Source organism: Panthera onca, chromosome D4, assembly GCF_046562875.1.
Source record: "Panthera onca isolate mPanOnc1 chromosome D4, mPanOnc1 haplotype 2, whole genome shotgun sequence".
Taxonomy (NCBI): domain Eukaryota; kingdom Metazoa; phylum Chordata; class Mammalia; order Carnivora; family Felidae; genus Panthera; species Panthera onca.
The window spans coordinates 91,764,248-92,043,851 of NC_138351.1; the positions used below are offsets into that span (position 1 = coordinate 91,764,248).

The 279,604-nt window shown below is 61.5% G+C and overlaps 2 protein-coding genes and 1 long non-coding RNA gene across 8 annotated transcripts; 1 reads left to right on the top strand and 2 right to left on the bottom strand.

The window, feature by feature from the left end:
• Positions 1 to 23,549: 23,549 nt before the first annotated feature.
• On the bottom strand, positions 23,550 to 172,669 carry COL5A1 (collagen type V alpha 1 chain). 2 transcript variants are annotated; one of them, XM_078436289.2, is made up of 66 exons: positions 172,177 to 172,669; positions 136,561 to 136,728; positions 131,758 to 131,971; positions 130,589 to 130,751; positions 111,548 to 111,679; positions 110,594 to 110,731; positions 109,762 to 109,998; positions 108,728 to 108,886; positions 108,522 to 108,578; positions 104,611 to 104,652; positions 104,317 to 104,379; positions 97,952 to 98,026; positions 97,101 to 97,193; positions 95,798 to 95,854; positions 94,854 to 94,907; positions 94,445 to 94,498; positions 92,366 to 92,419; positions 90,996 to 91,049; positions 89,767 to 89,820; positions 88,156 to 88,200; positions 85,628 to 85,681; positions 85,063 to 85,107; positions 84,467 to 84,520; positions 84,246 to 84,290; positions 83,367 to 83,420; positions 79,071 to 79,115; positions 78,198 to 78,251; positions 75,143 to 75,187; positions 73,361 to 73,414; positions 71,029 to 71,136; positions 70,297 to 70,350; positions 67,858 to 67,911; positions 63,445 to 63,489; positions 63,265 to 63,318; positions 62,236 to 62,280; positions 61,741 to 61,794; positions 60,732 to 60,785; positions 57,774 to 57,827; positions 56,966 to 57,073; positions 55,521 to 55,610; positions 55,371 to 55,424; positions 53,942 to 54,049; positions 51,793 to 51,900; positions 50,832 to 50,885; positions 49,895 to 49,948; positions 49,698 to 49,805; positions 48,422 to 48,475; positions 48,210 to 48,317; positions 47,074 to 47,127; positions 46,211 to 46,318; positions 45,546 to 45,599; positions 45,234 to 45,287; positions 44,240 to 44,293; positions 43,557 to 43,610; positions 42,793 to 42,900; positions 42,638 to 42,691; positions 42,496 to 42,549; positions 41,261 to 41,368; positions 39,736 to 39,789; positions 38,947 to 38,982; positions 38,494 to 38,547; positions 37,617 to 37,872; positions 36,624 to 36,736; positions 34,013 to 34,081; positions 30,749 to 30,982; positions 23,550 to 25,893 (listed from the first exon to the last, which is right to left on the bottom strand). In XM_078436289.2, the coding sequence occupies exons 1-66, from the start codon at positions 172,289 to 172,291 to the stop codon at positions 25,747 to 25,749; spliced, it is 5,511 nt and encodes a 1,836-aa protein (XP_078292415.1). In that variant the 5' UTR covers positions 172,292 to 172,669; the 3' UTR covers positions 23,550 to 25,746. The 2 variants fall into 2 exon arrangements, with proteins under 2 accessions (XP_078292415.1, XP_078292414.1); XM_078436288.2 differs by lacking the exon at positions 34,013 to 34,081 and adding an exon at positions 34,144 to 34,212.
• Positions 172,670 to 204,611: 31,942 nt separating this feature from the next.
• On the top strand, positions 204,612 to 206,551 carry LOC132662788 (uncharacterized). The gene is made up of 3 exons (XR_009602719.3): positions 204,612 to 204,766; positions 206,069 to 206,375; positions 206,467 to 206,551. It is a non-coding gene; the product is annotated as an uncharacterized LOC132662788 (long non-coding RNA).
• Positions 206,552 to 264,082: 57,531 nt separating this feature from the next.
• On the bottom strand, positions 264,083 to 273,668 carry LOC144614104 (uncharacterized). 5 transcript variants are annotated; one of them, XR_014135993.1, is made up of 5 exons: positions 273,284 to 273,668; positions 269,423 to 269,521; positions 268,428 to 268,623; positions 267,156 to 268,107; positions 264,083 to 266,842 (listed from the first exon to the last, which is right to left on the bottom strand). XR_014135993.1 is itself a non-coding variant. In XM_078436287.2 (3 exons), exons 1-3 carry the CDS (start codon positions 270,698 to 270,700, stop codon positions 268,487 to 268,489), a joined length of 612 nt encoding a protein of 203 aa, XP_078292413.2. In that variant the 5' UTR covers positions 270,701 to 270,941; the 3' UTR covers positions 264,083 to 268,486. The 5 variants fall into 5 exon arrangements, 1 of the variants encoding a protein (XP_078292413.2); XR_013551632.2 differs by adding an exon at positions 270,952 to 271,105 and having other exon boundaries at positions 264,083 to 268,107; positions 273,284 to 273,667; XR_014135992.1 differs by having other exon boundaries at positions 264,083 to 268,107; positions 273,284 to 273,655.
• Positions 273,669 to 279,604: the final 5,936 nt, after the last annotated feature.

Here is a 279,604-nt window from a genome sequence, read left to right on the forward strand (position 1 = left end):
ACGTGCACGTGGGCAATGCCACCAGCTGTGTGCCATGCCCTCCACAGCCCGCCGGCCCCCCGGGTCGTGCCTGGGGGACCCGAGGCTTCGGGGCCACCCCTGCCATCTGCACACCCACAGAGATCAGGGCTGCTTGGGTCTTGATGCTGAACGGAAGGGAACTTAAAATATCTCGACGTGTAGACCTTTCTGGAACCCAGGATGGACCCCATCGGGAACGGGGGCTGTTACGGCCACTTCACTGATTTTTTCTAGGAGGGCTCGCGGGAGTGGAGAGACCACTGTGTGACCCCAAAGCTTACCTGGGTGCTTGGAGAGGAACCTGCCGCCCTGGGGCTGGGCTGCAGCAGGGCTCCCGGCTGGTGGTTTTGGGGGAACACAAGTGACTCAGGGATTTGCATTCTTGCCCAAGAAAAGCCCACAGGCCACACGCTGACCTTGTCTCAGCTCTTGTTTCCTGTCCCTTTGGAAACGTCTCCTCTTAAAATACTTGGTGGGGAAATCGCCCAAACGAAATGCTTGAGAAACAGATTACCACTTGCTCACCCAAATCACTAATGGGGTTTGGAAATTTCTAGATAGATTCTTGTGCTTCGAGTGACCAGCCATCTGGGCTTTGCCTAGGACAGAAGGGTCCTGGAAACTTCACTGCTGATATGGGGACGGTCCCAGGCAGGAGGGACCAGTGGGTCAGCCTGCTTGAGCCCAGGTCAATGTCCATGGTGGTCACCCAGCAGCTCCGCCCCCATTTCCCTCCCTCATGATGATTGGCTGGTGGCCGGCCAATCAGAGGCTTCCCTGGGAGCTTTCGGTTGGTTGCTAGGTCATACTCTCCCTTGCCTCTCCAGTCACAGGGTGGGGTGTGGTGACACATCTGTGACCATAGCAAGGGTCTCACGCCTTCTAGGAAGCTGTCCTCTGCTGTCCTAGGTGAGAAGGAGCCCAGGCAGGACAGCCACGGGTGTGCCTGCGTGTGTCTGTCAACCCAGCCTCCTGCCCCGGCCACCCCTCGTCAGTGGGATGAACAGAGTTTGGGATACTGAGAGGGTGGAGGCCGAACGGCCCAGGCAGAAACCTCGCGCCCTGAGTTCCGCTCCACCTGGTGACTTCCAGGAGGCCACAGAGAAGGTATTTACGTGCAACAAACAAATAACTCCCCAGCACTTCACCCACAGCAACGCGCATCCCGGATTCTTCTAGTACATTCCACCCGCATCGCAAGACCCTTCAGCAAGGTTAACCCCATCCTAACGCAAGTTTAGAAATGAAATCCGCCGCAGCGAGCAAATGTCGGAGGCAGCCCCATCCCGTTCTTTCCCGCAGAGCAAATATGTTTGCACAGCGGCTTCGGGAACAGAGCTCCAGAGCGGATAATCCGCGTGTTCAACATGGCCTCGGTCCCTCTGCCGCTCATTTCGTGCATTAAATATGACAGTCCCCGGCCGGCCCCGCCACCGTGCTGGCGAGCCGGCAGCCGCTTGTCACCACGTTAAATCGAGAGCAAATTGGATTGTGCACCGGTCCCTGGGAACAGAAAGCAGCGGCAGGATGTGGGATTTTATGAAGCGGTTTCGCTTAGGTGGGAACGCGCTCCTGGATTTCTTGTCTCGTCTGTTCATAAGCTCTCAAAATACACGCAAAAGCAGACAAACACCGCAGAAGACAGAACAACACAGGACAGATCCCGCTTCCTGCTCTGCGTCCCTCTAGTTTCCAGAAGGTGAAAATGGCCTCTATCCTGCGCCAGTCGGGGCGGGCGGGGGGAGGGGAGCCCGCTGTGCGATTTGCTTTCTCCACGGCGCTCTGAGGGCTTGCAGACCCAATTAAGATATTAAAATGGGGCGCGGGCATCAGGGCTCCTCCGCGGAGGGCTGTCTTTGTTTGCGGCTTCGGCGAGCAGCGCTGTGCAAACTGCTCCGGCCCCGGGGACGCCGGAGAGTTCTAACGGGGATTATCTGCCTCCTGAGATATAAATTCCAATTTACTCTGACACAAACTATTACCCTGCAAACACCGGTCATCTGTCTTCAGGTGCCTGGCAGGCACTCCTCGCCAGCGTCATTATCTCGGGGAAATTAAACCTGCGCAGGCTGAGGGCCGCGTCCTGCCGGGCAGGTGCCGGCTGACCTGACCTCCGCCCGGTTCCCCCCTCTCCCCTGCCCCGCGCTCGCTCCCACCACCTGCCCCCCCAAAGGCCGCCGGGCAGCTCAGATCGGTTGCGGCTGGAAGGGGCCGTAGGAAGCCTGGCTGCGGCCGGCCTGGGGGTCCAGTCCAGGCCAAGGACAGGTTGACGGGGCCAGAAATGGGGAGACAAGAAACGGGAGGCCTAGTTGGCTGTGCTGTGCAGAAAGCTGGGGCTCTGGGGGCCCCCGGGTGGCTCAGTCGGTTAAGCATCTGACTTCAACTCAGGTCGTGATCTCGCAGTTTGTGGGTTCGAGCCCCGCGTCGGGCTCTGTGCCGACGGCTTGGAGCCTGGAGCCTGCTTCGGATTCTGTGTCTCCCTCTCTCTCTGCACCACCCCCACTCTCTCTCTCTCTCTCTCTCTCTCTCTCTCTCAAAAATAAACACATTAAAAAAAATTTTATAAAAAAAAAAGAAAGCTGGGGCTCTGTCCCCACTCTGGTGGGAGATGAAGCCTCCCTTCCAGGTCTCAGTCCCCACATCTAAGGCCCTGGGTGCCAGGGTCCCCATCCTCTTCCTGCAGGTGCCGCACAGCCTTACTGAGGCTTTCCTGGAGCGGCAGAGGCCAGGCTGGCCAATCTGAAAGGCAGGAAGAGACCTCGTCGATGGACCCTGACGGTGGGCCAGGGGGTTACTGAGATCTGACACACGCTCCCCACGTCCACCCACGCGCGGTGCCATGCTCACCGGAATCTTCGCAGAGTTGTGAGATGGTCACCACGCTCTGTTCCGGAACACTGTCATCACCTCAGAAGAAACCCCATACTCTTGGCCGTCCCCTCTCTGTCCCCCTCCCCCCGGCCCGTGACAACCACGAATCTGCTTTCTGTCTCCGTGGCTTCGTGTGTTCTGGGCACCTGACGTCAGTGGGACCACACCTCCTTCTCACGCTCGAAGACTAGTCCCTTGTGTGGCTGGGCCACGCTTTGCTTATGCATTCGTGAGCGTGCACACGTGGGCTGTTTCCGCGTTGGCGGCTTGGAGAGCGCCGCCGTGAGCACGGGCGTGCGAGCTCCGCATGGACACGGAGGCCTCGGGGCGGAACCCCTGGGCCACGCGGTGGCTCTCCGTTCTGGGAGCCACGGCCGGGTCCCCGGATGGCCGCCCATCTCACGACCCCGAGCCATCTTGCTGCTCTGCTTTGCCTCAGGCGTGGAGAGAAAGCGCCCGTGGGCAGGGACATCTTTACTGCCCCCAGTTCCTACGGAACGGGGACCCTTTCCCCCCAGCAGCGTCCTGACACGCAGAGGGGACGCTCCCCTGCCCCTCGAGGCTCAAGTCGCAGACGCGGGGCCGGGAGCCAGCGGGGGCGGGCGGGGCGGCCCTCCGGCCTCAGCAGACAGGGTCTGAAAGGACAGCTGGTGCAGACGCCTCGCTGTAGATGGGGACACGAAGGCTCTGAGGGCCGGGGTGTCCCTGAGGCTGCAGACCTGCCTGAAGCTGGGCAGGAGCACAGATTGCTTTCTCTCTTGGCCTCGCCCTGGCCCCGGGCGGCCTCGGGGGCCCACAGCCAGGAGGAGAGAGCTTACCTGGCAGAGGGACGTCCCCAGAGACGCCCACCGTCAAGGTCTGGCGACGAGGTCTCTTCCTGCCTTTCAGATTGGCCAGCCCGGCCTCTGCCGCTCCAGGAAGAACCCAGAAGATTGGACGTGAGGCCCCGGGGCTGGAAGGGAGAAATGCCAGGCACGGTCTGCTCCTTCACCGCCGCGGCGCTTTGTCACCTGCCGTGTTTCCCCAGCCAGACCCGAGCTCCTGGAGGGCAGGAGCCCACACCTGTGTCCCGGTGTGTGCGGCTGATGGTGTGCCGAGATGGCGAGCGGGACCCGCGGGACCCTGCGGGAGAGGAGAGTTTGGTTGTTTGTGCACGTGCGTGTGCGTGTGTGCATGGGTGTGTATGAGCATGTGTGTCTGTGTATGGGCACGGGTGTGCATGGGTGAGCATGTGTACATGGGTATGGGCGTGGACGTATGCGTGCACGGGTGCGTTTACACAGAGGTGTGCGTGTGTGTGCATGGGTGTGTGCGCGTGTGTGTAGGCATGGGGGGGTATGTGTGCATGGGCGTGTGTTTGTGCGCGAGCACGCATGGGTCTGCCTGTGTGTGCGTGGTTGCCTGTGTGTGTACAAATGTGTGTGTACGTGTGGGTGTGCATAGGTGTGCGTGTGCACGGGCGTGTCTTAGGCAAGGTCTCAGAATCTCCGCATTTGGAATCAGAGGCACCAGTGTCTTGGGGGCGAGCACAGCTCTGGCCTCAGGCGTCTGGAAGGCGGAGTGAGCCCTCGGGTGGGCCCGCCTCCCACTTCTGCCTGGCGGCCTTTCCCTGAAACGGCAATGCGGGCCCATGGAGACCCCTGCCCTGTCCGTGGGCCCATCACGGTCAGGTCGCCCGCAGGCACACACACCCCGAGAAGGAGGCCTTCAGCCCGTGTTCCCCCCGTTTCTAACAGGACGTTCATGGCTGGCCCTGAGGGAAACTGCAAAATTGCAGGCGCTTTTTCTCCCCCTGCAGCCCCAGGGCCTCTAAGGGATCCACTCACGTGCCCCAAATTCTTGCCGAAGAGTCTACAGACGCAGTTTCTCAGCCTGGTGTGTTAGTGGCTTAGCAACCGCGTGCAGGAGAATTTACACTTTTGAAACAGAATAATGTTTCCTTCCACCGCACGGACGCCAATCTTGGCACCCTGGGCATGGTTTACGGACTAGCGCGGAAGATTCCTAGCAGAGGGTCTCACATCCGTGGGGGGATTTTCATACATTCCCCCTGAAGTCTCTCTGGGTGCCAAGTTCCCACATCCTGTAAGAAGGTTCCTAATCACGGCCCCTCCCGTGCCTGGAGGCAGAGGGACCGTCAAGGCTGGGACCCTTTTCCCAGCAGGAACCAGCGAGCTCCGTCAGACATCGTGGACTTCAAAGGCAACCACCGATCTGCCAAGTGCAGCTCGTTCAAGCTGGCGGGAGAGGCCGAGAAGGACAAGCTGGTCCTGGGGGACTTGGCTGGGGACAGCGCAGGCGACTGTCAGCCCTGGGCCGAGCGGCCTGGGCCTCAGAGCAGAGAGAGCCGGCTTCGCATCCCGGCTCTGTGTCCCCGGCCCGGCTTCCCCACTTCTCCGTCTGTGATTTCTGCGTCTCTGTGAGCGTGGGGATGGGTGACAGAGTCAGTCCCTGCTCCCGAGGCTGTGACCCTGCAGGACAGTGAGCTGACTGTGCGTGGGGCCGGAACTCCCTGACCCTCGTCCCTGTGGGCACGTGGAAGAGGGCCATCAACTCTCACCGGTCCTTGGAGCCCGGTTTCCAGACCGTGTTCTGTGAAACACGAGCCCAGGGCATTTCGCGCACTGGAGGCGCTGGGAGTCATAGCTGGGGGAGGCCCTTTCACTGCTGGACCCAGAGCTGCAGAGAGGAATACCCTCGGGGCGGAGGGAGGTTGGGACGAACAGGCTCCGAGCTTGTATGCCCTTGACTCGCAGGGTCTCACTGAGACCTCCGAAGAGGGCACGGCACGGGGCCCATGGCCCCCACTTTGTACGTGGTGAAGGGAGGCTGCCGGACCCACAGGGGAACTTCCCGGCAGGGCTGAAGACAGAGCAGGGGGCCCCGGACGATGGCCATGCTGCCCAGGGCAGCTCAGGGAGGGGACAAAGCCCAGAGCAGAGACGCAGGCCAGGGAGGAGGACTGTGCTGGCCGTCCTGAGGGTCCTGGGGGAGCCCAGGATGGCTGGAGTGGCGGGGGGGGGGGGGCGGGCAATGCACAGGGGGGCTGGGTCCTGTGCGTCCTGCTCCCTCCTCCGCGATGCCTCGGGGGGCTGTGACACTCCTGCAGCCCCGCTGTTACACCTCCAAAGTGAGGGTGGTGCTAACTGCGCTCAGGGCGCAGGCCCCCGGATGGCAGGGGTCTTTCTGGCACCAACACCGCCCCCTTTCCTCACGAGCAGGTGATTCCCTGATGTCCCCAGGGCCCCACCCCCACCCTCGCGGGGACCCCGTCCCCAGGGCCCTGGAGGAAGAGAGTGCGTCATCGCTCCCTGCTGCCCCTTTGCGTCCCAGCCCCGGGACCCCCCGCTTGTCAAAGCCCCTTCTGGCCCCTCCGGGCGCCCCGCGCACATGCCCACAGCCTCACTGGGCTGAAGAGGGAGTTTTTAAAAGCGTTTGCTCCCCGACAAACCCAGGTTTGTTTCCAGCGTGCGTTTGCCTCTCTCGATGCCGGCCGTTCAGAGCCTTGGGCTCAGAGCTCTTGGGCTCAGCGTCTGAGCTCGCTGGGCCTGGGCCAGGGTCCCTGAGCGGGTCCGAGGAGGGGGAGCCCCCAGCCTCCGGCCCCCCGGTAACTGACACGGGGCAGCCCCTCCCTCACCCCGGGTCTCACTCTGCAGCGGCTTCGCACAGCCTAAAAAACGCTCCTAAAGAAGGGAGAAAAAGCTACACGGGAACCTTTCTGCTTCTTTCAAGCGTGCAGAGTGGACCTCAGGCCAGCTGTCCCCCGACCACAGCTGAGGAAGGTCGCGCCGCACCTGCTCCGGGGAGCGGGGCCGCAGGCCCCATGGAACTGGGCCACACCCCACCCGGCACGTGCCTCGGGACACTTGCAGACCTGACTGGGCCGTGCTGAGCAAGCCCCACGGGGGGCGGAGGGTGACAGGGGACGGTTTTCCACGCTGAGGCCGGGGAAAGATTCTTCACTGGGACTTCAGAAGCACCAGACACGAAGGAGCAGGTCGATCTGTTCAACCACCTTGAAATCCGGAGAACAGAAGGCAAGTCACAGAGGGACAGAGCCGCCAGCTGCCGAAAACCGTAGCGGCTTAGAGTGGCAGGAAGGCGTCCTGCACACTCGAAGTCCCACCCGGGTCCCTTCTGCGGACGCTGGGGAGAATCTCTGTCCCTGCCTTCTCCAGCCTCTACGGGACGCGCCATTCCTTGGCTCGAGGCCCCTTCCCCCAGCCTCTCAGCCGCTACGTCACCTCTCTGATCTGCTTCCCAGACCCCTCCCCCCTCTTCCCTGCTTCGAAGGACACAGGAGATTAGGTTGGGCCCCTGCACCATCCAGGACCATCTCCCAGCTCGAGGTCCTTAACTTAATGCCATCTACCAAGTCCCTCTGGACATGGAAGGTGACACAGTTACCAGCTCCGGGGACGAGGGCAGAGAATCTTTGGCAGGGGCATATAATTCTGCCTATCACCAACTATTAAAAGAAAAAACACATTCTCCTATCCGGGATATCTAAGGGACGCCTGCAGATCAATCAAAAAATTATCACAGGGGCTCCGTCGGTGAAGCATCCGACTTCGGCTCAGGTCGTGATCTCACGGTCCGTGGGTTCAAGCCCCGCGTCGGGCTCTGTGCTGACGGCGTGGAGCCTGGAGGCTGCTTCCGATTCTGCCTCTCTCTCTCTCTCTAAATAAATAATCGTTAAAAAAATATATATTTTTTTAAAGTATCACAGCTCAGTAAAATGTGGGTAAGGGATTTGAACAGATAACTTCACAAAACATGATATCCACAGGAGTGACTATATTTTTTTAAACGTTGTCTACTGTTTTAGTCCTCTGGGGAATGCAAATCCTAACCCAAAACAGGGACAGGTCCACACGCATCGGACGGCTGGAATTAGGAAGGCACGGATGCTATCGTATGGCGATCTCACGCGCTGCTGGAAGCACCGTGAACTTGGGGAAGAGTTCGGCATTAACTCTGGGAACCGGAGACACACATCCCCACGACCCGGCCGGCCACTCTGCTCCCCGACGTGGAGAGAGCTGTGGCTTGCGCCAGGGAGCACGGCCGAGGAGGGGACCAACTACAGGAGCGCGGGGGCACCGCTGTGAAGAAGCAGATCCAGGAGAGCGAGTGCTGGGGACCCCAGGCAGCATAAAGATGTTCCCCAAAGTAAAGACGGCCCGTCGTATTAGGGGACGCTCGTTTAGGCGGTCAGCAGACACCAGGAGAACCAGAAAATGTTGCTTTTGGGGGCGGGACGGGGTGGTGCCTGGGAAAGCGTGCAGACGGCCCTACCTGCTAATTTTCTGGTGGTGATTTTGTGCGGGCTGCACGGGGACAAAACACGTGGGCAACGCCTTTTGTGGCTTACCCTTTTGTGTCTGTGCTATGTTCACAGTGCAAAGCGACCTTCACAGAAAATGCACTCTCTGAGTCCAGGAATGTGGGCGACCTCCACATCTTTCCTTCACATCGGGGGTCAATGTGTCGGCGAGGTCCCCGGCCGCCCTCCCGGCTGACGAGATCCCGCCAGGTCCTGGCCGCAATCTCCAGTGAAAGCCAAGTCTATCCACTGGGACGGTACCTTATTCCTGAGTAGGTATAAGCATCCTAGAAACCCAGGAAGACTTACATTAAGTGCACAAATCGTCAATACAACAAGTCACAGAATTATGACTTTTGTGTTAAGGAATCTGGACAGGGTTGGCGTTTCGGTCTTACGTTTGAACCACGTGGCCTATTATAAAGAACGTCTCATAAACCCCGACTCAGACGTGTGATTAACTGGTTGATTTAGTCATAACGTTACATGGAAATCTCAGTGCACGTCTATGCAGTGCTGAAATACAGGAGAGACCTTGGGCTCGTTGCGTTTATAAGTGACATTATTAGATTCCTAAAAATTAATTAGCACTAGGACGATTTTGTTCATTAGACAATTGCACTACCCAAGAAAGAACTTGGATCTATTACACTTACTATTACGATCTGAAGTGTGGAAAGTATTTAATGAATTAAATCTGTAGCATGCAAAGGCCCTTAAAAGCCAACTGTTAAGATCTGAAGGTCTTTCGAATAGAAAAATAACATCTATCAGCCAAATGTAAGAGATCAGGGGAGAGCTACATTTTTTTTTTTGTTTGTTTGTTTTTTAGTTTTCAGAAACCACCCATTAATTTTAAAAAGCAAAGTAGAGGGGCGCCTGGGTGGCTCAGTCGGTTAAGCGGCCAACTTCGGCTCAGGTCACGATCTCGCGGTCCGTGAGTTCGAGCCCCGCGTCGGGCTCTGTGCTGACAGCTCAGAGCCTGGAGCCTGTTTCGGATTCTGTGTCTCCCTCTCTCTCTGCCCCTCCCCTGTTCATGATCTGTCTCTCTCTGTCTCAAAAATAAATAAACGTTAAAAAAAAAAAAGCAAAGTAGACTTAAGAAGAGTTTTCGAAACTCAAATCAGGACGTTTCAGGGGCGCCCCGGGGGCTCGGTCGGTTGAGTGTCCGACTTTGGCTAGGGTCATGATCTCACGGTTTGTGGGTTCAGGCCCCACATCGGGCTCTGTGCTGACAGCTCGGAGCCTGGAGCCCGCTTCAGATTCCATGTCTCCCTCTCTCTCTGCCCCTCCCCCTCTCGCGCTCTGTCTCTCACTCTCTCTCTGTCAAAAATAAATAAAACATTAAGCAAAAATTTTTTTTAATCAGTACATTTCAGTGGCCGTGAGAACTGTTCTGTGTGGGCATTTGGGGAAATGAAGTAAAATACAAGAACTCTCTGGAGACGCCCGTCACGAGCGCACGGCCCCGTCCGAAGGTGCCGGAGGCAGGCGTTCATGCGGCCTTGTCTCCGTTGGCCTTTTCTCTGCCGTCGGGCCTTCTGCACTCGCTGGGACCTCTGTTATCCCCCTTACCTCTCCATCGGCTTCTCATCCGTACATCCTCCTCCTACCCCTTCGCTTCTACAGCTGAGACTGCTCACCTCCCCGGACCTTTTACAGCCAAGGTCAATGGTCCCTGCATCCCGTCACCAGCAAAGACCTTGAAAGCCCGCAACCGCGTCCCCTCCTGCCTTTCGCCATTGCTCCCCCCGCCCCTGCTTCGTCACCTGCCAGAGCCCCATGGGATAGCGACACAGGTGCCACGGGGCCCCTGCCTCCGCCCCTGCCTGCCCGCGTCCTCACCCCGTGTGACTTGTCTCTATTGCTGCTTCTTTTCCCGTGTTTGTTTTTCCTTGTTTTGAATCTGGGTCTGCGGGTGGTCAATTAGGTCCCTGCCCAGAGGTCTTCTGGAAACACCTTCGTCTTGCCTCCCTTTCAAAGAGCATCTTCCCTGGGTGTGAAATTCTAGCTTGGCAGTTTTTTTTCAGCGCCTGAAAATGCATGACCTGTGTTTCTAGATGCCATTATGTTTTTTCTTTCTTTCTTTTTTTCTTTTGAGAGACAGAGTATGAGCGAGCAGGGGAGGGGCGGAGAGAGAGGGAGAGAGAGAATCCCAAGCGGGCTCTGTGCCGTCAGCGCCGAGCCCGATGCGGGGCTCGAACTCATGCGCCGTGAGATCACCACCTGAGCCAAAACCAAGAGCGGGGCGCTTAACCAGCTGAGCCCCCCCCCGGGGGTAGATGCCCTTATTTCTGCCCAAAGTCTCATGGCAGCTCCTCTGAAGCACATGCCTCTTCTCCTCTGGCGGTTTGCAAGCTTTTCTCTCCGCCCTTGCAGCCCGAGGCGAGGCCCACGTGAGGCTTGCTTGGCCCTGTCCGCTCTGCTGTTCCACGAGTGCCAGTTCTGAGCGCGGGCGGTTTTGTCCCACCGCGTCCCCACGTCTCTCGCCCGCCCTCAGCCCGGACGCCCTCTGTGGAGCGCTGTTCAAGGCACTGATGAAACCCCCGCCTGCTCGGTGCAGAGCCCTGCACAGCCTCCGGCCTTCTCTATGCCCGGCTGGCGGCCCCGGGCAAGGCCGCTGCTGTCCCCGCGACACCGGGTTCCCGCGGCTCCTCACCGCCCCCGTCGCCTCCGCCACCTTGGAAGAGAATGTCTGAACTTGGTCCTGTTTTTCCCGTGTTTTCACAAGGAAGTCCGGTCCCCGTTACCGATTCGTGCGTTCCGGGCAGCGCAAGGCTGGGCCCGTGGCTGTGTCTTCTGACTGTGGCGGTCTCCCCGGGAGGGATGCACCCCCCCCCACCCCGCCGTGACCCGCTCTAAACGGCCACTTTGCATTCATCCGAGGACAGGGCCACCCTCCTTTCGGTGGGTCCTTAACACATCTGTGATGTAGTGGCTGTTCCTCATCTGTGAAATTTTCTCTAGAAATCGATTCCCTCGTGAGCTCACTGACTGCAAGGACACAAGCTTTTCTTTATAGAAGTGACCCTATAGGGGTGCCCGGGTGGCTCCGTCGGTTAAGCGGCCGACTTCAGCTCAGGTCATGATCTCACGGTCCGTGGGTTCGAGCCCCGTGTCGGGCTCTGTGCTGACGGCTCGGAGCCTGGAGCCTGCTTCGGATCCTGTGTCTCCCTCTCTCTCTCTGCCCCTCCCCTGCTCTCTCTCTCTCTCTCTCTCTGTCAAATTAAAAAAATTAAAATAAAATACAATAAAATAAAGAGGACAGCGGAGCCGGGAGGAAAAAGAGACCTGAGCAAGTGTGCGGGGATGTGTCCCACACCTCGTGCTGACACGGCCCGAGGACAAGAGCCCCGGGCGCAGCCAGACAGAGCTGGGCGGCACGTAGGCCCCTTGGAGCTTCTCAGACTTGGAAACCACGGAGGTGTGCGGGCCGCTGCACCTAAGGCCACGCGAGCCTGTCGTGTCCCTCCGCGTCGGGCTGTTTTCTTTTCTTCGGGTGCTCGCTCCACCCTGGACTCTGGCGGCCCGGTCAGCGGCCCGGTGCCGCCCCTTCTGAGCACCCTGGATGAACAGGGTGCTTGGAGCTTCCTGCCGCGCCCTCCCCTTGGCCCCTCCGTGGATGAGCTCCGCAGGGAAGCAGGGCCAGATTCCACGGGAGGGAGAGCTCTGACGTCAGGGACCACGGTCCCAGGCCACGAGGTCCCAGATGGCAGCCGGCCTCTTACGCCTGCAGATCTTCAAGGAAAGACAAGCGGCCTCTGTCAGGGGCTGCGGGGCCGCCGACTCTTGCTCTGTGTGAAAGCGGGAACCAGGACGGGCCTTAGTTTCCAGTCCCAAGATCTGACCATTGACGGTTCAACCGCAGTTAAAATTCAGAACGCCCCTCTGTAGTCATAGAAGGAGTGGGGGCGGGAGGGGGGGGCTCTGGGAGGGCCGTATTCGCTGCTTCGGGACAGATGGACATTTCCAGATGGCTGGTGGCTCTCCTGGCTTCCTGACTGGGACTCCTGCCATCGAGCGGGGTGGGCGGGAGGGGCTTTCAGCCTTCTGTGAGGCTCCGGGAATCAGATAATTGGCCGCCCCCTCCCCATATGGCCGATTAGTCACTGGGACAATGACAGCCAGGGTGGGTTTTAGGACCAGGGCGCACAGGCAGCCTTCCACGCCCGTCCTCACGGAGGCCGCCTCTTTGGGAAGGTGAGTGCCCACCAGAGATTTTACCGAGCAGCTTCCGTTAGTCAGGGCTGTAAACCAGCAAGCCTGTTTCTCCCTCAGGCGAGGGTTCGACGCCCGGGGACCCGGCCCCTCCTGCCGCCTGCGTCACAGGGAGGCCTGCTCAGGGCTCCCAAGCTCGGGCAGAAAGAACGTGACACACAGGCTGAGTCTCTCCGTTCCCAACCTCATTCCGCTGGTCTTCTACTCGAGGGCTTTAAAACAAAAATCCCATCTGTCACTGTTTGGGGTCTGGAAATGTCTGGTATTTTCCAGTTCTGCAAGAGCTCGAATTCCTGGGCTTTTTCTTGCATTTTATGCCGCTTGCAAATGGCTAAGATCTTCCCTACGTGGTTCTTTCTCTCGTGAGGTCCATTCGGCCCACAGGCAACAGCCACGCGCTACTGAGGGTCTGGGTCCCAAGCTCCTCCCTTGGAGCGACATGGGACGTTTGTTCTCTGGGCCGCCCTCCAAGTCAGCGGAGGCAGGACGTCGACCGAACAAAACCGGGCGCCCTCCGGCGCCCTCCCGCTGACCTTGGACGTGTGGGGCGCGCTGTGTAGGACGGCGGGGTGCACGCACGGGCCGGCGAGGGCTTCGGGGTCACGCAGCGGGACACAGCACAGGCGAGCGGGCTGGGTCCTACCTACAAGGGCTGTGCTGAGATGTCCCCCAGGCCGCCGGGCAGTGAGGCGCAAGGGGGGGATCCCTGGCCCCTGCGAGGACTTTGCTCAGTTCTGGTGGAAAATGGTCTCATCCCTCCGTCTGGGCCGGGGGTGCCCTGGGGGTGGTTGACCCGCCTGCACCCAGGAGAGGGCTTTGCACCTGCAGACGCAGCCATTCTGGAGGGGCTGACCTCCTGGCAGGGTGACCACCATCCTGGTTTGTCCCGGACTCAGTTTCCCAGCAGGTAGGGTGCTCAGGGCTGAGACCGGGAGTCCCAGAGAACCAGGACCAGCTCGAGTCTCACCCTTTGTGATGGGAGGTCACTGGGAGAGGACAGAGGCCCGAGGGCTGGGAGGGGCCTCTGGGGCCCAGGAGCCCCCAGTGCAGCCAGTCCTCCCGGTGTGGGGCCACGAGTGTCGCCCGCTGCTCTTCTCCCCGGCCGTCCGGAACTTCCCACGGTGTTGCTGCCAGGTCTGTGCCCCCGTTTCCAGGCAGTGCCCCCTCCCTGGGTCCTCTGAAGTGGGACACTCGGGGCCTAAGGCACAGGTGCGGTCTGACCTGTGCAGACAGGAGCGTGGCTGTCTCCTCCTCAGTTCTAGATTCCATGCCTCCATTAATGCAGCCCTAAACATCATCCCGCTTCTGGAGAGCGACACTGGGCTCCACCCAGACCTGACGGAGCCTGAAATCGACCAGGTGGCCCCTTCCAAGCCCTTTTCTTGCAAATGGCTCTTAAGGCTTCAGATCCTTGGAAGGACGTGTGAACCCGGGCGAAGGGGAGGGAGGGACGAGAGCAAGTGGGTTTGGTGGACCGGGGCAACAGCACCGTGCTGGTTTCAGGGTCTGGGGCCCCTCGCAGCCCCCAGAGGTCAGCTTTATTTGGGGAGGGGGCGACGTGCCTCGGGCCGGGAGGCTCCATGGTGGGTTTTGACGCCAAAGGTGTCTCCTCCTCCAGGCAGCCTGGTCTCTGCTCCCCCCCTCCGAGCACGCCCCCGGGGCAAGTGTGGGCAGCCGGCGATGCCGGGCAGAAGTGGCGCCCAGCACAACAGCCACGACCCTGCCCTGCTGCCAGAGGGGCGGGGGGCACGAGGGAAGCTGTGGGGGCTGGGCCAGGGCTGCCTCAGTTTACAACAGTGACCTAGAATCCAAGGGGCTCCTCCTCTCAGCTTGTGAAACAGCGGACCAGAAACTGAGGCCGGGCTCGGGCACGGCGGCCAGGCCAGGGGGGGCGGCCGGGAGGGGCAGGTGTGGGGGGTGGGGGTGGGGGTGGGGCGATACCAACGCCCCTGTTCACTGAGCCCTTGGTCTATCGCTGACCCAAACCGTGGGCACCGTCACGTTAGAGAGAACTCAGACGGGTCAAGCGACTGGCCCAAGGTCACGCAGCCTGGACCTGACCGGGCCCAGGGAGACCCAGGTCTGCGTGGACACAGGGCCCTGTCACCTCACCAGTGACACAGAGGCTTGCTTGTTCACGAGGGAGGCGGCTCCATTCTGGGACCCTGACCTTGGGAGGCCCAGACCCCAGCGCTCACAGATAGCACGTGTGTTGACAGCCGACCCGGGCAGGGAGCCCCACAGAGCCCCAGGCCAGGCCCCCAGCATGTGCTGGATTTGACGACAGGGCGGGGGGGGGGGGGGGGGGAGGGGAGAGGCTGGAGCCCAAGGGTCCCAGGGCCACTGGGTGCGATGATGGAAGGTCCAGGTCACCCGGCTGGAAGGGAGAAGGGCCTTCCTCCCCGAGGGACGGCACAGGGCAGACGAAACCAGAAATCGCATTGGAGCTGGAAGGGGTTCAGCAGCACGGAGAGCAGGCCGGGGAGGGGACACGTCATGGGGTGGAAACCCAGGGGACAGGGGCGCCTGCCACCAAACTTACAGCTTCAGGCCCGTTCCCGCGGGTGTCCCCCGCCCGGCCTGGATCCGACGACCGCCCTCCCTCCTGCAGCCGGGACTTCCGGGTGCGCTGTCCTGACCTCGCGGGGTGGGGTCATTGCTCCCCGAGTCTTCAGGGGTCACTCCCGTCAAAGCTAGGCTTCCCAGGCGGGACCCCGTGCCCTGCCATGAGCACAGAGGTCACAGCCACAGTTGAGAATCCAAGGGATGTATGCACAGACCTCACAGGCCACTGCCCCCTTTCCCGGGGGACAGTCCAGCCCAGGGGACACGCCCGGCCCTGGCCCAGGCTCCAATCTGGCCCCGGCCCCCTGCTCTGGTGGCCTGGGCAGCCCTTCAGCGGCCCCCCAGCCGGTTACACCTTCCCGAAGCCCCTGCGGGTTCACGCACTCACATGCATATATAATGCAAATAAATCCCTGTCATGCCATCAGGTTAATTGCACGAGCCCCTTCCTCTCCCAAATATCTTTGCATTCGTAGAAGTATTTTTAAAAAAATCCTATCGTGAGGGTTAAATTGTAGTGTAGGGCTAACGCATAGCTTGAAAAATAACAGCTTTGTCCTGACACTGAAGGTCAAGAGATAACAGCCTTGCTTTACTCTTGTAAATTATGCTTCCTACTCTTGTAAATCAGGCTTCACCAATGAAGGAGACAAAAGCTCAAAGAAAAGAGCATCAGAGGCAAGGTCAAGGAGATCCACTGGTTGCAACTTGGCGGCAGAAAGTCTAAAATAATCACCTCATCCGGCAACTGTTTCTAACTCATCTGGCAACTGTTTCTCTGTTCTGTTCCCGGGTGATGATAAACCGGTGTGATCGGCCATAAGAACTCTGTACCCCGGCTGTTCGCGGCCGCACCCTGATCAAGAGTGTCGGTCCCGATCGGTCGGCCTTGCCCCTCAGTGCAATAAACTTTGCTGTGACTGTCACTGGTGCCCGTAGCATTCTGTTGTTTGATGCAACACTATCAAGTGCTGAAAGCATGAGAGCATTTATAAGTGACGCACGGCAAGGCTCAAATTAAATATTTATAAAAATTACTCTTTTTTTTTAGCTCTTAGCCCATCTCTCAAACAGATTTTTTTAAAAAAATTTTTTAACGTTTATTTATTTTTGAGACAGAGAGAGACAGAGCATGAGCGGGGGAGGAGCAGAGAGAGAGGGAGACACAGAATCCGAAACGGGCTCCAGGCTCCGAGCCGTCAGCACAGAGCCCGACGCGGGGCTCAAACGCACGGACCGCGGGATCGTGACCCGAGCCGAAGTCGGCCGCTCCACAGACTGAGCCACCCAGGAGCCCCAATTAAACAGATTTTTTTTTAAAACAACACTTAAAAAGAATTTCTGGCTTGCCAGGCTAAAAATGTTTCTGTATTTAACAGTCTTAACGGGCCATAGTGACAGGGCCCTCAGGAGGTCGCGGTTTTTCTCTCAAGATTTCGTTGTGTCTTTGAAACTACGACTTCCTGAAGGAAGATCAGTCCCAGGAGGACCCCATCTCTAGGGTGGGAGGTCGAGGCACGGCGAGGTCCTCGGCTCTGGGTTTACGGCTGCACGCGGGGGCACCGTCCTCGCTGCCGAGGGCTCGGTCCAGGAGAGGCCCGTCCTCCTCTGCTCTGCCCGCACCCCCCCCCCCCCACCCCTCCACCCCGTTCAGGGCTGGGGCCGCAGTCCTGCACTGGCTCGCCCCTGAGCAGGCCCCCTCCGCGCTAAGCGGCGGTGAGGCAGGTGAACAGGGGCGGGCGTGACCAGCGGTCGGGGCAACGCAGGCCACGGCGACACCCGCGTGTGCTGAGCGAGGAAGCAAGTGTGCGTATTGAGAAGACGCGTGGTCGGCGAGAGCCGGCGGGGAGACGAGGCGTCGGCGTCTCGGAAGGGCACGAAGCACAGAGGGCCCCCCGGGGGAGCAGGGCGGGGACCCTGAGCCCGCGCTCCCTTGCCTGCGGGCCCCAGACCAGCCGTCCCTCCTGCCACCGTGTGTGTGTGGCATTAGACGACGCAAACGTTTAAAACCTGAGTAGCATCCACGGTGTTGAGAATGAGCTTCATAAACACTGGGGACTTTCAATAAATAATGACAGTAGATATTTATAAGAAATTGGGGGCAAATTAAGCGTCCCGTGATATTCTAGTCAAGACCCACATGCGCCTCTGGCCTCACTTGTTCCAGACCTTTCTCCAGGGTCACGCAGGGGAAACTGTCCCCGTCCTTCCTCTCCCGGGCTCGGCTAGTGAAGGCAGCAGCTTCTGGAAGTTCCCGCCCGGTGAGAGAGTGCCTCGTCCAGAGCCTCCCACGGGTCGGGATCGGGGCGGTGCAACCGCTGGGGACAGCCGCTGGCCGGGGAAAGGTGATCTGGAGCCTGTGATGGTCCCTCCCTTTCCCTGCCACCTCAGCGACCCAGTGGGGCTCACCTGTCCCCAGAGCCTCCAAGTCCCCCAGGGCCAGCGCCAGCGGCAGGAATCTGACCTGGGCGGCCCTCCCCGCTCTGCCTTCACACGCAGCGCCCGTGTGGGACCCGACGGTCGCCCCCACACGGGGACCCCGAGGCCCGGAGGGGAAGCCTCCCGGGGCTTGGGCCCAGCCGGTCGGGCTGCATCTATTTCTGTGCCTGGCAGCCTCCTCGTCTGGAAAATGAGGCTGAAAACGTGCTTGGCGAGGGCTGGCACGCAGCCCGTGGCCGGCGAGCGGAGGCCGGTGTCGGGCCTGCGCAGCTGGGTCTGACTCACCCGGACAGGTGTCGGCCGTCCAGGCCACAGTGCACAGGAGGGCGACGATGGCCAGGACGGCAGGTCCCGCGGCCACGGCGGCTCTGCCCCGCTCCGTGGCTCCCGTCTGTGCCGCTCAAGGCGCTCCCTGGCTCTCTGAGGCCGCGGCTGCCCACCTTAACCTCCGGGTCTGATTCTCACGTCAGTGACCGCTTCCTCCCGAGGCCTGTGGCGTCAGCCTCACAGGCCCTAGGCCTCACAGCCTAGTTAATGAGCATCCTGGGTAAGGGCCCTCATTTCCCCTTGGCTGGGACGCTCTTCCCAGCGAAGACCCCACGGCCCTGGGGGAAGGGCAGCCTGCCTGCTTGTGTCGTTAGGGAAAGCCCTGGCCGCCCTCTCTCATTCCCCAGCTCGGTGGGACAATGATCCGAGGCCGCCCCAGGTCGGCAAGGTTTGCACAACCAATCATTTGCACACAGTGGGAAGGGGGGGGGGGGTGGGCGGCCTGGCCAGGGATGTCACCCAGAGCCAGTCTAGCTGGCCCTGCACGGAGGACAGGCTCTGGACCACCAAGCAGCGTCTTCGGGCTCGGGGAAGCGGGGGAGGGGGAGGGGGAGGAGGATCCCACCCAGTTGCCCCGGCCACTTGTCACCTGCCCCGGGGAGGGGCGTCTCTGAGACAGAGCCAGAAGTCCCAACCCCACCCGCCAGATAGCCCCTGCCCCAGTGTGTCACTGGAGTCACGACCCCCATCGTAAGACAGTCATGATGCTTTAAACTCCCTGAGTCAACAAATGTAACAAGAATTATTCATAGGCCCCTTAACGAGAGTTATTAAAACATACCTGTTACCTACAGAATAAGGTTTATAAATCAAGCTTAAAAGCCTAAGGAATCACTGGGCTTTGGAAGTCACCATTGTAACAGACTGACCAGACTCATTTGAATTTATTTTAAAGACAGTAACACACTGAGAAGTCCTTTCTGTGCAAGAAACCAGACGAAACCTAGCCGAGAGGCACCACAGAGAGGAAATGAGTCCATATGGCAAGGCTCAGGCCCGGGTATGCTACTACGACTTTGAGGGCATCTCTTGTTGTGGATGGGGAAACTGAGGCACAGAGAAGGAAAGGGGCTGCCTGGGGGTGGGGGGGCACACAGGTTGTCACTGGTGGGCCAGGATTAGAACCCGGCTCCCCTTTGTCCCTGGAATGCTCTCGTCCCCACCCTCTGCCTCCCTCTGTCCTCCTCCCTCGGTCCCGAGCCTCCCGCCCCTGCCCTCTGGCTCCTGGCTGTGAGACGCTTAGAAACCTGGGCTCGGGCTCCAGGCTCAGGGCTCCAATCATTCCTGCCCAACCCTCACCTGTGACAGCACCTGGGCAGGAATCCGACATCCCCACCCGCCCTCGGGAGGCTCCCAGCCAGTGGAAAGACCACTCAATGGCAAGCCAACGACCCATTGAGGCACGAGGATCAAAGACAGAAGTCCTGAAGTCCTGTCGTGGCTTCCTTGCCTTGGGCTCCCCCTGCTCCAGAACTTTCCAGAAGCCTGTCACTGTTGGTCCCCGCCGAGCATTTCCTCGGCCGGTGCACCAGGACTTGGCTCCCCCTTGTGTTGGCCTCACAAGCAAGACAGAAGAGGGATGTTTAGTGAGCACCTACTAAGTGCCAGGGCTGCTCTGTGCCCTGTGACACCGTGGTGACAAAGCGGACAGGCCAGTACACTCTTGGGAAGGCAGCAAACGAAGAAGCAGACAGACAAATACACAGTGTGGCCCCCAGAGGCCTCCAGCCAACAGCCAGTGAGCACCGGAGGCCCTCAGCCCAACGGTACTCAAGAGATCTTGCCAACGATGTGTTTGAGCTCAGCGGATCACTCCGCGGTCAGGTCTCTGGATGAGACCTTGGCCGAGGCCGGCACCGCGCCTGCCATTTTGGGGAGGCCCCGAAGTGAGGGCCCGCGTGAGCTGCGTCCAGACGCCTGACCGTAAGAATGTGAGCCGACACACACGTGCTGTGTCGCGTCTCTTAGTTCGGGGTAGTTTCTTCCGTAGCGAAAAATAATACGCACGTACAAAGTGGCTGCTTAGGTTTAACATGAATTTGAGAAGATCCCCGCACCGGGGAACATGTCAGTTCCCAACACACGCCCGGGAAGCGGACTGCTCCCAAACCCACGTGATAAAATTGGCCGGTTTGGGGGGTGGGGGGGTGGGAAGCGGGATGCTTTGTGCGCCTGGCACTTGTTGAAGGGTTTCCTCCTGGGAGATTACCGGAAAGTGGTGTTTTCCTGCCTCAGGCACAAAAACAGACCCCAGCGACGGGATAGGCTGGTGGGTATAGGACGCCCACTCGCGTGTGCTCCCAGTGTGTGGCCGGTGAGGGGAGGGCCCCTGTCAGCTACAGTCCTTGTCACCCTTTTGGGGGCAAATCCTTGGACTGCTCTCCTCTCTTCTGTTGAAACCGACCGTGTGATGAAGTTCGTTTGTGAGATTTTTAGATCAGACCGGGTGACTACTTTGGAAGGCTCCAGATTGTGCTGGGTTAGAGGTATCCAAATCTTGGGCGACATCCACGCGCGCTGTTTTATAGCTTAAATCTAGTATCTGTCATCTCCGTGACATGCTTCTATTTTGTCCGCGTATCTGAGCTGCACGTCACTTTGTGCATACACACCTCTGACCTCATGCAGAGCGAGTTCTTGGATCCCGCTGGTCAGTTTTCAGCGTGGGAGTTCGTCGCGGGTGTTGGCTCAGCCCGCTTTGCGCGGCGAGGGGTGCCACGGGGGTGGAGGCGGGGAGGGTTGGGTGGGGGCCAGGACGGGAGGGGGGCCCCACCTGCAGGAGTCCGTGTGGGTGGGACGGACACGGCTGTACCTGCAGGGGTCCCGAGCCCCTGCCCATCACAAGGCTGCGGGGCTCTAGCTGCTCCCCTCCCCCGCCCCCGGTGGCCTTCGGGTTGGAAGTCTAGGCGTGTGCTCCCTTCGGCAGCGCATATCCTAGAAGGTCTAGGTCTTGTATCTCTAGGAAGTTGTGCAGGTGATTTCAACGGACAGGTGGCTTAGGGAGCCACCGGTGAACAGACGTCAGTGGGCGTCACCAGAAGGACCCACGTTGTCCCCGCACACGGCGATGGCTGCCTTACGAGCGTGCTCCCCGCTCAGGGTCTTAGCAGGGGCCCCTTCTCCGTGGAGGAGAACCAGAGACCCTCCCTGGCTTTCCTGCTCCGGGACGGGGCCATTTCCTTTCATGACCGTGAGCGGTCCCCTCCCCCAGGGCCCAAAGCGATTTGTGAAGTCGACCTCCTGTCCCCTCGGCCCCTTCTCCATTCAAAGACACAGCCAGCCCGTCTCAGGCTCTGAGGGACCTCCGGTCACAGAGCGGCGGTGACCCTCACGCGTCTCGTGTCTTACGGAGGGGCCGACAGGGGCTCTGAGTGCTGGGTATTGGCAGAATCTGGGCCTGGGTCCCGGAGCCAGCTGTCCTCACTGCGTTCTTCTGGCCAGGCCACAGCTGTGTCCCTGGGTGCACAGGTGTGCCCACACCTGCACGCACACGTGGTACTGGGGGTCTCGTCCCAGAGCCGGCGTCCCCCTGGGGTCCCGGCCTGCTCGCTTCCTGCCCTTCTCGGCAAGCCCTGCGGACTCCACGCTGGAAATATCCAGACTGCGATCCTCGGTGCGTCCCCTGCACGGCCACCTCTCACCTGGGTGACGACCGACGCTGGCTCTGTCCTAACACGGGGCCCGGAGCCGGCCAAACACGGGTCCTGCCGCGTCCCACATCTGGCACACACCACACACACGGGCACACGTTTTCTCTCTCGCATTGTGCCTCTTCCTTTATGCTTCTAAAAAAGTACACTTTTATCCCTTATGCGTTGTACTTCTCCTGAGCACTTATCCCTCTCGACAGGCTTCGTGCCTGTGTCTGCTCACATCCGTCGCCACTGGGACGAGAGCTCTGTGCAGACGGGACTCTTCCGCGGTCCCCAGAGCCTGGCACACGGCACGCGGCCAACGAACTCCCTGAACGAACGAACGAGTGGATGAACCAGCTTCCCGCCTGTTGGATGTCATCCGGCGACCTGTGCCCTCGGCGCGCACGCCCGGCCTGTCCCCTCTGCCTCCCGAGTCACTGCGGCGGCCCTCAGACCCGTCCGGCTCTGAGGGGGCCCCACCCTGCGTGGTCATCGCCTGAGCCGAGCATCTGGAGCCTTCGTCATCCACATCCGGGTTCTGAGCAAAGCGCGGCTGCTCACGTGGGGGACGGCTGAGCTGCGCCCGGCGTGTCCCTCAGTGTTTCTCGGTGTTGGCGCTGATCCTCAGCCCCTGGGGGCCCTGGTCCCCGCCGGCCCTCTCCAGACCTCATCCGTTCCCCGTGACACCCTCCAGCACGGTCACCGGCGACCAGCCTGGCCACCGCCCTTCCGCCTGTGACTTCTTCCCTCGGGAATAACCTGCCTGCGAGAGGCCACAGGGAGCAGAGGACGACCCGGACAAATGCTCCGCCCTGGAGACAGGAGCCTCCTGTCCTGGGATGACAGTCCGGGCTGCACGCCTGCCTTCAGTGACGCCGAGGTTTTGCGAGAGGAGTGCCCCGCTCTCAGGGGCCGAGTCCGTCGAGCTCAGGATGGCCTAGGCCAGGGGGCGTTGAGCGGGGGGGCGCAGCAGGGCCCCCTGAGGCCTGGAGTCTGATTCAGCAGGTCGGCAGCGGGGCCCGAGAATCTGCTTCTGTGCCAAAGGACCACACTTTGAGAAACACCAGTCCAGGCTTTGGTGTAGCAGCTAACCACCCCGGACGTCACTGGCTTGAAGCAACCAACATGTGTCTCCGGCTCTGTTGCAAATTCATCTCAGGTGGGCTGGGGACCCCCTCCAGGTCCGCCGGGGACGCGGCACTCCCGAGAAGGAGGCCGGCGACAAGAGGGAGCCCCTGCTGCAGACTGGGAGAGCCAGGGTCGAAGCTGGAGCTCGTGGTCAGTGGCCGGGCGAGCCCCACGCCCCGAGCAGCTCCAAGGGGCCGAGAAGTGGGGTCCGGAGGTGCAGCTGGGCATCAGGGTGGGGAGGGAGCCCCAGGGACGTGCGTCAGGGCCCAGGATGAGCCCGGACACCCAGGCGCGGCCACAGCGTCCCCCGGGTTGGCGCCTGGCCACATTCTGACAGCCCCCAGGGAACGGCTCCATCCTTGACGGGCCCACGGCTGTGTCTTCTGGGGGGAAGCGCCCCCTTGGCCGCCAATGGCCTCCTTCTGCTCTCCGCGGCCACCGGGAGGGGCTCGGTGCAGGGGACGGCCCAGTCGCCCTTAAGAAGACAGCCATTCACGTCTGTTTATGGTGGAAACAGCAAACTTGATTTATTGAAAAATTCTTACAGGGACTCATTCATCGCACAGGTTTAAAATATCGTCATGATGGGGCGCCCGGGTGGCTCAGTCGGTTAAGCGTCCGACTTCAGCTCAGGTCACGATCTCGCGGTTTGCGAGTTCGAGCCCCGCGTCGGGCTCTGGGCTGATGGCTCAGAGCCTGGAGCCTGTTTCAGATTCTGTGTCTCCCTCTCTCTCTGCCCCTCCCCCATTCATGCTCTGTCTCTCTCTGTCTCAAAAATAAACGTTAAAAAATTTTTTTTTTAAATAAAAATAAAATATCGTAGGACGCCCTTCCTTGGACGTCACAGTTAAACTTAGGATCGTGTCTGTGGGGCTTTAAGGTGTCATCTGACATTGTATTGTAAAGGGCCCAACGTCCCAGAACCTTTTCTGTGGGTTTTCCGATGATCGTGTTTTCCCTTTCCATCAACAAGTGACCAGTTATACCAACAAGGAGAAATAAGAATCACGCCAGGAGAATTTCTGCAAATATAAGAAGTAAGTTTTATTGCAATATACCGCAGCAAAGTGGTCGGGGGAGAAGGGGACACATCTGGCTTCAGTACAAATGACGACAGCTTTGAAGGGACCACGAAGATGGGGAGGACAGACTAAGAGCAGACTCGGGAGGGGCGAGGAATCAAAACGGAATCACATGACCTAGACAACCCCCGCAGGGCACCGCTCGGCAGTCCTCGCGTATGGCTTTGCTTTGGAAGAGACAAATGTGAGAGTCATTGGCGCAGGCCGGCATCCCAGGCGCGAGAGGACCTCGAAGCCAGGCTTTTCTTTGGCAACAGCGAGACTCCGTTTCCGCGGGAGTTCGGGAAATCCCAGTGGGTGATTTCGTCTCGCCCGGGGTCGGAGGGCTCTCTGCTGTGGTCTCCCTGGCGGGGTGGGGTGAGCAGGGACAGCACCGGACCGGTCGCCTCTCCCCGCGAGGGGGCTGAGCAGGGCCCGGGGGCCCCACCCGCTTCCCCCAGCACGGAGGGAAAGGGCATGGCACGAGGGCAGCTTTTCACAGTAAAGGGACAGCCAATCCTCGCCGGTCCATCGTGTCCCCCGCCCACAGTAGGCAGCCCCCGGCCCTCGCTCGTGGGAAGAGGGCACGGTGCCCGGACAGAGCCCCGCCAGCCCCGAGCTCCAGTGCGGCCGAGACCTGCGCCCAGGATGCTTGCAGATGGGAATCCAAATCGCTCGTGTGGGAAGGAGGCCCTGAGGCAGCCCTGCAGAGACCCGCAGAACTCACGGCCCTCCTCCCTGTCCGCTGAGGGCCCCCCGGGCCACCCCTTAGCTTCAATTCAGTTCTTAGCACAGACACAGAAATTAGCACCAAACGTTCGGCAACCGGATACAACCTGCTATCGTCACGACACAGACAGTGCGGGAAGCAGCTTTTATTTGTGTGTGTGTGTGTGTGTTTTCAAATCACAGAACCACAGCCTAATACCGGAAACGGGCCTCGCCGCGACCTGGGGGCGCAGAAGCGCGTGGGCCCAGCGGGCAGGAGGGTGGCGTGCGTCTACCTTAACGTCCTTGGCGGAGACCCACGCCGTGGAGGCGAAGACGGGGACCACGCAAGGCGGGAGGGTGAGGCACGGCCAGGTACCCCCGCGTCGCCTTTCAAGGAGACCTTGGAACAGATAGCACCACAAAGGACAAGTTAAAAGTGAGCACCAATTATCACGTAAGGACCATCTACAGAAAGTGTGGGTTCCCTGCCCCGGACGCTCTCCCGTCAGGCTCTGCAGGAAGAAGAATGGAGAAAGGAAGCAATTAAAATTAATTTATGCCTGCGTTTTAACCTAAGTGCATGAAGGAAAGGCAAAGCGTGGAGTTCTCTCTCTTTTTTCTTTTTTTCCTCTCCATTAAAAAAGAAAAAAACCTCCAGAGCTCATCAAAAAATTGTCTGAAGAGGGCCACGGACGCCTGCTGGTCGAACGGCAGCATGGCCTCCCGCCCTGGGCAATATTCCACTTTATTGCACGTTCCTGGCCAGGGTGGGGACGGGGGCTCCTCAGGTCTCGCCGGGATTGGACCGCCCACCCCTTGTCCCCACTCTCCAGCGGGGCTGAAGCTGGGTTTCCGTGCGTGATCGAAAGTCAGGGACACTGCACGTTTATGACAATACAATACAAATATTTACTTAAAACTCACAAAAACGGAAGCACCTTGAATCCATCGGAAAGGCACGTGCGGAACGACATTTCGCCCGCGAATGGATCGTGTAGTTGAGAACAGACGCTCTGGCAAGGTGGGGATGACCCTTACAAGGCTCACCTCAGAACACGTTTTGAAGGGGAAAACCACATCTTCAAGTTGAATTTAAAAAACAACAACAACAACAACAAAAGGGGTCTCCGAATAGTGCAGCCCCCACCCCCGCTCCGTGGCAAGAAGTGTGGCCCCCTTCCCGTCCCCGTGGCGTGGTGGCGACGGAAGGGCGCTGAGACAGCGGGGTGCCGGTGGCGGTGGGCCGTCTAGGTCATGTGATTCGATCGGCTCCGGGGTGGGGACTCAGCTCTCTTCCTTTGCTCTGTGGGTCTGGGGTCCGGCTCGGCGTGGAGCCGGGCGCAGACGAGGTCGGGGGAGGGACGAGGGGCCTTCACTGTCCAGGACGCCCGCAGACGGCGCGCTGAGGTCACGAGGTTGCTCTCGGGGGTCGGGCTCGCGGCTCCTAGCCCAGGAAGCAAGCTGGCCCCACTTCAAATCCGAATTTCTGTGACGCTTCGCCAAAGTCATTGAACATGATGTCCACGATGGGCACCTGCTCCACCTTGGGGGTGTCGATCTCCAGCACGGTCTTCTGATACCCTTTCTTCGTCTGGGAGGCACAAGAGAGGCGCGTGTCAGCGAGAGGGGGCCGGGGGCACCTCTCACGCTTGAGCCCCACCCGCCACACCCGCCCCGGCTCCCGGGCTCTCACGCACGCGCACGAGCGGCCACGGACAGGGCCCGGCTTCTGCCACGTCTTCAGGCAGGCGGAGGGAAGGAAGGTTCCGGACCAGGGCAGGCAGCGCCCCGCCTCCCCCCACCCCCCGCCCCCCGCCCGGCCATTTAATCCGGGCCACGGTCCCGGACCCACGCCCCCCCCCCCCACCACCCGCCAGCTGGGACACCCCAAGGCAGCCCCCCCTCCAGGACCAGCTACAGAAAACACAGCTCTACTGGAATACTCCGATCTGGGCTCCACGTTCAAAACGCAGAATTCTAAGAACAGCGGATCGTGGGCCCTGCCCTTGGCAATGACCCCCCGGAAGTGAGAGGAGGCCACACCCACAGGTGCGAGAAGAAGCGGGGAGCTCTATGCCGTCACCTCCCCCGGCCAGGCCAGCACCCACGGCCGTCCACCTAGGCTCTGTGTCTCTGGGCCTCCGCCCTCACCATCGGCCCCCCCTGAGCACCAGGGAGTCAGATTCAACAGCTTCCTGGCCCTCGCTGGGCCGCTGGGAGGTGGGGCTGCCACGGGGCCCGTGCCACCTCGGCTACGGGCGGCCCGTGCCTTTCCACGCCGACGGGGCAGTGCCACGGGAGGGCTGGCAAACGGCCTCTCCTCCCCACCCAAGGGACGGCAGCGTTTGCCAGGCTGACGGGGTGATCTCTCCTGGATTTACGGGGCCCCATGGCTGCAATTATCGGCGTACTTACGGAGGGCATGTTTAAGCAGGCCTCGAGCCCGCAGCCGCCCCGCCACCCCGTTATTCCTGAGGCACAAATAACCGTTACGGGCTGGCGATGGCCCCCGAGGGTGCACGGAGCTTCACAAACAACGGGATTTATGCGGCACGCTTCCTCGGGCCCCCTGCCAGGTGATCCGTGTCTGTGCACGGGGCTGGGCCCGCTCAGCGGCCCCTCAGTCCGGCCACACGGCCACAGAGCGTCTGCGGGAACCCCAGTTTTTGGTCCCTCGATGCCCCGTGAATCCAGCTGGCCTCCGGGGGCCGAGGCCGGCCTCTCTTCCACCAGGAGGTGCGTGGGGGGCAGCGGGGCCCCCTGAACAGTTACGTGGGAGGGGCGTGACCTGGCAAATCGTGCTGAACTTTTTGGGGGTTTGGGGTTTGCTGAGCACAGCTCCCCAGGAGCCCCCCCCGTGCCCCACCTCCACGTTCCACCGGCCCTGCCCTCCGCCCGCACTCCAGCTCTGGCCTGCCTGCGTGGCCCACTCTCTCCATCCGCAGGGCTCTCTCCTTGGAGACATCGTCTCTCCACAGAGATAGGATCTTTTCTTTCCAGAGTAAACCTGTCTGAGGGGGGAGCTGCCGCTCTTCCTGGCCCAGCGTCCGGTCTGGATATCCCACCCTCTCGGGTCCTGCCACGGCAGCCAGAGATGCCCGAGGACCGTCGCAGAGCTCAGAAACGCCCACCGTGAGGACGGGGCACGATCTCCTCTCTCTGGCAGATCGGGGCAGCCGATCGACGTGCGCACTGTTTTCTAAGGGGCGGGACCGTGGCTGGGATTGCAACGGCGCTGGGGCTCGGGCTCCGGGCCAGCGGCGCTGGCTTCCACGGACCCCACGGTGGAGGAGGAGCCGGGTCCTTCCAGCTCTGGGCAAGGTGGAGCCATGGGGGCTCCCCTCAAACCTTCGCCCTTTCCGTACGGCGGCAGCCCTCGCGGGGAGAAGAGGCACGTGGCAACGTCCAGAGCCACTTTCAGTTCTGACAAGTAGGCGGGGGCCCGGCAGCTGGTGGGCTGAGGCCAGAGGCGCCGCTCAACATCCGACAATGCGCAGGGCGCCCCCGCCCCAACCCCACGCACCCAAAGACTCATCTGGCCCCAGGTCTCCTCCGTACGACGTAAGGGGCAGAAGCAGGAAGGAGCGGTGGAAACTACGGGCAAGGAGATTTTAGCTCAATTCCTACAAGAGCTTCCTAAGGCTGAGACCTTGCCACCACGGCCTGAGAGCTGCCTCGGGTGGTAGCGAGCTCCCTGTCAACGGAGGCATTCAAGGTGCAGCTGTGCCAGACGCGGACTACGGTGGGAAGGGGGTGGGAATTAGGAGACTCCATTCTGTCACATCCTACGGGCCTTGGGCAGGTCACTGGGGCCCTCCGGGCCTCAGAATTTGCTTCTGCAAAATAAAGGGAAGGCCCCAGTCAGCGGTTCTTACCCGGAAGCGGGAGCCATCCTAGTGGCGTTTGGGGCGTGGAGGCTCGTGGTGACCGGCTGCCCACATGCCGCCGGCACACCCACGCCACCAGAGGACACGGCCAGACAAGGAAGGCCTTTGGCTCTGGGGTTAAGGAGCCGGGAGCTCGACCTTGTGCCAGGACGCAGGCAGACCCAGGCACGCGGGCTCCCGGTTACACAGCATCGCGGGGAACTCCTGGCGGCTCCCGGCTTTGCTGTTGCAACGAGTCGGGGAAGGAGCGTCTACAGAAAGAGACGCGGGGGCACCTGGATCTTTCCAGAAAGCTCTCTGGAGCCTGTCTGAGCTGGAGTGGGGAGCCAGGCGGCCCGCACTGTAGCCGCTGAGGGTCCTGGGCCACGAGGTGCATTTTCCAGCAACCCCCCCCCCCCCCCCCGTCGCCCCTGCAGGGACGGCCCCCCGCTTCTGGAGGACCAGTCTGCTCTCCTCACCGGATGGCCTGTGCTGGCCCCAGCGGACTGTTTCCCTCTCTGCCATGGAAGCCAGGATGCTCCAGAATGCTCCGAGCCACATTCAAGCCCCTTCCCCAAGGACTTTCTGCTCTAGGAGACACTTCTCTGCCCTTCACGTCTCTGCCTCTACTGCCTTCAACTAGCGGGCCTCTGTTGTCAAGAACAGTCACAGGAACTGAGGGTTCTTCTGGGGCTCACGGCGGGCTGAACACAATCCCGAGCGCTTTTTAGGCAAGATTAGAAGTGCTCCTGGAGCCACCCTCTGAAGTAGATGCTATTACTGTCTCTACTCGCAGGAGGCGGGGAGGCAGGGATAATTTTACCTGCCGCCTCACGACCTTCTCACAGCAGCCCTCGTGTGTCAGGAGCGTGAACAGATGCCAGGAGGTTAAGGCCCCCCTCCTGCCCCCCCCCACCGATGCGTCTGGACCCCTCCCCAGGGGACTGGACTCCTCTGCTCTTAAGCAGGGACGAGTCCCGCACATTCCCCGGCCAGACCGCAGGACTGACCCGCACAAATCCCAGGGCACGGGGCCGCAGGGGGCAGGGGCAGAGTGCCTGGGGGAGCCCGCCCCTCTGGGCGTCCTGGCCTCACACTCGGCCCCCGTTCCCTCCCCTGTAATCCCCACAGTGGACCCGGGGGGTGGGTGAGAAAAGGACCAGAGGGCCCCCTGGGGGCCGGAGGGGGCGGTCCCGGCCAGGGCACCAGCCAGGGGCGGAGGCAAGCTCCGAGCCTGGGTCCCGCTCTCGGTGAACACGGGGCACCTCTGCCCGCTCACCTTCCCTCTGGGCCCAGGTGGCACCGCAGAGCCGTCCGCGACACTCTGGCCTGGCCCAGAGGGCGCCAGCCACCCTCAGCGGACCGGTCCCAGGCACGCCGGGACGGGATGGGATGGGATGGGGCGGGAGCGTGCAGCTGTGGGGACGGGCACAGAGGCGAGAGCACGGGCTTGTCACACGCACCTGGTGGCAGCTCAGTGCAGGGGGACGCCCTCCCCGGCCCGGTCACACTGTGACCAGCTCTCACAAAAGCCCTCACTGCTCCGTTCAAAGAGCAGGTTGGGCGGCGGAGGTGGGGGGCGGGGCAACTGGTGGAACCACTGGAAGAACCGGAAATCACAGATGGTTTGCTCCACCCAGAAATCTTCCGGAAGGGCCCTGTCTGGGGCTGGCACCGGGGATGGCCACCAGGTGACCGGCACGGCGCCTTCCGGAGAAGGACATCATGCCTGCAGGGAGGCCCTGCGGAGGGCCGGCCCTGGTCGTGGAGCGGGGGTGCAGCCCAAACCACCTGGCCCCGCGGGAGCCGGCCTGGGCACCTCGGGCAGGTCCCTGAAGAACAGGGGCCGGGAGGGGACAGCAAGACTCAGAGCAACGCTTCCTGGCGGCCTCCGCCTCCAGCCTCTCAAAGGCCCCAGGAGGGGCACGCCCGAGGATCTCAGCAGGACCGGGCCCCCAGTGCGCGGCTGTACCTTAAACGTCTCCCGGGACACGAGGACACGGCTCAGACCTGCGGGCTGTCCAGGGCTGCCCCTCCCCTGGGCACCCAGGCCTCGCTCTGGGGGGGGGGGGGGGGGCGCGGCACAGGCGGGCGTGCAGAGAAAGGCAACTGTTCCGGGGCCCGGGGCCCAAAGAGCGGGGCGCAACTCCAGCCCTGACTGGCCGTGCGGCCTGAGCAAGCCTCCCGTCAAGCCTGCAGGCAGAGCGGCCCTTTCTGGCGGGCGGCGCGGGGCCCGGGCCTGACCCTGCACCCACAGAGCACAGCCCGGCACTTGGGAGCAGACCCAGCCTGGGTCCCGGCCGTTCCCAGGAAAGCCCTGTCCAAGAAGAGAGCCTCTAATTCCCAGCCGCGCTGACAGGGGCTCCTTGTCACACGTGGATGGGGCCACGGACCCGGCTCCCCGGCCTCCCGTGTCAGGGCTCAGCTTTCCCGGGCCGGGCGCCCTCGCCGCCCCCTGCACGCCGTGCAGGGCCGGCCCCGGAGGCGCCCGGTGACCGACCTGGCGCGGACTGAAGGACGAACAGCGGAGGCCTGGAGGGTGACACCCCGCCCCCCGGGCCAGCCGTGTGTGACACTCACAGCACAGCCGTCCACCAGGGCGCGGATGTAGGGGCTGTTGTCGTAGGACATCTCCTCGTCGTTGGAGCCCAGGAAGCGCATGGCCTTGTCGTAGCTGCCCGTGGCCGCGTCCTGCCAGGCGACCGACTGGTAGCAGTTGTAGGTGATGTTCTGGTTGGCGGAGGCACTCAGGAGGCGCAGGAAGGTCATCTGGACCACACCCACGGGGTTGCCCTCGGCGTCCACGTAGGAGAGCTGGGGGGGAGACAGGGAAGGCGCTCAGCAGCGGGGGGACACGGCCTCCTGCACGGCCCGCCTCTGTCCACGTGCCGTCTCCTCCAGAGTAAGAGCCACGCCAAGGGCAGCGCCCCGGAAACGTGCCACACTCCCGGCCCCCCGCCCCCCGAGGCCAGGGCGCACCGGCTCCCGGGGGGCTCCCTGGAGCAGAGCTCGACGCGTATCATTTCTTCCAGACACCCACACAGCCCTCCCACTCCTCCTGGCCTGGTGGGTCCCTACTCCTCCAGGGCTCAGTTCATGTTCCTCCTCCTCCAGGAAGCCTGCCCAGGTCAGGTGCCCTTCCCCACCTTAGCCTAGCTCGCTGTCTCTTTTCCCTACTGGGCTGGAAGGCCCTCCATGCCAGCGCTGGACCCCGTGTCACAGGCTCCTGGCGCGTGGCCGCAGCCCGCCCCGGACTGAGAGCGCCCTGAGGGCAGAGACATGGCTCACAGTCCTGTCACTGTGCCTGGGGACCGGCCAAAGGAAGGTGCTCACGAGATCATGGTAATAAATGAAAACCTTTTGCTGGGCACCTATCACGTACTAGGCCCTGGCCACGGAGCCGTGAGAACTGCAGATAGAGAGAGCAGGGGGCCTCAGGGGCAACTTGGGCCAGCGGGGAGCGAGGCACGGGGTGCTCGAGGGCTAGGGCGACCGGGCGTCCTCCTGGAGGCACAGGGGAGCCACAGGATGGCACTGGGGAAAGGCCATTTCCACCTCTCCCGGGGCTCAGAATCCAGGGGAAAGCAGAGCATGCCTTCCTGCAGCCTGGGGCGGGGCTCAGTGTTGCCCACACTTCGAGGGGGCAGTCGGGGCACCCTGGGGACGTGAGCCTCCCAAGACCCTCTCTCTGACAGCAAGCCCCGGGCACGGCAACAGGGAAAGACAACGTGTCAGCTCTCAGGGACTCTCTCTCTCCAGCGTCACCAGCTGGTTACCCCAAACAGGGCTACCGGGCTCGGCGGGGCAGGCACGGGGCGTCCCGAGAGGCGAGCCTCGGTTTCCGCATCCCGAGCAGATTCCAGCTTTCTGAACAGCAGGACGCGGCCAGGGGACGTGGGCGTCGCCCCGACCCTCCCCCCCCACCCCCGACGATCCTCGTCCGCTCCAGCCAGGCATCGGGGTCTGAGGCTGGCCCCCCGACCCCCCCCGCCGGCACGCTGATGCCCCACGGCTGTTCCACTGCAGGCCCATCCCGCAGCCGACGCCGGAAAAGCCGGCTGAACACGCAAAGGGGAATGAGGCCCACTCGCTTATATCCACACACATATAACCAGCGAGCGCGGAGGCGGGGGGCCTGGCCGGCGATCCGGCCCCTTCCCGCCAGCTCCGGCTTTGCACGCGGTGACCGGACGCCTCACGGTCGGACCCTGAGGAGGAAGACCGAATACCAACCGGCAGTCCGGGCCATCAGGCGCTCCTTCTGGGAGGAAGCTTGACTGACTGGAGGAAGCAGACATGCACAGGGACAGGCCAGCGAGCAGCGCGGGGCACAGAAGGACCCGAAGCCCCCAGGGCCGAGCGGGGCGGCGGGACGGCCGAATCCCGCCGCGAGTCCCCCCCTCCCAGTGGGAAAGGGGCTCCTCGGGGTTATCGCCACGGGCTGGGTCCCGGGCAGCCCGTCCAGAGAGAGAAGCTATTCCTTTAGGAAGGGCCCCGCTTCTACGTCCGCCAGGACGGTCACGGGCAGCTGGCAGTGCCTCAGAGGGAAAGCCCAAATAAGCAGGAGCTTCTGCTGGGTCCCACCTCGGTCTAAAGTCTGTGAAACGGGCCGGAGGCAGGAGGCGGGCTACCGGGGTGGGTGGCAGGAGACGGTGTTCTGAGAGAGGGGAGAGGGCGCGGGGCCACGAGGCGGGTCCTTCTGTGCACGGGCTGCTCTTTCTGAGGCGAGCACAACAGGGGTGGAGGGAGGAGAAGGGGCAGGTGGAGAAGCAGGTGGGGGGCCCGCCGTCCACGCAGGGAGATTAAAGAGGTCTCCACAGACGTGGCGAGGCGAGCGCGAACCTTCAGAGTGTCTGCAAAGAGTGCCTTGGAAATCCAGGACGTGGGCAGCATGCAATACTGTTAGCTACAGAGTGCCGCAGGGTGTGAGGACGAGGGGCCCCGAGGGCGGAGACGGGGCAAAGGCCAGCGGGAAGCCACCGCTCCGTGAGTCCTTGGGGGACGTGGCTTCTGCGAGCCACGGAGCTCCCGCGACATGGCTTCCGGGAGGGGAAGGACCCTCTCCGGGGGCGCGTGGAGAGGGGACAACCAGATCTGAGGACGTGAAGGCCGGGAGCGAGGTGGGACACCTGCTACGCACCCACGTCCTGGGCCCTCGGCCCCTTCGCCTGCTAGAAGGAGGGCACGGACTCTGCACTGTCTTCCAGAAAGGGGTCCGATCAAAGCCCATGCTGGCCGCTGGCCGCACGTAAAGGAGCCCAGACCGGCTCTCGGTCTCTGTGCCGGTGACAGAACATCACTGGCTTCCTTCAGGGTATTCCATGCCCTTCCATCTCTGGGAAAGGTCACTGGGACTGGCTCCCCGGGAGTTAAAGCAGGGACTAGCCTAGTCGTGCGGGATGCGCAGAGACTCCCGTGGCCGGGTGGGCCCTCAGGACGGCCCCTGGCCCGGCAGCCGCAGGGGCCCGTGTCCTGAAGGGAACTCAGTTGGTCAGCGGCCCAGGACTCGCCTCGTCTGACCTGCCCGCTAGGACGCAGCGCTTTACAAACCCCTCCGGCTCCTGGGGTCTCTGGTCCCAACTCCTAGCCGCACCCGGCTGTGGCTCTGGGCGGCCCGTGCACCAACCTCCTGTCCTAGACCGACTGGAAACCCGCCCGCCTGCCCCCAGGCCGAACGACCCCTCGTCGGGGATGGCGGGCGCCCAGGCTGGGTCTGGCTGTCGCGTGCCGCGGAGCAGCTTGGCTGGAGGGGCTCGAGCAGGGGTGGCACGGCGGCCGTCAGTGCCATGCAGAGCCGCGAGCCAGGCTGTGCCGCGAGCAGGCAGCGCCCCGGCGGCCACTTACCAGGGACCCTCGCTTGTACTGACTATACCAGGTAGAAGGCTGCTCTTTGGGCCAGCGGGCCATTTTACTCTGTAAGATACGAAACGGACGCGTTTGAAGGACAACCGCGCGCAAGTCGGAGGCTGCCTTACCAGTTTACCGCGCTTGAATTCACTGAACCAGGAACCCGGGTTTTCTTTGGGCCAAGAAGTGATCCTGGCCTAAACATCGAGCGGGGAGGTGGGGAGGGAGAGAAACAGAACGACAGGGTTACTAGGAGCCTGCCCCGCCTGCAAACACACCTCCTCCCGCCCGCGGCACGCCCCTGTGCCTCGCCCCACGTGGCCGAGGGGGTTCCGCTCGCCCGGGGACAGCCCGGGGGCCACGGCGGGGACAAGGGGAGAGCGGGGGCCTCGGTATTCTCTCCGTTTGTGCACATCCAGCCGCCAGCGCGGGGCCTGGCACTTCCCAAGTGCCGGGTGGGGCCGCGGGGTCAGGGTCCGGACGACCGAACGGATTCCCGGGGGCCGAGATGAAGGCAGTCATGACAGTAAGGGTCAGCATCTGCTGACGGGCCAAGGGGAGCACACTCGGGCACCCCGCCATGTGATCCGCGGCTCCGCCTGGGGAACGGGGTGGGCAGGGGCGCTGCCAGGGCTGGGCCGGCTGGGGGTGCGTGCGTGCGTGCGGTGGGTGGTGCCGGCCTGAAGACGCGGCGTGGAGGTGGCAGAGGAGGGCCCCCAGCTGGCGTGTGCTCAGCGCAAGGCCGAGGCGCTGTTCCCAAGGTGGGGCCCAGCACAGAGCGGGCTCGTACCCGGTGCGCACTCCGTGCACGAATGCATGCATGTGACCCCTCCTCGGGGAGGACGCCTGCCCCTGGCTCCGGGAGCAGGAACGGGGAGCCGCTGGCTGAAGGCACAGAGCCGGGGAGCCCAGCGGGCGGGCCCACGGGACCCAGGCCCCACAGTCTGCTGTGCACAGCAGGGGAAGCGGAAGCCTGACTCCCTGTCCTGTCCCCCCCGGGGCTTCCCCTCTGGGCTGGCCTCGTACCGGGGAGGGGAAGGGGCCTCGGGGAAGAAGAGGCACCCCAGTGCCCCCTCCTGTGCATTTCGGAACGGGCACCTGGCCTCCTCTGGGAAGCAGATGGCAGGTGCGGGTGGGCACTCCTTCTGCCTTAAACCCCCGCCCTCCCGCTGCCTGACAGGGAGGGGCCGGGTGGCCGAGGGTCCCGATTTGCATGAGGCTCAGTCCCAGGAAGAGGGCAGAGCAGTGGGGGTCACTCAGCCCCCCCGGCCCGCTGTCTGCCCAACTACAACGCCAGCTCGGGCCCCCGGGGGTATCTGCTGGTTCTCCAGAAGCGAGGCCGCTTGGTGGGGAAAGAGCCACAAAAAGGATGAGAACCAGCGTCTCTTCCACCTGAATTTCCTCCTGGGCCTCTGCCAAACGGGAGGGTCCTGCGGCTTGCGTTGTCTTTTTGAACCTCAGGGCGTTTGTCGCGTTTGAAAGGGATTTCAAATTTCAGGTTGGGGAGAGTGCGTATAAGATAGGGGCGGCTCCGTCGGTGAAGCGGCCGACTTCGGCTCAGGTCATGATCTCACGGTTTGTGAGTTCGAGCCCCGCGTCGGGCTCTGTGCCGACGGCTCGGAGCCTGGAGCCTGTTTTGGACTCTGTGTCTCTCGGTTCTCTCTGACCCTCCCCCGCTCATGCTCTGTCTCTCTCTCTCAAAAATAAACACTAAAAAAATTTAAAAAACAAAACAGGGGTCCCCAAATCGTGCCTGTCAGGGTGGAGCTCCTGTCCCTGTGAGCCGGGCCTTCTGCCCAGGGGTGCTGGGGCCCCCCAGTTTCAGCAAGATTTAGAGACAAGGGGGCCCTGCTGCTGCTCTCTCCCAGGGGATCTGCTTCTCGGGGCTGTGGCCAGTAAGGAGCTGCAGGCCTCAGGCTGCCCGGCTCTCCTGCATCGGAGCCTCGACTGTCTGCACAGCTGGCCGCCTGAGGGGCGCCGTGGGGGTCTGCGCAGGCCCCACGCAGAGGGCTCTGTGCCATCTGTCAGCTAGAGACCTCGCTCACCTCACCTGTGCCGCACCAAGGCGGAAAGGAGCCCACATCTACCCCACACACCTGTGCACACACACAAACTCCCGGCACAGAGGCGACGGTTGATGTTGATGGTCCGCGCGGTCTCCGTGAACCAGAACCCCGCCCGCCGACACCCTGCACCCAACAGACTTCAGAGAGGACGCGCTGCACTCGGGACAGACGGGAGCAGGTGCCCAGGAGGAGGCTCCTACTAAGAACTGAGGCAGACGCCAGCCTCTAAGAGACGTGTCCGGGTGACTTTGTACTTGGCCCCAAAGTCCCCCCCCCAAGGGCCTCAGGTCGGCCTGGGGTCAGAACCATGGGGTCATCTGAGGAAGGCTTGGAGCGACCAGTGGTTGAAATCCCAGCCCGGGGGAGGGGGGCGAAATGCCCGGGGGCTACCCTCTTCCGCCCTGCCATGGCACGAGGCTGTGCCCACCGTGTCCCGTGGCTCTGGTCTACTTTCCGGGGGAGAAACCTTCACCTGGAAACCGCCGGAGCGGTCAGCCCGGCCGTGCGGTGACAGGAAGGCAGTCGGGGAGGCAGGCACTTACCCCCTCGGACTTCTTGTCGGGGAAGACGCACGTCGCCCCTCCGGCCGTGAAATTGCAGTAAACTTTGAAGGAGTCTCTGGAGCAGCCTTGGTTAGGATCTACCCAGTATTCACCTGGACGGCAGATGGGGAGGTGGGTTCGTGAGCTGCTCCCTGCGTGGTTCCAGAAGCATCCGCACCCTGTCGGCCCAACCGTTCAAAACCCACGGCCCGGCCCACAGGCCGCCAGGGCGGGCCTTCCCCGGGTCTGTGCGCTCGCGCTCTGCCTTTCGTGCTGCACCCACATGGGGGCACGACGGACCCGCCACCAAGAACCGGGCTGGAGGGTGAAGCCCAGGGCCCGTCAGCGCTGGCGAACGGCCCCCGCGGCAGGCGGACGGGAGTACAGAGATGCTCCAGGTGGGGTTGGAGGCTCACGCGCTCGGGGTCAGAGAGGCCGGGGACCGGGGACCTCGGGGGAGAAGCGCTCACGCCTCCCAGAGGGGCAGCAGCCGGCCGGCTAACGGGGCCGTGGGCTGCGTGTGGCTTAGGGCCGTGAGCCCGGGAGGGGTGCTGCGTTTCCGGGACAGTCCGGGTCTCGCAGGCTGCTTCCCACGCGGCGCCCGGATCCCGACACTAGGACGAGTCCAGCGGCACGGGGAGGGGACGTGACTCCCGCGGCAGCCCTGACATCAGGCGTGTGCTGAGCACACGGCACACTGTCTCTGCCGCTCTGTCCTCTGGTAGGGCACGCGCTTCTGTCCCCGCTTCACGGACGGGGCAGCTGAGGCTCAGGGTGACGGGTGACGCACGAGACGGTGGCTGAGACGGGACTGGAAGCGGGCCCCGGGCCGCCTCGGAGCCCGGCCCTGCCTCCCCGGCCCCCCCTTTCCCGGGGCGCGTCCCGCGCTGCCTCCGTCAGGCCCGCAGCTGACGCGCGGACGGGGGGCCCCCCCCGAGGCCGTGTCCTTCCCGCCGCGCGGGCTGCCCCGTCCCCGCCCCCGCGCGCCCCTACCGTCGGGGAAGTCCGGATGACAGAGCTGCAGGTCCTTGCAGGTGCGCGCGGGGTTCTGCTGCGTGCCCAGGGGCCGCTTCATCTGCTCGATCTCTAACTTCAAGGAGTTGAGGGAGCCGAAGATCTCCTCCATGCCGTCTGCGTAGTCCGCGTAGCTCTCGCCGGCCCCGTCGTCCAGCAGCTGGCTGGCGTCGATGTTCCGCCGCGTCCTGGATGCCTGGATCGGCAGGGGCTGGATGACCTCGCCGGGGGGACCCTGTGTGCAGAGAGGACCAAGGGGCTCTGGCGGGAGCAGGGCCGGGGGGGGGGGGGCCCCGCGTCCCGGCCGCAGACCCCGGGCCACCTCGGGGGGGCTTCTGCTCCCTCTTTCCTGCTCCGGAGCGCGGCACGCCCCTCCCGGCCGCCAGGCCTCGCCTGCGCACCCGCCTGCCTCCTCCCAGCCTCGGCTGGACCCCGAGCGACCGGCTCTGCCCTCGCCTCTGCAGCCCAGCCCGGGGCTGCACACGGTGGGACCGCACTAGCGCCTGCGGGAGGAGCCCTCCCGGGGGCCGTGTGGGGGCCCCGGCCGAGGACAGACACAGGAATCGAGACGCTGTGTTGCCAACACGGGGTGACCCGGGGGGCGCGCCCCACAATCTGGCTCGTCAGGGCCTCTACCCATCACCCGGGGGCCTCGCGTGGTGCCGCCCGCTGTCGCACGCACACACGCACGTGTGCACTCTCTCCCCCTCTGCCCAACCAGGCCTCCCAGAGAGAGAGGCAACTGGACCCCGTCCACCAAGTCCTGGACAGCAAACAGCACCCGCAGACGCTCCCACGACCGCCTCCGCGCCAGGACAGCCCCCACCCCACTTGCAAGTGTTCGAAGGGGACTCACCGGCGGGCCGGGGGGTCCTGGGTGGCCTGCCTCACCCTTCGGGCCAGTGGGACCCTGGGAAAAAGGAAAGAGACCCAGGATGTGACTTCACCCCACCTCGTGCTCTGGATGATCTCCAGAAACCTGCATGGAGACGGCAAGGGACAAAGTCTAGCGTGCCGGGGGGAGGACGGCAGAGACCCTCCCGTCCACAGTCCCAGCTGTAAGAGCCTGATGCCCCGAGACGGGAGCTTAGGCGCACCGTCCTGCTGAGGTGGGGAGCGACGGCCCGGATGCCTCTGTCTGCAGCGACCCAGGCTGCGGACGTGCTCAGGACCTTCAGCTCTGGGAGAGAAGCATGAAGACCAAGCCATCAGGGGTCGAGGGGGCGAAGGCGGCCCAAAGCTGTCATCCAGGGGGATGCACGCCCCTCCCCCGGGCAGAGGGGGCCCATTCGGGGTGCAAGCCACTTACCGAGGAGCCCTTAGCACCTTTTGGCCCAGGAGGACCCTGCAGAGAGTGGGGGACGGAGCGTCAGGGAGCGGGCACCCCTTCACCTCCAGGTACCCACCTCGACCCACAGCCCCGCTCAGGCCGGGCTGGGCCTTCTCCCCCTCCCCCGCGCCCCAGTCCCTCTCCTAGGAGCCTGAGCTTGTACTGGCTTGTCTGGGGGCAGGCTGGCGCTCACCCGCTGGGAGGCCGAGGGGCCTGTCTGCCGTGGTCACCCTGCCCCCACCCCAGCCGAGACACCACACATTCAGGCAGCCAGAGTTAGAGGGAGAGCAGGGCCAGCGTCAGATCCACGGGGCCACCTTGGGCCACACGGACCCAAGGGGCAAGCGGAGGCTGGAGGCCGTGGGGGAGGACCCTGGCGTGCAGGGTGCCCTGGGAATGGGGGGTGCCCTATGGATAGCCCCCCACCCCTCGTCCGGGCCGAGCAGTCCTGCTCACGTTGATGGGGACGCTGTCCTCACCCCGCCGCGGATGTGTGTGGTAGAACAGCCACATTCCCTCAAATGCCCGCCTCCCCTACCTGGACCCGGGGCCCAGAGACCCCACCTCGCTGTGTGGCTCACGTCCCTGACGTGGAGATATGGGCAAATCCACCTGGGCCCAACGTCCGCTCGGCAGTGGGACCCAACCCCGGGTCTCCTGACTGTCCTGTGACCCTCCCACCACATACTGAGGCCCAGGCCCAGGCTCACCCGCCTCCCTGCTCCCCCCAGAACGACCAGGGACCATCCGCCCCTCCCAGATACACACCGGCAAGCCGGGAGGGCCCGGAGGGCCGATCGGGCCGGAAGGACCAGTGATGCCCTGAAAAGGAGCAGAAAACACAGGCCATCACGCAAGGGAGGTCACAGACACACTCACCTGCTGGAAGCCGAGTTCCTCAGCTCTCGCGGTCTCTCCTCCAGCGGACACGGCCCGCAAGGGGCCCGGACACGTGCCGGGAGGTTGCCCGTCCCCCCCGCCCGGCTGCCCGGGGCCCGGCCAGACTCTGGCATCTTCGGGCCATGGGGAGGTGACTTCGTATCGTCACCCCTTCTAACGTTCCGACTTGAAATACACAAGCCCCACACCCAGTGGTCCCCCCGTTGCCGATTTCCACTCGTGGTGTGAGCACAGGCCCTGGGGGGTGGGGGACGTCAGTGTCCTGGGGTCCCTTTGTGCCTCCCCTTTGTTCCTCCGCACTTAGAGCTTGCAGCCAGACCCCCGTCCACACAGGCCAGCCCGGCTGGTTTTAGCCTCCGGCACCCCCGCAGCCCCAGGGCGCCCAAGGCTGACCTGGAGCCCTGACTCCACACGAGCTTCCCCCTGGGGCGTAAGCGCCCGCCAGGGCAGAGGGAGGCTGAGAGAGCCCGCCCTTCCCCCTCCCCCTCTGCCACACAGGGACCGGGGCAGCTCACTGCTGTCAGAATCCCAGAAATTCTCGAGCCGGCTCCCCCCCGGCCGGGACGCTGCAGAGACCGGTTTGCTGTGACGGCTGACTCTGGTGGTGGAGACCCTGGACACCCTCCTAATTCTCGAGGTCACCGGCCACCACGCCCTGGACAGCTCCCATTTGGGGAAGACGGTGGCAGATGAACAGGGGCTCTGGAGGACACCACCCTACAGCCACAGGGGGCCGTCAGCGGTCCCACTTCACTCCCTGCCCCCGCGGCTCTGCCTCACGAGTGCTGCCCCCTTGCGGGTCAGGCGGGGGCCAAGGTGGGCGCAGCCAAGGGCGTGAGCACCTTGGGAAGCAGAGAGTTATACCCGGAACGAAGCCCTCGCTCACACGGGGAAGCGCACAGCCACGGCAGGCCCGCCTCGTCCCCTATCCTGCTGCCACGCACACATCGCCCTTCCCCGGCCACGGGGTCCACCTGTGCCCTGCCCTCCCGGGGCTCAGTGGTGCGGGGCCGGGAGGATCCCTCTGGCTAAGGTTTGCTGGGGGTGCAAGCGCCCATCACTACTGTGGTTCCCAGGGAAGTCTAGGGCCAGGCGTGCGTGTCCGGGGTCGGGGGGAGCCCGGCCCGCGGGTCTGGCAGACGTGGTGGAGACTTGCCAATGACCTGGGGGCAGTTAGCCGGGTCACAGGCCCTCGAGTGGGGTGAAGCCACGCCCCCTCTGGGGCCACCAGGGCAGCGTCCCCTCCGCTGTTCCCCTCCAGACGCGACGGACGTGAGGACGTCCTCGCAGCTTTAACCGGCCTCGGGTCCGCTGGGCACAGAGTGCCAGGTCGTAAGCCGCTTCTCGCCATCCGCGAGGACGCTCACTGGGGGGGGGGGCCCACCTCACGCACCTGTTCGCCCTTAGGGCCGGAGGAGCCCTGGGGGCCGGGGAGACCGCGGTCGCCCTTTTCACCCTGTTCGCCCGGAGGTCCGATGAGTCCGATCAAGCCTGGATGACCCTGTTTGGAAACAAAGGCATGAGGCGGCGCTCGCTGTGGCCGCGCCTCCCTGCCAACCACGTGAGCCGGCGGGACGTGGCACGTCCCGGCCACGGGAAGCCACGGAGTCACCGGCCAACACCTCCCGGTGTGGAAACCGGCCTAAAGACAGCTCAAGGGACAGACGAGCAGGTCTGACACGGTCGGCCTTTGGTCAAATCATGGTCTAAAGAGAGAGGGAGACACAGATCCCAGACCAAGGTGATAACACGGTTTCCTGAGTGACGCTGTTTTGTGCGTCTGCTGTGCATTGCCCAGTTTTTCTATGGCCACCGTGTATGCCTTTTGTTATGGGCACAGAGACACTTATGTACTTAAGGGAAAAAGTTACAGGGTGTTACAGATACGACAATGTTTCATGTTTCTCTACAAGGGACGCTCTCTACACAGGCTTACGTGTGTTCGTTTCGTAGGAGCCTGTGGAAAGCTCTAGAAGGACTCTTCCAGTTTTCCTTACTTTAGGGATTGAGTGGTGATAGGCATGGAGTAGAAAAGAAACAGACTCCCCAGTCCTTTTTTAGAAGGAACTATCTGGGGGGCGCCTGGGGGGGCTCAGTCAGTTGAGCTTCGGCTCAGGTCACGATTTCACGGTTCGTGGGTTCGAGCCCCGCGTGGGGCTGGGCCGACGGCTTGGATCCTGGAGCCTGCTTCAGATTCTGCGTCTCCCTCTCTTTCTGCCCCTCCCCTGCTTGGGCTCTGTCCATCTCTCTCTCAAATAAATAAACATTAACAAAATTTTTTTTAAAAAGAAAGAACTATTTGGTTTGTGTGTGTGCTTTCTACCTGTCCATAAATCAGTGTGAGCAGAAAAAGATCACCCACCAGCTGGAGAAAAAGAGCGGGCTTTGCTGTGCTGCAGAATCCACAGCAGGCACACTGCTCGGGCCCTGCACACCCTTCGGCCACGGTCTCCCACCAAGGACAGGGACCGAGTCCCCCATACAGCACAGACTGGTTACGTTCCCGGCCTTCCAGGACCTGTCCCCGGCCAGCAGCGGGCACTGGACGGACAGGTGGCTGATAGTTTGAAACCCCGGATGTGAGGGGCCCCGAGTCACAGCCTCAGAGGCACCGGAGTCCTGTCTTACCTTTTCCCCCTTAGGGCCAGAATCTCCTTTGAGGCCGGGGAGTCCTGGGGGACCCTGGGGAGAAGAGGTGGAGGGATCAGAGCTCTCCTCCCCAACCCCACCCTCCACCCCTGCCGGGGAGCCCCTCAGGATCATCACTCACCATGGGGCCGGGGGGGCCGTCGGGGCCTGGGGCGCCTGGGAGACCTTGCTCACCCTGAAACGCAACGGGCCCTCAGCATGAGCCCCTCAGGGCCCGTCCTGTGCCCACGCCCCCACCCGGCAGCCGCTGCCCCTCCCCGGCCCCCATTCGCTCACCACAGGGCCAGGGATCCCTCGCAGGCCATCGGGGCCGGGCTTCCCAGGGGCCCCCTGGGGGCCAATGGGACCAGTCTTCCCAGGAGGGCCTTCTAAGCCGGCTTCCCCCTGCAGGGACACAGATGCTTGAGGCTGTGGCCACCTTGGCCCACGATCACTGCCCAGAGGACCCCAGATGCCCTCAGATATCTGGGGCTGTCCCAAGTTCTTTACGGAAGCCACCCTGACCAACTCTCCACCCCCCTAATTTCCTCGGTCGTCTGGGCTTCCCAGTCTCCAACGATCTCGGCCACCATGGCCGTTCCAGCCGGCCCTGCCTTCATGGCGAGCTCAGCCACCACTGCCTGGGCAGGCCTGGGCCTGGAGGGCTCCTGTCCCTGCATCAGTTGCCGACAGGGCAGCTCCAGGAGGCCCACAGGGCCATCAGAGTCACAGGGAGCGGCCCCTCGAGGGCCCTGGGCGCCCCGCCTTCTGCCCGGCCCCGCGGTGGGCACTGGGTCAAGCACCAGGCCGGGTGCCCCAGCACCAGCTGCCCTCTCCTTAGGCTGGAGGGGCGGACGGCCTGCGGGTCTGTGGGTACCACAAGCTGTCTCCCTCCCGCTTTGCGGCGAGAGCCAGGCCTCCCTCTGAGCCGGCCCCAGCTCCCTGCTGCCTCTGTGGCTTTCCTGTGTCCCCACGTCTCCACTTCACGCCCGACTCGGCCGCCATGCAGGCGGCTCTTCTGGGAAGCTCGACAGTCACGGCTGAGCAGAGAAGCACATTACCTTGGCTCCCTTCTCTCCCTGTCTGCCTTCGGGGCCTGCGGGGCCGGGGGGGCCCTGGAACAGAGCAAGGGAACAGCGTGTGAGAAGCTGCCTGAAGAAGCCAGAGCCATGAGGTCTGTGTCTGCAGGGAGATGGGCCGGGGGGCGGGGGCAGGGGAGGGGGGCTCCCGGGCCGCTGGCCAGCATGGATAAGGCCCCCCGGAATGAGTCCCAGTGGTCTCAGTTCTGGAAAAGGCCTCCGGGTCAGTCTGGGGAGGCCTCTGGCAGCCCGCAGTGCTGGGGCCCCTTTCCCGCTCACACACCAGGCAGGCCAGTCTACCACAGCACCCCCCCAGACGCTAAGTATTCAACGTGCAGAGAAAGGCTCGTTTCGCCCGCTCTGACTTTTGAGAGAGGTCTGATGCAGGGGGCGAGGCCCTCTCCGGCTTCGTGGGTGTCTTTCCCCCCATGACGGGCACCACCGATGGCATCAGCACTTGGCCTCCCCCAAAAGCACGGGGCGACCGACCTAGCAGGTCTGAGGTTTGATGACACGGCGAGGCTGGAGAGCACGCCTCAACCGGAAGCAGATGCCCGGCGAGGGCCGCCTAGCGGACGCGGGGCCAGGCGGAAGGGCGGAGGGGAGGGGCGGGCCTCACGCAGAAATCTCGCAGGCAGGGGCGACGTACAGGATTATTTATTTACCCTTTTTCCTGGAGGCCCAGACGGTCCCGGTTCACCAGTAGGGCCCGGGGATCCCTGGGGTCAGAGAAAGAACACAGAATTTGGGAATCAGGGTCGGTCAGACGGACGCCTGGCACGAAGTTCTCAGCGTGTGCGCCCCGTCCTCGGCCGACCCCGAGGCTGCCTTTCTCTTCCTCTGGAGCTGCCACAAGTCCCAGGTGAAGTCATCCCGCACCGGGGCTCCAGCAGCAGCGGGACTGGGAACCCTGGCTCGCGGCCACGGTTCTGCCACATTTTCAACCAGCACTTTCCCACCGCATAGCAATTACTCTGGATGCCCAGCGACCGTCCACACCACCCCTTGCCCACATCCCCGGCGACAGGAGTGGACCCCGAGGCACGGGGAGGACAAGGGTGGCCCCGAGTCCCAGCCCCAGGAGCAGGGGAACTCGGGCATCTCCGGGGCTTTGTTTGCTGCTCGTCTCACACGGGCGACGCCAGCCCGTGCCCGAGGGTCGAAGTGCCCAGCAGCAACCTGCCTCGTTGGTGCAGGGTGGGGGTGAGGGAAATCGGTGAGGACTCTGGGGCTGTCCCCGAGGAAGGGGAGGCCCACTGGGGTCGGTTCCAAACCGGGCACACGTGCCTGGAAGCGATGTTTCAGAAACTCAGCGTCGGGGATAAGAGGCAAGTCTAGTGTGATCCCAGCCCAGGGGGCTGACCCGGGCAGAGCCCTTTGGGGGAGAGGCACCAATTAGGCAGAAGTAAGGCCATCCTGACATTCACGGGTGGGCTTGTGGTGGGCAGGGGCTCCCCGGTGACAAGTGACAAATCAGTAGTACAGCTGTCCCCAGCTTCCAGCAGAGCCCTGCAGGGATCTCGCTGGTAAGAATGGCTCCTACGAGGGAACTGGGCTCGGCTTTTTCTCAGAAAGGAACAGAGCAAGTCGCAAATCCCAAGAGCGCCCGACACCCTCCACCAGGTAGCCGGGGTCCCTGGAGGTCACGAGTGGACTCACCGTTTGCCCAGCCTCACCGTCGTCCCCTTTGTCACCAGGGGGGCCATCTTGACCCTGAGGGGATAAAAGCAAGTTCCTCCTGTCTCCCGAGTCACACGCCAATGCCCACCGTGTCCCCAGTCCCTTCCCGAGAACCCAACCCTCTCTGGGCGGCCAAGCGGGAACTCCTAAGCACCACAGCCTGGAGGCCACGTGGGAGAGCACCGTGTCCCAAGGAGGATTCACAGAAGACAACCAGGAAGGCAAAACCCGGATGGCAAAGGCAGGGGGAGGGCTGGCGGGGGTGGGGGCTCTGTGGCCTTGAACACCTACCGCGGGGCCAGGCTCTCCGGGGGGACCAGGATCTCCAGGAAAGCCGACAGGGCCCTGAAACAGACAGAGAGGCACGTCGGGGCCCCGAGCAACCGGGGGGCTGCCGCCGCATCCCCAGGACCCCCGCCTCACCCAGCCCCTGCAATGCCCTCTGTGCGACACCAGGAGTGCGCCCACGGCCCGGAAGCTCCCCGGAGACCACCTCATCCCAGCCACACCCCACGCGGGCAACGAAGGCTCAGCGCTCCGCTTTCGGGGCACACGGAGGAGGGCAGGCGCCGTGCCTGTGATTCCGCTCCTGGGGCTCCAGGCTGAGACCAGGCCCAGACCTTCAGGCTTCTAGAACAGGCTAGTAGAAGTCCCTTCTGAGACGAAGTGGGACAGGCCACGGGCAGGTGGCATCCGCGTAGACCGCTGCTCCTGCAGCCCATTTAGCAAGCTTCCCGGGCTGGGCACATGAGGCCCGGAAGCCCCCCGCCCCACCCCTCCTCTTCCTCACCTCCACATCTCCGGCCCAGCAGCTGGTGTGAAAGCCTCTACGCTTTACAAACGTTACCCCAAGACCCATAGTGGTCGGGAGCTTTAGTGTGCCAGCAGAGAATGAGAAAAGCCGGGGCCCGGAGGTCGCCAGCTTTGGGGCGCCCTGGCATCTCGGAGTTACTCACGGGGCTGCCTTTGGGACCGTCGTCCCCAGGAGGGCCTTTGGGTCCAGGGGGTCCAGCTGCACCAGAAGGGCCCGACTCGCCCTTCTCGCCCCTTTCTCCTTTGGGTCCCTGGAGGGAAAGGCCAGCGTCGGTGCCCTCGGAGCCGGCCCCGGTTTCGCAGAGTGCCGTGCTGGCCTCAGGCGAACCCCCTTGTTTGCACGGGAAAGCGAGTGCCCTCGGGGTGGGGGGGGTGACACGCTGGGCCCAGTGGGTCCCTGAAGCTGCTCGTGCTCCCCGGCCCTTGGTGGCCCCCGGCGATGGCCTGGCCCCGCTGGCATTCCAAGGTGGGCCTGATGGGCCCACCGGCTTTCTGGGGCCCCTGGAGGGGACCTTTGGCTTCCAGGTGGGAGGGGCTGTGGGGGCCCAGGACACCCGCCCACTCCCCCGTGTGCAGGTGGAGGCGGAAGCGAGAGGCCAGGAGACCCCCGTCCACCAGCCGCCTTCTGTGCCCAAGAGCCTCCCCCAGGCCGTCCTGGAAAGAACGCCCGTCTGACCTGCGAAGGTCAGAACATTCCAGTCTGGGCTGATGAGAGGACAACTGCCCCCATGTTTGTGGCAGCCCACGAGCAGGTCTGGATCACCGCAGACGGCGGAGGGACTTACGGCCTTCGCTCGCGGGTGTTCACCGCCAACGTGTTCACACACACGCGCGCGTGCGTGCACGGGCAGGCTCGCACACACGCGCGCCCTCTTGGTACGGTAACCCCACGGAGGTAAGCGTGAGGGGAAACACGGCTCCCGTCGCATGGACGGGACAACTGGGGCAGACTGTGAGCTTCCCACCCAGCAGGGGCCCGTGGTCGGGGCCCCCCCAGCCCACTCACCGGAGGGCCCCCCTCTCCAGGCAGGCCAGGCTCTCCGGCTTCGCCAGGCTCACCCTAAGGAGGAAACGCGACACGGTTACGGTGGCACCGAGAACAGGGGCCCCGGCTCCGAGCACTTAGCAGACCCTCACTGCCGTCGGGCAGGTGGGGGCCCGGGGCGAGCGAGCAGCCAGCGCACTCTGACGGCGTGTGGGGTTGGAGGGCAGACGCGTCCCTGTCAGGGCGTGTGTTGACTTTGGTACTCGCAGGCCGTGACGCTCACACAGAGGAGGGGACCAGAGCAGGCTGGGCGTCACAGATGGCGCTCGGGTGAGCTCTGGGGGACGACGAAGAGAAGGCAGTGGGAGGGACAGGGGACGGCGCAGGGGGGAAGGGCCGGGCCCAGGCAGCGAATACACAGCACCACAGGCTCAGAGGGTGCAGCCGCCCTGGGCGGAGGTGGGCGCGCTGGGAGGGAGACGCCTCCGAGCGGAGGCAGCGCATCATTAGTTCAGGGGCTTTAGCAGGAGATGCTTCTCTGTTAAGGTTCGTATCGTAAAAAATGGGCAGTGACGGAGAACTTCTTTCAGTTTAACGGGCTGATGTCGGAAAGTTCTGGAAATGGTGTCCAGGGACTGCAAATGGACAGGAGCACGTTGGTCTCGTCCCTTTTATCCCGAGGAAGTAGGGCAAGGGCTTTCGCAGTGGAGCAAGGTCACGGGCACCGTGTGGAGTCCTGCTCGCGCACACGGTGCACACACAGAGCCCGCCCTGCTCACGGAGGCATCCCCAGGGCCCACGCCCTGCAACTCATCCGATCAGATGAGGGGGACCCCAGGCTGTGAAGCAGGGACGGTAAACGCGGACACGCCCGCACTGCCAGGAACAGACAAGACCCATCAGAGCCGGATCTGGGAGGGGGCTGGGCCTCCCTGCTGGTTGTAGCGCTTGGAAATTCTGCAAACGGCCGCCGGGAACAGGGGTCAGAGCCCCCAGCAACACGGCACAGATCTGCCGAGCGTCGAGGTGCGTCTGACGGGAACGACCCAGCAACGCCCCGCACGCCCGTATCCGCAGCTGGACACACGCACACGCACACGCACGCACACGCACGCGCACGCACATCGGCCGCCAGAACAGCGAGGGGCGTGAGTCACCTTCTCTCCCACCGCACCGGGATTGCCTATGCCACCGGGAGGCCCTTGTGGCCCGTCAGCGCCTGGAGCTCCAGAGGGTCCTCGGGGGCCGGGGGGGCCCGGGGGTCCCTAGGGGAAGGAGAACCAGTGAGCAGAGACAAAATGCAAACTGTGACGGAAACGGAAACGAGCCGCCACGCCCGGCCGGGTCGGTGCATCCTGGTCGCGCTTACCATCTGACCCACGTCCCCAGTCTCGCCCTTCTCTCCGGGAGGTCCCGGCAGACCCTGGGGACAGGAACACGGCAGAAACTTAGCAGGTCGGTGTCGCGCTACCCCAATACCCACGAGGCCTTCACGGTCTCCCCACCACCGCGCCAAGCAAGCATCCAAGAGCCTCAGAATGTGCTTCTGAGCGTATAGCCAAATGCGAGGCCACCCCCATGACGCCAGGTCTCGGAATTAGCCGGAGGAAATCGTGAGAGAGTACTTGGAGATTTATGGACCAAGGCGCTTGCCACACTGTCCCATTAAACAGTAAAACCTAATGAGCCAACAGCAGGGAAATGTCGGAATAAATTATGTCGCCACCATATGCTGGCAGTGACTAAAAATCACGTTTTCAAAATAATTAAAAAGGGACACGTCTAAAGAATGCTTAGTAACCCCGAACACAACGCGTAAAGCGAAACGCAAGGAGCTACGCTCAAACTTTCCGTACGCCCCGCGTGATTCCGGTTTTGCAAAAGCTGAAGGAGATCACACACGTGCGTGTGTGCGTGTGAATCCACGGAGGTAAGACGCGCCCGGGCGTTTAAAGCCATCGGTCCTGAGTCGTACGTTTGCCGGGCACTCTTTTCATCTACAATTGTTACAGCGGGTCAATCATTTCCACCATCTCTGCAACGAGTGCAGGAACCCACACCGCTGGTCAAGAGAAGCAAATACGGACACGTCTGCGGTCGCGGGGATTTGCGTTGTTTCCAATTAATGAGGAAGCCCCGGGAGGCCCACAGAGCCTGGTCTTAGATTCCCCATTCTTAAAATGTCAGGAGGAGAGGGGTGGGGGAGGGGAGAGGAGAGGGGAAGGAGGGCGGAGGAGACGAGAGGGGAGAGGGAATCAGGACGGGGAGAAGGGACAGGAAGGAAAGGGAAGGGGTAGGGGAGGGAAGGTGAGAGGAGGGGGGAGGGAGGAGGGGAGGGACTAGGGGAGGGGAGACAGGGTAGGGGAGGAAGGGGAGAGGGGAGGGGAAGGGGAGGGGAGAGGGGGAAGGGAGGGGGGAGGGGAGGGGAGTGGAGGGGAGAGGGGGAGGGGAGGGACTAGGGGAGGGAAGACAGGGTAGGGGAGGAAGAGGGGAGGGGAAGGGAAGGGGAGGGGACAGGGGGAGGGGAGGGGAGGGGAGAGGGGGAGGGGAGGGGAGAGGAGGGGGACGGGAGGGGCTGGCACCGCAAAGATGAGGGCCCTTCAGAAGGAGACCACCGCCCTTGCACAAACCCTGTGGTTAGTTACCTGCAGCCCCACTGGCCCGGGGGGCCCAGGAAATCCTCTTGGACCTTCGTCACCTTTCTGCCCAAAAAGGCCCTGCTGGCCGCGAGGGCCCGGCTCGCCGTCGGCTCCCTGCGGGGGGGACGATGGAGCCGGGGGTGAGGAGCCGCTGCCGGTACCCCGCCGGCTCGAGGGGCTCGGGATTAAGCACGGATACTCACGGAGGGGCCTGGCTGTCCGATGGGGCCCTGAGGACCGGTGGGCCCAGGCGGACCCTGGAGGGAGAGGACAGAGACACGGCTGCTTTCCCGGGGCCAGAGCGGAGGCCGACGTGGAGGGCCGGTCGGGGCAGAGACCGCGGTCCGAGGCCGTCAGCTCGGCCCCCACGCGTGGCCGTCGGTGGAAGGATGCCGGCCTGGCAGCAGGGGCGTGTTGTCGCGGGCGGTGCTGGCGGCCGCCGTGCATCATCTGAGCTCCCACCACACGCCCAGACGCGGGCCCCGGAGGCCCTGCGTTAAGCACACGATGGGCGCCACGCCGCCCCCCACACAGGGCCAGGACCCGGCTCCAGAGCGCGAGGCTGGCGGTGCGTCCCCAGACACAGCCCACTGTCGGCCCCGGGAGCGAGGGAGAGAGGAAGGCAAGGGAAGCAGCACCGGGCGGCGGCCCCCACGGGCACACGGTCACTGACCGCCTGGGGACACCAACCCCCCTGAAAAGGCCCAGCCGCTCAGCAGAGTGGACAGGTGTGACCCGTACCAGGAAGGAGCTGGCCCCGAGTGACACTGTTTTTCAAGAAGACACTAGGGCCCCTGAGCAGACCGAGCAAAGGAAAAAGGGGCAAAACAAAGAGGGCAGCGGTCAGGGTGCCCGAAGGGCGGCCGTGACCCAGGCCTGCAGAGCCGAAAGCCTCGAGGACCAAACGCTCCGCTGGCCTTACTTCCCAAAACCCGTGAACGCCTCCCGCTTGTCTGTTCACAAGGGACTCACTCAGGGACATACGTACGTGCACGCACAGACACACACATGCCCGTGTGCACATGTGTGCACGCACGCCACCCACACGCGGGTTCCAGCAGCCGTGTCCTGCTCTGGGCTGCTGACGCTGCCGCGTTAAGGACGGCGTAAACGCCAGCAGGGAGCGCGGGGTCCCCCTACCTGCTCGCCCTTGTCCCCCTTGCTCCCCTTCTGTCCAGGCTCCCCGATCTCTCCCTGCGGAAAGACCAGGAAGATCTGTTAGCCCCGACCCCTCTGCATGTTATCTGCTCCCCATAATTATTTTTTCCTAGAGATGAAGAATCATCTCCTCTCTGGGGGGGGGGGGGGGGGGCGGATAACTTTCCAAGGAAGAGACATTTCCGCAGATTAATTGATTTCCCTTCTAATACAATACTGGATGGGACGCGGCCTCGATCTCACACGGTACAGGATTTTAGTGGATTTTAAAACGTGGTGAGAATCACGGTGGAAATATTTACTTTGTCAAATTGGGAGGCATAGCAATGCAGGAACAGAGACATCGGTTACCGGGCTCCAGAGGGATTATGAAAGTGCCCAGCGTCCCTGTCATACAGAGCTGTCCCCCGCGCTGAGAGGCGGAGTCATCTGCGCACAGGTGACGAAGTCGGAAATGTCACCCGAGTTATCATAAATGGAAAGTCAAGCCAAAGAGCGAGATTCCACCGTCTTCATTAAACGAGGGGTGAAATATCAGCTCCGGAAGTAACAGCGGTAGAATCATCAAGCACACTCTTAATGAACGGGGGCCTTGATGATTCAAGCGACTACACTTAAAAATAGACACCGAGTAAAATCTCGTCATGTCGGGCTCTGCACATGCAGCACCGACGTGATGCACGGGGGAGCGGGGAGGATCTCTCCTCGCTCAGGAGGCTGGCAGCGAACGTCCCCGAAACGGCAGAACCGCACGGGAGGAAAGCAGTTTCAAAGCCCCCCGAGCACTCCAGAGATCTCATTCGTCACCGCGCTATTTGGGAGCTTTTCCGAAATCCTGCACCGACGCCGAGCGAGCGGGGGCGGGGGCCGCTGTGCCCCCCGCACCGGCAGTCTGGGCTGCGGGTCGTCCGCGGGCAGGGGCACTTGTCCCAACTCTTCTTACCTTGTCTCCATCTTCTCCGGGGGGGCCCACGGGGCCAGCTGGACCGGGGAGCCCCACGGGGCCCTGGAGGCCATCTCGGCCAGCTGGGCCTTGGGGACCCTTCTCACCCTGAAGAGGAGAGGAGACCCCCGGTCAAACACGGCTCCGTCGTGGGACCATCCTGCCACCAGCTCATCAGCCCAGAGGAGGAGGCCCCCGGGTGGGGAGTGGGCAGTTCCGGGCCTCGCCAGTCCCGACGGGTTTCAGCCAGCTTCGCCGAGGATCACTCTGAGCCCGGCCCCCGGCCACTCACATCCCGCACACCGCCGCCTTTCCGAAGAAGGGCTCCTCTTTTACAAATGGGGAAACCGAGGCACAGTTTGTGAGCGGTGCCGCCCAAAGTCAAAGCCAACCAGCCGGATTCCGGAGGCTGTGTGCGGAATCACGGATTCTAGGGGCCAGGAGGGCCTGAGCCCTGGCCACCACCAATGTTCTTACCATTTTAATTCTCGGCCAACACCTCCCCCACCAAACGGGCGCGTACGCACACAGGCATCTCTCTTCTCTCGTGATTCTGATTCACTTCCCTCGCAACTGCCCCTAGAAATCTCAAACGTCCTTACTAAGTCCTTGCTTTGCTTGGGTCACCGTATTACTCTGTGGGCGCAGACCGAGGGGGTGTGTGCTGGGGAGGGGGACACGGGAGAGAAAAATGTGTGCTCAGTGTCCAGATCCACGTGCGGCCAGCACCTACTCGGACCCCACTGCCCCATCTCGACCTCTCCGGCTTGCACAGCTCCCTCCCTGCCCCTCAGTTTAGTTCCTGCCAATATAGCCTTCGACCCTAGGTGAGCCAGAAGCGGCCCAGGCCGGCTGTGGCTTGCCTGGAGCCTTCCCGTGTGACACCACTGGTCAGGCGGGCAGTGCTGGGGGACACCTGGCCTCCTCCTCTCCCTGGGGCTCTTCGGGGAGAACGACAAGCTCTGCACTCCTGGGAGGTTTCTGCTTAAGTATTTACTCTCTTCAGGCAACGAACTCAACCGTCTCCAACCACAACTGTGCTCTACACGCATTCAATGCACCACAGAAGGCGGGTTTCTGGCTCCGAGTTCGGCTGGAACTCTGATGGCCTCAGTGGAAACGATGAGATGCCATCAGAGCCGACACCACACCGAACGGATGTTTGCCGGGGCAGGCGCTCCCTGCGTGGTATCGCGCTCGGCCGGGAAGGGAACCGGGCCCTTGCCACCCACGAACCGCCGCCAAGCGCGGAACGCACGAGGAAGGTCTTTCTAACAGACATCCGTCAGTGCGGGCGTCCCAACTCTGTCGGGGATGGTCCATGAGCACGTCTGCCCTTCCCTCCCGGAGCCCTGCTCATTCTGACACCTAAATTCCAAAGGGAAGTTTGAGCTGAAATTTGTCCCCGGGACCGACTGAATGCGGGGCAGGTGGGGGTTTGCAAAGTCACAGTGGACACCAAATACGGTCGGGGTGGGGGCACATCAGGGCAGCAAGGGGCATTCTGTGGTTACTCCGGGAAAGGTGCTTGGCGGAGGGCGGCCAGTGGCTTCCCGGGAGGTCTACACATGAAGGGACCCGTTAATCTCCTTCCTGGAAACCAAGGCTGGGGCAGGAGGCCTCACGAAGCCTCCACGCTGGGCTGGGCCACACTCGGGGTCACTGACAGCCGGCTGTCGGGGGTCCAGGGAGAAGTTTCTCTTCTTGGCACACGCCTCCCCGCCCCAGGCCAGGGGAGGGGGCTCCCATCCCAAACACCCATCCTTCTCCCACAAAGACCAGCCTGGCTCGGGTGACTGGGACCCGGCCACACACGGAGCCCAGAGCCCGGCCGAGACCAAGGCTGAGGCCACACTGGGACACACACGGTCCCCAGCCCCTCCCTCTGTGTGCACGGGCTGGGGCACAGCCGCGCAGGTGAGCTCCCCGGCACCCTCTGGCTCAGGTGACTCTGAAAGAAGCCAGCCAGCGCTGGGAACCCATCCTTGGACCTCAGTCAGGACGCTGGGGACACACCCACTTTCCTGGGGGACAAGCACACCCCCCACCCACCTCCCCACCTCCCGGCTCCCGCAAGCCCCTGGGGCACGCCCGTGGCAGGGATGGGGCTTGGCCGGCAGGGCCCCTGCGCCCCCGAGGCGGTACTTACGGGAGCTCCTTTCTCCCCAGCCGGCCCTGGAGGTCCTTGGGGCCCGGGTCTCCCTGGGATTCCGATGGGCCCAGCAGCACCGGCCGGGCCTCTCTCTCCGGGGGATCCCTGGGGCGGGCAAGAAAATGGTTCATTTCCAAGGCTCCCAAATGCACGGACACAATCTTCCAGAGTGCCACCAAGCCTTATCCCTCCAGAGCCCTCAATAGTTCCAGGGCCCTTCACGGTGCACGCTACTTAGACCAGCGTTCGAGGCTCTGGGTTTCTGGGCCCCTCCTGGCTCCTCCCTTCCCATAATTCCAAGCAGATGCCTGCCTCCTCCCCAGGGTCTGAGAACACATCCTCCTTAAGTGCTTGCCTGGGGCGCCCTCCTGGCCCGGGGCCCCCATCCTCTCCCCCCCCCCCCCGCCCCCCCCCCGCCGAGGTCTGCCTGCCCACATCGGGCTCCCTTTCCATCCCGCTCCCCCATGTCGCATGTTCTATGCTCTATGGAGGATGTTCTGCCCCACTGACCACCCCCCCCCCCCCCCCAGAGCACCGCTGACGGGTGGGAACCGGCCTAATCCTAGGGTCAGCACAGGCAGGCCACCATTGCCCAGGCATTGCTCCGCACCGTCCTTTATCGGAAAGAAAGGTACCATTTTCATTTCCGCCTGGCTTCCCTGAAACGGTCCGTAACTCGGGTGGGGAGAGCTGGGGTTACCGTGTGGTCTGTGCTCGGACCCAGAAGGCGGGGGGGGGGGGGTCCTACAAACCCACATCTGTGCAGCAGAGCTGGGGCCCCGTCCGAAGGGCAGGGGGAGATGCGGCCCCCGTTACACCTCCATGGAGCGCCAGCCGAGAACAGGGGTCTGTGGGCACGCCTCCCGAGGGTGGGCGTGGCCTCGCGCGGCCCCGATTCCCCCAGACCACAGAGGCGGCTCTGGGAACGCTGTGTCCTCAGACCTCTCCTAGCTGGACTCCCAACGTTGGAGGCACCATTCCGGCAACAGACGGCACCTGTGCTGGCTGACCTGTGCGTGGGCAGCCCTGGGGCAGGCGGGCAGCCTGACTCTCCAATCCACACTCAGAGACGGGAGATCTGTGCCCCTTCCCTTCCCTTCCCTCCCCACAGCCCCGGGCCCAGACCTACACTCGGCTCGTCAGCACCTGCCTTGCTCCTCCAAAGGCAGGATGGAGACACGCGGCCCTCCCTCCACACGGCCGAGCTCTCTGCCTGTCCTCACACAGCGTGCCCCCCGCTCGTGATCACCCCGGCTGCCAGCTCGGGACCCGCTGCCCGCCTCCTCCACGTGGCCTGCCCAGGACCCACAGCGGGCCAAGGTCGGTGGGCACGCTCTCCTGGCCCTCGGGGCCGCCCTGTCTGCCTGCCCCCCAGGCTCGGAGGAAGAGGTCGGATAAAGTGTCTGTGCCGGCCAGCCTCACTCACCGCGGGGCCTGGCGGGCCAGGGGGGCCTTCGCTGCCTTTCAGTCCGAGTGCGCCCTGCAAAGCAACGAGAACATGTTCAGGACACTGCGGGGAGAGGGCCCCGGGCTGGGCGGCGTCCAGCTCCATCACCCCGCCCGGCCCCTCACTCACCACTGGACCGGGAAGTCCCCGATCCCCAGGGAAACCACGCAGTCCAGGGGGGCCGTCTTTCCCAGGGAGGCCGGCAGGACCTGGGTCACCCTGAAATCAGAGCCACAGATGAGCTTCTGAGCGATGCCCGGGACCAGGGTGGCTGGGGAGGTGGGGCGAGGCTTCCTCTCCCAGATCCACCAGACTCAAGCCGGAGTGGGGCAGCCCCAGGCACTGGCTCCAGAAGGAGCCTCCGAGGGGCGGCTTGACGTGCTCCCGGGCAGCTCGGTGCACAGGAGCGTGACCGGTGCTCGCGCCTGGTAGGCACTTTCCACGGGCTGGCTCTGCGTGTGGTTTGGGGACAGACTCCACCCCTCTGGGCTCAGGGTGGGTTGAGCGGGAGCCGAGGGCCCCCACGTCTGCCCTTTCCGTACACTTGGGGCTCCTCGTAAAACTGCTCAGGTAAAGGAGCCTGTGGCCAGACCACTGGCCACACATCACCCGAAACAGACCCACCACCCAAGAGACTTGTTCCCAGCCTGAAACCACATTTCCCGAAAAGATAAACCAGCTGAGCGTTTTCCCTGAAGCACATGAAAGCTTTGATATATCTTCCAGAACTTTCTCCAGGGCCCGGCATGGGAGCAGAGGGCATCTCCGACCAGCACGCCCTTGACCCTTCCAAACTAGGACAGCTCTCTCGGTGAGGGGATATGTGCCCACCCACATCTACGCGTGTGTCTACATACGTCACACAGTCACACACACGTGTACGCGTCCTTAAGTGCACACACGTGTATCCCAGCACAGACACGTGCAATTCTTCCAACAACGCTTTACTGGCTCTCCTTCCTTATTCGCGGGTTTACTCTTGCGCCTGTGCTCGCGTGCACGGCTGGGTTTGCTGCGTCCCTCCCTGAAAAGCTGCGAGGGGAGAAGCTCGCCATTTTCAAGCCGATACCCAGGAGTTACGACCACCAACCAGGGGTGCGCCCCGGCTGCGTGGGGAGGCTTCCTGGGGAACAAAGACGGGACCCAGGACCCACGCTAAGAGGCAGGCTAGAAACAAGTCCACTTTCTGTTTTCGTTATTTATCCTTTAGCCTCTTCTGGTGGGAAACTTTTTAACGGGTCACTTTCTGCTAAATCAGTTTCAGACACGAAACGTCAGGGTGGGTTATGTGCGTCTGGGAGCCGGAGTGGCAGCCGGGGGAGGGGAGGTCAGCCGGGCACGGCCCTGGGGCCGAAGGCCAAGGACGGTTTGACCCCCGGCCCCCGCTGCCATCCCCCTCTGCGGCAACACAGCCCAGATCCTCCTTCAGACCAGGCAAAAGTGATCGTCTGGGGAGCCAGCTGGCACGAACAGCACTGGTCTGAGACCCCCCACTCGTTCATCAGAAAACAGCCGGACAGAACAGCGATCCCTCCGCAAAGTCCGGGCCGGCAAGGGAGGCCCGACGAACTCACCTTCGTCCCTTCTTTCCCGGCAAGGCCGGGGAGCCCCTGCTCACCGGGGGGGCCTGGGGGCCCGGGGTGGCCACGCTCGCCCATTGGGCCTGTTTCTCCCGTGGGACCCTGCGGGGAGAGTCCACGTCAGCCCCGAGCATTTTCGAGACACGCCAGGGAGCAACCTTGCCTTCCCAAGCTAAGGACAGCCCTGGGCACGGAATCAGAGGGCCCACTGTGTGCCCTCCAAACCCCACAGTGTTTTGCGAGCGTCCTCCCTCTGGTAAAAGTCCAGGAGGAAACGGACGGGGCAGACAGGGTGGTTGCGTGCCGTGAGGGTGGCCCGGTGGCCATGCGAGAGGTGGGCGGCGTGCCCACATCCCCCGCGGTCCGCGGCCGCAGCGGGTCAATGTCTTATTTCCTGCTGCATCAGGTGGGAACTCGCTGCCCAGTTTTGCTGCTCCAAGCCATCGGTCCTGGCTGCAGGCCACCGTGCGGTGACCCACGGGCCGCGGCGCTGGCCGGAGCCTGGAGGCCCAGGCTGCCGGGGGCTCGGGGGCAGGGAAGAGCGGGCCCGAGCCGGGCCTGGCCCCGGCTGCCCGCGAGCCAGCTCCGTTCCGCCAGCTTGCCTCGTGCTGATTGTTCAACAGACCGTCCCCCGTTCTCCCCATCTGGCTCCCTGTGCGGAGCTCATCTCTGAACGCTAACAAGCCGCGGGACTCGGGATTCTCTGTCAGCAGCACCTACGCCTTCCGAACCCTGGGGCACCTCCCTCCCGTGTGGGTGCCGCGCAGATGGCCAACGAAAGCGGGGGGACGCGGCTGCTTACCTGAGGGCCCACGACGCCCGGGGGCCCTGGGGGGCCGGTCTTGCCTTGGAAACCCTGCGGAGAGAGAGTCACCACGCCGAGATGGCCGAGCGGTTCTCATCAGAAGGCTCGCGCCCCGACCCCCGACCCCGACCCCCGACAGCGAATGTTCCCCACCGCACTTGCGAGGGCCCGTCTCCCCTCTTTCGTCTGTGCGTATATTTCGCGAACACAGTGAGGCCGGAGAGGTTAGCTTCGCTCGCTGCTTTTCCGCCACCGGGCTTTTGTGCCGGGAAACAGATTTTAAAGCCGCCGATCCTGACAGCGTCACTAAGCGTTCACTTTCCCGGCGGACTCGGCACCATTGTTCAGCCTCGGGAAGCTCGACTCGGGAGCTACCTCTGGGCTGTTTCTCATCAGCGACTTTGGGAGATGGTCCCACGTGTGTCGCTAACGCCTCTGCCGAGTGACAGGTGACCTCACCCGCCCCTCGGCATTTGTGGGAACCGGGACAGGGCGGGGGTCTTCGCCGCTTTCGTAACCCGGCAACTCGAACGCGCGGTTAGCCGGGTTCAGGGGGTTCCTCGCCTCTGCCCGCACACGGCTCGTGTGCCACAGCCCCGCCTTCAGTTTGGATGGTGGCTCTGTTACGCGTCCTCCCTTCGAGGAGGCGGCTGCGGCTGCGAAGCAGGGACGCTTCGTTTCCAGGCGCATCTACGGAGCCCTGCACGTGCCAACAAGATGCCCTCTGCAGGTGCCCTGAGACGCTGGCAGGAACGTGCAGCTGTGACGCCCGGGAAGCTGTTAGTGGGAGCTCTAGAATCTGGAGGGGGGCGTCTTAAGCCACAGGGAGACCTGGGGGGCGAGCGGGCTGGCCCGCGTGGCTGATGGGCAAGGGCGGTTCCCTGCCTCACTGCCGGACGGCCGCCGGGCCAGCACCGGAGACTTCACGCTTAGCCGCTGGACCGTGCAGGGCCCACGGCGGATTCAGCGTCTCTGCAAATTCTCGGGGGGCTCTTCTCTTGAGGCCCAAGGGAAGCTGCATGCAGTGCACGGGAATGGCCGTACTTAAGTTTATTTATCTTGCGAGAGAGACGGCATGTGCGTGTGCACGTGAGTGCGAGCGGAGAAAGGGCAGAAAGAAAGGGCGAGACAGAGAGAATCCCAAGCAGACTCCGCGATGTCAGCAGAGCCCCACATGGGGCTCGGACTCGGGAACGGTGAGATCGTGACCTGAGCCGAGATCCAGAATCGGACGTTTAACCGACTGAAGCCCCCAGGCGTCCCGGAAATGGCCATTTTTCAAGCAGAACCTTTGGAGGCAGCGTTTACAGGGTCAGAAACAAGGGGTGGTGGACAGGTCAAGGGCACCCTCACGTGGGGGGCCGTGGCACAAGTGCCAAGTGCAGGCAGGAGCCTGAGTATAAGGCAGGAAAGGCCCGTCCGTTTGCCCCGGGGTCAGGACCATCCCTGGCTGGTCTCGAGCCCCTGGCTGGGACATGAGCTTTGGGCTCACGCTTAGAAGCGATGCCCTTTGCTGCATCCGTTTTCTAAAGAACAAAGTCAACACCCGAGGGAAGACCTTTCTGGAAGGTTTGTCTGGACGCCCCGTGTTGGAGACATCTGTCCTGCCTGAGTCTGGAGACCGGGTGCCCCCCCGCGTCCACGAGGGCAGCCAGGCACGGCACGGGTAGCTGGGAAGCCCCTACCCAGCAAAGACGAGCAGCTTACTTTCCCAGCAAAGACGAGCAGCTTAATTACTCCACCAGCCTCTGTCTGGGGTGAGGCAGAGGCAGAAAGGCACACGCTTGGCAAAACCTTGTGTCTTGTCTCCTCAGAACAGCATTAGAGAAAAACAGGCAAAGCTCAAACGAAATGTTTTAATTTTTCTCTATAAACAAAAGAACGAGGTGACGTGCATTCATCAGCCAGCATGCGCCCCGCAGCAGAACGCCAGGAAGGTGCAATTAAAAGAACCTTTGTCACAATGAACCAGGGGGACAAGGGGATGCTTTTAGCGCAGGCACGGAGGAGATGTTAACGGAGGCATTCAAAGCTTCGTGGGACGCGGGGTTTGCTGTGAGACCCTTTCAGAGGCCCGCGACTACAAAGAAAACTGGCCGCAGAGACAGAGGGGCCGGCTCAGCAGCCTGTGCCGTCTTTCTGGTGACCAGGAGGTCCCCACCCGTCCGAGCCTGGAGCCTCCAGGTCACAGGTGCGCCCACGGCCTCCCGCGGACACGCCCGCCGTGGGCGCGGTGGGCCGGCCTGCAGGGCCAGGAAGGGACCTTATTTCTGAAAGACGCTTTTTCTTCCCACTGAAAACGCCGGGCGCTTTAACCTCCGGCCAACAGCGACGCAGCCTGCACCGGGCTTCTCCAGAGGGAGGTGGGCAGTGCACCCGGGACGGCAGAATCGCTCACCGATCACGAGCCTGGCTGAAAGCCCAAGTTATAACCGGGCGGGCCACCTGCCTCGTTGAAGGGGCCCCGCGTAGCCCCTGCCATCAGCCCCGGGGCCGGGAGGGCCCGCACAGGCAAGGCGCCAGGACGTGTCCCTTCTCTTACTACATCCCAGCGCGAAATGGCAGAATGGCACGGGGTCTTTCCGGCTCGCTTTCTGGCCCGAAGGCGCACACTTCGAGCGTGGCCGCACTCACGATTCCTCACTGAGGAACAGGAGGCTGGGTGCACACGGTTCAGCGTGCGGGTGGCATTTTGTCTGCCATGATGGTTCTGAACGTGACCCTGGACCGAAGTTGCCGGGACACCTTGGGCACCGGCCTTCTGCGCACACAGAGCCACCCCAGGCGCCGCTGGCCTGCATGGGGCCGTCCGCCACCTCAGGGGCCTTCCCGAGGCTGGCCACTTTCTCCCGAGCCCACGGGGCCGAGGAGGCGTGCCCACGGGCGGGCCTGTGGGAGAGGCCGGGCCAGCCTGTGTCCCCGTGTCCCCGTGTCCCCCACGCTGCCAATACTCACGGTCTCTCCTCTCTGTCCAGGGTGTCCCGGGAGCCCGTCCTTGCCCGGAGGGCCCTGAAGGAAGAGGCAAAGGGAAGAAGTTGCATTCAGTTCTGAGAGGCGCGCACCTTTGGGATTTCAGACCAAACCAGGGGACGAACACAGCCACCTTGCTTCAGAGAAAGCTCCTGCGAGGGTCACAGTGACCAAGTGCCACGTGGGGACCCAGCACCTGTGCGTCACCTCCCGAACCTGCACAGCCTTCCCGAGCGCCACACTTCCCCTCCCAGGGGAGAAACTGAGGCAGGGAGAGGTGCAGCCGTGGGACGCACAGGCAGCAGCACGGGGACCCGGGTCCGCCTTGTCCTGGCCGCTGACCCCCAGCATGTCCGTCTGGCGACAGTGCCCACGGTCAGGCATCTTTCCTTCTGGGGTGTAACAGAGTGCACTCTGCCTGTGCTGACTTGGACTGTGCCCCCAAAACACGGGGGGAAGTGCTAGCCGCCCCGCACCTGCGAAGGTGACCTCGTTTGGAAACGGGGGCTTTGCAGACGTCACCGACGCAAGGTCACACTGCACTGGGGTGTTCCCAAAGTCGGTGGCTGGTGTCCTCACAGCAAGACGGGGGCGTGACGACCCGGGGACACCCCCAGAGGAGGTGCCACGTTAGGGTGCAGGCAGAGACCGCGTGAAGGGCGTACAAGCCGCGGACGGCCAGCAACCACGGGAAGCCGGGAGCGGGGTGGGGAGGGGGTGGTCTCTCCCAGAGCCCCCCGGGGAGGAACCGGCCCCGCCAACCCCCGATCTTGGCCTCTTGGCCTCCAGACTGCGAGACAGCACGTTTCTGCTATCTCAAGTGGCCGAGTTGGTGGTAATTTGCAACGGTGGCCCGGGACACTCACACTGGACCCAACTACAAGATCGTGTCCGCCCAAATGGGAGAGAGGTCCGCGCTTCCAAAAAGCGGCTCTCTCCAGTTTCCCCGCCGACGCCCCTCCCACCGGCCCAGCAAGGAAAACACGTTACTCACAGGAGGGCCCTTGGGTCCAGGGAAACCGGTGGGTCCTTGGGGTCCGTTGGGTCCCTGCGGATAGAGAACGGCCAGCTGAGCACAGATGTCCTTTCCCCAGTGCGTGGGGGCCCAGGAGACCCCACCATGGTCCTCCCGAGTCCTTGGTTCTCCGAGCAAAGTCTCTTTGTGCTCCCCCGGACCCTTTCTCCATTTATTCCGGCCCCCCGCCCCCCGCCAACGCAACAAAGGAGGTCAGTCCGGGGAGCTGAGGGGGGCAGCTTGGGGCCGAGGGCCGGGGGAGGGGGCCGCCCGCTTCGACAGGCAAGAGACCTCACTCCCAGCGAAGGCTACCACTGATCCGCTTCGGGATCCTAGGAAAACCCTCTCCTTCGGTAGGACTGGAGACACGCCTCCCTCTCCCCAGCCCACCCCGGGAAGAAACGGGGAGGGACATTTAAGGCAGGCTGCCTCCCCAGAGATGTTGGCAGAGGCCCGCGTGTTCACGGTGCTCACCCGTTCACCCGGAGGGCCAGCGGGGCCGTCGCCTCCAGAGTTGCCCTAGGAAGGGAGGGACACAGAAAAAACAGCTTCACCACGATGATCTTTATTATCACTGCCTGTGACAGAACACTGGCCCGTGACGTCACGGGACGTCAGTCACACACGGCACACGGGCACAGGCACGGGTCACCAGGACTTCCAGGAAAGGGCAGAGGGCGCCAGCCGCCGATCCACGCTCCCAAAGGCCACCTGTCTTGTCATCAGACCCTGAGCTGCTATCCACGGGGCTGTGACATTTCCCCGAGAAGAGCCCCCTGCGGGGGGACAAAGGCCACGCTCCCACCAGGAAGTGTGTCGAAAAGTCACATGGCGATAGGACCCAGGCATCTGCCCCGGGGCCCCCACAAGCGGTGACAACGGCTGTGCCGTGGTATCACTCGCTCGTGCAGGGGAGCGTTAATCCCTGTACGGAAACGTGGGACGCACCGGCACTCAGCGCGGGAGAATGTTCTGTACCCCCCGGTGGACACATCCCACTAGCCGGGGGGCCAGCTCTGCACCCCAGCCGAGCAGAAGGCCCACGTCCCTCGGTGGGAGCGCACTTTGGAATGGCGTCCCGGCCGAACGGGGAGGGCCTGCTTGGCTGTCACACGTTTCCACGCTGAGAAAACGGGAGGAGGGGACGTGAGGGACAGGCTCGGGCTCTCCCTCTGAGGCAGGAGGTAGAAACGGGCCCTCCCCACCAGAACCGGATGGTGGGGTACCCGGATGGCTCAGCACTTGTGCAAAGCCCGGGGGCCCGGTCCCCTAAGGCTGCAGAGGTCCCAGTGTGGGGTGGCCCTTCCCGCCACGGCTCTGTCGGGGCTGAGGCACGTGATGCAACTCAACCTGACCTGTCCGAGGGCTGCTGGCCCGGCTCCTTCTTAAATACCCTCAAGCAAACTTCCTTTTTTTTCTCCCAACAAAAAGGCCACGGATCACCCATAGGTGCTCCACGTGTGGGTGGCGTGGCTGACGCCCCAGAAGTCACTGAAAACCTACCTTGGGGCCGGGCTTCCCAGTGATGCCCCGGGGGCCCCGTTCGCCCCTCGGACCCTGCACGGGGGGGGAGAGAGGAAAGGTGAGCTCGAATCCTCCCAGCTCTGGACACCTCCCTCCCCCTCCCACCGAGCATGCCCCCTGCAATGTGCTCCCGCTTCTGGAAGCCCAGAGGGTGGTTACCGTCGGGCCTCGCTGCCCCCGTGGTCCTGGCTTCCCAGGTGTGCCCTAGAACCAGAGAAAGAAGCGGCTGGTCAGTCACTTGCCAGAGACCCCTGCCTCTCCTGGGTTACGGGGAGAGAGCTCGGAAACAGAAGCCGGGAAGGTCTGCTCTCCTTGTCTGTGCTTCTCCAGGAGATTTTTCAGGCCGAGGGGACTTCACTGCACATTCGATACACAGAGCTTTGTGTTTCCGCACAGGCCTGTAGAAATCCAATTTTCTCCCTGCAGTCTGATGGATGTTTACTGCCCTATCTGGTTTCCTTTCCGCAAGCATCAACACCCCCCACTTCCCCTCCCGCCCGCCCTCTCCCTCCCTTTCTCCATCTCTCTCAGCGGCGGGGGCGAGGGGGATCATTACCGCAACCCCTTTCATACATAATTTACTTTTGCTACAGTTCCGAATATTAGCCATTAAATTTTCAACAGGCTCCACAGTCAAGCAAACTTGCGGCTCCATATATAAATCATACACCCAAAGTCATTGGCTGCTCTTCTCGTAGAACTTAGACTCCTTTTTCTTGGCGGTGTTGTTTTGCATTTTCCAAACCACGGAAAACAGATGCGCCACATTTGTTTTTCTCGGAAGCAGAGCTTGGATAACAGGTAACCGCGGTTCACCCGCAGCGCGTGGAAGCAACGGGCGGACCGCCACCCCGGTGTCCCCACCGCCTCCCGATTCATCTTCCAGAACTTCATTCCGATTTCGAGCGACGAAGCCCAAGACGGAGCTGAGCCGCGAAGGCCACCTGCCGCACCGTCTCTCCCCGGCTTTGACTTGTTCGCTGCTGGAATCAAAACTGCTCTGTGCCGTCTGCCGTCTTGGAGCGAATTTAATACAACGGTTTACGGTGACGAGGTGATTATGTCTCCTTCCAACAATGCACTCTGGTTTCCCTGCTTTAATTACCTGGCGATAGCCTTTGGCTCCAAATAAATATTTGCATACGAACATTAATGCAACATCTGCTTTCTTCGCGCTGTTGGCTTTTACCAGCGTGGACGCCGGGCCAGCCCCGGCTACTTGTTGGCGTCCGTGGGTGCGTCCAGCCGCGCGTCTTCTCCGCCAAGTCCCACACCCGTGAGCCCGGGCACAGAGGGCAGGACCGAGGCTCAGCCCCGGCCTCCCGGGTGAGCCTGCTGCCCAAGGGTTTCCCTGTAAACTGAACCAGAGACGGACGGACGCTGCTCAACAGGAACCGCCCCGTCCACGGTCTGCTTGGTGACTCGCCTGTGAGCGCCTGTCCTCATGTCCTCACGGGGGACGCGCAGACAGTCCCAGAAACGGCCCTGCTCCGGCCGAGAAGCCAAGCACAGGTGCATCTCTGGACTCCGGCCTCCCGGGCCCCTCAGCCACCAGCCCCGCAGAGCCGCCCTCCCGGTCCGCAGATGGCTCAGGAGCGGCGGGAGCAGGCACCACGGAACCCCTGCCTGTGTCCCTCTCCTCCATGATTTCCAACTGGGACTCTCAGGGATGACATTTTCAATGTGGCTGGTGCCTTCAGTCACGTGGCAAGACGGACCATGCCCCATGGGGGTGGCCTTGAGGCCCCGGGGACGCCACCCTTTCGCCCCCACCACCTGTTCACCGTCCCCTTGTCTCTCCCCCCCCACTCTGCCCCCTGCTCAAGCCTCAGTCCTTTGTCCCGGGCATCTGTGAGGCCCAGCCCACCTCCGCCCCTCCAGGCTGTCCCTGAGCCCTCCCTACCTCTGCAGTCAACCGCCCCCCCTTCCCCAGCACATCTGGTTTGTCCCTGAGCACGCACTGCCATCCGCCACACCATCTGCTCTACAGACTTGCTCCCTGTCCCCACCCTTGGAAGGCAAGTTCCACGAGGGCAGGGATCTGGGCTTCTGTGGCTCTGTCCCCAGGGCTCCAAGAGCACCTGACATGTGGGGACAGGGGAGGTGCTCAACTAATGCCATTTGGATGGAGGGAGGGCTGCGTGGATGGACGGATGGAGGGAGGGAGGGAGGGAGGGACACAGTGACAGGCTGGCAAGAATGACCCCATAACTTGGTCTGGAAGGGTCAGCGAGCCAGCCGGATTGCCAGGATCGGCGATCAAGGAAGAGTTGCAAACCACCAGGGCACCGGGAAGGTCACTGTCACTGGGAAAAAATTTCTTCTTCCTTTCCTGGGGAAGGTTCCAGAATAAAGACATCTCTCTCAGGAGATATGTGGGGGGGACAGACGTGCATAATTCCGGGGTTCCTCTCCCGTGCAGGGATGTGGGTCCTTAGTCGCCCCCGGGGAGGGCGTGGGGAGCCCATGAGCTGAGCCGTGAATGGTCCAGGTCTCCTGACAGGACGTGCTCGTGAAACTGTAGCCATCTGTGATTCACTTGTGTGCAGGGCCATCTCGGACGCTTCCCAGGGACGGACTTGGCCTTTTCCTCTAGATCCCATGTCCTCCGCTTGCCTCTGTGCCCCCAACACCCGGGAGGGGCGCAGGGAATATTTCTCCCACGATATGCGCGAACGTGCTTGCCGGTCCTACTTGGCCCTTGCCCGAGCCGTTGCCTTTTGTAAAAGTTGACATCGTTGTCCTCAGGGCCTGCCCCCACCAAGGTGGCCTCCGAATACAGCAACCACCACAGGCAGCTTGGAAAAGCCCCGTAAATTCCCAGCATAGTTTCCTTGCGTCTCTGCTTCAGGTCCTGGGAACCAGGAGCCAAACCTCACAAGAGCAAAGCTTCTGGACCCATGCTCCCCCGTTCTGCAACCACATCTGTTTTCGGTGGCGTCCCTGGTGACCCCCAGCACCGACGCATGGGGATAACGGCCCGTGGGGCTTGGGGGGGGGGGTACCCGGGCATCTCTCTGCCCCTCTGAGCTCAGGAAGCTGAGTAGCTCTACAGGGGCAGGGAGAGAGGAGCGGGGCTTGGGCCCGAGTGCCGGCCCTAGGGCGCTGGCCAGGCCTCCACGGCCCCACGCGACCCATCCCGACGGGGCCTTGATCCCTGGCCCCAGCGGGCTCCTCCACGGACAGGGGCTGTGGCCAAATCACACGACCAAATGCCGAACATCGCGGCCCCTCTAGGAGAGTCTCGCCGCGAGCTGGTGTCAAAGGTCAGGAGGCCGCCACCAGCACAGAAGCCACTCCCTTATCACCCCCATGCTTCCCGGACCCTGGCCCACCCTTCACAGCGGCCTCTGTGAGTATTCCAGAGGGCAGCTTTCCCCAAAGGCGTCCGTCAGACTCTCTCTGGAGGTCAGACAGACAGGTAGGGAGGCGGATGGGTACACGGACAGCGACAGACAAGGAAGAGCCAGACAGACACGCTCGCAGAGGCACAGACACAGGATGTACGTGCAGGTGAACAGGTAGATGCGCGTGGAGATCAGGTCCAGCTGCAGATGACGACAGTGTCCCCGTGCTCACGCCGTCTCCTTGCACTGAGGGCAGTTCCCCGTTTTCTATCTACCTCAGGCATCGGGCACGTACACGTTTGTTTACACGGGTTGGGCTGGCTTGAGGTCTCTCTCCGTTTTTCGGGAGAGCTCACCGTCTCTGCTCAGACGCGGTGAGGACAGATCGGGGCAGGGGTCTCTCTGGGAAGACGCAGCCCTCCTGTGCCAGGAGCAACAGCGTGGGCGCAGGGGAAAGGGCCGGGCCTGTCCCAGTTCCCGCAAAAGCGGCAGTCCTTCCTCCGAGGTCTGGGGTCCTCCCCGCCCCAAGGTACGCCCTGCACACGTCTCGCAACCCGGCCTCTCTGCCCCCACATGCCTGTGGACAACCAGCTCAGAAATGAACGACCAAGAGGACCCCCTCGATCCTGCGTCCCGGGCGGCAATGCTCAGAGAGGGCCCTGTAATTTCCCCGACAGAAGGCCTGGAGCAGGGGGCGGTCAGGGCGGTGTGGGGGGCGTGGCTTCCTCAGCCCAGCCCTTCAGAACGCCACTGTCCATGGTGACAACAGAGTGAACCACAGCATCGGGCACCGGGCAGGTGCCCTGGGGCAACGGCAGCTTGGGAATGACGAGGGGGGAAGAGCTTCCTGAATTTGGACCGGCAGGGTAGGCAACACGCTCCTTTTTTCTCCTTCCCTTCCTTGAAAAATTCGCCCGGAAGGAAAGGCCCTCGGGTTGAAAGACTCGGGTTTCGCTCACGGCCTGAGGAGCTGTCGGGGTCGCGGTGTCGGTCAGAAAGCATGCCCTCCCCTCCCGCCGCTGCCCTGCAGCCCACCACCACCCAGCCCCGTGTGCGGGGAGTCTCCAGCGCTTGGTGCTGAAGGCCACGGGCTTAAGGTCCGCCATGTGGAAAGCGGTTTGGGCAGCAAAGTGGGTGAGAGCAAACAGGGCGTGCCAGAAAATGCACCCGTTGAATACCAAGGCAGTGGAGCGAGCCACCTGACCGGAGGCCAGGCTGTCCTTACCCTGCCGCCCTTCTCTCCGTTGGCACCAGGAAAGCCGGGAAATCCGATAGAACCCTGAAAGAGAGGTGACTCATAAGGAAGCACGAGAGCTGGGCCAGAGAATCAGCTATGCTGCGTGTGCCAGCAGCAGCTTACGGTTCACGGCCTCAGACACGAGCTCCACCGACCCACCCCCTCACCCCCCACCCATCCATCCACCCACCTTCTACCCTTCCATCCATCCATTCATCCATCCGTCCGTCCGCCCACCCATCCACTCATTCACCCACCCAACCATCCAGCTACCCATCTACCCATCTACCCATACATCCATCCCATCCGACTATCCACCTACCCCTCCATCCACTCAGCCAACCATCCATCCGTTCTGCCCAACCATATACCCACCACCCCGCCCCCAGCCAGCCATCCACCCATCTAACTATGCACCAATCTGTCCACCCACTCAAACACCATCCATCCATCCATCCATCCAACCATCTGTCCATTCAACCAGCCATCCACCCATCATCCATCCACTCACCCATCCATCCAACTATCCGCCTATACAAACGTCAACCGCCCACCCACCAACCCACCATTCACCATCCATCCGTCACCCACTCACTCAAGAAATATTTCCTAGGCATCTCATAGAGTCCAAATCTAAAAACCAAAGCTGAGTCTTAGCCACACTTCCCCCTTCTCCCCCTCTGAACACTCATGTCTTCAAATGCTGGTATCTGCGAAGAACAGGGCACACAGATTCCTGAGAATGAACTGGAAGGGATGTGTGGATCTCACATTCATGACATTTTGTTTGTTGCGTCTTGTTGTCATGTTTTGTTATCTTCCCAGAACACCTCTAAATAAAGCATGGCGGCTTGTAGAGTGAGAAGTTAATGCAAATCTATGCACTGGCTCTAACAACTAACAGCTTTTTAATTCTAGAAACCTACGAGGGGCACGTAGACAAAAGAGACACTTGGGGACTTTGATGTGGGTAATACCCAGACAACTACGACGTGAGCTTCCCCGTGACACTCGGGCACTTCCCGTGCCCGTGGGAGGTGGCTACTGTCTTCAGCGGGCCTCGACTCTCCGGTGGCTAAAAATCCTGACCTGAATGTGCGCTCAGACCATGAAAAGTTCGCGAATTTCCAAACCTTGCACCCCTACGTCCACCTGCCAATCCAGGCAGGAGACTGCCCCGGACACCCGGGTGCAGGTCCCACAGAGCTCAGTGCGGGTGCTGGGACACGGTGGCATGTCCAGACACTCCTGAGGACCTTGAAAACTGCCAGGCGGGGCGCCTGAGTGGCTCAGTCCCTTAAGCGTCTGACTTGGCTTGGGCTCAGGTCACAATCTCACAGTTGCACGGGGTCAAGCCCTGCGTCAGGCTCTGCACTGGCAGCATGGGGCCTGCTTGGGATTCTCTCTCTCCCTCTCTCTGTCCTTTCCCTGCTGGCACTGTCTCTGTCTCTCTCTCAATTAATTAATTTAAAAAAAACTGCCAGGCAGCTCAAAGTTTTATTCCCTTGCCTTCCGAGGACACTGCCTGAACTTGGCCCACACACCCCCGGACTTCTCTCCTCTCCTCCCCTCAGAGGACATATACTTCAGGACAAAAGGCCTGTCCGTCAGCCCCTCTTGCTCCAAGACGCGGGGGGCACGGCCACGTCACAGCCGCACTCAGCACGCTACTGGGGGACCCCGAACAAATTCCCGTTTCACTGCAAACTGCCTCCCCGCATACGGGGCGAGGGCCCACCCGCCCCAAGTGGATATTAGCATTCCACGGGAAGGACTGCTGATTCCTCAGCCAGAATGGAAATATCCAGGGGGACAGGCAGCCCACGGGGCCCTTCCCGGGAACGAGCCTGAGCCTGGGAGCCTGGAAAGGCGCTGAAGCCGGGGAGGCAGAACGACGCAAGCAAAGCCGGGAGAGACAGGAACTCTCCTGCACCGCTAATTATGTCTCCGGTGCAGGCAGCTGGTTATTTTTTAAGGAAGAACCATGAATAATAAAAGGTGAGATTTGGGGAAAAAAATAACGTGTTAAATGATTTCCAAGGCCTGGAGGAGATGTTTCACTTAAAGCAGAACATGATTTCATGGAAGGAAGGTTTCATCTCCCTTTACGCTGTGATGAGCAAATAACCTTCAAATCTCCAGTGCGGAGCAGAGGTGAGAGAGGCTTCACGAGTCCTCGGTGCAGAGACAGCAGCGGGCAGAGGTGCAGGGGACGCCTCGCCTCGCACGGCCCTCGGCTCAGGCTGGCTCTGCCCCCTTCTCCGAAAGGCCCGACTGCCAGCCCCTCCTTCCAACCGAACCAGGCTAACGCGCAGGCTGTGGCCAGGGCAGAGCCTGGGGGAGACAGCTGGGGCGACGCTGGGTTTCGCCACAGCAGCCTCCCCCGGGGCCGTGGGTGTCCGAACACCCGATACCCTCATAAGTTACCTTGGGCCCTTGTCTTCCCGGGTAACCTGGTAATCCCGGCACTCCGAGTTTTCCCTGGGGAAAAAGAAGGGGCTGTGTTATCTGGCCAGCACCTTACCTCTCCATCCATTTTCTCCCAGCCGAGAAAGGACACGGAGAGGCCACTGCCTGCCCCCTGGGAAGCCGTCTCCCCCGAAAATCCCTGCCCGGACGGGAGGCAGGAGGAGACACGGCCATGGCTGAGGCAAATCTCCAACGGAGGAACTCTTTATCTGTGAGATTCTGTCGAGCCCTTTTGTAAAAGAGTCCTCGGGGCGAGACAGGGCGGATGTCTGGTGCACTCTGAGCGCCCGTTCCTGGGCCAGCGCCACAGCAGGGGGCAGGGGGGCGGGGGGCACAGGTGTAAGGACAGGGGCCTGTGGAGAGTCCCTGCATGAAAGATGATGCCCTGGGTGCCGGGGCTCGGTCCCCAGGCTCTGGGGCACCCGGAGGAAGGAGCCCTCTCACGGCACTGGCCTGGCAAGGTGCTCAGAGAGATCTAGCTCGGGACAAGGAAAGGACTGGCCTAGCAACGGACGAATTCGCCAGGAAGGGTGGCCAGGGTGCCGGGGGAGCACGTGGGACAGGACCCGACTCAGATTACACCTGGCCCCATCTGGGGGCTTCAGCCCGGCAGAGTCACCAGCCTGGCCACCCAAGGCCGTCAGAAGGGTCTGTCCCCGGGAAGCAGTGAGCATCCTTCCCGTCACATACCTTCTCCCCAGGGGGTCCCAGAGGACCCGGGTCGCCGTTTGGACCTCCACGACCCTTCGGGCCTTCGGGGCCATCTTCTCCTCTGGGACCAGGGGGGCCGATCTCCCCCTGCAGGTCAGAAAAGAGAAGGTGAGGAAGAACCCCCAGTCTCCACCCCCCACCACATGACTCCCATGGCCGTTCTGGGCCCGAGAGTCCGGGTCCCAGGTCAGATCTTGGGGTAGGAGCCGCCTCGCCCGCTTGGCGCACCAGGCGGCCTCAAGAGCACGGCACCCGCTCCTGTCCGACGAGACGGGAGCACTGCGGAGCAAGCTACAGGGCTCTGCTGAACGGCCACGCCGCCCCTCTGCACAGCGGTGGGAAGTTCCTTCTCCAGGCTGCACGCTCCTGCTTCTCCAAATGAGTCCCTCTCGGTTGAGGCGACTTTGGTTAACCCCGGCGCTCTCAACCGCTCCTTGCCCAAATAGATCAGGACAACCCGTGCGCAGGATGCTGCCTTTTTCCTCGAAGCAGGGATGGGCCGCGGCCCCCGCCGCCCAGGGGTCTGGGCATGGCAGGCACACAGGAGACCACGTGACGTGTCCCAGAGACGGAAAGGTCCTCAACGCTGCCCCAACCAACTTCGCCGCGGTCCAGCCTGGGCCCGGACACGACCGGGGGTCTGGGGGCTTGCCGAGGTCCACGGCAGCGCCGGCCCGGCCTCCGAGCGCCGCCCCCTCCCCCGCCCCCCCCGGCCCTCTGCTCACTGCCAGGTCTCGCTCTGATCACTGGCTTCCAGCGGCAGCTGGAAGACAGCCGTACCCCCCACAGCAACGATGGGTGTCCCACGGGACACGAAGGACCAATAACTTCCTCACTCGTAATGTCCAGTGTGTCCGCGGGCCCAGGACTCTCGGTCCCTAAGAAATGTTCTTCCAACAAAAGGACCCTTCACACATTAACTGAGCACCTAGGAAAGGTCACGCTCGGGGCAGAAGTTTCTCCGCTCCCTGGCTGAGGAAGTGTCCCTGCCGCCAGTCCCACCCTCACCCAATTCCAACGGCAGGCCTGCCCGCGGAGCCTGGAGTGTGACCGCCGGACATCCTTTGTGCAATCTCTTTCAGAGATGGACCCTCGTGATGTGGACCCCGAGCGTGTGCACGGCATTGTCAGAGGCAGAATAAAAAGGACGTTCGCCAGCCAGAGAGAGAGAGGCCCCTCAGATGTGGGGCAGAGTCCCGTCACCATGGAGAAAGTTCTAGAAGGGCTGTCTTTAGCAGGAACATAACTGGGACACGACTGTGAAATGAATCTCTCTCTTTCGTTCCTCCGCCTTTGATAGAGGCCAAGATTGCCTCTGCCTTTTTAGTCTGTGACACGGCGCCAGGCGCGTGGGGCTCTCCGGGGCTGGCACGTTCTGAAAAGGCACCTGCAGGCCAGCTTTGCCGGGGAACAGTTACGGCAGCCGCACGGCGGCCGGCAGCCGTCTGTCCAGGTGCGCGTCCAGCTGCCGCCACAGCTGTGCCCACGCGGGTGGCTCGGGCACCTCCCGCCCTCCTGCCAGGGGCCTGCGCTCACTCTCAAGGGGGTCGGGGCCCTTCAAAGTGCCCGCGCCCTGGCGGTGGCGGCCGGCCGACGACCCGGAACCTTCCTCCCGCTTCATCTGCTCTGCCCTCTCCCCACTTAGAGGAAGACACAGCCAGCAGCTTTCTGCCGGGCGCCTGCCATGGGAGCCAAGCCCATCCCCCTGCAGCACGAGCAGCTTCCTCGGGCGGGGAGGTAAATTATTCATTAAAAAGCAACTGCTGTCTTGCAGCTTCTGATGCCCGAGCATGAGATTACAGAACACAGGAGCTGCTCGGGGTCCGAAAATCACGGGAGGATGCTCGGGGGACCGAGATGCCGTCGGGGCGGGCAGGGACCCCGGCCCTCCCGGGTCGGACGGCATTTCTGCAGCCCCCTCCCTCCGTCTCTTCCGAGCCAAGTGAGGCGCTCTGCCATCCCGAGTGTCGGCCGCAAAAAGACAAGTCCCCACGGACCCCCTGGGCAGGGAGGGTCAGGGCACAGGGCAGAGGGGCCAGGTGACCCCAGGTGACCCCAGTGACCGGGTGTTCACGCCAGGCGAGAGCCGCCTTGGCTCCGAGCGGGAAGCTGAGGGCCAGTGGGGGGACAAGCACAGAGCCAGGCCCCTGGGCTCCCAGCTGTTCCTCCCTGCGGGCCGAGAGCCCCCCCCCACCCCCCGCAGAGGCGTCACCTTCGTTAGGAGAAGCTGTCCTGCGGCCCCGAACGCCGCAGCCCTCCCCTGGCCTCCCACCCCCAGCCCCGACCCCCGCCAGCACCCCAAAACACTCACCCGATCGCCCTTGATTCCCATGTCGCCTTTAAACCCAGGAAAGCCGTCTTCACCCTGACAAAGGACAAGGCAGCGCCTGGGTCGGCACGAAAGAGCCCACCTCCGGGGCGGCTGGCCCCCCTCCCCCCACGACTCCGCACACAGCCCCCAGCCCAGAGCCCCTGTCGCCACACAAGCGCTGGGCGTGCCGGGCGGGGGGGGTTCCGAGAGTGAGTCCGGTCCCTCGTGAAGGGCGCCCCTCTAACCCTCTGTAGTCGTGGGGTCAAGCTCGTGGTCCGCCGCCCCCACCCCCACACCCCTGCACCCCGCACAGCTGTGCACAGCTGGTCCCCGCTGGGGCCCAGTAGCCGCTGACGGGCGAGCACCGGGGCGGGGCTGGAGGGAGGACGCCCCAGAGAAGCCGGCCGCCACGGTGGGCCCCACAGACCGGCCCAGCAAGAGCTGGAGGGGACGGAAGGGCCCAGGGCTCGGGCAGTCTGGCTGCGGGGCGGCCCTCAGTGACACAGTCCTGCACCCTCCAGGCCAGGAGGACACATTCCTGCTATTCGCGTATTTGGGGATCCACAAGGGTCAGGGACTGCCGTGCGCTCGAGTCCCCACGCAGACAAGCACAGACACCCTCAGGTACTTGCACGGGGCGGCCTGGCTCGCCCTCCCTCTCCATCCAGGCCCGGCGTCCTGACCTCGTTTGCCCATCGGGGGGCCTGGTCCTGAGCCCCAGGCCGGCCGGGAGCTGGTACGCAGAGGGAGGCAGTTTTCTGGGACTTGGTGCGAACTCGTTTCTCCCCAGCCCACAGTGCGCGTCCGCTGTCCGGTGATATGCCGGGGACTCACCCACAGCGGCCTCGGGCTCTAGGTCCCAGGAGGCTCTCCTCACCCCCACCCCGCAGGCTGCCCCCCCGGGGGCCCTCAGAGGGGCAGTGACTCTCCTGGAGAAGAGTCCTTCCCCGTCAGAACTCGCTCAGGTAGCCCTGTCTCTGGCTAAAGGACAAAAGTGATGGGACAAATGTGGCAAAACCTGGGGCTCTGGGGAGCCCCCGCCAACGGGATGAGGGGAGTTGAGGGAGCCGGGAGCTGCCGGTGGGGACCTCGTCTGTCCCGCGGGGAGTGTGCCCGGCCCTGACCCCGAGGGCCCTCAGTCCCCACGCTTCCAGGGGCCACAGGATGGCGGCTCAGGGGTCTGCCTTCCTCCGCTGGCTCTCCAGGGGGAACCGAGGCAGCGTGCGTGCGCCTGCTCCCCCAGGCTGAGCACGGAGACGGGGCCAAGGCTGAGCCATCGCCACAGCACAGAGGGCCCAGCGTCCGCGCCGTCCCTGTCCAGCGTGGCCACGTGAGGAGCCAGCTCAGGGACGGGAACAGGCAGATGCCGCGGGGAAGGAGCCGTGCCGGGCGCGGCCGGGGGGCACGGCGACACCTCTTTCCCTCCGCGCCTGGCTCTGCTCCAGCCTGAGGGGCCGCCCAGGGAAGAACACCCAGCACCCCAATGGCCCCGTTGTCCAGCTGCCTTGCGAGGCATCCGCCTGGGGTGTCCGCTGGCCTCTGCGGGTGAGCGGCGAGCCTTGGCCTTGGCCGTGGGTGGGGGGTGCCAAGCCCCCGACCCTCAGCCCCGCCAGGAGGTGCGCCCACAGCCTGCCCTTTTGCATACAGTCTGTCCCGCGGGGGGGGATCACATCCCTCCACACTCAGAGGCCACATGAGCCTCAGCAGCTGTTAGGGCTGCCACGGAAGGAGCCACCCAGCCGGCCACCAGCTCTGCGGCAGGAAGAGGCGGGGGGCACTCACCTTCTCGCCCTTGGTGCCTTTCAGACCGCGGATGCCATCAGCTCCCTGGGCAAACACGAAGGGAAGAGAGTGAGTCGGGTGGGTCGGAGCCTCTCCTGAGCTCTCGAAAGGGAAGGGTCGAAGCCCCAAATACCAGGAGGGCTGAGTGCGCAGCCCCCCGACCCACACAAGCTCCCTCACGCTCCCAGTCTCCGAGGGAGGACCCTGCAGGCTCTCCTCATGCCTACGTGAGCCCTGCCTCCCTGCCTCCCCCCACCAAGGATTCCCAGATGTCCCCCGCTGACATCTGCCCTCTTCCAGAAACATCCGTCTCTCTGAGGTCTGGGGAGCCGGTGGGACGTGAGGCCTCAGCATGGCTCTGGAATCGGGCAGACTGCTCGTGGCCTCTGACGTCCCAGGTGCCTAGTGCCTCGGTTTCCTCATTTGGGAAGTGGGGGTGACGACAACCACTGCCCTGTTACTGCTGGTGGGAGGGGGATGCAGACGAGCCCTCAGGACAGTGCCCGGCACATAGTTGGTGCTCAAAACACAACAGCTGTGTGCTGTCTGGCCGCTGTCATTCTGTATTATTATTACTGACATGCGACAGTAGGCAACAGCTCATCAAACTGACCGATAGAATGGCACCAGTGCCACTGAACGCCAGCTCAGGACAGATCTCTGCGCCAGACCAGAACTGTAAGGGTGGGACACACCCTCTTTCCTCTGAGCACCCCCCCCCCCGCCCCCCGCCACGCTAGCACCTTGCCCAGACCAGGTAAGTCCACCCGTGGAGTGGAGGGAACCGGCCACAGCCTCGGCCCTCCGAGCAGGGAGCAGACACCGACCGCGGCCAGCTGCCCACGGGACCCCGGAGAGAGGCCAGGCCTCCCATCTGGTTCCAGCAGAGGCGGCGGGCAGGGCAGCTGGGCCACCTCGCGGGGACCCTCGGGCTGCCAGACGCCCTCTGGTGGCAAGAACTGTGCACAGAGTGTTAAGCCTTTTTCCAGGAACTGAGGAGAAGCCCTAAGAAAAGCTGGAGCCAGGCGCTGAGAGCTGGGCCGGGCCTGGGCTGCACGGCCTCCCCCGGGGGGGAGCGGGGGCGGCGACCGCCCCCTAGATGCACCCCGGGCTCCAGTGGCCCCAGGCGGCCAGATGCCTCGGGACAGAGGGGAGGTGCGGTTACCCCCACACCTCGATGCCCTGGGGGCTCTGGCACCAGCTTCCTCCCTCTTGCCATGCTGGCGGGGTGGGCTTCCTGTGCCCATGCCCTCCCAGACCCAAAGTCCTACCATTTCCCGACCCAGGTCAGAGGCCAGGGGAACGTGGCCCAGGAGACCAACAGACCAGATCTCTCGGCCACGGCACGGCTGACATCTGGGGCTGGGTCACAGGGGCTGCCCTGCGCACAGCATCCCTGACCCCCCACCCGTTACGTGACGGTAGTCTCTCCCCCCAAGTTGTGACAGTCAAAAAGGTCTCCAGATGTCCCCCGGGGGGCACGAATCGGCCCTGGGCCTGCCGTCCCTCAGGCTGCGGACTCCACTGTCATTTTCAAAAGCACAGGAAATGAGAATGCATGTCTCCAGCGAAAAGAGCGTTCAGCCCCACTTTTCCTCCCACTCCCTGCTTCCAAGTCTAACTGGATCGCTCACGGCCTGAATGAATTTTAATCAGATAGACAAGATAAGAGCATTCCCCATAAACATTTTAAAGCAAACACCTTTTAGCTCACAGACACAGCATTATGCAATTAGCCGTGTACAGAGCCAGCAGACGCTTTTGCGACAAGAATTTATAAAATAAACACGCACAGAGCTCACATAATCGGCATTTCTGCCACACAGGCAATCCTGATAAAACTCACAAGGCGTGCTGGTAAGAGCCCGCTTCAGGGAGAAACCTGCCCTGCCTCGGGCCCCTGGCCCCCGGCCCCCGGCCCCCCCGCCCCCGGGAAGTCCGTCTGCCCTCGGGCCCTCGGAACATCGGGATTCCGGGGAAATGCCGTCGGGCCCCTCGGGGTCTGGCTCGGGGCGCTTGGTGCGGAATAAGCAAGTTCTGGGTCTGAGTCCCGACCGAGGCATCGATTTTAGGGTAACTTGGGGCAAGGTGCTGAAAACTGAGGTTTTGGATTCTCCATCCCCCACACCGCAGGCCAGCCGCACACGTCCGAGGGGCAGAAGCGCCCAGGAGGATGAAGCGCGGTCAACGGTGCGGACCGAGCACAGGAGCTGAGGGGCGTGTCCACGCAAATCCCTCAGGCTGGGCTTCTTGCGTTTGTGTATATATTTATACATTTCCCTTCACGTCAAGTTGAAGTCGTTTGGGAACAAAGTGAGCCGTTGGCTTTTCTAAGGCCTCAGCATCACCTAGAGCTTTCAGACGCTACGGAGGAAAGAACACCACCCCCCCCCCCCCGCCCCCGAACACGTTCCTCAGGGCACATCCCTCTCCGTATAAATGTGCCCCAGGTGCCCAGACAGCGACATGACTGGAAATTAAATCACACAACTCAAAGCAAACCCGGTTAGCTGTGACGGAACAGGCGGGCCTGTGTTTTGGGCATCGCTCTGGAGCTCCGTGCCCCCGTTTGACAAGGTTCCAGAGCCCCTTGGCACCGCAAACACGACTGCGGGTAAGTGGACACCTCCCACGAGCATCTCGCCAGCACTCGGTCTCCCGGGTGTTATCCATGGGGACGGACTCTCTCGCTCCGGATGTGCAAATGGCCCGGAAGGGACGTTTCTGAGTTTCCCCGGACAGGCTGTTCCCCTTGGCTGAGGCGTGTACCCGTGCGGCGCCTGGGAGGGGGTGGGCACTGGGTGATAGCTAGAGCAGCATCCCGACCGACGGACAGGCGGCCACCGCCCTGACGCCTACGTCGTCACAGACGCACCGGAGCTGTCCCCTGCTCCGGGATCAGCCCCTCCTGGCCCTGGCTGGCCACTCCCTCCCCTGTCCCAGCCCCCTGTCCCGGGATCCCACCTTTCCCTCAGGAGCGCCGGGGGACCGGGACTGCTGCGCCCGCAATCCCAGCCTTGGCCTCCAGGAGGGCGCGAAGCTGCCAGAACCTCACCTTGACTCCTCGGGGACCCGGATAGCCGATGGGGCCCTGGGGGCCGGGTGGACCCTGAAACGAAAGGGGAAAGACCGTCAGCTCCATCTGGGGTGTGGTCGCGCGCGGTCCGCTCTGGGTCCTCCCACAACAGCTGGAAAGCTCCCGTCCCAGCAGCCAATTCCTCATGCTCTGTGCGGAGCGGACCCCGCACATCGGACCCTTGGAGGGGCTCCCACTGGACGGGGGACGCCTGCTGTGTCTCCTGCTGAGGCTTTTGCCGGGGACCGAGGTGCGGCCGCCGCCCAGAGGTTCGGGAGTGCGAGGGGGGCCGTGAGATGGGGAGGGGCCCTGCTGCTTCGGGCTGCCCTTAAAGAAGTGCGCCCCCAGCAGAGGCACCTTGGGTGATGGGGGAGAGCTTCCGGCTGGGAGAAGGGGACGAGGGCTGACCGTCTGGGGAAGGGAGCCCTTGACAGCGTGAGGGCCTTGCTGACCACTCACTGCCCCGGCTCCCCGAGCAGGTGCGGGCCTGGGGAGGGCCGGGAACATGAAGGGACGGAGAGGCCGACTTCTGCCACAGACAGGGCGGCGGGCAAGTCCCTGGGGGCCAGGCCACCTCGAAACTCCATCCCGGCCTCAAAGCCCCACGTCCTGGCCCCCAAACAAACGAGGGCAATAGGTCAGCAGGAGCCCCCGGCCGAGAACCTGCACAGTCACCCAGCTTGCGTGTGGCCAAGGTCACGGCGGTGCCTGCACCCCCATGTGCGGTAACCGAGGTGGGGAGGGGTCACGGGGGACTTAGGCGGAGGTCCCTGCCGCCCCAGGCCGGGACCCCGGGGCACAGACAGCAGACCAAGGGCACAGTCGTCTCTGCTCACTCTCTTCTGAACCCACCTGGCCTCCTTTCTCTCCTGGAGGGCCTTCCTTGCCAGGGTGCCCCTGTCAGGAGAGAGAAGGCGTTAGGCAGCGGCCGCCCCCCACCCCTGTCTTCAAATGTGGGAGGGAGAGCCGGGCCCCTCCCATCGCCTTCCCCCCACACCCCCAAACACAAAACAGGAACCAGAGAGGCAGGAAGTCAAAGGCATCGGGCAGCTGGGCACGGAGGGCACTCACAGCCACGGGGCCCCGAGCCAGTCCTTCAGCCCTGACCCTCGGCTGCCCCATCTGTCACCTGGGAATGGTGGCAGGCCTGGCCACGACCCGGGGTGGCATGGAGGAGAACGTGCTGGGAAGCCCACAGGTGGGATCCAGGCACCATCATGTCACCTGACTGCACCCAGCCCGCCCCCATGTCACCTGACTGCACTCAGCCCGCCCCCAGGTGCAGGTGAGCCGGGACAGTGACCACAGGGCATTTGCTCGTCTCCCGGCATGAAGGCTTCTGTGCCAAACAAGGACGGATGAAGCGGGACAGGGGGTCTGGACATCTGGCTTCCCGGAAGGGCAGGTGCCATGCTGTCTGCAGGACACAGACTCTTTCACGTCGGGGATGGCAGGCTGGTGCTGAGGTGGAGGCCACGCCCTGTCATTCGACTGGCGTCCCAGCACGTCCCCAGGTCTGTGTGCAAATGCCTCCCAGCCTCCCGGGTGGCACGTGCCAAAGAAGAGGACCTACTCCCACAATACAGGTTTGGAACCAACCCCAGTAGAAATGGTTATGGCCCCCGGGTCACTGCCCCGTCTACCCGAGCCCCAAGCAATTCAGTTCTCAGGAACGCCAGCTCTCTGACTTTCCAACCCGGGTCGGTCACTAGGTTTAGGCCGTTGAGTTCCTGAGGCAAACACAGACAATGACAGCAGAAAGAGACACACTTCGCCGAGGACACTGGCAGGGCGCTGACTCTCGACCTGGTTACGTCCGACCCACAGTGTGGTCTTGGGGAAGTCACTTGCCCTCTCTGGGCCTCCACCTCCTCATGGGTCAAAGGAGAGGGTGGGCCAGGTGCTCTCTCAGCTTGCGTGTTCTAGAACGCAGCAGCATTACGGGCACCGACATCTGGTCCCTTTGAGTAAATGATTTGTGCGTCTACCTTCTGATCTTTACTAGTCACGCGCTTGGATTTGACACCGTTGCAAATAGCCCGCCCCGAAGTGCAAAGCAAGGACCCCACCGCGAGGTCCTTCTGCAGGGTGGGGGGCGCCCTTAGGGAGCCGCGCCCCCGCCTTCGAGGGAAATCGGGCACCAGATGGACCGCACCTGCTGCTCTGGCCCGCGGGGGCCACACCACCCGCCACACCACCTTTCAGAAACAAGGCTCACGGCTCCAACCCCTCACGTGGCAGAGCTGGACCCCAACAGTGCCAAGGAGAAGGTGACCTGCTTTAGGGTGACCAGGAACGGGTGGGTCCTGTCCCCTCTCTGCCACATGGGCTCTCTGGAGCTTCCATCAACCACAGACGTTTTTCTGTTAAGGAACCGTGCGAACAGGGAGGGCAGGTGTGGATGCGTGAGCCCCGGGCTCTGAGTGCCACACACACTGGGGACAGAGCCACACTGGTCCCTCGGAGAACAAGCAAGGCCCTTCCACACGGTGCTGTCCTCGCTCACGGGGCGGCAGGGACAGAGTCCCTGCAGGGACTGCCAAGAGCCGGTCTGAAAAGCGCTCTGGACTGCGCCCGGCAGCGAGCGCGTGGGCCACTCACATCGGCGGTTATCGGAATTATTAGCATTATTTGAATTGAGGCCAAATTTCTTTACCTCCGTTGTAAGTTGCGTCTATAGAATGAGAGTAACTGTGGGGACAGCTCAAAGCTCACTTAAAAACGTGGGAACAGGGGCGCCTGACGGCTCGGTGGGTTGAGCGTCCGACTTCGGCTCGGGTCATGATCTCACAGCTCGGGAGTTGGAGCCCCGCGTCGGGCTCTGTGCTGACGGCTCAGAACCTGCTCGGGATTCTCTGTCTCTCTCTCTCTGCCCCTCCCCCGCTCACATTCGCTTTCAAAATAAATAAATAAGCGTTAAAAAAAAAAAAGTTCCAAACAATGTGCCAACAAACAATGAAAGGAAATACACCAGACTAAGAGACTGATTTTTCCGCAGTGAAAAGCCGGCCATTTTCCGTTCCCTTCTACGCGTTTGCGTTTTTCCAATGTTCTATAACGAGCACTGCTCGTATGATAGAAAAATAATAAGGCTTAAATTATTTGTATTTGATGTTTCTCTGGTTAAAAAAGTAATATATGCTCCTTGGAGACAATCAGGCAAGTGGGAAAGGAGACGAAGTCCCTCGTAACCTCACCGCCCGCGGCAACGCCAGCTAATCGCGTGACGTGGCTCCTCTGTTCCGTCTTACGCACACACGCGCCAAACGCACCACGTGGTATATTTTTAATGTCATTTTACGTGTTGGGCCTGTCCTCATGTCACAGAACACTCGCCCAGAGTTGGTTCTCACTGGCTCCGTAATACTCCTTCGAACCATAACTCACGTCCCCATCGCCCCGTCGTGAGCTCTCCGGGATGATTTAACAACACGCTTCAGTGCGCGTCTGCTCCGAAACGCTCCCTCCTTCCGAAGGGCTTTAAATCAACCTTCCTTTCTGCAGCCGAGGCCAGACCCAACCAACTCGAGGGAAGAAGGGAAGAAAACCCTCTCCTGTTCGGAGCGTGTGCTTTCATCTCTCTGTTCCTGCAAATTCACGTACGACAACAGGCACCTGTTCCCCTTCGCGTCTTTAGCGTTAAGCACCTTCAGTGAGCAGCTCGCACGGCCATGGTCGGACGGGCCGCCGTGCGCTCATATTTCAAGTTTAAGTGTTTGCTGGGGGGGTGGCAAGTGCAAAGTCTAGGACAGGCAGCCCACGGCTCCACGGGCTCGGGGCGGGGGTGGGGGGCAGTCTTCGAGGTCTAAGTAGGAAGGAGCCTGGACCCCTCAGGGTCTCTGGAGCATCAGGGTGTCATTTTGGGGATGGGGGGTCTCCGGGGCAGAAGCAGGTCAGGGAGGTGGGGGCCTGCAGCCCGCCCCACTCCCCAGCACGGTCTGCCCCATAGGGCTGCGGGCCTGGCCCGTGACGGATGCCCTGCACACAGGAAAACGCGTGCAAGGAGATGCACCCACCTGCCATCGGTGGGGTAAGCGTGGGGGTGGGATCAGAGTGGCTTCCATTTTGTCGTTTTTTTCATCTATTTTGCTAATTTTCCGTAACAAGTTATTTTACAGTCAGGAGACGAAATGCAGCGCGGACGTCAATTAAGAGAGGTAAGCGACCGCTGCATCCACACCGCCAAACGCGTGGAACACGGGAGGCCGCGGGAGGCCCGGGGCGGCTTGCGTGGGGCGGGGCGGTGACCGGCCGCTGGCTCAGCCTGGGACGGGGCGACTGCTGGTGTGTGATACCCTGGACCCCGCCATTCTCAGCCCCGAAAAGGGAGGCTGTACCTTAAACAGTCCCCAGTTAATTGCCAACGTACTGAGCTCTTGCTTAGGTTTGACCAGCATTATTAGAACGATAAGATACGCCGTGTCTGAAATAAATGGTTCAGATAGTCCTATTTCTGGAAATGTGCTATGTCTGCAGTATCACCTGAATCCTCCAAAAAACAGGCGAAACCAGAAATCCCACCAGCAGCTTGCAAAGAGGGCGGTGGGTACAGATGGACACACACACACACACCTCGAACGTGTGCCGCCTCCCCACCCCTCCCTCTGCCAGCTCAGCCACAGGCTGACTTGTCACTGGCTCCCTATTTCGAGGCGGTCCCTAATCTGGCTCCACAGCTGCGCTCACACATGGCCAACGCACTGCTTAATACCCTCCTTCACAGTTTGTGATGGCTAAAAATACACTCAGCGCGCGCTGTCCTTCCCTTCAAACACCAGCGACACGGGGAACGGCTTGGAGCCCAGCCCAGCCCTCCTCGGGGTTGGAAATGCAGGCTGGGTTCTGGTCCTTAAACAGCGCTCCCAACAAATAACTCCTTCTCCTAGTCGTGCAGTTTCCACCCCTTGATCGGAACCCGTCATGGAAAAGTGCGTCCAGAGCCCCATAATCGCTGGGCCACCAGTCACACAATCAGCCGGGTCTTTCTTTATCAGTGGAGGTGGGAGAGAGGAGACAGGAAGGGGTGCCTCACCGCAACCGGGGGCGAGGGACGAGGGGCGAGGGGGGCGGCCGCTGGCCTGGGCTCTCCATCCCTGGGGGCACACGGGGCAGGCAGTGCTGAAGGGGTGAGGTGGGCAGGGTACTCACCGGGGGTCCGTCAGCACCGGGCATTCCTGGCAGGCCTGGTTTCCCCAGGGGACCCTAGAACAAACCAGAGACCCCCTGAGCCCTGGGGCCACCTCTTCCCTAGGCCGACCCCAAGGGCACTTCCCGACATTTCCGCTCAAAGAACATTTGTTGAAAGGGATGCTCAGAGGCACTGAACGCCCCCTGGCACGGGAGCTTCCGGCAACCGAACCCCCCCAAAGGAGAGGACCCGCCCCCTCTGCTGCTTCCTGGGCCTGCGGTTTTGCCAGTGGAACAAAATCACCCCACGTGGAGGCAGGAGGGCTTCTCAGCTGGTGCCCAGCTGTGTGCGCTACTGAGAACCACACCTCGGAGGTGGCCCCGCCGTCAGCCGAGGGCCTGCGCTCGCGGAAAGATCTGGGGTTGAGCACGAGCTCGGCAAGTGCTCCAGTGGCCCTGTTCTCCCCCAGCACCTAGGACTCAGCGGGGGCCCGGATGCAGATGGGGGGGTGGGCGGTTTGCCAGATTTAGCAAGAACGACACGGAAAGCAAACAACAACACAACAAGACTTCAGGCTGACAACAAACAGTCAAATTTGACCGAGCGCCCTTTCTGGTCCTGAATCCGGCAACCCTCCGCACAGCTAGACAATGGATGGATGAGTGAATGAATGAACTTATGATCAGTGACGGACAAAGGTCCCCGATCTCCCCCGGTCTCCTTTCCCGCGTGCGCAGGGCCCTGAGCTTTCCTGGCTCTGGGAAAAGAATAGAATCACGCACAAGCTGGGGATGGACCGCCACTTCCGCGGCCTGGGCTGCGGTGGGGGGAGCTCCCCAGGGGCCGGAACGCACCCCGTGGGCAGGTGGGGGCGTCCCTATACCAGCACAGCCACTCACCTTTTCCCCTGGAGGACCGATTGCACCCTGGGGGCCTGGGAGACCCTAGGAGAGGAAGGCAAGATCAGGGGACTGGCCGGCTCCGGGCTCCTCCCTGCCACCCGTCCACCTTCCCTGCACCCTCTCCCTCATCCGGGATGACTCCGTTCTAGGTCACACGTAGGCTGCCGGTCCCTTGGGGCCCAGGACCCGCACCCCCCCGCTGGCCGCTGCTCACTCACCTGGGCACCTGGATTGCCCTGCTGTCCCGGGGGGCCGGGCTCTCCCTGGGGGCCCTAGAGGAAACACAAGCAAGGCACTGATGGGGACTCTGGAGGGCAGGCAGGTGCCCACCACCAGCGTCAGAAGAGGATGCCCAGACGGGAAGAAGCAGGCGGCCCCGTGGCAGAGAGGAAGCAGGCCTGGGCACCTGCAAGGATCCCCACGCTGACCCGGACGTGAGGGGCACCCAGTCATCTCTGCCGGGACACCCAGACAGCCGCCAGGAAGGAGCGACCGTGAAAGGAAGCGACCAGAAAGTACTCTACTTGGTGGAAAACTCCCAAGACGTCGCGCTAAAGTCTCCCGGTAGAGCCAGGGGACCTATCTTTCGCTGGGCCTGGCTCACAGTAAGTGCTCGTCACCGGAGCACAGGGCAGGGAGACAGACAGCTCCCTCCGCACCTGCACAGACACGGTCTGGCTCCGGTCGGAATAAGCACGGCCGCCAGCTCTCCCGCTCAGACTCCACCTGGACCCAGGGCTCAGGGCTGTGCCCTCCACCTCGGATCCCCTTCCGGTTTGACGGTAACAGTGGGCGTCAGACCCCCAAGACTTACCACATTTCCTTTCGGACCTGGTTGGCCATCCATACCCGTCACACCCTGGATGGCGTTGGAAAGAAAATAACAGAGTGCTGAAGAATCAACCACAGTCACAGGGAAAATCCCACCCAACTCTGCTCGGCGTCCTGCCCTCACCGTGTCGGGGGACGGCAAACCTACTGGGGAGGGGCAGGGGTTGATATTAAAGAATCCTGCAGGCTCGATCGGCCAGGGGTCGATGGAGCTGTCGGGCCCGAGCATTGGGTGGGCCAGGCCCGGAGAAGCCGCCCACCGGGACAGGGCCCCGACAGAACCATGGGCTACTTGCTTCCAGAACTTTCCAGAAGCCGCTTAGAGTGCCTTCAAAGGAGAAAATGAGGCAACCTGGCGACCGTTTAAAACAGCACGTGTCGCGTGAGAAGGAGAAGCTGTACGGCCCACTGGCCTCTGTGCCTCCTCCCGCAAACCCACGCCTGCGGAGGGCTCTGTCTGCCTAGGAGCCTCAGAGCCCCGGCGACACCTCGACCAGCCCCGGGCAAGTGTCCGAGCGGGACAGACGTGCAGAGGTGACAGGCCTTACCGGAGGTCCAGGAGGGCCCGGGGGTCCCTTTGGCCCCAACAGACCACGCGGCCCCTGCAAGAGGAAAGGGCAAAGGACTGTTCACACTTGGCCAAGAACCCGGCGCCGGCCCTGCCCCAGGCAAGCCCCGCAGCCCCACCCCCACCCCCAGAGTGTTTGCAGCAACGCAGGTGTCCACACGTCCCGGGAAGCACGGGCAGCACCCGTCCTCGCCCGTGACACCTCCTCAGCCACCCCACCTCTCCACCAGCTCTGGGAAGCAGGGGCGGGTGCATGGAACGAACCGGCAGCTTAGACAAGGGATCAAGGGGACCTTCAGAGCAAGGGGAGCCTTTCAGCTCAATGGCGCCCTTTCACACTCGCTCGGGGCAGGTACACACAAAAGCTCTCCCAGCGGAGGCCACGAAGATACTCCACTGCATGGAACGCTTTTGTCCACGTCTCGTTACTGGCTCCCTCTGCGCAGTGACATGTGACTGCATTTCTGCCACCGGAGGGCGGAGGGAGGAGGAACTAGTTCTCTGATGGGGACGTCGTGACCAAAGGCAGAGCTGAAGCACGGGGCTCGGGGTTTTTTTCTGGGGCGCCACTAAGGCCCAGAGCTCAACCCCTCCCCGCTCTGCAGCAAAGGTCACGTGTGGGGACGGCCCGTGTGCACGTGGAGGGACACAGCCCCAAGGCAGCGCCGTTCCAAGCACGGTTCATGAGATTCAGAAGGTAACACAGCAGAGGCATCGCCCGTCACCCAAAGGAGCCCCATCCTGAACCTCACGCTTGCCCCTCTCCTGGGGGGATTGTCCAGCCTTTAACCAAGGCACGAGTGCCCTGAATTCTGACGGAAACTCCTGAGACTCGGCAGAAGAGGGCTCCTTCCCACACTCAGTGCCACTTAACTATCCCTGTCGTTATTTAAAAACCTAGCCCTGTAAATGCTTTCTAGAAGTTACTAACCCGCAAGGTGACGCTTCGGCGTGTGTTAAGGAGGGGACTGCATAATGGATTCTCCTTAGAGGCGAATCAGGCATCCAGGGCATAACTTAGTCCCCGGTGAATGTGGGAGCCCAAGCCCAGGCTCTCTCCGCGTACCGCTTGCAAGGTTCTCCTCAATTAACGTCGCCAGATGCGTACCGCCGTGGCGACGCGGGCAACAAAAATGAGCCATTTCAGAAGTAACCACGGGTGAGACGTAAACGGTGTCCTTTGTCACTGAGGAAGTTTGCTTGGGCCCTAAGAGAACTCGGCTTCGGGAAAAGAGCCGTTTGCTGCCATGGCAGGACCACCCTGATGCAAGGCTCCACTTTGGGGAAGTGTAGACATCAGAAGGGATGGTAAACCGTCTGATTAGTCACCACAACTGCTGCTGGACACTTGCCTGGTGCACTCTGGGCGTCCACTATGCCTACAGCCTGGACACCCGCCATGATGGCCCTGCACATCCACCATGATGGCCTTGGACACCCGCCATGATAGCCCCAGGACACCTGCCATGATGGCCCCAGGACACCCGCCATGATGGCCCTGCACATCTGCCATGATGCCCTGGACACCCGCCATGATGGTCCTGGACATCCACCATGATGGCCCTGGACACCCACCATGATGGCCCTGCACATCCACCATGATGGCCTTGGACACCCGCCACGATGGCCCTAGGACACCCGCCATGATAGCCCTGCATATCCACCATGATGGCCTTGGACACCCACCACGATGGCCCTAGGACACCCGCCATGATGGCCCTGCACATCCACCATGATGGCCTTGGACACCCACCATGATGGCCCTAGGACACCCGCCATGATGGTCCTGGACATCCACCATGCCTGCAGCCTGGATACGCACCGTGATGGCCCTGCACATCCACCATGATGGCCTTGGACACCCACCACGATGGCCCTAGGACACCCGCCATGATGGCCCTGCACATCCACCATGCCTTCAGCCTGGATACGCACCATGATGGCCCTGCATATCTGTCATAATGGCCCTGTACATCCACCACAATGACCCTGGACACACGCCATGATGGCCCTGGACACCCACCATGATGGCTCTGGACATCCTCCATGATGGCACTGGACATCTGCCATGATGGCTCTGAACACCGCCATGATGGCCCTACACAACCGCCAGGATGGCCCTACACACCCGCCATGAGAGCCCTGGACACCTGCCAGGATGGCCCTATACATCCACCATGATGGTCCTGGACATCTGCCATGATGGCCATGCACACCCTCCATGATGACCCTGGACACCCACCACGAGGACACTGGACACCCCCCACGCCTGCAGCCTGGAGCTCCAACCACAGCCCTCCAGGTCTCGTCTTCTTCCCCTGGGGAAGGCCATATTTGCCCTACCAGCCTTCTTTTCCTTGCTCAAGAAACCCCCAGATGTCTCTGTTTCAAGGCTGACCTCCCCTCTAATTTATGCTCTGGGCTGGTCCCTGGTTCCACCCAGAGTGGTCTCCTCCAGCAGCCCGTCACCACGCAGAGGAGAGAGAAGCCCACCCGAACGGGACTTACGGGTTCCCCGGGCAGCCCTCTGGGCCCGACTTCTCCATCATCACCCTGTGGGGGAGAAAAGAGGCAGGATTTTAGGGACACATTCTGAAGCCTGGACAGAGAGGCAACATGCCTTCCCGCTGTGTGGAAGGACTCTCTGGCCCGGGGCTGCTTCAGCCTCTGCCGGATCTACTAGTCCGGCCCCAGCCGGGAAGGCCCGAGTGTCCCCACCCCGGGGAAGCTTCAGGGAACTGGGGGGATCCGAGGCCCTGGGACGCTCTGCTCAGGAGCTCACACACCACGGCCCCAGTGAGGAGAAGGCTGCACAGAAACATCAGGGCAGCCAAGAATCTGGTGGCCTCGACGGGTCGTGATAGGAATAAAAGATAGAATGATACGCGGTAGACTGAGACGGAAAACAGGTGGCTGGGTGGGGAGGGAGGGAGGTGGCAGATGACAGGGAGGGAGGGAGGGAGGGAGGGAGCGAGAGAGGGAAATGATAGGAGCGTGAACGACGGAGGCTGCGTTGGAAGGGGTCACGGACAATCGCCAGACCCCTCGGGCCAACGCCCAGTAGCCTATCCTCTCTCTCTGCCCGGGCCCTACACGCGGCCTCTTCCTTCCAGCTGCAGAAGGAAATGCTGTCCTGGCTCCAAAGGTTCCAGATCAGGAGCTGCCATCGGCAACTCCGCTTCTCCCGGTCAGGGCGCTGCCCCCTCCTCTTCACCTCACGCACAGCCGGCCCTGCACACACGCGTGCACACACACGCACGCACACCTCCCCTGCTAAGAAGCACGCACATCCGGGAAGACCCCTCTCTCCTTTCTCGTAGTACAGTCAAGTGTGCTGGGGCCCAGACAGGAGAGGGGACCCTGGCAATGGCAGCTGAGAGCCGCTGAGGACAGAGGCACGGCCAGGCCCTAACTCACTTCCCAGAGTTTCCCAACCTTCTTCCTAAAACACCCCCGAGACCCCAAGACGCTGTGTAAGTGACCGGGGTGAATGCAGGGAGGGGCTCATAAGCCCACTCTAGCTTCTCTGCACATCATAACTGTGCGTCACTCTCCCAGGAAGACGCACCTGACAAACCCCGGGGCCTCCGCAGAGCCCCCCTGTGAGAGGCCCACCCCCAGCCCGGGCTCCAACCTCGGGCAGAGCCGTGCTCCCCCCACCCCTGCACGCTCCCAGCCCTCCGCCTCCCTCCACCTCCAGGGCCAAGGACAGGCTTTTCCCAGACTCCCCACCTCTGCCCCTAAGCCCCGGGCCCCACCACCCCACAGCCTCCACCCAGACCACGTGACAAGAGGAGACACGGAGCTCATGACCTCTCCCGACACCCCTCCTCCACGGCGACCCGGGCAGCCACCTCCCGGAACTAGGGCACTCTCTCCGAGACCAGCGGCGGGCGAAAGCCGCTCCCGGACGCAGGCCCAGCGGTCAAGCCAAACGCTTCCACCTGCTTTGTCTCAGAGGTGGCGTGCGGCCTGTCCCCACATCCCGTGGCTTCGCCCACCCACAGCCCCTCCTTCCCCGGCTGCACCCTTGCCAACCAATGACAGCACTGCCTGCGTTTCCCGGCGGTTCCAGCCCGGACCCCCCCACCCCGAGGGGACGGGCAGGCGGCTACTCACCCGATCTCCATCATCTCCCGGAGGTCCTGGCGGGCCAGAAGGACCAGGGTCACCCTAGGACGTCAAGCAGGGTCAGCATTAGGCACTCGCAACAGTCACCCCCAGCCGTCTCAAATGCCCGTCCGTCTTTCTGCGATTCCGAGACCAGAAGCCCCGAGCCCGCTGAAGACTCCAGAGTGACAGGAGGTGGTTTTGGGGACTGGTGTCGGGAGGCAGGTTCGCTCGACCGGCTCCCACGGGCGGGCGGCGCCCTCGGACTCTGCGGGCTGGTGGGAGAGGGTCTGAGCGACCCCCTGCCAGCTTCTCCGTGGGAAGCGGGGCACCAGCCCCGGCCCCACAGGGTCCCCAAGGAAGGGCTGCCGCCCCCGACCGTGAGCGTCCTGAGGGTCGGCGCTGGTCCACCACCCGCCTCTCGCAGCTCTGGGCCTCGCGTGCAGTCGGTGCCTAATATGCACTCATCCGTCAAACGGACGGGCCCGGCGGCTGCCCTCGTCCCAGTCTCCCCGTCGTGGCTGGAGAACGCAGACGACGCGCCTTGATAACCACTATGTCATTCCTCAACGGGCCGCGGGGCGCGTCGGATAAACCCTCCCGACACCGTCCCCAAGCGCGTGTGCTGGTGTGTGTGCACGCACACGTGCCTGCGTGTGCCCTCGCTGTGCCGGCGTCCGAAAGAGACACGCTCTGCTTCAAAGAGAACAGGTGAGGCAGAAAACGTCCGAGGAGCGGCAAAGAGCCGTCCCATGGAGGCGGCCCGCGCAGGAGGGAAGCAGGGGGCTCCGGGCCACGGCACGCGCCCTGGCCCCACCCCAGGAGCTGCCACCAGCTCCCGGAATCTCTGCCTGAGTGGCGCAGAGGGTCCCCGGCAGCGAAACGGTGGCCAACCGGGCTTTCTGGAACCACGGCGGGCCCCAGTGAGAGCAGATTTCTCTAAGGAAGGGCCCTCCCCTCCCCCTTCCACGCGCCTCGGGTACGCGGGGCCGGACGGGCTCGCTCACTGTAAGCGGCCCATGAGAAACCCACTCTCTCTGGACTGACTTTCCGCAAGGACATCGCGTTGGCACTGGTTTCTGGGAGTTTCTTTCATGACCACCCCGGAAAGGCGGGGTCCCAGCCCCACACGAGAGATCCCAGGCCTTCCGGAAGGGTCTCCCAAGAAACACCTCCACCCTCTGCACAGAAGCCATCGGGACCTCTGTGCCGGTGACGCGCACGCGGGGAACACTTACCCGGTGGCCCTTCTCCCCCGGCAGTCCAGCCAGGCCGTCGAAGCCGCGGTCGCCCTGTGAGGAACAGAGGGGCCTGCTCAGGGGCGCCACTGCACACAGCTTGGCCGCCCTTCCTCGGGCCGCGGTTCGGGCAGCATCCGCGCACCCCGGGCCCCAGAACCTCCGCGTGTGGCGGCCACCGGCCTCCGTTCGCCACAAATTCCGCTGTCGGCTCTGTGTTTCCGCGGCCCTTTTCCCCCAAACACCAACAAAGGCTACAAACACAGAGCTGACTTTTGTCCTAGGGCCACAGGCTCTGAGCCTCGATGTCACACGAGTGCCTGTCTCGCTCACCGCTACACCCTCAGCGCCCGGCACGGCCGGGCACACTCGTCACCAACGGGGGCCCCCTGGCGCCCCGGGCCACCCCGGGCTGCCTCCTGGAGTCGGGGCGCACAGCCCTGCCTCGCGGACGTTGTAAAGCACGTGGGGGAGGTCAAGAGCATGCTAGTTCAGGCTTAAGATGCCTCTGTTGTTGGAAGAAGTCCACTTTGTGCGGGAGAGACTCAAGAAGGCCCTTCTTCCCTCCTGCCGCTCGGGCGACTCGAGACCAAAGCCTCCTCCCCTGAGCTCGGGTCGCGCGAGGAGCACCCGAGCTCATCCGCACCAGCTACTAGGTGAACAGGCGTCTCGGCCGCCGGCGGGTGCGGTGACCCATTCTCCACCCCCTCCAGGTAACGCGGGAGAAAGGCGCCGTGCACGGCCCCGGACGGCGCTCCAGAGCTGGGAAAGGAAGGGCCGGCCGAGAACAGGGGTGGGGGCTCCACACCAACGCGGGGGGCGGAGGGGTGGCCACACTGCAGATTCCGTTCACGCGCACACGTGACCGACCCCACGTCCGCTCACACACAACGTCTACTCGCTCCCTGCGACGCGGGGGAGCAGACGCCCCAAAACTGGTCGAGAAGGCTCCCCGTCTCGTGCACCTGGCATTCCTCGCGTCAGCCCCCACGTGCGTGCTCTTGCCGTCTGTCCGTTCACGGACGGCTGGCAGAGCTGAGATTCCACGCGCCCCCCTCCCCCAATGCTCGCCACCTGCTCAGAGGGACCCATCTGCCCCCTAAGCAAACCAGCTGCAGTTGCCATGCTGGTTTGTGACATTCACCCCGGCAGCCCTGGTCCTCGACCGCCTGGAACCCGGCCGAGACACGGACCCAAGCAGAACCTTCCCCGCCCCCAAGGTCCCCCCACGATGAGCACGAACGTCATGACTCGTTACTTGTCACCACAGTGACCTTCGCCGCACCGCCGCCATGTTGGCCGTGCCATCAACACGGTGACGGCGACCGCGGCCGCGTGCAGGACGCCAGGAGGCGGCGAGCGTAGCCTACCTTCGGGCCCGTTTGCCCCGGCATCCCTCTTGCTCCGTCGCTCCCAGCTCGGCCCTGGAACACAGGAGGGAAACTGTCACCGGGGTCTGGGAGTCGTGGCCTCCTGCGACGCGAAGCAGAGTCACACGGCCCCGCGTGGCCGGGCTGGTCCGGAGGACCCCGACCGGGCTCCCGGGGCTGCTGCGTGCCTCTCACGTGACTCCAGTCTTTCTGAGCCTCGCCGTCTGAAATGCCAGATGGGGAAAATGCCAGTCGCCTGTGTCCGGGATGAGACCAGGCTGCGAGACAGCGGCCAGGCAGCTCTGTGAGTCTGAGGGACTGTGGGTCTAGGGCTCCGGAGAGAGTGTGCCCGGGGAAGCAATCCACAGCCCGCTTCCCTTGCACCGTTCGGAAGCCAGATTACGGACAGGAGGGTCACAGAAAGGAGGCCCCTAGGGCCAGTCCAATTGGCTACCAAAGGAACGGAGCCCCACAGTGGCGGCTTGTGTCACTAAAGCCACACGGCTGCCCACCGTTAGCAAGACGCTCATCCGTGGAGGCCACTCCTGGGGCCGTTACTTCCAGCCATTTCCAGGAAAGTGACAAGGACAAGCCCACGGTCCCCAACCGACTGGCCACGGGGCTGAAGGGTCGGGCCCACTACCAAGGCCCCAGGGTCACCCTGGGAGAGCCCCGCCAGGCTTGAGGCTGCCTGGACAGGGCCAGGGCCAGATGCCGCCCTGCTAACGAGGAAATGTCAGCCCGCTGGGAATAAAGACCTGGCCCAGAAGAACGCCTTCTCTCCTCCCCTCGTCCCGCGTGCACCCGATCAAACGAGGCCCTCACCGCCGAGCACAGAGAACATTTGGAAAGCGACAGCTTTCGGCCTCAAAGTACAGGGGAGACAGTTAGGGCAGCAGCAGAGAAGAGAGAAGCCGGGGACCCGGGTGGACCCCAAGGAGCTGGTCTGTCTCACCCGGGGTTCAAGTTTACACGGAGCTGCGGGGATGAAAATTCCCGTCAGGAAAGGCGCCCAAGCAACGCGGCTCCGGGGCAAAACGCCGAAGCCAGACCGGGGCGAACGGAGACACGGGTGGGGCCCCCGCCCTCCGCAGTTGTCCACACCCTCCGGAGTCAAGGGAGATTGGTCAGAACGGTTCGCGTGATCTCCCGGCAGGACGTGCAGTGGCTCCCGACCACCAGCACCCCGGCTCCGGACATAAGGCCCAGTGAGCCTTTCGTGTTCTCAATGCTCGCGCCCAAAGGGCCGCGGAAGTTGCTTTAATTCAAAATGTTTGTTAGGGGCGCCTGGGGGGCTCAGTGGGTGAAGCCTCCAACCCTGGCTCGGGTCACGATCTCACGGTTCGAGGGCTCGAGCCCCGCGTGGGGCTCTGTGCCGACAGCTCGGAGCCTGGAGCCTGCTTCGGATTCTGTGTCTCCCTCTCTCTCTGCACTTCCCTTGCTGTTCGTTCTCGTTCTCTCTCTCTCTCTCTCTCTCTCTCTCTCTCTCCCCCCCGCCCCCGTCTCTCAAAAATGAATACATGTAAAAAAAAAAATGTTTGTTAAACTACATCAGGGGGCACGTGGGTGGCTCAGCCAGTTGAGCGTCCGACTTTGGCTCATGATCTCGCTCATGGTCATGATCTTGCAGTCTGTGTGTTTGAGCCCCGCGTCGGGCTCTGTGCTAACAGCTCGGAGCCTGGAGCCTGCTTCGGATTCTGTGTCTCCCTCTCTCTCTCTGCCCCTCGCCCCCCCCCGCCCCCCCCACTCATGCTCTGTCTCTCTCTCTCTGTCAAAAATAAACATTGAAAAAAAATAAAAAATAAAAATTAAAAAAACACATCAACAAGCTCAGGACGGAGGCCAGAGACCAGGTTGGCAGAGGCCCGCAAGGCACACCTGCCCCAGGACACACAGCACCCTCCGGCTCAGCTCGCGACCCCGGGGAAGGGGATCCGGCCGTGAAAAGCTGCCCTTCGACAGAGGGGAACCACCAACCGGGCTTCCGGCCCCGAGCCTGGCAGTGGGGGCACGGCAGACCCACCGCAGACTCCCGCCCCCGTGGGGACCAGCTGCGGCCCACTGAGCCACAACGCTTACCCTTCTTCCAGGCTTTCCGGCCGGGCCAGGAGGGCCCTGCACTCCTCGGGGACCCTGTCCGCAATCAGAGAGGGCAGAGTGTCAGGGGGCATCCGTGTTTTTCAGAGGCAAAAGCAAAGCCCTGAACCCCTGCTCCTCAACCCGGCCGGGGGCTCGCCGTCTCTCGAGCGGGCACCGCCGGGCAGGGCACAGGGTCTGCTGCCCCCCCGAGTGAGGGCCGCCCAGGGCACAGCCGGCGAGTTCCCCTGAAGGCAGCGGCTGTTTCTGTCCCTCAAAGCTGCGCACAGAGCCACAGATCCCTGCCGCTTCCTTAAAGAAATGCAGCTCTGCCCCCCGACATGCCTGTGGGCACCACCCCCCATAAGCAGGACACGCCCCTTCAAGCAGCAAGGGCGAGGTGCCCACGTACCTGAGGCCCCATGTCTCCCGGCTCGCCCTTCAGACCTCCGCTCCCCGGAGGGCCCTAGGGAGACACGGTCTGGGTTAGAAATGCTCATCAGACGGGAAGGGGGCGCCCCGTGGGGCAGGGCTCCCGCTGCGAACCAGCAAAGCTCACGGTCCACGGAGCCCAGCGTGCCTGCCCTGGACAGAGCCTGGGGGCTGAGCAGGACCTTTCCAGTTGTTTGGATCTCCTCTGAGTTTTGAACCAAATTCTGGACAGTGGGGCTTACGGCACGAGAGCCGGAAAGCCCAACACAGAGTCTGCTTCTCTCTCCAGGATGAAGGTGACAGTGGTCTGGCACGTTCCGCAGCTCAGGGCAGCGTGCGGGCACCCTCACGACGAGGCAGGAGCCCCAGACGGAGGGGAGCAGCCCTGAGCCAGCATGGCCGAGGAAGGTGCTGAATGCAGACCGGGGGGGCAGAGAGCCAAGGTGCCCCCTAGGGAACGGGGGTGGGGGGTTAAATTCTCCGTCTCCTTGCAAACTGCAAAGGCCGCAGGCACTCCCAGGGGCTCCTGTTTGCGGGCCCTGAGCGTGCCCGGGCACACACCACACACAGCTTGTGCGGCTGGGGAGGGGAGGGCTGGGGATCCCGGGTCTGTCCGTCCCCCCATCTCACCGAAGTGCTCTTGACTTTGGAAACAGAACTGTCAAGAGTTGACGACAGCCTGGAAAGAAAGAGGCTCAGAGCTCCCTGGGTCGTGAGGCAAAATGACAGCAGAGCTGGTGCGGCGGGCTGCCCAGCCCCCAGGCCACCACAGCCCCCCAAGCCCCTGCCCAAGGCCCCCAGTCCCGCTGGGGTACCACTGACAAAATGAGTGGTTGATGAGAGCTTAAAGTGTGCTCTCTCTGGGTGAGCTGAGGATGTCCCCCACCCACCACGCTCCCCCTCCGTCCCTCACGTAGGACTCACCATGGGGCCGGGCCTCCCAGTCAGACCCATCGGGCCAGCTGGCCCCCTCAACGCCAGCTGCAAGGGAAAATGGGGCACACTGAGAAACGGCTAGGGTACTGGTCCTAACAGGTGGGGCTCAGCCGGGCAGGAAAGGCCCGACGGGGCGCACCAAGGACGGGGGCCTCTGCGGGAGGGGTCTCTGACGGAGCTCCAGGAACCTGGCACCTCAGCTCCTCTGGGACCTGTGAGCCAACACGAACGGAACGGAGGCCGTGCAGGTGGAACCCGGGGGTGGCCTGCCCCACGGTGGGGATGGGCGTCCCGCCCGCTTGGGTGCTGACCTCCTCCTTGTCCCCAGCCGGCCCTCGGCTCTGGCGGTCCCCCAGCCCCGCCCAGAGTGTGACCCCCCACCCCCACCCCCACCCCCGCCACAGCCCAGCTCGGCCTCCTTTCCCAAAAGGACCTCTCCTGCTTCTATCCTGTGACTCAGTTCCCCCTCTCCCGCACGATGCCATTTTCATTTTGGAAAAGATTCGTTCCAGTTATAAAACCTTGTAAGCCCACGACCCACTCGGCTTCCGTGAAAACACACAGCCAGGCAAGGCCCCGTCAGTAACTCCAGCCGCAGGCGCTGGGGTTTTTCACGCACCTCGTGGCATCACGTGGACAATTTATCCCACGGCAACAGCTCAACGCTCAAGCTGTCCTCTAATTATCCTCGCCCTGTGATCGCTAACATCACCTCCACGGTGCCAGAGCCACATAAATACCGCCCAAACGAGGGCTTACTTAGTAGTTTCCTGAGATGCCCCGTTACAGGTGATGTTCCACCGGATCACCCACCCGCCCGCCTCACGGAACCGGGGTTCACTCTGGTCACCGGCCGTCAGCAATCTGGAGCGTCATCAATCAAAACCTCGGCTCACTAACCAGCCGATTAGCAGAGAGCAGAGCCGTCAGGAAGCAAACGCTCCTCGGGACCCCCAGGCCGGGCGAGGGGCTTTGGGGCCCGCGGGTGCCGTCCCAGAGGCCCTTTCTCGGTCCCGCCCCATCACTGGGAGCCCTTCCAGGGGCGCACGGGGTCTGTCTCTCCATCCCCCGCGCCCAGCGGAGGGCAGCAGACGGCCCCGCACGTCCGTATCCGGGAACCTGGACCCTCAGCATACACAGAGAAGCCCTGAGACACCTCCCCGACCTTTCCCAGTGCTCGCCTGGGCCCCCAGACACTGGCGAGTGCACACTCACACATGTCCTGATCCCCCAGGAGGCGCGCCCCTCTCCCAGCGTGTCCTGTCCCCTCCAGGTACCACGCATCACTTACCCGGGCCTGCTGCAGGATGGCCTGAGCCTGGGACTCCTGAGCCGACACCATGGGACCCTTGGAGCCAGCGTCACCGCCCCCTCCAAAGCGGAACTGCAGGTGTAAGACAGGGGGTCACCGAGGGTGCACCGGTGTGGGTGCCCACGCTGGACCCCGGGGCCTCCCGGGTGACAGCGGAGCCTGGCGGGGGTGGGGAGGCCTCTGGTTGGACAGTGTCTGGCCCGAGCCCCCTCCCTGGACACGCTGCCCCAGCCCCGCCTGCCGGCTTCAGCCCTAGGGCCACCGGAAGACCCGCCCCGAGTCTGGAAAGACCTTTCTGACTTCCACGGCACCTCACTCTGAGACCCCACAGCCCCTATTTATTGCAAGAAAAAGCCAAGGGCTCAGTGCAAATGCCTGTGCTGAGGAGCCCTAGCTCCTGGCTGCACAAAGGATACCCTCAGCTGCACCTGGCCTCCTGGGTAGCACCAGGTCGCCAGCCAGAAGACTGACCTCTGGGCCAGCGGGCCCGGGCCTGGGCTCCCACAAGATCAAGGAGGGACCAGCGGGCAGCATGCCCGCTCGGGGGTCCCCGCGGGGACGGTGGGAGTCTGACAAGAGGAGCAGGCTTTCAGAGCCAGTGTCCCTGCACCTGAGGTGGGCCACTTGGGATCCTGGAAACACCCCAGGAGAGCCTATTTCTATGAGACAGTTGTCCCACATTGGAGTGGCCTGTGGCCAGGGGATGGTCCCCCTCAAACACAGAGCCCGGGGCCCCCTCTCCACCGAATTCTGAGCCCCAAATCCACCCACGCTGCCACCCACACACCCTGCCGTGCACCCCACCACCCACCCCCACAAATGATACTCACGGGCAACATGAGCATGGTTCCAGGAGGGCCGGGCAGCCCATCAGCCCCTGGAAGGCCTGGGCGTCCAGGGGGACCCTGTGGACAGAGGGCCCAAGACAGCTGGGTCAGGATGCAACGGGGATGGGGCAGGGCTGTGTCCAGAGAAGGAGGGCAGAGCCGCAGCCCACGAGGAAACCCACAAGGCAAGCACAGGACCAGCAAGACCCCCGTGGTGCGGAATGTTCCAGAATCCAAGCACAGAGGAAAGGAGGGCCTGAGAGATGTGGGCTGAGGACGAGGAAAGGCTTCAGGGGGAGAGAAAGAGGAGGGAAGAGGTTCTGAGCCGGATCCACAGAGATGTGCAGGGAGAGGTGGGAGACCCAAGTGCAGGGGGCAGAGGGGCCACCCCGGGCGGCGGGCAGTCGGCCGAGCCAGGGCCCCCAGCAGCCAGGAGCGCCCCCTCCGGGCCTGCACACCGACTGGGCAGGCAGCCCAGGAGACCAAGGCCCACTTCCCCCATTTCCTCCGCCTGCCAGTGACCCGGCCCCCATGACGCTGCGTGTCTGTCGCTCAGACAGAAGGCGGTCGGGGTGACCGCTTCCCCTTGCTTGGACAGACACAAGGGACCCCAGTGAACGGGGGGACGTCCGTGGGACACAGACCCCTCTCGAGCAATCTCAAGAGCCCGTGTGTCCAGATGACATGGTGGCCCCCACACGTCCTATTAATCTGGTCCCCAAAGCAGGCCGCAGACAGACACTCCCCTATAGATTCTCTAGACTGACCCTGGCCGCTCCAGAACGCTACCAATGTGAAACGGACGAGACAGTTTATTAAAAAAAAAACGTATTATCAGCCAGCCTCTTCACAAATCCTGGCAGATCCCCACCCAGCCTGAGGCAGAGGTCGTTCGCTGCTGAGCCCTCCGCCTCGGAGTCGGTCCCAAATCAAACCCCAATTTAAGACGTAGGGTCCGTGCCTCCCCGGCACGAGACGCCAGCCACGTGGTGTCTCCATGGCGTGCGTGGGCCTGTGTAGCACCGGAGGCCGGGGGCCCACTGGGGGCGGCCCCTCGTCCACTCTCCGCCTCCAGAGCCCCTCCTGCCATGCCCCCCACCCCTGCTCTTCCTGAGCCACGGTGCTGGGACCGCAGCCTTGGTGGGAAAGCCCTCACCCTCTCGACCGCAACCAGGATGATGCCAAGGAACGGGCAGAGAACGACCCGGGAACTGGGGGAAAGAGGGGCTTTGGAGGGAAAAGTGATGCCCCGCCCTCAAGAATCCACCCAAAGCTTTAAAACGTGAGTCTTGCAGAGCAAGTAACCCACGACTGCTTGAAAAACTGTCCGCAAACCTTTGCCCCGTGCCCAGGTCTGCAACCTCGTCCCCTGAGCTGGAAGGTGGGGCTACATCAGAGGCATCTTCCCATTTCTCAGGACACTGACCCCGGGCCCCCACTGTGGCTCACTCGGTTCCACAGCCCGCGTGGGACATCGAGGGACACTCCGGCAAGCGGGCGGGGAGGTCGCAGGGACCCTGCGCGGCTCCAGCCACCGGATTAGAAGTGAAGTAAGCAATGTCACCTTTCCTGTGTCACTTGATCGGCTGGCCCCCAAATCAGTGCCCTAACTGGCTTGGAGGAGAGGGTTGCCAAGCGGTGACATGGCAGGGCTCCAGTCACACCTACACGTAGACACAGGTGGCCACCTCCGTGTTAAGAAGTCGCTGCTGTTTCACGGGGTTTCCGGAGGCCATTGCTGGCCCTGCGTTTGCACAGAGATGAAGGCCAAGGGCACTCAGATCCTTGGCAAGGCCGTCAGCCGCGGCCGCAGACCCAGTCCCGAAGCTGGGCCCGTGAGCCCTCCGCTCAGGGCCAGATGAGCCGCCCAGGGCCCGCCTCCGGGCTGCGGTGTGGGTGCAAACAGCACGCGGCAGCCCGAGCCGTTTTTCCTGAAAAGGGCAGCAGGGGAGGGGGGCCCCGAGGGCCAGAGAAGTCTTTACACTGAGATATTTTTGCTTGGCTCTTAGACCTAGAAAAGGAGAGGACCGTGGCATGAATTCTCTAGATTCTCAGTAAGTGTGCCCTTCCTTCCTCCTTTATAGGCCAGCGCCTGGGCAACTGGAGCTCGGGAGTGGCAGTAAAGCTCCGGCGGCCCCTTCCCGCGGCACATCTGAAAACTGGGGTCGGGAGCTGTGCCCACAGCTGGGGTCACAGCCTCGAGTGAAGCTGGCACATTTCTCCCTCACCCTGCTGACCCCACCTGCCCCAGCCAAGCCCGCTGCCCGGAGCGGGAGCAGGCACCAGGAGGAACGCCCGAGCTCTGCCCGTGGAGGCTTTCCGAGCCCCGGGAGGCTGGCAGAGCTGGACGGAGGCACTGAGATGTGCCCAGGATTGTTTCTAATTCCAGCCTGCCCCCTCTCAAAAGGAGCGTCCCAGCATGCTCCCTGATGTGAAAGTGGGTCCTTCTGGCCTCCGGGGGGCTCAAGGGATTAGCCACGTCTCACAGAGGGGGAATGTTCAAGCCACAGCAGGACAATGGCCCGCCACGCCCAGGGCAGGGCCGTGCCACAGTGGCTCGCGGCCCTGCGGCTTATGGGACACCTTCACGTCCAGAACGGAGGCCCTTTCCCACGGGAGCACCTCCCTCCCTGCAGAATCGGATGCGCTCAGTGCCCTCCGGGGAGGGAGCGGCGAGGGAGGCCCACGCCCGTCTGTGACCGCGTCCTGTGTCCACGTGCAGAGACACCGGCCGTGGGGAATTTGTGAATAACCAGGTGTGGTGGGTTGAATGGTGGCTCCACGGAAGACGCTTAGGAGCACTGGGAGAGAACAGATCCGCATGGCTGCCCCAGGAGGCGGGAGAGAACAGACCTGCCCTGCCAGCCTCACTCAGTCACACAGCCTCATACAATCCGCAACGGAACCTGCCTGTCAGGTGCCAGGGACCCAGCCTGGGTCCATTCCCCCGGCACTGGGCGTAAATCCTGCCCACCCGGGGGGAAAGCGGTGGCACAGTGGGGTGCGGTCCCCAGGGTGGTACTGGGGACCCCACACAGCACCCGTGATGCACACTCTCTCGTGAGGGAGGCGGTACCGACCGCTGTTCCTTAGGGCAGGGCTTACGAACCTTGTAAGGCACAGAAAACACATCCAAGCAAAATCCCACGGGAAAGCCCGACCCTTGAAGGATAAGGAAGGGCAGGGGTAGGGGGGGTGACCCTGCCGGGGGCACTGAGTGCATCCGATTCTGCAGGGAGGGAGGTGCCCCCGTGGGAAAGGGCCTCCGTTCTGGACATGAAGGGTCCTGAGAGGAAACCTGCATGTGGGATCCGGGCTCCCTGGGAGTGCTCAGCCCCGTGTGGGATCCACAGGGCCCTCGGGACACCCGGCTTTCTTGTCCCTCGTTTCCCTCTGAGCCTGAGGATGAAGTAGGGACCAGGACAGCTGGCCCAGATCAAGCCCGCCCCTGCCTTGCCTCCGCCTCGTGGCTTTCACAAGCTTTCCCTCGGCCCACCGGGGCCTGGCCGTCTGTCACCAAGGGGCGCTGGACGGGGTGATGGCTCAGGCCCCTTCTCACCTCTGACGCCGCCCAAGCGCAACAGCAGCTCGGTGGAGCTGACGGCCACCCAGTTAGGAAGACAGGCTCGACTAGTCCAGGCCACGTAGGAAGTAATCAATAGTTGGTAACAGGAAAGGCTACAGAACCCCAGGATGGTGGAACTGGAGTGGGAGGGAGGGGAGGATCCTTCCAGATCACCCAGGGAAAACCTGTCACGTCCAGACAAGCAGATGGGGCCAAGCAGATAGGGGATCAGAACGTGCCACCCCAAAACGTGCCACTTTGCTCTGAGGACGATATCGAGCTGACGGTAACCGAGAATCAGCAAAAGTTCTCTGCCCTCCCCTCACCTGCCTTAAAGGAGCGCGTAAGTTTCCCCCTGGACAGATGGCACCAATTACCCACCACCCCCACCTGTACCAGGATGAGGACGCTCCTGATCACTGGAGACCGGGAGACCGAGCGCAGGCACTGAGAAAAGGCTGCACAAGCAGATCTTACTAAAACGACCCTGACCTTCCATTCGTTTCCCTGTATGTTTCCTAGTCACTTTCCCACAATTTATCGCCCTTGGTCGAAATGGTACAGAAGCCCTCAAGTCCCCGTAGGTGTAAAACCTAAAACAGTAATAAAAGCGTGTGCCTGTTCTCCTATCGATGCCGTCTTTTTGTCCGTTTAATTTATAGGCCCCCATCACCAAACATAAGAGGATGGAGGGAAATTTTTTCATTCTACACAGGGATTCTGAGTTCTCCCTGCTGGCAGGTGGCAGGGTAGGATCCCGACTCTGCATCCAGTGTTCGTTGCCAGCTGATCAGCTGCGTATCCGGGAGACGTGGGCACAGAGAGGATGCTGAGCTTTGAGCAGGGACAACTCCTTAGACAATGACGGCTTACGCAGAGCCCAGAGGGTGGGCAGTGCTCGGCTCCTGGAATCGGCTCCCCCTCCCCACCTGGAAAGGAACTGGGGAGGCCGAGTGGGCTGCAGATTTCCCTCTGACTCCAAGGACAGCATGCTTCAGAGGAGCGGGTCCCTCTGCCGACCCCATCCCCAGGCCCCGTGCTCCTGGATCCTGGCTTGAATTTAGAGACACCAGTTGCTTAAACCAACGACATCCCACTGGCAGCGGCCTTGGCTCCTCTAACAGAGCCGCTGGGTCAGGCACGGAGCACCAGTCACCAACGAGACCACCCACCCCTGGCACCGAGCCGGTTCGGCCCAAAGGCAGGGGCCAAGTGGGGAGGAGTCCTCAGTGCCAGACAGCGCGTAGAACTGGGTGATGGGCAGGTGGCGGGTGGAGGGACGGACACTCGCAGCAACACCGAGGCTGACCAAGGTCCATCAGTACCCGTGCAGCCAGTGGATAGCGTCCCGTCCTGCATCTAACGGAGACGACAGCACCTGCCACGCCGTGTGGTCCCCCCTCACTGACGTCTGGGCTCAGGCACGCTTGTGGGTCCGTCTCACGACGGCCCCCGTGGGGGCAGTTGGTCATACAGATCTTTGGGGAAAGGGCCCCCAGAGCGAGCTGGGGGAGGGACAGCAGAACCCTATGGTCTGGTCCCGCGGCCAGGGCAGAGCAGTGGCCCCGTGTCTGGAGTCGTGTTGTGTGGCAGAGAGGAGGGGCCGCACGCGGCGAGGCCGGGAGGCGTGCGAAGGCCACCAGCCGCCATCTTGTTTGGTGCCCATGAGATCGGTCCTCAGAGGCCACCCCGCCGCACAGAACGCGGCTAACCCCAACCCCCTCGGTCAGGGCTCACCTGCTCTGTCGGCGGGCACCCCCCCACGTGCCCGGCACTGCTCCAGAGCCTGACCGCCAGACCCCCACGGACTTCCTGCCGCGTGGCCTGGGAAGCAGACCCTAGCCGCCCCTCCACACGACCAGACGCAGCCACCGGGCCCCGTCCACGCGCCCTCCCTGCACGTCAGGTCCACACTCTCTGGGCGGTGTGCCGGGCCCTGGGGACAGCCATCCATCAGGACACACACACGCTCCTGGTTTCTCCCGTCCACAACCTGGCCACCTGATAACTGTCTGTGCCCACGTCGATATTCACGGGACCAGAAAGAAGAAAGGAGACAAGCCGGGCAAGAACCCCATGGCCGCAGTACCCCAAAACTCCACTAGGTGTCAGAGAGAAATTGTGGCTCAGCCTTCACCTCAAGGGCAGCGACCTGGGGACACGTCCCTTTGCTCTGGGGACCTCAGGATACATCCCTTTGACAGAGGAGGGGGGAGAGCAGGGGGGAAGGACATGTCCCTTGGACTGGGGGCGGGGGGTGGGGGACTCCTGGACGGGTCCCTCTGACTGGGGAGGATCCTGGGACATGTTCCTTTGACCGAGGGAGACCCTGGAACGAGTCCCTTTGACCCGGGGCAAGCCCTCCTATTCAGTAGCTTGATTTCCAACAAGGAAGACAGAGTGCGGGGAAATCAAGGCCCAAGAAGCTCACATACTAAGGAAGGACGGATGTAGGTCCCGATCCCAAGTGACGTGGACAACACGTGGACAGCCTGACATCGCAGGCCACAGGGCCCTCTGTGAGCTGGTCACAGCAGCCTCAGTGGGACTCAGGCCTGACACACTCTTGCCCTTGCAGGTGCCATCTGCCCCAGGCTCGGGGCTGGGCAGCACTCGAGCTCCCTAAATTTCCGAAGACGGACGCAATGAGGGGGTGGCGGGAGGGGTGAGGGGGCCAGGGGCAGTTTGGAGAAGAAAGCCGATATACCCGTGCACATGTGAGGACAAGGCCAGCCACAGAGCGGAAAGGCACACGGACAAGCCCACAGAGCGTGTGGTCCCAAGGAGCGGAGTCACCCCTTACCCTTTCTCCAGGGTCACCCACTTGGCCAGTGGGTCCCATCGTTCCCGGAGGTCCTGGGAGACCCTGGAATTAAAACCAAAATCAGGACAGAATTCAAAGATACAGTCGCAGGGCAACACCCCATTCCCGCCTTGCTTCAGGGGAGGGTGGGGGTGGGCCAGGGCAGTGCTGGGCCCCGGGGGGTCTGCAGAGGTGGGTGCCCCCTCTTTTCCATCCAGGACCTTCAAGGGGTGCCACTGACCCCGCACCCCCAAGCACCTCCCACAGGCCCGGGAAATTAAACACGACACTCACTGCGGGGCCTTCGGGGCCCGGCGGCCCCTCCATAAGCATGCCCTGGAAAAGACAGGAGACAGCGTCTGAGACCCCAGGACCCCGTCTCTCCTGAGATCGCAGCACGGGTCCGGACCCCCGGCAGGGTGACCCCGTGAGGGTCACAGACCTGGGCCTTGGAGTGCATGCCCACCAGGGGCCCAGAGCAAGGAGGGGACGTGGCCAAGACCGTGGGACCCGCAGCCGCCTTCTTCCCAAGCCCCTCACCCTGCCGCTAGTCCCCCTGCCTGACGGCCTTTACGGCCAAGTGGGGACAAGGCCTCCTGCCCCCCGCCCCCGTCAGCCTGGGCCCCAGAGAGGCCCGATGCGTAGCAGAGGGAGTCAGAAGACAGAGCTCCCTGGCCCGGGTCGTGCCCCCCACTCCTGGGCATCCGCTTCCAGCCCCTTCCCAGGGCAGGACCCTCCTCCCGCAGGACGAGGGAGAGCTGTCAATGCCCGGGCCGGGCAGCCCCAACTCCCTCTGTGTCTCTTCCCACTCCAGGGGGCTCCGAGGCAGTGCACAGCCTTGTAGGAGGGAAGGGATCTCCTGCCCCCTGCGGGAGGAGGTCTCCTGCCTCCTGTGAGAACACAGCGGGCATAGTATCTGGGGGTCCCGGAACCAGCAGGCTTCAGCCACACTCGGGGGGGCCGGCGACACACACAGCCACGCCCCCCCCCCCCCCCCCCCCCCCCGCTGATTCTTGAGACTGCCGGGACAAGGGTCAGGGAGCCGGATGTCCCTGGCCCCCCGGGGCAGACCTTGCGCCCCTGCTCCCCCAGACCAAAGAGAGTGCGGACTGCTTCCCCACCCCGGGAGGTGGCGTGTGCCTCTGTGCCGGGACTCTGCTTCCACGGTGACCAGTGGCCTTGAGAGACCTGGGGGGTGGGGGTGGGGGGGCGGGTCTCCCAGGGGGAGGACAGGGCACGCCCCGCCGAGGCTCGCAGACCCGCGCAGGCGAGGTCCTCCGACCCCCCAGCCTCCCCGCCGGGGCTCCCCGGTCACTGCCAACACGTGTTTACACAGATGTGCGCTCAGAGGACTATTTGTGCTTGAGATATACACAGGCAGTTCATCCAAATAGCTTTCGAATTTCCTCCTCTGACAAAGGCAGCTGAGAAGGCTCAGAAACCGGGCTGGGGTCAAGCGAGAGACCTCTGGCCCCGGCGGGGCCCGGGGCCCGCAGCCGTCTTCCCAGACACGCCGGCCGTTGTTCTTGGGGAGCTGGGGTGCTGCTGGCCACAGATCTCACGGGAGCCTGGGCGGGGAAGGAGGCCGCAGGCCGGGGCGAAGGGGCCCAGCACAGGGAGCCCAGACTGCCCACCAGGGAACGAGGAAGGCTTCGTGGATGGGGGAGAGCAGTGGCCTTCCCGCGGGGCCCTAGCCGGGTCCGCGCCCCACCAGGGTGCAGGCACCGGTCTCAGAATTCGGCAGGGAGAGTCCCCGCGAGTGACGGGCTCAGCCTCCGCCCAGCTCAGGACAACTCTGAGTGCGGGGGCGTCCCCCCCCTTACACAGCACAGAACAGAGCCTCCGAGGGACGTCCACCGGGTAACACAGGACACGGAGTCTGGGGACTGGTCCCTGGAGGCCCAGGCCAGCCAGGAGCCGATAAACCGGAGTCCCCCGAGCTGAGAGGACTTCTGCCTTTCAAGGGGCCCCCGACCCCGCCGTAACGTGTGGATCCGAGGGGAAACGGCGGCCGTGTCCCTGGCTTGGAGGGAGCCAGGGAGCTGGTTCCAAGAGCCCCTGTGACATGAGTCCACCTCCCCAGAGGCAGGGCGCTGGGGCAGGGCGGGGAGAGCGGAAACAGGGGCCACCCCGCCCTCTGCGGTCAGCGGTCAGCTGTGAGACCCACGTCGGCCGGCTCCCAGGACTCGGCCATCTGTTTACAGAGCTAAGACTTTGAGAGCATCTCCGGGTTGAGAAACTGCGACTGTTTACACAGTGTCCCTGGGGGACCGGCGAGGCCCCTGTGGACACGTGGAACCGACTGGGGACTGGGAAGGACACAGCGCTGGGGCCAGAGGAGGGAGCCCTCCCCTAACTGTGCCCAGATGCCTCGGTTTCCCTCACTTTGCGTAGACACGCTGTCTGTGTGGGACCATCTCTCCTCTGTCAGCCCCTCCTCTGCACCCCCCGCCCCCCAGCAGCTCACCGCCAGGCGACCCATCTGGCAGCTGCGAGCAGACAGGAAGCTCACCCGGAAGGTACCAGCCTGGCCTCTCCCCAGGCCTCCCCGGAGCCCAGGCACCTACCTGCCCTGGGGCCCCACGTTCTTCCCAGGCAGGACAGCCTGCCTGCCTCCGAGGCCATGCGGACCCCGCAAAAGGCACCCCAAGTCAAGAGCGGATGCATCGGGGACCAGACTGTCTGGGCACATGTGCAGTCAGTGAGATCAGCTCAGCGACGCTGCTGGCTCACCTCTGGCCGGGGCGGCCCGTAATGACCGCGGCAAACCCACTGTCCTCTTGGGGAGCCCCCACCCAGGCCACCCACGGCACTGCGCTCCCCCCAGCCCACCTTTCCCCTGGGCCTGGTGTCGGGATCTTTCGTGTTGCTGAGCGGGAGGCCGCCTGGCACTGGTGCACCTCCGCACCTTCCCCTGCACCGCCACCCCCCACCCCCAGATAAGCCCTCCTTGGACCCGCAGGGGGTACCGGAAGAGGGTGTTGTCAGCCTGAGAAAAGCATGTGCGTCCAGCAGCCACGGCCCAGTGGGACGGACAGGCCCCATCCCCGGGGCAGGCCCGGAGGGAAAACACACAGCCCCGGGGGACGGCCTTTGCCATCATCCAGCTGCTTCCGCAGGCCGGGCAGGGAGCCAAGCCGGAGGGCTCTGCCCTAATTGCCCGCTGGGGGCTCCACCCCAGAGACGGGCCACGTCCCGCCTGCCCTAGCCACGGGGCTTCGGGTCCCTCTGGGGGAGACCAGTGGTTGAGGTTCTAAAAGCACCAGAGGAGAGAGGCCACAAAACTCCCCGTCCCAGGAATCCGAGGTCGTGAGGCCCTGGGAGCCCCGACGTCCCGTCCCAGGCCCAGCCACCGGGAACCACGTTCTGGCGGCAGAAGCCTTAGCCCAGCTCCCCCTTGTGACCAGCCTCGGTGCAGGACATCGGCCTTCCCCTCCGGCACACGGACGACGTGGCAGGGTGGACCTCGGCCAGCCCCTCCCCGTTGTCGTGTCCACGGCCGCTGCCCGGCCCACACCGCCGTGGCCACCACACGCGGCCGCAGGGCCCGCCCCAGCAGGCTGACCACGTGGCGGCCTGTCCGCCCAGGGGTCAGGGCCTGAGCTCGGCAGCTCTCAGACCACCGGGGGGCCCCTGGTGCCCCCGGCAGAGGACCCGGCAGCAGGGAACGGCCGCTGCGCCCCCGGGACCCCCCCCCCCAAGCCCCTCATTCCATCACAGCCCTGTACTTGCTGCCCGTGACCCCAGCCTGGTAGAGCAAAGTTCATCAAAGTCCCTGCACGCGGCTTCACCAGTTGCCGCAAGCTGACCCCAGGCGGTGGCAGTGCCGGCCTTGGAGCGGCAGAGTCCGTGGCTGAACCCCTGCACTGCCCGGCCCGGCCCGAGGGGCCCCGTCAATCCCGACCCCTCCAGCGGCTTCCCTCCTCCCCACGGGTTCTGAGTCCCTCTCCTCAAGGTGCTGGAGGCTGGCATGGAGTGAGGCGCTCAGACCGCACGTGTTCAGCGCAGAGGTCTCGCCAGCTGGAATCCCAGGCTCCTCGGTCAAGGTCTAGAACATTCCCCCGCCTGAGGCCCTTTCCTCCAGCTTCCGCCCCAAGCACATGAGGCGTCCACAAGGGGCCCCGTGGGTCGGGCCGTGTCCTGCATGATCCACACGACCCACCACCCCCACCGACTTCAGAGAGGGGACGAGAAAGCGTCCTTACTGGTTCGATGATGGCAGGCTCTCCCTTCTGGCCCTTCTCTCCTCGGGGTCCTTCGATCTGGGTTCACGGAACACAGGGGGGGCAGAGAATGAGGCAGAGAAGGGAAAGGGAGGCCCGACCTCACGGGATCCCAATGGCTCACGGCCGGCCGGCCCCAGCCCCGAAGCTGCGGGCGGGAAGGAGCCCCTCAGCCCCGCAGCCCTCACCCCTTCGTAGATGGTGTCCTGGTTGGCGGGCATGCCCGGCCCTATCTCCGACGGGGACACCGTGGGGTCGTAGTAGGGGTCGTAGTAGGTCTCGTCCAGGTTCCTGATGGTTTCTTCCGTAAACTCGCCTTCCAAGTCATCTTCCGGAGGCGGAGCAGGCTGGGAGGGAGGGGAAGCGGGGGTCACCGGAGGACGGCAGGGACGGGGGCCTCCCAGGAGCTCGGTCGAACGTGCTGGGGCAGGCAAGTCACACATCCTCTCCTCCCACCACAGGGAAACGTCACCCCAAGCCCCACAGCACCCCATGGCAAGCTAAGGCCTCACCGGGATCGGCACGCCGTGGGGAGGCGGGTGGTGTTGGGGGCTCCGCCCCAGGGCCTCGCGGTCTGGGGGTAACATGCCTCCCATCCCATCCCATGGACGGGGGGGTTTGGACCCCTCAGAACGCAGGCATCTGCTCAAGGCCGTCAAGACTCAGGCTCCATGCGATGCACTTACTGCACACTGCACCAACATCCCCCCCGCACCGGCCCCCGACCCTACAACTCGCCTACGGCGCCTGGACCCGTCGTGCCACCTCCTGAATGAGGACAGGGATCGGGAGGCAACGAAACCGCCCAGGGTCAGCGGACAGGCCTCAAGCCCGGTCTGCCCGGCGGGAAAGCCCTCGGTGGCAGCCGGCACCACCTGCCCTCGTGCCTCCTCCTGGTCCAGACCCCCAGCTCATGCTCCTGCCCTGCCCGGCCCCCTCAGGCCCCAGACAGGGACGCTGCAAACACGCACATCCCCATCCGTCCCCACGGGAACCCCAAGATACCAGGCAGACGGGGCTCATTCCGCCCATCTGCAGATAAAAACAGACGATGGTGTCACAGGCTCAGCACGTCAGGGGCCCCTAACCCGGGGGCCGAGGAGCAGGGAGCCAGTCCGGGACCCCCGAGGTCAGAAGCGGAGGAAAGAGGGAGCCCCGAGCCCTCATCCAGCCCCCCCTCCCTCCCCCCTGCACCAGGCCCGCTTGCAAGGGAAGCAATTACATTGGAGGCGTTGGCCGTGCTGGTCGTGCTGGTGGGAACCTCGGCCCCTGCGCCGTGATCAGGGGGCAGGTCGGGATTCTCGAAGCCCTCGTAGTTCAGGTCCTCATACGGGGCGGGCGTGTAGTAGTCCTCGCTGGGCATGTAGTCATAGACCCCGAAGCCGGGGTCGTCCTCCTTCCCGGCCCCCTCGCTGGTGTCGGGCACTGAGGGGGCTGCCGTGGGGGCTGTGGTCTGCTCCTGAGAGCGGGGAACGGAGCGGGAGTCAGGGAGGCAGGGGGCCCAGGGGAGCGCCGTCCGTGGCCTAAAACCCCTGATCCTGCACTTGAGAAGGGCAAACTGTATCTCCAGGTTTAAACGTTTTTTTTTTTTAAGTTTATTTCTTTTGAGAGAGAGAGAGAGAGAGAGAGAGAGAGAGAGAGAGAGAAAGACAGCAGGGGAGGGGCAGAGAGACAGGGAGAGAGAGAATCCCAAGCAGGCTCCACGCTGCCAGCACGGAGCCCAATGCGGGGCTTGAACCCACGAAGCCCCAAGATCATAACCTGAACCGAAACCAAGAGTCGGATGCCCACCCCACTGGCCACCCAGGTGCCCCTGTATCTCCGGCTTTAAAAGGAAGATGCCAGACTCAAAGCAACGTGCCCCTTCACACCTCTGTCTGCTGTCCACACGCCACGGTGGAAAGCCCTCTGCCCAGCCTCCCCCCGCAGCACAATGCACAGAAGGTCACTCAGTCACCCGGTCACTGGTCCCCTGCCGAGCGTCCACCCGCCACCTTCCGGCGGCCACGGTGCCCTCCCGCCCCCCAGGGCCCCGTGGCCTGCAGCGCCCAGACCTCGGCAATCTCTGTGGTCTCTCTAGCAGCTTCCACGGGCTTGTTGGTGGGGGCGGGCTCCTTGCCCGGGTCCTCTGTGTCCTCGTAGTAGGGGTACTCGTAGTAGTACGCGTCACCTTCCCCTTCTCCTTCTGGGTACTGAGAGAAAATTGGGGCCGTGTGAGGAAGGCGGGCCCCACGAGGAGCCACGCTGCTCTCCTCACCATCCAGGTTCAGCCAGGAACAGCGGGCACCAGAGAGTCGTGCCCCACTCCGGGTGCGAACCCGCCTGCGGCCCCGAACCAGCTTCCGCCCCCTCCAGCCCCTTGGACAGCGGAGTCAGCCCCACGAGAAGCACAAGGGAGGACACAGGGGCCCCAGGTCCCCTTCAAAGAAAGTCGAGTCCTAAAAGGTACAGACGTGCTGATGCTTTGGGACCAAGGGCCTGGACAGCCGGTCAAACTGTGGCGTCTTGTGACAATGCTGCTGTCACTCAGGATCCCCTGCCCTCTGCTGAGGCCCCAAACCATAGCGACAGGGAAGGTGTCACCCTCGAAACTGGGGAAGGAGTCCAGCCAGAAGGCCTCAAAGACCTGCCTGGGCCATGGGACCTCGGCCTCACGAGGGACACCCTTCCTCTTCTGACTGGTCGCCACAGAAGGAGGCCAGAGGACTAATGAGAGCAGGTTGAACATGACAGAAGACGTGAGTCACCCGTGACCAGGAGTTGGGAGGATCTCTACTCGGAAAAGGTGGGGAGAACGCCAAGTGGGCTTAAGCAAGGTGCTGCCGATGCGGGGCGGGTGGGTGAGGAGGATTCCACAGACCACGAGCCTCTGACTCTCGCCCAGTGGGTTTATTTTGAACACTGGTCCCCCAGCTTTTGTGTCCCCCCACCCCTGCCGGCCTGCCCGCCCTGCCCCCCACCAAGGGGCCTGCCTACAGCCCTGCCATGAACCAACGGGGCCAACTCACATATTCATCCGGGTTGGGATCCTGTGACTGGGGGGTGTCAGGGACCGCGGTGTCACAGTCTGGGCTGTAGTGCTCACAGTGATCGTAAGCCGCCCGATGGTCGGAGACAAAGAGCAGCTGCTGGATGTCACCCTGGAAAAGGACAAAAGCCCTTGAATAAGTGGTGCACCGGGGACTCACATGGGGATCCGGGAGGCCAGCCTGATGCCCTGAGGTGGTGAGCAGCCCAGACAAATCTTGGGAGGAGCTTGTCTTCAGGACCAGCCTTCCTTTCAGGAAGATGCCCTCGAATCACCACTCAAGCTAGGATGGCCAGCCCATCCAACCATGCATCTAATCCATCCACCCACCCATCTATCCACCCATCTAACCATCCATTCATCCATCTACCCATCCACCCACTCATTCTTCCATCCATCCATCCATCCATCCATCCATCCATCCACCCATCCACCCACCCACTCATCCATCCATTCATCCACCCACCCATCCATCCATCCATCTACCCATCTACCCATCAATCCATCCATCCATCCATCCATCCATCCACCCACCCACCCACCTATCCATCCACCCATCTTCCCTCTACCCATCTACCCACTCATCCATGCATCCATCCATCCATCCATCCACCCACCCATCCATCCATCCATCCACCCATCTATCCAGCCAGCCAGACAGCCAGCCACCCTTCCAACCATCCATCCATCCATCCATCCATCCACCCATCCAAGCATCCACCCACCCATCCATCTGCCCATCTACCCATCCACCCACCCATCCATCCATCTACCCATCTATCCACCCATCTATCCATCCACCCATCTTCCCTCTACACATCTACCCACTCATCCAACCATCCATCCATCCATCCATCCACCCACCCACCCATCTATCCATCCATCCATCTATCCATCCACCCATCCACCCACTCATTCTTCCATCCATCCATCCATCCATCCATCCATCCATCCATCCATCCACCCACCCATCTATCCACCCATCTAACCATCCATTCATCCATCTACCCATCCACCCACTCATTCTTCCATCCATCCATCCACCCATCCATCCATCCACCCATCCACCCACCCACTCATCCATCCACTCATCCATCCATTCATCCACCTACCCATCCATCCATCTACCCATCTACCTATCCATCCATCCATCTGTCCATCCACCCACCCACCCATCTACCCACTCACCCAACCATCCATCCATCCATCCATACATCCATCCACCCACCCACCCACCCATCTATCCATCCATCCATCTATCCATCCACCCATCCACCCACTCATCCACCCATCCACCCACCCATCCATCCACCCATCCACCCACCCATCCATCCACCCACCCACCCACTCATTCCATCCATCCACCCACCCACCCATCCATCCATCTACCCACTCATCCTTGCACCCTTGTACCCACCCACCCATCACCCATCTAACCCATGCGTCCAGCCACCCACCCACTTCCATTTATCAGACACCTGTTGGGCACCTGCCAGGTACCAGCCATGTTCTCAGAGCTTTTGTGAACTGTGGGTGATAAACGCAAGCTGTAACTTCCACTCTAAATAGTGAGGGCTTGAGGATATGCTGCCTCCTTCCCTGTTACCCTTACAGTGGGGGAGTATTTTTAAAGAGGAAAATAACCTATGACCCAGAGATTCCAATCCTAGGAACTAAGGCAAGGCATGTAAACAATTCACCCATAAAGTATCGCAATAGGTATTCAAATAGGTCCACAGACACCCGTGCTCACAACAGCATTATTCACAATATCCAAGAGGTGGGAACCACCCAAAGGTCCATCAGCGCATGAATGGATAAACAAATTGTGGCCTGTCCATACACTGGGATATTATTCAGCTATGGAAGGGAATGAAGAACAGACCCATGCTACCACCTGGATAAGCCCACGCTGCCAACCACCGTTTGGCATTCTGGCTCATTGCCATGGCAGCCAAGAGTCCCACCATGCAAGCTAGGAAAAGCACGCAGTTCTATTTTATGCTGATCTCATCAAGATGTGTCAACAGCAGACAAACAAAAGGGAACAAGAACCATAGGTCTCGTGAATGTTATCAAACATTTGATGTCCTCCTGGCAGAAGATCCTCGGGTCCCAACCAGATGGATATAAACTGATGTCATGATGATTTTATTAACGGCTAACGTACAGGTGATGTTTACTATAGGTCAGATATGAGACAAAGAAACTGCGTGCTGTCACTCTTTTTGTGCCCACAAGAACCCTATGAATTATGTTCTATTAATTCCCATCTGAAGCTGAGAAACCGAAAGCCCTGAGGTCACCTGTCTGGCATCCACAGTCACACAGCAGGTGAGGTGGGGCCAGCTCAATGTAGCCTGCACAATATCAATCACTTGTACGACCTGCCTGGGCTCAAAAAGAGGAAAAGGAGTATGGACAAGCATGCCAAACGTTGGAACTACGTCATTAGAGATGGTGCCCAAGAAAGAATAATTAGGGGCTGTGCCAGGTGTTGAGTTCCTTGGCCCAGAGCCCATCCTGCCGCATGCACATCTATCTATCTATACACTCTCCCAATCCATCAATCATTCATCAACCGTATATCCATCCATCACCCACCCACCATCCACCATCCATCTGCCCTACATCCATCATCCATCCATCCACCCATCCACCCATCCATCTACCCTCCATCCATCATCCATCCATCCACCCATCCACCCATCCATCTACCCTCCATCCATCATCCATCCATCCACCCATCCATCTATACATCTACCCTCCATCCATCATCCATCCATCCATCCATCCACCCATCCATCTACCCTCCATCCATCATCCATCCATCCACCCATCCATCTATACATCTACCCTCCATCCATCATCCATCCATCCATCCATCCACCCATCCATCTACCCTCCATCCATCATCTATCCATCCATCCATCCACCCATCCATCTACCCTCCATCCATCATCTATCCACCATACACCCACCATCTAACATCCATCCATCCATCATCCATTCAATAGCAATTATCGAGAACCTACTAAGTGCCAGCCCCTCCCTGCATCACACACAGGGATGAAGCCGTGGCCCAGAACCACTGCCTGGCAGTGTCCACACTCTACCTAACACTTTGCACTTGCCTTATGCCCATGGGTAAGATCGCATGCACACCCAGACCGCGTATTCATCTGGTCGTCATTGATGCCTCTTACGTCCCACTGTCCCTTTCTAAAGACCTGAGACTAGCCCTGTTCCTGTACCCGCCCCCCCCCCCCACTCTCCCATGGTCCAACTAAAGGCATGTTCTGCTCCTGAAGACAGAGCCATGAGTGAAGCAATAGAACACGTACCCATGAGCTTGACCCAAAGAGGTGGTGCTCATTTGGCACATGTCAAAACCGTGGGCCCAAGCAAGGAAGCCACGCCCTCCTTGACCTTCATTTGATAAAGGTGTGTGAACCCCTCCTCTGTGCTGGATCCTGGACCATGCTGGACAATGGGAGGCTGGCAGGGTGTGCCACTCAAAGTCACTAAGCGTCCTCCCTGGCTCCCAGAAGGCTCTGTGGGAAAACTGGCCCAGATACGGGGCACAGGGGGAATGACTCAGTGGCAGAACTGGGTGACAGTCCTAGAGTCCAGAAGAGGCCCATCCTACCTGATGCCTGAGACATGGGTCCAAATATGTGACCCCCCCCCTCCCCGCTTCAGTTTGAAAAACCTAAGGACCAGCAAGGAGCTCAGAACTCCCCCAAGCTGAGCTGTCTCCGTGCAGAGGGCTCCCCTCCCCAAGTTCAGTTGTCCCCCCTTTCACAGAGCTGCCCGCCTGCTCCTTCTCCCTCCCTCTCCCTCCTCTTCGTCCCTCTCTGCCTCTCCCTCTCCTTTTGGATGTCAGAGGCTCCTGGCCCACACTGTAAACTCTCCAACAGACGAGAACCACGTGACAGGAACAGTGAATCAAAACCACACACTTTTATTAAGCAACAGGACTTCGAGTTCGACTTTCATCCAATTCAAATAAAACATTTTCTTCCTTCAACTGGCAGCTTGACATCTGAACGTATGTTCTCCAAGTGCAATCTCTGTAAGGAAGAGGGGGCTCGGGGGGCTCTGGGGGTGGCTGGGGCAGCTGGCATCGGTGCACCCCTTGCGTGCGCAGTGGCACACGGGGATAACAGCTGTCGGGTAAAGGGCCTGCCCCCCCCAGGAAGCCCAAGTCCTCGGGCCGTGGCCACATCCGGCACATCCGTGTCCCTGCACCCCAGGGCGCCCAGCCCAGAACCAGGCTTCACAGGCCCCGCACGGTGGTCCGGGCAGCCCCCCGACACCAGGCAGGGAGCAAGGCTAAAGGCTAGGGCACGAATACCCACGCACAGACGCAGGGGCCGGGTGCTTCCCAGAGACTCGCCCGGGGCTCTGGAATCCGAGCACACGGTTGGTGCCCACCTGGCCCTCGGCCAACCCCGGCTCCCTGCCTGCTTCGCCCACTCCCCACATTGCAGCAGAGGGCCCCGCCGCAGGGTCCCTGCGAGCACGAAGGCCCCTTCGGTCCCAGGGCCCGCCCTCCTCCGCAGATACCTACACTTGGCTAAAACCAGTTTGCCCACAACCCCCCGAGTGGGTTTCCACACCAAAAAAGGTGCCCCTCTGTGCTGTGGGTGCATGTCTCAAAGGGCAGGGATCCACCCATCCCCTGCCCCACTGTGAGAAGGGGACACTGAGGCACGGGTGTTAAGACTCACACTCTGAGCCTCACGGAAGCTGGGTCAGGTCTGGGCCCGGGTCCTCATCCAGAGCTCCTTCCAACCCGCTGTGACCTCTTCCCTGCACACGTGACGGTTTGTTTCTCAGGTGGGGAGGGCGCCAATACCCGTGTGCCCTTTGCAGAGATCCCGGCCCCCAGTGAACTTACTCCTGCTGAGACCAGACACAACCTCAGAATCTTTCTCCACCCAGAGCTCCCAGCAGCCACCACCCAAAGACTGGGCGCCGGCCTGCCCCTTGACTGGCCCTGCTCTGGTCCGTAGTGTCTTTCAGACGTAACGCGAACGATCACGACTTTGTGACGGTTGTGAGAGCGTTTTCACGCCGCCTGCTGTGACGGGAAACCCTGAGATTCACTCCGTGTGCCCCCCTCTTCCTGACGAAGCCTTTCTCGGCAGCTGCTGGCGGGAGATGCTGGGGGGTCTGGATCAGAGGCCCCCGCTGCCCACAGCCTCAGCCCCTCGGGGGCCAGGCTGGGCCTTTCGGAAGCTGACCGCCAGCTCCGTGAGGCTGGCCACAGGTCAGAGCTGCCGGTGGGTTCCCTGACCCTCCGGAAGCATCGAGGGCACCCCGGGATCGTTCCCATCCAGCTGCCCTCTCAGGTGGGGGAACCCTGACCAGGAACCCTCAACCAGCCTGGCCTTGACCTTGGAAGTCTGCTGCCCCCTTCCCCGGAGGCAGCCTGGCAACCCCCAAACTCAAAGATTCATGGCTCGCTTGTAAGGTCTGGAGTCGTGTGAGGGGGTGTGTGCGTGCACGTGCGTGGGCACGTGTGTGCATGGACACACGCGTGTACGTGAAGCGCAGAAGGTGACCTCTGCGTGACCTTCTGGCCGGGGTGACAGAAACAGAGAGCTTCCGTCCTCAGGGACCCTTGGGAGAGAGCGAGGGGACATCACTGCCTGCTGGCCCCAGGAGGGTCGAGCGGGGAAAGGACACCTGCCAGGCTGCGGGGCTCCCTCTGAGGCCTAGAGACTCACGTGCCAATGATTCCGTGTTCCCCGTCAACAACCGATCCTGTTGCTCAGCTAAAACCGACGGCCGGGTCGTGTCTCTAAGGCACTGACTACGTGTGCCGTGGTGCCTGCTCTTTGCCGGGCGCTCCTGGGAGCCCCGTGCGTCCTGCACCCGCGGCCTCCCTGCCCCTCACCGCCCCCTCAGGACGGGGACCTGGGAGCTCAGCCCAGCTGGGGCTTCTCCAAAGGGGTTCCGTGGAGAAGGCCGACACGCCAGGCTGCCCCCCCCCCCAGATGTTTGTTAAGAAAGGGTGTACGGGGTTGTTTCAAAAAGGTCCAAACTCCCAGTGTAGTAAAACCGTCTCATTTTACAGACGAGGAGCGCGAGGTCAGCGGGGTGGGTCCCCTGGACCTCAGCGGGGGAAAGGCTCCGGGGTCCAAGGCCAGGAGTCCTTCCACTCTGGGGACCACAGTGCCAGGTCTGTGAGTGCCTGGCTGCTGCTGGGGGCCCCCTGGCCGTGTCTCTCCTGAGCCTTCCCACAACCCCCACTCACAGATGGGGAAACTGAGGCAGCGCGACCCGAGAATTTTCCAGAGCCAAGAAGGACCCAGTGTGTACTTACTCCTCGCCCCATGGCATTCCACCAAGGTCTCACAGTTGAGCCACGGCCACCTCCCCAACAGCAGCGGCCGGAATCCACGGAGCGTTCCCATGCTGCACTGCGTTCTCCCCCTGCAGTCCCTGGCTTCCCGTCCCCCAGAGTGACCCTGCGTGACGCCTTTTCACACCGTGCCCCTCCCCCCAGCCCCCAGTCCCACCCCAGCGTGGACTGCCCCCTCCGTCCTGCCCAGCATGGCCCCGGCTCTCCCTCGGCCCCGGGAGAAGCCTTCTCCCTCCACGGAGCCTTGCCTGACTTTGCCCCCGGGGAACCCACAAAGTCCGGCACAGTGGGTAAACCCCCGGCCCCGATCCCGCCCGATGGCTCGGTCCGCGGGGCCCAGCGAGGGGGCAGCCCCTCCATCCGCCCCCAGCCCCCCTCTGGGAGCACGAGGCACACGCCCCTGGACTCACGGCCTGACAGTGGGTGACATGCCCCCCACCCTCACTGGGTCCCTACGGGGTCACGTGTGGCCCAGCCCCAGCCAGGCAGCTGACCTACCAAGGGGCCCAAGCCCCGGTCCCCTCCCTCAGCAACAGCCACCCGATCCCTGGGCTCTGGTGACCCTGACCCCCTCCCCATGACCGCTTCCTCACCGTGGCTCCTCTGTGCTCACGTGGGTGCACTCGCCCTGTGTCTCCTGTCTCCCCCCCCCGTTTCGCAGACGCACACACTGAGGCTCAGAGAGGCGGGGTCCCTCTTGCACGGGCAGAGCGGGGGCTCCGGAGTCGCTGCCCTGCAGCTGCCACCCGAGAGCAGCCCGGCCCCCGCGGAGTTCACGTGGAACGTCCCGCTCGTACGACAACCGTGGCTCCGCCCCGGCCTCAGGACCACCCGCTGCCCCCGAGTCCCCATCTGGGCCCCCGGGCCACAAGTGCCCACCCTGCCCTGCACTCCCGCTCAGGTGCGGACCAGTCTTCCGCTCTCATTCGCCTCTCTTCTGTCCCACCCAGCAAGGTCAGCAAAGCCGTGCCGAGCCCCGAGAAGCTCCGGCCGCGGTGCCCGACGGTCGCTACGGCCGCTGGGCTCCGCTGCGCATCCTCGACCCCGAGGCGACAATCAGGGGCCCCGCTTCCTGGCGAGGACGGGCCGGCGGCAGCCACTGGGACGCGGCGGGACGCGTGTTGCCCTTGGCCGCGGCCGAGCCAGGAGCGTTTTGCTGAGGGAGCCGGTTGTGCTTTTGCGATAATGAGGTCTCATCCGGGCTGCGTTTCTGCTTAGGAGCTGAGGAAACTGCAGGGTTTTCGTTGGAGAGCTTTGCGGCCGTGGGGGCCGCGGAGCCGGAAGCCGGAGTCTGCCCAAACGGGGGCACGTCCCCGCCTGGCGCGTCCGTGCAGCTCAATCGGCTGAATGTTTCCCTCCGGTCCCGCGCCGGCTTCTCTCCCCTCCTGTCAACAAAACCGCCTGAGCCACGGCCCTCCTCGTCCAACCCAAACAGGCCCCGCGGGGGCCCCGCCACGCGCTCGGCTCTCCCCGCGGGTCGCGTAGTCGAATTTCAGCCAGAGCCCTTCGTGTTCGGAAGCGGAGACACGCAGATAATTTGAGAAGGCGGACGCTTCTCGCCCGAGACTGCCGGCGAAACGCTCGGCGAGCGGGCTGTCCCCGGAGCCAAACCGGGAGGGAAGCTTCGACCTCCCGGCTGCCGGCCGCGGGCTCCGGCCACAGACCGGCACCGCCCCGCACGGGCCACGGGGTGCGGCCACCCGCCGCGTGGACAGCCACGGGGGTCCCAGCGCGGCTCTCCAGGCACGGGGGAGGGAGGCCGGCACCCCGGGGTTTCCGTCCCGACCCACGAGGCGCCGAGCCACGGTTTGCTCGCCTCGGGGGAAGCGGTGCCGGGCCTGGGGGGCCCCGGGAGAGCGGAGGCCACCCCGGCCCCTGTGAACAGGAGGGGGTAGCACGTACTGGGACCAGGCACACGCACACAGCGAGCACCAGGCATGCGTGCAGGCGTCAGCCACGATCGTCTACCCTGGCCCGGCGCTCCTCCCCCGGGGACCCTGGCCAACTCCGACCACCCCGACCCGTGCACAGGGGCCGGGGGAACCTGGGGGGCCCTCCTCACGAGCCGCTTCCTCGGTGCCCCGGGAGGCACCACACGTGAAAGGCCACCGTATGCCCCTGTTCGAGCCCTTGTGGCCCCAACAAGTCACATTTAAAACCCTGTGGGACACCGCTGACCCGTGACTCACACGATGGAAAAGGCAGGCCCCGAGCCAAAGGAGGTCGAGATAATTTTTTCCATGATTTTCGGAGGACCCGTGGAGCCCGAGAGCGAGTTTAACACTATGTGGGCAGGTGTTAAAGAAATATTTCCCTGTGCTGCCCCCCAGGTGCCGCCTGGCCCGTGGCCCATCCGTGACCATCCCCGCTACGTGGCCACCTCCGGTCCCGATCCAATGGTCACCTCTGCCACCCGCAGGTACTGCTCCAGGGTGTCTAGGTCCCGTCTGCACACACACACGTCTCCGCGACAGGCCAGGGCACGGTGGCCCGGGGTGGGGGGTCAGGTCTCAGCCTCGTCAGACGCCGAAACTGGCCGAAGCGACCACAGGGTCAGATTGGTGACCTCAGAGAGGGCACACCTCGTCCCCAGACCGACAGGCCGGCAGAACCAGAGGCAGGGGCCAGGACGACGGGCCACGTCCTCCGTATCCCACCACTCTCTGTAGGGCGTGGCTCTCACACCAGCCGTGTGGCCCAGGACACCTCGCTCTGGGCATCTGGCCCCCAGCACAGCCATCCACCACCTGGGCAGCCCATGAGGGAGGCTGTCCCGTCCTCCCCCCTCCGGACCCTCCGGGGCAGCGAGCCCGCCGCTACCGAGCCGACCACGGGGCGTGGGGGACCTCCAAGCCCGGCGGGCGGCGCCCTGCGACAACCTGCACAGAAGGAGCGTGGACCCCGGGCACCGGGGCAGGGAGGCGCAGGGCGCAGGCCGCAGTGGCCAGGGCGCTGGGTCCTTCCCTCCCCGGCCGCGGGGCCTGAAGCACGATCGTTTCATCCCTCCGGGCCTCCGCGTGTTCATCTGTGAGCCCCACCGGGCAGGAGCGTGCTCGGGACGAAGCGTGATGGCCTGTGCGGGACACTCGGCGGGCCTGGAACCCAGTGAGGCCGGGACAGGTGAACGAGGGCCACCACCGTCACCACCACTCTGCTCTCACTCGTTCAACCGGCACCCCCGTCCTGAGGCTGACGGACCCAAAGATGAGGGGGTGGGAGTCTCCAGCCTCCACCCTCAGGCTTTAATGCTGCCTCGGGGGGCAGCCCAGGTGACGTCGTCATGAGCCACCACCGAGGGCTCAAGGAACGCACCCCGGAAGGAGCGGCCTCAGAGCTGGGCCCAGGCAGACGAGGTCCAGAGCCTATTCGGGTCCTCGCTCGCCCACCAGCTCGTCCCCACGCCCCGGAGGAGACTCTCCACCCTCGGGCACCAGCTCTCTCTCCCCCCTGCCTCGCCAACCCTAGGCTCAGGCCCCAGGTCGTTACCTCAGCCTCCACCGGGCACGGCCCGCACCCGCGACCACCCCGCCCTCTGTCCCGAACGTACTAAGGTGGCACATCACACCGTGGCCCCTAATGGACACGCACACGCACGTACCCCTCCGTGTCCTCTGTAGGAAATGCGTCGCCACCACACCTCTCCACCCCGTGCTGGTGCAGCTGGTTGTTTTGAACCCAAATACAGAAACACTCATCCCCGATGAATTTCATTTCCTCGGTTCCAGAGCACGGTCCCAGCCCCAAAGACCTTTCTGAGTCGTACGCTGTCAACCGAGAGAGTCACCTGGGGTCATGTGTGGCAGTCAGGCCTAACCGGGGTCCCTCGGCACGTCCACAGCCGTCAGAAGGTTCTCACTTGCACCCAGAGCACGCACATCCCTTCTGCGAAGGTTCGGGGGGGGCGGGAGGGGGGCTCAGGGGCCGGGCGCTCCCGCACTTGAGAAAACTCCGCACCCGATGCACCCTCACCCCCGGCTGCCGGCTGGTCACCCCCAGACCTTGCTCAAGGGCGTGCTTAAGGGCACGGACTGTGGGGTTGGCCGTCGCTGCACAGATGCCGCCTGGAGAGGCCGGGAAGATCCGGGGCCTGAGATGGCCGGGGCAGGAAGGAGGAGGGTCACTCTGAGTGGGGCACTCAGGGCCTTGGGGCCACGAAGGCCGGCTGGAGGGTCACCGCCAGAGGGAAGTTAGCAGGCAGCGGTGCCGTGTAAAGGGACCTAAGGGACAGGAACGGAAGCCTGACGTCAGAGGCCCAACGTCATCTGAGAATCAGGATGCCCTTCGGATCCAGGAAAAGGGTCCAGACTTGGGCCCAAAGTCTGGCCCCGCACTTCTTGTCTGTGCGACCTGGGGCAGGTGGCTTTACTTCTCTGGACTCTAGGTACCCCGCGAGCGCTGAGGAGCCAACGCCACGCGTGTCCTGGGCTGCTACGAAGGATCGTCAGGGCAATTATCAGGATAAGACCACCGGCAGCTAGGGCAGGAGGCGCCTTCCTGGATGCCGGGAGGGACATCACTATCATCTGCTTTACCAAGCGGAACAGAGGAAGCACGTTCGGAGGCACAGCCCCTGCCCCATCTCGGGGCCTCGGGTTTTCTGAACAAGCCTCCTTGCTCGGCCTGGTGCCTGGGCTCCTCCGATGCAGAGGCCCCCAGCACCTGTGCCTCCCGGAGCCGAGAGCTTCCAGACGAGTCCGGGGTGACACGGGCAGGGAATGCGTCTGCGACGGGCTTTCCACGTTCTCGGAGACGCAGACTCGGAGGCCAACCACTGCCGCCCTCCAACAAACGCTCCTCACGGCTCTCAGAGCCCAGGGGTCCCCCTAAGGCTGGGACACACGCTCAGGAAGGGGGTACCCCACAAGCGCACGCGTGGACCCTCCGGCACTGGAGGCTCTTTCTCCGAAGGCACGGTCCGGATACAAGCAGCTCACCCCCCACCGCCGTGGTCGGGGGAGTCTCAGAAATCACGGCCACACGTGCGCCCGCATCTGGGGCCCTCGGAGAACACCTTGGAGACGGACTGATGCCCAGCACTGGGGGCTTCGTCAGGCTTTACCTTCGCCACTCACAAGCCTGGCGGCTCCATCTTCCGCCCTGGGGTCCCAGGCCCACCCGAGTCCGTGCGCGGGGTCCGTGGGGGCCGGGGCGAGGCGGAAGCTTCCCCACGCCCCCCGACAGCTGGCAGCGGCCAAGAAAAAGACCCCCCGCACACAGCGGGACCCCCTTGCCCTCCAGCTGCCCACACGGGCGGCTCCCCAGCTTGGGCAAGGGGGCCTTCCTGGGCCACTGCCCCCCGCTACCTGCGTGCAGAAGCATCGGCCGCGATACTCTGCGCCTCCAGGAGAGCCACCGATGCGCCTCCCCTCCCCTGATGTGACCTAGCCCGTACCCGCGGCAGCACCACAGGTGACCGCGAAATGACATTCGCTCCCTGGAACCCTGGTGCCGACCCTCCCCAGGGACCCACACACCAGAAGGTCATCCCACAGGCCGGGCTCCCAACATTGCATCAGCCCCCTGGGCCCGGACGGGGTCCTGCGCTCGCGGTTTCCACGGAACAAACTGAAGGCCTCTCCGGCCAGGCCGCAGCAAATGCCAGGTCCCACAACACGGGACAGAAGCGAGACCCGTCCGACCCCGCGGGGTCTCTCTGACCCCTCCTAGTACGCCCCCCACCGCCACCCCCGGGTAGAGACACTTGCCCCAGCTGCTTGGCTCAACAGGGACCATGAGAGCAGCCGGCATGACCCAGGCCAGCTTCAGGGGCACATCCTCAGAGCCCGGTCCCCACCCCGAACACCCCGGACCCCTCGACGCGCAATCCCACGTGAGAGCCCCTTGGCGTGGCCATCAGCCTGAGACCCACCGCCCCCTTGCTCCTGCCAGCCTCCGCCAGGCAGCCACCCCACCCGCCGCCCAGCTGGTCACGGGCCCCCAGCCTGCAGGCTGCTGGCCACCAGGCAAGAATCCAGGCCCACGCCTGCCCGCTGCCCAGCTCCTCCTGGACCTGAACCGGACACAGAAATGTACCCCAAACTCCCTGCGCATTGTCCTCATTGGCCAGTCAGGCGCCCAGACAAGCCAGGAGCCACGCACAGGACTGCCCCTGACCACCCGCTCCAGCCGGGAAAACCTTAGCAGCCTGCCTCCTTGGCCAGGCACGACTCAACGGCCCAAGAAAGCCTCAGTGTGAAACCACGCCCAGGGACTAGCTTGTCATTACCCACACGGGTCCTACAGGAATTGATGGGCGAACCCCCTTCCGTACTGGTCTGGTTAACGGGCTAAATAGCGACTCCAAAAGACAGCTCCAAGTGTTAATCCAACCCCCAGAACCAACGAGGTCTTACTTGGAAACAGGGTCTTGGCAGATGTAACAAGGTTAAGGCTCTCGAGATGAGACCATCCTGGATTAGGGTGGCCCTGAATCCAGTAAGCGTCCTTAGAAGGAACAGACAGACGAGAAGAGGGGAAGGGGTATACGCATGGAAGCAGAGACTGTAAGGGCGTGGCCAGAAGCCAAGGAACCCCAGGGCCACCAGGAGCTGGGAGAGGCAGGAGGGACCCCCACCAAGGTCCTCTGGAGGGACCACAGCCCTGCCGACACCTTGAGGCCAGACTTCTGGCCTCCAGAACCGGGAGAGAACAAGTTTCTGTATTTTTAAGCCACCAAACTGTGGAGACTCGTGGGGATGCCAACACCGCTGCCCTTCCGGGGATCAGGGAAGGTCCCTGGGAGGTGGGAGGAGCTGAAGACCCAGTCAAGAGGCCCTGACCTTGCTCGTTCATGTCCCCCCACATCCCGTGGGGTCCGGCCGAGAACCACCTCCGGGGGCGCAGGGCTGTCCCCTCACACAGCCGGACAGCAGGGGGGGCGCTCCCAGGAAGAACCCAGAGGGTCCCCAAGGATTGGGCGGGAACGGGAGCGGACGTGCTGGAGGGTCCGGGCCCTTCCAGGCTCCACCTGCTGGACGCCCGTCCAGGACATGCGATCTGCGGTCAGAAAGCCCGGGTTTGAGCTGCCCTCTCCCCCAGGCCCTCGACCTAGCCCTGGGGTCTAGCCCGTCGGGGGTCATGACGGGCTAAGTCAGAGCGGCCCGCACGGTTGCACAGCTCGGGCTCCGTGCAGAGGCCAGGGGGCCGTGTCTGGGGCGGCCCGGACCTCGCTCTGGCAGCAGGGGGACAGAGCCGCGGTCCCCGACGGGCCTGACACTGTGGACAGGGGTGGGGGGCAGGGGCACTGGGCCCTCAACACCGTCAACCAGTGGGGACGTGGGTGGGAGACACCGGCAACCGCCAGCAGAGCCGGGAGCCTCGGGCGGGTCCCCTCCCACCGCATGCGCGTCTGTCCACCTGGCGTCTGAAACCCAACGCGGATTTGGCCCCGCCAGCCCCACAAGTGCGCCCCTCCCGGCCACCTTCCAAGGACAGGAAAAGCACACCCTAGGACGTGTCCGCGGTTCCGCTCTGCAGAGACATCTGGGTCGAGACGACGACGCCACGGGGAGGCTGACAGAAGCGGCATGACCGAAAGCGCTGGTCAGGGAGGTGCCTCGGATCCAGCAGGGCCAGGCGGCCTGCAAACGGTCGCCAGGGTCACAGGGCACGGGGGCCCCTGCCGGTTCCAGCAGTCCCAGGCTACGCGAATGGCTCACCCCGCCGTCCCTGTGGCATTTCTTCACTCTCTGACTCCCCCCTTGCTGCCCCATGACGAGTCTGGCGGCTCCAGAGGCCCCCAGACTGCGGTTTCCCCAGCCCTGGGTCCCTCGCCTGCGCCCCTGTGGCAGGTGACGGGACAGTTGCAGAGCTCACGGCTGGGACAGCGAGAGCCAGCACGTGGACCTGGGCCTCAGACGCCAAGCCCGGCGAGATCCCGAGGCCAGCAACCGCGCGCACGGAGGGAGGGTGGCTCTGTGCTCCCCGGAGGAATCCCAGGCCACCCTGGGCATCGCTGGGGAAGCCCTGTTCCGCGGAGGCCCCGCTCCTGCCCCGGGAAAGCTGAATTCCAGGAAAGAACATGTCAGTGGAAAAGCCAGGCCTCTGGAAAATGGGAATCAGGGATGAGGTAAATCGCTGGTCTTTCCAAATGAGAGGCAGGCAGACAGACGGGAGGACCGTCACCCGGGTCTGATGCCATCTTCCTCCCGCCGGCCCCTGGAGCTTTGCAGAGAAAGCCCCAGTTTACAGCCTGTTTGGTCTCGTTTCCCCTTGAAACATTCAGCAGCTTTAAAAGCAGACTTGGCTCCTGGCCCAGAGCTCACTGGCTCCCTGTCCCCTGGGGCGGGCCTCCCTCCTGGAGACGAGGGTCCTCCTACCACAGAGGCCCTCCCCGACCCCTGCTGAGCCCCACCCCCAGACCCCTCCTTCTGGAACAGCAGCTGAGCTGAGGGTGGGGAGGGCCAAGCTGGGCCCTCCGCACGGTTCAGAGACGGGGCCGGGAGGGTGCTGGGCAGGTGGGGCAGCCTGCAAACCCAGTTTGCGCTGGCCCTTCCTGGAAGGTTCCGGGGTTTCACAGACCCCACAGGTCAGGGGACTCCGACGTCCTCGGGGCCCGTGTGGGGCCAAGGGAACAAGCACCCACCAGCATTGTCGGGGCCACCGGGGGTTCACCCCGGCTGGGGAAGGTCGTGACCCAGTTTCTGAGGACCCAGTTCTGTTGGTCGGGTCGCTAAAGACACGCAGGGGCTGCTGGGAGTGTGGCACCTGCTGTGCATTGCGACAGCGTCCTGTCACATACTCTGGGCGACAACAGATCTGGGGGCCGGCCCTGCTGCGCTGTAGCTTTGCTGGGTGACCTTCTCCAGGTTATGCAGCCTCTCTGGTGCCGGTGTCCCCGGAGTGGCCGGGCTCGATGGGAGTGCAGAGCACGCCGGCGGGTGATGTCGCGGGGCCTTGCTGGCCAGTGCCGACCTGGCCGGCCTCCCTCCCAGCTCTACCACTGAAGGAAACAACCACTCCTACCTCCTACCAGTCGCACTCGCTCCCCCTGGCACTCTGGTGTGTTTCCAAACGCGCAAAGCTCGTTCCTGAGCCCCGGATGAAAACAAGACTTTTCTCTGCACGGGGAGGCCGCAGCACCACTCCTCTGAAAGAACAGCTCCCCAGCCCCTTCCCACAGTGGGCCCTCGGCCTGCCCGGCACCCACTCCACCTCGGGGGACAGGAGCAATGCCCCGGGACCCCGGCTGCCTGCTGGTCCCAGGACACAGGCACATCCCGGGGAAGGAAGAGGACACGGGACACGGAACTTCCCAGGAATCCTCTGGAGGATGGTGCCCCCGAGCAGCCCCGTGGGCTCACCCTCCTCCTGAGAACGTGCGGGCAGGGACCTACTAGGTGGGTGGAAGGCAGTGGCCAGGCCAGCCTGCCCCTGACCCTTCCCTAGGGCCGGCCTGGCCAGAGGACTCTGCCCGAGAGGCGAGGACAGCAGCCGGCAGCTCACGCCCCCAGGGCACCGAGACGGCGGTGTGCAGGCAGGGGCCAGCACAGGGCCCGGGGTTCAGGCCTGCACGCCCTCGGCCGGCCCTGCCCAGCTGGAGGCCCTGGTCTCTAAGGCAGGAGTCCTGGCACTGAACTTGCCAGGGGAGTCTGGAAAAGCGGAGGTAAGGGACAGCTCTCGACCCCGAGCCGCCACACGGGGAGCACACTGGCTGGTCAGTGTTGACAAAGGGCCAGAGGGCCCGGGCACGGCCTGGCCTCTGACGGCCCAGGGTCCGGGTCAGTGTGGTCCGCCGTGGCCTGGCGGGTGCAGGCATTTCACACAGATTCCATCCCAGCGTGGTGTCACTGCATCCTACGGTCCTCACTGCGGAAGACAGGTCACGTTTCCCAACGTGAGCAAGTCTCCCAGCCGGGAAGGTGCGGGGGACCACCTCCCGCAGAGCACGGACACCTCGTGCGTGGCCCACGAGCCCTCGCGACCCCGGCAGCCCCTCCCGCTCAGAACGAGTGCCACGGCAAGGGCTCCTGAGCTGCCGTTGCCACTGAACACGGCCTGTCCTCAGCCGCGCCGCGAGCCCCACACTGCCTCACGCACACGCGTGACCACAGGGTCGACCGCGGTGCAGATGGGGAGCCCGAGTCTCGGAGGGGCCAGGCAACTCACCCGGCGCCCCCCAGCTAAGTGAACGGTACAGCTGGGACCCTGCCCCCGCCCTGGCCCCGCCCGGCCCTTCCCGACGGCCGCGGAGTCTCAGTATTTCGTGTTCCTGAGCGCCTCTGGGCTCGGTCAGGATATCAAGGAAGCAATATTGGTTTTAGGATCTTTTTTTTTTTCTTTAAAGAGAGATAAAAGCTGTTCCCGAATCTTTATTCCGTGAACACACAAAGGGCACTAGAAATCACCAAGAGTTTGCCCGGCACAGAAAAGCCACCGCACGACGAGTGAACTCAAACGCACGCGGTCACTGCCCTCCCTTGACACACCTTCCCGCCTCCGGTTATCCAGAACTTCCTAACCAACCGAGAAATGGGTAGTCCCAGCACCCTGGCTCCCCGTCGCCCAGCGGGCACCCGCACCCAGGGCTCCGATAGGTGAGCCCAGGGAAGCCCCCCCCCGACACCCCCCAGGTGCCGCTACCGGGACCCCATTACACAAACGAGCGTCCTGTGGCTCATCTGCTTTACCCGGGTCCTGCCACCAGCAGGCGACCTGAACCAACGACAGCTCAGCCCCAGTCTGTGTGACCCCCGTGCCTTTGACGCCAGCTCCCCAGGGGACCCCACAGCCACCTCCCGCCCGGCTCACGGCCCCGGCTGTCTCGCAGTTCATCCCGGGTTTCTGGGCAAGTCTGGTCAGAAATGCGCCCAGAGGGTGTAGCTCCGTAACTTGCAGAATCTGGCGGTTCCAGCAGGCTCCGGGCCCCACCCCGCCCTGCCGTCCCGGGACGCACCCCGCAGGGCCCCCGGACCCGCCTGCATGCACTGGCTCCCCGGCCTTCCCTCTGCGGACCCTCCCGCCCCATCCTCCCGTAGAGGCCGCCGTTCTGGTCTTTCCTTGCTGGTGCATCGCGTCCGACGCCCCTGGGCTCTGTCCCCCCTCCGCACCTGCCTTGGCGCTGAACTAAAATCGACAACAAGCAGCTAACGCTCGTCGAGCGCTTCCTCCGAGGGACACAGCGTGACACGCGCTATCACGTGCGACCTCAGGCCACTCCTGCCGCGGCTGCATTCACGATCCGTGACCCCAGTGCACGGACGGGGAAGCCGAGGCCGGGAAATGCAAGAGCCACTTGCCTGAGGCCCCAGATCCAGTGCGCGCGAGAGGAGGGGGCGTGGCCCCGGGGAGCCTGCAGCGGACCGGCCGCCGTCCGTCCCCGAATGTTTTGCGGTGATGCCACATGCCCTGTTATGACTTTACGGAAGGATGACACTTTCGGAAAGTCATTCTTCGCCCACTCAAAGCTGCAGTGTGACCACCCTCCCCGCCGGAAGAGCCTGGAATCGGCAGCAGACGGCACTGCCGTTGGCACAGAAACGGCAGTGGCCAGCGTGTGTGCTCTCGCCCTCCGGGGGCCCCCGCAGAGCCCCAGATCCGGTCAACACCCGTCCAGCCCTGGGCGGCGGGGTCTCCAATTCATGGAGCAGATGCACCGACCCAGAGACCCCACCTCAGGGGGGAGCACAGGGGTGGTGGGCACAGAGCCGACCTCACAGTCACGGCCAAGTGTGTGAGCAGGGAGCTCACGCTGGCGCTGGGGAGTCCCGCCAGGAGATGCCGCCTCATCCTCCCGTCTCTGGGGGCCCCACGGGCGAACCCCGAGAGCTGGCAAAGCCCTCAGAGACCATCCAGCATGGCCGTTTCCAAACACGCTCCAGCCACGGGGCCCTGGTGGCAGCTGAACCTCCCCCCGCAAAAAGCCCAAGCAAAACATAAAAGAAAAGACGTCCAGCGGAGGGGTCCTGGCTGTCACGTCGCCCAAGCCGGAGGGGCCACCGGTGTCCTGAGGGCCTTCTAGAACACAGATCCCAGGCCTGCTGCCCCAGCACCTCAGGAGGCGAAGCCCGAGCGTCTGTGCTTTAAAAGGTCCCCAGGTGATGCCACTGCGCTCCCCCGGGGCATCCGGAAACCGCTGGTCACCTGCCCCTGGTCACCAGCGGGACAGAGTGCTTTAACGCCCTGACGCTGAACCCCCATCTGGGAGGACAGAGATGCAGAATTCCGTGGGATGCTCCGCTCAGCCTCTTCCCCGTCCCTGAGGAGCTCTCCCGGAAAGCTGGGCTCCAGGCCGCAGGTGGCACGGTTCGTGCCTTCCGGCAGCTCCCGTGCACCGGCCCGGCTCTGGCCCCCAGTCCACCTGGTCACAGCCGCCCCCTCCCCAGAACGGCCGAAGATACCGGAAGGCAGGGCCGTGCACGCGTCCACAAGCCTCGGGCCCCGCTCACCGAAGCCCGTGTCCTTCCCAAGCCTGTCCCTGGACGCCCTGGATGGGGCTGGGGACTACTGTCCTCAAGGGGCCTCTCCGCTCCCACAGGCCACAACCCCCCTTGGGACAGTAGAGGCTTCGGCCGATGGAAGCATGGCCGTGTTGGGATGCCAGCGTCCCCGAGGAGGAGCCGGGCAGCCGCGGTGGCCATATCCAGCAGTGACGACCCGCCAGCGCTGGCCCAGGGGGCGCGTGGGCTGGCCTCCCCTCCCCCATCTCACCTCAAACACTTCCTCATCCAGGATCCGGGTTCCAAACACGATGATGCCGTTGACGTCGATTACGGGGTGGTCGCTGCGGTCGAGGGGCTTGGTGGTCTTCTTTTTACAATCCAGGATCAAGGTGACGTTCTTCTTGTGGATGCTGAGAGCGATCCTGTGCCACCTGCAGAGAAACAGACAGCCCAGCGGGTGAAGGGGGCCTGTGTCGCGGAAGGCCAGCAGAAGCGACCCTGCGGCAAACGGCCATTTCCCGCACCGTTAGGGCGGGGCCGGGCAGCTCCGAGCTGAGCCTCTGCCATCAGACCAGGTTGGGTGCAGATGTCGGCCACACGGCGTGGCCCTGGGAGGTCCACTCGGGCCGTGGAGGTCTCCACGTCTCTCACTTCTCACCAGGTCAGCTGTCTGCACCCGTGAGCTCCCTGGGAAGCCCTGGGCACGGGCTCTGGAACCTTCCGCGGGCTCTCCAGTGGGTCAAGGGCAGGCAGACACAGTGGCCCTGCCTCGCGAGAGCCCCCCGAACCCTCCGGCAGACTGCGGGCTGCTGGAGAAGACAGCGCTTGCAGGGGAGGGGGAGGATGGGTGGGCCTGTGTGAAGTTCTCAGCGACAAGCACAGGGACAACATCCCGAGGCTCTTCGAAGATCACGCACAGGGCCTCAGACGTGTCAGCCACGGACGAGCTGACTTTCAAACTACCAGGGTGTAGGTATGCCCCCAACAGAGAATTCTGGAAAGACCTGTCTTTTTTGTTTTGTTTTGTTTTTTAAATCGTGTGCTCCCTCCTCTGATGTGTCTGTGTCCTTAAGGGTATCTTACATCTTTTCTGGAAGGAGTCGGGTATAACCACACAATTTTTTACGTCCCTGCTTGAGACCAGGAGCCTGGCATTTGAGATACTTTCGTGCATTTTACAAAGGGGAAGCAGAGAGGCCCGGGGAGAAGAAAGGGTTCCCCAAAGGCACGCAGGGCGACCCGAGACCAGGACCCAGGCCTCCAGACTCGAGCCCCGTCCTCCCTCTGCCTGGTGCCCGCCTGGGCGCATCTGGCACTACCCTGCTTTTTATAAAGCGCGTCCTGCCGTGAGGTCCCTTAGCAGCCAGCAGGCTTTGGGCGGCCTGCCCTGACCCTCCGGCGGGGGCAGGGCTGGGCTGCCGAGCCGTGCCCACTTACTTGCCATCCGACAGGTTGATGCCCCTGAAGAGGGGATAGTCCTCTGGCCCTGGTTTCCCTGTGTGGTCCTCATAGAGGAAAACCGGAGAGCGGCCCATTTCCAGGCCGATCTGCTGGATGCCCTGCTCATTGTAGATGGAGACCAGGAAGGCCTGGCTGCCTTTCTTGGCTTTCACAGTGGTTAGAATGGAGAAGTCCTCAGGAAATGAAGACGCTGTAACAGAAGACAGAGGGAAGAGGGCAGTCAGGAAGCCCTCAGCTGCACGCAGCCGCAGCTCTGCAAACAGACCAGCTCGGGACCTGGCAACTTCGGACGCATATGGTGGTGCACAGCCATCTGCTACCCATCTGCCCCTTGATCAAACTGTTCCTGCAGCCCTTCCCTATCACCGCGTGACCGAGCCTATCCTCTTTGAAGCTCAGTAAAGGCAAACTTGATTGCTCCTTCCAGCTGTGAGCCTTCAATGTCATCTCCTGAGTTCCTCGACACATCTGCGTATAAATCCTAATTAGAACCTCCTAGAATGTCAGCTTCCTCTGAGCAGGGGCTGTTCCAGATGCATCACTGTTCCTAAAGCTGGACCTGGCAGATCGTGTCTCATTTGGTGCCTGCAGGAGGGAGGGAGGGGGAGAGAGGGCAGGGGAAAGGAAGGCGAGAAGCAGGGACCATACTTTTTGCCATTTCCCGGTTGATATGCAAACCAGAAGAAAGGGAGAAAGAAATCAAAGGACTTCAACCCAAACTTTTAAAAAAGAAAGAAAAAAACCAACCCTGTATGTTAATGGCAGAAAACACACTTTACACCTCAGGACGGAAACAACACAAGGTCACTGACAGCCAGACCCACGCGGCCCGCTGAGTGCGCGCAGGCCCGCTCCGTGTGCTCTCGACCTCCCCACTCGCACGCGCCACTCTCTGGCCGCGACAGGGGCACAGCCCGCAATTCTGCACGGGGCCCGGGGCGTGGAGAGAGCGTGGCTGGTCCCGACGCAGGGGAGCCACGCAGAAACGCTCTGCGGAACCGGCCAGAAGGAGCGGCACCCGGAGAGGTGTGGGCACCCACACCCTGACTGACGGGGGCGGGGGGTGGGGATGGGGGTGAGAAGCGTCACGCGGGGCTGTGGACCCGGCTCACGGACCTGGACGCGGAGGGACTCTTATCAGACCCACCGCTCCTTGGGATGGCAACCCGGTCAAGCAGCCGCCCCAAGGTCCAAGGGGCGGCAGGGCTGGGGTGGGGGCCGCGTCCAGCCCAGAAGCTATCCGTGAGCGCCCTCTGCTGACGGAAGAGCTGCACGGCCAGGCCACCGCCCCCGCTTTTGCTCACTGGAGCACAGAGCTAGCTGCAGGGTAACATGCTGGGGACAAGGGGACCTCCAGGGCACCAGGCCAAGGGGGGGAGGGGCGGGCAGGAAAACTGCCTGCTGCAGCTTCTGTGACCTTTGCAGGACCCAGGGTGCGGAGATCTTGCCAGGGCGAGCCAACAGGAAGACGCTGTGGCTGCTTCGAGCGGTGAAACCAACCAGCCCCCAAAGGCCAACTCAGGGAGGTGGGGGAGGGGAGGTCCCAAGGTGGAGACAGAGGGCAGACGAATGACTTCCTTAAGGGGTGACTTCCTTAAGTCATTTCCTGTCTACTTTGCTGAGGCCCAAGGGCACTGGGGCAGTCTGAGTATACAGTAGGAGTTTAATAAGGGCATCACTATTAAACTGAATCCTCGTTCGCCAACAGCTCCCGGACAGGATGTTCCGCTGGACAGAGGCTGATCCGGAGCCCCAGGCCCACCAGGAGGGAAGGTCTGGGGGGAAGGCGAAAGGGGGTGGGGGCACATTGTGACACCCCGCCCCTGCTTTGGATCCGGAACATGAAGGGAGTCTCAGGGGCCCCGAGGGTACCAGGTGGAGGACAAAATGGAGAGGGGACCCCAATCCAAGGCACAAGAACAGAGGAGGGGGCCCGTGATCATGAGGAAGCGTGCCATGTTCCGGAAGCCTTCAGAGGGCACAGTGTGGATGTGGCCGAGCTGGTTCTGTGGACGAAGGAGCCCCTGTCACTGGGGCCCCAGGGCAGACGCCCGTCCAGGACGTGGGGGCAGCCTGATGGGACACACTGGTCTCCTGCCTTCACGGGGGACCCATGATGGTATCTTCTAGGGTCTCGGGCCTGTCTTCCTTGACACGGTGTCCCTCCTGCAAGCAGAGAGTGGCGAGGCCCGGGGACCCCCAGGCAAGCAGCGCCACCCTCTCCGGCTTGCCCCCCAAAGCGTCACAGCTCTGGGCTCTGCCTTAATCCCTACAGACTGCTTACACGGCATCAGGGCCACCCAGGGCCAACTGCCGGGACAGGTCCCCGCTTGCCGTCCCGGGTCCACTGACCTCAGGACCCAGACCCCCGGGCCCAAGGAGACGAGGAAGACCTCTGAGGGTCAGGGAGGACTCTCTGTCTGGCTAGCAGGTGCACACAGCACCAGGCTGCCCGCCTGCGGTCCCCCCCCCGCCCCGACGGTACCCGGGCTCCCCAGAGAAGCCTGCACTGCGGAAGGCTCGTACGTAGCCGCAGAATAAATGAGCGGGCGAGGCGGGCACCCGGGTTAACCCGTGTCTGGCCCACGCTGGGGGAAGAGTCCCCACAAGGGCTCCCAAATACCCGCGAGCCTTGGCCACCGGCTTGTGAAGGGGCCACTGCTCCCCAGAGGATCCAGGTGGCCCGCTGCAGACAACTCCGGGGCCTTCTCCTCACGGAAGTAAATCACCTGGACGTCGACCTCCCTCTGCTCTAAGACACGCTTAAAACCGTGCACGTGGCCACCGGGCCACACGGCCGGCCCAGCTGACCCAGGCGTCTCCGAGCAGCCACACCGTCCCCCGCCCCGGGAGGCGGGCATCACAGCGGAAAGGACGTCCGGCGTCGGGCTCACTCAGAGGTTCCGCGAGAAGGGACAGAAGCCGTGTGCTTCCTCACATCCGAGGCCACGGTCACAGGACACGGACCTGGGAGAACGTCCTTGGGCCGCTCTGGCTGACGGGGGTCAGCAAACCGCAGCGGCTCCACACTCAGAGAAGGGACCCCACAGAAACCCCTGCTCAAATCAGCCCGAGGCAAGTCCCCAGCTTTGTCTGGCTCTGTCTGGGCTCTTTCGACTCCACAGGCTAATCGCAACCAGAGCACCCCGTCAGAGCGTTTAAACGCTAACCGTGTAATCAAGTTACTAATTGGAGAGCTTAGGGAAAACGAGGGCTTGAAAACTATGCCGTGTCTTACTCCTGACTTCAGACCAGACCTCCGATAATTAGTCTCTATTCCGAGGTCCACGCCATCTCTCTGACGTGACGTAAGGAGGCCGGGAAGACAGAAGGAAAGAAACCCCAGGAGTCTGTCGTGACAGAGACCCCCCCGAGCCGGGCGTCCGGCAGGCTACCTCCCAGGCAGCCCACCTGGCTTCCCCAGGGGGCCTTACGCGGGGACAGCATCACACACGCTCTGCGCGGCCGCCGGGGGCCTGGGGAAGCCCCCCACCGCTCCGCCTCGAGCCTTTCTCTGGTCCCAGCCCCCCAAGTCTCTCTAGGGCAGGGGACGTGGGGCAGGATGTAGGCAGCTTCTGGGCGAAGTCGAGAACGAGGGCGATCCTAAGACGCGTGTCTAGGCTCAGCCCCAAAGGTGAGGAAGTGCTCCCGGGATGCTGGGCACGGAGGCCCCTGCGGCTGTCTGCCGGGAGCACGAGGGGGCCCTGACCCAGAGGTGGGCTCCTGACGGTTCCGCAGGGGACCCGGTGTCCCTGGCTGACCTCATCTACCCAGAGCGACCTTCTTGTAAAGGGCCGACCCGGCCTCTCTCAGGGACAGCCTCCTAAGGGCCCACGGATTAAAGGCCGGCTGAGACCCAGGGATCCAGGGAGCAGACAGCAGCCCCCGGAAGAATGTGTCCCTCGGGACCCAGGGGGGACACGGGAGCAGAGACACCGCCATTTGTCAAAGGGCCGCCCAAGGTCGGGGTCACAGCCAGGTCACCAAAAAGACGACGCCCAGTCTTCTAATAATTACAGAGCGTCTCCTAAGGTGAACGGATCCGCCTGGCGCCCCGGCCCCTTTCGGACCCGAAGCGAAAAGGGCTCCTTTAAGGCAGGGGGAGAGCTTATCAACCGTCGGCTGTCTCCCCGCGGCCAGATAAGCCCAGAGGGTTGAACTCACTCTGGGGCGTGGGGAGGGGGCGCCACACTGGTCCGCAGCCGGGGGACCGGGACGACTCGGATGCCACGTCTTAGCAGCCAACGGCGCTCCCCGTGCCGGGCGCGTCATTAAAAGCAGAGGCCTGGTGCTTGGCAATCACTCCTCATTAAAAGCCTGCACCCTCTTGCTGGGAGCCGTGATGCCCGATTCATGCGTCTCTCAATGTCACTGCCCCCAATTAAGCCTCTGTGTGCGAGGGCTTCCTTTCCCATGACCCTGGCTCTCTCTCCACCTCACCGGAGAACCGTCCATCACCTTTTTGCACCTGGGGTCCTGGCAGTCTGTCTACAGCTGGAGATACACCTGCTTGGAACAGCGAGGGGGACGGACGAGGCCTCACGCCCCCACCTTCGGTGGTGAGGGCTCATGTGATGGCTGCTGGGTTTTTTCACTATAACCAGCTCAAACCGGCCTCCTCAGAAGAGCTTCCTGGAAAATCAGGGGTGCTTCTCCCGCCACATGGGGTTCCAGCTCTGCACCCTGGCGGGAGGCAGGAGGGGAGAGCCACGCCCTCCACCAAAACACACATCCCCTCACCACCACCCACCAGTGAGGACACACACGCCCGTCTCTTACCAGGATACAGCTGCTTGGTAGGTGCACTGAGCTGAGCATCCTTCGTGACTCTGTAAGCGACATCTGGGCCTTTGGAAGATCTCCGTGTTGCACAAAAACCTGTTGTCTTTGTTATTCCGTCAGGCAAGTTGTGAAAATCTAGAACCTTCAGGAGATCTGCTGGCTGAGCTGAAATGGCAAAGGAAGGGAGGTGTGGCGTTAGACAGGCAGGGAAGGAGCAGCACAGGGCACCCCCACCTTCCCAGGAGCGCCCGGAGGGCTCAGGGGAGTTGGAGGCGGCTCAGAACCAGCTCAGACGCCGGGTGCCGGGGGGACGTGCACTGTGGCCCCGGCAGCTGCGGGGCCGGTGGGACCCCCCTGGTGGCGGAACACAGACTGACCGTGCGTGGATTCTGCTGGAGCCCGCACACCCCCCGCGCCCTGAGCACGTTTTATCCCCCTTGTCACCCGATTAACACATCACTCTCCCATAACTGTTTACAGCAAAGATGCAATTCCCGCTTGCCCCCAGAAAAGACCTCTGCCTACAAGACAGAGCAGAACCAAGAACGAGCGAGGAGCAGGTCCCTGCCTCCCTTCCGGAAAGTTCCTGGCCCTCCGGCGGGGGCTCCTCCGAGAAGGGCCGCGGTGCCTGAGGGCCTTCGGGCCCGAACGTGGCCTCCCTCCTTCACATCAGAAAGAGCAGGGACCTCCAGGCTGCGAGGACCACGGGCTTGTCCACACACCTGCCCCAAACAAAGGCGGCTCCCTATGGAAAGCTCAGCTCACGTTACCGCAAGGGGCCCCGGGAGTCCCCGCGGAGAAAACAAACTCCAACGTAGAGTCAGAAGGAAAGCCTTAAATTTCCTCACTGTGTCCAGCCCCTGAACAAGTCCCTGGGACAGGCAGAGTCACCGCCCTCTGGGAGCCCAGCTGCCTCGAAGATGACACTTCGCTAAGGGCAAAAGGCGATCTTAGCTTAACCCCATCCCGACCTCCGGGATCCTGTAAGTGTCCTTCATCGCGTAAAAATCCCTTCGGAAACTTCCTTCACCTCTAACCCCCAAGATACAAGGTAGCAAATGAGACTCCAAGCATAAAGTCCCCTGATACGCATCTGAAAGGTCTCATGACTGAGGGTTTGCTAAACAGTAATACGTGACCTTTTCCCAAAAATAGTGAGTGAGCCCTCTCGGGGCCCTGGAAACCTTGCTCCCAAATCCTTTGGAGGCCTGTGCTGTCCCCAGCCCCCTCCCGACTTGGCGGTGGGTAAGCAGTGGCTTCTCACAGCCCTTCCTGCCCACGGACCTGTCCGTGTGCTTTAATAAAGCCACCTTTGCGCCCTGAAGACGTCTCGAGAATTCTTTCTTGGCCACAGGCTCTGAACCCCAACGTTTTCCACATCACAGCGGGCGATGCCCAGGTTAGGGGAGCCCAGCCCCAGCACCTCCCTGTGGGGATGGGGGTGGGGGTAGGGAGTAGGGGGTTGGCCCCGCCCCTGCCACCAGGCCAGTCAGGGCACAGCACCAGCTGGTCCCAGATGGTTGGTGCCCTGGTGGACCAGAGACTGGCCCAGGCCAACAAAGCTCCATCCTGGGGCTTTTCCTTTGGAAAGGAGGGATCCTCTCCTCTCTTCTGGCCCCACACACTGGGGACCATGAAGCAGGAGCTTCAGGCAGCCCTCTGCCAGGGCTGAAGGGACTGTCAGCAAGCAGAGACAGACTCCTGCCACACTGCTTTTGCTCCTGGATCAAGCTGTGCCTGAAGCCATCATCCACATGAGCCAGTACATCCGTCCTTATGTTCGTAACAACTTGGATTAGACTCTGACACCTGCTACTAAAAACTCAGCCCCCACTGAGTGGACTCACGCAGGCTTGTCCCGGATCCTGGGCCCTCCTCAGCTACTCAGTTCATCGGCTCCCCAGCCTTCCTCCCCAGAGGGCTTACCACATGCCCGAGGCTCGCTCCACAGGCAAGGCCCACTTTCCTAACAGGGGTGGAGGATGTGGAGGTGAGAAAGGACCCCCAGCATCGGTTCCCCTTCCCGCATCCCAGGAACCCTGCAGCCAGCTGCCTCACTGGGAGCTCAGCATAACCACAGGAGAGCGTGGGGGCCCCAGAGGCTGGGCAGCCTCAGTGCTTGCCCAGCGAGGCCCTGACAGAGACTCCGTGCCCGAGAGGGCAGGCCCGGAGGGGAGCGTCCAGGGCAGCGGCAGGTGCAGAGGGCATCCCGTGGGCTGCCCTCCCCACACGGCGACGGGCTGGGATGGGGGAGGCGGCAGCCCGGGCCAGGCTCCGAGAACACCGGGGCCGCAAGGAAAAGAAGCTGCTTTTCTCCAGCACGAAGCACGCCCCCGCCCTCAGTTCCCTGCAAGGCACCACGTCACCTCGATCCCAGACTTGCGCCGCCAGCGGCCGTTTGCACAACTCAGCTTTGCCACAGACCCCTGTCGCTGTAACCAAGGAAATACAGGGGTGGGCGGAGGAAGGGACAGCGTGGGGACCCAGGACACTCTCGGTCCAGACTGACCTCCGCTCGTGGACAGGATCACTGCCTCTTGTGGCCTCTGTGCTTTCCCTGGGTGGCTCTCGGCTCCTGCCAGGACCCAGCCCCCCACATGGCGCGGTCACCCCCTCGCAAGGCGGGGGCGGCACCTCTGAAGCTCGCGGCCCTGGCGACCGTCCTACAGGCTGCCCACAACCCTTGCCGGACGTCTGTCCACTTGACATCGGGCTCAGGCGCTGGCAGAGCCCAGAACTGGACTCGGGCCGTGGGAAGGGACGGCCGGTGCCAGCCGCCCATTCACCTGCCACAGTGATGGCACGCAGTTCTGGCTCATCTCTGAAACTCGGTTCCAGCATGGGCGGTGGCCAGGGAAGCGACCAGAGATCCCGGCTGGGCTTTCGGGGCCCCCATCCCGATAGCTGGCCGTGCTCTTCCCAGATGGGCAGCTCGCAAACCTGTTTTCTCCATCGCTGGTGGGGGAGAGCTGTTTTCCAGAAGCCTCCGGGACATGTTCATAGGCCTCTGCTAAACAAGTTGAAAAGGCCACCAGACCATCCAGGCCCAACGCCACCCCTCCTCCCGGCCAGGGGCTCCCTGTGCCAGAGCTAAAAAAAAAAAAAAAAAAAAAAAAAATACTTTGAAGTTTTATAAAAGGTGTGGGAAGGGCCTGGGAGGCATCTGGCAGGACAGAACTTCCGTGGACTTTCCCTCCCGTTGACACAGCCTCCCTGTCAAAAGGCAGTTTCTTAAGAAACCAAGGTCCTCGGTGCCTCCATAAGGATGAGAACACCGCCAGGAAACAGTGCTCTGGGGACAGGTGCCCGTTGGTTTGAGACCAGCATCACTCCCCCCGCCACCGTCCCCAGGGAGAAGGTCTTGAGGTCACCGCCTCGCTGAGGCCAATGAGAGGACTTCTGCCAGCAAAGGCTGCCCGGGCACATTCCCCGGACAGTCCGCGAGCCCTCCCTCCTCCTCCCTCCACGACAGCTGGGCGGGCCTCCCCCCTGCGCGTCTCAGCACCCCACGGAGACACAGAGGGAACTGGCCGCGTCTCGGCACCCCCCCAGCACCCGCTCGGGTGCCTGAGGCCGCCAGTGTGAAAACCAGGCCACCGCCACCACGGTGAGACCACGCCACCCTCGCCGCACGCGGGCCCCCGTGCGCTGGGGGCAGCGGGCACCCGCGTCCCACTCAGGCTCTGCGGAGCCCAGGAAGCCGAAAACCGCCTTCGGCAGACTCCTGGGCGGTCAGGCTCGGGGAGCAAGCCAGGTCCTAGCACCCGGGGGGCGGAGCCACAGGCACTTTGTGCCCAAAAGGCGGCACCAGGAGCCTGGAAAGGAACGCGGGACCGAGTGGCCTACCGACGAGCCGAAGCAGAAACGAACGGCCCAGATCAGGGCCCGGAGGCGCCACGGACACGTTTTACAACCGGTCGGCTAACTGGTCAACCGGCGCGGCCACCAACCACACGGGGCGGCTTCTGCACTTTCCACAGTCACTCCGAAACCCATCTGCCCAGAGCCCCTGGGGACTCAGAGCCAGGGCGCCCCACGCCACCGGGGCTCCTGCCCCCGCCCCGCGGCACACTGCAGGGCGCGAGACCCCAAAGCGGCCCCCGGGAGTGACCTCACGCCCGGCACGCCCGGGGCACGCGCGGCCCCACCGCCAGCGGGCCACACGGACACCAAGCTGGCCAGCCGTCGGGGGTTGGGGGGGGGGGGGCGCACAGCCCCCACATCTGCCCAGAAGGCACGAGCGCGGGGCCCTGACAGTCAGACCCCCTGCACAGGGCACCTGCGTCCGGCTTGGGCTCAAGCTCCACTCCTTCTGTTCTGTGTTTTGCTTTTCGCTTTTCGCTTTCCCCTAAAGAGGCCACACGTGTTCTCAGACACTCGCTGAGGGTGAAGACCGCCTCTGAAGCCCCGGCTCTGCCCATCCCGGCCGGACGGTGCGACGGCCGATTGTTGCCCCCGTCCTGAGGGCTCGGGGAGGAGCTCGTGGGCTGTCCGAACCTTCTCCCTGGACCTGGAACCATCAGGTGCCTTTGGTTTCCACCAGGTCACAGAGGCCCCGTGGGAGAGGACCCTTTCCTCAGTCCTCCGAGTCCCGGGGCCCCGAAGCCAGAGCAGCGCCCTCCGCCACTCTATCACCAGGGAGCGCGCACCTGTGCCGTCCCGTCCACCTGCCACGTCTCCGGGACCCCGGGTCCCCTTCTCGGGCAACGGGCTCCCACCAGACCCCAGGCGCCGGGCGGCATGGGTGGGGGCGTCACGGCACCTTTACCTCATCGAAAGGTGACCATGAGCGCCGTCCCCCACGGTGACCGGCTCCATCGGCCCCTGGGCTCAGGGATCTCTGAGGACGGGCGCTGGTCTGGGCGGCTCTGTCCCTGCCCTGCGCTCACCTGCACAGCCCCTGTCCGCCCCCCTGCCTTCACTGGTGGCCCTCCTGCGGCCCTCCTGTGACACACGCGTGGAGCGCTGAAGGCCCCAGGTCCCAGACAGTGCTGCTGGGAGAAGTGGGGCACGCAGCCTGCGCCCTCGGCGCCCCGGCGGGGACGATCCATCCTTCCTGTAGGGATTCCATCCGCGTGCTGGGACTCCCCACACCGCGCCCTCCCCTCCCCCGCCACCGGCCCCAGAACGCCACGGCTCACCCTCCAAGGCCCACAGCCCACCGTTTCCTCTCAACGGAGACCAGGGCCAAATCCTGCCAGGTGTCTGCGGGCCGCTGGACAAACCCAATGGGACGAGCCAAGTGGCGGGCGCTCTGCACCCCTGAGTCAACACCGTTACCGCCAAAAGAAAACGTGAAGAGTTCTCTAAACCACCACCAAGGTTTACATCCTCAAAATTCTCAGAACCGTCTAATTTTGGAGCTGGAAGGAGTCATAAATAACCTGAGTGCCAGCGCCCTCGATTCCGAGAGCGAGGACAGGTGGACACGGGGAGTGACCACCCCAAGTGGCCCCAGCAGGCTGGGACCCGGCTGGGGCCACGACAGAGCCATCCACAGCTTCCGATCCACGCCAGCCCCGAGCCCGCGTCCACTCGGCACAGGCAGGGGACACACGGAGCTCATGACGCGGTCCCCGAATCACGGCGCGTCCGCCTCCCGCGTGCGGTAACCTCGCTGCTCTCAGAGATGCGCCCTTCCGTGAGTTCAGGTACCTCAGGCCCGCGTGCGGTCTGCTCCCCTGGGCTGCAAACCTCAGGAGGATCCCCGCAGCCCCGGTCCCGGCAGACACGGTCACTGCCCCCCCAGGGCTCCACTTGTCCCGTGTCAGCAGAGCACCACACGGTCACCCGCGGAAGCACCAGCCCTTGCTCTGTCCTTACTAGTTCTCTCCTACGCTTCGGGGAAGCAAGAAGGACGAGGGACACCAGCGAGGAAGGGGGGGCAGAGCCCCCCCCCCAACCCGACCCAGGGCCGAGGCTCCTCCCACCAGCCCTCCGTGGCCCCATCAGGAAGGTCAGCCCAGCAGGTTGGAAAACAAACAGGCCTTCGGAGGCTCCGACAGAAATTCCTCTTCAGTGACCAAATTGTGGGAACAAAGCAAACAGGCAGGGGTGGAAAATGCGCTCAGACCGTCTCCAAGTCCTTCCCCCTCCCGCACCCCGGGGCTGCCACAGGGCAGAGCCCTGGAGCTCACATCAACTGGGGGCAGGCCAGGCTCGCTGCCACACGGGGAAGACGGGCTCCTTGTGCCTGAAGCCGCCCCGTGACCCCCTTCGGTGGCTCCCAGCACTCCTCTGCGGACATCGGGGCCCGGTCCCGTCCAGGAGGCCCCGGCTCTCACCGGCCGCCACCCCACCGATGCCACGGTGTTGTGGGAACCACTCCACCACGGTCCCTGAGGAGAGAGTCCTGGGGTTGTGCGGCGGGCAGCACGACCGCCCTGCTCGAGCCCCCAGGGACCTGCCGCAGGGCCTTAGCACCCCTGGCCCCCAGCTCAGGCAGTTTTGTGCCTAGAGGGGGCTGGATTGGAGCCTGGCTCTGCCCACCCTGCCCTATGGGCAGTGGAGGGTCCCCTGCGGGAACAGACGGGAGGGCGCACCTGGTGGGGGCTCGCTGTCATCATCCCTCCCCCACCGAGAGACCCCACTAGCCTCCCCTACGACATCCCTGACCACCTGCCAGTCTGTCTTCCCTGGGGGTGAGCCCAGCACGGAGCCCATCGTGCTCAATGACAATGTCTGTCAGGTGTTTCTGGCCCCTTTTCCGGTTTCTAAGCAAGAGCTCGGGGCGCTGACACGGCCTCAGCTTCGTGGCATGTGACTATTTGTGCAGCATCTGTGTCCTCGACCGGATGGCCAGGACGGGCCTCCTCAAGCCGCCTCCCCCGGGGGGCCTCCGAAGGCCCCGGGATTAGGGCTCGGCAAATGTGGCTCCGGTCCCAGCTCCCCCCGCCACAAGCCCCACGGCCCTGGGGAAAGTGGGTTCCATCCGGAGGCTCCCCGTCACCATCCACAAAAGGGAAGGGACACCGCAAGGGGTGGCCGGCACCGGGATGCCGGCCGGCAGGGGCCACGGCCACGGCACAAGCAGCGTTGACTCCCTTCACCCGGCCTGAGATCGGACTGCTGGACGACACGGGGCATCTGCCCCGTGCCCCCCACAACCGCCCCCACTGTGTGCGGGGAGGAGGGCAGGGACTGTGGGGCGCAGGACGGGCTCCCTGGGAGTGCTCCTTCCGTGAGCCAACACGAGGGCCCGGAGACGGGGAGCGGGAAGGCCGCAGCCTGCTCCTCACTCTGACCTCATGGTGTCACGCTAAGGGTGAAGTGTAGTCGTGGCAGGGGGCAGGGTGAGCTAAGAACCCGTCAGAACTGAAAGCCGGACGGCGTTACAGACAGCAGAGGGCAGAGGGGACCCGGAGCCCACCCCACGGCCGGTCAGCGGGCCAGGGCCACCGCGCGGGGCGCCCCCCAGCCTGACCTCGCTCGGCCGGCACACACAAACGGCCGGGTCCTCGCTCATAAGCGGGACGCCCTCGGCCCACAGGCCGCACCCGCCCCGCTGGCGGGAGACCCTGACCTCCCTCGTTCCTGCTCCGTCCTCCGGGGGCCCAGAAGCCCCCCAGGCTGCAGCTCAGCCTTGGGAAAAGTGGGCGCTTCTGGGCCGTCCAGTTAGAACACACTTGGTGCCGGTCCCTTCGCAGCGGCCTGGCCGGTCCTTTCCCTCCAGCAGATGCCGTGGCGTTCCGTCCACGCAGCAACTGTGGTCCTGGGGGCGGCGGGGGCGGGGGGGGGGGGGGTTGTGAGTCCTCAGGACACGGGGATTCCATGAGCGGGTGACGCAGCCAGGACGCAAACAGGTTCTGGAAGGCCACGAAGGGCAGCAGGTAGAGAGGCAGGCACGGCCTCCCTGAGCTGGCACCAGCTCGTGCCCCTTCCTCGCAGGGCCTCCCAACAGGGGGCACAGTGGGGCTGCGAGTGCAGTGGTCCTGGTCCGGGGGGGGGGGGCAGCTGAGGCCCTCAACACCCACCGTGCACCTCCATGGCCAGGGGAGGGGGGCAGCTGAGTCTCTGGGCACCCACCGCGTGCCCACATACCCTGGGGAGGGAGGCAGCTGAGGCCCCGAACACCCACCGTGCACCTACGTCGCTTCCTCCCTAGGAACACAGTGTGGCTAAGGAGGGCCCCAGGGGGGAGGTAACTCCTGGCCTGCCCCGGACCGTGACCCCCATCTTCCACCCGTCACCGCGGCTGACCCGAGGGTCTGGACACCTGCCCCCCGCACATCACCCCACGCTGCGGCCAAATGCTGGCCAGGTGCCCTCATGGGGCCCAAACACACGTACGTGCCATCACCTGGGCCGAGGGCACCTACGTACGGTCCAGCCTGGTGCCCCTCCCCACCAGAAGGTAACTCTCAACACACACACACTCACTCACGTACATTCACACTCACACCCTCTTACACACTCACTCCCTCTCACACACATACACACTCACACACACACTCTCAGTCGCACCCTCCCACGCTCCTGGGAGGGAGTCCTGCTGTCTGCCAGGACTCCCACGAGGGCCGGCTGGCAGGTCAGAGCACGTGGGAAGGAGTCCCACGGGAGGAGTGGACGGGAAGGCGACGTCACGTGGAGGCCGGCAGAAGCCCCCGGGCTTGCTGGGGCCACACGGGAGGGTCACACGGGGAGGGCCCCACGGGGCACCACCGAGGGACGAGAGGAATCTTCCCGCCGGCCCCAGCACCGGGGGGGCGTGCCTGTTCCGCTGCGTCCCCCCTGCTCTCCATCTGGCTTTCCAGAAGCAGAGGGGCATACGTACGTCTCTCCCGTCGTCCCACAAAGGGCTGGGAACAGAGCAGAGCTGGACGCGAACCCCCGGCCCTCTGCAGGGATGGCGCGGGGCAGAGGGGCGGGCTGGGCCGCGGCCGGCCCACGCTGCCGGCAGGAGCCAGCCCAGGAGCGGAGCCCGCGGGCGTGAGGGGGAACCGGATGATTAATCTGAGTTTCCCCGGAGGTAATTTATCTCCTCTTTCTGGAGGGAAGGGGCGGGGGAGGGATGGCACCAAGTGCCAGACTGCACGGCCCCGGGCTGGCCGTGTTTGCGGCAAGAGGCTCTCTGCACCGCCCCACCTGCTTCCACGAGGCCCGGGGGGCGGGCTGGCTGCCATCGGGCCAGCCGGGGTCACACTGGCAGGGGGCCCTCTGCATCCACGGCCTCGCCCAGGCCCGGCACCCGGGGAGTGGGGCCCAGGGCGCCGAGCTGAGGAGGGAGGGCGGGCGCGGGACAGATCGGCACCGGCTCCAGACCGGACTCGCCAACGGCTCCGTGATGGACGAGCGACACCCGTCACCGGAGCGGGCCCGGGGGGCTGCGGGCGCCCCATTCATTCAGCGACGCTCTCCGAGGCCTACCGGGCATCCAGCACCTGGGGGGGGCCTGCACCATTTCTGCACTGACTGTCCCAACATTCCGGAATCCACAGGCTGCACTGGCCCGAGCATTTCCGACCCTGAGCCTCAGTCCCCCTGCTACGAAGGGGCTGTAATAACAGGGCCAGGAACGGTAGCTGAAGTCAGCAGCATCGACACCAGATCCAGGCTCCTTCCCTCCCTCAAGAGCGACTATGACGAGTCAACGCGGTGTCCAGAAGAGACCCCTTGGCTTAACGAAACTCCAGGAGAACAAGAGGCCGCAGCCCGCACACGCCACGCCCTCCCCCCACTGGCCTGGCAGGAGGCGCCCCGGGGGACCTGCCGTCTCCTGGACTGTGAGATCCTGGTCAGAAAGGTGTCGCCCGTAATCGCGGCGGGAGGGGAGCGCTTAGCCCAGAGCGTATGCGCAGTATGGTGAACAGAGCCAACCGACGTACGAGCAGAGGGGAGACGTGTTCTAGGGATCCAAGATAAATCCAGAACGGGAGGGTACCCTTCGGCGGGGGCGGCGGTCCAGCAGCAACAACCAGGATGTGCAGGCACGGCGACCTGCCATCGCCCCCTCAGGGCTGAGTTCTGCAGGGAGCTCGCAAAGGCGGAGGCTTCTGCGAGAGCAATGAATGGAAAGCAGGTAAGTGCCCACCGGCCAGGGCCCGTCACGTAAACTGCGTGTATGAAACCGTTGGCAGAGGCTGGACAGGAAGGGGCTGGTCCAGCCGGCCTGACCCGGGAAGACCGCCGAGACAGGTCACTAAGGGAAAAGAGCAGATCACAGCAAGAGTCCCATCCCTTCTCCTGTTAAATAAAAGCCGTCCACGTAATCGCAAACCACATCATATAAATGCACACACAGAAAGGCCCAGAGCAATTCCAGCCAGATAGCGAGGGGCTTCTGTCCAGGCAGGGGCGAGCACTGGTAGAGGGTGAGGGGGACGTCTGCCCATCTCTCTCTCTACACCTCCCCCTCTGAAAAATGCTCGAAGTCCACAGTCACATAAAGCCCACGTAATTTTATGAACCCCCACAAAATACCAAAATGTGCTTTTGAAGTGTGGCAGTTTTAAAATGGCCACAAATTCTTTACCACGAGTGCCCATTAAGAGGTGGGGTCTACGTCCCCTCCCTTGAATCAAGGTGGGCTCTGGGACCGCGTGACCAGGGGGAAGGCGGTGGAGGTGCTGGGTGCGAACTTGTGGGTCTGGGTTTTGAGCGGCTTGCGATACGCCGAGAACCAGACTCCATGCTTGGAGGAAGCCCAAGCAGCCCCCAGACGGGCCCATTGCGGAGAAACCCAGGCCCCCGGCCAACACCCAGGGCTGCCCTCCAGCCGTGTGGGAAACCACCCTGGGAACGGCTCAATCAGATCCAATAAAGCAGCTCGACGGGACACCAGCGGCAGACGCGTGGTCCCTGCTGGCCGCTCCCCCTCGCGGACTCCCAAGCCCACTAAGGTTGCTCAAGCAGAAGACTGCTATCTTTCGCAGAGCTAGGACTAAGTTCCGGGTGGTTTTAAGGCGGCAAAGCATAACCACACCAAGCGAGCAACAAAGGGGAAATTTGTTAACAGCAATACTCATGACAGACGTATATGAAACTCTCACAGCTACAAAGGAGGGAAACAAACAAATACATTATGTTTGATGTCGCTAGGAGTTCAATAAACTCAAGTTAAAGCAAGACTCTTGTTTCCCACCAAACTGGCAAAATATAGATATATTTTTTTAACGTACCAAACTGAAGCTTTCTAGGAGACAGTGCGATGCTCAGGGCTGAGATTGCTCGAAGCATTCACTCCCTTCACCCAGTGGGAACTTACCTCCAACACCGAGTAAGGAAGAAGTATAAATACTTAGAGACGCTTGCCGTGAAATCAGGCACAACACCAAAAACGTTGAAAGAAAGTAAATGTTGCAACTGGCGGGTGTGTCAAAAATATTACTGTACATCCAAATAACATTAACATCACACACTCATGAGTTTCATTTGTTGTCATGTTAATGTTAGCTGATGTTACTAACGTTTGATGAAGTGATATTTATTTGATTGAGGGATAGTTAATCATATGGGGAAATGCTCCTGGGTTTTGTTGTTTATTTTAAGTGAGGGTTTTGGAGGTATAATCCGCACACAGTAAAATTCATTCTTCTTAAGCGTTCGGTCCAGGGAGTCTGACTAACGTGTGGTCCAGGAACCACCCACCGTCACGATACAGAATATTGTCATCACCTCAGAAGGGCCCCTCGTGTCCCTCTTCCCACCCCCCGCCCCTTGCAACCAGTGATCTCTTTTCTACAGTTTTGCCTTTCCTCAAATGCCACGCGAATAGAATCGGATCGCATACAATCTTTAGCGTCTGCGTGTTCCACTTAACAAGACGCGTCTGTACCCGCACCGTTGGACGTGCGCACTCTGGCTACCGCCGTGCGGGATCCCACCACTCGGGTGAACCACAATTTGTTCAGCCATCCCCCTGCTGACGGGTGCTTGGGTTGTTCCCAGTTTGGGGGGTAATGAGGCAGCAGGTGAACATTCACACGTGTCTTTCCACGGACGTCATACGTTCACGTCTCTTGGGTAAACACGTCCCAGCGGAATTGCCGGGTCCCCTGCTAAGCATGATGGGCTTTATAAAAACCTGCCGAACCGTCTTCCCGAGTGGATGGCCCCAGCTCGTAGTCCGGCCGACCCCGGACGGCACTTTCCCCACATCGTCGCCGCCCTGGTACCTGCTTTTGGCTTTAGTTTGCAGCTCCCCGACGACCACAGCTGTTAAGCATCTTTCCATTTGCAAATGGGCCATTCTTCCATCTTTTCTGATGAGATGTCTGCGCCCGCCTTCTGCCCAGTTTCAAATGGGGCCGTCGATCTTCTCGCCGTTGAGCTACAACATTCCTTTCTCTCCTCTAGATGTAAGTGTGTTATTTGCAGGCATTTTGCTCCAATCTGTGGCTTCACCTTCCCATTTTCGTAACAGGTTCTTTTCAGAGCAGAAGCTTTAATCTGATCCAGTCCAACCTGTCGATTTTTTTACAGATCGTACTTTGTGTGTGCTTTCTGAGACATTTTTGCCTAATCAAGATTTAAACAAAGGGTTTTCTTTCTCGTTGATTCTTTACAGTTTTAAATCTTACGTGTATGCCCATGATCCATCCTAACTTTTATATATGATTTGAAATAAGGGTCCAAGTTTGTTTGTTTGCTTGCAAACAGATGTCTAGCTGTTCCAGGACCACTTGTAGATAAAGACTACCCTCTTGCCAGTGAAATACCTTAGCATCGTTGTCAAAAATTAACTGATCACATATGAGCAAGACTATTTATTGACTCTCTTCCATTCCCTTGGTCTACATGTCTTCATGTCAACACCAGAATGCTTTGATCGTGGTAGCTTTAGAGTAAGTCCTAAAATCATACGGAAGGAGCCCTCTGCATTCTTCTTTTTCAACATTCTCTTCATTCTTTCAGGTCCTTTGCCCTTCCACACAAATTTCAGGATCGTGTTATCAATGTCTATTTTTGAAAATGTCTGCTGGGATTTTAACTGACATTGCACTGAATCTGGAGGTCGGTTTTGGGTGAAAATGACACCTTCGAAATATTACATCCTCTTGTCCATGAACATGGTATACCTCTCCAATTCTTGAGACCTCCTTTAAGACCTCTAAGCAATGCTTTACAATGTTCAGTGCACAAGTATCTTGTCAAATATGTCTCTAAACATTTCATATCGTTGATGCTACTGCAATGGCTGCTTAAATTTCTATTTCCAATTGTCCACCTCTACTCTCTAGAAATACAAGTGACTTTTTGAATTGACTTTGACTCCTGTGACCATGCTAAACTTATTTATTACTTCTAGAAGCTTTTTTGTGAAGTCCTCAGAATTTTTAACACCAATAATCATGTGGTCTGGACATAAGACAATTTCACTTCTTCCTTTCCAGTTCACATGCTTTATTCCCTTTTCTCGCCTTCTTCCACTGTCTAAGGCTTGCCATGCAATGTTGACTAGGCATGGTGGGAGCAGATGTCCTTGCCTTGTCCCTGATCCCAGGGGGGGAAGGAACTCAGCAGTAGATTTTACATCGATGTCCTGTATCAGATTGAGGGAATTTCCTTTTACTCCTCATTTATTGAGATTCACTCATATTTTAAAACTATTACAAAGTGGCCTGTAATCCCAATTTTGTAAATGCAGGCATGGAACAAATACTGGAAAATAAACACATCAAAATGTTCAGCTGGTAATTTATTTGGCTTCACTGAATAGAAACTATCACCAGGATCATGGTTTAAACAAGGAAGGGATTAAGGTTCATTTTTATTTTCTTCTTCGTACTGTTCAGTAGCTTTTAATGTTTCTGTGATGGGTGTGTATTGTTTTTATAACAAATCAACAGAATAATAAATGCCAACTAATGTCCAACAGGAAAAGGCATTATGATAAAGTAACTGTCCTCTCTCCATGTCCAGCTAAAAGTAAACCCGCAGGTCAGTCACAGATCTTTTCACCTTTGCCTTCATGGTGGACAATTTTTTTTTATGTAAAGACAACAGTATAGAAGGATATATGAACTAAGATACTTGTTTATTTTTTTTCAATGTTTATTTACTTTTGAGAGAGAAAGAGAGAAGGGGGGGGGGGGAGGCAGAGAGAGAGGGAGACACAGAATCCAAAGCAGACTCCAGGCTCCGAGCTGTCAGCACAGAGCCCAACACGGGGCTCGAAGCCATGAACCACAAGATCATGACCTGAGCCAAAGTCGGACGCTTAACCAACTGAACCACCCAGGCGTCCCAGTGGTGGGTAATTTTTAACTTTATAAAGCAAAACTGTGTTTGCACTTCTCAGGAACATTCCCCAGAGTCTGCATTTGGAATGAGCCACCCGACGCCACGCATCCTCACGGGCCCCCCCTTTGCTAAGGCCCGGGTCCAGCTTACCCCTGCCCTTCCGGACTGAAATGTGGACAAAAGGCAAATGTATCTGCTGGCTCACCGGTTTTCTACACTGACATCAGCTGGCGTTTGCCCTGAAATCCTCGTCGGAAGAGACAACTTTAGAAATGGAAGAAAATGAGCCCTTGGAGGTGGTGTAACACCTATTAAATGTCACAAAGCAAACGTGACAAATGAAGGTAAGAGAACTATTTCCTGTTACAAATTGAAGTCACTGTCTGTGCGAGCGAGCCCTGCACACCCGCCCAAATGCTCCTCACGCGGCCCAGACGGAACGGCTCTCGGAACGCGGGCCGCGGAAGGATCCCGGTGGAGTTCTGTTGCTAGTAGATCTTTCTCGGCACTGAAATCATGTTGTTGGCTTATGCGATCCAAGGAAAAGAGTATTGTACTGGGTCACTCTGACCTTTGGAGGGATGCGTTACGTGACTTCCCTCAGGACCAGAAGGCATTTTTCAATTACTAGAGCCAAGCAAGTCTTTAGAACGCTCTGACGATGACTCAAAACCAGCCACAGGGACGCAAAATGAGCACTTAACGGCGCAAAACTGTATCAACTCCCTCGAAGGAGGCGCCACAAAGCGGCGGCAGAACTCAGAACTGGTCTGCACCACGGTCATGCCCCAGTCTGGCCACCAGTCCCACGGAACACCCTGGGCCCACGCTCCGTGTGCTGATGAACTGGGGTTCCGAGCCCCCCCTCCCCCAGGGATGAGAGTTGCGCTCCGGGTCCCCAGGCTCGGTCGGCACCTCCAGACCCTGGTGCAGAGCGGGCAGGGCTACGTGGAGCCCTGCAAGGCTGGACAGATCATTGGCAAGAACCCATCCCGCAGCCCCACACCAGGCTGCTGTCCGAATGAAATCGCGCCCTTCCTTTCATGCCTTGGCCCTTCCCCGCCCAGGCCAGCCCGGGACGCCCCAGACACCAGTTCCAGCCCGCCCCCCTCCCCAGTGCCCCAGTGCACGCCCCGACCACGCTCATCCCATGTGACCGCCTGGCGGGGAGAAGATCCTGCCAGCAGCAGGACCTGGTATCACCGTCTACTCCGCGGGCCACGGCAGGGACACAGCACAGACGACCCAAGAGAGGAAGGGGAGCAGAGGGGTGACAGTGAGCAACTACTGACTGCCCATTCGGTTCCAGAAGATTCCCTTACGTTTTCTGACTAAATGGGAGGAGCTCTGGATGCGTGTGAGTCATAACTGTTATCAATAACCCACTTTTGACGGTAACACCGTGGGGTAGGAAGTACCACTCTGTTCTCCAGATGAGGAAACTGAAGCCCCAATGCCCAGGCAGCCCAGCCAGGTCCCGAGCATTACACGACAGCCCCCCACTGCCTCCCAGGAGCAGCAAGGAGGCAGCGACCGGCCTCCAGCAGGTGGGTAGCCCAGGTCTATTCCACGGGCCCCCCAGGGGGTGGGTACCCGGGGATAATGCTGCCCAGGGTGCAGCGGCTCAGGCGACAAATGCCTGCCGTTGGCTGGAATGTCATCTGCAACAAAAGGGCTTTAAAACGTTCCTGTGCTCTGATGCAGTGAGTCAGCGTCTAGGAATCCACCCCAAGGAAATAATAAGAGAGGCAGAAAGGATTTACCAGAAAGATGTTCATCCAGGTGTTATGTATAAAGCGAACAATTGGAAGTGACCCAAGTCCAGCACGAGAGCAACAGAGACATAAACCCCAGTGCGGGCGAATATAGTACATGACCAGCAGCCGTGGCGATATTTACAGCGTAACGACCAAGGCAGGCGCCATACTGTTTCTACCCGAGCTTAGCCAGGAAAAGGGGAAAGCGTGAGGACGGGGCTACTGAATGCCTGTGTCCCCCCAGCACTCATACAGTGAAATCGTCAGCCCCAACGATGGTGGCTCCAAAGAGCTTCCTCACCCCTGCCAGTGTGCGAGGACACAGTGGAAGAAGGGTCCTCCCCCAATCACGCCGACTCTTGACCTTAGACCTTCCCACCCTCCAGAACCGGAGGGAATAAACTCCTGTGGTTTATAAGCCACCCAGTTGGTGGTGTTCTGTTATAGCAATCCGCACACACTAAGACAGAATGGAAAAGTAAAAGCAAGTTTCGTATTTTCCCAATTTGTTGTAGTAAGTATGCTATGTTTCATAGCCAAGAACAGTTAACAAGACTATTTGCGGAATTAGTAGAACCTCTGAATCTATAACCAAAGATCCTGAAACGCTGACTCGCCACTTCCCTGTTCCCTAGATGATGCTTCTCTGACATTTTACTGTCAATTACACGGCTTTCCTTCCTTCTCGCCCCCCGTCCATGTCCCGCCTCTGCCGAGAGCCCCTATTCCTTCCACATCCCCAGCTACTCCAGAGCCAGTCCCTGCCCCCACTAACTCCTAAGACACAGTCAGCTCCTCATCACTATCCTGGCTGCTCTGCCAGCTGCTGTTACAGCCAGAAGCTCCTGTCTCTCAATTCAAGTCAATGCACACAGCCTGAGACTCCAGTTGTGCCTGGTACTGTGCTAAGTAAGCACTCAGAAGCTCAAGTGAGTCAGTCTTTCCTTGCCCTCAGGGACCCTCAAAGTGGACGTCTGCGTGGTCATACCACCCTGACACTAGAGCGGGCCGTGGTGTGGTGGATGGGGCAGCACAGTGCCATGACAGAAGAGGGGATGGAGGTCAGAGGTGGATTCATGGTCCAGATTCATGGGTGGGTGGATGGATTTATGGTCTGGATGGATGGGTGGGTGGTGGAATGGGTTGATGGTCTGGATGGATGATGGGTTAGAATGGGCTGATGGTCTGGGTAGATGGGTTGATGGTCTGGATAGACAGATACATGGAAGGCTGGAATGGGTTGATGGTCTGGATGCATAGTGGGTAGTGAAATGGGTTGATGGTCTGGATGGATGGTGGGTGGTGGAATGGGATGATGGTCTGGATAGATGGTCAGTGGTGGAATGGGTTGATGGTCTGGATGGATGGTGGGTGGTGGAATGGGTTGATGGTCTGGATAGATGGATGCATGGATGGCTGGAATGGGTTGACGGTCTGGATGGATGCTGGGTGGTGGAATGGGATGATGGTCTGGATGGGTGGGTGGGTGTGGAATGGGTTGATGGTCTAGATGGATGATGGGTGGTGGAATGGGTTCATGGTCTGGATAGATGGTCGGTGGTGGAATGAGTTGATGGGATGGATGGATGGATGGATGGATGGATGGAATGGGTTGATGGTGTGGAAAAATGGATGGATGGCTGGAATGGGCTGATGGTCTGGATAGATGGTCAGTGGTGGAATAGGTTGATGGTCTGGATGGATGGTGGGTGGTAGAATGGGTTGATGGTCTGGATGCATGAATGGATGAGCAGGTGGGTTAACGGTATGGATAAGCAATGGACAGACGGGTGAGTGGGTACACTGGGTAGGTGGATGGATGGATCAGTAGATAAAGACAGCAATATGCCCTTGCCAATGAAAACTCAATTAAAAGCACGAAAGCCTCATCTCTTGACATTCTTCTCTGCCACTCTACTCATACTATGCGTCAGTCACACTAACTCCGAATTCAAAGGCCAAGGTCACACAGCATCAAGGGGTTTGCACATCCCATTCCCTATAGTTGGAATCTTCCTGCTGCCCCAACCGCCACTCATGGCGAATCCCCACTCATCTTGTGGACCTCAGCTTAGAGGTGTCACCTCTGGGAAGGTATCCCTAGGCCCCACGCGGGGGACCGGTGGCCCTCCTCTGTGCTCACTCTTCGAGTATTAGATTAAACCAATGAAATGGATGCCGAACCATTTCGGCCCCCAAGATGGCACTTCGCCATGGTTTGGCCGAACAGACCGGTCGCACATTCCTGTGAGTTGCCCATGAGCCTGGCACGCCCATAACACTCTCACGATGGGCAAGCAAATGAAGGGGTCTCAGCTCCTTCCCCCACAGTTCTGTGCTCTGCCAGAACAGACCACCTCCCCGGTGGGAATAAGAGTGGCTCAAGTTTGGGGGCCAAAGTTTACCTCCCAGCAGTGACCTTGTGGAAACAGGACACAAAGGGCCCTAAGGGACAAGTGGGGATGTCAGCTCTTCCAGGGCAGAGGGGACTCCGCTGTCATTTGACGTCACAATGCCCCTCCCCCAACTCACCAGATGAAGGACCCTCAAAGCCTCATGTCCCAGCTGGTTTTTGGAGGGCGGGGCAGGTGCCATTCACAGCCTAAACGCTGCCACCCACACAGAAGGAAGATGCGCGAGCCTTCGGTCCCCAGGCGGGTGTGCGGCCCTCCACGTGCCGTACGGTTCCCACAGGAACGGGGCCAAATCTCAGACCCCGCTCTCAGCCGCGCGGTGCTGGCACGTTTCCACGTTTTTGAAGTGAACACACTGCCAGCACCTACTTCCGAGGATTAAAACAGACGATGTCTCTGGAGCTCTGCCCCCAACCCGCTGCGTGGCTCTAGGTGAGGTACGGGCCGGCCTCAGTTTCCCCACCTGCACAACGAGTGCATGGCGGTCACGGAGGACAGTTTCGGTTCCACAGATCTATGCGTGTGTGCTCCTCTTGTCAAAAGATCACCGACTGTCACATGCACAGCCATCTGGTAAGAGTCCCTTCCCGAACTGCTCATTTCTGTCTCTTTTTCACTCCCCCCCCTTTTTTTTCAATTTATTTTTGAGAGAGAGAGAGACAGAGCGTGAGCAGGGGAGGAGCAGAGACAGAGGGAGACACAGAATCGGAGCAGGCTCCGGGCTCCGAGCCGTCAGCACAGGGCCCGACGCGGGGCTCGAACTCACGAGCTGTGAGATCGTGGCCTGAGCCAAAGTCCGGATGCTCAACCGACTGAGCCCCCCGGGCCCCTCCCCTTCTTTTTAACCACAACTTTTTCAATTGACTAAGCCATTGGGGCCCAAAGCAGCCGCCTGCCAGCAGGAAAGGCCCGCGGCTCCTCCCGGAGCGGCCAGCCCACACCTCCTTGTCCCCCGTCTCCATTAGCCACACACCTGCCCACCTTGCCGCCACCCACGTGCTCCAATGAGCCCTCCCCCGACTCACGAGATGCTGACAGGGCTGCACCCAGCCCTCCACTCGAGCGAAAACCACGGGTCCCCACGTCTGTGCCTCCGTCCTCATCACCCATGGGCACGCAAGCCCACGGATGCGTTTTTCCCTTTGATGGTGACAGACTCAGACCCGGGAGACCAATCAATTGCAGGAAATAGGAAGGCAGGAAAGCCCGGCCCTCCTCCTTGCCGCGCTGTGTTCCGTGCCGTGGCTGCAGAACGTTCCGGTCTACACGGCTCTGGCGACGGGAACGGGCCACCTCAGTCCTCTGCCCTGCCAGCCCGTGCCACCCCGCCGGCCCGCCACAGGTGTCTGCGTACATTCGCGTATCAACGGGGAAAAAGCCAAGACCCGCGGAAGTTGCCAGGCGGTTTTCGTGTTCTGACAGATACCGCGACCGCCTGGCGTGGACGGACAGCGTGCGAGGGCACCCGCTTCGCCTCCCACCCTGGAGCCGAGGTGTGTGCTGTCTGTGTCGGTTCCTCGTCCGCCTGCCCAGCGGGGAGCGTGTCCCCCGGGGTCTCACCTGCATTCCTTGCCAGGGAGCCAGCATCCGCTCGTGCGTTTAAAGACTATCCGTATCTTCCTTCCTAAGAACTCTTCGGGTCTTTTCTGCGTCTCCTTTTCTGGAGGAGGGAGGGGTGGTTCTGGCCTTTTCTTACTGACTTACAGGAGTTGTAAGTATACAGCAGATCAACCCCTTCTCTGTGACACACGCTCACGTTCCACTTTCTTTTTCTGGCTTCCTTTCTTTTTTTCTTTTTTTCTTCCTTCTTCTTTCTTCCTTCCTTTTTTCTTTCTTTCTTTGTCTCTTTCTTTCCTCCTTCCTTTTTCTTTCTGTCTTTCTTTTTGTCTTCCTTCTTTCTGTCTTCCTTCCTTCTTTCTTTGTCTTCCTTCCTTCCTTCTTCTCTTTCGTCTTCCTTCCTTCCTTTCTTCCTTTCTTTTTCCTTCCTTCCTTTTTCCTTTCTTTCTTTCTGTCTTCCTTTCTTTCTTTCTCCCTTCCTTCCTTTTTCTTTCTCTTTCTTTCTGTCTTTCTTCCTTCCTTCCTTCTTCCTTCCTTTTTCTTCCTTTCTTTTGTCTTTCTTCCTTCCTTCCTCTTTCTTCCTTTCTTTCTGTCTTTTTCCTTCCTTCCTTTTTCCTTTCTTTCTTTCTGTGTTCCTTTCTTTCTTTCTCCCTTCCTTCCTTTTTCTTTCTCTTTCTTTCTTCCTTCCTTCTTCCTTCCTTTTTCTTCCTTTCTTTCTGTCTTTCTTCCCTCCTTTCTTTTTTTCTTTCTTTCTTCCTCCCTTTCTCTTTCTTTCTTTCTTTCTTTCCTTTCTTTTCTTCCTTCCTTTTCTTTCTTCCTTCCTTCTTCTTTGTCTTCCTTCCTTCTTCTTTCTTTCTTTCTTCCTTCTTCTTTCTTTCTTCCTTCCTTCCTTTTTCTTTCTTTCTTTTTGTCTTTCTTTTTGTCTTTCTTTTTGTCTTTCTTCCTTCTTCTTTCTGTCTTCCTTCCTTCCTTCTTCTTTCTTTCTTTCTTCCTTCCTTCCTTCTTCTTCCTTTCTTTCTCTTTCTTTCTTTCTTTCTGTCTTTCTTTCTGCCTTCCTTCCTTTCCTTTCTCTCTTTCTTTCTTTCAGTCTTTCTTTCTTTCTGATTGGTTGTTTCGGGTTTTGTTTTGGAACTCTTGACGCTTATGGAGTAAAACTTTTATTTTCTTTTACAACTTCTGGGGTTTCTGTCGTACTGGGAATGGCGTTCCCACCCCCAGATTGTAACACCCAGTCTCCCATGATTCCTTCTGGGAGAGAGCTCTGCAATTTCGTTTGTACGGTTCCCATCTCTGATCCATCTGGAACGCGTTTAGATGCAAGAGGAAGGCAGGGTCCAGATGGTGTGTTCACTCTTCCAGCCCATTTCAGTGACTAATCCTTTCGCTCCTGGCCAACGGCCAACGTGAAGGCCACCTTTATCGAGCCCTGAATTCCTGCGGGGCTGTGCCTTAACACCCACAGAGCAAAGGCCACCCAGAGCCCCCCTTCATGCCCACGTGGGGCGGGGGGGAGTCTGCTGCTCACCTAGCCCCCAGCACACTCTCCTCCCCACCAGAGAGCAGCCTGAGGGAGGAAGCATGAGCCACCGGGGTAGATGCAGCTCGGGTCAAGTCCAAGGCAGCGTGCCCCACGAACACAGCCCCTTACAGTATCAGGAGATGGAAACGACCCACGTCCAACCACAGGAGACGCTGTCAGGGAATCAGGCTTTTTACAGCGGCCGTGACAGAGGACGGAATGCTGTCCTTATAGAGTGAGGGGAGAACGTCCAAATCAGGACTTGTGCTGGGACTCCTCAGCCTTCTCCTTGCAGGGGAGGGTGCTGGGCGGGGCCGGGGCTGCACCCTGATTTCCAGGCCAGCCGCCACGCCTCTCCCTCGGTCCCCTCCTCTCTGCGCTCCGACCCAGTAGTTTGAGTGTGGGGATTGCCAGTGAGTTTTATTTTCTCTATACTTTTCTCTTTCCACAAGGACTGTTACAAAAATGCATCCTCTTTCATTAAAAAACATACACCATTTTAAAGAAGGAGGAGGAGGGGAAGGCATCTAAGGAGAGGGTGCGCCCCTCCCTCCCGGACATGGCCTCAACGGGACACAGCTGGCGTCTCTGCAGAGCCCCCCCAACACCTGGCCTGGTGGGAGCTCCCCCCGCCCCTCCCGGCCCCGCCCCTCCTCTGAGCGTCCACACCGTGTCCCCCGGACGCCCTGGGCAGCACAGCTCACCCCCAAGTCCCAAGTCCCAAGTCCAGGCACACCAGCAGCCTGGCCACAACATGCCCTCGGAGCCACCGTGCACACAGCCGGGAAGTCTCGGGAAGGACGTGGACAGGGACGCAGAAACAGACAGGCCGGGGGCCAGCCCGGTCCTGGCCCGGCCCATGCCGTCAGCGGGGGTCTTCGACTGGCTTCTGACCCCTGGTCTCCCCAGCACTCAACAGGCACTGCTCTTCCTCTCTCGGGGCGGCAGGGGGCGGGGGGGGGGGGGTCAGGACGGGGCAGCACAAGGGAGGTGAGCCTTGCTGAGACTGAGACCGAGGCACGCCAGGGCCTGCCACGCACTGACCACGGCAGCCCGGGTCTCCCCCTCGCCCCGGGGCCAGGCGGCGTGTCCCTGCATCCAACTGAGCCGCGCAGCCGTGTGCAGGCTCTGGTGCTCGGTAAATGCCCGGCGGCCTTCAACCAGCCCCTGGGCAAAGCTGCGCACGGTGCCCGCCCAGCGGGCAAGCGCACAGAGCAGGTGAGCCGCACGCTCGCCCACAGCCCCGGAGTCCGGTTACAGCCTCGGACGCGGAGTCTGCGGCCCAGCGGAGACGCCACGGATGCCAGGTCCAGGGCGCCGTTTCCGGGCCAGAGCGCTCCGGGAGAGTCAGCTCCCTCCCATCCCAACGGGGCAGCTGCCACACCGCCCCCTCCTTTCAGAGCAGTGACGGCTGAGGCCGGGCCCGGGTCGGAAGAGGCAGGAGGGCCCAGGGGCCACGGGACGTGGGGGCGGAGAAGGACCCCGGAAGCCCTTCTCTCGGGCCTGCTCTCCGTCTCTGTGCTCACCCCCGCCCCACGGCCTCCCCGCGGGCCCTGGGCCCTAGCTGTGCGCTGGGCAAGGTCAGGAGCACTCAGGGAGGGAGCTCACCCCGTGCAGCTGGGCCCCGCTGGGCCAACCCTCCAGCTCAGAGTTTCCCAAGACGCCGAGAAGTCACAGTGGGGAGGAAGGGGCAGCAGGACAGAGAGCAAGCATGAGTCGTCAGAGAAAAATGTGCGAGAGCCTGGTGCCTGACATACCCCAGAGACGGGCCGCTGCTCCGAACAGCGCGGGCCTCAGGGCCCTGCCCGGGTGCAGTCGTTCACGGGCTGTTTATACTACCGCCGAAATCAGATCAGGAAATATTTTAACAAGTGACTGGAAAAAGACCAGACTACCCCTCTTCGGAGGGTTTTCATCTTTATTTTCTTGCCGAGATATTGACCAGGCACCAGTGTTTATGGAGAAAGGCACAAGCCTGGAGGCCGGGGCTTTCGCTGGGGCTCGCATTCAGCACAGGGAGGACTGGGTCATGGGAACCAAGAGGTGGACAGAGGAGTGAGCCTGGGCTCTGCAAAAGCAGCCGCCCCGGGGAGGCGGCTCAGAGCGTCGCGCGTGCGATCCTGGGGTCCGCGTGCGGGAGGCAGCGTCCCGGAGGCAACAGGACCGACCCCGTCACCCACCTGCACGTCCCGCAGAACCGAAGTGGTTCAAGATAAGGGCTCAGGAAAGAAACAGAGGCCTGGAGAAGGGCAGGCAGAGCCTATTTAAGGAATTCCAAAACGGGGAGGAGAGAGATTCTGGAAGTGATTTACGGGGTAAGATGATTGATCCCAGAATTAAAGGAGGCCTGGAGAGGGTCATCTGGAGAGCTGGCAGCTAAGGAGCTGGGTGACGACTGGGAAATTTTCCAGAAGACCAAGTGGGAAGGGGTTGGCCAGAGGAGGCGGCCTGGGGTGCTCAAAGCCACGTTCCAATCTCAGGTCTGTTCCTCGTTAGCTGAGTCATTGGACAGATCCCCACCATACGGACCTGGTGGGAGCAAGCGATCCCGGGTGGAAAGCCCCCAGCACAGAGGAGGCGCTCGGCACACCAGCCAGCTACGTGTCCCTGGGACCAGAAACACCAGAAGAACAGTGCTCACACCTGCTTAAGGGCACACGTACACACAGGCACACACCCTGCACAAGCTGGTCATTTGCTGGGGGATCCCTCGAGAGACCTGGGATGGTCCGACTGCCGTGTGAAGCGTCACCGAGTGCAGATTCACGTCAGGGCAGGACAACCCAGGGGAGCCCTGAGCCCAGACTCCGATCCGGCAAACCACGGGCCCCGTTCCCCAGGCTGGGCACCCAGGCGAGACGTTCTTCCACACCTGCGCGGCCAAATCCCAACCCCTCCGCCTCCTCTCTCCCTGGGCCCCTCCAGGGGTACCACACCCGGGACGGCCGTCTCTGCCAGCCAGCGTGGCACTCTCCTCCTCCCCCAGGATAGCCCGGGCCCCCTCTCGCCTGCCCATCCTTCCCTCAGGGTCTGGGAAGCCCTCTGGGTTCAAGCCCACACGACTACCTACAGAGCCCCCCACCCCCACCCCCGACACCGCGTGTGGTGAATCGTGCCCCTTGACGGGACCTACGCCTAGGGGTGCCTAGAACCATGCCCCCTTGGTCTCAAATAAATTGAAACCTCCTGACTCTTCCAAGTAGAGGGGTCTGGCCCGTGCGGTGGGGCAGCCGTGTTACCCAAGCAGCAAAGTTTCCGAGGCAGCAGAACGATGCTCGAGGAGGCACGATCCATTTTAAGAGCAAACCAAGAGGAGAACTCTCTTGATCCCCGGTCCCTGGCAAGCCCGCAGACCCTCCCTGGCTGCTGGGACCCCTCGTAGGCATTTTGCCAATAAGATGAAGTCTGGGCCCAGAAATCAGGCCTCGGGGCATCGGTTTCCTCGGGGCTTTTTAGTTTCCTTTCCTGGAATGTTGACAGTTTAAAGATGTAGATGAGGTGCTGGTCCAGCCTCCCTGACCTAGGAGAGGTTACGGCTGGGCCACAGCGGCTTGCCTCTTGGGACACCCGATCGACCGCTCGACCCCCACGCTGCCCACAGAGGGCAAGGCTGCTTAAAGCGACCCCACCCTGATCTTTCGCAACATCTGGCTGTGGCTGGCACAGATAGATCCCCACATGCCCCTTTCATCGTGTGTCAACTGACATTAAACAGGCAAGACCTACCTGGCTAGGATCCTCTCCCCCTCTCTTTCCTTCCCGGTTAAATGGAAAGAATGAGTCAGACCAGGGCAGCTCACCCCTCGTACAAACACTGGCCTCGCAGCCGAACGCAGGGCGCAAGACCTAATCCCGCAGACCTCATCTAAGAAGTATGAGGAGGGCGCCGTGGGGCCCAGGACCCGGGCTGGCTTCGTCCTGCCCTCGGGCCCGGCACCCGCCACCAACCAGGACCTGGGGAGGCACACGGCGGGCAGAGAGGTCACCCACGGTGGTCCCCAGGCTTCACCAACTTCCCCCGTCGGCCGCCTGTTACCTAGATGAAGACCCCAGAGAAGAAGGCGGTGATCATGCCTCCGATGGGGCCGCAAGCCCCTCCCCTGGCTATGAGGTCTACCCTTTGGACTCCGACTCCCCAAACAGGGCCTGGATACATGGGAGTTCCATAATGGAAACGCTATCGAGGGCCCCAACTCTGACACTTACTAGCGCTGGGGTTTCTGTGGGCCTCAGTCTCCTGGCCTGGGGGATAGAGATGACACCTTTTCCCTTGGAAGCATGTCATCAGGATAAAACGATGCACAGAAGCCCTCAGGAGACGGGAAACGGAAGGAAGAAAAGTCCTAGAGACTCTCACCCTTGGCCTTCAGAGAAACTTCGCAAGCAAGCACACCTCCCACCTGGGTCACATCTGGGTCACATGCTGTTCCCGCCTCTGTTCCCAAGGAGCGGCCTGTGGAGCCCAGGGTCTGACTGTCCCTCAGCTGCCCTCCGGCCGATCAGAATGGTGGGTGGGCCCCACAGCCCGCAGGACAGGCCAATCGGCCTGTCCCCACGTCCCCAGCCCTCTCGGGGTTGGGGGGGTGGTAAGAACCCGCCAGCATGTGCCCTCCAGCCCCCGCACAGCAGCCCTCCCAGCACCTGTCCACAGGGACAGGCCCGCAGTGCTGCAGGGAGGGAAAGGGCCGGCTGGTTCCGAGCCGGGAGACCCACCTCGGGCCTGGCCTGCGCTGCCCCCAGCGTGCTCCCCCCTCCCCATGCCGGTCCTCGTGTCACTGACACAATCAGAAGGCAACGAAATGAGGGAAACAGAGAGGGTCCCCACCTTGAAGCGACTTTCACTTATTTCCGGTGAGCAAGGAAGCTTTCGGAAGCTCGAACGCCCTGCAGTTTGTGGCATAAGGGTGAAACCCACAGGCTCTGGAGGCTGGGTTCCAGCACTTTCCACCGTGGGTGCTGCCGTGAGGTCTCCCACCAGAGGTGTCTGGCAAATGGCAGCCACCAAACCCGCCCTGGACAGACCTGAGATCCTCCAGCCCCGCGGGTCCCGGGACGAATCTGTGAGGTTCAATGCCATCCCCTCACGGTACACACCCAAGACCGCTGGGCTCCCCTCCCAGCCGTGGGACACGGGGCCTGGATGCCAGGGCACCACTTCTCGGCAGCCTTCGACCCCAGGAACCCCCAAGCCCTCTAGTTCTGAGTTGATTCATCTGCAAAACAACCGCGAGGGCAGAGGCCAGACCACCGACTCCCAGTAAGACATCCAATTCCTTCCCCAGGAGCCCGGGCATGTCCGCCGTCCCGGCCTCGCCCTGCTGGGCCAAGGAAATGGGCCCCCAGTAGTTCCCTGGTATTCAGTGCCGTAGAAGGTGGACGGCCTGAAGCCGCTGTCCTAGGCCCTGTGTGCTGGCTCATCGGTGTCTCCCACACTCATCCCCTGAACTTCCCTTTCAAAGCCAAAGACGTGGCGGACTTCGGGAGGGACGGGAAGAGCGGGGGCCGGGGGAGGTGCAGACCCGGGCTCCGTCGTCTGCTCTCGTCCTGCTCTCGTCCTCGGGGATCCCCGGTGGAGCCCACTCAAAGCCCCACCTCGCAGGAGACCAGACCTGCTCGCCCGCCTCCTTGGCTCCCGGTCAGTCCCAGAAAGCACCAGGCAAGCCAGGGCCCCAGACCCGGAGAACTCCAACCCTCTGCAAAACGCCAGCAAAGCTGCAGCCTTGGGACCAGCCCTTGGGGCGAGGACATTCCTGAGGGTTGGGGGAAGCCGTGCTACAGCTGAGCGACAGCCGCACAGGCGCTGGGGCAGCCGGGAGGGGACCCCACCCACAGCCTGCAGACCGAGCCTCGCCTGCCTGCGCACCGTGCTCTGCTGTTTGGCCCCAGCCAGCTCTGGGCGGCAGCCTGCGCGCCCCGGGGACACGGAGCCACGCAGGAACAGCGCTGCCGGTGTCCTCCTGTCTCGGGAGTGTCCCACTCAGGGCCTGGAACAGGTGGACAGTCCAGAGCCCAGGAGCCCAGCCCACGTCTTCCTTGGGCCTAAGGAGCACCAAGAAGGGTGATGTCTGAGTTCTCTCCCGTGGCACCTTCATGAGCCCCCGTGGCCCAGCTCCACGGCCCGAATGAGCTCCCCTGCATCTACCCACGTATACTGACGCCCTGCACTTACCACGCGGCAATAATAACTGTGAGAGCCGGCACTGTGACGGTGCAATTCCTGTGTGACTTCCCCCCGCCCTTCCAACAGTCTTCCGAGACAGGTGCCGCTTCTATGCCCATTTCACAGATGGGGAAACTGAGGCACAAAGAGGTTCTCAGAGGTGCCTCGGCACCCGTGCTGAGCCCAGGCACTCGGGATAGGTAAGACGCGAGCACCCTGCCCTCCCAGCTCCCGAGGGAACTGAGACGGTGGCCATGGGCCGCACGGCCCGCCTCTCCAGGCCCCTGAATTCTGAGCTCATCCGTGCATCCTCCCTCCTGCACGGACACGTCACAGAGAGGGAAGTACTCACGCTGAACGTGCTGGGCAGAGTCTCCAGCTGAGCGTGACGTGATGTCAGGGGCCAGTGCCACAGTCACCGGGGTTGGGGGGGGGTAGGGGCTGGATGGCACGAGGCTAGCCGCCGCTGACAGCACCCGACCCCGTGTGGATTATGGGGAGTTGTGTTACCTTTGACGTTTCCCCCAATCGCTGCTTCTGGAAGGTGGGGCCACCCGGAAGAATGCGGGGCAGACGCAGGGAGGGGGGAGCCTCTGCCCCCTCCTCGTCCCTCCCGGCCCTGCTCCCCTTGTAGGCACCCCCCCACCATTTATGCGGAAGCCTACAGCCTACCTGTTCAGGTGAGGGAGGCCGACCCTGGGAGAGCGCTGGCCTGTCCCACCCTCTCCCTCTCGGGCGGACCCCAGCGCCTCCCCTGGAGCCCCCTGCCCGCCTCACCCAGCAGTGCCCACCCCCCAAGCCGGCCCCGCCACACTGGGTGCCCAAGGAGGACCCACACACTCCCTGCGGCCACTCTCCCAGCAGTACTGAGTGTAACGGGCCTTATTTAAACTATAAATCTGAACAACAAAATAAGTCCCTGGAAAATAACCCCGTTTGGAAATCCTGTCCCCGCATCTCCATCCTAGAAGGCGCCAGCCACCCCGGCCCTCTGGTGCGCGAGCGCTCTCTGGCCCAGGAGGCACGGGGGACGCCGTCCCTTCCTCCTCTGCACAAAACAGGCTGAGGCTGGGCCACACTGTCCTCAGGAGGACGGCGGCGTCCACAAGGGAGCTGGCTCGGCAGAAGCAGCCCCCGGAGGAAGCCGGGGCTCCCCTAAGCATCTCACGCTGTGTCCAGAAAACACAGAACTGGGAAAAGCAGAGAAGAAACCGAACAGGAAAGAGATCGTGGTCACTGCAGCCTGGGCACACCCTGAGGACGTGAGAAGACACCTTCCCCAGAGGCACAAACATTGCTCTGGCTTCCCTGAACCACACTGAGGTCCAGGCAGCCCTTCCTTGTCCCTCAGCTCCCTGCACTGCCTGCCCCTGCGCAGGGCTCAGGGCTCTGGGCTCCCGGCTGTCCCCACACCCGGGTTCCGGGAACCGACCCAAGCTGGCCAGGGCACCAAGGGCCCACTGGACGCACAGCCACCCCCTGTCCTCCCCAGGAAGGTCTTGACCTTCAGCCAGGCGCAGTGCCCCGGGAACAGACCAGCCCAGGATCAGTAAGGAGGAGACGGGAGGCAGAGGCTCCCAGGCTACCCACCTGGGACTGTGGGCGGGCGGCGCAGACCTCGCTTTCAAGCACAAGGCCAGAAACAAAAGCCAGAAGCTGCCGAGACCCCCTCGCCTGGATCTGAGAATGACATCTCACCAGCACCGGTGATGGTCCTACACCAGCAGGAGGGCAAACTCACCCAGGGCCCGACCCCAACAACCACGGGGCCTGACAAAGCAGGCTGGCCTCTGATTGGCCAGCGCCCCGTGGAGCTGGTAGGTACCTCCCTCTGATTGGCCAGCGCCCCAAGGGGGCTGGCTAGTGCCTCTCTCTGATTGGTCGATAGCACTCCCTCCCTGCTGGCCAATGTTTCACTACGTCCCACTTCGCACTTCCCTGGACACAATCACCTGTTCTGGAGCCCGATTTGCGCACCGCGCCGGAAGTTCCTGTGCTGCAGGGACGCTCGCCTGCACCTGCCGCCCGTGCCCGGCCCAGACCTAGGTCGCGTTAGAGGTCCGCAAACACTTCCGGCCTAAGCGCGGCCACTCCCGGCAAGGGCCAGCCTCTCCTGCGGTTCCCTGGGACCCCTCTCCCGGGCAGCGCCGCCCCGGAGCTGCCCACTGCGCCTCTCAGTCACCCTCGGCAGGATGCAAGACGATTACTTCCCACCTTCCAGTTGGGTTGAAACGCCCTCTCTCTGTCACTGTGAGATCGCTCTTTTTACAACGCAGGCTGGGAGGTTTAACATGGAAGTGACTCCTGGTGCAGGCACACATTTGTGGCGTTCGGTACAACGACAGAAGACATGAGGACCCCTATTGCCAAAGTGCTGGCAGGGAAGACCAGGCCAGAAGAGTGACAGTCCCAGGCATGAAACACAGGTCCTGGCATCAGAAAACAAAGGGACCCTCTGAGTTCTGCACGCAGACGTCACAGTGCCCCCTGGAGCTCCGCAGAAGGAGATTTTGGAGAAACTGGGTCAGACTGGGTCCATCTCTTGGGTCTGAGTCACCAAAGAATGGCGACATTCACTTCTAATGTGGGGTTATTACTTAGGATGGGAATCGGCCAGAAAAACTACCGGGTGAGTCAAAGCTGATGGGGTGATGCGTCAGACCGTGTGACCCCCACGACCACACGTCCACGCACATCCACTCACGTCCGACCGGGCGTTCATTCATTCCATAAATGGCTCTCCAGCCACCTCCGCGGGGCCGGCGCAAAAACAGCGTCTGGGTCTGCAAAGCCGCCACCCACACCCACCGCAGAAAAAACCCTCCCGGTGCACCAGCCATCGCGGTCAGTCACGCAGGCTCGTGAGCTGGTCTCGTTCACTCACCGGGGGACATTTCCTGTGTCACCTCTTCTCCTGTTTCTCCCGGGAGGGGGACACGGGCGCCACTGCCCACAGGAGAGACAGGGAGCCACTCACACAGCCAGCCGGTGAGCAGGGCCAGGCGCCCGGCACCAGACCCCATAACACGGCTTCGTGTCGCCTCAGGGCCCACGAAACACAAACTGGACACTGAGCTCACTCTGCGCTCTGCACATGTTATGCATTGAGCCCTCACCAAAACCCCTGCAGGACACGTGATCATCACCCCCTTCTAAAAAAAAAAAAAAAAAAAAGGGAAACTGAGGCACGGGGAGGCTAAATGCACGGTTGGTAGGAGGGGAGCCGCGGGGAAGCAAACCCAGGCTGGCCGGCTCCAGCCGCCCGCCCCGAGCATCACCCACACCCCAGTCCTCACGCTGTGCCCGCAGCAAGGGCACATCTGCCCATGAGAAGGGCCAAAGCAGGCTCCACCTTCAGGACCTCAGGCTCCCCTCCCCCCGAGCCAGGCCAGAAAGTGCGGACAACGGAGGAGTGGCTCATCCCGGGGAACGAAAATGAGGAGGAAAAGAGAAACCCTGGTGTCACACTGCCCCCCTGTGAGGAAAAACATGTCATCAAATGATCAGGCCCAGCAGGACCCCTCTGGCCCCGCCGCAGGACCCGCAGCCCCGGCGTTCCCCCCCCCTCGAACGCCCCCCCCTCGGGCTCCACGGCCACGGTTCATCTCAGCACCGCCCATCGGGCGGGCGTGGCTCACGGCAAGGAGAGAAATGTCACCTGGCCCCCGGCTCCCCACACACACCAGGCCCGGCACACAGGACAGCCTCGGGAAACCACGCAAACACAGGCACGTGCAGGCGCACGGACACTCGCACGGACACGTGGGTCCCCGCGCGTGGGCACATCACACACACGCACCTGCTCCCACACGCACACACAGACACCCACACGGGTGTACCGCCCTCAAAGGGGCTCGTAGCACATTTCCACACATGTTGCCACACGTGGCCTGGCCACATGAGCCCAGGAGGTGACGCGGGTGGGAAAGCGTCCCCACCACGCAGACGGGGTCCCACCCTGACTCAGAGGGATGATCGAGCCTCCTTCCGCTGCGCTTCTTCGGGAACAGTCACATTTAAAGCCCACCGTGGCAACTGTGCTCTGTCCCTTCTGCAGAAATACCACCCAGAAGAGCTCGCGGAATAACGTCCTACGTAACTCGGGGGCTCACTGTGCATCAGGCACATTCCACACGAGCAACTGTCAAAGCAATTCTCCCCACTTTCCGGAGGGGAAAGCTGAGGCAAACGCTCAGTTGGCACTGACCTCCCAGCCGCCCACACTGCTCCTGGGGCTCATCTCCCCTCACGTCTAACTGCCCATCCCCAGCACAGGAACCCAAAGTCGTGGCCAGAGGCGCCCCACCCGAGCCGAGACTGTCAGTTGGCACACAGGTCCCCGCGCACGGGCAGAGAGGGTTAGGGCAGCCCCCCAGGTCTCCACTCATCCCCCAAGAGACCCCCTCTTTTGTCACTGCAGCCACTTCTGCTGGCACAGCCTCCCTGGACAAGCGGTGCTGGGGGCGCCCTGCCAACCAAGCTAATGAGGGGCTTTCCAGCCAAGGGAAGCAGCCCCAGAGCAGAGTTTGGGATGTCCTGCCAAGAAGGAGGGGCGGACAGGAGTAAAGCCAGAGGTGGATGAAGGCACCTGCTAAGGGAGGGGAAGAAGAAGAAGGAAAAGGCCAAGTTTGGTGTCACCTCCTCCAGGAAGTTTCCCCAGATCTCCCCAATGGGGCCAACCCTCCCAGATGATTTAAAGTGACACTTGGCACCAAAATGAACAGTGAAACAAACACACATGCTGCCCAGAGGACTTGGGGCTCCTGCACCGAGGAGCCCGCCCCCGCTCACCTCCGTCCTCCCATAACCCTCCAGGCCAGGGTGCAAAGGCCTTCCGGGTCCAGGTAGGTCATGCAGATGAGTGAAAGGCCAACTAAAGAGAAGGAACAGGACAGTGCAGACTGCTTTCAATCTGGTTCCTCTTGAAGGCATTCCAGTGAAAAAGGAGAGAGGGAGGGAGGGAGGGAGGGAGGGAGGGAGGGAGGGATAAGGGATGGAGGAAGTTGGGACCTAAACACTGTTGGCCAAAGGCAACTCATCCTTCGCCCCAGGGTGAAGGGGGGGCGCACATGTGGCAGGACCGCCCCCTTCCCCTGCGTCTGCTGCTCTGGGCACCAGGCGTCCCCCAGGGAGGGCTGATAAATGGATGTGAAGTGAAAAGGTATCCCCCCCTCCCCCCTTAAGTCAAAGGCGCCAAGGCGTGGCCATGCTAAGCAGAAAGGAGACCCTCACTCAGCACCCAGATGAAGAGGTCACACAGACCCAGAACATGGGCTCCCGCACCTTGCAGGCCTGTGGGAGGGTCCGGTGACATGATGCGGGCACAGGGCCAGGCAGATGCCAGCACATCCGTTGTGATGTGCAATTAACACATGCAGCAGTCTGGACTGGGGGGGGGGGGGGGGGGACCTTGCTTTGCTCCTTAAATGCAAACCCAGGGTGCCTCAGGGTGTAGGTGATCATCGCTAGTCTGCCCTCTAACTGTTCTGTTATTAAGTGGGGGGGGGGGGGAAGGAGGGGGGGACAGTCTGCTCCCCACCCCCTCAGCTCCAGCCAACAGTGTCTGTGATCCAGGGAGGAGGCAGGGCCAGACGGCCAGAAGGCAGGGGCGGGGCAGGCGGGCATCAGCTGTGCTGGGCTAGGGCGTGGCCGCGGTGCTTGTCCAGAAATATCTGAAGGGTGGGGTAACGGGGCAGGCTCTGGCCGGCACCCCAGGAACAGCCCTGGAGCAACATCACAGGAGAAGGGACTTCGTGCCCTGCACCCGAAGAAACTCCTGCCTGGGGCCCCCCGCTGGGTGGTCAAAGCCACTGGGCAGTGACCACAGCTCCGGCCCCTCCAGCCACTGAGATCCGGACCAGATGAGGGACAGGGCTCCAGGGAGCCAGCCTGGCCTCTGAACTCCTCCCACTGACTGCTCTCTTCTGGGGAGGAGGGAAAGGGGGAAGGATGGAAAAGGATGTCTTTCCAGCCAACTTGATTGAGTCAGAGGAAATTTAACCGTTTCGTATCTGTCAAGTCCCACAAAGCTTGGACGACTCTTCCCACAGAATTATTGCAAGAAGCAGGCACGTGACTGGACTCAACCAACGACGGGCCGAGGAGATGACCTCAATTTCCAAATATTGGGGTCACGTTTCATTTCACATACTCCCCTCCACCCGTTACAATGTTAAAGGGCCCCAAATGCAACCTTAACTTTTCATTCCTTCACACACTTGGCCAAGGAGAAGGTAGGAAAAAGAGCCATGTTCAGAGAAAGCTCGGAAAACATCTGGCTCATCCCACAACGGAGAAAAGGACAGGCGCCTGGGAGGACCGCTCCCGCCTGCCCGCATCTGCGGTGGACAGCCGCCCTCCTTGGCCACGCACTGCCCATGACTTCGAGACGGGTCCCGCCCTGGGAGGTGGGACGGGTCTGGGAAACCCGCTCGGGAAAGCGGCTTCTTCACATGCTTCTAACGGTCTTTCTGACCAAAAGCCAAATGAGCAACTCCCGGGCCAGGGGCCAGGCTGCTGCCCCATCCCCTCTGCCACGTTTCTGCTTCCAAGGGGCCGCCCTCGGGAAAGAGGGGGTCGGAGAGGGGGCAGGGACTGCAGGCGCAGACAGAGCCCGGGAATGGAGCTGGGGGCCCACTGCAAAACTGCCAAAGGCGTGATCCCCAGCCTGCACCCGGCCCCGGCTTTTGGGGGTGACGACTCCCCTGAAGGGTTCCGTCCTGTGTTCCTGGGGAAAGCCCATCTGAGGAGCAGGACGGGGCTAAGGCCCCCGGCCACCATGGGGCCCCCACCGACTCCAGATCACTTTCCCGGAGGCCACAGTTGTCCCCCCGACCCCGCCTTCAACTGATCCCCGGGGGGGGAGTCATTTAGCCCAGGACCTTGGGCACGTTGGTGGCAGCCCAGGGATGAGAGAGCAAGTCCCCAGAGCTGGGCTAGGCACCCCTCAGCTCCCAGTCGTGCTGGCTGGACACCCCGACTCCTGCTCATTCTCTTTGGCCCACCACACACCCATCGCGCCAGGAAAAAGGGAAAGGGTATCTCAATCGGGAAGTGTAGCGTGGAAAGTGATTCTTCCCACATGGCTTCAAATCACAAAGTGGCGGGGACAAGGGGGCGGGCAGTGGAGCGGCTGGCCAGCTGTGCCCCCCAAATCCCCTGACCTCGCACCAGCAACTCTGAGCCTCGTCTCCAGGCTTGTTAGTGGGGACTTGGGACATTCTGAGACCTCCGATGTCTGAGGCTGTGCAAAGACCCATCCCACAGGGAACCACCAAGGTGATGCTTAGAAGCCACGGTCCCATCAGGAAGCTGAGTGGGAGGGAGTCAGAGCTACAAGAGTCCAGGCAGGCGCCCAGGGGAGTGGGCTCCTTCCAAGTCAGACCTCTGGCAGGCAAGGGCCCCATCTGTGGACCATCTGAGCCTCTCTGCCCAGACACCACCACCACCTCCCAGCTCTGCCCCGCAAACCCCATCTCTGGGAGGCAAACCCAAGAACAACTGCCTCCGCGGGGTCAGGAGGTGGGGGGTGCGGGGGGGGGGGGGGGATTCGGAGCAGGGCTGGAGGGGCTGCGGCTTCTGGGATTCCCAGGCCGGGGGCCAGTGTCTCCCCCCCACCCCGCCCCAGGAGCCCGGCCGGAATTGACGGGCTGCGACTCTAGGGGGCGACCCTTTCCAGTTTTCGGGAGAGGAAGTTCTGCCGGCGCGAGTGATGTGGGACGGAGATACTAAGTTTCGGGACAAAGTTTGCCGGCCTCGCGGACAGACCCTCTCGCGGATCCAGCGCCGGGCCCTTCCTCCGCGCGCGCCGCGGCCCCACCCGGCCGGCCCTCTGGCGCGCACGGGTACCGCGCTGGCGCGTCTCCCTCCCCGGGCCCCAAGGCTGGCATTCGGAGAGGCGGCCCGCGCGTTCCCCGAGCTCGCGGGTGGCGGTGGCGGGGGGGAGGGGGGGGGGGAAGGGGGAGAGCGCCCCGGAGGCTGGCGGGGGCCGGGGATGACAGCCGCCCCCGCGCCCCAGCGCCTTACCTGCGCGGCTCAGAGGCGGCGCCCACAGCAGCAGCAGCAGCAGCAGCGGTGGGGACAGCAGCGGGGCGCCCGGGCGCGGCGGGCTGCGCGCTTTCCAGCGGGTGTGGACGTCCATGCCGGCTGGGCGCGGGTCGGGGCGCGCGGGGACGCACGGGGGCGCGGCCCGGGAGGGAGCGGACTCGGCGGGGACCGCGCGCTCTAGGAAGTCATGGGGAGCAGCCGCCGGCGTTCTCTTTGTGGCGGTGGCCCTCGCGCCGGGGCCGGCTGGCGCGCTCGCCCACGCGCGGGGGGTCGACCTTGGCCCGCGGGGCGGCCGGGACCCCGCTCGGCTCGCCGCCCTCGCCTCCTCGCCCCCTCCGACTCCTTCTCGCCGCCTCCTCGCCGCCGCCGCCCCGCGACCCGCTCCCCGTGCGCGCTCCGCTCGAGCGAGGTCCTGCGCCAGCCGCGGGGACGGAGAGTGCCGACCTCGCCTTGGGCGCCGTGCTCTTTTCCCCCCTAGTCCTCCCTCCCTCCCCCCTGGAAGGCACCCGCCGCGGCTGTCGATCCCCCGCGCCCGCAGCAAATCAGAGCCCGGCGCCGCGCTCGGCCGGGCCGGCCCCCGCCTCCCACTGGGCGCCGCGGGCGAGGGGGCGGGGCCGGCGGGCGAGTCGCGGCGAGGAAGGGGCGGGCCCGGGGCGGGCGCGGGCGCGGGCGCGGGGGCGGCGGCCGGCCCTCGGCGAGCGCGCGCGGACGCGCCCCGCGCCGCTCCCCCGGGCCCCCCGCTCTCCCCGCCCAGGTGCCCGCACCTGGCCCACCCGGGGAGCCAGCGTGGAGGGGCCCCGAGTTTGCTCACTCTGGGCTGGGGAAAAAAAAAAAAACAAAAAGTTGCTGCTCAGCCCAACTTTTTCTTTTACGTGGACGAGCTCCGAGCTCCTCTTCTGGGTGGAGACTGAACTTCCAATTCAGCCAGATCGGGGCGCCCAAGACTGAGGCCGACTTGTCAACCCGCCCGGAGGACCCGCCCTCCACCTTCCCCCTCACTGAGGATTGGGCGTGGGAGCCCAAGTTAGGGTCTGACCTCCCAAGGGTCCCAGAAGGAGCCTGGAGGTTGCACATCTGGGATCTTAATCAGGCGAGGTCGGCCGGCAACCCACCGCCGCCGCCACCACCACCACCACCACGCCCCTCCTCGCTCCCTCCCGCGCCCTCCCCCCTCCCCCGTGACCCCTCTGCAACAAAAGGAAATCAGAGGGAAGGTGCCCCTCGGGGAGGTGACAGCGGGCAAAGGGGTGAGGGGTCGGGACCCACTGCCCTGGGGACTCCCGCCGGGCGCCCGCCTTCACTTCTTTAAGCCTTGGGGAGGGCCCGCTGGACTGGACGGCAGGCTGCCCCTTCTACCAGGCTCCTCAGCCCAGAAAGCCTCCCGTCTGGGACAACTGCAGGGCCCTTCTTACAAAGAGAAGGGGCGAAGGCGTTTTCAGGGGCTCGCCATTCCTGAGCCGTCCAATCCGGACCCCCTAGAGCACACAGTTCCCCCAGGGGTGCTGGGCCAGGGCCGGGGCCGCTCCCTGTTACATCTCCAGACTGGTGCGAGATTCCCCAAACGCCCTTTCCTGCCCACCATTCCAGAAACGGGGACTTGGGGTGGGGGTGGGGCGTACTTAGCTTTGCTGGGACGGACGGCCACGTGCGGCTTCTGGCGTGGGTGGCAGGTGGCGGCTGACCGCTGAGCAGCTCGGCTCCGTATCTGCCGCACGTGCCCTTCCTGGTGCCACTAATGCGCGGGGAGGGCCGCACCGACAGAGGGGAGATGTTTGGGGGGCATTAAGTAAAGCAAATTGTTCTTTCCGGTTTTTATATTTCTTTGTTGTTGTTTTTTTCTGTGTAAGTCGTATGTATGATCGGAATTGTGTGTGTGAGTGGTGTGCATGCTCGTGTTTATGCATGAGGGGCGTGTGTGTGTGTGTGTGTGTGTGTGTGTGTGTGTGTGTGTAAGCTAGAGCTGGTCCTTTACTTGTATGCACCTTAATGAGATTCTACCTGACACTTCTGAGCCCCCAGCCCCAGCCCTGTCGGGCCCCGAGAGCGCCCCCCACCAGTGGGAAGGCCGGCCTCTCTCCATGACTTGGGGTGCTGACACAGGTCAGTGGCCTGGCTACCAGGAAATAGTACAAAACTTTCGGGGTTCTAGCTTTTCCCCAAGGACATATGGCACTTCTCGGACAGTCACGTGCCCCTCCATCAGGCAGCCACCCGGAGTCCCTCTCAGTGATGCGCAGAAAGCCTGCCCCTCGCGGCCCTGAGCAGACAGGACAGATGTCATCCTATCCCTGGAGAGCAAGGGGTGTGAGGTCTTGGCCAAGCTGATGAAGGTGCGTCTCCATTCCATCCAAGCCCGGAGCTGGGTGGGGAGGCCAGTTTCCATGCCGCCAGGAAATGCAGAGAAAAGTCCCTAAACTGAGCGGCCTGACCTGCCAGGCCAGGACTTAGAACAACTTGACTGTCTGAGTCACGATTTCAATTCCAGTGAGCACAGTGAAAAGGTCAGCCACCCCACAGGGGACCCAACAGGGTGCGGGGACTTACCCAAAGTACCAGCTCATGTGTGCCGCAGCCAGAGTTTGCACCCAGATGTCCCTTTTGGGCGCGAAACAGGCTGATCACCTCGCCCGGGTTCACGCAACAGTGACTGGTGGTGGTTGACCCCAAGCCCAGCATCCCCCAGACCCTCCCGCAACTGATTAAAACAGACGGCTTTTGAGAACTGTTTAATTTGCTCTGGGCCCTAGAGAGTCTGCAGTGAGCAAGACACCCGGGTCCCTTTGGCATGGGCCTGACAGCTGCACAGAGACTCGGTCATCACCTGTGTGGGGAGTGGCCGCCTGTCAGCCCACATCTTCTGTAATTCATGCCAGGTTCCAGTCTGGCCCATCCCGGTGCCTGTACCTCCAGTCGTGGCACTTGGCCATGGGAGGGACTCACCAAGATCCGGGGCTCTGTGCACCCCGGCCACGGTCGCAGTATACTTCCCGCGGTGCCCGGTGAAGAACGGGACAGGCCAGATGTGCCCCGAGCTCTGCACCTGCGATCTGACCACCCAACGTGCCCCTTGCTGCCGTAAGTTCTTCTATTGACTATCTATGTAGCGGAGTTGTGGTTCTCCACAGAGCGTCCACGCGAGCACCAGGTATCGCCCTCCCCTGGGCTGGTGCAGCCGCCAGCCTCCCATCTTAAGGGGCCACTCAGCCTCCCAGAGTCATTGCCTGGCTGGGAAAGGGCCGGCCCGTTCCCGAGAAGCGTTCCAAGGCAGCCAGGTTCCCGCCCTCCTTTCCCCGCTGCGGGTGGAAGCTCATGGCCCCACGGACAGGCGGGAGGGACCCGGGTGTCTGCTTGCCCTCCGAGAGTTCACGGTCCGCTGGGGCACCCAGGTGGGCCCAAGGCATCTGGGGGGCTGCGGCCCAGCAGAGTGAGTGGCCCCCACACCTGTCCACAGCCTGGGGCTGGGTTCCCTCTGGCCACCCAGGGATGACGCTCCTACCCCGCATCCCACACCTGCAGGTGGTGTCCTGGGATGGGAGCGGCCGACTCAGCTAGGGCCCCAGCGGCAGCCACAGGTGAATTCTCCCCTCTGCTCCTCGGTTTTGTTATCTGAGAAGCAGGGAAGAGGGACCCCACATCCACGGACCCAGTAAAACATAGATGAGCAGGTGATGGGGCGCCAGTGGGCGGGGGCGGGGGGAGCTCAGTCGGTTAAAGGACCGACTTCGGCTCACGTCATGATCTCACGGTCCGTGAGTTTGAGCCCCGCGTCGGTCTCTGTGCTGACAGCTCAGAGCCTGGAGCCTGCTTCTGATTCTGTGTCTCCCTCTCTCTTTGCCCCTCTCCACTTGTACTCGTGTGTGTGTGTGTGTGTGTGTGTGTGTGTGTGTGTGCACGCCCCCCAAATAAATAAACATTAAAAACATTTTTAAAAAAAATAAAAATAAAAATGAAAAAAGAAGGTGAGCCAGGAAGGCCTCGGAGATGCCAGCGCCCCTCCCTCTCTGCTCCCCGTCCCCCAGCCCAACCCCCTCCCACACACCCCCCACAGCTGGCCTGTCTTCCTCCCAAACCCCCAGTCAGCAGAGCAAGGACCCTCCCTCTGAGGGAAGAGTTCCAACAGCAGGGTGTGGATGAGCCAGACCTGAGCAGAGACCCTCCTGCCTCACCAGGTGCCTCACTGGGTGTGACCCTGGGGGAGGCTGTCTGCAGAGGGGTGGCCCTGCCGGCTCTGGGGACCCCCACCCCTGCCCTGTGCAGCTGTGAGGCTCAGCACACCGCAGGGCTCTCCTTCCACCCTGGGGACCAAGTGCTATTAATCCCAGGGTAACTTCTGAACAATTATTAGCAAAAATCATTACTTATTATTTTTTTAATGTTTACTTATTTTTGAGACAGAGAGAGACAGAGCATGAGCAGGAGAGAGGCAGAGAGAGAGGGAGACACAGAATCCAAAGCTGAGCCATCAGCACAGAGCCCAACGTGGGGCTCGAACCCACGAACCGCGAGATCATGACCTGAGCCGAAGCCAGACGCTTAACCAACAGAGCCCCGCAGGAGCCCGGAGCCCCCCAGGAACCCCAAAACTCACTGCTTTAAAGGCCAAGGGCACAGCATGTCCTTCGTCATCCTGTTTCCATCATGCTCCTCGTTCAACTCGGACTTGGCGGAAGAGGGCAGAGACAGGACCGGGTGGGCCCAACAACAGGCCAAAGCTGGGCTCCCCAGGGCAGCAGTCTGCTGGAGCCCCACATTCAGGTGTCCTGGCGCTTCTGGGGCCTTCTCCGCCTCCCTGGTCCCCATCTGCCCTCTTTGCGTGTCTGCGCCCCTAATCTCTTCCTAGAAGGACAGCCAGTCATATTGGATGAGTTTACCCTACAACGAAAATGACTTTCTTTTTAACCTTAGTCTCCTCTTGAAAGGACCTGTCACCACAGTCAATTCCGGGGGCGGGGTTAGGGCTTCCACAGGGGAACGAGGGGGCGCAATTCAGCACACAATACCTTGGCAATCCCAGTCTGTGGGCCTTTTGGAGAAATCCAGGGCACTGTGTTTTCCAGAACAATAAGGGCATTCTAACGCCCGTGGGGGTGGGGGTGGGACCACGTCCAGCAGGAGGGGCCTCTGATGGCATCTCACCCTGACTGCTGGGCCAGCCCTCCGGAATCTCGCTCCCCTGGTGCATATAGAGCTGAGCGTCTGTGACGCCGACCACGCTGGGGGGAAGGGGGGCAGCACACAGGCTGAGACCCGACCGCCTCCTATGAAGGCTCCCGAGTCCTTCCCGGGTCCTCGTTTCTCCCTCCCCACCCTTTCTGTGGACGAGTGCCCCTGCCCTGCTTCAGGAGCCCCGGCCCGAGGTGCCCAGGGGGTGCAGAGGAACACGTCTCAGTCTTTGTGAACAGCCTGCGGGCGAGCAGGTACACCTGAGCATTGTGGGTGGGAGCCGGGCCTGGAAGGCCGTGTGGCCGTGTGCAGACGTCCCTCCAGCTCCGGCAGGGCGGCTGTGGGGCTTGACCTTGGCATCCCGGGCCCGGCCCACCATCTGATTTGCTGAGTGGACCAGACAGTGCATAGAGGCTGTGCCGCAAAGAGCCGGGGAATCGGGATCTAGCCCCCTGGTCCTCATTCTCACGCGGAACCCCGGGGCCACCCTGATTCCACCTCACGTTCCGTGGGGTCCCCCAGGAGGCTCTCCTCCACCCACATGGAACCTTCCACCGCTCTGACAAGAGAAGGTCCCTTCCCACACCCGCCAGCCCCAGCCAACCCCGAGTCCCGCAATCTCTGGCAGCCATTTCCTCCCGGAGCTCACACCCAGGACCCAAGGGTGCCGGGACCACCACCCTACAGGGGCAAACCAGTGCGCAGTCACGGGCCGTCATCCTCCAGACCAGACAAGCCTGCAGGAGGCTGGAGATCTGCGTCGGGGCTGCAGGGCACCAGCGGAAGGCCAGGAAGCAGGTTCTCCACGGCCAGGGGGCCGCCCCGGGGAGCGCAGGAAGCGGGCAGCGAACCCGGCGGAGCACAAGGCACGGCGGCGTGCCCGGGACCAGCGGCACCCTGGTGGCTCAATCGGCCGGGACGGCGCTTCGTTCCCCCCAAGCCCACGAGGGCCTGGTGTTACTGCACCTCGATGTTCCTCTCAGGGGCCAAGTGAACTCTGCAAAATAACAGGAATTCCAGGCAAAACGGTCCATGATGGACCCCCGGTAAGGCTCTAAACGTGGAGAGAGCGTTGGCGATTATCCAGACAGCGCGACGCAGGGACGCACCTTCCGGCCTGTGACGAGCGGGGCTCGCCGCCCCCCCAGGGAGTGTTTTCTAGAGCAAAGGCTGAGTTTGCAGCCCGGGGGAAATGTCAGCTGGAAAGAACCGTGTGTGCGGCTGGAGAGAGCTGCCGGTGGTCGGCGGGTCGTCCCCCGGATTCAGATGGCGGTTCTGGGGTGCGTGTGATGGCACCCCACGTGGGACCTAACTGGATCTTCCCCAGCCCACGACCCCCACTTTGGGAGGCAAAGGTGGAAGTGTCCACGAAGCCTGCGGAAGAGGGCCTTCTGGGTGTGCGGGGCTGACTCGGACCTCAGCCTCTCGTCCCTTTAAACAAGGTCCCATTTCCAAGGGCCACAACCGACCCACCAGAGCCCCGGAGTTGTCATGTCATCCCCACCAGGGAGGCCGAGAAGACACGGCAGCCAGCCACGGTCTGGAACAAGGGGTCAGCGGCACCTGCTGGCCAGCCAGCTCAGGTGCAGAAAACCCCAGCACTCCCGTGTCCTGAGAGCAGGCGACGTCCCCATCGGCAGGACTCAAGCTGGCAAAGGGACGAGGGAGCTCAGTGGAGCCGTGCGTGCGACGGCACATTGCCCGGGTGTGCCAAACCCTGCCCGGGACTGTTGTTTTTTCCAGGAGGGCCTAGCTTTATTTGTTTTCATCTTTAGTATTAAACCAATGTTTTCAATGGAAATAGCTCCCAGATTAAATTTTCTTCCATAAGAGGAAATAAGAGGGGATAGAGAAATTTAAATGAGTCTCCCAAACCCAGAAATCAAACTCATTTGCCCCCCAGAACCCTTGAGCACAGTCCGCGAGCCGAGCCGGGCGAGTATGCACGTGACTTGGGGGTACGGGTACGTGAGTCGGGGGGCGGGGGTGGCGCTGTGGCAAGAACTGACCGGGGCTGACCGTCTTTAATCCTCCTGATACAAAGAGCATCCCTAACGTGCAGGTCAGAATTCAAGTCCGGAGCACGGGGAGATGGGCCCCAGAGTCGTCAGGTTCTTAAGTGGAGAAGCCGGGGTCCCATCCCAAGCCTTCCCCCCGCACCCCCAGGCTGCTCACTCTGCCCGTGGGGCCTTCCGGCAGAAACGGTACAGATCAGATCCGCTCTGACACTCAGGGCGGGGGGCGGAGGGCGGGGGGTGGGGACGGGGCAGGAGCTCACAGGAGGAGTGGGTGCAGAGCTAACAGGGGCATCCTGGGTAGGTCTGGCCGTGGGAGGCTGACAGCGGTTCCCAGAGACAATTCCAAGCCCTAATCCCCAGAACCTACGATGTGACCTTATTTGGGAAAAGGGTCTGTGCAGATGTGCTTAAGCTAAGGGCCCTGAGATAAGGAGATCATCTTGGTTTGGCCAGCTGGGCCCTAAATGCCACAGCAAGTGTCCTTGGAAGAGGAAGACAGAGGGGATTAAAGACAGACAAACAGAAGGCAGGGCGATAGGACGGTTCAGGCAGACTGCAGTAACTCTGCCACGAGTCAGAGAACATCTGGGGCCACCAGAAGCCGGGAGAGACTAGGAAGGCCCCTCCCCTGCAGCCTCGGCCAGGAGCACCGCCCTTCGGACACCTCGATCTCGGGTTTTGGCCTCCGAGACGGGGAGAAATTGAATCTGTGTGTCTCAAGGCACCCGGTGTTATTTGTTATGACAGCAAGGACACTAATATACCTGAGGCCTCCAGGCCAGGTGGACAGGCCCAGAGCATGGGGCACCTGGAGAGGGTCTGGGGAGGGGGACGTACCAGGTGGCAGGTGTGGCTTGTGCCCAGGCCCCTTAGCTGACATGGCCCAGTGACTCCTGGGGCATCTTTCCCCTCACTTGGCCAGTGGGGTGGGTGCAGGAGAGGGCACTGGGCCCGAGCTCCCCTAAATGGGCTGGGGATAAGCACCAGCCTGGGGGGAGAAGAGGGCGGGCTCGGAGAGGCAGGGGTGGCCCTACATCCCTGACAAGTGTCTTCATAAGAGACATGTGGAGGAGAGACACTAGGAGAAAGGGGGAGGCCGCGTGCAGCTGGAGGCAGAGGCTGAGGGCTCGGCCACAACCCAGGGATACGGGGGCCCACCCCCCACGGGCCCGGCACCGTGAGCTCCACACTCAGAGGTGGCACCTCCATCTTGCCAACCTGCCCCAGCCCAGAAAACGCTGGCTCCGCAGCCCGAGCTGTGGCCACGACCGTCCACTGGGCATTCACGTCCCACCTCTCAGCTACGGAGAAGTCCAGACTCTGTGCCAAGGAAAATGAGACAGAATGTGTGAGACGCTAATGAGACCCTGGGCCTGGCATCTCCAGCGGCTCCCCCCGGGGGGCACCAGGGCACCTCGCCAAAGCCCCTACCCGCTTAGGAATTTCCCCCTTTGAAGCCCGAGGGCTGGGAGCCGGGATCCAGCTCCTTGCAGGAGAATAAAAGCAACCAGCCGAGGGCAAATGCTGGCGTCGATTCGGGCCCCTTTATTTTTGTCAACAAGGAGATTTGTCTTAATGGGAACCAGCAGAACCCCGGTTGCAGACTTTCCCCTCCTGACATCTCAACTGTAGCCCGCCCGCCCCCCACCCCCCACCCCTGGCACTCCACGCAGGGCAGCTGTGAATTTTGTGCAGGGGGTGGGGGGGTGGAGGGGGGAGGGAGGGAGGGGGGAGAGGAGAGGGTAAGTCGGGGGGCGACCTTGGGTCTCTGTCCCCGCCCCGGCCATTCCGCTGCGGGCACCCACGGCCGCCACCCCTCCACCGTGCCGTCTCACTGCACTGACCCCACGCACCCACGCTGACCCCCTTCCCTGACTGGGGAGCGAGACGCACGGGAACACAAGTGATCGCACACCTTGGCCAAGATACTTGACTTTCCTGTGTCTCGTCTGTAGAACAGGGACACTCCTAGGACCGACCAATCACGGGGATCTGGCGGGATAACAAACCCCCTCGTGGTCTGGCACACAGAAGGCCCTCGGCCCACGTTTGCTAATATCCATCAGTCTTTGGCTGGCACGGGGGGAGCCAAACAGGGAGGGGCCCAGTGGCGCACGAGCCTCAGACACTCGGGGGGCTGGGCACTGGGCATGATTTCAGAGCTGGTAGGAGCCCCCCATTGTCACAGTCGGCCCCTCTCTGTTACCTCTACAGACTCTGGAAGATCCAATGTGGACCCTGTTCGTCTCAAGGTCTGCTCACTGGCCAGATGCTACGAGAGGTTCAGCGTTGGGCCGGTGCTGGCGTGTCCAGACTCACAACAGCTGGCTTCTTGAAATGTGCTTCTTAAAATCGGCCACGGTGGGAGCATTTACACCACGGAAATTGGCAGACACCGTGAATCTGGGCCTTTCTCCGTAAAGAGTCCGTCATTAAACACTTAGCGGTGCCCGTAAGCAGGTACCTGACCTTGGCCTACTTCCTGGAGGCCCGGAAGCGGGCCGCAATCTTTCCCCAGAAGGTTTCAGTGAGATAGCCAGCCCTCGTGGGGGGATGGGAACCAGAATCTTCCCCTTATCCATTTTAAAAGCCCAGATTTCCTGTGGGGCAGCCATCTGCTTTCCTAAGAAGCTGTCTTTTCTAAACAGCTGTCTTCAGATATTTGAAGGACGGTCCCGTGGAAAAGGAGCTATTCCAGATGTGCCAGAGGAGGAGGGCAACAGTGCTGGGTGCATATTTGGGGAAAACCCCTTTCCTTGCATTCCGCGTGCGTCTGAGAGCCGCAGGGACCCTTCCCCAGGGTTTTCTTGTCTGAGAGCCTCTCAAGACTCAGCTTATGCTCAGCGATACTTTCGTTGGGCGTGAATCCCTCCTACGTGCCCAGCCCCTCCTGCGTGGTCACCTGCGGGAATTCAGGGCGTGTCGACCAACAGGCCCTTATCGGCATCAAACCGTAGAACTTCGAAGCCGGGCTAAGTGTCAATGACATCACCTCAGGCCCTCAGCAAACACCCAGAGACGCGGGTCCCTTGTCACAGTGCTTGACTGAGGCACCAGGGACAGTGAGGCTCACGGTCACCTCTCCCTGTGGGGTCTGGGGCCGTGTTCGCAAACGATTGGCTTTTATTCAGACCGGCAACTGGGCATCCTGGATACAAAGCATGCTGTTTTGTTTTGTTCACTTTTGTTTAAGTTTATTTATTTATTTGGGGGGGGGGGTGCAGAGAGAGAGAGGGAGAGGGAAAGAGAGAATCCCAAGCAGGCTCCACGTCGTCAGCACAGAGCCCGACACAGGGCTTGATCCCACGAACGGAGATTGTGACCCGAGCCACAGTCAAGAGTCAGACTCAACCCACTGAGCTACCCAGGCGCCCCTGTTTTGTTTACTTTATAAACACATTAAAACAACAGCAGATGTTCAGTTGGGTTGACGGTCTTTTGAGGGGGCAGGGGCTGCACTTGTCCGAAGCTCAATCTTAAGTCAACGTTACCGGAGGAAGTGACGGGTCATCCAGCGACTGTAAATCTTCCCTTTCCGGTTGCACGTTGTTTACGGCTGATACAACGCTCTCGACCGCGTCATGATTTTGTACTCCGCAGACACTCACCGGGGTGACGACAGCATCGAAACCCCGGATCAGCACCGTGTGGGGCCAAGCACCGCGAGCCCCGGGCTCCAGGCTGCTGGTTCGGTCTGTGTTCTCACGGCGAAAGGCTGCTTCCGAGATACAAAGGTGACCGCACAGCGCAAGAAACGATGCCGGGAATTGCGCGTCTGCCCTCCGCCCGGCACCACGTAAGTGCTTGAGACGCAAAACCCGGTTGTGTTCTTGCAAGGAGCCTGGAACATGGACGCTGTCACCTCCGCTTCACGGCGGGGCACAAGTGTCCCGGCTGGGGGCGCCTGGGTGGCTCAGTCGGTCAAGCGTCCGACTTCGGCTCAGGTCATGATCTCACGGTTCATGGGTTTGAGCCCCGCATCGGGCTCTGCGCTGACAGCTCAGAGCCCGGAGCCTGTTTCGGATTCCGTGTCTCCCTCTCTCTGCCTCTCCTCCACTCTGCCTCTCTCTCTCTCTCTCACTCTCTCTCTCTCTCAAAATAAATAAATAAACACTGAAAAAAATTAAAAAAGAAAGAAAGAAAAATCATGTGTCCCAGCTGGGATTTGGACCAGGCTTCCCAGCTCCACGGCCGGCTCTCGGTCTCACATCACTCACCCCCCGTGACGCCGTCACGGCTTAGGGCACTCGAGCTGGTTGTCTCTGCACCTTTATACCTGAGCCGGGGTCAGGGAAGCCATGCTGCTCCCTCAGAAGGGACGTGCGACTTTACGTAAGTTCCAGCACACACGGACTTGTGGATCTGAGTGGCTGCCTGTTGGGTCTCTTCCAGAAAAATTAGCTTTGGGGGCAGGAGGGCCTGTGGGGTCAGCTCATTGCCTAATTCAAATGGCTGACCTACTTTCCCTCCTCCTCTTTGGGATGAGACCGACTGCTCCGGCAAGACTCTGCACCCGTCTGCTGTCCCCTCCAGGCTGCGTGAGTCAATGGGCAGGAAAGTCTCTGTCACTCTGGGCACTGAGCAGCTGTGCCGGGATGGGGAGGGCGTCTGTAGGCGCTGAGACGGCTCCTGGGCCCCTGCAGGGACAGACTGTTCCCGGTGGCCTGAGTGTGGGGATGTCAACGGGCACATTCCACTGCACGGGGCCAGAGGGTGACGAAGGGACATGGATGGGGTCCTGCAGAGCTGCCGGCAGGTGGCCCCTGAACTGGCAGAGTCTGATTCAGGTGCAAACAGGAGTAAGCTTGGGTGGTGCCAGCCTGCCTGAGACCATGTAGTGGCTGCTATAGCCACTTGGGAAACACCATGGAGGCTTCTGGAAAGGTGACAGTTCCTTTGTGCATAGACACTACGAGAGGTAGACCGGATGGCCGGCTGATACTTCGATCCCATTCCCTTGTATGGGGTCTGGGGACTTTTTTTTTTTTTCCAGCTCTGAAAAAAGAATCTCTGAGACACTCTGAATGCCCAAACATGAAATAGCTAACTATATTCCCGCCCCCCCCCCCATCGTAGTGGGAATCTTTAAATGGTTTGAGAGACAGGCAAACAAAATCCCGGGTGTAAATCCCGACCAGGCTCATGACCTTGACAATTTACTATCAACTTAAAATTCATTAAAACTACGCAAAAATGAAGATTCCGTCCCTCACCCGCACTCGCCACACGGCAAGCACCCAGTGACCACGGGCAGCTGGTGGCCACCAAAGGCACAGCACGGACTGAACAGGTTTCCACCAGCGAATGGAGTTCTGCACGCCCAGAAAACCTCAACGGGCCCGCGGTCAGCCCATGGGCAGCCAGGACGTGGGTTTAAAATGCAGAGCCCCGGGTTTCACCCCTGGCCAGCCTGTTCCGTGGAGCCCAGTTGCTAAAGCCCAGGATGTGTACGTCTAAGAAGCTGTGGGCTGAATCTGACAACAGATTGAGCTAACAGACACTCGGTACAGAAGGGGCAACTGAGGCCCGTGAGCTTGCCACACCCCACAGCGACGAAGGAGGCCCCGTTCACGGGGCTTTGGCTCCAAGGTCCCTCTCACGTATGTTCACGGACCGGGCAGGCCCGGTTGGCCCCAAAGGCTCCTCCCATTTTCCATCTGTGCCTCCGAGGCCTCCACGTGCGCTGGGTGAGAGAGACTCAGCCTGACTCCCTGGCCCCCAGACTCAAGTCGTGAGCCCCGTGGCACACAGCTTCGTACAAGTAGTCATTTCCACGTTAAAACCAGTGGCTCAGAAACACAGTAACTGCCATAAAGCTCAGCATGAGCCCTGTCCGCTGAAAAATATCCTCAACCCTCCAGAATGTTTTAATGGAAATAACTTTCAAACAGAGGGAACTGGCAAGGCAGCCAAAACCCAGTTTCTTGAAAATGAATCATGTAGTTTGGCTTGAGTGAGGCCCCTGGTCTCTGCACAACCGATGCTTCTTTCTGTCCATTCAGAGTTTGTCAAGTCGGCTCTGGATTCATTTGAGTTCTGGAAAATTCATCAGCGTGACCCAGAGGAGGGCTCCGAACGTCCGCAGCTGGCCCTGCCCGCCCAGCGCGGCCCTGCCCTCCCTCCCGCAGCTGCTGTCCACGGCCAAGGAACCTTGCTCAGTTACTAGAGCTCGCGGTGGTCCGGGTCCACAGCCAGCCTCCTTCACACGACCTCATGCCCATTATGCTGTCAGATCGCTCCGGGCTCCCATTCAGCCATCAGAGGGCTGTGGAACATCGGCCTGGGCTGGCTCCAGGGCCGGGCAGTGACACAGAGCGCGGGGCCTGCCTCTGAGGCGCTCAGTCTGCGGCTCACTGCACTGCACCCCAAGGGGCTCCATCTGAGAGGCTGGAAAAAAAGTGGTGAGTGTCCACAGAAGGCTGAGACCAATTCTGGAAGGAGAAAGAGGGAAGAGGGGGGGGAGGGCAGGAGGAAGAGAAGGAAGGAGGGAGGGAAGAGGGAAGAAGGGAATGAGGGAAGGGGAGGGAGGGGGAGGGGCAAGGAGGGAGGAGAAGGCAAAGGAAGGGGGAGGAGGGAGGAAGGGGGAGGAGAGCGGGGGGGGGGGGGGGGGGGAGGAAGAGAAGGGGCGGGGGGGGGGGGGCGGGGAGGAGGCTTTCCCAGGAAGAATCGCAGAATGAGTGACTGGAAAAGAAACCCTGAAGGACGAATGGGCCCTCCGATGGCAGGGCCGTCCAGGGCGCCGTGCGGGCCTCAGCGTTGGGAGGACGGAGGGGCCGGGGCCGGGCCGTAGGAAACAATGGCGGGCGTGGGGCCATTAACCACAAAAGGCCTTGTCTCGATGGTGTGATTTTTGTCCCCCATCTGGCATTAAAACGAACCAAAAGCACGAGCCAGCTTTCCTCCTCAGCCTGCTCCTCAGGGTCGAGCACAGGGCCCGGCGCTCAGGAGCCGGAGAGGGACCTCAAAAGGCTCGGGTCCGCCGGGCCGAAGCAGACCACCCGTGAGTGCAGCCCGCCAGCCCCTGGCCCGGCGGGGCCCCCAGCGGGACCGGCCACCCACCCCACCCTCGATTTTCCTGCCCCGTCCAGCGGATGCAGGTCTGGCAGGACGACTCGCGCGCAGACCGGAATCACGTTTCTTTACAGCAGGTTCTCAGCCTCATGCTCTTGACATCTGGGGCCAGGTGATGGTCCGCCGTGGGCCGTCCTGCGCATCGCGGCTGTTGAGCGTTATTCCTGGCTCCACCCACTAGATGCCAGCCTCCCCCGCTGGCGGCAAAACACAGCACATCCAGACACTGTCACGTGTCCCCTGGGGGCCAAACTGCCCTCGGTTGAGAGCCACTGATGTCCCTGGATTGGGGACAAGTGCTCGGCTGGCCCTCCTGGCAGGTCACGTCCCTCCTCACGCCGTGCACACGATGCGTGGTCACGTACCCAGGACTTCTTCCAGGGAGCATGACCGTGACTCCCGGTAGATGCTCACGGGCCCACGGTCCTTAAGAGTTCAGTCCCATGATCTAGAAGCATCAGGAACTTTTTCTGTTAAGGGTTGTGACACAGTAAATATTTTTGGCATCGCGGGCTGCGGGGTCTCTGGTGCAGCTACTCAGCTCTGTGGTTAGAGGGCGAGAACAGCCACAGATAATAATTAGTAATGCGTGTGGCTGTGTTCCACGGAAACTTTACACACAGGCCCTGAAATGTGAATATCGTGTCATTTTTATGTGTCATAAAACAGCCAGACTCCTTCTCCTTCTTTTAACCAACCAGCTAAAAATGGAAAACCACCCTCAGCCCGTGGGCCATACACAGGCAGCCGGTGGATTTGACCCGCGGGCCACAGTTCGCTGACCCCAAGCACATCCTGTGGCAGCCTCGCCTGTGGGCTTGTCCAGTCACGGAGCCAGAGTGGCATTTCTGAGACAACTGTCCCAAAGCCCCGATCCTGCGACCGTGGCTTGTCCTTGGATCTTTTGCCCTGGTCGTGGGAGGGGGCCAGCCCCGTCAGCTACTGTCCCAGGGCGAACCTGAAGCTGGAGACAGAGTTCTCTTCCCGGGAGAGGGAGGGGGTGTCTGGAGGTGAGCCGAAAGGGATTGACATTGACAGGAAAAGGGCTGGATTAATCAGGGGCCTGGGTTAATCCCACTTGGTGAGAAAAGTCATCAAAAACGTGCAGGCGGGGGCGCCTGGATGGCGCAGTCGGTTGAGCGTCCGACTTCGGCCAGGTCACGATCTCGCGGTCCGTGAGTTCGAGCCCCGCGTCGGGCTCTGGGCTGATGGCTCGGAGCCTGGAGCCTGTTTCCGATTCTGTGTCTCCCTCTCTCTCTGCCCCTCCCCCGTTCATGCTCTGTCTCTCTCTGTCCCAAAAATAAATAAAAAACGTTGAAAAAAAAAAAATTAAAAAAAAAAAAAAAACAAAAAAAAAAAACGTGCAGGCGGCCGTTTATCAGAACCTGGGGGGCTCCTCGGCACGTCTGGCTGGGGGGGGGGTGCGGGGGGGGGGAGGGTAACTTCAGCCTGGAGGCAAGGGCCCCCGCCAGGCCTGGTTCAACCGCTGTGCTGTCCTGCCCTAAAGCACCACGCTGATCCCACGACACCCTCACCCTGAAAGGGTTCTCCCCTCTGGGGACAGGCCGCCCTATTTATAGCTCTGCCTGGGCCTTCTCAAGATGGCAATTTCACGCCCATCCATAAATCTCCCCTTCCAAACTGGTACTTGTAGGTCAGCAGAGAGGGTGCCGGGAGCCACAATGACTACACTCCCCACGTCGGGCTGCCAAAGTGGGGACGCAATTAGGATTCCGGGCAGGCAGCGGCCCAGGGCTTCTTCCGAGGGCAGGACACGTCGACAGCAGGCGAGGGTGGAGCCCCAGAGGTTGTGCGGGCCAGCGGCCTCCGAGACGAGGCCCGGGCAGCCCGAGCCAAAAGCCAGGACATTCGGGGACCTGGGATGCCCTGGCTGAGCCCCACCGCGCGTGCGCCGCCAGGCAAGGCACAGGTTCTGCCCCCAGCACGCCTCACAGATGTACGCGAGGCACACAGCTCACCCAAGAACGCGTCTGCTGGTCACCCACGCGGTCCCGGCGGCTGCTCCGAATTCTGCACAGATAAGACACGACACGAGGCCTCTTGCAAAGGACGCCCCGTCAGTGAAAAGAGCCGAGTGTGTTCCCAAAACACCACCAACCGGGACGCGCGCCACACCGGAGAAGCCTGGGGCGACGGCAACGCGGGTGAGGGGCTGGGACCGTCCCGGCAACCAGCGAGGGACCTTGGCACGCCAGTCAGCTGCTCTGGGCCGGCTTCCTCCAGGCCTTAAAAGGAGCGATCGGCCCGTAGGTGGTCTGGGGTCCCGACAGCAATGCCAGCCAACTGCCCCCATGCCAAAGCCCTTCTCAAGTCCGACCCTCCACATCAGAGAGGACTGTCCACAGGAAGCTGGTGGGCTTTGGTTCCAAAGCAATCTTGTTTTTTAATGCTGACTTATTTTGAGGCAGAGAGCACGAGCAGGGGAGGGGCAGACAGGGAGGGAGGGAGAGACTCTCAAGCAGGTTCCGAGCTGTCAGCACCGAGCCCCACGCGAGGCTCCGTCTCACAAAGCGAGATCGTGACCTGAGCGGAGATCGAGAATGGGATACGTAACCGACTGAGCCCCCCAGGCCCCCCTGGGCTTTGGCTTCAGGCGGCTGCGGGTTCAAATCCTGACTCCCACGTGTCGCACAGGATCTGTCTCCTTCGTGAGCCTGTGAGTGAGGAAGACCCCAGTGCCCCACAGACATGTGCCCCTGGGTGGTGCTCGATCATCTCCGGAGCTGGCACGGGGCGCCCCTCCTGGGCCAAGCCTCCTCCTGGGCCCCTCTGTCCCCCGGAAAGGATCAGATCCAGTCCTGGTCTCCACGAAGCAGTGCTTCTCGTAATCTGGCACATGTCGAGGACCGTTCCTGACGAGGGGGGCGCCCCATGTGGACAGCCAGGCTCTCCAGAGGCCACGCTTCTCTGTCCCACACCAGAGGCGCATGCACGAGGCTGCCTGGCACGCCCCGGTGAACCGCATCCTGGGGAGGAGAGCCTAGATGTTTCCGTGTCCTGCCTGGGCCCCGAGAACGCTGTCCCCGTGTCCCCGTGTGTCCGTCCGGCCTTTGTGCTTACAGGACGACCTCTCCCATCCTGACCCAGCTCGGTCTCCGAGGCGGCCGGCGGGCCCCTGAAGCTTACAGGGACTGCCACCCAGTCCAGGGGTTCCAAGGCTGCACGCCGCGCGGCCCCCACCCGCCAGGACGTCACAAGGGTCCGCCGTGGTAGAGGAGGCAAGGAGCACCAGTGGGCACCTGGCGGGGTCTGGGTGGTCCCCGGCCCCACCACTGACCGCAGGCCGATGGCCAGGTCCCACCAACACCTCCTCGGGTTGCAGGGCAAAGAGCAGCACTGCCCGGGGCGGGGGGTGCTAAACAGTGACCCACAGCAAGGCCGGACACCCCCCTCATCACTGCAGGGGCGCAGGTGGGGCCGGGCCCAGAGCAGAAGGGCCGCCCGCATGCCATGCGCCCCGCCAGGACCCCGGCCTCCGCTGCCACACATCCTTCACGGGGTTCTTTCTCCCGCCCTTCTTTTGGAAGCTGGACCATCCTTCCAGGACCCAGAGCCATCCCCAAAGCCTGTGTGCCCCTCTTCCCTCTGGAAAGGAGCCAAGGCCAGGCGGGTGTCTTGAGCTGCCCGGATCGGCCCACGCTGCCCTCTGAGCAAGGTGCATGGGGAGCCCGGTCCCTGCACGGGAGCCACGTGGCCTCCACGTCTACCCCGGTCCCCAGGCGGTCGAGGCACGCGAGGCAGGCGAGGCACGTCCCAGAGTTCCGAGGAAGGGAAGTGAACGGGCCTCAGGACAAACAAATGTCGGTGAACTTGAGGAAATGGAAAACATCGAATCCCTTCTCTGGCAGGGGAAGCAAGAGAAGGACCGAGCAGAGCCAAGGAGGGTTCCGGCCGGCCCGGCGGCTCCGAGCAGCTGGTCTAAGCATCAGGGGCGGGAGCCAGCGCATGTGCAGGCCTGCAGGACGCGCACGAACGCCCGGTCCTAGGTTGGAAAGCGGAGTGCTGCAGGGGTGAAGGAGAGACGGCTCGCGCAGGCCAGGCGGCCCAGCAGCTCGGCCCCTCCCAGGCCCCCCGTGGGGCATCGCCTGTGGCCACAGGGGCAGGGGGAGGAGGGTCTGCTCCCTTCTGCGTCTCCTGAGCTGCAACGTCTCGGGCACAGGAGACGACCGGCAGGCCCCGGACGGGCGCTGGAACTCGGCAGGCAGTGAAGCCGGCGGAAGGAAGGGGCTGCAGGTCGATTCGGCAGCCGGGGCTCCTCCAAGGCCAGGGCTCTCTCCCCGTGTCCGTGCTCGGCCCCAGGCACCCCCCCCGGCAGCCCACCTTACACACCGGTGTCTGGAGGCAGAAGAAGGCTAGATCTTTCTGGGGGCTGTTTTAAGAGCTGAGGCTCTTTCCCAGGATTCCCCTCTTGGTCCCTCCCGCCCCGGTTACGGGGAACAGGAGCAGAATCCCCGTGACTGGCTGGGGCGGGGACAGGGCCACGTACGGGATGACGGTCAGGCACCTCCCAAGACCTGCCTGCTTGGGGGCCAGCTCTCTGGGCCATGCCCACGTGGCCTTGTCACGCCTCACGTTTAAGCTGTGTGCCTCCTACCTGCCAGCTCGGGCTTCCCTGTCCAGGCAGAAGCGTGGGATGCCACGGGTGTCTCTCAGGGCCAAGGGCGGGCAGCCTGGAGCTCTGCCTGCGGGTGCTGATACCCTGCGGTGACCCTTGGACCCAGGGGAGCAGAGCCGGTGGACAGATCCTCCCCTCTCTCCCCTGGAGTGAGCAGGCGTGAGGCTCCCCAAAGCCCGCCCCTCCTGTCTGCTCCACGGGGCTGCAGCCCCAAATCGAGCTGGCACACGCGGGCACCTGCCTCTGGTTAGGACAGCCGCCTTCTCTGAGCACAGCAATGGCGCGAGCCCCCCCCGCAAGCCAGTCAACAAGAAAGAGAGGCGCTGGAGTAACAGTATCTGCCAACGACGTGTAGCCCAATTAGTGGGAAACCCAAGGAACGGGGAGAGATGGGGGGAGGGGGGCTTGTCTGAGTAACGCCTTCACAGAAACAAAAGCTCTGGGCCCAGACAGCTTTATGAGAGATCTCTCAAACACTCTGGGTTCTTCGTGGAATGCTATCATACGAGATCTCTTTGTTCCCAGGCTGCGGCCATGGCTCCAAGCCACAGGGGAGCAAAGCCTTTCAATTCACTTCGTGGAACTGCACCGTCCTCCCGCCGAAATCAAACAAACGGGGAGTTGAACCTAGCGTATGAGTGCTTCCACGGGCCGAACACTGCCTGGGGCCTTTTGTTCGTTGGACGGCATGGGTAAAATCATTGTCACCCACTTTACACGAGGGAAACTGAGGCACGGCTAGCCCGAGTCCGGAGCAGAGTCCAAATCTGGAGGGCACGCGAAAGAACTCGTGGCTTTAATGTCTGCAGAGCCCTGACTCACAACGAACGGCTTCACTTACGGGTTTAGGAGGGAAAATCCCCCCCAAAAAGCGCAGGAGATCAAACGGGTACCATGCTAGATGATTCATACACCGGGACCAGGTAGGGATGTCAGGAGATTGTTCCTAACTTTGTAAATTTAAAAAAAGGTTTTCCAGGGGCGCCTGGGTGGCTCAGTCAGGTGAGCACCTGACTCCTGATTTTGGCTCAGGTCATGATCCCCGGGTCACAGGGTCGAGCCCTGCATCGGGCTTCTCACTGAGCATGGAGCCTGCTTAAGATTCTCTCTCTCTCCCTCTCCCCCTACGTCTCTCCCTGGCTCGGCCTCTCTCTCTCTCTCAAAACAAAATAAAATAAATACATAAATACAGGTTTTCATTACACATTGGATCGATGAGAAATTACACTTGTTAAGAAATTATCACCTATAACAGAAAAGTACAGCCAAGACCTGCACCCCAACCCCCAGGGGAAGATACAGGACGTCGCCCTATGTGCCCTCCCCAGGCCCCTCCCCTGTCCCTCGGAGGGAACTCGCTCCCGAGTCTTATCCTACCATTCCCACGGCCCTGTGCCGCTTCGCCTCACGTTCTTACGTGCCGACACGCTCTTGAAATCGATGAGTGGCCTCTTGCCGGGCGTTTCCCTTCCTGCTGCACTTTTGGCCACGATGCACCTATTTCTTTCATTTCTGCGATTCACCTATTTAGTCGCAGGCAGCTTTGGGCCGTTCACCCTCACTCTCCTCGTAGGACGCTCCTTTACGTGAACGTAATACGGTTTCTGTGCCCGTTCCGCTGTTGGTGGACGTCTGGACGATTTCTCACAATGCACCTCTGTAAACGGTTCCTCTGTGAGGGCTCAGGGTGTGCGTCCTGAAGCCCTGTCCTCTGGGGGATTTTCTGGGTCACCGGGCACGTACCCACTCAACGTGACATCGTGTGCTTGGTCGTGCGCCACGGCAGGTGAACCAGTTTATGCGCCAAGGAGCAATCGTGAGAATGCGGTTTGACATCCTTGCCAAGCTTGATATTTTTATAACTTTTGATTTTTACCCATATGGTGGGTGTGAAAGCATATACCATTGGCGGGAGGACCAAGTCTGCACTCCTCCGTTACCAACGGCATTCAAGGCCGTTTTATGTCTATTGACCGTTCAAGTTTCTTGTTTAGGAAAGTGCCTGTGTCGAGTCTTTTGGATCCTCTTCTGTATATGCTGTCCTTTTATTGATTCAGAGCGACTCTTTTTCAATTCCGGGCACTAATACTGTTTCTGGTTAGATGGGTCACAAATCATTCCTCAGGTGGAGGCTCTGTCTTCCGTCTGCGTCCTGTCTAATGAACGGAAGTTATGGATTCGTTGCAGGCGGTGACAGTCAGCTTTCCCTTTACTGTATTGGCTGCTGCCATATGGTCTCTGAGGCCCTTCCCCATCCTGAAGTGACCCATTTACTGTCCTCTACGATCTTCTAAGACTTGTCCCATTTTGCCTTTCCATTAGGAGCTGAAATAAACCCGGAATTAATTTTTCTGAATAGCGTGAGGTGGTTTTGTCCGGTTTGTGCCCTTTATTTACTTCGGTCTGGGCGACCGACCACCCTTGAATAACTCACTTAAAAGTCTGTTCTCTCCTCTCGATCTACAGAGCCGTGTTCTCCACAAATCAAGCCTCCAAATCCTGACAAGTCTGTTTGTGACAACTCCGTTTGGTTCCATCGGTCATTTTGTTTCTTTTTGCAACGTTGTAAGACTTAATTCCTTTAGTTTCATAATAATTCTTGACATTGGAGACTCACATCCTACCAAAATGTTGTTCTTCCTCAGGAGCATTTTTCTTACTTATGATCCCTTCATCTTGTATATAAATATTCAGATATGAAGCTTTCCAAACCACACACACACACACACACACACACACACACACGCATGTACACGCACATACGGGCACACACATGCCTGGGAGCCTTTTGGAATTGCACTGCTAATAGATAAATTCGGGAAGAGCTAACATGATACTCTGTCATTCCCAAACATCATCTCTGCCCATTGATTTAGATTTTCTCCAGTCTCTTAATATAATTTATCATTTTCTCTGCAAAAGCATTGCATACACTTTATTGCATTCATTTCTGAGTATTTCATATTTCAAGTGTTATTAATGGTAAGTTTTAACCGTCTTTTTAAAAGTATAATTAAATGGGGTAAAATGCAGTAATCTTTAATGTACATCTCAATGAATTTTTCATGATTGCACCCACATGACCTCTATCCAGGTCAAATAGCCAACATTTCCATCGCTCCAGAAGGCTCCCCATGCCTTTCCAACTAACACATGTCCAGAGGTCACTGTGGTCATCAGCTCGAAGATTAGTCTTCCTTTTTCTTGAATTTCAAATGGAATCATACGGTACGTGTGCTCTCTTTTTTTTTAACGTTTATTCTTGTTTTGAGAGGGAGAGAGAGAATGCAAGCAGGGGAGGGGCAGAGAGAGAGGGAGGCACAAATTCCGAAGCAGGCTCCAGGCTCCGAGCTGTCCGCACAGAGCCCGACGCGGGGCTCGAACCCACGAACCCGCGAGATCGTGACCTGAGCGGAAGTCGGACGCTCGACCGACGGAGCCCCCCGGGCGCCCCAGTGTGTGCTTTTTTGTGTCTGACTTCTTTTGCTCAGGATAACGTTCTGAGATCCGTCCACGTTGCTGCATGTATCTGTAGTTTGTTTTAATTCCTGGAAGGGTATTCCATTTATGCATACACTTTGCTCATATATTCCCCTTTCATGGATATTTGGGATACATGAACTAAGGCTTCTATAAACTTTATGCCATATTTTTTTGGAGCGTTTACCTAGGAGTGGTGGCTGGCTCTTTGTCGGTGTAGATCAGAACCAGAATGGTAGGTGTGTATTTGTATCTCCTCACGGCTTTCTATTTGCACCTCCCTGGTGACTCATGATGTAGAACATCTTTTCTCGGGCTTATTGGCTACGCAGCAACTTCCGTCACAAAGTTTTCTTAATTAGTCCGTTTTTTTTTTTTTAACTTGGGCTGTTTATCTTTTTATTAACGAGCGGTTAACGAGTTTTATTAACGAATGGTATGTCCTTTAAGTATTCTGATCAAAATTCTTCGTAGATATATAGGTCCTTGTATATAGCTACACATATACGGCAAATATTTTCCCCTTATCTCTCAGTTGGTCTTTTACTTTCTTAGCGGTATTTTTTGAACAGTGGAGAGTTTTAATTTTTCTTAAATCCGACATGTTAATTGTTAGTTTTACACTTAGTGGCTTTCGTATCTTGTTTAGGTAACGTTTGCTTGCCCATAGGTTGGGAAGGAGTTCTCTGATATTGCCTTTGAGAGACTGCAGAGTTTTGGCTTTCCCAGTTAGGTTTAAAAGTCCACCTCAAATTAATTTTTGTTCATGCGGTGCAGTGGGGGGGGGGGGGGGGCAAAGTTGTTTTTTCCTGAAGCAGTAGCCAGTTGCTTCAACACCATCTGTTGAAAAGAATTTCATTTTCTGCAATAAATTCAGTTGGTCATTTGTAAGTCTCTCTTTCTGGATCTTCTGTTAAAAAAATTTTTTTTAACGTTTATTCATTTTTGAGAGACAGAGAGAGACAGAGCATGAGCAGGGGAGGAGCAGAGCGAGAGGGAGACACAGGACCTGAAGCAGGCTCCAGGCTCCGAGCTGTCTGCACAGAGCCCGACGCGGGGCTCGAACCCACAAACTACGAGATCATGACCTGAGCCGAAGTCGGACGCTCAACCGACTGAGCCACCCAGGTGCCTCCCAGATCTTCTGTTTTATTCCATCAATCTGTCTTTTGCTTCACCAAAACTCCACTGCCCTAAGAACTGTTAATTTCATAATGAGTCTTGAATTTGGGGAGTGTAAATTCTCTTTTTCTTCTCCAAAACAGTTTTCCCAATTTACTCTAGGTCCTTTGTGTTTCCGTCTAGGTTTTATTTTATTTTTAAGAGATTTTATTTTTAAGTAATCTCTACACCCAACGTGGGGCTTGAACTTACAACCTTGAGACCAAGAGTCACAAACCCTCCTGACTGAGCCAGCCAGGCGCCCCTCCATTTAAATTTTAGAATTGACTCAAAAGTCTCCATAAAAGTCCTTTTGTCGGTCCTTTTCCCTCCTGTATTGGCTTTTGAGTTAAATGGATACTTTAGAAACTGCAATACGGATTCTCAGTTTATCACAGTCTCTTAGGCACATCATAATCATAAATGGAATCTTAAAAGCAGCCAGTGGGGTGGGGCGGGGAGGGAGGAGCAGGGGTGAGGGGAGGAAGGAGCAGTGGGGGGGAGGGAGGGAGGAGCAGTGGGGGGAATGAGGGAGGAGTGCCCCATGTTCCAAAGAGCAGCAGTGGGTGTGATGGCTGACTTTAGCTCAGAACTATGGAAACCAGAAGACAATGGAATGGCATCTCTAAAATGCTTGGAGAAGAAAAGCGCCAACGTAGAATTCTATAACCAGGGAAAAGAGTTTCACAAATTGAGATAAGATAAAGATGCTTTCATACAATAAAAGGGGGGCTTCAAGAGTTTACCACCAGAATGCACACGCTACAAGCAACAGTACGACAATGCAGGGAAGAGCAGACTTCATGGCAACTAGGACCCAAAGGGTGTGGGTAGGTAAAGATTCTTTTGTCTAAAGTCCGTTCATCTGACGTTAATCTGTCGTTTTGTTGTTGTTGTTAGTGTTCACTTGGTCTACCCTTATGTTTTGGATCTCTTCTATATTTCAATTTTCCCTTTTTACACACACTTCTCTACCATTAGTGGCTCCCTAAATATCTTAACATGCGTTGAACTTACCAAAATCCGAAGGCAATCAACACATGTACCCTGCTCTCAAACAATGAAGATTCAACACACTATGCCACATCTTTTCTCGCTTTCCGACTTTTCTATTATTTCAATTCTTAAAGCCGCATAAGGCATTTTTATCGTTTTGCACAGCCACTGTCTAATCGCATTTCCATATGCACCACTCCTTCTGGTCGTCACTGCTCCCTCCATATTGTCTCCCGCCTGAGATGACTGTCCTTCAGCCTGACATACATCCTCTGGAGTTTCCTCCAGGGAAAATTTGCTGATGGAGAGATTTTCATTTCTCCAAAAATGTTTTTCTATTTCCCTCATTCTTTTCTTGAAGTTTTTTAATGTTTATTCATTTCTGAGACAGAGGGAGGAAGACGCAGAACCCGAAGCAGGCTCCAGGCCCCGAGCTGTCGGCACAGAGCCCGACGCGGGGCTCGAACCCACGAACCGTGAGATCATGACCTGAGCCAGAGTCGGATGCTTAACCAACTGAGTCACCCAGGCGCCCCTATGTTTCCCTTATTCTTGAAAGATATTTTCTTTTGGTGTACACATTCAAGGATCCTTTTTTTTTTTTTTTTTTTTTTTTGGCTAAGAAAGTAAGATTCCACTCTCTTCTGATCCCCACTGTTGATGTTGACAAGGTAGGTGTCAGTGCAACTGTCGTTCCTCGTGGGAAATTTGTCTCCTCTCTTCATCACTTTTAAGGTCTCTCATTCTCTGGGGTTCTGCATTTCCACTTAGATGCCGCTGGGTGTCGAGTGGATTTTATTTGTCCTGCTTTGGATTTAATGGGCTTGACGAACATGAAGACTGGTGTGTTTCAACAGGTCTTGGAAGTCTTGCCATGTTTCCACCAGGTGGTGTCTCTTCTCCCTCTGATGAGATGTGACTTAAACCTTCTCATTCGATTCCTAGGATTCTCATCTCTCTTTGAGATCATACGCTTGTTGTCTTTCTGTGCTCCATTCAGGGTCATTTTTACAGCTCATTTCCCAGTGTATCGATTCTTTCTTTAGTTGCATCTAATCTGTGGTCAAATCCATCGGGGAGTTTTCAATTTCCGTCAAAATGATTTTCATTTTTGGGGCGCCTGGGGGGCTCAGTCGGTTAAGCGTCCGACTTCGGCTCAGGTCACGATCTCGCGGTTCACGGGTTTGAGCCCCGCGTCAGGCTCTGGGCTGATGGCTCGGAGCCCGGAGCCTGCTTCCGATTCTGTGTCTCCCTCTCTCTCTGCCCCTCCCCCGTTCATGCTCTGTCTCTCTCTGTCTCAAAAATAAACAAACATTAAAAAAAAATTAAAAATTAAAAAAAAATTAAAATTAAAAAAATGATTTTCATTTTTAGTGATTATATTTGGATTTGTAAAAACCCTTCCTGGTCATTTTTTTTTTCATACTTCCCTCCTTACCCTTATTTTAATCGCCTCATTTCTTGCTTTAAACGTATGGAAGCACATGCTTCCATATTCTTCTTCTCTCATGCTTCCAATATGTGGAGTCTGATGTGTGGTTCTTCCAGTTGCCGTGTTTGGTTTTCTGTTTTTCTGTTCTTGGTCCTGGGGCCATGTTTCCTCCTGTATAATGTAGTGTTGACTACAGACCCACACCCCTTGAAGTGGTTTTACTTGGGGGAACTTCTTCGAGACCTCATTTGAAGGTGAGTTTCCTCGGAGAGGCTTTTTACTTACTTCTGTCGAGGACTTCAAAGTGCCAGTCCGGGGCCGCCGTAAGCTAAATTTTCAGGTCGAGGATCTCTGGACCACCCAGGTAGCCTTAACTTGGGCTGCAGACCACGCGAGCACTGGCTTGTGGTTCGGAATTCTCAGGAGGCGCCAAATTCTTCATGAATGGGTGTTCTGACTGCCCCAGGGCGTGTTGGGTGTGTCCAAGGACACTGATGTGAGCCCTCTGGCGTCCTGGCGGTGGACTCTCTCCGAACCAACTCCTTGGGCAGGCTGTGGCTGTCCCCTGCTTCCTGGAAGGCCGTGAACACAGGTGCTGATGCCCACCTGATGCCGTTGCGGTGAAGGCCCATTCTGGAGCACAGGTTCCAGCTCGTACGGAGTTATTTTGCCCCGGGGGATCCCTTTTTTCCTGCCCCAGCAAGATAGGGAACTTTGATGAGGTGATTTTAAAATTAACCTCAAAGAATAAACAGGTGAGGCTAGTAGCCAAGGCCTTTTGGGGAAAATCACAGCGAGTCGTGACGTTCCCTGCTCTGCACTGTGAGCGTTAATGCTATGTGTCTGCTTGGCTGGGCCAAGGGATGCCCACGTGGCTGCTGAAACATTACACTGGGCGTGTCTTGGGGGTGTTTCCGGAAGATGTTCGCATTTGGATCAGTGCACTGAGTAAACGTCTCCCTCCCAAACGCATGTGCCACCTGCGTCACCCAATCTGCCGAGGGCCTGAATAGAACCAGAAGTGGAGGAAAGGAGACTTTGCTCTCTGCTTGAGCTGGGACGCCCATCTTCTTCTGCCCCCGGACACCAGCGTTCCCGGGTCTCAGGCCTTCAGACTCACCTGGGACTCACACCGTCAACCTCCCAAGTCCCAGGCCTTAGGACCTGGACTGAGTTACATCACTGGCTTCCCTCATTCTCCACCTTGAAGGAAGATCCTGGAACTGCTCAGCCTCCATATTGTGTGAGCCAATTTCTAGAATAAATCTCCTCTCCTACCCATCTATCTGCATATGTGCCCTATTGGTTCAGATGCTCTCAGAACCCTCATTAATATGTACATTAAAGCATGATATAAAGCTTCAATACTTTTATTTTTTTAACGTTTTATTTATTTTTGAGAGAGAGCACGAGCAGGGAAGGCGCAGAAAGAGAGGGGGGCAGAGGATCCCAAGCAGGCTCCGTGCTGACGGCAGTAAGCCTGATGCGGAGCTCGAACCCATGAACCGTGAGATCACGACCAGAGCTGAAGTCGGGCGCTCAACCAACTGAGCCACCCAGGTGCCCCAAATCTTCAACACTTTTAAACATGTGGCCCCCTCTCGTGTCACAAGTAGAGATCAGTAAAATGAATAAAAGTCTAGGGGTGCCTGGGTGGCTCAGTCGGTTGAGCGTCCGACTTCGGCTCAGGTCACAGTTTGTGGGTTCGAGCCCCGTGTCGGGCTCTGTGCTGACAACTCAGCTTCAGATTCTGTGTCTCCCCCTCTCTCTGCCCCTCCCCTGCTCACACTCTGTCTCTCGCTCTCAAAAATAAATAAACATCACAACAAATTTTTTTTAAAAGTAAAGGCACAAAATAACATTAAAAGCAGAGGACAATGTTTATGTAGTCTCCAGGTAGGAAAGACATTTGTAAGCGTAAAAGGCAAAAGCTGACGACATAAAAGAAAATTTTTAACTATTTAAATTTCTATTTGTAACATAACATGACGAACCAAAGTAAAAAACCAGGAAAAATAGGTGGAGATTATGAGAGACAAAGATTTGCATCCCTCGCCTTTGAAGAATTTTACAGATTAAGAAAGCACAAGCTTAACAAGACACGAGCAGAAAATATACGCCCAAAATGCTCAATAGATTTGTGAGACCAATGTTCAAGTTCACCAGTAATCAAAGAAATGTTTGCTGAAGAGTATAACTTCCAGGCCCATCCAGATTTGTCAGGGATAATCCTCGATGCCAGGGAGCTTTGGGCGGATGGGCATTTCCTACGCCGACGGTAAACCGACCGACTTGTGATTTCCAGAGGACAGAGTGGCACTTTGTACTAAGAGCTACAAAAGCATTTCAACACTCGGACCTCACAACTCCCCCTCGCAGAATGGCATCATCCCCGGGATGGCGGGCTCAGGCAAAGACACGACGCGAGGATGGCTGCCTGCACGGTGATCAACACGCGCAAAATCAACGCCCACGACAGAAACGAGCTGAACGTGTTACGGGATATCCGAAGAATGGGACACGTGGAGAATCGAGTACTAAAAGTGAAGCTTTGGACAGAGGATCTGAGGCAGTAGCACGGAGCAAAGCAGTCTTCCCACAAATGGTGCTGCCCACGTGCAAAACAACGAATCTGGACACAGACATTACACCCGTCACAAAAAATTAACTTAAAAGGGGGGCCCCTAGGTGATTCAGTCGGTTGAGCGACTGACTTCGGCTCAGGTCATGATCTCACGGTTTGTGAGTTTGGGCCCCGCGTCGGGCTCTGTGCTGACAGCTCGGAGCCTGGAGCCTGCTTCGGATTCTGTGTCTCCCTCTCTCTCTCTGTCCCTCCCCGGCTTGCACTCTGTCTGTCTGTCTGTCTCTCTCAAAAATAAGTAAACATTACAAAGACCTCTTAAAACCCAACAATCAGAAAATGAACTGCCTGATTAAAAACGGGCAGGAGAGCACAGCATCGGGAAGACAGTTGAGAATACGGTGATGACCGCGTACGGTGACAGAGGGCAGTGAGCTCTCTCGTGGCGGGCACTTCACAGTGTGTAATAAATGCGGAATCGCTGTGCTGGGCGCCCGGGACTGATATAATATCGTATGTCACCTCCACTTCGGCTAAAACAGACGGGCAAAAGACGTAAGCAGACAGCTCGGCCAAGAAGACTGACAGGTGGAAAGTGAGCCCGTGAAAGGATGCTCCACGCCCCACGTCATCGGGGGAAAGGCAAAGCAGCGAGGTGCCACCACACGCGCGGTGGGCAGCCCGGAGCGCTGAGGTCAAGCGCTGGCAGGCACGTGGCACCACAGGAACTGTCGCTCGCTGCCGGCAGGAAGGTGGAACAGGGCAGCCACCTTCGGAAGACACTTCGGCAGTCTCACGACAAAGCTAAGCACCCTCTCGCCGCACAGTCCGGCAGCCACGCGCCTCGGTGTGTGTCCAAAGGAGTCGAACGCCGAACGGGCGCGCGGAAACCTGCGCGTGGATGTCTGGAGCAGCCTCCTCCGTGGCCCCCGGCGCCTGGAAGCAGCCAGGATGCCCTTCGCCAGGTGAACGGAGAAAGCGTGGTCCGTGCAGACGGCGAGGCGACGCTCAGCGCTGAAGGGACCGCGAGCTATAGAGCCAGGAGACGCTCGGGAGGAAACCTGAACGCAACTGAATGACAGAAGCCAACGGGAAAGGGCTGGACGATTCCAACTCTATGGCATTCTGGAAAAGGCAGAGCGAAGGCAACGGCGAAAGAGCCAGCGTTGCCAGGGGCTGGGGAGACAGGGGAGTAAACGGGCAGAGACCAGGGGACTTCGGGACGGTGGCGCTACGTCTGTGACAGCGTGAGGGTGGCTACGTGTCATCCCGTGCGCGTCCAAACCCACAGACCGTGCGGCACCAGGGTGAGCCCCGAAGCACACGGCCCGGGGTGCGGCTGGGCGGTGGTGAGTCGGTGCGCGTTCATCCACTGTCACCGAGGCGCCACGCTGGGGGTGGGAGGGCGCAGGGGATACCGGAAATCTCTCTACTTCCCACGCAGCTTTGCTCCCAACCTAAAACCGACCTGAAAAATACATGGTATTCGCTAAAAAAATAAATCAAATAAACTCAGGCTTTGGGGACTACGCGGCTGCTGAGAAGACGTGCACGCCGTCGTGAGAGATGACAGAAGCGGTGTCGGAGCGGCGGACGGGACGGGGTGGCGGGTTCCGCCCGCCCGCTTGTACCTGGCCTCACGCCGCACGCCCAGCAGCGAGGATCCCCGTTCGGGACGTGCGTGAGCGCGAGACAGGGCAGAGACCCCGTCTGGGGGGACCTGGGCTGGCGCATCGGCGGACTCTGAGCCCCAGACGCACTCGGGGCCCGTCCTAGCTCCTAGCGGTGGCCTGACCCCAGACGGCCACCTGACCCCTCTCTACCACGCGGCGTCCGTGCAGAAATGAGGGCAGGGAACCCCTAATGAAACACCGTCATCCGGGGGGCCCGCGGATCCACAACCCAGCTCGCGGCGCACGAACCTTAACCGGAGAGGAAGCGGGGGAAGCCAAGGGCCGGCTGCCTCCTGCTCCCCACCCGTGGCGCCCACCTGCCCCCGGGGCGGCTCTTCCCTGTGGTCCCCCCGGTCGGTCCCCCTCCCGGCCCTCCGTGTGCAGAAACCCCGTGGCCCGAGCTACCACCCCCCTGCTGCTCCCACAGTGGCTCCGGGGCCCAGCAGCTCTCGTGGGCCGGCTCGGGGGCAGGGGGTGCCCACGCGGATAAAAGGCTCCGGAGGAAATCATACAGCCGGGCAGGGGCTCCCTGCGGCAGCAAGAGCCCCCGGTGGCGGTGGCCGTGGTGTCCCAGCTGGGCGGGGGACAGAGCCACTCTCCTCCCGCCGGGAAGGAAAGCGACAGTGGGCGGGAAGGAGACAAAGCCCACGGTTTGGGTCAGCAAATGGCAGTTTTCTGGGCCGTGCGCCGTCCTGTGGTCCCCGCTAGGACCGGGCTCGTCAAGGAAGATCAGTCCGAGCGACGTTCCCGAGCCGCCACGGCCCCGTGGTCACCCAGGCTGTTGGCCATCACTTCCTCCCCTCGGGGGACTGCTTCATCCAGGAAGAATGTGGTGCCTGTGTTCCCAGCTTCTTTTTCCAGCTGCCTCCAAAGGTGGGAGCCGGGGAGCCTCTCAGAAGCCCAGACGATGCCTCCGCTCTGGGGTTTCAGAAATTCCGCGAGTTGGTCTGGGACGTGAATCATGCTTCGGGTTTGGAAAAAGTTGCAGAATCAAAGCCGAGGGAGGTTCGGGGCCGCCCGGACGTGGCGGCGGGCTTGGGGGCCCTTCTGGAGGCTGGCCAGCGCCGTCCCTCTCGGCTCTATTGGGGCGAGGCGGGGGCTGCTCGGTGGGACAGCCCACCCTTCCCAGAAGTTCTGGGTCCATCCGGTTAGCCATCCCAAACCACGGACACAGCCGTTGCCTCCTGGCTCCACAATCCCAGACGATTTCCAGGGATGTCCCGAAACTCTCAGAATAGAACTGCTGAAGCAGGCACACCAAATCCCTGCGGTGAATTATCGCATAAAACATGCAGGACGTTGGCGAGAGGCCAGGGGACAGGGGAGTCTCCTTCCCAAACAGCCAGGGTGTCCCAATGATCCGGCTGTGGGCAGGCTGGCCCTCAAGAAACAGAGAAACGGAGGCCCAAACAGGGAAAAGGACCCCTCCCCCTCCCACCGAGGTCCTAGAGCATTACACAACACAAACCACGTGGCACGGGTCTACTCTAGAAATTTCCATCACTAGGCTTACTCCTTAAGGACCATCTGGAGCCGTGCATGCATTTTCAGCTTTGCAACCAAACGTGCGAGAATGTACACGGGACGGATTCACCTCTGCGGCCCTCGGCCCGGCCTGCCTCGCCAGCCTTCCCGTCCTGCTCTGTCGCACGGCCGGGGTGCACCCTCTAGGCACACTTTTCCAGAAAGACGCGTCGCCCATGGGAGGGCGCCTTCCTGTACAAGTGACAGCTCGCTGGGCAGGGAACTTAGGATTACAGCATCTGACTTTCGACCTCACTGCCAGGTAGCTCTGTTGGCCCTTCTTGCCGCAGAGAAATGCGGAGGCCGCTTGATTGCCGCTTTGTGAAAACGCTCTCTCCCCATCCCGTGAGGACTGAACCATTAGACGGAGGCTTGATGTTTCCCACGAGAAATGAGGAACAAGCCAGCCCAGACGGGCCGTGCTTCCCAGGGTCCTGCTTTACGCCAAGGGCCAGGCTAGGGTCAGACAGCCTGGACTTTGTTCTGTCGCTAATTGGGCTTGTGACCTTGAGAAGCCACCCCACCTTCCCAAGGCACACTTCACTGCTTTCTAATAAGGAGAGAATGTTCTGCCAGTATCTGTTAGCACAGGCTCGGGTACGCCCAGAGACAAGTGTCCCCAGCATCTCTGTGGACGAAAACAAGAAGGAAGCGTGTCTCTTGCTCACTCACGCTCCACGTAGGTCCTGACGCCTTCACGCACTGATCCAGGCGGCTGCCGGAGGTTCCGCCCCGGAATACTGCCCGTTTCCATGGCAGGGGAAATGACCTCGTCCGCTGCCTCTGCCCAGAAGCGGGACCACCACGTGCCCTGGAGATGGAAGGCGTGGACAGGTGCGTCAACAGCCAGGTGCCCCGAATGGCTGCCAAATGATTCCCTGGCAGGGTCCTCCCCACAGCCACCTTCCGTGGGCAGCCGGAAAAGCCTGGAAGATGAGGGATGGACCTGTCTACGCTGCGGGGCCCCGGGGAGAGGGCAGGGCGGAGGCTGGGGCCAGCGCGCACGCCCAGGGGAGCGGGGCCTCCTTCGCCTTGGTCTCCCAGCGCGCGGGCGAGGTTCCCCTCCCCTCCCCTCCTCCTCTGCAGGTCACGGAGGGGCCTTCCTGCACCGTGGGGGTGCCCGGACAGTCCCTTAGAAAGGAAGCCTGCGGCCCGGCACGATGGGACTGGCCATCTCCAAACCCTGGTTCCTTTCCGCCTTTAAAACACAACGTCTTCATCCGAAGCTGCAGGGGTAACAGAACTCAGGCGGGGAGGGTGGGGGGGGGGGTGCTTTCCCGTGAAGAGCCCTCAGCAGAGACGACACAGCGGGCAGCCTGCGAGGACCCCGGAAGTCTGCGTTCGTGTCGTCTCCCTCTGCGTGTGCGTGTGCATAAGTGTGCGTGAGGACGTCAGTGTGTGCACGTGCGTGTGCCTGGGTGCATGTGTGAATGAGTACGTGTGCGTGTGCATGCGTGTGCCTGTGCGTGAGCATGTCTCTGTCTCTCCCTGAGTGTTTCTCAGTCTATGTCTCTGTTTCTGCCCCGTCTCTCACTCTGTGTCTCTGTCTCTGCCTCTCTCCCCCATCTCTCACTCTATGTCTCTTCTGTCTCTGTCTCTCCCATCTCACACTCTGTCTCTGTCTCTCTCCCATCTCTCTCTGTGTCTCTTCTGTCTCTGTCTCTCCCCCCCTCACTCTGTGTCTCTGTCTCTCTCTCCCATCTCTCACTGTGTCTCTTCTGTCTCTGTCTCTCCCCGTCTCTCACTCTGTGTCTCTTCTGTCTCTGTCCCTCCCCGTCTCTCACTCTGTGTCTCTTCTGTCTCTGTCCCTCCCCCGTCTCTCACTCTGTGTCTCTGCCTCTGTCTCTCCCCCACCCGCTCCCTTCCGTTCTCTCTCTCAAGCCAGACAACAGCATGATGTAACTCGCAGCCCAAGCAGCCAACTTATGTCTGAAGAATCCACATGTTTTAGGTGTTTGAGGAGAGAGCTACGCCCTCTTTCTCATGGGAACGGGGTAGGACGAGTCATATCTGGGGGTTCACCCTCTGCCCGGAAGAGGGAGGCCCCTGAAATTCCAAGCCGGCATCCCTGGGCTCTCCACACACCCCCCCCCCCGGAGCCCAGAGCCCCCTCCCCCCCACCCCTGCTCATGTCAGCAGGCGCCCCGGAGCCCGCAGGACCCTCCCCGCCCAGGCGGCCCTGGGAACAAGCTGGCGGCGGCCGCTGGTGCCGGCGGACTGATGACAATCGCAGACTCCGCTGGAACCGCGGGCCTGGGCGCACAGACAGGGCAAGCCCCCTCGTCCAGGCCGTCGTGTCTGCTGACCAGTCGCAGCTCTGCCCGCTGGAGACACGTGGCGGGTGGCTCACCGGCCCCCCGGCCCCCCGGTGCCCCCGGCTGTGACGCCCGCCAAGTGGCCGTGCCCTGGATCCCACGGCAAACAGAGCGCCCCGTGCACCAGGGTCTGTTGGGCTTGGGAGGGACGGCGCGGGGTTCCCTGTGTGGCGCCAGGGCAGAATCGGGCCTCACGCAAGTTTCTGCCTCCAAATACAGCAGCTGCCAGCACAGCGCGGGACCGGACGTGCGTGCGGTCACGACGGGGCGGCCGGGAGCCTGGAATCCAGCAGGATCAAAGGGCAAAAAGGGCACATTCCCCTCAGGGCACCGCAGTGACTCAGCTGGTTAAGTGTCCAACTTCGGCTCAGGTCACGATCTCACGGTGCGTGAGTTCGAGCCCCGCGTCGGGCTCTGTGCTGACAGCTCAGAGCCTGCTTGGGACTCTCTCTCTCCCTCTCTCTGCCCCTTCCCCACTTGTGCACTCTCTCTCCCTCTCTCTCTCTCTCTCTCTCTCAAAATAAATAAACTTAAAAAAAAAAGAAAACATACATTCTTTTTGATCTTGGTTTTGCTGGAATAGGTTTTCAAGGCGGAGGAGTTTGAAGGCGGGGAAGGGCGAGGGGAGCCGTCCCGGCCTCTCGCAGGCGTCTCTCCCCCTGGCGAGACCAGGGCAAGCCAGAGAGAGGGGAAGACTGGCTTGTCCGGGTCCAGGCTGGGTCCTCGGGCGCCATCGGTGAGGGACGCGTCCCCAATCTGTCCCAGAGAGAGCCGGAGCACGAGGGCTGAGGAGCAGGTGTGCCCCTGCGTGCAAGGCGCACACTCGCTCTCAGCTCCTCCCATCTGCAGACACGGAGCTTCCGCACAGCGAGACCCCAGATGATAGAGAGTCTGGTCCCATCCGACAGGTGGGGACACTGAGGCACCCCTGGGGGCTGACCTGCACACGGCTCTGGTCCCGTCCAGTTTCCCCACTCTTAGTCTAGAACCCTCTCCCTGAACCTCAGCCATCTGGGGAAAGGAGCAAAGCGTCGTAGACGTGCGGCCTCCTTCAGACACCGACGTGGAGGCAAGGGGGCAGCACGGTGGCCACTCACGGCCGCGCCGTCCGTCCGCTCGGGCTGTTGCTGTCACACGCCACGGCCTGGCCAGCCAATTCTCCCGGTTCTGGAGCCCGAGAGCCCGAGATCAGGCTGCCCGCAGATTCGGTTCCTAGCGAGAGCCCTCCCCCCGGCCGGCAGAGGGTCGTCTCCTCCCTGCGTCCTCACTCGGCAGGAGAGGGCTCTGGTCCGCTTCCTACGCCTGTAAGGACACTCGTCTGACCACACCGCCATCGTCACTCACCCAAACCTAATCGCCTCGCAAAGCCCCCCAATACCATCACATGGAGGGTTAGGGCTTCAACGTGGAGCTGAGAGTGACCCATTCAGCCCGTAGAACCATCCTTGGCTCCCCAGTACTCCTGGAGGGAAATGGGTCACCACTGAAGAGGTGCAGACTGTCACCGTAAACTCAAGGGGGCACCAGTCACATGGTGGTCTACGGACAGACCCCTGCAGTTGTGCGGTGCACAACCTGCACGACCATCCACACTGAACCGGAGTCAGGCACACGCCGACCACTTTGGGGGCCCTGTGCCTGGCGTTCTCCTCCATTAGTGGCACCATCACAAGCCCCCGTCAGGTAGGTCCTGATGTTGTCTGTAGCTTGTAGATGATGGAATCGAGACCCAGAGAGGAGAAGGAGCTTGGCCAAGTTCAAAGGGCTAACATGTGAACGGGGATGGGAACTCAGGCCGCCCTAGGCATCTTCTCAGCTTCATCGGCCTCCCTGTTGCGGGGTGGCTCTCCGACGCCCTTCCTTAGGCCCACTCCCCCAGGAAGTACCCAGACTACGCACCCTCCCAGGGGACAAGCAGCCATGGTCCTCCGCAGGAAGGGTGTGCAGACAACCGTGGGTGACACTGATATGCACTGGCCTCAGGGAGCCTCCGTGCTGGGCTCCAGGCAGGCTCCAGACCTCCATTCATTCACGGCCAGGCAGGGAGGTGCCCTGAGATGTGAGGCAAGGGGGCCCAGGCAGGGGCAAGGGACGGCTTTCTGGAAAAAGACACCGAAGCCGAGTTCAGGATGCCGGGTAAGAAATACACCTGCTGACAGAGGCGGGCACTCACTCTTGCTCTGGGGACAGCGGAAGCAGGGCATGTGCCCTCAAGGCGGGGGAGTCGGCTCTGCTCCAGGACGAGCGAGGTGCCCGGGACGGACGAGTGGCTGGAAGGGGGCAGGGCTGGGCCTCGGACTTGTCTCCTCGCCGTGGGTGGCGATGGGCAGTGGAGGCGGGGCTCCCGCGGGCCGGTTCTTCCAGGGGCGCCCTGGCTGAGGCAGGTGCCTCCTGGGGGTCGGGTCAGGTCCTCACCCAGGAAGACAGAGTGAAGACAGCTCCTGGGGTCCTGCCTGGAGCACGGCTGGGTGGGCCTCGTTCGAGCTTCTCTCTTGCCCGCCACGCGGCTCCTCCCGCTTCCTCCGTGACCCCCCCCCCATCCTTCCAGCCCTGGCTCGGGGCGCCCACGGTCCAGCAGATGAGGTCTCTGTGGCCACCGCCTGGCTGGACGGGGTGGGTGACATCTTCGCATCTTCTGCGGAGGAGGAAATGTCACCCGTGTCCAGTCCTGCACGGGGCACGTCCTTCGTAGGTGCCACCTGGGGGACGCAGCCTCACAGCACAGCTGTGGACACAGCTGCCCCCAACCAGTGTGGGGAGCACACACCTCACCAGGCTCCCAGCAGCTAAGGACCCACATGGAGGGTCAGCCCCCAGGCCAGGGAGAACGTTCCTGACACCTGACGCCCATCCCCAAGAAATTGTGCCAAAGCCAGCTTCTGGCCTGAGGTGGCCTCAGAGACCGATAAGCAGAGTAGACCCTGCAGTGTGGGCCCATATGGACCCCAGCCCCCTGCCAGCCCTTCTGGGACAGACCTGGGGTGCCCTCGGGGACTGGGGGGGGCAAAGCCAGTAGGTCCCTGAGCATAGAGCACAGAACATATGTATCTGCCACTTAGGAGATGCTTCCTGAATATTTGCTGAATTCAGGGCTGAGTCCTCAGGGGGCTCTGCAAGGCCCCTTCACCGATTCAGTCATTCGACAAATATTTATGGAGCACATTTTGTAAGTTAAACGTCATGCTAAGCACTAGGAAAACCAACCTGAAAAGAAAGAGAGAAAGGAACAGAGAAGAAGGAGGGAGGGAGGAAGGAAGGAGGAAGGAAGGAGGGAAGGAGGGAAGGAAGGAAGGAAGGAAGGAAGGAAGGAGGGAAGGAAGGAAGGAAGGAAGGAGGAAGGAGGAAGGAGGAAGGAAGGAGGGAAGGAAGGAGGGAAGGAAGGAAGGAGGAAGGAAGAAGGAAGGAGGGAAGGAGGGAGGGAGGGAGGGAGGAGGGAGGGAGGAGGGAAGGAAGGAAGGAAGGAAGGAAGGAAGGAAGGAGGGAGGGAGGGAGGAAAGGAAGGAGAGAAGGAAGAAGGAAGGAAGGAAGGAAGGAAGGAAGGAAGGAAGGAAGGAGGAAGGAAGGAGGGAGGGAGGAAGGGAAGGAAGGAAGGAAGGAAGGAAGGAAGGAAGGAAGGAAGGAAGGAGGGAGGGAGGGAGGAAGGAGGGAGGGAAGGAAGGAAGAAGGAAGGAAGGAAGGAAGGAAGGAAGGAAGGAAGGAGGAAGGAAGGAGGGAGGGAGGAAGGGAAGGAAGGAAGGAAAGAAGGGAGGGAGGAAAGGAAGGAGAGAAGGAAGAAGGAAGGAAGGAAGGAAGGAAGGAAGGAAGGAAGGAAGGAAGGAGGGAGGAAGGGAAGGAAAGAAGGGAGGGAGGAAGGAGGAAGGAGTAGGGAGGAAGGAAGAAGGAAGGAAGGAAGGAAGGAGGGAGGGAGGGAGGAAGGAAAGAGGAAGGAAGGAAGGAGGGAAGGAAGGAAGGAAGGAAGGAAGGAAGGAAGGAAGGAGGGAAGGAATGCGGAGGGAGGAGGGAGGACGGAAGGAAGGAAGGAGGGAGGGAGGAAGGGAAGGAGGGAAGGAAGAGGAGGGAAAGAGGGAGGGAAGGAAGGAAGGAAGGAAGGAAGGAAGGAAGGAAAGAGGAAGGAAGGAAGGAGGGAAGGAAGGAAGGAAGGAGGGAAGGAAGGAAGGAAGAAGGAAGGAAGGAAGGAAGGAAGGAAGGAAGGAAGGAGGGAAGGAAGGAAGGAGGAAGGAAGGAGAAGGAAGGAAGGAGGGAAGGAAGGAAGGAAGGGGGAAGGAAGGAAGGAAGGAAGAAGGAAGGAGGAGGGAAGGAAGGAAGGAAGGAAGGAAGGAAGGAAGGAGGGAAGGAGGAGGAAGAAAGAAGGAAGGAAGGAAGGAAGGAAGGAGGGAGGAAGGGAGGACGGAAGGAAGGAAAGGAGGGAGGGAGGAGGAGGGCCAGCCCCTGCCCAGGCTCCTTCCCTCTGAGCGCGGCCCAGCTTGATGGAGGGCGTGTGGCGTGGGAGGCAGGCTATCACAGTCTGGCCGGGAGGTGCCGGGCAGACAGCAGCCACGGCCACAGGAATGACTCGGGGTGGCACAGAGGGAACACAGGACCGCAAGGAGCAATGGTGGGGGTCCCAGAGGGTGGTACCTGGGGAGGAGGGGCCAGCCAGGGCACGGAGGGGCGGGCGCGTCCCCGGAGTGGGGGGGGGGGGGGCCTCCCGGGAAAGCAAACGTGGGAGACGGCGATGGGGACGGGGCCGGCCTCGAACGCGGACGTCCACCCGCAGCCCGGCCTCTCCCGGCCCTGAAAGCAGACGGAAAGAGACCCGGGTCTTTGGGGAGAACCCCCGGGGGCCCGGCAGAGTCCAGGAGGGGCTTCCAGAACCAGAGGCCGCCGGCTCAGCGCCTGGCCCAGCACCCCCACCCGAGAGCCCCGAGTCCTGGGCCGTGTTGCACAAGTGTGGCCCCAGCCTGGGAACCCAAGGGGGCCTCGCGGCCTGGCCGGCGGGCGGAGGATGTTTGCACAGTGAGTCAGCGCAGATGTGGGGCTCTCGTTACACACTCGTCCACGAAGGCAGGAGACCAGGCCTCGCGACGGCCAACGCCTCTGCTCCCTCCCGCCAGAGGGAGGCCCCGGGAGGGGGCAGGGAGGGCCCGCTGCAGACAAAGGCCGAACTGCACCGCCCGTGGCCGTGGCCCAGGGCCAGTCTGAATTAGTGAGCATCTGAAATGAAGAAAGTTGTGTTCTGTTCTAAGAACCCAAGTCTGTTTGAACAGTCGGCCGCAGATTAGGGCCCAAGGATTACCGCCAGCCTGGCGTCTTGCGTGCCTGCCTTGAGGAGCAGATATAAATAACTCGCTTTCAGAACGGGGACTGTGCGGCAGGCGAAGGTCACAATTAAAGGGACCCGAAAGTCAGCCTCCTGGTGCCGGGCACCCTGTGATCTCGGGGTCATCGGGCGGCTTTGTGGTCAAGACAAGCGCAGGGCGTGAGCGGAGGCCGGGGCTCCGAGCGGCTCGAGGCCGGTCGATCGGGCACATCACTCGGGAGCTTCAGAAACGCGTCGCCAACAGCTCTCCCGCTCTGGCTGCACCGTTTTACGAACAGGGGGAAAAAAAAAAACACTCAAATTCTCCTGTGGCTAATTCATTCCAGAAGGCACCAGACTGAATATCGCTACTGTAAATAGATTTCTTCATTATCCTGGGGCATTTTTTGGCCAAAAGACTAAGGAAAAAACCAGGCAAGAGTCAGTAAGTGTCTGGGCTCCCAGCAGGCCCAGCAGGGGTGTGGGAGGGAGGCCCAGGGAGGCCGGAGCCGCGGCGTGTTCCCACCGTGGACGTGCACCTGGTCCAGTCAGGTGCGCCTGCTCGCCGGGCTCGGCCGGGGAGCACGAGGAGGGGTGCGTTCCGACGCCCCGGAGGGCCACGCTGGGTGGCGTTTCACGATCCATGCAGGATTTATTTTATGGAGGTGACCAACGATGACACGGAGAAATCCGTGACACCGAAAAAGAGTGTGTTACTTAAAGTTTTCGAGAGGAGAGGCCACACCGCCCAGGGCACGTGGCAAAGCACCGGACTCCGTCTCGGGGCGGAAGGACCGGGACAGCGCGGCCCAGAGCCTGCGCTGTGGTTTCTCCGGGAAGGAACGGGCAAGGCCCGGGGTACAAGTCACAGCGAACGCTCAGCACTGGTGTGTCGGAGTCATTCCAGCGGGCTCTGGGCCACAGGGGTGTCCCTAGGCATCTGGTCCCTGGCCCGGGTGACTTCGGGCAGGGGGAGCGCTGGCCTGTGTGTGAGAGCTGGCGAGGGAGGTGGACGCGGCTGTGGGCCCTAGACTGACTGCTTCGTAAATGAAAGGCGTGTTTGCAAGGGAGACGTCTGCTGCCTCCGGGAATTAGCTCCCCCCAACCCAGGGAGGGACAGTCTCTCCCCAGCCGGCAAGGCCCCCAGAGATGTGGAGGTGTCGTAAAATAGGGAAAATAAAACACGTAACGAACGCAGGCAGGTGGACGCTTCTCGGGTCAGAGCGCTCAGCGCAGCGGGCCCCGCCCTGCCTCGAGCCCTGGGGCCCCGGGGAGCCTCCCCCGACCCCGACATTCCCCGGGGCCTGGTCTTGGGTGCTCATCTGCCTTCACTGCCGGGTCCCGGGTGATCTCGGGGGCCATGCACGGGCTGGGGTCCCCATCCCCACCCGCCCCCCGAGTCCGCACCTGCCTGACCTCTCTCTGACCCCGTCCGTGCCCCAGACCTCTTCATCAGTGTCATTTCTCCTGCAGTGTCTGTCTCTGGCAACGGGCGCCCTGTCCTCTCCAGGGCCCAGGCCAGAGCCGGGGCCCCACCCCGTCTCTGCCGCCCTCCTGCCCGTTCGGGGCCCCCGTCGGCCCTCTTAGGTCCACCGATCGCTTGTTGGTGAGGGTGGCGGCAGAGGGCAGCGAGGGGAGCAGCAGACTGCTCCTCGACACATCCGACCCTGAACCCCGACTCGCCTGGAGGTTGACCGCAGTCGGGAGCAGACCCTGAGCAAGGCTCCTTGCGGACCCGGGCAGCCAGCGGTAATCCACGTCGAACCCGGCGCCGGGCAGCACCCGTCCTGGCCGTCCGGCTCTCCTCGTGCAGGGTCGGGGCTTTGCCCCCCACACCCCACGCTTTACGAACATTTTCGAACATGATTTCCAATGGCGGGGAGTCCACAGAATAAGACGCTACCACTGGCTTCCCGTGTGTGAGTCCCCGGGGGGAAACTGGAAGCCACCGAGACTCGGCGGGGCCACGGTCCCTGGGGAAGATGGTGTGTCCGGGCAGAAGTCAGCGTCTGGGGTCTCTATGCCAGGAGGGAAGTTGAGAGGCCTGACCCCGGCCCCCGCTGAGCCCTCCTCCCGCCCACCCACACGGCTCCAGGGACCGTACCTGACCGCACTGGCTCGGCTGGCGGGCCCGGCAGCCCGGTACGCCTGTGAGGCGGGGATTCTGATCGGCTGGCGAACGTTCGGGTTCACGGCCCGAGGGAAAGGCCAAGTGCGCACCAGCCCTGCTCTCTTGAGATCCAAGTGCTGCTCCCACCGGACAGTCGGTTTTGCGCCACCAGCGAGAAGGGCGCCGAGGGCCCCACGCGGAGGTGGGCGGCCTGGTGTCCTGATCTCCTGACCCCTCAGCTCCCCAGAGGAGCGCCACGTCCCCGGGCAGCCACGCAGGAAGCAGGGCCACGGTCCCCCCGAAGTCTCCGTGGTGCGCCCACGTGGGAACGTAGCCCAGGGCGCCACATCCACGGCAGGCCGTCCGGAACCCCGTATCCTAGCAGTGACCACGGGGTGCCGTCTTGACCCGCGCACCCCGGGCCGGGCCCGCTGGCACGCGTCCACCTCCCCAGGGGCCCTCTCGGCACACCGAGAAGGAGGGCACCCCAGCCGCCCCAGCCCCATTACCCTCTTCCCAGAGATCTCAGGGAGATCGGCGGGGGCCGGGGGGGGTGGGTGGATGGAAGGTGTCTCTGGGGCCAAGCGTGGCCACAGTCCAGAAAGAGCTTTGGAGTCCCCGGGGCGGCACTGGGCGGTGTTCCAGCTGGACGCCAGTTCTGTCTGCCTTCGTGGCCCGAGAGGACGCCAGCCATACACAGACCTGGGAAGCAGGGGAGGCCCCAGAGTGGAAACAGGGGTCTGCACACGGCACACCCGGCGCGGCCGTGGGCTTGAAGGAGGGCGACTGCCGGGGTGTCCTCCGAGAGAGACCCGGAGACAGCGCTGCCCACGGCCACCCCGCGGTCCGGTCAGCGACTTGCCCCCTCCTTAGCAGCAGGCCGCCGAGAGGGCAGTTGTGGGGTTCAAAGAGAAAGTCTGGGGGGCCCCCACCCGGTGGAAGCCATTAGCGGGTATCCGCAAAAGGTCTAGAACTTTCCATCCGTGTGCTCCCCTCATACTGCCTGCTTTAGACAGTTTACACACATGTTGTAATTATTTATCTGCCTAGCTGTCCCCCGGGCCTTCGGCCTCTGGAGAACAGGGCTGTGCACCCCCACTTGTGTCCCCCAGCTGAGGTCTGACCACGCTTCAGTCACTCTGACGATGTTACCGAAGGGATAAGGTGCCGGGCAGAAGGGAACGGGCTCTCCGCCACAGCAGGGGCAGGACGCTCGGTCCCCGTCGGCTCCTGCTGTCCCTGGTGGCTGTCCCGTAATTGCTTTCCGTGCGTCTGCTGGTCTTGTTACATAACGCGTCATGGGGAGTCTCTGCCCCCTGCCCCCTCTAAGGGCGACACTGTCCTCACTTCAAATGCCATGGGTTAAAATGCACCTGTTCTGAGCTACACAGAAATGGAATCACCCAAGCCGTGTTTTCAGGGGGTTTTGGTTGGTTGGTTTTATCTCCGCCTGAAGATCCGCCCCCCCCCCCGCATTCTCTCTGTGGATCCACCCACGTGGCCTCATAGCAAGTGTGCTCAGTCGGACCGTGTTCTGAAATGGATGGACAGTGGGTTTCTCCAGCGTCCAGGTGCCACAAAAAAGCCACGGTTAACACGGTCGCACGTGCGTTCTGCCGCGTCTGTGCGCACGTTTCTGTCGGGGGCGCGCCAGCGAGCGAAGCGGCCAAGTGCCCGGGCTCGCGTGTTGTTGGCTCCAGGAGATAAAGCCTCCGTGGCCTCAAGGGTCTGCACCTCCCCCACGGGGCACGGGCGTTCCGGGGGCTCCGCGTTCCCCCCAACGCACAGCTTGCCCGCCCGTTGTAATTCGAGCTGTTTTGCTGCAGGGTTGGGGGAGCGGTGTTTGGTTGTGGTTGTTTAGAAAAAAGCATTTACGGGGGCACCTGGTGGCTCAGTCCGTTCGGGTCTGACTATTGGTTTCGGCTCGGGTCACGGTCTCGTGGTTTCGTGCGTTCCAGCCCCGCGTCGGCACGGAACCGGTTTGGGATTCTCTCTCTCCCTCCCTCTCTCTCTGCCCCTCCCCCACTCACACTGCCTCGCTCTCTCTGCAAATAAATAAGTGAACTTTAAAACAATTAAAAAATCATCCGCTGAGTGAAACGCAGATAACAGAAAACTAACCCTCTGAGAGCGAAGGATCCCTCGGTACCTCCCCCGCCCGCAGCGTCGTGCAGCCGCGAGCCCTGCCTGCTCCCAAACATCCCCCTCGCTCGGAAGCGACACCCTCATCTTCTGAGCAGTTTCCTCCCATCCTCGGCCCCCTCCCCGGTCCCGGCAGCCACCAACCTGCGCCGTGACTCTAGAGACGGTCTGTTCCAGGTGCTTCGTGCGGAGCCACACGGTACGTGACCCCTCGTGTCTGGCTTCTCTCACTCGTGTTTGCCAGATTCGTCCAGGCTGTGGCCTGAGTCAGCCCTCCCTTCCTTTTCACGGCCGAGTAGTATCCCGCGGTGCGGACGAACCGCAACCGTCTCCGCGGTGACCTTCCCTTCCAGCTCCTGGGCTGCTCGTGTGGTGAGGCGGTCTGCAGACGGCTCTCAGCCTTCCCAGCACCCTCTGCTCTCGAGCTCCTGATCGATCCGTTTCCCATTTCTGTCCCGGGACCGGGGGCTCTTTCTTACAGATTTGGATTTGAGTCCTTCGCCGGTTACGTGTTGTACACACCTTCCGCCACGTCGTGGTTTGCACTCGGCTGATGTTACCATTCACCCCTCCTTTCTGCTTTAACTCGCTATTGCCATGCTCAGGCGGAGAGACGGCCGCGGCCGTGGGGCCTGCTCCAGACGCCCGCCCGCCCCCGGGTTCCGTGCAGTCTTGAAGAGGAGACTCACCCCTCCCGCCCCCCTGGTTCCCCTGGCTTGCTTGACTGAGGGTCCCGGGAAGGCTCACCGTGGGGCCCTCTCTTGGACTTCCGTCAGCTGCCCGACCGCAGACGGCCCGAACCCCGGGCCCACCACCGGGGGACGGCCCAGAGGACCCCAGGCTGAATAAGCCTTTTACGCACACCCGCTCTGCACCGCTGGGAGGCGGGCCACCAGCCCACACCGGCAAGCGGCTTGGCGTCAGGTGGGGAGGTGCGCTCGAGTTGGGCAGGGATGGGGGAGGCACACGCAGCCGGCCCCGGGGCTCTGTGGCCCCGCTAACCCACGGCCGAAGCATCAGCTAGCAGCACCCCAGGGGAAGAAGCTGGGGGCCTTGCCTTCAGCGCACGGAGGGGTGCACACCATCTGTCCCGGGCTCATCCTGGAGGGAGAGAACAACCGTGGGTGGGTGCGGCCGGCTGAACAACGGCCCCCGCGGTCCCCCGTCCTGATCGCTGGCATTTGCGGCCGTCGCCTCGTGTCCCGCAGAGGTGACTGCACATTTTGAGAAGGGAGATTAGCCTGGGTGGCCCGGGGATGGGGGCGGGGGTGGGGGGCGGTATCCTCGCCAGAGTCCTGATGAGAGGGAGGCAGGAGGTCAGAGTTGGAGGAGGGTCTGATGCAGGAGGCAGAGACTGGAGGAAATGTGTTTGAAGCCCGAGGAGGGGGCCGCGCCCCAAGGAATGCAGAGAAGCTGAGAGGCAGGGAGCAGGTCCCCCACCCCCCATCCCGGAAGCCTCCAGAAGGAAGCCCTGGTCGTAGCCCAGTGGTGCTGATTTTGGACTTCCGGCCTCCAGGACTATCAAGGGATGAAGGTGTGTTGTTCGAAGCCACCGGTCTTGTGGTCAGCGGCCCTGGGACACTCCTGCGGTGGGGAAGGGGCAGGACAGGAGCCTAAGAGCCTCAGGAGAGAGGTGCGGTGTAGACACCCCACATAGAGGCCGTCTAAACTGGCTCCTTGGGCCCTGCCCCAGGTGAGAGTGCCCAGCTACATGCTCTGAGCACAGAGAAAACACGACGCTCTCTCTCGGATGGCAGGGACTCTGGCCACCATCCGTGGGACGTATAAAGTGGCTCCACCCAAGAAACGCGCCTCATCCCAGGCTGCACACGCGGAAAGGAGTGACTGGAGCAGAAACACCAGCAGTGACGGCTGCCGCGTAGGGAGCGCCGGCTGGAGAGCAAGCACAGACGAGCCCCCTCCCCCCCCGCCCAGGACCCGCTATTCCCTCTCGCGGGTGAGTCCCCCAAGGTTACGTGGTGGACCAGGTCCTGACCCCAAAGCCATCACTTTGAACCCCGACGCTCTGCTGCAGTTGTGACCCCCTAGGGTTTACTATTTAAGGTCAAACGAAGCAAAACCCACAAACACTCACTAATTCTGATTTTGCGAACCGGAGCCCTTTCCGAACAAATCCGTTTCGTACGGGCAATTCGCGTCGCCAGCACCGTCGCCGAGCAAGCCTTCGGAAAGTGCGAGAGAACAGGGACACGCTCTCAAAACCTCGCCTGCCCGTTTACGCAGGAGAGGGGAACAAACCCACCCCAGTTATTTGCCTGGTCCTTTAAAGTTCTCCAGGGGACGGCTTCCCGTGACAGACACACACGTTCCCCAAGCGTCCAGCCTGCACTCCAAGCCGTGAAACTGCGCCTACACCAGCCAAGTCACTCAGACCTCTCCCAGACCCAGACTGGCCAGTCTCCTGATGAATTCAAGTCGGTGATGGCCCATCCTTCCGCGTCCGTCCACTCTCCCGCCAGCCTCTCCGTGTGCTGGCCACCGTCCTAGGAGCCATGGGGGCCGAGGCCACAGTGTGCGTCCTCAGCAGTGAGAGCGGCCGCAGAGAACCGAGACCCCTCTTGGGGACAGCCTGGCACCCACTGTCACCAAATGAATGTGTGAGACCATCTGAGAGCTAACATCTACCTGCCCGGGACTCCCGCCCCCAGGTCAGAACGGGGAGTCAGGGAAAAGCCAGCGCCCCTGGGAAGAGCGAGACGCCCCCATCCTGGCTCTGACCCCAGTCAGCGCCCACTGTCCTCAGGCAACTCCCTGCTCCTCCTTCCTGTCTCCCCGTGCTCACCTCTGCACCCAGAAGGGAGCACTTAGCTCAGGGATGCCAAGTTTGGGGATCTTATCAATCAGTAAAATTTTTTTAAAAAATCAGAAGGCACCTGGGGGCTGTCAGCTTTAAAAAAAACACCTGGGTGGCTCAGTCGGTTGAGCATCTGACTTCGGCTCAGGTCATGATCTCGCAGTTGGTGGGTTCGAGCCCCACGTCAGGCTCTGTGCTGACAGCTCGGAGCCCGGGGTCTGCTTCGAATTCTCTCTCTCTCTCTCTCTCTCTCTCTCTCTCTCTCTGCCCCTCCCCTGCTCATGCTCTGTCTCTCTCTCAAAAGTAAATAAATGTTAAAAACAAAAGAAAACATTGAATATCACCCCTCTTTTGACAGTAGCAAGGACATAATCCCAGAACAAAGGACACTGTTGAACACAGAATAAACAGAACTTTCTGAGAACGTGAGCGCCTCGTCTCTGTTTGGTTTATGCCGTTGGGGACCTGTGGGAACATCAGCCTGCACCTGGGACACAGGGGCTGGTGGCTCTGGGCGCGGCACAGCTCCTGACCCCCTGAGCCACGGGAGACCCACGGCGGGGCTGATCTTGAGTCTGCCCCCGCAGACACGCGGAAGCACCTGAGGAAGGAAACCCCGCAGCCCGCATTCTGAGCGTCTCCCCTCCCTGCTGACGACGGTTTGCTGCACAGATGGGCCCACACGGCGTTCCCCCCCCCCCCCCCGCCGCCCGAAGGCACCCCCAGCGTAGGGTACGGTCCCCACAGGTGTTCATCTGTGTTTCCTCTCTTGTCTTTATTTTTCTCTTTGGGAAAATGCAATTACGACTTTCAGCGAGTCCGTATTTACAGAGGACACGGGCTTGGCTATTTCACCTCGGGCGAGTTTCCCTTTTCCACTCACCTTTTAACCTAGAAACACGATGTCTCTGTCACTCGTCTCTTGTATTTCATCTGTGACTCTTATCCCAACAATGACTTCACTCTGCCATCACCTTGGTTCTTTTCCACACATTTTCTTTGAATTAACAGCACCCTTCAGGTGGTTTTTTATTTGGTTTTGCCTTTTGCCGAAATACTTTGTGAATTTCCTACCTAGTAATGTTTCCAGAGTAAACATTTTTTTTTTCCTTTAAAAGCGTACAATTCTTTGTTAAGCCTTCAAGCAGCCTGTGACACGTGCGTACGTGTGAGAACGGGGCCCAGACTCCACCGCTCATGACCGTGAACTTGAGCCGGGACGTGCAAGGGCACATGTGGGCGGCAGCACTCAGGGATGACACAGAGCACTGTGCCCGATTCTGGCACCTGCCCGTCGCCTGATCCCAGGCTCGTCGCGGCTTCATATGACCCCCCACCGTATTGCTTCAGGGTGAATGTTTAAAATATCAAGAGAGTCGACTTTGGTTTCCACAGATCTGGTCTTTATTTAAGGCCACAAAAGAGGCACCTGGGTGGCTCAGTCGGTTAAGTGTCCGACTTCGGCTGAGGTCATGATCTCGCGGTCCGTGAGTTCAAGCCCCCCATCGGGCTCTGTGCTGACAGCTCAGAGCCTACTTGGGATTCTCTCTCTCTTTCTCTTTCTCTCTCTGTCCCTCCCCTGCTGTCTCTCTCTTTGTCTCAAATAAACTTTAAAGAACAAAACGAGAGGTGCCTGGGTGGCTCAGCCGGTTAAGCATCCGACTTCGGCTCAGGTCCTGATCTCACTGTTCGTCGGTTCAAGCCCCGCGTCGGGCTCTGTGCTGACAGCTCGGAGCCTGGAGCCCGCTTCGGATTCTGTGTGTGTGTGTGTGTGTGTGTGTGTCTCTCTCTCTGCCCCTACTCGTGCTCTGTCTCTGTCTCTCAAAAATAAATAAACATTAAAAAAAAAAAAAAAACCTTTAAAGATGGGAACATGAAATGTAAAATTTGAGTTTCTTTTTTAAAAAAGAAGGTACTTTGGAAGAAAAATAGCAAAACAGCAAATATTTGGGACTGGTAGCTACAAACGACCAGTCTGGAGTGTGTGTCTACATGTTTACATTTACTTATTTAAATTTCAATCAAACAGGCTGACCCCACAGCCGGGTCTTAGGGCCGGGGCAATGTCTCGGGGCCACGGAAACTCCAGGGCTCCAACAGGGTCACAGACTAGAAGAAAATGCCTCGTTTGGGACACAGGCTGCCAGGGCCCTCGGCGTTCGTCCCACACTCATTCGCTCTCTTGACCTGAAGCAGAGCCGGGCCAGGGCCCAGGCCTGTGGGTGACCCAGTCCCCCCAGAAATCTGGGGGCGACAGAGGAGAAGGCTATCTTCTGGTGTCTGGGCACCAGGCGGGTCCTGTGACCCTGGCCATGGTGAGGGGCTGGCCCGCAGGCCTCTGGCCAGGCCCTTCAGTGAACACACAAGGATACTGAGGCCCGGGAGAAGTCTCTCGTTGGGGTCACACGGAGATCCCCGGTGCACGCAGCCCGGGCCACAGTGCAGGGCCCTGACCCCAGCCTGGAGCTCCTTCCTCAGCTGCACAGACGTCTGACTCAGGGGCTGCTGAGGGCGTGTGGGGCGCAGCACGGTCAGGAATGGGCCGGGCCCGCAGGGGGTGGGGGACGGTGGTTAGACACGGTGGTAGGGCTGGAACGGAGCCATCGTGGTGGCAAGGAGAAGGGGTGCAGAGGGAAGGGCAAGTCAGAGCAAGCCTGCCTGAGCAGAGAAGAGCCGGGTCTGAGGCAGACCTGAACCTTCTCAGGCCCACACCCGGGGGACCCCGCCCGGCGAGTCCGGGGATCACACAAACACCACGGTTCGGATGCTGTGACCTGAATGCTCAGCAGTCTCGCCCACTTGGCATCTACTGCAAATCTTTGATTTTAAAAGTCATACGAGGGGCGCCTGGGTGGCTCAGTCGGTGCACCTGACTTCAGCTCAGGTCGTGATCTCACGGTTCGTGGGTTCGAGCCCCGCGTCGGGCTCTGTGCTGACAGCTCGGAGCCCGGAGCCTGCTTCGGATTCTGTGTCTCCCTCTCTCTCCGCGCCTCCCCCATTCACGCTTTGTCTCTCGAAACTAAGTAAATGTTTAAAAGTAAATAAATAAATAAAAGTCACACTAGTGTTTCCCTGGACGGTCTTCAGTACGATGCAGCAGCAAATTCCGGAAGTGCCCCAGAAGCACACAAACACAAGGAGGTTAGGGGAGCCAGTCTATGAACCCGCGTCCATCTCACGGGCCAGGCCGCGGCAGGCTCCGTGCGTCCAGCTGGACGTAGCAGATTGCGTCACCCAGGACGAGGGAGCTCCCCTCCCCCACACACCCTCCCATCCAGAGGCGGGGCCTGGGTCCCTCCCTGCGACTCTGGGGGACCTGAGAACACTGCGGCCAACGGAGCCTGGAGCGAGTGACGCACGTGGTGCCCAAGACTGGCCGTAAGGGCCACGTGCCTCCCGGAGCCCCGAGCCACCAGGCTGACTCTCCAGAGGCGGCCACGCCGGGAGGAAGCCCAAGCCGCAGGAGAGGCCACGCGGAGGTGCTCCGGTCACGTCCCAGCTGAGGCCGTCTGTCGGCTTGAGGAGCCGAGACGCCTCCAAATTAGCCCAGGCCTACCGTCCAGCGTCCCAGCGAGGCGCCAGGCAGGAAGCAGCGGGGACAGGCACGCCCGGCGAGCTCCTGACTCGTACCGCCGGGCCGGCTTGCTGCGCTAAGTTCTGGCTGCTGGGTTCTGTTCTGTAATCACCAGAACACGTGGGAATGAAAGTCCTTAACTCTGTTTTAAAGTCATTCTGAGTCGGGGCGCCTGGGTGGCTTAGTCGATTAAGGATCCAACTTCAGCCCAGGTCACCATCTCATGGTTCCTGGGTTTGAGCCCCACGTCGGGCTCTGAAGCTCAGAGCCTGCTTTGGATTCTCCCTCTCTCCCTCTCTCCCTCCCTCTCTCTCTCTCTCTCTCTCTCTCTCTCTCTCTCTCTCCCTTCCCCCACTCGCTCACTGTCTCTGCCTCAAAATAAACTTTAAAAATAAAATAATGTATCAAAACAATCATTCAGCGTTCAAAAACTCAGAAAAAGTATTTCCACCAAGCAGATACATTTGTTCCTACGCTCAGAGCTGGGAGCTCTCGCCACCTCCCGACCCTGATCAGACACCCTCTTAATTCCACGAGCTTCAAACGAGAAGCTGCCAGGACACATGCCGTGCGGGCAAAGCCTGACGTGGGGAGTCTGGGAGGAGCCGGAGCTAGAGCTGGCCGTGAGGTGGCCCCGGCCACGCAGGCCATGGAGGTTAGCACCGCTAACCTGCTCTCCGTCTGCCTAGTTTAACCAATTCTGGACTTCGGTATGAACCGGATTGCACGGCACTCGGTACCTGGCCCTTTGGGACTGGCTTCTGTCCCTCAGCGCGTCCCCCAGGCTCGTCCAAGCTACAGTGTGGATCGGTGCTCCGTTCCTTTTTACGGCTGAGTAACATCCCACCGTACGGATGCGGCACGGTCCCCCTCCACCCCTCGGCTGATGGGCGTGCGGGCTGATTCCAGCTCCTGGCGCCTAGGTCAATGCCGCCGTGAACGCTGACGACCAAGCGTTTGCAGGGGCCAGTGTCTTCACTTCGGGAGTGGAGTTGCTGCGTCGCACGGTGACTGCGTGATTGCCCGTGCAGTTGCCCGGCTGGTCCCCACACCTGACCTTCTCCCGGGAGGCTCTGAGGGTGGCTGTGGACTAGACCACCAAACCGTCCCCACGGTCCCCGTGGCACACAGCCCCCAAGACGGGGCAGAGCACCAACGCCCCTGCCGTGGCCCATCCTTAGCAGGGGACGGTGTGCTGGGTGCACATGACGACCGCCAGGCTGTGTGACCGCAGCTCGCTGGCCAGGAACTCACGCCTACCTGATTCCCCGCCCAGAACCAAGGGATGTGCAGCTTCGGCCGTGGTGACCTCGGACGCGGTGATTTCGTAAGGTTCGACCTCACAAGATGGAGATTCTTTATGTGGATTTTTTTTTTTTTTTTTTTTTTGGCGCGTGTGGATTTCCTCTGCCGTGACCATTCCCGTTTGTATATGTTGCCCGTCTCCCTGCTTGTCTGAGGGAGGGGACTCGTGTTCTTACTGACACGTGGAAATTATGTGTGCATCTGGGTATGAATCCAGTGCTGCGTGTATGCTGAATGTATCTTCTGTTGCTCTGGGGGCCGCCTTTCCATGCTGCCCCCGGGACCGTCTCATCACAGACGTTTCAAATTTTAATATGAACGAATCTATGAACCTTTTCGTAGCCTGTGCATCCTTTTTCCATATTGTGTAAGAAACCCTCTCCCACCCTGAGATCATTACGAACGCTCCTTTTCTTCTCTCTTGGAGATGCTACGGTTGTGTTCATCGGGTAGGTCAGGGGGACCTTCGGGGACGCATCTCCCCCGAGTGACATGATGTCACCCGCTCTATGTCGTTTCCATTCCGACGCCCAGCCGCGTTAGCCGCAGTGACCCGTTTCTGCCCCTGCCGCACAGCCGGTCCCCCTGCCCGAACAGCCGGCTCACCGTCTCCTCTGTCGCTGTTTCTGTCGTAGCTTGTATCGAGGTGAAAGGGTCCCCACCTTGTTCTTCAACCGTGTCTCACTGACGGTCCCACCCCGGTCCTCGCTCAGCAACGCACGTGGTAGGATCGGCTTATCAGGTGTCACCAAAGCCAAACACGGGCCTTGTGGAGAGGGTGCGGACGTCCTGTTGAACGAAAACCTCGGGGAAGTCAGGACACGTGGCATCCTGAGGGTACCGCGTGTCCCCCTGAGCCCGAGACGCTGCCTCACTCTTTCTTCCCAGCTGTTTAGGATTTCATTCTGGGGAGGCACCAGAACGGAGCAAGGCAGCTCCCCACTGATGGGCGTTCAGCTGGATCTGGGGGTCTCCCGTCCTAAACATCACTGCGGCGAACGCTTCCATGCGTGGATCTTGTGGGGCGAGGCCGAGGGCATCCACGCCACGAACCCCTGGAAGTGGGCTTTCCGGGCCCTACAATCCAGCACCCCGAGTTTGGGAAGACGTGCCGAACTTCCTTCTGGAAAGGTTACACCCGTGAACGTGGTGAGGCTGCTGGGATTTCCTTCATCCTGACCCCACTCAAGGCGGGCAAAGGTGGAGGTGTCTTGTGTGAGTTCATCACAGCAGCAAATGCCCCGTCTGCCCCCCGGGGGCCCCCAGGACGGCGGCTGGACGTATGGCTCCTTCTCCAGCCTCCCCCCTGCCCCGGAGTGAGGCCCGCCGTCAACCAGTGACCGGGGAGCGTGCCGGAGCTCTTCTGTGGAGCACAAACCCACAAGCGTAGCGATGGACCTGGGCCGCAGCGCCTGGAACGGAGGCCGCCGCACTCGGCGCTCAGTGAGCTGATTACTCAAGAACACGCCCAGCGGCAGTGGGGTCTCCCAGGCTTCACGCTCGGCAGAAAGCTCCCTACTTCCATTGCCAAGACACACACCACCTTCCCCAGGCTCCCGGGGCCCCCGAGGACGCAGGCAGTCGTGAACCGGGGAGCCCCGTCCCCCGTGACCAGGCTTGGAGCGGCAGGGGCGCCCTGCCCCCGGGAGCCTCCGGCCTCACCTTGCCATGTGTTACTGGCCGATGTGCCCACGGAGCCAGCTCGGATTCTAGGGGAGGGGAATTTCCTCTTGACAGGGAGGTGACATCAGTGTATGGGAAGGAAGGAACCCTCCGTGGACCTAGCCACCCCGGGCGGCTGTCAGAATGCCAGCATCGACTATCACAGGTGCTACCGCTAGGGCTCAGTCCGGGCCAGGCGCTGGGCGACAAATGATCCTTTCAATCGTTTTTCCAGTTACGTAGTTTGGTTCCCATTTTACGGATCGGCAGACCGAGATTCTGGGAGGTTCGGCGTCTTGCCTCAGGCCCTCCTGATCAGAAGCAGCCACACCAGCGGCCAAACCCCCTTCTGTCTGTTCCCGAGATCTTAATCCTTCTATGGCACCAGGATGCTCCATGGACAGAGGCACCAGGGCGTTCTTGAATTGTTTTCTTTTTTTTAGTTTATTTGTGTATTTTGAGAAAGAGAGAGAGTGCACACAGGTGGGGAAGGGGCAGAGACAGTGGGAGAGACAATTCCGAGCAGGCTCCGGGCCACCGGTGCAGAGCCCGACACGGGGCTCGATCTCACGAACCGCAAGTCACGACCCGAGCCGAAGTCAGATGCTTAACCGACCGAGCCACCCAGGCGCCCCTCCTTTAATTGCTTCCTGCGACATTGTTTTTCAAGGGCCCTCAAGCCGCCTCAGCTCTCCCGTGCATCTTTTTAAATTATTCTCATTGTGAAACACAAGCTACAAATAGCATCCATGTGCCCCCACCCACGTTGGGACAGACACGTGCCGGCGCCACGGACGCCTCCCCGCGCAGCCCCCGCGGCCTCCGGTGGTCGTCACCACCCCGGCTGCCGCGGAGATTGCTTCCTTACGTTTCCCTTAGTTTATTGTCTAATTACGCAGCCCTAACAGTACAGTGTAGTGTTGTCTGTGTTTTAATGTTATATAGATGGAGTCACACAGTAAGTCTCCCCTGATGTCTGGGTGCTTTCCCCCCTTGAAATTATGCTTTTCCACTCGCCCGTGTTGTTTCGAGGAGCCCAGTTTACGCGTGTGTGCACGCGCGTGGCTTTCGCGGGTCTTGTGGCAGTCGCTGTCCCGTCTTGCTGTGCGGTATTTCGCAGCATGAACGCACCACGCCGCATTTCCCCGTCTTCTTCCCGGGGGACATCCGGCTCCGGTACCGAGCGCCTGGTGGGCGGGAGCACAGGTTCCCAGGACACACTTCCAGGCGGGGGGTGCCGCCTTCAGCCTCGCCGGAGCGTGGCCGCCACCTCCCCCCTCCGACCCCCACCGCGGTGGCTGAGTGTTCCCGAAGCCTGGCCTTCTGGCCACCACCGCTGATTAACGGGTATCTTCGTTTTCGCCCATCGGAGGGCGGGGGGGGGGGGGGTGGGGTATACCGTGTATCTCAACGTGGTTTCGCGTCCCACGGCGTCGTGAGGCCAATCTCCAGGGGAGTCGCTGACGAGGAAGCCTCGTGGTCCTGCGACGCGTCGTTCTGACCGAGTCCCACGCTGCTGCCCGTTCACTCGCTCGTCCAGCCTTCATCTCACGCCAACTGCACAATATCAGCTGCGTGTTTCGGGGCCCTCACTGCACGTGCTCAGTGCCGTCCTCAGCATCCCCGTCTTTATGCTTTGAGGGAGGTACCACGCGTGTTCATCACAGGCAAAAGCACCAGGGCACAGAGAGGTTGAGTGAACTGCCCAAGGTCACACAGCTAATAACCGGTGCGGCTGGGGCACGGTGGGACCCAGGCAATCTGTCTGCAGAACCTGTGTGCGGAGACACGGGCCGGTGCCTGGCCAGGCATCACTGGCCAGGCTCAGGGGAGACCCTGCCCTCCGGAGAGACTCGCCTGTTCGAGTTCAAGGTACGCGAAAGAGCCAGAGGCTGTGTGACGGCAAAAGGGTAGACCGGGGGCGGGGACAACGGAACGGGGCAGAGAGAATCAGAGCCACGCGAACACACCCAAACGCTCTGTCAAGACGCGCTGTATGTTGTACGACGGCACTGAGCTTCCGGAGAAGCTGCAAAGACAGCGCAGAGCTCTCCGATAGGCCCGGCACCCAGCCTCCCCCGTCGTGAGCATCTCACGCGAAGTATCCCCAACCGTTTGTCAAACAGCCCTGGCTCCTCGCACTGCGGGCGGTGTCGGAGACCGCGGCGGGGCGCCGTCTCATCGGACGACGGGGCCAGGGAGTGCGCGCTCGCACGCCCGTGTGCGTGCACGCGCACACCCACCCTTATGGCCGTCTGTCCGTCTCCGCGTGCGTAAGCCTGACACGAGCTTGGATCCCAGCCCCCAGCCTCAGTCCAGCACCACGTGCCACACGCCTCACCCTGGTCTCCACGGCCCCCCCACCCCCCCGCCTGTCTACACCCCCCTCCCTCAGGACAAGCCCGGCCCCACTGCCCACCGTGCGGCCACTGACTTGCTCGCTCCCTGAGCGCACAGACGGCACTCCAGGAGCGGCGCCCACAGCCTATCCGCGCACGGCTCGTCGGTCCTCAGCCCCACAGTTTCTGGTCAAAACACCATTTCCGGTTACTTAGGTCAGGGCCTCTCCCCTGATCCTCGAGACAGGTTTTATCACACGTCTCTAATATGGTCAGGACCCTCTCCATCCGGGGACCCCCTCGCCTTTTGGTTGAATTTTTTTTTTTTTTAACTCCATCGATTAAGGTTCCCTCCTCGTGTGGTAAAGCCGTATGGGTTTTGACAGAGGCGTGGTGGGGTGTCCGCCCACCCGGGGCCGTGCAAGTTCCTTCGTCACCCCAGAAGGCGCCTGTGCCTCCCTCCCTCGCGGCCTCCTGCCTCCCCCACCCCAGCCCCTGGCAGCCACCGATCTGTCTTCTATCTCGGTAGTCTTGCCTCTTCCAGAATCGTCATGTGAGTGGAATCTGACAAAACGTAGCGTTTCTGGTCTGACTTCTTTCGCTCGGCAAAACGCATTTAGACTCTTCCGTGATGTTGCGGGAATTAACAGCACGTCCCTTCTCCCCGCTCCGGGTGTTCCGTTGCCTGGCCGCCTCCTGGCTCGTGTGCTCACCCAGTGGCGGACGTCACGGTTGCTCCCGGTTTCCGGTGATAAGGGCTCGGTGTGCACGCGAGCTTTCGGTCCACTTAGCAGTGTGATCACTGGATCGCGCGGTCAGAGCTTGTTTAGTTCTGCGAGAAACCCACTGTCTTCCGAAGCAGCTACGGTATCTCCGTTCCCACCAGCGGTCGGCAAGAGCTCCCCCTGCGCCTCATCCTCGCCAACACTTGGTGCTGTTGACTCGTGGATTGTTGCCTTTCAAGGGGGCGGGGGGGGGGGGGTGCTGGGTCACTGCCGTCCCCACTCCGTCTCTGCTGGCCACGGATGTGGAGCACCCTTCCACAGACGACCGTGCCACGCGTCTTCTGGAGTGCAGCGTCTGTCCGATCGGTGCTGTGAGAATCGGTCACCGAAACGTGGAAACAGAGGAGCTTCCACACATACTTCTACCAAGACAGAACAGAATTATCTGAAATCGCACGTGCCCCACCCCGCCCCCCAGCCTCCCCAGCCTCCCCAGCCAGGACGCAGCAGGCAGGCGGCCCGGGGTTGAAGCCGGCAGGTGTGCCGCTGGGGCGAGCAGCTTCCACGGCTCCGTGTCTCGGCCCCTCCACCCGCGAAGCGAGGATTCCTGGCGGGCTGCATGAGGATCACGCGAAAAGACACACAAGCGCGCCAGAACGGGGTCTTCCCGAGCTGCCGCTGCCGAGCGCACCTTTGCTTTCATTGGGGTCACAGTGCTGACCCCCCGCTGCCGGCTCCTGCGCCCCTCGGCCCCTCCAGGACGCCCTCCCCAGGATCTTGGGACCTGGATCGCCAAGGGTCTTGCCACGTTTCCGGGCGGGCTCCGTCCCTGGATCTCACGGTCTGCCACCATCACCGAGGTCCCCTGAGGGACGGCCTGGGGCTCGACTCAAAGCTGCAGCCCACCGCCTCCCTCCTGATGGAGCCACATCAGGCCCTGGGCAGAGGTGGGGCACGTCCCGTGAACGTGGCCTCCAGAAAGCGAGCGGCTCCCACCGCAGGCAGCCCACGCTCGGACGAGCCTTGCCCCACAGCCGTATGAGCGCAGGGCCTGAGGTCGGAGGGCCTGTGGCTGCCCAGGGTCACGCAGCTCTGAGCGGCCGAGAGAGGGTTTGAGCCCAGGCCGTCTGCCGCCCTCGCCGAGACCTCGCCCGCTGTACCGTGCTACCACCCCCCCCACCTGGCATGGGCTTTATCTACCTGCCAACCCTCGGGGGCCGGCTCTGGGTGGGAGGACCCCAGGCCCGGAGGCCACACGAACCCAGGCAGAGCACCCACATTACGGGGGCCCTTGTAATGCTTTCCTAACCTTTAACCTTTCCTAACCTGTACTTGTAGATCATACAGAGGCCTTTGAAATCGCTGCCCTCCCTCAGCAGAGAGGCGCAGGGAAGAAATGAATCTCAGAAACGTGCAGGGGGCCCGACTGCATACGGCGGCCGCGGACTCGTGTGCACTGTGACGGCTGGTGAGCGCTTGCTTGGCGGGGGTGGGGGGGTTAGAAAGGGGGGAGGATCCAGCCTTTGACAAACTCACTGCCCCCAGCGAAGGCCCCGCTCTGCCTTCTGCACACATCTGCAGGCCAAGTGGCTGTTCCAGGAGGCTGGCTGGCTGGGCTGGGGACCTCTTCATCACCGTGCGTGAGGAGCACAGCCTGGCTCCAGCTCACTTCCTGCCTGGGAGAACATTGCCCCCCAGGGGGATTCCTGAGCCCCCGGCCTTCTGGTGTAAGTCTGTTTCCTCGCAGAGCTCATATCTCAGGCAGACACATAATGTATAGAGGCGGCCGGGCCATCCGGGCCAGAGTCTGCAGGCACAGGGCTGACGTAGTTCGAGTGTGGGATGCACGGCCGGCCCCACACCCAACCACGGGCCGTGCTCTCCCTCTGCCTCCGCATCCAGCCACCGTCAGGGAGAGCCTGCTCCCCGATTGCGGCCCCGAGGAACCCCCGGTGGGAAAGCGCCAGGGGGTGCCGGGCTTACGCAGACCCGGATTCAGAAGCACTCTGTCACTAGCCGCGCGACCTTGGGGAGGTAACCACACCCCCACGGAGGGTCTCAGTCTTCCCGTCTATGAAATGGGCTGGCAGAAGCCCCCTGATCTGCTGGGAGGACTCAGTGAGGCCACGGAGTGGTGAGCACATAGCACCTGCCCCTGGGCAGCGTTTCCCGATCCTCCGCCCTCCCCCTGCCATCCCACACATCTGGCCCCCCCCCGCCCAACCCCTGCCCCTGGCGGCCGACGGCATGAGGTCACCAGGTGGGGTCAGGCGGATGGGGACAGAGTGCGGACTCTGCCGGGCTCATTCCTGGACCCCCAAGCTCCCGATGATACGGACCTAGCACACAGCAAGTCCCCCCCCCCAGAGGCTCCCAGCTGACCACCGTTCTGCTTGCACAGGCCTCTGGCATGCCTTGTGACACAGGAGGCTCACTGAGGGAAGAGCCAAGGACACGGCAGCTTCACAATGGGGAACGATGGCCCAGAGACGGCAAGCCACCTGCCTAAGGCCGCACAGTACGGTCACGGTGAGTGGGATGGACACAGGGACCTTGTCTTCCTCTCCACATGACACGCCTGAGGAGCCTTCCCAAGGCCCCAGCGTTCTTGTACCCAGAACACCCGAGAACCCAGGCCCCGTGGGGGAGCCCCTACGGCCACTGAGCACTCTCCCCACGGTCGGACTCATCGCCTCGGGGCCACTGGCCCTCTGGGCTCCTCTGGGTAATTCCAGCCCCACCCACTCCCGTGGCCTCGTGGGGAGCCGCTGGCCCAGCGTGGGAATGAGCTCAGCCTCCCGTCTGCTCTCCAGATGCCCGGATCCCAGCCCTCCGCTCACCGCACGGGCGATGCTCTGATCCTGCCCCAGAGCGCAGATTCCACAGCTCGTCCTCGGAGACCAAGGTCGCACGTCATGCCTGCCGTGCTCACCGAGCAGCGGCCCCCGCAAAGCCGGGACTGTGGTGGACCCACGGGCAGGACAGCCAGTGGGTGTCACCCCACTTGCCACCGGGGTGGCTCCGTGGCCGGCAGGAGAGGGGAGCGTGGGCAGGAAGGAGCCGCCCGGGTTGCTACGTCTGCCTGGCCACGAACAGAGGTCGCCCGCACTCCTGGGGCATCTATCACCTCCAGAGTTTGCTGGCTCCGCGTGGGGTAGGGACTCGCGGTGCGCGGTCCAGGGCTCCGCCTGGGTGACGGTCCTCCCCACGGACGGCTCCCCAAGGCAGACCCCGGCGGCCCTCCCGGTGGGAGCTGCTTCGGGGCTACCCGGGCCGGACCCCGGAGCCTCTCACCTGCAGGGGTGCAGGGGCAGAGCAGGAGGCCGCCGGCGTCTCAGAGGAGAGCTAACTAACCCCAGGGGCCCGCCAGCAGTCCAGGCCGGGGCGGACCCCCGCGAGGAGGGAGCCAGCTGAGACCCACGGCCTGCGGCAGCCTCACCCCCTGCCTCCTCCGGGCTGGGCCCGGGCCGCCCCTCGTCCTCCTGCCTCACCCGGCGTCCTCGGACCCTGTGCCTCTCTCTGCGTGCCCACTGAGTCCCCCACTCCCTCCGTCCCACACCTGCCCCCGGGGCCACCCGCTGTGCCCACCGGTCGCCCGCGCCCGGCTCCCCCTGCCAGGCCCGCAGGCCTCCACTCCTCTGCTCTCTCTCGGGGGACCCCACCTGCCCCTCCCTCCCGAGTCCCTCTATTTGGGGCATGCCCCTCCTTGCCAGGGTACTGTGCAGCCCCTCTGCCTGGAATGGCTTTCAGCAGGAATGTGTAGAGACAGAGATTTCCCTGGCACAGGAAGGCATCGGAGCGAAGCCAGGCGAGGGTCCCTAACAACAAAACACCACCGTCGTCACCAGGCCTGTTTGCCGCATGAGCGTTTTCCTTGGAGGACGTGGGGCCTGGAACCTTCCAGAACTCCCAGAGGCTCCGACAGTGCATCTGGATGAGCCGGGATCCCACAGGGAGAGGCTGCAGGAACGTGGCGTCTTACAAGGGAAGGACACACGGACGGCGCCTGTGTGTCTGCCCAGCGAGCCCTGCCACCTTCATCGCCACGGCGTGGCTCCGAGGGGCTCCCTCCGTGTCTGAGGACATGCCAGGAGGGGTGCCGAAGGGGATCCAGGGGCCCTGGCTCTCCTCACCCAGACCCCACGCAGACGGACACCGAGTCCTCCAGGAGGCACGCGGTAGGTGCTCACGAAGTCAAGAAGCAGCTGCTGCATTCAGGGCCAGGATGACGCGGCCGTGGCAACGCTCTGCCCGAAGGTCATCGGGTGGGGCAGGGCGCGGAGCCCCGCCGACGCTTCTGCCCCAACTCAAAGGCAGGTTCTTGTGCCCTGAGAGCGGCAAAGCCACCCTAGAACCAGGAGGAGGCGCTGTGGGGCCCCGTGCCCAGGGTCTCACGGCTGTCCAGCCTGGGGGTGCCACGGACGCTGCAAGACCCAGGGCTGAGCTGGGAGCCCAGGACGGCCACGGGGCCAGGCCGCCGACCGCAGGCGGGGTGTGTCGTCCCCTCTACCAACCGGACCCACCGGGCTCGGTGGCAACGTGCCAGTCACTTCCGCTTGCCTGACAGAAGAACGCCGCGGAAGCCTCGGCAAAACCAGAAGCCAAAAGAGAGAGCTTCTTGAGCTCCGAGCTGTCCTTCCCAATGCTTACCAGGCTCTCAAGGCGTGGCCAGTGGGCCCGGACCAGCCCCGGTCCTCGGGGAAACCACAGCCCAGGCAGGGCTGGCCCCGGGGCACGTGGTGGGCATGTGGGACCCCTGGTTTTCTCCTCTGCTAAGAGGGCAGACAATGCCAGGGCCCAGAGGGTTCCTGGGAGGAGACAGTGTGGACAGGCCAGCGGAGGTAGCCAGCATCTTAGGTCACTGCAAGCGGGCAACACGGAGGAACACCCTGGTCACGTCCGCCTGGCCCTCCCCCTCCGGCTCTTGGAGGACCCCCCCCTCCATGTCCGCCCAGCCTGCCGACCCTGGGGGCAGAAGACAGGGGACTCCCGCCGGCCGGGCTCTTTGATGGCCCGTTCGGACCTCCAGGGTCAGCAGAGCAGGGCCCTGCATGGCCAGGGCGGGAGGACCCGGAGCCCGCGGCTGGGCATGGCCCCCAGCTCCTCCCCCACGCTCCCTTCTATTGAACTTGGCCGTCCAGGTTCCCCTTCTGCTTGCCATTTGAACCACTCAGGGCAATTTCCTTTCTCGTCTGAGCACTGATTCCTTTCCAGATGGCTTCCTCCCTCTGTCCCCCTCTACCAGGGTCTCGGGCCAAACCCCACAGCTCAAGGCGGGGCAGGACCAGCAGAGGGCGGCGAGTGGGCAGGAAGACGCTGGCGGCACCGAGCACTGGGAAAAGGGCTGTGCTCTGCACAAAGCCCAGGCTCGGGAGGCTTGGGGCTGGTCCCACCAAACCAGGCTCAGTGGCCACAACTATGCCCTGAGCACATTTTTAGACTGTGAGTCAAACTGGTAACAGAGTGATTTGTTTAATCACCCCAGAAGGAAGGCTGACTTATGGCTCCTCTCCACAGGGGTCAGGAGTGGGGGGGAGGGGGTCTCAGAGAGGCTCGGGAGAGGGGAGGCGGCAGGGGGACCCCAGAGCAGGGCTACTGGGAGGACGGGTCGGGGAAGATGCACAGACCTCCAGGTCCATCTCCGTGAGGAGCCCGTGCTCCCGGAGACAAGGGCAGGATGGACCCACTGTCCCGCCAGCACTCAGGATGCAGAGTTCCGCCCTCAATCAGCTGGACACCGGCTCGTGTCCTGCTCACTTCAGCTGCCAGTTACAAGGGAAGATAAATCAACCACAGCAATGGTTTGTCTGGGTTCCTAGCCTGTGCCAAACCTTTTTCGAGGGACGAAAAAGATAAGCCTCTTCTGCAGAAATGGCAACATGCACGAGAAAGAAAGTTCTAGATCCAAATAAGGGCAGATGTGTCCTATGGGAGCCTACAGAGCAGGGGCCGGGTGAAGAGTGGCCCGTCAGACGCTGCTGGGCCACACACACACTCATTGCTCCCAGTTCTGGGGTGGCTCCCAGGACCCCGGGGGTCCCCCCCTGGGATGGAGGGGGGGCCCTGGGAGTCCAGCGGGCGCCTCTCCAGAAAGTTCCGCCCCACCTTCACCCCTAGGCCAACAGCTGAGTGTCCCGGGACACAGCTCCCTCAGCCATAACACGAATGTCACATCATACCACACTCACAGAGGAAGTGAAAGGGGGACCTCCAAGATGCCAAGGGAAAGTGGACAGCCAGGGACAGACGGGTCTCGGCCCTGCCCCCAGGGTGGCCACCTAGACCACTTGTGATTGCCAGGTCACGTCATGAAACGTGACCCCTCTGTCACCGATGACAGGGAAGCTCTGGTACGAACAAGGAGTTGCCGGGGCCCCCGGGCACTGGGAGAAGGGCACACGCAAAGCTTCGGCTGCCCAGGGCAGGAAGGAGGGGGAGGGGGTGGAAATGGAAAGCAGGTCCCAGGGGAGGCAGAGGCCCCACAGCTGGAGGTGCCGGAACGAAACGGGCCTAGACGGGGCGGCTGCGGAGCAGGGGGCACCTGGGCGGGGCACCTGACTGTCACCAGGCCACTCGGCCGCCCCCGGGCTTCCCCTCAGCTCACAGGTAGCCCCAGACAGCCCGAGGATGCCCCTCCCGGAGGTCCGGAGCTCCGGGCCCTGGGAGGAGGGACGGGCGAGCTCCGGGAGGGCTGGGCCGGCGGTGCTGAGGGCCAGCAGCCGGCACCGCCCCGGAGAAGGAAGTGGCTTTGCCGGTCCCGCGGAGTATCCATTCCCTCCGCTCGGTAAGCAGGGCCTGAGGGCGCCAGGGACTCCGGACCTGGAGCCGGGGCGGGGCAGGGCAGCGCCAGGTTCTGTCGAGGACGCTGGCACGGGCTGGCGAGCCCTGGGCTCCCTGCCTGGGGACACAGTCTGTGATTCCTTAAGGGCCATTTACACATCCGCACCTGAGCCCTCTCTGTGAGCCCCGTGACCCCACTGGGCTGGCCCGGAGCGACCCCGGGATGCTTGCTGAATGCGAGATCAATGCGTGCCACTCACTGAGGGCCACACGTCGTGGGGAAGGGACGAGGGACGGGCATCAGAAGCTGAGGAGGAGTGAGGTCTCCGTCTCAAGCCACCGGGATGATACTCTGCCCCAAGAGCAGGGTCCTGAAACAAAGCAGAGACGAGGGGCAGTGGCTTACAAAGGTCGCTGCCGTTTGACAGTAAAAAAAATCTTCCTTCTCAGTGGTGGGAAAAGAATATAAACTTGGCCCAGGCACTTTGAGCAAATGCTCCAAACACCTGATGAGCAGCGAAACGCCGAGGGAGGGAGTCTCTCGGCCAGAGTCCCCGCGGAGACGTTCCTCAGAAGGCCGGCTCAGGAAGGTCCCCTCAAGACCTCCCAGCAAGAGCCCTGGCGAAGCCCCCGCGGCCAGGCAAGGCCTTCAGAGACCCCACGCCAGCCCAGGGCAAGTACCCGCTCACCTCTGCACACCCCCCACCCCCCAGGGTGGTCCAAAGCAAAGAAAGTGTGCACATCAGAACAAGGAAAAAGCAGCCCGATAAAATCTGTGTTTTCTCCCAAATGACTACTGCAACGCTTTCTATGAACTATCAAGGATCACATTATATCTTAAGAATTAAGTTTCGCCATCGCTGGCTAGCCCAGTGTCTCCACCACCTGTGTCACTTTATTTCAGGCCAACGTGGGGCTGGGGGCCTGGCTTTCCCCCACAAACCACCCGCAGGGACTGTGGAGGCCCCCCAGCTCCTCCAAGGCACCAGGGTCCCCGTTCCCTCCACGCCGGCCCCACCGGAGCAGCACCACCGGCCAGGAGAGATCCCAGTCCGGAAGCGCTCAGTAAGGTACAGGGCTGCCCCTATGAGGCTGCGTGACACACGGGGACCGCACAGACTCCGGCTGCCAGGAATCTCTGAGAACGTGAGAAGTCCTGACGCTTCGCGACACCCAGGACACTCCTTCCAAGAGGCGGAAGGGACCGGGCAGACCAGGAGGGCTCCGGAGGAACGGATTCTACCGCCGTCCGCGGTCAGAAGTGGCTGGGGGCCGGCAGCTGGAGGGAAGGGTAGCAGCCACACATGCGCGGGGCAGGGAGGGTAAGAAGGCTCTGGAGTCAGACACGCCTAGGTTCAAACCTCGCCCTCCACTCCAGCCTAAGCCTGCCGGTCTGGAAAGTTCCCGACCTCTGCGCCCCAACTTTCCTTGTCGGTAAAGCCGAGGTGACGCCTGTGCCACGGGCGTGGCCAAGGCAAAATGCAGCGGCACACGTGATTGTGGAACACGCGTGTCCACGCTCGCTCGGCAGCACGCACGCAGCTCAGCAGGGACGTGCGGGGTGGGCACTGGCATCTCGTGCCAGGGAACGTTTGACGACCAGCCGGGGCCGGGACGACCAGCCAGGGCCGGGACGACAGGCCCACCTTCTAGCACTTGCCAGTTTCCGAGGCGTAAATACTCCCACCTTGTCGGATTTCACACTCCTACATGACGTCCCTGAACACAGAGCTGGGCGGAAACGACCACACCCTGGCTGCAGTCAGCCACGGATGCACCAGCCCGTCCCGGGCCACGCCGCCCAGAAGTGTGGCCTGATGGAGAGGCCATCTTGTGAGTGGCAGTGAGGATGGGCCCCTCCCCCAGGGCATGGCATACACCCCAATCACCTAAGAACCAAGGGGTGGAAGGAAGGCTGTCCCCACTCCCCAGCCCTCCTGGGATTCACCAGGGAGCTCGTCCCCAGCCAATCCAGAGTCTAAGTTCCCAGAGACACAGCAGGAGCACCCCGACTTTCACCCGTGACCGCCTCCCCGTGACCTCAGCCTCCTGGTGCCGAGAGGCCAGCAGGTCAAAGTGAGAATAATCCCACCGGCAGGGTCACCGGCCCATGAGCCGGAGTCACTGCCCCGCACGCAGGGAGGCCAGCCGCACTTCTGCCGGGAAGTGTCCCCGGAAAAGGGCTCGACCCGAATCCCAGACGAGTTCTTTTCCCAGAAGGGCCGTGCCTTATGAAGCAAGTGTGAGCAGCACTAGGGGTGGCCCGGGGAGGACACCAGAGCGCCCCCCCATGCCCGCTTCCAGACAGAGGCGCTCATTCTGCGCCAGCAGAAACACGCCTGGACCGTCTCGGCCAAGCCGCTCCGGCAACTGCTCTGGACCGAGGGAGCTGCACGGTGCAAGGTCACAGCCCTCCCCGGGCCGGCGCACAGCCAATGACTAATGGAGCAGGGACACGGAGACCCTGCCTCCTTCTCCCATGGCTCCAGGGCGCCCCGTGGGCTTGGTGGGATGGGCTCCAGCCCCCCGCATGCCTGCACCATGGTTCAGGCTCTCCCTCTGCCCAGTCCTGTGCTCTTCACTCTCTCAAAGGTGTTGGTCCCAGAAACACCCTCCCAAACTATCCCAAATGTCCATTTCAAAGGCTCCCAGAGAAGCATCTTGATAACCTCAGTAGGAAGGCCCAAACCTGGTGTGAACAGTGCCACAAACAGGTGTTTGGGAGAGAAGACAAATGCAGAAGCCAGGGGGTCTGGTCTATGCACCTGGAGGAGGAGGAGAGGGAGGAGGGGGGGAGGAGGGAGACAGGGGTTGGGTCTGTGCACCAGGAGGAGGGAGAGGAGGGAAACAGGGCCCCGTCGGTGTACCAGGAGGAGGGAGGAGGAGGAGGGAGACAGGGGTCCGGTCTGTGCACCAGGAGGAGGGGGAAGAGGAGGAGGAGGAGGAGGAGGAGGAGGGAGACAGGGGCCCCCATCTGTGCACCAGGAGGAGGGAAGGGCCCTGTCTATGTACCAAAAGGAGGGGGAGGAGGAGGAGGGAGACAGGGGTCCGGTCTGTGCACCAGGAGGAGGGAGGAGGAGGAGGAAGACCGGGCCCCGTCGGTGCACCAGGAGGAGGGAGGAGGAGGAGGGAGGAGGAGGAGGGAGACCGGGCCCCGTCGGTGCACCAGGAGGAGGGAGGAGGAGGAGGGAGACAGGGCCCCATCGGTGCACCAGGAGGAGGGAGGAGGAGGAGGGAGACAGGGCCCCGTTGGTTCATCAGGAGGAGGGAGGAGGAGGAGGGAGACAGGGCCCCGTTGGTGCATCAGGAGGAGGGAGGAGGAGGAGGAGGGAGACAGGGGTCCGGTCTGTGCACCAGGAGGAGGGAGGAGGAGGAGGGAGACAGGGATCCGGTCTGTGCACCAGGAGGAGGGAGGAGGAGGAGGGAGACCGGGCCCCGTCGGTGCACCAGGAGGAGGGAGGAGGAGGAGGGAGGAGGAGGAGGGAGACAGGGCCCCGTTGGTGCACCAGGAGGAGGGAGGAGGAGGAGGAAGACAGGGCCCCATTGGTTCATCAGGAGGAGGGAGGAGGAGGAGGGAGACAGGGCCCCGTCGGTGCACCAGGAGGAGGGAGGAGGAGGAGGGAGGAGGAGGAGGGAGACAGGGCCCCGTTGGTGCACCAGGAGGAGGGAGACAGGGCCCCATTGGTTCATCAGGAGGAGGGAGGAGGAGGAGGGAGACAGGGGTCCAGTCTGTGCACCAGGAGGAGGGAGGAGGAGGAGGGAGACAGGGCCTCGTCGGTGCACCAGGAGGAGGACCGGGAGAGGCTCTGACAGCCCCACGTGGACACCTGCGGTGGTGGGAAGTCAGCTGTCTGTGAGCCTTCGGGACCCTCCCCCCCCCCCCCCCCCCCCGGCAGACAGGGACAGGGAATCCAGCAGCCTTGTCCTCGAGGAGTACTGCTGCCGTCTCGGAGGGCACGGCGTCACCGGTGCTCAGACGGAGCGCGCGGCTTGTCTACGTGGCGTACTCGAGTCCGCCCTTCGCCAGTTGTACAAGAGTCGTGAGGATCGGCCTGTTCGCCGGCCGCCCTCCAAGGCGGCGTTGGCAGAACTCAGCGCCCGTAAACGAGCCGTGGAGAAGTCGAACCGCGTCTCCGGGTGCCGAAGGGATCTCTGACTGTGACCTTCGGGACGGCCCCGGGCCAGGCTGCTGTCCCTCTAGGACGACGCGAGGCTCTACTGAAAACCAGTGGCAAAGCGATTCCTCGTACGCCCTCGAGGCACGGACGTGGCCCGTAAAGTCGGGCCGCCTGGAGGCGCGCGGGCTGGAGGGCAGCTCCCCAAAGTGCGTTTGGAGGGACCGGAGAGTTTGGCGGCTTTCAGTCTGTGTCTTCGGAGCCTCACGGGGCCCACCGGAGGCAGGGCCTCAAGCCTCCCCATCGCCGTCCACTTCACCCCTGGACACCCTGGACTTCCGCCTACGGCGTCACGTGACCCAAGGACCCCGCGGCCGAGGGGACGCGAAGGCACGCTGCCACGTGATACCAGCCACGCTGCAGCAAGTTCCCAGCCGGGAAAAGAGGAGTGAGTCGGCGGTGCCAGCCCAACCCCGGGCCAAGCGGGCACCCCGCTGCCACGTCCCACGGAGGCGGCAAGCGGGACCGCACGGATGGGGGCGGGGAGGGTAACCATGGCAACCCCCGCAGTCATCGCTAAGTAATCCCTGCACGATGTACAATTGCTCTGTTCATAGGAAGGATGCTGACCATATATTCTGGTTTTCCACGCACACGACTTCACCAGGAAAGAATGCAGAGCACACGGTACAGATTTCCCATCCAAGCAAATCTCCGCCTAGTCCTTGGGGGACCTGACGGATGGGGCTCTGCTCTCTCGGAAAGCGGAGAAGGCGGAGACGCGACGGGCCTGGATCCGCTGCCCGGGGCAGGTCTCCATGGAGCAAACCGTGGGCTCTTCCCCCCTGAAAGCCTCCTCGAGTCGGAGAGCGTGTGGACCCGGTCCCAGAGCGCCAGGCCTGGTCTGGGGTCTGTAACCGGGCCAAACCGCAGGGCACACTCGTGGGTCAGAACGAGACCCCCGCCAGGGCGCGTGGCGGAGGGAGGGCCTCCCTTCTTGCCGGCGAGGCCACGGGCGCTTTGTGGCTTCGGCTGAGCTTGGGCTCTCCGGAGGAAGGCACACATGCACTCGTTTCCTTGCCCCGTGAAGTTCATAGTTAGGCGGGAAAGATGAGTTTCAGATGCTAAAAATAATCTTTTGGGACTTTTCACGGAAAAGCAGCGGCCCTGCTGTTGGGCCTTCCTTCAGAGATGCTTCCGTTCCTGATGTCCGTGCTGGATGGACGTGGCCGCCATGTCACTGCTATTCCAGACGTGGCCTGTAATTTCCTGCGACCTGGAAATCCACGCTCCCCGGCTTAGACTTTGCATCTTAGAGAAATGAATTTTAGTAAAATGCACCCTGGAACTTTTTTAAACATTTTCTTTTAACGGGACGCAGGTCATGGAAACCCGCGCAAATCAGCAAAACGTCACCCATGGAGAGATCACAAAGTATGCACCCGGGTCACGACACCAGCGTCAAGAATTCAGACAGGCCGGCCTCCCTGGGAACACCCGGGGCCCCCCACCCCACGGCCGCCCCCGCCCTCAGCCAGGGTGGCCGCCCCACACTCCACCGCCACCGCGGACACAGGGGATTGGACACGGGAGCCTGCTGCCTCCTTCCCCTTGCTCAACACGCGTGGGATTCGTCCACGTTGTTGGGCACGGCCTCTGTTCATTCACTCGCACTGCCGTATAATCACATGGAGGTCTTTTAACAACAACAAGAAGGAAAGAAGGAAAGAAGGAAGGAAGGAAAGAAGGAAGGAAGGAAGGAAGGAAGGAAGGAAGGAAGGAACGAAGGAGAAAGAAAGAAAGAAAGAAAGAAAGAAAGAGAAGGAAGGAGAGAGAGGGAGAAAGAAAGAAAGCAAGAAAGGGAAGGAGGGAGGGAGAAAGAAAGAAAGAAAGAAAGAAAGAGGAAAAAGAAGAAAATTGGCTTGCTGCTATTAGAAGAAGAAACCTTCCCCAAGGCAGGGTGCAGCACCAGTGGTCCCTCTGGGGTGGGGCGAGGTCCTCCTCGGGCTCCTTCAGACCCCATCCCCCCGAGCTGGCACCCACGTGTGACTCAGGACACTGGTATCTGTAGGCGACCTCGACAAGCTGGTGGCAGGCCTCTCACTTATTAAAACACTGCTAATTACAAGCCCTCCCTGTGGCCGGTCGGCCAGTCAGCGTGGGAGCCGCCACACAAGGCCTTTCCTCTCCCTGGTCGTGTCTGTCCGTGTCTCCTTTAGCTCCGTGAGCGAGAAAGCAGGTCTAGGACTCAGTTGATGAGCAGTCCCCCCCCCATGCCCCCTCTTCCTCCCCTCCTGAGCGCGGACCCTCCCCACCCCCCCCCCCCCCGGTTTGGTCAGGCTATCTTCATATGCAGGCGTACGTGTGAGATATTTCCGTATTCACGTGTGTATGTGCACACGCACGCGTACACACAGCACCTACAGCATCTGTGTGTTATCCGGACCCCCAGCTCAGCGTGCAGAAGTCAGCCGCTTCCCAGCAAAGACGCCGACGCAGCCAGAACCCGCCGGAACCTACGAAGCTCAGAACCAACTGCGTCCCTGACGAGACGCGCACAGGGCCAGGGTGACGAACACATGAAAACGACGTCATATAAAACAAGACGGATGTGGGGGAAGGAGGGACGCTCCTCGTGGACTGGAGATACATTCGATATAAAAATGCCACTTCCTCCTAAAATCATAAACTGACTCAACCGCATCCAGCTAATTGAAACACCGACAGTGGTCTCCGTGGAGGTGTTGGGGGGACGCTGAGAAACGAGTTCTCAGTTCAAATGAAATGCTTAATTCATGGCGCCAGACTGGAAGGTAACCCAGGTGCCCTCTGACATCGGAGCCACCGCTCAGCGCCAGCGACCCGGCCCGTCGGCGAGCCCGAGCAGGTCCAGAAATAGCCCCAGAGAGACAGGTGGGGCCTCGGAGTAGACGGACTGGAGGGGGACGACGGGACGTCCCATTGGGGCGGTGGGGCAAAGGACCAGCCCCTGGAGGAGGAAAAGTTGAAGGAAGAAGAGAATCCCTGCTTCCCCTCCTTATACCAAAACCAGCTCCTGAAAGAGTCGTAAACGTGAAAATAAAGCCATAAAAAGGGGTAAAGCGCGTGAGGATCTGTCACACGGTCTTAGGTAGGAAAGACCGTTCTGCACAGAAAAGCCGTATCAGAGAGTACTGATTGGAACACATAAAACGTGAAGGTTCTGCGTGGCACACGCACACACACGTGCACACGTGTGCATAGGTCCGGAAAACACACAGATGCTGCAGGTGCTGTGTGCACGCGTGTGTGCGCACATACACACGTGAATACGGAAACATCTCACGCGTACGCCCGCCTACGAAGAGAGCCTGACCAAACCAACATCCTGCTACCGGACAGACCAACGCTCAGATTCCTTAATAAACCAAGAGTGCACACGAAACAACAATGTGCAACAACAGAAAAGCAAACAGCCTTGATATCAAGAGACGCGGGGGCGCCTGGGTGGCTCCATTGGTTACGTGGCCGACTTCGGCTGACGTCATCATCTCACGGTTCGTGGGTTCGAGCCCCGCGTCGGGCTCTGTGCTGACGGCTCGGAGCCTGGAGCCTGCTTCGGATTCCGTGTCTCCCTCTCTCTCTCTGCCCCTCCCCTGCTCATGCTCTGTCTCTCTCAAAAATAAATAAACATTGAAAAACAAAAAACAAACAAACAAAAAAGACTTTTTGTTGACCTACTATACCCGTAAGACTTTTAGAGTTTCACACGTGGTACCGGCATGGGTTTGGGAGGGGACAACCTGGTGTCGTGGCCCGGCGCCAGCTGGTGTCCCTGCCGGCGGGGCAATCGGGCCACGGCGATCCACGTTTCGAATGCACCGGCAACCTCTCAATTAGGAAGCGCCTGCAGAGAGCTGACGTATGTTCACCAAGGAAGGAGAAGACAGGGGAGCGTGTTCGGAGCCCCTCTCGGTGCTCGTGGAGGCAGAGGTCGCAGGAGTGATGTGGCCCCGCCCAGCACCGCAGGCTCTCACCGTGACCGTGGGCGCGGCTCCAGCCGCTCTGGGGGCGCAAACAGACTCCCCGCAAGGGGGGCCCGCTCCCCGGCCTCGGGACACCCACAAGGGGAGGGGGGCACGGGGAGGCGGGGCCGCCGCTCCGGGTGGCGCAGCGGGAGGCCGTGGGCCCTGGCGAGGAAGCCGGCCGTCCCGCGGGGCGTTCTGCTTAATGGTGTGCTTACTGGAATGATCGACACCATGCTTGCACGGAGTCTGAGGTCCATTCTGCCTACCTAAGCACTCTGACCGACAGCAAACTGCAGGGTGGACCCAGCGTGGGCACTGCCGTGCCCGTAACAGGCCGTCCGTCCCGGGGGCCGCGGGAAGGTCCCAGGGGCCTGAAGAGGGGCCTGCAGCCCGGGGCTCGGGGGGGGCGGGGGGGGGGCGGGGAGCTTCGCAGATTCTGCCTCCCCCCCAAGCAGACCCGCGGAGCCTGCCGCCAGGTTGGCCCAGCGGCCCACAGCCAACCGTGACCCTGCTCCGCACGGAACATTGCTCCCCAACGAGGCCACGGGGACGGCAGGCCGCACTCGACCATTTCCAGGAAGTTATTTGAAGCAAGTCATAAAAGTTGGGAGTATTCCCCCTTCCCCGGGCTCCGGCTCTGGAGCCCTTCCAGACACGCTCCCCACACCCTTGGCGGAGATTCAGGGGGATTTTTTCCCTCTAGTTGAACCAGAGAATCAATAGGGTGCTTGTCCCGCAGATGAGGCGGTGGGTCCCCGGGTCACTGAGGGCGCCGTGGAGGTCACCGGGGGAGGTCAGGGCCCGGGGAGGTCATGGCCTCAGCCCCCCAGCAACTAGAGTAAGACGTTAAGCAACGCCTCACGCGTCCGCGGGTCTTGGGTCCCTCGACCCCGGGGGGGTTCCGGGACCCTCCCCTGGAGGCACCTCCAGACCATCCCCAGGGCCCCCAAGAGTGGGGGGGGGGCATCAGGGCAATTCTAGGGGCCCTCGTGGGAGTGGCTTGGCCCAACGGCAGGGGCACGGGGGACCCCCACTCTTCAGACAACCGGGCCACCCCTCCCGCACACATGACTCCCTAGTCCCGGCAGAGGAGGCTCCCTCCCCACCCCGGAGTCTCCCCAGCTCTGGCGGTGCTGCGGCGTGCGCTCGGGGGCAAGGACGGGTGGGCTGCCCGGCACACGGAATCCACCACCCCACGGGGAAGGAGGTCATTCCCACAATTGTCCCCAGCGTGGCAATGACCAGCCGGTGCATCGACATCAGTGTCCCTGCAGAAAAACCGAAGTCGAGGACAGTGAGAGACGGTGGGGGGGGGGGGGGGGGGGAGGGGGGGGTGCAAGCAGCCTGGAGCTGGGGCCTGGACGCAGCCCTTCCCTCCGTGAGCGACCCGGGCTGGCTCCTCCCCAGCCAGTGCTCAGGTCCCGCAGATGCGGGCTCGGCGGCCTCGGGGCCCCTGCACACGCTTTCGGCTGGCCCTTCCGGGCCCTCCAGGCCTCTCGGGCATCTCCACGGGGTGGCTGGGCACGTGGGGGATAGAGGACAGCCGGTCACCGTGGGGCCGTCGAGAGGTCAGGAGGAGGCAGATGGGCTGGGAGGGTAGAGGGGGAGGACACGCCCACGAAGGGGCTTGGAGGGGCTCCGAGACCGGGCTTCAGCCTCGCTCAGTGAAGGGAAGGAGGCCGGGCCAGGCGGGCGAGCGGATGTGCCCTTGGGCGAGGCCCCGGGGAGGACAGGGCAGCCCCAGCTCAGTCCCTTCTCCCACAGCCACAGCTGGGGAGCAGCTGTCTGCCTCTGACCCCTCCCCACCCCACCCCCCACATCCTTTACTGAGAGTGCTTGCTGCTCTGGTTGGAATTTCGTTCCAAATGGTAAATATTTTATTTCCATCCGCGAGGCTCCCGCACAGATGACTTGGACACGACGTGGAAAATACCTCTCGCTGCTCAATTCAGCACAAGAGGAGTGCGCTGTGTGGCCAGAGGGTAAGCTTCTAGCAAAACACTCTGCCTTCAACTGGACCATGATAAACCAAGGCCTTGTAATTCCCTCCCTCCTCCAGGGCCCGCTTGGGGCCTGGGAGGTGACATCATCAGGGCAAGGGAGCCCGGCGGGCGTCCGTAGATGGGTTTCTGTTTCCACCCCACCTGGCACACAGCCCCCTGAGCCCCCTCCACTGAGGGCGGCACTGCGGTTGCCAGTCTAGGCTTGCTGGGTGATCTTGGGTAAGTTCCTTGCCCTCTCTGGTCCCTGCTTTCCCTTCCTGTGAACCAGAGGTGAGAACGGGACCCATTCTGCAGACTGTCACAAGCACCATCAGGGGCTGCTTTTGAAGCGCTGGGTCCCCTGCGGAGGCTGTTAGAACAAAAGGGGCTGTAAATACGGTGTCTGAGAAACGCAGTGCACCCCTTGAGCTTACGGACAGACGGGGACGTGGTGTGAAAACACACATTTAGCTGCTTGGATCAGTAACGGAAGTAGCTGCCGGTACCTGGAGGCCGCTGACACATCAGCATGGTACATGCTGAGCCCTGAGGCAAACCCTGTGCCCCAGCACATCAGGCCCCAAGTCAAGAAGACAGACCGGGGGGGGGGGGGGGGGGGGGCATCTGTGTCCCCGCGAGCATAAAGCCGGTGCCCCTGCGGCTGCAGTCGCCTGCCCGCGCGTGCAGCGTGCTCCCAGGGCTCATTTACGAGTGGAAGATGCACGGGGGCGGGGGCCCCCGGTTCACCCCTGGACCCGCCAGTCTCCCAACAAAGTTCACACCCGAGAACAGCTGCCTCATAAATGCAGTTTTCATTAATTTCCTGGAAGGGGGAGTTTTCGTTTCCACATGACGGGTCTTGGGAGACCCAGGGAGGAAGGCCCGAGAGGGGGCCCCGGCGCCCGGGTTTCTGTTCGTCCCGCACCGTTTGTCCCAGGTCCCGGGACCCGCACCGGGCGGGAGGGCGGCGAGCTGATGGACGGCTGCTGTCGGGGAGAGGGTCCGACGTGGGGCGGCTGCGGGAGGCGGGGGTGACTGAGGCCCCGCCAGAGGACAGCGGGGACCTCCTGGCGGGCAGGAGTCCCATCACGTCTCTAGAATGTGCTCGGAGCGTTCCCCGCGTGTCCATTCCAGGCAGCACGTTGCCGCCGTCCAGGAGGCCCGGAGGCAGAATCTCAAACCGAGCCACAAAAATACTGTTCGGACGGACACGGAGTTGGGCTGGTTCCAAGCGTCCAGAGTTGTCTTGTTTTCTTCAGGCTTCCACAAACCCTCTAATAAATGATAGGATAGCAGGGGTCACTTTCAGTGTGAGGCCAGGGCGTGGGTGGGATGAGGTCATGTGCCGGTGCTGCCGAGACCGGACACGGCGGCCGCTCCTACCCGCCAGCCCCTACCGGCGCTGCCCGCGTCCTGGGACGCGCAGATGGCTCCGTGTGGCGGTGCCGGGGCCGGAGTCCCTCTTACTCCACGGCAGCTTAGAGATACCGGAAGGCGACAGATCACGCAGGACAGCGGTGACGCACGAGGACACTGAGCCGGGCCCCCCACCGACCGACCAGGTGCCCCGGGGCAGGTCGCGCGTGCTGTCTGCCTCAGTTTCCTCGACGGTAAGGTGCAATTCACGCGGGTGTCCTTCTCGTGGGCGTGCCATATCTTAAATCAGCTAAAATCCGCGGTGTCTCAAAATGGTTGGGGCACACGGCGGGTTCTCCAGAAACTAAGCAAATGTCCAAGAAAAGAAGGCGGGTCTGGGAGGAGGACGGCTGCCGGCCCCGGAGGCCGGAGGCCCCCTCGTTACATCGACGGGGACTGTGGGAATCCGAGGCCCCGGTGTGTCCGGTGCCCGCCTGGCTGCCCAGCTGTGGGGCCAGCCCCTGCCCCCAGCACCAGCTCCCTCTCCTGGTGAGGAGGGCCGCCACGGCCGGCCCCGGAGCTGCACAGACATCTGGGGAACTTTACCAACGGCCGAGGGACTTCCTGGCCTGCGTGACCCCTCCCGGGTTTGGACCTCGGAACAGGTTCCTAGGGTACTAAGCAGGATGCTAACACGGCACCTGCCCCCGCCCGACCTCCAGGAAGGCCCTGTCCCCAGAACCACCAGGCTCTCCGAGTCAGCTCACCCCACGCCCGTGCCGCCAGCGCCCCCCGGCCGGCCCCGTGCCCGGCCTCACACGCCCCGTTCGGGGCCCAGGACCCGAGCCGAGGACGCCTCCGACGCCGGGAAGGGCAAGGGGGCGTCCTCCCAGCCCACACCCGACTCCAGTCCGCGGACACGGATCTGGGACCGCGGACCTCCCGGACCGAAAGGTACCAAACGTGTTGCCTGAAGCCGCTCCGTCTGTGGTGGTTACGGCCACGGCAGACACAGAGCCATCACGGGACAGGCGGTGATTATCCGTCTTTCTCCCCCGATTATGCGTTGCGCCCACCCGTGCCGACACCCGGGGCCGCCAGCTGCGCGTCCCCCTGCCGTGTCACGTCCTGCCAGGCGGACACGCGGCGAGTTCGTCCCGTCACCGGTGACGGGCGTTCGAGCGGTGTCCACGTTTCGGGGCTGTGAGCAGCGCCGTTGTCGACATTCTCTCCCGTCCCTCCCGCTCTGGACGCAGGACTTCTCCGGGCGCGTGTGTCCTGGGACTTCCGACTTTAGCAGACGCTTCTGCGGCATCTGCACCCTGCTGAGTACTGGGAATACGGTTGGCCGCACACACGGCTGGGTCGCCACGCACGCCCCACGGGACGCAGTCGGGCTGCAGGGGTTCCCGGCACCGCCCCGCCTGGCCCGCCGTCAGGAGGAAGCCCCCACGCCCCCGAGGACCCTTCCCACCCGCCCCTTTCGGGGACGGCGGAGCTCCCCTTGCACGCGCCCTGGCGGGTGAGGCAGAAACTGGGTTTGGAACCGGCCGCTCTCGCACTTGAGCCCCTCCCCGATTCCAAGACAAGAGGAAGGCGTATTCGGCAGACGCGACCACGGCCGTCAGCCCGGGTGAGGGGCGGCGCCACCGCAGGGACCAGTCTGGGCGTCCCCCTCACAGCCGGGCCATGTGGGCCCGCCTTCCCAGAAGCATCCATGCTCCGTGTCGCAGGGAGGCTAACTGTTCTCATCTTCCAGAAGAGGAGCCCGACTCACGGAGGTGGCGCTCCTGGGCAGGTAAGCGGGAGGTGGGCGGGGCACCTACCTCGTGCCTCGGCCTGCAGGGCCCTTCGCCTCCTTCTGCAGGAGGAGTTCCCGCCTCGTTGTCGTGGGACTGTCCTCTGCCCTTGTGAGTCAGTCTGCTCTGTTTTCTAGTGGGAAACCCCTCGGAGGGAAGCCGGTCTCTCCCGTGGCCAGGACGCAGGCCAGAGTCTCCGACGTGCTTGGAATAAAAGGGACTTGATTTCCATCGTGAAATCATCTCTTCATCTCTCCAGAAAGTGTCCCCTGAGCCCTGCCAGGAGCCAGGCGTGGGGCTCCTGCTGGGCCACATCAGTGAATGACAGACACCCCACGAGCTCTGGCCTCAGGGGCACGGAGGGCCCAATCGCCTACTTGCCGGGATCGCCTACTTCCCTGTTTCCCTCGGGAAACAGGGAGCTCGCTCAAGTCAAGATATTTTAATAAGGGCTTACAAAGGGACCACTTGCAGCCAGGTGGATGAAGGGGAGCCCCAGGCACAGGGCAGGAACTGGGGGACCTCACCCCCGGCCCCAGGGGAGGAGAGGAGGCAGAGCCCCAGGGTCCCACGTGGAGACAACACCTTCAGAGGAACAACCCGAGATGGCCTCGTGGTGGGGGCTGGGGGGTGGCACGCACCCTGACTCGGGTCCCCTCCTTTTCTCTGATGTGCACCCTCTGGCTGAGCCCGACCTGAGGTCGGACGCCAAGGTGGTCTCCCAGGGCCGCTCACTCCACAGGGCCTAAAGCAGAGCTGAGACACAGGTGCAGTGGCTGTGGGGAGCAGGCAAAGGCAAGGAACGCGGAATGGTGTCCCTGTTGTAGGAAACCGTTTGGGGGCTCCTCTGAAGGCCACGCATGGTTGTGACAGGGCCCCGCAATTCCGCCCCCCGGGGACACGCTCAGAAGAACTGAAAACAGAGATCCAGACAGACACCTGTACGTGCTCAGTAGCAACACCGTCACCTGCGGATGCGGAAGGGCCCGTCGGCGGGTGAGCCTGGGTAAGCAAGACGTGGCATGTCCACGCGACAGAACAGCTCCGGGCCACGCAAGGGGAGCAGCACTGGCCATCCACCGCGTGGGGAAACCGGGGAAACGTTACGCTCAGGGAGAGAGGCCAGACACAGAAGGACAGACGCCACTTAGACGAAATATCTAGCAAAGGCGAGTTTCCAGAGGCGGAAAGTGCATTGGAGGCGGCCAGGGAGGGTGAGCGGGGAGCTCGTTTCTGCTGGGATGTCCCGGGACGGGGAAGGAAGGTCCTGGAAGCAGGCGGTGGTGACGGCGACACAGCACCGCCCACGCAGCGAACGCCGCTGCCCGGCGTTAAAATGGGTGCGTTGTTTGGCCTGTGACCTTTTCTCAGTAAAACTGTTTAAAAGATGCAAAGCACCCAACACATTCCACCCCTTCTGCCCCTTGACATCCATCTAGTCCTGTGGTTGAAAGCTCACGCCCAGCACACAGAGGGGCAGCGCGCCCCAGGAGCCACCGCGTCCCCGCGGGCGGCGTCCGTGGTGGCAGGACGCGCTCCCACCCCGGGCGTGTGGCCCGACTGCGGCAGGGGCAGCTCACGCAGGGCAGAGCGGAGAGGGGTGCAGGGGGGAGGCCCCCCCCACCGAGCAACGCAGGCGGGGCTGCCCCAGGCGGGGCCCCACGGGCCCTTCCGCCTCTGCGTGCCCTCTCCCGGCGCAGGGACCTCCCCTGTCAAGGATCGGGGTCCTCGGTGGCTCTGCCTTATTCCCTCTCCTTGTCAGGGCTTCCTGTATTAACAGCACACCCCTGGGCCTGACCTGTGTCTGGTCCGTCAATGTCTTTTAACTGGTAAGTTCAGCCTCCTTAGGTTTACTGCGACTACCGTCTCCCTCTGTGGGCTCATTTCTCCTGACGCACCCGTGCCCCCCGCCCGCCCCACCTGCCTTTCCACAGGGCGGGGAGCCCCCAGTCCCGGCTCCGCCGCCGCTCGCCCCGCTTCTCGCTCGTTCGTACTTGCGGTCAGCAGCTCTGCCGGGAGCGCGTCCCTGCGCGGAGCAGGGGCGTCTCCACCTGCCCCTGAAGCAGCAAGAGGAATCCACACTACTCCGACCACCGTCACCGCCTCCCATTTTCTCGGCTATTTTAGTTCTTACTTTTGAGCCTCTGGAATTGGACTTTATTCTACACAGTCCTCACCCACAACGCTGCGGCCCGGCGTTTTCCCATCGCCGGTGTTCCAGGGGAAGCACCAGGGAGTGTGTGTGTGCGCTTCTATGTGTGTCTGTGTGTGCACATGTGTGTGCGTGTCTTGTGCGTGTATGTGTACGTGTGAGTATGTGTTCCTGTCTGTGGATGTGTGTGTGTGTGTGCCTGAGAGGGTCATATGGGCCTGTGGTGCCTGCACGCGTCTGTGTGTTATGGGTGGTGTGTGCGTCTGTATGCGTGTGTGTGCAAGTGTATATGTGGACGTCGTATATCTGGATGTGTGTATGTTGATGTCTCTGTGCGTGCTTCTGCATGTGTGTGCGTGTCTATGGTGTCTGAGTATCTCTTACACGTACATGTGTATGTGACTATGTAGATGTACACACATGGTGCATACGTACGTGTCTGTACATGTGTGGGTACGTGCGTGTGTGTGCATGTCTGTGTGTGCACGTGTATGCGTATACGCGTGTGTGTGGATGTGTGTCTACATGTGTGTCTGTATATGCGTGGATGTGGATGTGTGTGCACGTGTGAGTGCACACCCGTGTGCGTGCTTGGGCGTATGTATTTGCATGTGTGTGCGTGCACGTGCGTGTGATGCGTCTGCATACCTGTATGTGTGCATGTGTGTCTATATATGTGTGTGCACGTGTGTATGCGCCTGTGGGTGTGCACGTGTGCACACGCACGAGCGGAGCCTCTTGCCTGTGACGGTCGGGGTTGTGGAACCAGGCAGAAGTCCCCCCCAAGCCACGCCTGAGGGCACACCCCCTCCCCTCCCTCACGCCGCAGGTGTGAGTGGCTGTAAACCAGCCCAGCCCTCCCGCACCTCCTCCCCGCCCCCCCCCCCCCCCCGACCATCCCCTTTCCTCCTGAATCGCATTCTTTCCCGGCTGTTGCAGACGATGTCTGCGGATACTCTGTCCCAGACTGTGTGCGTCTGAAATCGAAATGCAATGTGCCATTATTTAAATGCCATTGAACAGAACACTGAACGTTGAAATGGAGGCAATGGTTGTTTTGAACCACTTTGGGGATGTTTTCTCCTCGTTCTGGCTTTCCGCTGTGCCTACTGGGGACTTTGTTGTCGGCATAACTATTTGTCGATGAGGAATGGGTCTCTCCTGTCGGCTGTTTGTAGGACCTTTTCTTTGCTTTTAGAACCAGTTCGCTATCGTGTCTCTGGCGCCTTCCTTTGAGTGACCCAGGTCACCTCCACGGAGCTTCTGGAATCTGAGGATGCACATTCTCCATCAATCTCAGACACTTCTCAGCCTCCGTCCCACCTGTCACTGCCCCTCTCCTGTCATCGCTATGCCCTCCTCCCGGGGCAGCTGCCCCCAAGACAGAGGCCCCCACTGAGTCAGGGCTGGCCTGAGTGGCTTCCCACACAGGTCACAAAGGTCTGTGGAGCCTGCCCGCACTCCCTGGGACCTCCCGCTCTGGCGACGCCGGCCACCGTGCCACCTGCCACTGTGAGGACCCCCAAGCAGCCCCATGGAGACGCCCACGAGGAGGGGAACTGAGACCCCCTCAAGGACCTCGCCAACTTCCCCACCAGGTGAGTAGATCCCCAGAGGCGCCTGGGACTGGGGGGCAGCGGGAGTGTCAGACGGGGAACGGGGGTCTCCTCCGTGGGGGATGACCGTGCTCTGCCCGGCCTCCGGATGCACCAGAGACCCCCGACCGGCACAGCCCAAACGGACAAATCATGTGGCATGTGAGTTACAGCCCAGCAGAACTATCCAGAAACCTGGCTGGGCTCTCACGGAGGGTATAACTGGCAGGGGTCCAGCTTCCTCTGCGTGTCTGCGACCCCGCTCTCCACCTGCCGACGCCAGGGAGCAGCTGGGGCCATCCCGAGCAATCCCGACGCCTTGTGAGCCAGGCCCGGCTACATTTTCAACACGCGCGTCCCCCGTGCCCCACTCTCGAAGACGTCAGGCGTCATTTTCTCCAGTGTTCGTGGACGCATTTCGAGGGGTGTTTGCTGCAGTTGAGCCAGAACTCGTAAGACTCAAATGTCCCACCGGCGAAGGAGCCGGGGTCTCGGGCTGGCGGCCCCAGAAGCCTCACGGAAGAGCGCTCAGGGACAGATGCTGCGACGGCAGACAGACGCACGCGCCAACCCCGGCGCTGCCGCTCAGCCGCGGCGAGGCCTAGGACGAGCCGCTTGACGTCGGAGGCCCGCTTCCACGCCCGCCGGAGAGCAGCGCTGCACGCCCAGACCTTCCTGGGCCCCGAGCACCTGCGGCAGCTCTCTGTGCTCCGGGGAGCTTCTGGAAGCCCTGCGGCCCCTTGGCTCCTCCTCCCTCCGCGCATCTGGCTCCCTTCACCTTAGCACTCGCCCCGCTGCGGCCCAGCAGGACAGTGCACCCGAGTGCCCTGCCTGGCCCACAGGTCACTGCGACCTCTCTTCCCGGGTCCCGCGCGGCACCCGGTCCGGGCACAGTGGGCCCGGCAGCTCCTCCCGGTCGCCCCGAGACGGCGTGCAGAGGCCACTGCCCGAAGCACGGGTCCTCCCGTGAACTCAGGAAGAGGGACGGCTCTTGGTTCCGCAGCCGTGGGACCCCGGGCGTCGTCGGCCTTCTCGCCGTCAGTGCCGTGTCCCCACGCGGGGCCTGACACACAGTAGGGGCTCCGTCTACACTTCCAGAACGAACACACAGTGCTCTTCCCGCATCTGGCCGCGGACGTGAGAGCGGGGCGCCAGCCACAGCCCGCTGTCATCCGCCGGGACGGCCTCTTGGCACAGGCCACGCTGTGCTTCTCCCCGCTCCGATGACGCTATCCCCTGGCCTCGCTGCTGTTTGGTTTTGTTTGAACGTCTTCTTATTGTGGTAAAACACACAGAACATAGAAAACGGAGCATCCCAACCGCTTCAAAGCGCACCATTCACAGGCGTCTCGCGGATTCGCGGAGCTGTGCCGCGGCCGTCAGCACTACCTCGTTCCAGAACATTTGGCCCCGAGTCCTTGCGGCGCGTTCACACTTCAGCGTCTCACTCCGCGCACTTCCCGAGCGCTGCCCCGCATCCGCGTGCAACGAGGCGAGGCTTCCAGGAGCACACCTGCGCCGAGGGTGGAGCGCGAGCTCCCCTGCAACCCCCGCCCCCCGACAGCGCACGGCCGAGGCAGGTGGCAGGTGAGCTGACGGCCTCGGGGCGCGGCTCTCTCTGAGTCCTTCTGGCAACCGCGGGTCTGTCCCCGTGGCGCCCCGGGGCCACCGCGGCCCGCGGGCTCTCCGTTTCCCCGGGTAACGCACACAAGTTTTGTCCCCTGGCTCCGCAGACAGGCGCCGTGTAATACACACGGCCCCAGGCCAAGAGGAGCCGCCAGGAGCTCGCATCCTGCAGAGGCCCGGGGTCTGCGCCCAGCCCCCGACGCCCCCACGCACCCCCGTGCCACGGGCAGGCGGGCCGCTCGCGGGAGACCTCCGTGGAGGCCCCACAGCAGCTCCCTAAAGGGCTTCCCGCTGCACTGTTCCAGGCTGTTCGCCTTCGGGGCATCTCTGCCCAACCCTGAGTGGAAACAGCTGAGCGACTCTGGCTTTGCGTCAAGGCTGAGACTGGAGCTCGGGGATTTCATGCTTGTGTGCAGCTCGGGGTTGCCATCTAGTCAGCGCGTCTCGGGCTGTCCTCCGCGGCTTTGCCGCGAGAGGTCTTAGATACGAGGTCCCAGCTTTGCCTTCCCCCTCAGCACGTGGCGGCCCAGCCGGGCTCCCTGGAGGAGGCGGTGGGGAGGGGGGACGGAGTCAACAGGACAGCGGTGAGGGAGACGGCCCCTGACTCTCTCGGCCCTTGAAGCTTTATTTTCCCCGTCCTGCGGCTCGGTCATCCCAGCTGCACACCCGAGCCACCAGGAGTGCCCGGGCCACCTCGGGAACCATGAAAGGGAACTCCTAGCCCGCCGCCTCCTTCTCTCCCCCCGCCCCCACACCGGGCCCAGCCAAGCCAGACCGCAGGTGGAGTGGGCTGGAAGCAGCCGGATGGTGTCCGTCCCCCTGCCTGGGGGAGTCGGGGAAGGCAAGGGAGTCACCCTGCGGCCGGCTGGCCCGGAGCAGCGCGGGGCTGCGGTGCTGGACGTTCACAGAGCTGTGACCCCAGGCCGTGGGGGAGCCGCTCGGGCTCCTGTCGTGGGCCGAACACCGGCTGTTCCCGTCTGGGCTCGGCGCCGTCGGCCCCGTGTCTGGGCCTGGCAGCCGAGGAAGCCTCGCGGACCTGGGGTTCACCCGGCAAGGCCGGGGAGCTCGGGAAGGTGGGAGGCGGTCTGCTCGTCCCTGGCGGGCAGGGGCCCACGGAGAGTGTCCGCCGAAGGGACCTGCCAGCTTTGCAAACGGCCCGGTGCCCGTGGCACCGTGAGGTACGAGGCACCGGGGCCGGGCAGGAGGCGCTCTTACCGCAAACGTTCAAGCGGCCCTCATCCAGCCTTTGGCACTGACACCCAGGGGACCGGGGAACAAGGAAAACGGCGTCCAAAGACATCCACCAGCTCGCTCTCCAAACCCTCCGTGAGTCAGTGTCGTGGGAAAACACGAAAAGGGGTGGGGTGTGCTCTCCTGGAAGACACATCAGAGACGAACTAAACGGCACAGGGGGGGTGACATTGTGTCCCCGCAGGCCAGAGTCGTGAGGTCCTTCTCCTTAAAGAGAGGGATGCCAGAGGGTAAAACGTCATGATGTCTGCAACTCCTTCAAAGGGTGATCAGGCCAGAAAGGAGGAGAGAGGGAGGAAGGGGAGGAGGGGGAGGAGAAAAGAGGGAGGGGAGGGAGGAGGAGGGGCCGGGAGGGGGAGAGGGGAAGGAGGGGAGGGCGTTGGAGAGGAAATGTTGAATGTTGAAGACTTTTATAATGAAACAACAATTGGGGTTGGGGGGGACTGGAGGGGAAGGCCAGAGGAAGGGGAGCGAAAGCAGGACCCGGCCCAGAACAGGCGCTTGGGAAACCTTCCCGGGACAAGAGCCGGGCTGCCACCCGTCTCTGGGCCCAGCGGCATCAGGAAGCTGCCGACCAGGGCCCTGGGGCCTGGGCAAGGAGGGCGGCCGGGGGCCGGAGCAGGCAGGCACCGGACGCCCAAAGACAATGGGTAAAGAGTGAGTCGGGTTCTGGGGGGAAACTCCATTAGGCGTGCTCACACTTATTTCACGGATTAGCACTGTTCTCATTGGGAATTACACGGGTGTGGGGGGTTCGGGGCTGGGACCTGGGAGCAGGGACCGTCCACAGAGCAGAGCTCAGGAAACCAGCAAACCCTCGGATCTGCGCAGGCGGGTCCCCAGAAGGTTCGGGGTGGCACCGCCGTTTCACACAGATGCCAGGAGGACAGGCCAACCCTGGGTCCCGCCTGGACGGGAGCTGAAGCCCCCCCCCCCCCCGCCCCCGCCAGCCCCCCCCCCCCTCCGGCCCTCGGGTGGGCCCTGACAACCCCCACCCCAGAGGTCGATCTGTCTTGCTGCCTCAGTGCCCAGAGCGGTGACCTCACTGGCACAGAGAAGACACAGCCCCAGGTCTGCAGAAGCCAGAGCGGAAAGAGAGGAGGAGACCAGGGACTGGCGAGTGGAAGGTGCCTGGAGGCACCCCAAAAGTAGGGAGGAAGCAGTGGCTCAGAGAGCAGGAAGGACCCTCATCAGCCACCCTGCACCACTGATGAAATCTGCAGGCAGAGCATGGGTCAGCCGGACCTGGCTTGGAACCCGGAGCCCCTCTTCCTGGCTGTGTGCCCTGGGCAGGTCACCCAGCACCTCGGAGCCCGTTTGCCGCTCTGTAAAATGGGTTTGCCGATGGTGCCCACTACAGAGGCCCGTGGGGCAGCCCGCCAGCAGGAACTGAAAGCAGTCCTTCCCACCTTGAGTTTATTCACTAGGTGTATCAATGTCCTGCGGCCGCTGTAAGAAATGATCACAAACTGGGGGCGACAGTTTATTCTCTTCCAGCTCCGGAGCCTCGAGGGCCCAGATCAAGGTGACACAGGGCCAAACCAGCCCCTGGGGGCCAAACCACCTTCCCGGGGCTGTGGCCGCGTGCCGGCAGCCTCTGTCCCCGTCTGCACGCGGCACCTGCCGTGTCTCTCCTCCTCTCCAAGGACACCAGTCATCGGACGGAGGGCCCACGCTAAATCCACACCAACTTCGTCTCGCACTCCTTAACCGATTACGTTTGCAGAGACCCTCTTCCCAGGTACTCTGCCCTCCGAGTCTCTAGATGGACACGAATCTAGTGGCTTGTTCAACCGACTCCACTTAGAATTAGTGTGAGGGCTGCTATAACCTCTCCGAATTTCATGTCTGCACGATAAAGGGCCTCTTCAAAATATTCGTTAGGAAGAGGGGTCTGGGTAGGTCATCATCTGGGTAGGTCATCATCATCACGTCCAGACGTGAGGACAGAGCAAAGCTGACTGGGAGGGATGTTTACTTAAATCAAGAAAGAAACAAGGGGGACTTTTTGGCCCTTCTGAGGGAAAAGAAGGCGGAATCCCTCCCCCATTAACAGTTCAAACTCCAGGGGCCCCCCGGGGGGCTCAGTCGTTGAGCGTCCGACTTCAGCTCAGGTCATGATCTCACGGTTCGTGAGCTCGAGCCCCGCGTCGGGTTCTCCCTCTCAGCACGGAGCCCGCTTCAGATCCTGTCTCCCTCTCTCTCTGCCCCTGCCCCGTTCGCTCGCTCTCTCCAAAAACTGAAAATCAACGCCAAAAAAAATTTAAACGTTCAGCAGCGGGAAATGGTCCGGGAGACGTCTGCCTGGTGCAGTCGCCACGGGCCCTTGGAAGGATGCGGAGAAGCGGCTCACCGAGGGATCCGCCTAAGGAATAACCTTCCCGAGGAACGGGAGAAGAGGGTGTGGCCACCGCGGCCACCAAGACGAGACGCGCGCAGACAGAGCCACCTGGAGGGACAGCACGAACGCAAATGGCCGTTATTTGCGGGACGAAAACACACGCACGTGAGCAACGCCCGCAGAGAGGCCGGGGAGGCGCAGAAGGTGGCGGGGACACCGCGTCCCTCGACACAGGGTGGTCCCCTACCTGCAGAAGGTGGTGGGAGTCAGCCCCAAAAGACCCGCGGCGGCGTCTGCCGTGAAAATCCCACCTGTGTGAAGCCCCCCTTCCCAGAAAGCGCTGCAGAGGTTCAAGCAGACAGGCCCCCGGTGTCCAGCAGGAACGCGAGCGAATCTGTGGCCGGCCTGGGAAGTCCGGAAGGCAGGAGGGACACCCCCGGGGAAGGCCCCAGGCAGGCCCGGCTGGACCCGGAGAAGGGCTCTGTCCTCCTTCCCGGCCCGAGTTCACATTCCCTTCGAGCTCCACCGAGACAACAGCGCGGACACGCTGCCCAGACCGGGTGCTCCTCGGAGGACCCTGTGACTCGGGGCTCCTCAGGGCTCACCCACCGCCCTGTCCTCTCCCGGCCCTTCAAGTGTGGACCCCATTGAATTGGGCGCTTTAAATAGGAGAGTCGTGTGTGAGCCGTGTGCAAATCAGATCTCGCTGAAGCTGTTGCCACGACGAGAAAGAAAGAGCCGGTGCAGATAAGCCAGAGGCCTAGGGCAGTGGCAGCATCCAGGAGCCACTGGGTCTAAGGACCCAGTGGGATGTAAGGACCACCCACTGGCGAGGATCCAGCCGGGGGGGAGGGGCAGGCCTGACCCCCCACCCTGGTTTCAACGGGGCCTTCCCTGTTGTCCGTGGAGACTTACAGAGACCAGCCACTTGCTGCTGGTACCCTATGGTAACTGTTAGTGCCGAGCCCGACCGGATCTCCTTCAGTCCTTCCAAGGACCTCAGACGACGGTCGAACGGGCACGCCTGTAACGGGAAGGCCGTGGCACAGAGGGGCAGGCGAGCCATCTGAGCGCCCATCGCCGGCAGGCGGCTGGGGGACCCACCGCTTCCCAACGGCTGCACGTCTGCTCACTGGTCTTTGAGGCTGTCAGAGTATCATTTGCAGGACGTTAAAAGCGTGGCCGGCATACAGATATAGGCTGAATGTTTACTGGGGCGCCTGAGTGGCTCAGTCAGCTGAGCATCCGACTCCCCGCTTCAGCTCGGTCGTGACCTCACGGTTCACGGGATCGAGCCTTGTGTTGGGCTCCGTGCCATCAGCGCGGAACCTGCTCGGGATTCTCTGTCTCCCTCTCTCTCTCCGCCCCTCTCCTGCTGGCACGCGCATGCTCCCACTCTCCCTCTCTCTGAATAAACATTAAAAAAAATAATAAGGTGCAATAAAATGAGTATTTGTCCACAATTTATCAGCTCATTAACAAAGAAACCAGTGACAGAGTAAAGCTGGTTCATGAAGCAGACAATGTCCCACAGGCAACAGAAACCATAACCTCGGGGGCTACCTTTTCCTCCAGATACAAATCTACGAGTTAACATCACTATGCAAAGATGCGAGTCCTTAATAGCAAACGGCAAAATCAAGCAGTTTCTCTAGATCAGTAGATTCCTTACACGGACCTGTTACACAATGCCCCAGAATGACAGAAAAGATCATTCTCCCCCTGACTTTTAAGCTCTAAGTAACTGTTCTCGGGGCGCCTGGGGGGCTCAGTCGGTTAAGCATCCAACTTCGGCTCAGGTCGTGATCTCGTGGTTCGTGGGTTCAAGCCCCTGTCAGGCCCTGTGCTGACAGCTCAGAGCCTGGAGCCTGCTTTGGATTCTCTCTCCCTCTCTCTCTGCCCCTCCCCCGCTCATGCTTCATCTCTCTCTCTCTCTTGCTCTCTCTCCCTCTCAAATATAATAAATACCTTTAAAACTTTTTTTAATTATTGTTCTTGACATCGATGAAATAAATTGAAGGAGACACAAGTGGAAAGATATTCCATACTCATGGACCAGAACTTAATACTGTCAAGATGTCCACAACACCCAAAGCAAACTACAGATGCAACACAATCCCTATCAAAATGCCAATGGCATTTTCCACAGAAATGGAACAAATGACCCTAAAATTCGTGTGGAATCACCGCAGAGACTGAAGAGCCAAAGCGAGCTCGAGAAAGAATGAAGCTGGAGGTATCATGCTCCCCGATGTCAAACTATCTCGCAAAACCACTGCGATCAAAATTGGCATAATAGACACACAGGTGAATGGAACGGGACAGAGAGCCCGGACATAAACCCACGCATGTGGTCACTTCATCTACGACACAGGAGCCAAGAACGCGCACTGAGGAGTGGGAGTCTCTTCAATACCTGGTTGTGGGGAAGCGGACAGGCCTCGTGTCAGAGAACGAAACGCGGCCCCTGTCGTGCACGACACAAAAATTCACTCAAGACGGATTAGAGACTCGAATGACAAGACCTGTGACCGTAAAATTCCTAGAAGAAAACACAGAGGGCAGGCTCCTCGATGTCCGTCCTGGCGCCGGATTATTGGATCTGAAACCAACAGCAAAGGCAGCAAAAGCAAAAACAAGCAAGTGGGACCCGCGCTAAGAAGCTTCTGCACGGCGAACGAAACCGCCACATATCTGATAAGGGGCTAATACCCCAAATACATGAAGAACTCCTACAGCTCAACAGAAAAATGATCCGATTAAGAAGTGGACAGAGCAACTGAGCAGACAGGTCTCCAAGGAAGACCTCCAGATGGCCCACGACACAGGACAAGATGCTCGACATCGCCCATCATCCAGGAAACGCAAATCAAAACCACACTGAGATACCACCTCACGCCTGTCAGAATGGCTGGCACCAACCACATAGGAAATGACAGATGCCGGCAAGGACGCGGAGAAACGGGAACCCTCGTCCGCTGTTGGCGGGAATGCAGAACGGTGCAGCCACAGTGGAAAACAGTACGGAGGCTCCTCAAAAAATTTAAGATGGAACTACCCTATGATCCAGAAACTCCACTTCTGGGCATTTATCCAAAGGAAACGAGATAATCGCTACCTCGGAAAGGCATCTGCACCCCCGTATATGCTGCATTATTCGCAACACCCAAGGCATAGAAACAATCCACCGATGGATGGGCGAATATAGAAAACGGTATATTATTCGGCCACAAAAGACAGAAATCTTGCCTCTGTGGCAGCTTGGATGGACCTTGAGGGCATTATTCTAAGTGAAATAAGCCAGCCAGAAAAAGACAAATACCGTATGATCTCATATACACATGAAAAGTAGAACAACAAAAAACAAAACAAAACCCAAACCCATAGATCCAGAGGACAGACTGGTAATTGCGGAAGGCAGAGGGTGGGAATGGGTGAAAGACGGGGCCAAGGCTGGTCAAGAGGTACAAACTTAAAAAGAAAAAATAATAATGCTTTCTCTTAACGAGGAGAATAGTATGAAAGAAGTCACAAACACCAAGTCTGGAAACACACCCCGTCCCCAGCCTCCCGCTACCTTCCAGCAGAGACCGCTGAGTTCCACCTGTGCCCCAGGTGACCCTGAGCAGCACGCAGAGGGGCCGAGAGCAGTTGCGGACAGAGGACAGAGGCGACAGACTACCCTGGAAAGTCTTCTCTTAAGGAGGTGAGGTTTGAGAAGGGGCTGGGATGCAAGATGGAACCTTCCGGGCCCCGAGGGGGCAGTGAGCATGGCACGGGGTGGGATGGCAAGGAGGCCACTGAGCGACAGGGGTGAGAGGCAGCCGGACGGATGGCCAGAGGCCAGACATGTGAGACCCTGTAGACATGGTCAACAGCTTAGCTGTATCCTTAATGCAGTGGGAACCGTGGGGGGCTTTCAGCAGCATAGGGTACGACCGGACTGTGCTTTTCAAAGACCTCTGACGGTCAGAGGGGGCAAGAGTAGCCCTGAGGGAGCCAGCGAGGGCAGGTGAGCTTGGACGTGGGCCGGCAGGTGCCAGTGAGATCAGGGATGAGGGCATGTGTTTTCAAACAGAGCTGGGCAGACTCACTACCCGTCGGCTCAGGAGGCCAAGGAGAGAGGGCCAGAGAGCCCCCCCCCCCACACACACACACACACACACCCGCCTTCGCTTGCTTTCTGGGCAAAGGGCAGGCCAACCTCTCACTGAGGAACAAAAGCGCGGAAGAAAGTTGTTAAAGCAAATCGGTAACAGCATGGGAAGGAATAAGGAGGCTGAAGTCTAAGGGAGCCAAGCCCGCAGAGACGGGAGCTGCGTCTGAAAGTTCTTAACTGGAAGCTTGTGGCCAAGCCACGCGGACCTGGGGCTCAATGGCCTCGCGCAAGGCGGAGACCCCGGCCCAGGTCTCCCCCCGAGGGGCCCGTGCGTGGGGGTCCTCTGCGCAGAGCAGGAGCTGGGGTGGCGGCGCAGCCGTCACTGGAGATGGGGACCGCAGCCAGCTGTGCGGCACAGACCCACGTCTGGTGACTCGAAGGAGCCTCATCCCTAAAACCAAGGTCAACGTGGGCCTGGATCTGTGCGGCCAGGACCCAGAAGGACCAAATGCAAACCCGCCCCCTGGCTATGCCCTCCTCCTGGACCCCATCGCAATTGCGTATCAGCCACAAGCAGGCCTCGGTACAAGTGTGAAAAGGGACAGATCCTGACGAGTGAGACACGGGAGAGGAAAGGGCAGAAGCAGACCCGCAGACCTCAGACCCCAGAAGAACCGGACCCTCATCACAGAACCGCCATGTTTCTATCAAGCTTGAAGAAATAAGAGCCAGATTGAAATCTCCACCATAAACAGGAACCTATCAAAAATAAATCGCCGTGGTAAAAACAACCAGAGAGCTAGCAATTCAAAGTGTAAACCTTTACGTTTAAATAATCAAAAGGAAATTATTTCTTGAATTGTCATGTTCAGAGTGTGTTCAGTTCGCCGAAGGCACGCTCTTGGAGAATACTCAGATGGGGGGGGGGGGGGGCAGCCGGGCCAGGCAAGGGGGCGGGAAGCTGGAGAAGGTCAGAGGTCGGCGAGAGCAGGGGTGTGCCGTGGCCCCATCTGTCCGTGTCCGTCCATCCCCCCCGAAGGCGGGAGGTGAAAGAGGAGGGACACCCGCCGAGACGGCACCCGAGAACATCAGAGCAGACGGAACCGCCAGAAACCGCCCCCCGCAGAAAAGCCCAGCGAGCCCCAAGCAGGAGTGATGAAAAGCGGCCCACACCTAGCCGCGTCTCAGTCAAACCACAGGGGGAGTCCCTGGGCAGCGGCCAAAGAGGCAGACGGCTTTCCCGGGAGGAGCGCGGGAACGAAAACCAGGAGGCGTGACAGGCCGTCTTCAACGCCCCGAAAGGAAATACCCAGCTAAAAGGCTTTCCAGGAACGGGGGCAAAATAAAGACATTTTGGAGCGATAAAAACTGAGAAAGTTCAGCACCATCAGCCCGTCTCTGCAGGAAATCCTAGGGGGCGAATCCCAGGCAGATTCCTGTGCGCGTCAGGGCGCAAGTGCCTGGGGCCAGCAGACGAGGCGGGCACAGACGGTGGGTGACAACATTGCACAAACGAGAGCGCTGCGTGGTGGCACTAACAAAGCCAGGCGCACAGCCACACGGGCAGGGTTAACAGACCCGTGACTCCGGGAGCCGGAGGAGGAGCTGAGAGGCCTGCACGGCTGACTTTGCTCCCTCGGGAGCAGGTCGAGTAGCGTCCCCCCAAAATTCAGGTCCACGCGGGACCTAGAACGTGACCTTATTGGGAAACAGGATCTTTGCACACGCAATTAGTTAGGGATCGAGAGGAGATCGCCCTGGATTACGGTGCGCCCTGCACTCGGCGACCAGTGTCCTCTCGAGCAAGGAGCGACAGAGACACGGGGCCATGGGTGGGGGGGACAGAACCCGGGGTCCCCAGCCGCCAGCAGGGAAAGAAGGAACAGAGGGGGTGGGAGGGGGGACGGAGAGCGAGGACGAGCGGCAGCTTTGGGGGGCCTCCTGGGTAGCAGCTCGGCGAGGAAAGAGCCGGCTAGGGTCTGTGGCTGCCCTTGACCACTCCTCGTGGAGGTGGCTTCCTGCAGCCCTGAAGGACGGGCCTCTAGATGCCCTTGTCTGGCCCAAAGGTCACCTAGTCCACCCACTGTGATCAGGTGGAAGGGCCTGCCGGGTGTCAGGAGAAGGTTCTGGAGGCTGCCTGCACCTGGCTGGAGGGAGAGCATCACTAACTGTGTGCAGGTCGGCAGGGGCGGGGGCGGGGGGGGGAACGCTGCCACAGGGGCTGACCTGTAGTTCTCAGGACTGCTTGGCCCACTTCTCAGAAGACTCCAGGCTCTGGTCCTGACAACTTCAGGGCCGTGGGCCTGCGACTTGAGTTCTGAGAGCCTCAGTTTCCCCATCCCAGGCCACTAGGTCAGGAGGGACAGTGCACGGTCTCCAGCTCTGCAGCCCCAGCGAGGGGGCCAACGTCCGTGTGCCCGGGACTCTCCGGGCTCTGGCACGGAAGGGCTCCTGTCGCCACACGCTCCCCGGGCGCCGGCGGCGTGGACGGACTTAGGGATGGCCGTGCCCGGGCCCGGGCCGCCCCTCGGCCTGAGACAGCCTCTCCCGGGGAGGTGGCCAGGCAGGAATGCCTGCTGTAAGTAGCCCTCCCCTTCCTTCCCCCTCCCGGCCCCAGTTTGCAATAACACAGGGATATCCCCAAGGCTCTGCGAACAGCTGGGCCCATTCTGCTCAGCCATCAGCTCCCGATGAGTCAGCCCTGCTGGGCCTCCCACAGATGCCACGTCCCCACCTCCCGCCCTCCTCCAGGCAGCCCTGCACCTCCTGAGGGCCCCCGACCCCGAAGTGGCCTCCCCAGCTCAGGCAGCAGCAGCGGGAGCCTGGGAAAGCTCTGGGGTCTGAAAGGCAGAGAAGCCAGGCCGAGTCCGGGCCCGTGGCCACGCCCGCTGCCCACCCATCCCCTCCGGGCTGCCCAGGGCTCCTCCCGAGAGCAAAGTCTTCTGCAAGCACCCCCATGCAAGACGGACGGAGCTGGGCCTCTCCCCACGTCCCTTTCCCACCCCTGAGGCCCCTCCAGGAAACCCTCTGGGCCAAAGCCAGCCCAAACTCGGCGGAAGTCACCAGAAACTCCGAGCGGGTCCCGCAGCTGGCTGGAGCGCCCGGCTCTCTGTTTCCCACAACCTAAGGCTCGCTCACTGCCTTCTCCCGTGTCTGGGCGCAGAGGAAGGAGGTGACGGGGTGGTGCCGGAGCCCAGAAAAGGGGAGACCCGGCGGCCACCTCCTTGGGTTTGCAGGGCTGTCACAGGGTCCCATAGCGACCCTGGAGTGTGATGGGAGCCAGCCCTGTGGGGTGTCAGGATCTGCATCTGGAGGGGACTGTCCGGCTGGGGCGAAGGAAGAAGCCACATGATTATTCCTGGCAGAGCCGTCCTCTGGGGCGTGGGCACCACGGTCCCGCCCGCACGGTGGGGCCACAGTCCAGACGCCTTCCCTCTCCCTGGTCCCCAGCCGGGGCCACCCGACTCCTCCCCCAGCGCGGACGCCCCGGAAGAGTGTGAACGGTGAGGCTCACGGGGCTCGCTTCACCTACAAGCTGGATGTGTCATCTCGGAGGCTCTGTGAGATAGTTCTGTTCAAAACCGATTTTCAAAGAGAAAACGCTTTCTTTTTTTTTCATTTTTTTGAATGTTTGTTTATTTTTGAGAGAGAGACACAGTGTGAGCAGAGGAGGGGCAGAGCGTGAGGGAGACACAGAATCCGAAGCTGAGATGTCAGCACGGAGCCCAACGCGGGGCTCGAACCCACGGACCGCAAGATCACGATCCAAGCTGAAGACCGACGTTGAACCTACTGTGCCCAAAAACGCTTTCTAAACACACAGAAACCTGCGTTAAAATCGCAAGTTTGTATTTACTATTCTCGCCGCATTGTCGTACCCTCCACTCTGTGTCCTTGCCCGAGGCTCTCTCCCACTGACCACTGGGATTTCTCTCACTGGATCTTATTTTTTATTGTTTTCATGAAACTGCTGCCAAATCCTTCAAATTTACATTCATGGCTTTGAATTTCTGGAGGGCTTTTGAGGCCCTCGACAGACCACAGTGTTGTCAGTTCAGACGACTCACTCTTGAGAGACCCCGGGATGCCCCACGGGCTCGGAGGAACTTCTGCTCCGTGGAAAGTATGCACAGTCCTGGGCTCACTTGTTTGTTATTTTTTGTTTTTGTTTTATTTGAATGTGTAAATACTCCAGCACAAATACCCTCTTGGGTGCCCTCCTCAGGTCTCTACCCCGCCCACCCAGAGGCTCAGCTCTCTATCCTGCAACAAATACGGTACAGGCAAAACTCAAATAAGCCGTCCCTGCGCGCGATCCTTTTCAATGGCCAGCTCAAAAGGGTTCCGTGTCGTTCCAAAATATAAATTGATGCAATTAGACCTAAAGGCACCATCAAAACATTCTTCCCACAAGTACGGTTTTCCAAAGCACAATTACACAATTTGGAAATTAGATCTCGCATACTCTCCGACCCCCTCGAGTTCAGTTTGTTCCGTCTCCCCCCTGGCTTCCCCACGGCTCCACGGCAGTTCTGTTCAACTTTGCGAACTTTACTCTCAATCAGTACAGTTCCTGAGGGATTCAAAAGCTCGAGTGCTGTGGTCCTCCGTCAGACAAACGGGACGATTTAAAAACGTCCAACTTACATAAAACGCAGCCACAATCTACAGACCCATTCCCGAAAATGTCTGAAATCATCGCGGGTCGTCCTCCGACGGCCAACTGTTTCTGAACTCTGAGAACCTGCGGCACGCAGCCCCACACGGCGTGCCGAAGCGTTTTTTAATTACACGGCACCTTTGAAATCCGTTCTCTCGTCCAGCTCTGCTGTGTGCACATAAAAATATCCTCGTGTTTTGAAAAGCACACCTTCCAGGTCCATTGGCCACACCCCAGGCTGGTTTCCACGCAATTAGCAACATGGTGTGAGCCACCGAAGTTCCCAGGGATGATGGGCTTCTTAACAAGATCAAAATATTGTGTCTTTAATCATACAGCTGTGATCATCCAAAATTTGTCTTCTTGTAATCACCTGCCAAACCAAAAACATTTCAGCATCGAAGGCGTTTCTTAAAACTCAATTTACAGCTCAAGCGGCCGCACATCAGGTGCGTTTCACGTTTGACAGAATAAACTTCCAGCTGCTTTATCCAGACTCCATCAACGGGATGAAAAGCATCAAAATGATTTTGAAATTAATTTAACCGATTTCCTGCCGGAAACTACCGGGACGCTCATCCGAACACTCGACGGCTTGCAAAGGCCTGCCGACGGTCCGTGCGCAAGAAGACGTGGGCTACCACTGTGGGCACAGTTAGTTCATTCAGCAGAACAGACAGTAAATCTGAGCAAAGCGACAGGCCTCACGGAACCCTGGGGAAGCGCGCCCGCTCGCCGGCGACTCCAGGCTTCTCGGTGACCACCTCTGCGACCGGCTGGCCCTGCCCCTGGTCCCCGCGCCCCCGGTTCTGTCGCGGCTGCCCCGGGTTGGACGTCACACCAACATCCGTTTTGTACAAATAAACATGCACCGTCCACTCTCTTGAGAAAAAGAAATAACAATCTGGTACTTTTATGAAGCATGACTTTCAGCTTTTTCTGCTCACGGCTGCTGAAAGGGTTTACTGCAAAATTTTTAAAGCGTTACCAAACAATAAAAAAATAGTTGTGGGTTTGCACCATTCAACAAATGACACGACCGCAGTGGTAGTTAAGCGTCTCCTACATCTACTCCGCGGCCGGGCCGCTCGCCTTTATTTTCCACACTCGGTTCGTGTTCCCCTAACATGTAATTTCCCACTGAGCCCGCCCACGGGCCGCCCTCCACTGGCGCATGTGGGACCGCAGCACCCACCTCGCTTCAGCCCCACTCGCTCGGGTGTGGTCCCACGAGGCAGAGCTTCAACAGGGACACGTCATCAACTTCATGGGAAGGCAGAAGTGGTGGGGGGCTGGGGGACACGGCGACTCCAAGGCAGGGGCGAACAGCCCAGAAGGGCAGGATCAGGTCAGACCCCAGGAGGTCCTGGGGACGGGTGGGCTCCCGATGTGTGAACGGTTGTTCACCATCCCCCACCCCTACACGTGATGGCCTGTGAGGGCACCGGCGTGAACATGGCCAGGAGAATAGGACGCCGGCACAGTGAGGGCCAGCCCCGTCTGTTCCCCACTGTCCTTGAACAAGCAGCACGCGAACAAAGCTGCATGGCGGTGAGGCTGGAGGTTCTACGCAGGGGGCGTGGCGGGGACCGACCCTAAGCCCTGGCCGGGGTGCCGCCCCTCCAGCTGCCAACCAGCATCCTGAAGCTGAGGTGAGTACATCAGAACCCATCAGACCTTCCCTCCTCGGGGGCGATTTACCATCCCCTACCGATCAGTGTTCAGGCTTTGCCTTCCCCGTCCCCACGGCCTCCGCCAACCACACTTGCCAAGGGCTCCCAGGGTATCTCATCTGCCGACACAGAATCCCATGAGATGTCACCTCGGGCCAACAGACCCCCATGACAGGGAAGGGGTGACCAAAGGACCGGGACCCTGGGACCTGCTGGTCCTGTCTCCTACACACATCCACCTCAAACAAACCTACCAGCCTGAGAGAAAGGCTCCTTAATGCCTGGGCTTGGCCATGACCTGTGTGGAGGTAGGACGCCGTCCCTGGAGAGACAGCGCGTGAGACCCAAAAGGGGAGACGGCCCAAGCGTCCGGCGACGGGTGGACGGATAAACAGATGTGCTCCCTCAACAACAGAGCAGTGTTTGTCCTTAAAAGGGCATGAGGTTCCGGTGCATTCCACGACGTGGACGGACCTCGAGTGAAAGAAGCCAGGCACGAGAGACCACACGTTGCACACCCCCGCACACATACGGTATGGGCATACGCTAAACCCACAGAGACAGAAAGCAGACTGGAGCTGGGAGGAGGGATGGGCGCGGCGGTGTGGTGGCTCCAGGGGCTCTTCTGGGAGTGGGAGGGGCGTGTTTCGGGACCAGGCGTGGCCGTCACACAACACCACGAACACGCTAAGCGCCACTGACCCGCTCGCTTTAAAACGTGCAACCGTATGCTACGTGAACTTCTACCCGGTTTAAAAAATACATCAGATAAAAGACAGGAAACCATTCGATACCTATTCCGAACCTCCGTCCTCCGAGGTATAGCAGATATTTTTGTCCGTCAGGCAGTGCTCTAATCCAGGAAGTGGAGACACGGGCCCGGGAACGAGGGCATGGAGGTCAGACGATCCTTCTCGCCTCGGCCCCAGGGTCCGCTCAGGGACTCGGGCTCCCGGCCCCACAACGTTGCATTCCGTGGGATCAGAGGCCCTGGTCCCCAGGAAAGAAGGTTAACAAAAGCCCCACCGAACCCAGTGCTACAGCCCAGTGCCTGGTCCCGCGGGCTCCTCACCGCAGCGGACCGGCACGCACAGAAAGCGGCTTCTGCGTCCCCCCTGCCCACCCTCCGCCCCCGCTCTCCACGAGAGGCCGGGGCTGCTGCTCTGTGACCAGCAGGTTGAGGGGGGCGCGGTGTGCAGGGAGGCGAGGCCCTGGGTCCCAGGGATCAGGGTAAATGGACAATCACGGCAGCCAGGGCCCGGCCGGGGCAGAGCGAGCAGAAAGGCCGAGCCCGCAGCATGGAGCCCGCGCCACCCTCCCCCGACCCCCCGCACAGCAGGCCGGCCCGCAGAAGCGCCCGTGCGGGCGGCCCGGGGGTAGCAGCTCGTCCAGCAGCTTTCGGAATTACGGGGGTGCTGCTGTCTTGTCGTGGGGGCCAGCGGACGGAGGACAGGACAAGATGGGCTCAACGAGAGGCTTCGGGGGCTTTGAGGGGCGCACGGCACCAGGCTGGAGCCCTGCCTGCATGCCCGAGGCTGCCTGTACCCGGTCCCATAAGGACCCCTGCCTCCTGCGGGCCTTCCTCTGCTGTGGGGGCTGCTCTGTCCATGAGTACGGAGGACAGAAAGCCGCCGGAATGACCCCCAGGTGGTACGGGACGGGAAGGGCTAAGTCCCCCGTGTTACCAAGCACCCAGCAGAGAGCGCCCAGCAGGCCGAGCTCCGTCCGCCTCCTACACCCGCCCGCCTCACACTCAGTCCCAGGATCACCTCCAGAGCAAAGTACTCACATCCAAATCTTTGTCTCGAGGTCTGCTTCGTTGGAAGGCCAATCTTTGACGAGCTATGGACTCTGCAGGCTGTCCCCGACAGGAAGGTGGCGGCCATGTCTGGAAAGAAGAAGGAAAAGTGTGACTGGTTGGCACCCCTCGATTCCCAGAATTAACCACTCGATGGGGTGGCAACCCCGGTCACGGCACATTTGGCTCACGTGCCAAGGAGAGGCTCCACACCGGACCTTCCCAGAGAACTTAGAGCCAGCCCATCACCAGGCACGGACCCCCTTCTCCCTGGAAGGCTGTGTGACCCTGGTCCTTCACCTCACCAGCTTCTACTGACCCGTCAAAAGCTGACTCCAACTCCACTTCCTCCAGGAAGCCCCCTCTGGCCCCCGAGACAAGTTCTGGCCCCGTTACTTCTTCCAATGGTACCGGGCACCTGCCACTCGGCACCTGTCCCCTTGGCAATTACACTTAGTTCTCAGGTTACTTGGCTAAATCTCTCTTCTCCTCTACATGCTCGGCCCGCTCCTCTGGGACGGTGACAGGCGGGGGGGTTTCGTTCTCGGCACCGAGCAAGGTACCGGCCCAGAGCAGGAACCCAGTGGCCACCTGCTCAGTGAGTGAACGAATGAATGAACGAACGAACGAAGGAGCGAGTGAGTGAAATGCCATCCCGGCTGGGCGCCTGGTTCCTCCACCAGCGCCCCACCCGGCCGTGGCACGCAGCACGCACGGGAAGCCCGGGCTTCACCGTGACTCGGGACTCTCAGGAATGCTTCGGAGCACAAAGAATTCTGCTCAAAACCCTAACTGGACTTATCTGAAAGATTGCATAAAACCCTGGAACTCGCCTTAATCCTGTCCACTGACACGCAAACCAGTAAAGCTAGGGGCCTCGGGGGTGAACTCACTGATCCGTAATCTGTAGCAGATGCCGGGCAGGGCGTGAACAGGCTCTCCTGAAACTCGTGCCCTGCCGACACTCCTGGTGAAATTCCTCAGGGGCAGATCTGGGCTCCTTGGCCCCATAGGCCTTCGCCGGAGGGCTGGAGACAGCCGTCTCTTGCCTGACCGGTTGGGGGCTTCGGTCGGGGCCCAGACCTCTGGGCTCTCAGCCTCGTGCGCCCGGGCCCCAGGAGCATCTCTGACACGGCCAGGCGGGAAGACCTCAATCAGCCTTTCGAGAAAATCCACCTTCTCCGCCACCTTCCATGACACCCATTTTCCTGACTCTGAGGGCCTGTGCAGAATTTTAGTCAGCAATGATCCGTCCTCCTGCTCAGTCATCGGGAGAGCGAACCAACTGCCACAAAATTACTCAGGGCATCTGAGCGGTTAGGTGGGTTTCCCCGGAGCTAGAGGGGGGTTCGGATCACGGCTCCCGCTCTGCTCCTCCGTAGCCCACAGTCAATCACTGACTCCCCCGCTCCCTCAACTACCAATGGGGAAAAAAAAACCACTCTTATCTTGTGGACTCACATTTTCGCTGCCTACCACATCCTAGGCACACGGTGTTTGTGAATGACTCTGTTACATACCCGCCACACACCAGGCTCTGGGCCCTGTAAATGTCAGCCCTTGTGGTTGCTGCCCGGGGGACCATATTTCTGGCTACAGGAGCCTGTTTTCAGCTCAGAATATAATGAAGCCCCTTCTTCATCCACGGAGGGAACACAGACCCAGGGACGAAGCCTGCAAACGAGAAGAATCATGGAGCCTCAAAGCGACTCCCCAACAACAGGCCAAAGAGGCAACTGCTATCTCGGCAATGCTTACTAGAGGAGGCAACGAGACACGAATGCTCTCCTGGGAGATTCTGCCAGTGAGTCCTGACTGAGATAAGCTCAAAGAGCCCACCTCCCTGGCCCACACAGGCCAGACCCGGCCAGGGCAGCTCCACACTTGCAGAAACATAGCAACAAGGCAGACTCTTGCCTGTCCTTACGGTCCGATCCCGGGGCATCCTTGCCGAGCGGCCACCGTGGCCGGGTCCCAGGCTACGTGCTGTTCCCCTATTTGCTCGTGGGTTCCTCCCAACGACCCAACAGGGTAGGCAACAGGCATCGCCCCGATTTCACAAACGGGAGGTTCCGGAGGGTCAGTAACTTGTCCAGGACCCCAGGTGCTGGAGTCGGGATCTGGGCGCAGACCGACTGATCCCCGAACTACTCCCTCAGGACCACTCATGTGGAAGAGGAGGACCCAGAGCAGAGGCCTGTCCTCCACAACGTTGGCCAGCGGAGCCCAAAATTCCTTGGTGAGAAGGAGCTGACGTTTACTCTCAGGTCCCCGCTGGCTGTCTCTTCTACACGCTGGCTGTCGCCACGTCTACGCTGACTTCACCGTGTCCTCCCCAGGTTTCATGCTAAAGAATGGGCTCGGGGGGCGCCTGGGTGGCTCAGTCGGTTGAGCGTCCGACTTCAGCCCGGGTCACGATCTCACACTCCGTGAGTTCGAGCCCCGCATCGGGCTCTGGGCCGATGGCTCAGAGCCTGGAGCCTGCTTCCAATTCTGTGTCTCCCTCTCTCTCTGCCCCTCCCCCATTCATGCTCTGTCTCTGTCTCAAAAATAAATAAACGTTAAAAAAAAAATTTTTTTTTAATAAAAAAAAAAAAAAAAAAGAATGGGCTCGGCCATTTGCAACTTTGCTAGCCTCCCTGAAATCCCGAGAGGACGGCTCCTTGCCGTGGTATTAGGCACTGGTACCTAACAGTAGCTGCAGACACCCCCTAGCTGTTACGGCCGAGATTCTGGAACCCCAAGTAGGAAAACCAGTTATCAATAGAAGGAAACCGATCCCAGCACCTACCATACACTATGTTCTTCATATCACTGATCTCCTATAAACCACCCCCCCAAACCTGCAAGTCGGGGCACCGCCTACCTTCCACGGGGAACACAGGATCTAAGAGCCGACCTGACGTGAGGCAGCAGGGTTTGATTTGAACCCAGGCTGATGGCTCGAGAGACTGGGGTCTTCTCATCGTCATACTGCCCCCTCAACTTTCACCATGGGATGTTCTCTTGACACCTTATTTCCTTCGGGAAGGGTCACACTAGGATAGAGCGGGTTCCCTGCGTGCAGGGCTCAGTCACCTCTTCACAGCCGGACTATCAGCATATCGACAGCAGGACTCTATGGTGTGTCCTTATATCCACCCCACCCCCACCCCTGCACAATGTCCACCCCACGGCTAGCCAGAAAACCATCCACGGTCTCGAGTAACCAGCCCAGGAAAGGCCACCCGGGCAGATCACAGCTGCAGGAAGTCCTACTATCTCCAGCAACAACTCAGGACAGCAAACACGCCCTGCGACAACAGGCCCAGCATGGACTTGATTAATACCTGGTCGCTTCCTTCATTTCTGCCCTCGCTTCCAACTTAGGACCCACCAGAGAAAATCAAGTACACACGCCTGAGCAACCCCAGAGGATGCCGCGTCTGGCTAGCCCACCTACAGTCTCCCCGTGCCTTCCCTTTGCTCCACTACAAAGTTTTCCTGGCCCTCTGCCTGCCTCCGGGTCCCTGCCAGAATGAAAGTAATGATACCTGACCCTCCCGCTACCGCCAGCCGCGAATAAGCGGCCTTTGCTGTTCTCATTTCGTTGGCCTTTACTGATTTTCACCTAAGGCGTTAGGTTTACAACGACTCTGAGGCTCCTCTGGCCTCAGTGGCCAGTCAGCCAGGTTGGCCACGGGCCTGTGGATAGTGACACTGATGCTCAGAATCCGCCCCCTCTTGGGGCATTTCCTCCCGCGTCGGCCAGACAGATGCCTCTGCTTCCCCGATCCCGCGGAAACAAACGCAGGAGAGGCAGCTGCTGAGGGGAGACGGCGGCGGGGGGAGGGGGGGTGGAGGGGGGCTCACCCTCGGTCGGGCCAAGAGTCACACTGGCACGTGGCCAGCTGTCCCGCCGCCCCTCGTCTGGCACCGGGATGGAAGGCGGACCGCAGGTGTCCTCAATTCCCATCAGGTAACTATAACATCAGCACAAAACGCCGGGTGGCTCAGGTCCCCCCAGAGAGGTGCTCCCGGCCCTGGGGGCGCGGGGGCCCCGGGCCTGCGGTGCGGTCGCCCGGCGGCCCAGGGAGCGCCCGACACCCCGGGCGCCGCCCAGAGCCGTGCCTGGAAGCCACGGCCGGGCCTGACCGTTTCCCAGCCTCCCTTGCGGCCGCGCGCCCCCACGTGACCAGGCCTCGCCAATGGAAGGTAAAGGGAAGTGCCGCGAAGCACTTCCGGGTCGAGGTGGTCTAAGGCGCGGGCGCCGCCATGCCCGCTGCGGGCCGCCGGAGGCGGCGGGGGTGTCGTGCGGCAGCCCCCGCCCGCGGTGACTGAAGGCCGGAGACAAAGCGGGAGAGCTGCCGGGTGCCCCGTGGGGAGGTGCAGAGCAGGGGGTCGCCTTCCCGGAGGTCAGCGTGTCCTGAGACAGGCATCGGGTGGCAGCGAGCGAGGCGCACACCCCCAAGCCGGGCTCGCGGGGTCGTCGAAGCCGCCCGCAGCGCTTCGGGGAAGACAGCTTGCCGCGTTGGTGGCGTCGCAGCACGTTGGGGGTGCTCAAAGGCGCCGGGCTAGGACAGCTAGGAACAACCCCGCCCCCTTCGGCCCTGCCCCTCACCCCTCCTCGCAGAGGAAGGGTGCTCCCCCCCGGCCGATGCCCGCCCCGCAGAGCCCGTCGGGGCCCACGGCTGCGGCTCGAACCCAGACCTGGAGGCGCTCCGGGTGCCGGCGCCCCGCACACATAGGGCCGGCCGGGGACAGGGGACACTCCAGCCCCCTCCTGCATGTGGCCAAGTTCCGGCCTGCGGGGAGGGCGGGGCTCTGAGACCCCCTGCCGCGGGGAGCCGCTTGGCGGTCCAGCCGCTGGTGGGCACACGGCCGTGGCTGGTCCAGGCCCTGCTGTCCAGGCGGAGCTTTCTTTGGGGTAGTCAGGTCGGGGCCGTTTTCCCTCCGTCGTGACCTTGGCGTTACTGTTTGAGTTGTCGCCAGTGAACAGGCACTCTGCAGAGAAAAAGCTGTTTTGAAGGAGCGGGCAGAGAGGTGGTCCTGGAGGGAACCTCCCGGAAGGTGGCAGAGGCCAGGCCCCGGGCGTGCAGAGAAGGAAGACCCAACCGCGGACAAATTCATGTCCTGGTACCTAAGAGGGCCTCCGAGGCAGAACAGGGCCGCTGCACTGGTCCTTCTCATGTCCCCAGGAGCACTCACCCAGGCCCAGCCCCTCCCTCTACTCCGGAACCCTGCCCCCCAGGCACATGGCAGCCCTGGGCTCCTCCCAACCTCTGCGACCTAGAGAGGGGGCCAGAGGCCCTGAAGGGGGCATCAGGAGCGGTGGTGGTTAGGATGACTCCCCGTGGCAGATACGTCTCAACTCTACCACGAAGCTGCTTTGAGACTGTCATGCCGTCGCCTCCCTGGGCCGCCACTGTCTCCCTCTGTCCACTGAGGAGGTGGGGCAGAGGGTGCTTGGTGGCCCCACCCAACCCCAGGAATCCTATGATTTCATGAGTCCATGGTTATTATCCCTGGGTAAACTCTCCAGCCCACAGGACCACGGACTGAGAAGTTAATTCCAGAACCGAGGAGTGTGTGGGAATGTGACCCTCACACCCACCATACCGGCCCAGCTTTGGTGCGGCGCTGAAATCACCCCAGCCTTCCGTGGAAAATCCACATCTGTAAGGCCTCCCCTGAGCATCTGGGACTGATTAGGCTCTGGGCCGTGGGTCTGAGCAGAGTTTTAATAAAGTCTTAGGCCAGTGAATTGTAATCCCGAAGCAATGATACGTGTCTCAGCTTTGAAGGAGCCGAAGCACTGGGCCAGCCCCTGATGTGATCTCTAGTGCCAGAGCCACAGATGCGCCTTGGGACCGCTGGTCCCTGACGCGGCAAGAGGAGCTGGGACAGGGCGAGAGGGCGTGGGGCCCGAGGCCCCGAGGGGCAATCGGCGGGCCTCGCTGTCGGCCTCTTTCTGCCTTTACAACCTTGAGCGTATGTCTTAACCTTCTAAGCCTGTCTCCTCATCTGTCAAGCAGAGGTGTATCTGTTAAGGTAGCTCTCGCCAGTGCCATCTGTCCCCAAGGCCCCTCTGACCCAACGCTCTTGGATTTTCTCCTGGCTTCCTTAGCAGCGTCAAGCCCAGCCTGTAGCACGGGGAGGACCGAACGTGCCAGGTGGCTGACGGCCCAGAGGCGGCCTCAGCCAGCGCCCGATGGGAGTGGTGGGTGATGCCCAGCTTCCTCGCCGCCCACGCAGGACGCTCTGAGATGCCTGCCGCGTCGTCAGCTCATGTCCCCCCACGGCCTGCGCCCCAGTGTCTCACGGCGGTAATCCGGTTGATAGACGTCCCCACTTCCCTCTCGAGGCTTCCTGGGGTCGCCCCCAGGTGAACAAACCGGTTGCACTCGAATCCAGGTCTCAGAGGCTGCTTTCGAGGGACCCTGCCTGAGACCATCATGCTGGACGTCACGGACTTTTCCTTGACAAACCAGAGAGGAAGTTTCTTGAGCCGTATGAGCCAAGAGGCGAAAAGGAAGATGTTAGGAGGGCAGGTATGTAACTAATTACAATATAGTCCCGGAAAAACGTAAAAGCCGTTTTTAACTCGGGCCGACACACAAGCAGGTGACAGGCCCGGTGTGGCCCCCAGGCCGTAGTTTGTGACCCCTGCTGTCATACATAAAGCCCAGATCTCAGTGGCTTGAGAAAATAACAGTTTGCTTCTTGTTCCTGTAACAGCCAATGATCACAGGGGGCAGGTGGCCTAGATTCCAGGCGGGGTAGTTGTTCAGGGCAGACGGGGGCTCTGCCGTGCTGGACCTGTGGTTTCCCAGAGGCACCGTGGGCATCAGTGTCCAGTTAGTGAGGGAAGGGAGAGCGTCGCGGGGGAGGGTTGCGTGGGAGGGTCTACAGACTGGGGCCCAGGGGGCGTGTGTACATGCATCACCCACATTCCCTTGGCCTGACCTCGGCCACAGGCCCCCCTCCCACCCCGCCACCAGGCGCAAAGGCATGTTGGGAAGTGTCTGGGCTCCTGGGAGACCGTTCTGTACTTGCTCCCCGTGTGCCAGACCGACAGAAGCTTCTGACAGAGGCGTGTCTCGTGTCACAGCAAATAACGAAACCCGCATTCCCGTGCCCACCACCCAGGTTAAGAAGTAAAACCCTACCCATCGTTCTGAAACCGCCGTGTTCCCCCGACACGTGCCGGCGGTCTTCCCAGGGTCGGCCCCGGCCTCAGTTCTGCACGCGTGGGCCTCTTACCTCCCATCCCCCGCCCCGCGTGCACCCCCGGACCCCACGGCTCCGTGTGGCCGCATCTCCCGCCGGGTGGGAACAGCGCCGGCTCCTCGTGTCCTCCTGGAGTCTGGGCTCCCCTGTGCCTCACGCTGGACGTCCGCGGGGCCTCTCCATCGCTGAAGATCATTTCTTTTTGTTGCTGCGTCTCGCTGATGCGGGCACGCCACGGTCTGCTTACCCATCCTCCTGCCGAGGGACAGGTGGGCTGTTTCCCCGGGCCGGGCCGCCTCGGCATCGTGTGAGCGTGTCTGTGCACATCTCTTGGGGCGCACGCGTGCACCCCCCGAGGAGAGGCGCTGCCAGGTCAGAGCACGTGGGTGTGTTCAGCTTTAACAGGCAAGGCCAAACGGTGTCCCGCGGGGCCACCAGCAGGGCACCAGCCCCGGGGCCACATCGCTCGTGGATCCTACCTGTGGGTACGGGCCCCTCCCCCTCACCTCGTTGAGCCTCCGGACGCCATCCCACCGCCGCCGTTTCTTACCATCCGGTGAGCCACACAGAACCGGAACTTTGCTCCCCTCTGACAGATACAGAAACAGCAGCTTTGGCTGACCCTTAGCGGCTGGGAAATGGGACGTTTGCCATCGTCCCACCCGACAAGGCCCAGCTCCGGAAGGAAGTGTTCGTCCCTGGCCTCCCTCCTGGTGAGCCCAAGGTCATGCCCTCGGGGGCCTGGGGCCTGCTGGGTCCTCGGCAGGTACTGCTTTGGAGGGTGAGCCCTGCCTTCTCCTCGAGCCCAGGATCAGGCCGGGGCTGCACCAGCTCATGAGGTCCCTGGGGAGGGAGACCGGAAGTTCCAGGGGCTGCATATGACTCACTGGCATGTAAAATGAACTTGATTTAAATTTCAGGATGCCAGTCTCCGCCTCCATGACAGAGAAGGAAATTCCCTGCAGAAGCCAAGGGCGAGGGCTCGTGTGTGTGGGCATCTTCCCCTGCCGCACCAGCCCCACCCGGGCCCGCTGTCCCTGTCCCCGGGGCCACGTGCCCCTGTTCTTTGGCCTCTTCCTCCGTCTTCCTCTGGGGCACCTGGGGCGGCAATGCCGAGTCGGACGTCGGGCAGCGGCCCCAAGCCCACTGCCCTTTGCTGGGCAGACTTGGCCGGCGGTCTTTCCCCCGTGAGCCTCAGTTTCCCTCTCATGAGAGGTGAGGAAAGGGAGTCTCTCCAGCCTCAGAAGGTATCCGCGAGCCCGCCATGCACGGGGCCCCGAGCCGGGCTCAGAGGAAGCACAGGTCATTGCCTCAGGGAGCTCAGTATTAAGTTGAGAAGACACCCCCCAGACCGTTATTTAATTTCAGTCCCATCTCTGTGGCCGAAGGGGCAGAAGTGCAACCTTGTACAAGAGGAGAGATGAGAGCCGCAAAAACCGAAGATGGCTAGCACACTCCGGGCGAGAACTTTCCAATGTGGGCGACCCGGGACACGATGGCCAGCGTTGGAAGGAGGCGGGCTGGTCGGGGCGGGACACAGATGATGAAACCCCAAGGCCCAGGTGAAAGAGCTTGAGGCCGGAGACTGCAGAGGGAAGCCTTTGCCATCTCCGCATCTGCCGGAGCCAAGGGCTGGCCGGAGCATCGGGACCAGAGCCCCGGAGTTTGGGGGCGTGAGGAGGGGCCTCCGGACGAGCAGCAGCCCTAAAGGGCGCCAGGACGGGGCAGCAGGGTGGGGGCGGGAGAAATGAGGGCCACCTCCCTCTCTTCCTTGATCTCCTGCCAACACTTGCCACCAGCCAAACCCAACAGGTGGCCCCTAGAGCTGGGCTCTCCGGACCCTCCAGACCACGGGGCAGGATGGATCTGAGGGCCGAAACCAGGGTAGCAAGTTCGCGAGTGAGTGCTCCCTGTGGAGCACGAGTTTAGGATGGCCCCCAATCTCGCACCTTCTAGAACGGATGCGCTTGGATAAACCCCTCCCTGAGCGTGGGCGGGACCCGAGAGTGGCTTTTAACCAAGAGACTGTGGCAAAGGTGAGGGCGCGTCCCTTCCGTGGCCAGGTTACGTAGGACTGTCCTGTCTCTGTCTCTGGCTGGCTTGGCCGAAGAAGGTGGGGAGGCGATGAATTCCAGGCGGCCTTTGGCTAACACCACCTGGGCGCTGAGACTGGCCTCCAGCCGGGGGCCTGCAGGAAGTGGGACCTCTCCGTCCCACGTCACAAGGGACTGAGTCCTGCCAACAGCCCTCCCCCGCCGAGCCTCCAGATGAGACCCCAGACTCAGCAGGCACCTGGGTGGCCGCCTTGGAGACCCCTGAGCAGAGGACCGGCTGTGCCCTGTCCAGACCCCCAACCCACAGAGACTGTGAGGTGATAGTTGGGTGTGGTTCTAAGCCACTAAGTCCGTGGTAATACTGCCGTGCCCCCCCCCCAGCTAAGGGAGGGGGGGTTGGTACCCAGAAGTGGGGGCCGTCTTCGCAAATAGCTGGAGACGTGGGGGTGGCTTTGGAACAACCAGCAAGGGATGAAAGGCGGCCTCTGGTGAGAGCCGGCAAGAAGCTGAAGCCTTCCTGTGACAACCCTCAGGGACCCCGGGGCTCCCAGCAGCCGCGCGAGCTGGTCCCTTCCCCAGCCGAGCCTTCAGACCGGAGCCCGGCCCTGTCGACTCCTTGGCGGTAGCGGAGGACCCAGCCGTGCCCAGACCCCTCCCCCAGGACCGGTGAGGCCATCGGTGCGTGCCGATTCAGGCTGCCGAGGGAGTGGTAACGGTGTGTGGCATCCAGGTCATGCACCACGAGGTGCTCAAACCGCCGTGGCACTACTGGGCAGAGGACCTGCCGTGCCGAGGAACCTTGAATGACTGCCCCTTCGGCGATCGTGCTGCAACCTAGAAGTTCTACTCAGATACCAGGGACCACTGGGCTCCCAAGTGAACTGGAGACAGGGTCAAACCCCAAAGCCCC

What these genes read in the sequence shown, in the direction of transcription:
- COL5A1 (XM_078436289.2), bottom strand. Translation starts at nt 172,291, where the DNA reads ATGGACGTCCACACCCGCTGGAAAGCGCGCAGCCCGCCGCGCCCGGGC. An exon ending in CGGGAAGACAAGGGCCCAAG is followed by an intron (nt 67,912 to 70,296) that starts GTAACTTATGAG and finishes CCTCTCTTTCAG; the next exon opens with GGTTCTATCGGATTTCCCGG. An exon ending in CTGGCCCGCCAGGCCCCGCG is followed by an intron (nt 54,050 to 55,370) that starts GTGAGTGAGGCT and finishes TGCCCGCCCCAG; the next exon opens with GGATCCCCCGGAGAGAGAGG.
- LOC144614104 (XM_078436287.2), bottom strand. Translation starts at nt 270,700, where the DNA reads ATGACTGAGCAGGAGGACGGATCATTGCTGACTAAAATTCTGCACAGG. An exon ending in CTGCTACAGATTACGGATCA is followed by an intron (nt 269,522 to 270,324) that starts GTGAGTTCACCC and finishes TCTTCTTTCCAG; the next exon opens with ACATGGCCGCCACCTTCCTG. An exon ending in CTCGAGACAAAGATTTGGAT is followed by an intron (nt 268,624 to 269,422) that starts GTGAGTACTTTG and finishes CCTGGGGACCAG; the next exon opens with GGCCTCTGATCCCACGGAAT.